Source organism: Pogoniulus pusillus, unplaced genomic scaffold (genome assembly GCF_015220805.1).
Source record: "Pogoniulus pusillus isolate bPogPus1 unplaced genomic scaffold, bPogPus1.pri scaffold_50_arrow_ctg1, whole genome shotgun sequence".
Taxonomy (NCBI): domain Eukaryota; kingdom Metazoa; phylum Chordata; class Aves; order Piciformes; family Lybiidae; genus Pogoniulus; species Pogoniulus pusillus.
This window is the reverse complement of record NW_026974708.1, coordinates 374851-625341: the sequence shown is the minus strand read 5'-3', so window position 1 is coordinate 625341 and position 250491 is coordinate 374851. Positions and strand designations below refer to the sequence as shown.

The window sequence follows — 250491 nt, the reverse complement described above, 5'->3', positions numbered from 1 at the left end:
CCTTTTCTGGCACAAATCAGATCTGCTGATCCCCTCCCAGTCCAGACTGGGCCATGACCCAGTGCAAACTGTTTTGCTTTTCCCCCTCCCACTTTGCATTTGGCTCTGCCACTGCTAACTGCTATGGTAGCCCAGTCCAGGACAGAATGGGCTCACTCCCAGCACTGACAGCATCACTTGGCTCTGCCTGACAGAGCTTCTGACAGCTGCCAGTAAAATGTGATCCCATGGCCTCTGCCAGTGCAGACTGATCCCTGCCAGTACAATCTGAACCTCCTAATCCTGTCCTGGTACCGACTGGGCCTTGTCCCAGTGCCAACTGCATCCTCTGATCTCCTCCCACTGGATACTGGCACTTGCCCCAGGCCAAACTAGATCCAATTCCCCCTCTCCCAGGACAGACTGAGTCCCTTCCCAGTGCAGACTGGATTGCTTTAGCCCCTATCAGTACAGCCTGGCCTCTCTCCTAGTGTGAACTGGATGCTCAGACACCTTCCCCATGCACACTTGGCTCCATCCCATCACTGGGTGACCTGATCCCCTCCCAATACACCTTTGGCCTCTCACACTTTCTCTAGCCAGTGTCCCAAATCCCTTTTCCTACCCCCTGCTCATTTCTTCACCCAGGCCCCTGCTCTAATACAAAGGAGCTGAGCCCATCCCTCACCTCACCCCTTAATGCTTGTCATGGAAGGGATCAGAGCCCTTTTGCCCTATTGCAGAATTTTCATTTATACACACAATTGTGGCTCAGAGGCCTTCCATCGAAAAAGTCAAACCAATATTTCCTATCTGCTTGCACTGATGCAGCTGCTGTACCAGCAGGCGCACAGGCCTTGGGAGAATCTCTCCCTCGGAGAAACAGACATAAACATGGCTATGTTTTGGAAAAAGGGTTCGGATTCTCAGACATGGTGACCATTCGACAAACATCTGCTGGGGGCTGACCCCTGGGTGGTTCCATAAGTTGTTTTTGGTGAGAATTAGCCAAATGTATAAGTTGATTATAACTTTGTACCAATCTGTAAAGCTAACGCAAGTCTGCCTGAGTTGGCTGAACACACCTCTTCTAAAATACTATAAAAAACTATACCCACTTGCACCTCTTGCACTTTAACTTAACTTAACTTAACTGAGCCCCTTGCTCTCTACCCTGCTCTACTTGCACCTCTCTTGCTCGATACCCTGATCGCTGATCACACACGCACACACACGCGGCATTCGCATCGCAAACAACCAGCTCGAGACGGCACTGTTCCAGGCAGGGGCCCGATCCTTACGAACCCTGGGAGTCAGCATTCAGCTCGACCGGACCCGCGGAGCCTCAGCCAATGCGCCTTAAAATCCATAAAGACTTTGAAACTTCTCTGAACTGCATTTGAACAGTGAGTAACTGACAAGAACTTAATTTAAAGGCTGAATAATCTCTCAAGCTTCAGTGACCTCTCTAAAAAATCACAGACTATCTTTCTAAATCCTGGCATTTCCAAGCCACAGACTCTCTTTCTAAATTCTTTTATAAACTGTTGCTAAATTCCTGATTTCTTGTACATAAATCATTCTGTGATTTAATTTGCAAACCGCATATAAAGAACTTACGTGGAGATGAGGCAGGAGGGGACCACAACAGGAGTTCCAGAACCGTCTCTCCTAACAAGCCTGATCAGCCTTTTGCTTCTGATCAGCAGGGGGCCAAAAAGAAACAAAAAACCTAGAAGGAGCAGTGAATGATTCAGGCCACATTTATTGCTTCGTGTATGCATACCAATGGTCTGACAAACTCGAACCTGTTATTATGATTCCAACAGGACTGGACAGAACTGCTGTGAAGTATCTAATAGATACAGGTGCACAGATTACAGTACTCAATGTACAACTGGCAAAAAGCCTAAGAATCCTGCCATCCAGGAGAAAGGTAAAGATAATGGGTGTCACAGGACAGCCCGACCTATGTCCCTTGGCTAAAACAAGATTATGGTTACCTGGGGAAAAAAGGAGCACTATGGTACAAGTGGCCTTAAGTTACTATCCAGAAAATATTCTGGGATTTGATGTTTTAGCAGGCAGGAGATGGCATCTTCCAGATAGTACATTATGGAGCTTTGGAAGATATGAAGTGGGGAGTAATGGGGGAAAATCAGCCCATGCTCATGTTCGAATGTTGCAAACCGCTCCCCCACTACCAAAATCACAAATTACTTGTGTTGCACAATATCCATTACCAGCAGCAGCTAGGCAAGGCATTACTTAAGTGATAACTGACCTGGAGAAAAGAAAGATCATCACCAGAACTCATTCTCCTTACAATTCACCCATCTGGCCAGTTCAAAAACCAGATGGCAGGTGGAGACTAACTATTGACTTTAGAAAACTCAATAATAACACTCTTCCTCTCACTGCAGCAGTTCCAAATTTATCTTCCACAGTGACAGCCATTCAAGCAACTTCTCACGCCTGGATGGCTACTATGGATGTGAAGGACATGTACTTCATGGTGCCACTGAGAGAAGAGGACAAATCACAGTTTGCATTCACCTGGCAAGGTATTCAATACACATTCAACAGTGTTCCACAGGGATACAAACACAGTGCAACTATTGCACATAACACACTTGCAGCTTTGCTTGACACAATTCAGCTTCCTAAAGATGTTAAGGTGTATCATTACATTGATGACATCCTGATGGGAGGGGATGACAAGGAGCAGGTGGCAAAAGTAGCTGAGGACATCCAAAAGTTGTTGACTGATCAAGGACTGACTATTCCAAAGGAAAAGTGCCAAGGCCCAAGCCAGGAGGTTAAATTCCTAGGATCCTGGTGGGTGGCAGGTGCAGTGTCAGTTCCAGAGGATACCTTACAAGAAATTGAAAAGGGCCAAATACCCCACAACAAAAAGGAGCTACAACAATTGTTGGGTACCTTGGGCTATTGGAGAAAACACATCCCAGGTTTCTCCGTGATTGCTCGTCCTCTGTATGATTTGCTTAAGAAACACAAAGTTTGGGACAGGACTCCACAACATTCTGAGAGCCTGAGAGTTCTCAAAGATGAACTGAAGGCATATCAGAAGTTGGGGCCCTTGCACCCACAAGATGCCCTAAGGGCTGAATGGGGTTTTTCCGAGCACACCTCGTACTGTGGAATATTCCAAAGGGGACCCAATGGTCCTAGTAGAGCTCTTTTGTTTTCATCAACAGCATTCAAAGAGACCGAGACACGGTACTCGGAATGGGAAAAGAGACTCCTTTCCCTAACTCGGGCCGTTAAAGAGGCAGAGAAACTCTGCACTTCACAAGACATTGTAGTGCAAGGCCCATTCCCACTGTTGAAATCGATCCTTAAAGGATCTCCTCCACCAGAAGGGATTGCCCAAAAGGCTACCATAAGAAAGTGGTACGCCTACCTGGAGGGAATCTCACAGCTTTTACCACTGAAGGAGGGACCTACAAAGGTATCTAAATTGCAGCAGCCCATAAATCCTGATAAAGCATTGCTTGGTCAACCATATAAGCCTTCTCCTATTCAGGTGGCCCCAGAAATGACCGCAGACTCAGATAAGTCAGGAGTGTGGTTTACAGATGCATCCTCTCAGAGGGTGGGGTCAAAGTGCCATTACAAAGCCGCTGCCTTGGAGATTAGCACAGGCCAAACCATCACTGAGGAGGGTGATGGTAGTGCACAGGTAGGGGAACTGCGTGCTCTCATGCTAGCAGCAAAGCATGGAGCAACGACTATTTACACTGATTCCTACTCCACGTTCAAAGGCGCTACTGAATGGATTTGCCAGTGGGAAGCGAATCAGTGGAAGGTTTCAAATGTAGAAGTTTGGAGGGCTGATGACTGGAAAAGGCTACTGGAGATAGGCCGATCCAGACCCCTTAAAGTAGGCTGGGTTAAAGGGCACTCCAAACAGCAAACTCCAGCTGCAACCTGGAATGATCAGGTAGATTATTTGGCAAAAATAAACATGGTCAATGATGAAAAGGATGATTGGTGGAGATTGGCTGAATGGCTACACATTAAAAGAGGCCATTCAGGAAAGGCAGACCTCTGCTACGAATGTAGATCCAGAGGATGGCCAATTTCTATGACCACCTGTGAGGCAATTATTTCAGCCTGTCCACAGTGTAAGATTAGGCTGAAAGCCAATCACCCCAACTTAGCACGAGCTCAACACATTAGAGAAGATAAGAAGCTATGGAGCACATGGCAAATTGACTATGTGGGTCACAGTATCACAGTATCACAGTATCACCAAGGTCCATTTAAACCCTCACATGGGAAGAGATACATACTGGTGGGGGTGGAAGTAGTCTCTGGATTTGTCGTGGCTATGGCCACTAATGCTGCCGCAGGCACTCAGACCATTGAGGCCTTGAAGCAGTGGTTCAGTTTTTTACCAATGCCAGAGTACATCCAGAGTAATAACGGATCTCACTTTACAGCATCATCCGTACAGTTCTGGGCTAAGGGTGAGGGAGTTACATGGGTATTCCATACTCCCTATTATCCTCAAGCTAATGGTGTGGTAGAAAGGTCAAATGCTTTAATCAAGAAGCATGCCATTGTATCAAAAGGTACCCCCCTTGCACCCCTTGCAACTTAACTCAACTTAACTGAGCCCCTCGCTCTCTACCCTGCTCTATTTGCACCTCTTTTGCTCGATACCCTGATCGCTGATCACACACGCACACACACGTGGCATTCGCATCGCAAACAACCAGCTCGAGACGGCACCGTTCCAGGCAGGGGCCCGATCCTTACGAGCCCCGGGAGTCAGCATTCAGCTCGACCGGACCCGCGGAGCCTCGGCCAACGTGCCTTAAAATCCATAAAGACTTTGAAACTTCTCTGAACTGCATTTGAACAGTGAGTAACTGACAAGAACTTAATTTAAAGGCTGAATAATCTCTCAAGCTTCAGTGACCTCTCTAAAAAATCACAGACTCTCTTTCTAAATCCTGGCATTTCCAAGCCACAGACTCTCTTTCTAAACTCTTTTATAAACTGTTGCTAAATTCCTGATTTCTTGTACACAAATCATTCTGTGATTTAATTTGCAAACCGCATACAAAGAACTTACGTGGGATAATTGTAAGTTTGGGGAAGGGGATTTTTAGTGTATATAATATTAAATCATTTATGCCTTTTATAAACATCAGCCTCGCTTATCATTCCCCAAACTCCCCCAAACAAACTTCCTTCCGCGACATGCTGAACTCCTGCCAAAAACATCTCTGCCTCTTTGGCCATTGCCCATCCTGGCCTCATCTTTTATCCCTGGCATTAACTCCTTGGCCTTAATCCCATCACGCGGCCCAAGTCCTGCCACTCAGAGCTGGCCCTCAGCTGAGCCCTACCCAGCACCCTCGGAAGGACAACAAAACCTCTTCCCAGCCTTGGCCTGAGCCTCAGACTTCAAAGGCAGCTCTGAGCTCTCAGCAGCTTTCTGGGCACATCAGACCCAAACATTCTTCCTGTGCTCTGACCTCTCACCTGCACTTCCTCTCACCTGTACTGACTCTTCTTGGTCCCTGACACAGGACAGGGGCTCTGAGCTTCCCGAGCAGCCACATGGCCTTGGAAGAGGAGCAGGAGGTGGCCTTTGCCTGAGCAGCTGATGGACACCAGTAGGAGATGGGTGACAATGCCATGGGGAGCTGAGCTGTGCCTCAGCATCTCAGGGCCAGCAGTAGGCATAAGGCTGTGCAGGGCTGGGAGGTCACTGCTGCCTCAGGAGCTGAGAGGGCAGCAGCAGGAAGAGGGCAGCAGAGGGACTCGGAGGTCACTTCTTGCTGCAGCAGCTGAAGGGCAGCCCTGACTCCTGCCTGGGCTCTGTGATTTTGGGCTGCCAGCTGCCAGTGTCCCCAGCAGGCAGCAGAAGGCCTGTGCTGGGCAAGGCACTTGTGTGAGTCCCTGTCCCTAAGAAGCTGGTGGCCTCTGCAGGGAGAGGCTTGGGGCTGGGTTGTCACCTCCCTGCTCCCTGAGTGCCTGAGAGGACAGCAGCAAGCACAGGCCTTGGGAGCCCATGCAGAGCTTTCTGCTGCCTGCTCAGCTGCCAGCCACAAGCAGGCTGCTGGCTTGGGCCAGCACTGGGATATGACTGATGGCTGAGAAGCTCCTAGGGCAGCAGGAGGCACATGGCCATGGGGTGAGGGCACTGAAAGTGCAAGCCCTTTGTGTCCTTGGCCAGTGGCAGGCACAGGGCTGGGCTGGGCACTGAGCCATCCCTTGTGGCTGCCAAGCTGAGAGGCAGCAGCAGGGAGGGGCCTTGGCTGTTGGTTTGGAGATGGAGGTTCTTCTCTGTGCTGTCCCCAGTCAAAAGGCACTGAAGGCTCTGCCAGTGCCCTGGGATGGATCAAAGTCTGCAGGGAGTGAAGAAGGCCAAGTGCAGAGGAGCTGTGGCAGCAGGAGTGTGGCCACCCAGACATGGGGGTTGTCCTCCCCTGCACTCAGCACTGGAGTGGCCACATCTGCATTGGTGATGTCTGCTGTGTGGTGCCTTGGTCTGGAGGCAGGAGGAGGAACTGGAGAGGTTGCAGAGAAGATCTGCAGGATGGACTTTGGAGGCTCTCTCTGGAGGCTGCAGGCTCAGGGAGTGCTGTGCTGCTGCCTCAAGGCTGCTTTGAGCTGCTGGAGCTTCACTTGGCTGTGGGCAGAGAAGGAAACCTTCAGAAAGTGCAGCTTGGAGGGTTCAGGCTGGGTCTGAGGACAGAGAAATGTGAATCGAGGAGAGAGCTATGGTGCAAGAGGGGAGCCAGGAGTGTGGGCAGCCCATGTCTGGCTGTGAGTGTCAAGACAACTCCAGCAAGGGTGGAGAGCCCTGAGGGAAGAAGTGGAAATGTCAGGGTGAGAGCTGGCTGGGGGAGCAAGATGGGAGTCAACAGCCTGAAGGGCAAGAGGTGCAGGCATGGGACAGTGTAGCACAGCCTGCAGTGGGCATGGCCAAGGGCTCTGGCCAGTCTGAAAAGCCCAAGAGGATTGAGGCTTTTGTCCCATCAGCTCTGGCAGTAGCTTCTGCCACCATGGCAGCTGAGATGAAACTTTATTTGGAGGGTCTCAGGCTCTGCCTTTCCAAGGCTTCAGGGTCAGGGCTTGGCCTTTCTGCTTCACAAACCAAGCCCAGGGTTTGCTGCCCTGCACTGTGCCTTTGTTTGCCTGCAGCCATGGCCCCTGTGAGCTGCTCTAACAAGGCCCTGGGAGGCTTTGTCAGTAACAACCCTCTGTGAGGCCAATCAATGCTTCAAGGTAGCTGAGGTTTTGCTTCTGACTTCCTCAGCAGTTTCTTCAGGCTCTTCTCAGTACCTGAGGTTGCTGTAATGAGCCCCAGGTGCCCTCAGGAGTTGTTTGTGTCTCTAATTCTCTCCAAGCTGTCAAAGTGCACCTAACAAATCTCAATTGTCACAGGTGAAATCTTTGATTGCTTTTCAGTCCAGAGCAGAAGTGAAAATTCAACAATGATTCCAGCCCAGGAGGTCTGCACTGGCAGGAGAAGCTGCCCCTTGAGTGCTGACACTGAATGAACAACTTTGCTCCTCACCCTCCAAACTCCCCATGCCTCTCACTGCCCACCTGGGGCTTCCAGCACTGCTCCTTGCATCAGACTTCTGCTCTGCTCTCTGCAGCTGGAGCTCACAACTCCATGGCACAGCTTCCCCCTGCTCTCCTGACAGAAACAGCTGCACATAGCCACAGGAGAATTGTTACTGTTGGGAAGCAAAGCAAGGCCTGAGAAAGTTCCCTCAGCAATCCAAGCTCCATGGAGCCACCTGCTCAGCACAGCTGTCTCTCAGCAAGTTGCCTCTCTCTAAGGCATGATCTGAGCAGCAATGCTTTAGGCAGGCAGACACAACAGAGAAACACAGTTCCAGAGGTGGCTGGCCTGAGGTAGGGTGGATCCCTCCCCTGGTAGAATAAACTCACCACACCACAGATTTTTATTTTAAAGTCAGTGGAAAATGAAGTTGTATTTCTTATAGTTCAAATATAACAGTATAAGGAGAAATGAACTACTAGAGAGATATAATAACCTTAGTGAAGATGGGGATGGGGTCAAGCGTTGGCGAAGCAGCAAAGCAGCAGCAACCAAAACAGCAGTGGGAGAAGATAGCAGCAGGCACAGCTGAAGTAGCAGAAGCAGCAAGGGGAAGGTCCAAGCTGTGCTTCTAGACATAAAGCTCTTGATGCTCCAATGAAATGATATTAACTTATCCATTGTTGCCATTCTATGGCCTATCCCTGGAATGTTCACCTCTCCCCTATGTCTAAGCTAGAAATCAGCTCAAATGGCCACAATCCACCCCTTTAATATAATTCCCATTGCAGCATCAAGTCATTCCTTCTAACTAGGGACAATATCAGTGTCAAGGACAGAAGTCATACAGGCTTCAGGCATTTTCCTCCAATTCTTGGTCATCCATCTCTGTCGTGGAAGGTAGTTTGTGGGAGATTTATGGGGAAAACACGCGAGGCTGACTTGTAAAGATCAAGTGATTTATTGCTCGAATACCGAGATCCCCCTCCGGAAACTAAATTACCCACGTAGATTCTTTATGAGGTTGCAGAGTAACATTTCAGAAAATAGCAATAAAGAGAGTCTGTATTTTAAGAGTTCTTTGAGTCTTAGAAGTTATTTAGTCTTGATTTTAAGAGTTCATCAGCTACTCACTGTTCCAAACTGTTTAGCAGGGTTGGAAGCTTGGGCGTTGTCCCTTCCTTTGTCAGGATCGAGCCCGGGCGGGCGGTCTGTCCTCCACGGCCTTTGTATGAAGCGGGCCGGACCGGAGCTGGAGCAGGAGCAAGGCAGGCAGGCAAGCAGCAGGCAGGCCAGTAGGCGAGCAAGCGGAGCAGGCTCCCGATCAAGGCAGATTCACCATTTTTATAATGTTTTAAAAGAGGTGTGCTCACCAGTCCAGGCAATTTTTACGTTATTTTTACAGATTGGTACAAAGTTATAATCAACCTGCACAATTGGACAATTCTTACCAAAACAACCTGTAAGACTACCCAAAGTTCGGCCTACCGACAGGTGGTCAAGGTGCATGAGAACCAAGGCCGATAGCTGGAAAACATTGGCCAATGTTTACCTTTTGTCTTGACTAGGGAGGAAACTTCTCATGGGACTGGAAGATTGTTTTGAGTTTTACTATGCTTTTGGCCTTCAATGTGAGGCACTAACATGCACAACATGAGATCTGTTAGGGAGCTTTTGCTACCCTCCATGACAATCTCCCCATTTCCATCTGTCTCAGGCATTGGCGAGCTGTCAAAGGTTTTCAAGGAACGGTCAGATGTTTTCTTCAGTGAATGGGATGGAGCAGGACTCTTGGCACTCACAGGGTTCATGCTCATGTACGGTGATTCTTCATAGGTTTTATGGGCACCACAATGATCTGCAGAAGAACTCATAACAACTTATCTCTCTGCCAATGTCAAGTTCTTTTGTGGCACACATTGTATTGCACCATTCTTTTGCATAACCCAATATGTATGACCAGGTCCTTCAGCAGAAACCACCCCCTGGACAGGCGTAGCCTCCCCTGAAGGGGAAAATACCCAAACAGACTTGCCCAACAAATTCTTTTCATGAATGACAGGAACCTGTCACCTGCTACCTTTTGTAACACATCTGAATGAGCTGGACCTGCTCGGTTGGTAGAACCTCTACTGTTCACTGCCCAAGTAGCTTGGGCTAGATGTTTCTCCCAATTCTTTAAGGTTCCTCTCCCCACTGCTTTTAAAGTTGTTTTTAGCAAGCCATTGTAGCGTTCAATTTTGCCTGAGGCAGGTGCATATTAGGGGATGTGATAGATCCACTCAATGCTGTGCTTTTTGGCCCAAGTTTTTATGAGGTTATTTTTAAAATCAGTGCCATTATCTGATTCAATTCTCTCTCGAGTGCCATGTCACCACAGGATTTGTCTTTCCAAGCCCAAAATGGTGTTACGTGCAGTAGCATGGGAAACTGGATAGGTTTCCAGCCATCCAGTGCTTGCTTCTACCATGGTCAGCACATATTGCTTTCCAGTCCAAGAACGAGGTAGAGAGATGTAATCAATCTGCCAGGCTTCACTGTATTTGTACTTTGCTCATCACTCACCATACCACAAGGGCTTCAGACGCTTGGCTTGCTTAACAGCAGCACAGATATCACAGTCGTGTGTAACTTGTGTTACAGCGTCCATGGAGATGTTGATTGCTCTATCCCATGCCCATTGGTAGGTAGCATCTCTGCCTTGATGTCCTGAGGAATCATGGGCCCACCAGGCTAAGAACAGTTCACCTTGGTGTTCCCAGTCTAAATCCAAGTTACAATTTACATTGGTTTGACACACCTTGGCAGCCAAATCTGCCTGATGGGTGTGTTGATGTTCCTCGGTAGCTTTACTCTTGGGCATGTGAGTGCCTGCGTTTAGCCAACTCAACAGTTCTTGCTCTTTCCAGGCATCATCTTGCCTAATATGCCTGACCTCCTTCCTTGGCAACAGGGCTTTCTCCTCATCATCACTATCATCTGTCTCCTGAGTATATTTTCCCTTGGCTCTAGCCTTTCCATCCCTTTTTGCCCACAGGGGTACAGCCTTCACACCAGCAGATGTACCCTCTCCTGGATCCTCTTCCCTTTGCTTCATGAGTTGAGCAGACTTCTGAAGCTCCTCAACAGCAGCAAAAGGGAGCCTAGCAGTTCCCTCCTTGGGATTACCCTGCTCTGGTTTATCCCCATTGTCATTTGAACTACCTTGGCCCCCAGTACTAGCTGCCATTTTTCTCCTTAATTGGAGCAAGGGAGATCTTAACTCTTCCATTCAAATCTTCCTGTTCACTACTATCTGTCTGAACTTCTTTGCTTAAAGTAAATCATGTCCTAATTTGTGAGGTGCCTTCCATTTCAATTTGGTTTGTCTGCCTGGCTCTGTTCCTCACGTGTGGTGGAACTAGGACTGAGGCAGAGGGACCCTTTCCTACACCAGCAGCAGCTGGCTTGGCAGAAACAAGCGGGGTTAAGGAAGGAGCAGCAGAATTAGCAGGCTCGATGGCATTAGTGGGCTTGCCCTCCAAGGACTCAGTTGCATCCCTCGGTACCTATTCCAGTCCCCTGGTTGAAGGCGAAAGAACCTTTGCCTCAGCAGCCTCTCTAATGGCAGAGGCTCCGGTGTCAGCAACCCTCCTACAGAGCACACGTTTGAGCCACATTTTCCACAAACCAGTTCCTCAACTTTATCTGTCCAAAGGACTTTGCCATAGCCCACACTGTCTGCTGACAGATCCGGTGCCACTGCAGCCCTTTGTGACTGCATCCCCACAGGGGTTCCACCGCTTCTACCTTTACTTTCTTCTGTTCTATTCAGTACAGACACCAGATAGCTTCCTGACTCCACGCTTCAGGGTCAGTGGGGTATGGGCCATGTCCAACTACTTTTTCTCCTTTCAAAGGTCCTGAGGCAGGATGTTTTGCTGCTCTGTGAGCAGTCCATCAGCCCGGTGCTGTGGCCTTCCCTCCCCTGCTTCAGTTGCAGACTGTGTCTTTAACCCCTATCTCCCTGCTACTGCCTCCAGAGAAGGTAAAGACCTCACTTGTAGCCTGTTTATTCCTGCATTTCTCTCATCTCCAAACTACAATCAGACCTACAATAGCAGCCAGAAACATCAAATTCAAACATATTAGGCAAGCCACTGGATAAATCAGCTCTCCCAAATAACGCCTAGTCTCTGACACAAGCATAACATACGGCACACTCTCAGCTACATTCCCAAACCCCCAAACATTCATAACAAAATCTCCAACCTTTGCTAGCACAGCTTTTATCCAGTTCCAAACCATCTTAGCAAAAAAGGACCACACATGATATTGCACCATGGTGGCAAAGCATTGCTGAAACAAAAAGGCCAAAATAGAAGCAATACGGGGCCAGAATATACCAAACAAATTTATTTTTCCCTGACTTCCTTATCCTGATAATCAAAAAGAAAAAGCAAACCAAGATTGTGTCCCATGTTTGGAAAAGCGCCCAAATTAATGTCCCAGGTTAGGGTGGATCCGTCTGTTGTGGAGGGCCTGTAGGACCGAAAGCAGGCTTATTTATGTCTATGCTTGCCTGGACATGTTTTTCTGCCAGGACCCCTGGTAGAAACAGGTTGTGTAAGCCCCCACATACCCAGCTCCTGTCTCCCTGGGGTAAGTCCAGGCAAGCAGTTTTTGCCTATTATGGTAAGGTATGGCTGACTGACAGCCTGATTGGTCATTCTAGTGGCCAAAGAGGCCATTTATCTCAGCTCGCATTGAATAAATAGGGGTGCACAGGTAAACAATGTGCTCAGACCCCTGCACAGCTCTGACCCTCACTTGCAGCGCTCAGCCGCTCAGACCCCCAGGCTCGGACACTATTGCATAGCTCCAATGCTCAGAGGCCCAGAGCTCATGCTTTGACCTATTCACAGCTCACCTGTCTGCATACCTTTCTTGCAGAGCTCATTTAAGCCTGCACATATATATATATGAGGAGCCTATAGTCTCCTAAGCCAGCTGTGCACATCTGCATGCTACTGTGTTATCAGGACTAAATCCTGTATTGCCTCTACCTATGGAGCTCAGACTCCCAACAGCCGCGCACATCCTGCATGCCTGCTGCCTATCATTGCCTGGTAAGAGCCACTGCCGCTGAGATAACCAGGAAGCAGACTTTGAATTGTCTGCACACACAGCCGGCTAGCCATGACAACCGTGCCAGAGACAGCACGATATTCTCCCCCTGATCCTGAGATCCTGCCAGCTGAGAATTCCGGGATACAGCATCCAGAAGAAGCCAGCAGCACCAAAGGCAGAGATGGCATGTTCACCAAGGAGAACAAGGTCAGAAACCTATTTCCCCAGAAGCTGGGAAGATTTATCCTTTCCCCCCAAGCCGGGAGGATTCCAGCCTCAGTGTCCACGGGCAGAGATCTCCTGAAGTCTGGACATTCGTACAGGCTGTGACGCAGCCCTGGAGGGTGATTAATAATTAATAAGAGTTGTGAGTAAAAGCTTTAATACCTCTGTAAATATCTGTTGCCTCTGCCATAGAGCAGAAAGAGTTTCAGCCTGCTCTGCTGGGCAAATAGGATAGAGACCCCAAATGGCATTAAGCCACGGGGAAAACTCCTCTCTCTGTTTATAGTTTGAATGTTTGCTGGTTAATTAACAAATCCCTGTACATATTTTATCCTAAATTGTTTTCATAACCATGTACAACCTTAAATATTAATATACAGTGGTTGGGAGTGGCAGAGTTCAGATTATTGAGATTAATAAATGTATATTTTATATAAAATTATATTGCCCCAATTAATTTCTCCCCTCCACCAAAACCAGTGTAGGTACTGAGAATCTCCCCTTGTGACATCCTCCCCAGGTAGAATCAACTCACCACACCATGAATTTTTTTTTGAAAGTAAGCAAAAGATGAAATTGTATTTCTTATAGTTCAAATATAACAGTATAAGGAGAAATAAACTACTAGAGAGATATAATAACCTTAGTGAATATGGGGATGGGGTCAAGCATTGGCAAAGCAGTGAAGCAGCAAAGCAGCAGCAGCCAAAACAGCAGTGGGGGAAGACAGCAGCAGGTGCAGCTGAAGCAGCAGAAGCAGCAAGGGGAAGGTCCAAGCTGTGCTTCTAGACATAAAGCTCTTGATGCTCCAATGAAATGATATTAACTTATCCATTGTTGCCATTCTATGGCCTATCCCTGGAATGTTCACCTCTCCCCTGTGTCTGAGCTAGAAATGAGCTCAAATGGCCACACCTCTCTATGATCCCACAAAATCCTCTCTCTGTCACAGCCCTCATTATGATGTCACACAATTCCCACTATGACATGAAACAGTCCTCCCCATAGAGAATAAATTCTATGACATCACACAGCCCTCTCTAAGATGTCACAAAATGCCTTCTATGATGTTACACAGACCTATCTATGATGTCACAAAATCATCTCAATGATGTCACACAAACCTCTTTATGGTGTCACATAATCTCCTCTATGATGTCAAACAGCCCTTTCCATGAGGTCACACAATCCCTTCTTTGATGTCATACAGTACTCTCCACAAAGTTACAGAATCATTCCTATGACATCACACAGCCCTCTCTAGGATGTCACAAACCCCTATCTATGATGTCACAGAATGCCTTATATGACATCACATAGATGTCTCTATGATGTCAAACAGCCCTCTCCATGATGTCACACAATCCATTCTATGATGTCATACAGTTCTCTTCATAAAGTCACACAAACTCCTCTCTGATGTCACAGTGCCCTCTCTATGATGTTACAAAATACTCTCCATGATGTCATACAGCCATATATATGATGTCACACAATCTCCTCTATGACGTCAAACAGCCCTCTCTATGACGTCACAGAATCTCTTCAAGGTCACCATACAGTCCTCTCCATATAGTTACATAATTGCTTCTATGACACCACACAGCTGTCTGTATGATGTCACAGAGCTCTCTCTATGATGTCACAGAATGCCTTCTGTGATGTCACACAGATCTATGATGTCACAAAATTCTCCTCTATGATGTCACAAAGCCCTACCTATAATGTCAAAACTCCCTTCTATGTTGTCACAAAGCTCTCTCCATGACATCACACAATACCTTCTGTGGCGTCATACAGTCCTCTCCAAAAAGTCCTCAAGTAGTTTCTATGACATTACACAGCCCTCTCTGTGATGTCACACATTCCTCTCTATGATGTCATAGTGCCCTCCCTATGATGTCACTATGTCATAGTGTCCTCTCTATGACTTCACACAGCCCTCTTTATGTTGTCACACAATCCCCTCTATGATGTAAAACAGTCCTCTCCATAAAATTACAGAATCACTTCCATGACATCCCACAGCCCTCTTTGTCACAGAATGCCTTCTACAGTGTCACACAGCCCCCTCAATGACGTCAAACAGCCCTCTCCATGATGTCATACAATCCTTTCTTTGATGTCATACAGTACTCTCCACAAAGTTACAGAATCATTCCTACGACATCACACAGCCCTCTCTATGATGTCACAAACTGTGGATGCATTTCTTGTTGACAAAGGACATGATTTGATAAACATGAGCAACTCATGCTGTGAAGAGTGGGTTCAGTGGGGCCCACACCCTCCCTCCTCTGTATTTTATCTCCTTTGGCAGCTTCTGCAGAGAAGCACTTTGCATTTGAAGGCACAGTGTGCATTTGTGATAGTTTCCTGAGAATGTTTTTAGCTTTGATTCTAACAGATTTTAGAATTTAAGAGCTTATTGAATAAGATGTTGTGATTGTAGTAGAATATTAACTTTTGGAGTCATTTTAGCAGGATAATTGTGATAAGGCTTAGATAATTAAAATAGAGTATGTCAAGTAATTGATAGCTGAACATGATCAATAGTTGATATAATGGAATATTATCACAGTATCACAGTATGATCAGGGTTGGAAGAGACCTCACAGATCATCAAGTCCAACCCTTTACCACAGAGCTCAAGGCTAGACCATGGCACCAAGTATGGTAAGAAGTTGATTTGTGGATGCACAGGTTAATGATTCTCTCTTTTGTGATGACTGATTTAAAGGTCTTTTTTTTCCCTGAATACCAGGTATTTTCAGGGAGCTCCATTAATGTAATATCTTCTTCATTTTATCTTTTTTTCTCAGTAATGATTCAACCTTTTAACTTTTATTTTAGTTAATAGAGTTTTTAGTTGATAGATAGTATAACTAAGGCTAAGAGTTTATAATAGAAATATTATAGGATATTTTTTCTTTTTTTTCTATATATCAAGATAGCTCTATAGCATAAGGATCATGTAAAAACAACAAAAAGTATTTAAAAAGGTGGAGGGGAGAGGAGAGAGAGAGGAGAAAAGGAGGGAGAAGGAAAATCTGAAAATCCTCTAGTTACATCACACAGAGAAATTCACCCTAGGGAAGGCCAATAGATTTGTTAGCCTAGGGAATGAATGTGCTTGGGTTTGTTTGATGGATATCAGCTTGTTATGTTCAGTCTGCTTCTTGGCAGTGAGCAGAAGTCTTGCTCAGATGGCTGTGCATTGAAATGTATACTGAGATATGGTTCTGCTTTGATCACACTTAACTAATTTAGGCACTTTCACAAGCTTCCAGCAATTCCAGGGTACCTCTAATGCTGAGCACTGTGACCACATGAGGCACACAGACCTGAATTACTGGCAGGACCACCCCCTGGGTGAGAGGGTTGTCTGTGGGACACTGGAGCAACCCTTCCTCAGGAGGAATTATTCCTGTGTTTGCATCCTGCAGTTCCCTCACTCTGGCCATAGAGCTGAGCTGGGCTGGCCATGCTATTTGTCCATGTTTTCTCCATGTTCACAGTGTCCTCCACAGTGAGCCCCTAGGTGTCCCCTGTCTGGTTTGGACTAGCACCCTACAAGGAGGAGGGGGAGCACAGATGGTGTGTGTTTCTAACAGCTGGGACCTGTACCCATTCAGAAGATGAAGAGTAATCATCCTCTGCCTTCTGCAGTTCAGAGACAGAGGCCTTCAGCTCACTCATCTCTTGGGTAAGGGTTTCCACAGCTGATATCAAGGCCTTTCTGGAGACACTGTCTTCAAACTGCCTCAGGTCATTAACAAATTCCCAGGCAGTTGGAAAATTGTTTGTGTTTCTGCCCAACAGCAGCCCTCCCAGTGTGTGTGCGTATGTGGAAGGGGTGCCTTGGGTCAATTTCTTTAAGAGAGCTGGCTTCACACGGACATCCTCTGCATCCAGAGGCAGCTGGCCATCTCCATAGGTTATCTCTTGTACAGCCATTTGCCTCAGGTACATGATTCCTTGTTCCATATTAGCCCACTTAAGGGGATAGAAGATCATGTCATCCTTGGAGGGGTATCTGTGTCTCACAGCTGTGAGGAGTCTGGCCCAAAGTGTGTGTGCCATCCAGCTCTCCCAGCTCTTTATCCACACCCCCATCCCTTGACAAGGACCCCAGCTGCTTAGCTTCCCTCTGATCTAAATCCATGGTTTCTGCTCCGCCATCCCAGCAGCTCAAGAGCCAGGCTAAAAGAGATTGCCCATTGGCTCTGGCATACTCCTGTGACATTTGCCTGATATCTTTCCTGGGCAGAGATGTGATAACTATGACCTCACTATCAGATCCAGTCCCATCTGGTGCATGTTGCTGGGGGGTGCTGGTTCCTGCAGAGCTTCCTTCCGTTGGATCCCTGTCTGGGAAAGGGCTTGTCTTTTGTAGATTAGTTGTGCAGGTAGCCACAGGGGCAAGAGAGAGAGCATCAGAGATTTTTATCTGTGGGGGTTGAGCCCAGGGCAGAGCTCTGGGCAGGACCTGGGCCAGAGCTCTACTCGAGGCAGGGACCACCAAATTGTGGTCCGCCGAGCCACTTACGATCAAAAACTCAGGGCCAGTCTGAGCAGCCTTGCAGCTGCAGCCACACCTGGGCAGTCCACCTCTCCATCTTTCCCTGCTTATGTCATTCCCAAGGGTCCTAATGGCGAGAGTGTTATCTAATGTTTTCATTTCTTGCTCCCATATTCCACAGCAAGACTCTGAGGGAAGTAGACATCATCACTGTTTTCCTTTTACAGCCTGTAAGCTACTTCTTCTCACCAAAACATTCTAGCTACCTTCAAATTAGCACAATCCACCCCGTCTACTTCACTCAGAGTATTGCTGAGAATTAATCTAATCTAAAACAGTATTTACACTAATGAATATTACAAGTTCAGTTCACACTTCATTCCAGCTATCTCAGATGTAGGTGATTCAAAAGCTCAGAACAGTTTGTCTCCTCACAGATGAGATGAGAACAGGGACTCCCAGGTGACATGGGGCTCATGCTCATGTACTGTAGATTCTCTCATAGACTCTTTCATTGGACGCCAATGGTACCTAGAACAAAAAAACTCCTAACAGCTTGGATTATATACCCTGAATTTAGACTCTCTCAGCTAAGGTTAGATTTCTCTGTGGAATACACTGGATTTCACCATTCTCCTGCATTACCCAGTATGTATGACCAGGACCTTCAGCAGACACCACCCCTTGGACAGGTTTCCCTTCGCCCAAAGGAGAAAATACCCAAACAGTTTTCCCTAACAGATTCTTTTCACCTACAACAGGAACTTTATCACCATCTACTGTTTGGACCAAGTCTGATTGTGCAGGTCCTGCTCTGTTTACTGAACCTCTACTATTTACCAACCAGGTAGCTTGTGCTAAATGTTTGTCCCAGTTTTTCAGAGTTCCACCCCCCATGGCTTTTAGGGTGGTTTTCAGCAAACCGTTGTAGTGCTCAATCTTCCCTGAAGCTGGTGCATAGTAGGGTATGTGGTAGATCCACTCAATACCATGCTCTCTGGCCCAGTCTTTCACAAGATTGTTCTTGAAATGAGTGCCATTGTCTGACTCGATTCTCTCTGGCGTTCCAAGTCTCCACATGATCTGTCTCTCCAAGCCAAGAATGGTGTTACGTGTAGTAGCATGTGGAACTGGATAGGTTTCCAACCATCCAGTGCTGGCTTCTACCATTGTCAGCATATACTGCTTGCCAGAACGTGATCTAGGTAAAGTGATGTAGTCAATCTGCCAGGCTTCACCATACTTGTACTTTGACCACTTCTCACCATATCATAAGGGCTTGATTTGCTTAGCCTGCTTAATAGCAGCACAAATGTCACAGTCATGTACAATTTGGGTGATAGCGTCCATGGACAAATCAATTGACCTATCGCGTGCCCATCGGCATGTTGCATCGACGAATTGTATGTGCTCTGGAGCTTTACCTTTCTCCAGTGCATTGTGGATGACTGAGTGACAGATGGTTGAGCTGTGCTTCCACCCCTGAGGCAAAAGGTTGAACTGGTACTGGATTCCTCTCCAGGTGAATGCAAACTGAGGCCTGCAATCCTTTGCTATGGCAATAGAGAAGAAAGCATTAGCAATGTCTATTGTTGCATACCATTTAGCCTCCTTTGATTCCAGCTCGTACTGGAGTTCCAGCATGTCCGGCACAGCTGCGCTCATGGGTGGCGTCACCTCGTTGAGGGCATGAAAATCAATTGTCAGCCTCCAGTCGCCCGTAGGTTTGCACACAGGCCAGATGGGACTGTTGAAAGGTGAATGAGTTTTCTCGATGACAGCCTGACTCTCCAGTTGACGAATCAGCTGATGAATGGGCAACAAAGAGTCACGGTTAGTTCTGTACTGCCTGTGGTGCACAGTTTGAGTAGCAATTGGCACTTCCAGATCCTCTATGTCCTGATGTCCCACAACTGCAGATTCATCTGAAAGTTCAGGTCTAATGGGACAATTTCAATTTACCATCCTCAGTCTCTACAGATGCTATTCCAAAAGCCCATTTGTGACCCTTAGGATCTTTGAAACAACCTTGTCTCAAAAAGTCAATTACCAAAATGCAAGGCGCATCAGGACCAGTTACAATAGTATGTTTCTTCCACTCTCTAGCAGTTAAAGTGATCTCAGCCTGCAACTTAGTTAACTCTTGAGATCCACCAGTGATTCCAAAAATAGTGACAGACTGTCCCTTTACAACTGGATGGCAACAAAGTACACTGAGCTCCTGTGTCAACTAAAGCCCTGTATTTCTGAACTTTTGAACTGCCAGGCCACCTAATGAATACATTCCAATAGATTCGGTTCTCTCCACTATCCCTTTCCTCCTCCTGGCTGGAGGCAGGGCACCCCTAATGCTGAACATGGCATGTGGAGTGTACACAGTGATTGGTGGTGTTGTGAGAGAAATTGCAATTGTTGGAATCATTGCAGTTGCTCTCAGGAGCTGAAGAAGTGACAGCTACTTTTCTGGCATTGCTGCCTCTGTTTCTGCCACTCTGCAGATCCTTGACTCTCTTTGAAAGAGCTGAAGTAGGTTTACCATCCCATTTGTTCATGTTCTCACCGTATGTGTCACGCAGAAGTATCCACAGTGACGCACGTGATTGCTGCTGTCTGGGTGGAATTTGTCTCCTCCTGGGCTGGAATTGCCTTGCAGGAGGTGGGCGTCTGTTCCTGACTGCAGAAACATTCACCCATTCAGATGATGCAGGAATGGTATCCTTTACCAGATTGGAAATTGAGGTTGTAAGATCCTCCTTCAGTTCTTTCATGCTCTCCTTAATGCCATCTCTTATACCATCTTTAAGCTCTGTAGTCATAGTCTTTATGGCACAGATTATACCAGAATGTGACAAGCTGTCCTCAATCTGCCTGAGCTGGTCAGTGAATTCACCATCAGTGAAGGATCTTCCATTATCACTCCTTGATAGAAACTTACTGGCCAAGATGTTAGCATAGGATGAAGGAGCAAGCTTAATCAGCTTCTTCATGAGACCTGTTCCCAAAGGAATATCGTCAGGCTCATGAGTACCATGATCTCCATAAAGCACTTCCTTCACAGCAAACTCCTTCAGAAGCTTAATTCCCTGCTCAACGGTGTTCCACTTCTTGGCAGCCCATGGCAAATCATCTCGGGAAGGATATCTCATAGCCACAGCCAACAGAAGGCGTGTCCACAAGCTAACCCTACCAAGAGGACTTGCCAGGTGTTTGTCCACTCCACTCTCCTTGGTGAGTGGTCCAGCTGCTTGGCAGACTTGTCTCCTACCTGCAGGGGCATTAGCACCAATGCCACGGCATCTCACTAGCCAGCTTAGGATTGGCTCACCTGATTCCCTTGTGTATTCCTTCCTAACTTCCCCTGACCTCTCTGAGTGGATCCTTGGAGCCTTGGATGTCATCTTCCTCCTCCTCTTCCTGTTGTTCTGGTGGCGCCGGGCCCTAACACAATCTTCCTCATAGCATTCCTAAACTCATTGGAACCATCCTCTCTCCTGGCAGCTAACCTCACAGCACTCCTCTCACTTGAGTATTGTTGTCTCAAGCACATCTACAAGGTCTCGCAGACTAACTGCCTCCTCTTCCTCTTCTCCTTGCTGATCACTAGAGGTCCCATCTCTTACATCCTCCTGCGAACCACTCTTTGTCTTAGCTTTTGCCTTTGCAGGTGCCAGAAGGGCCTGAGCAGCAACAGACTTGGATGTGTCTGCGGAGGATTTGAATATTTAGGAGTCTGACTTGGAGGGTTTGATCTTTAGGGGTCTGACCTGGAGCATTTGTATCCTTAGGGGTCTGACTTGGAGCTTGTGAGTTCAAATCTGCCTTGCTTTTAACAGGAGGATTTTGGTTCTGGTCTGCTGGCTGGGGGTTTGAATTGGCTGAGCTGGTGTCTTTAGGATTTGGACTGACTGGGCTAGCGTTACCAGCACTAAGTAGTATTATTACATTAGTGGGATTATTTGCCTGTCCTCCTGGGATGCCTGCCAACCCTGACTTGTTTTCATTTTTGCTAGGAACATTCTGATTTTGGGTACCTGCCTGTCCTCCTAGGGCTCCTGCCGAACTCTGCCCGTTATCATTGTTTTACGTTAGCGGCGGGAACACTGGCTGTGTTCCCAGCACTTGGAGAAGGAGGGGCAGAGGCTGGCAAGGGGGAAGCCGATAACTGTGTTCCCTTGTTTTGCTGTGAAAGAGACTGCTTCTGAGGACACAGAATTTTTCCTAGCTCTTACAGAAGCTGGTTTTGAATTTTTCACCAATTATGCCAAAATTAATATGAAATTTAAAACTACAAGAGCCAGTATAATGCCCCAGCATCCCTGCCATGCTCTGTTTCGAGTAGAAATCCTTGCATGGATTTGGCATTTCAGTTTGGGGCTGGATGACCCTCATGAGAGCAGTAGATAAAGCAGCATTTTGACTGATCGTCACATTATTGACAAAAACCTCTTGTAATATCACTAGTAATATTCTCAGTGACACTAAAACCAGCATAACCAAGAATGAAAATCACCCCAGCTCCAGAACATGTTTGAAAGCTTAACTTTAGCCTTCTTAAAAACTACATGAAGCAAAGAAATAACCAATTTGATCTTTGATCCAGTTGTACACAAAAAACCAGAAAACAGGCCACACAGCAATCCCCACCAAGTACAATAGCTGCTTGATTAGCTTCATCTTAATTCCCAGAGCTAATTTCCACTCACTGAAATATCTAGCCCCACGTTGGGCGCCAATTAAAAATGTGATGGTTTGGGGGTTACCCCCGCCCCCCCCACACTTTTGTATTTGCCCCAGCTAACTCAGACGGACCCTGGGAATATAGATGAAGCAATTTATTTACAGCTAGCAGAATTTACAAGCAGCTATTTACAATATATACAGTTATATACAATTATATACAGAAATATACAAAGGATAAACAATACAAAAGCACAACTTCCCTCCCAGAAACCTGAGTCCCCCAGGAGGGGCTCTCAAACCACCCCAACACCTCCCCCGGCCCTCTTAACCTTACCCCAGTTCTCAGGAAGAAGAGAGGTGCAGCCAAGAGGTTAGGGAGCAAGGTTAGTAGGAGCAGGGTTAATGAGATGTGACCAGTCTAAGGCAAAAGCAAGAGTGAGAAACAAAATGGAGAAAAAGTCCTTTCTTCTTCCCAGAGTTCTCAGCGTGACTGTGAGAGAAGTAGACACAACTTGTTTTTCATTTCACTGCCCGTTATCTAGTTCTGTTACCAAAACATTCCAGCTTGCTTCAAACTAGCCACCACCTAACAGATTCTTTTCACCTACAACAGGAACGTTTTCACCATCTACTGTTTGGACCAAGTCTGATTGTGCAGGTCCTGCTCTGTTTACTGAACCTCTACTATTTACCAACCAGGTAGCTTGTGCTAAATGTTTGTCCCCAGTTTTTCAGAGTTCCACCCCCCTTGCTTTTTAGGGTGGTTTCAGCAACCGTTGTAGTGCTCAATCTTCCTGAAGCTGGTGCATAGTAGGGTATGTGGTAGATCCACTCAATACATGCTCTTCTGGCCCAGTCTTTCACAAGATTGTTCTTGAAATGAGTGCCATTGTCTGACTCGATTCTCTCTGGCGTTCCAAGTCTCCACATGATCTGCTCTCTCCAAGCCAAGAATGGTGTTACGTGTAGTAGCATGTGGAACTGGATAGGTTTCAACCATCCAGTGCTGGCTTCTACCATTGTCAGCATATACTGCTTGCCAGAACGTGATCTAGGTAAAGGGTGATGTAGTCAATCAGCCAGGCTTCACCATACTTGTACTTTGACCACTTCTCACCATATTCATAAGGGCTTGAATTTGCTTAGCCTGCTTAATAGCAGCACAAATGTCACAGTCATGTACAATTTGGGTGATAGCGTCCCATGGACAATCGATTGACCTATCGCGTGCCCATCGGCATGTTCGCATCGACGAATTGTATGTGCTCTGGAGCTTTACCTTTCTCCAGTGCATTGTGGATGACTGAGTGACAGATGGTTGAGCTGTGCTTCCACCCCTGAGGCAAAAGGTTGAACTGGTACTGGATTCCTCTCCAGGTGAATGCAAACTGAGGCCTGCAATCCTTTGCTATGGCAATAGAGAAGAAAGCATTAGCAATGTCTATTGTTGCATACCATTTAGCCTCCTTTGATTCCAGCTCGTACTGGAGTTCCAGCATGTCCGGCACAGCTGCGCTCATGGGTGGCGTCACCTCGTTGAGGGCATGAAAATCAATTGTCAGCCTCCAGTCGCCCGTAGGTTTGCACACAGGCCAGATGGGACTGTTGAAAGGTGAATGAGTTTTCTCGATGACAGCCTGACTCTCCAGTTGACGAATCAGCTGATGAATGGGCAACAAAGAGTCACGGTTAGTTCTGTACTGCCTGTGGTGCACAGTTTGAGTAGCAATTGGCACTTCCAGATCCTCTATGTCCTGATGTCCCACAACTGCAGATTCATCTGAAAGTTCAGGTCTAATGGACAATTTCAATTTACCATCCTCAGTCTCTACTGATGCTATTCCAAAAGCCCATTTGTGACCCTTGAGATCTTTGAAACAACCTTGTCTCAAAAAGTCAATTACCAAAATGCAAGGTGCATCAGGACCAGTTACAATAGTATGTTTCTTCCACTCTCTAGCAGTTAAAGTGATCTCAGCCTGCAACTTAGTTAACTCTTGAGATCCACCAGTGATTCCAAAAATAGTGACAGACTGTCCCTTTACAACTGGATGGCAACAAAGTACACTGAGCTCCTGTGTCAACTAAAGCCCTGTATTTCTGAACTTTTGAACTGCCAGGCCACCTAATGAATACATTCCAATAGATTCGGTTCTCTCCACTATCCCTTTCCTCCTCCTGGCTGGAGGCAGGGCACCCCTAATGCTGAACATGGCATGTGGAGTGTACACAGTGATTGGTGTGTTGTGAGAGAAATTGCAATTGTTGGAATCATTGCAGTTGCTCTCGGGAGCTGAAGAAGTGACAGCTACTTTTCTGGCATTGCTGCCTCTGTTTCTGCCACTCTGCAGTTCCCTGACTCTCTTTGAAAGAGCTGAAGTAGGTTTACCATCCCACTTGTTCATGTTCTCACCGTATGTGTCACGCAGAAGTATCCACAGTGACGCAAGTGATTGCTGATGTCTGGGTGGAATTTATCTCCTCCTGGGCTGGAATTGCCTTGCAGGAGGTGGGCGTCTGTTCCTGATTGCAGAAACATGCACCCATTCAGATGATGCAGGAATGGTATCCTTTACCAGATTGGAATGGAGGTTTTAAGGTCCTCCTTCAGTTCTTTCATGCTACTCCTAATGCCATTCTCAATGCCTTCTTTCATCCCCTTTATCTCTGTAGTCATAAGTTTTATGGCATAGATTATGGCAGAATGTGACAAGCTGTCCTCTACCTGCCTGAGCTGGTCAGTGAATTCACCAACAGTGAAAGACCTTCCATTATCACTCCTTGATAGAAACTTGCTGGCCAAGATGTTAGCATAGGATGAAGGAGCAAGCTTAATAAGCTTCTTCATAAGACCTGTTCCAAGAGGAATGTCATCAGGCTCATGTGTGCCATGATCTCCATAGAGCACTTCCTTCACAGCAAACTCCTTCAGAAGCTTAATTCCCTGCTTAATGTTGTTCCACTTCTTGGCAGCCCATGGCAGATCATCTCGGGAAAGATATCTCATAGCCACAGCCAACAGGAGGTGTGTCCACAAGCTAACCTTACCAAGAGGACTTGCTAGGTATTTGTCCACTCCACTCTCCTAGCTGCTTGGCAGACTTGTCTCCTACCTGTAGGGCACTGGCACCATTCCCAGTTAGAACATTGGCAGCTTTCCCAGAATCTCGGGGAGGAGGAGGTGTAATGTTGATCCTTGCTGTGCCCCTGAGTTATCTTTGTTTTGGTTTACGCCGGTACATTGTTTATCTTTCATCTGCGACACAGACAGCTTCTTAGTTCTTACAGGCATCACACTCAGACTTTTCTTACATAATGCCAGAATTAATATGAAATCAAAATTACAAGACCTAAAATCACACTCAACAGAAATGCCACAGTATGATGTGAACAAAATTCTGAACAAGAATCTGCCTGACTTTTATGTAAGATAACTTTCATGAGGGCAGTAGATAAAGCAGAAGTACTACTTCCATTTCCTGTAATGTTACTGGTGAATATCCCTGTGACATTACAGGTAAAAGACTCAGTGGCATTAAATCCAACATAGCCAAGGATGAAATCCCCCCAGCTCCAAAAAAATGGATGTGAGTTTAGCTTTGATCTTCTTAAAAATTATATTGACCAAAAAATAACCAATTTGGGCTTTGATCCAATTACAAATAAGAAAACATAAAACAGGCCAAACAGTAGCCCCCACTAAGTAAAATAACTTCATTAGCTTCATTCTGATTCCCAGAGTTAACTAACAGTCATTGAAAATGAATTTGTCCCACACTGGAGTGCCAAATAAAAAGATGTGATGGTTTGGGTGTTCCCCACACTTTAGAAATCACCCAGACTAGACTCAGTTGGCTCTGGAAATACAAATGAAGCTATTTATTACAGCTGGCACAATATACAAGCAGATATTAACAGTACATACAGTTATAGACAGAAATATACAAGGTAAAAAGGTAATCCAGAAACACAACTCCCCTCTCAGAACCTGAGTCCCCAGGAGGGGCTCTCAACCACCTCTTCACCTTCCCCCTACCCCCTCTCAACCTTACCCCAGTCCCAAGGAAGAATAGAGGTTTGGCCAAGAGGTTAAGAAGCAAAGTGGTTTAGTCCAAAATGGAGGGTGAGGTTAGAGAGATGCAGCTCAGCCAGCAGCCCGAGCAAGAGTGCTGTGCCGAGCATGTTATCTAATGCTTTTATTTCTTGTTCCTATACTTCTCAGCAAGACTGTGAGCGAAGCAGACATCACCATTGTTTCATTTCCACAGCCTGTAATCTATTTCTTCTCACCAAAACATTTTAGCCTGCTTCAAACTAGCACACAGGCACAGACAGTCCAAAAGGCTCTTGCAGTGTATCAATGGTAATTTCTTGATGCAGGTAGTGGAGGAGCCAACAAGGAGAGGTGCACTGCTGGACCTTGTATCAACTAATAAAGAGGGACTGGTTGAGGACATTGAGGTTGGGAACAGCCTTGGGGACAGCGATCATGACATGGTGTTTAGTATTCTACAGGGTAGAAACAGAGCAACAAGTAGAATTGCAACCCTGGACTTCTGCAGAGCTAAGTTTGTGCTCTTCAGGGACATGCTTGCAGCAATCCCATGGGCTAAGGCTCTGTAGGGGAAAGGAGCCAAAGAAAGTTGGTTAGTTTTTAAAGACCACTTCCTCCAAGCCCAAGCCAGGTGTGTGCCCCTGAGTAAAAAATCAGGTAGATGTGCCAGGAGACCTGCATGGTTTAGTAAGTTGCTCCTGAAGGAAATCTCAGGGAAGAAAGAAACTTACGATTCATGGATGAAGGGATTGGTCACTTGGGAGAACTATAGATAAGTATTCAGGACTTGTAGGAAAGCAACAAGGAAGGCCAAAGTCCTCTCAGAACTGAAGCTGGCAAAGGAAGTAAACCATGTTCTTGTGCATCTCCCTCTGCATTTTCTGCGATTGAATTGTCTCTGTATTTTTCACTGCTCAGACTTGCAGGCTCGCTGGCAATCCCTGCACAATAGGGTGTAACTGCTCTGGATCTTAGGAGCATTTAAGGGGCAGTTATATTTTTCCTTATCCTATATTGCCTGCACACAGGCGAGTCTGCGGAGAGCTGTGATCAGCTCAGAGGAGCTGGTAACTCTTAGTTCCATTGGCTCCCCCCTGTAAGCTGGCTGAAAGCTGCTTCCCCAGTGAGCTATCTGGGCAGTGAGGCTGTGCGTCCCCTTTGGGCTCACGCACCAGGAACACATCATCCCCCCAGTCTCCAGCTACTTCTTCAGAGTCTAAGAGGACTTTGTCCCTGCCAGCTCGAGAGACCCTATAGACATTTTCTGCCACCAAGTCACCTGGCTCTCTCACGTATTTGATCTGCAAGTCACTGAGCTGCATGTCTGTGTATTGCTTTGTAACAATGGTGGTGGCAGCGCCACATTTTCTGCCTTTAATGTCCGATATCTGTGTTGTTGTGACAGGCAGGAGGCTTTTATGCCCCATTGTGGGAGAAGTTCTCCCGCAGCGGGGCATGAGCTGTAAACATGAGACCTTGTGATGGGAGATGTCCTTGAGCTTGCAGGCTCAAGGAAACTAGGCTGTGGACTGTGAGCAACCCATGCACACCTGCAGAGGGCTGGACCTGCCGGCCCCTGGTGCAGACACAGCACCAGGGGGCTGAGCCTGCCAGCCCCCTGGGGTGGGAACCACAGGTTGTTTACCACAGGGTAACCTATCTGCACCCTGCACGTGGCTTTGGGCCAATCTGTACTGTTCACTTGTGCCAGCCCTACGCTGGCTGGATACACCTCCTCTGAGCACTATATAAGACACTGCACTACCCTAATAAAATTGTACTGATGCATAGCAAGCTGCTGAGTCGACTCTTCAGTGCCCCGATCTCGCCTCTCGCCAGCTTCCGGACTCCAACACCCCATGGCATCCTCCTCACCAGAGCTTTCATCCCCACTAGCTACAGGGGAGTCTCTCTGGGACCTGGGCTTTCTGCGTGACTTCGTAGTTTTTCGCTGCACAGGGACAGACACAGCAGAATTCTCTGAGTGGCAATGTCTTTTCTGCCTGATTTCGGAGGATTCCCTTCGCCCACATTGTCCCTGGGGACATTCTCTGCTTTTCTCCCCAGTTCCTGTAGTTGCAAATCACTCAGTTCATATGCAGAGAGGGGGGTTTATGAACAGGCATCTGAAGAGATCATGAGTCTTTCTTTGGCCTGGCTTCTCAGTGCCTCTGCAAGGCTCTTAGTTTGTGCCAGCGTATTTTCCCAAATATCCTCTAATAAATCCTTTTCCAAGGCCTAAATTCTTTTCTCATAATTTTCAAATTCAATCTGAGCCTGGGTCACCACTGAACCTCTGTTGCAGAGTCAGTAATCACAAGGTCAGAATTCTCAGCTGGTTTCTTTAAGATTTTCTCTGGGGTTTTCCAATTTTGCTGAGCCCAAATTAAATCAAATCCTCTGATTAGGCATCCTTTACTGTGAAGAAATTCTGCTATTAAACTACCCTACTTAAGCTGTGCCATTAATGTTGTGGAGGCAGGAAATTAATGTGGCTGAGTCAGGAATATAGATAAAAATAGAGTTATTTTATTTCCCTGAAACCTGCCCCCAAAACTATATACAGAAATTAATTTAGTTTTAATTAGAAGACAAGTGCTCCTGTAATGTTACTAGTAATATTTTCAGTGACATTAAAACCAGCATAACCAAGAATAAAATCACCCCAAGACCAAAAAACATCTGAACTTTAGCTTTAGCTTTCTTATAAGCTAAATCAATAAAGTAAGCAGCAATTTGAGCCTTTATCCAATTAAATGCCAAGAACACGAAGCCAGACCAGAGTAACGTTCCAACCAAATACAATAGCTGCTTTACTAGCTTCATTTTGATTCCCAGAGTTAATTAACAGTCACTCAAATGAATTTAGCCCCACGTTGGGCGCCAAATAAAAGATGTGATGGTTTAGGCTGTAATCCGCCCCCCCCCCCCCCCCACTTTAGAAATGCCCCAGCTAACTCAGATGGACTCTGGGAATATACATGAAAGCTATTTATTTACAGCAGCACAATATATAAGCAGCTATTTACAATATATACAGTTACATACAAAAATATACAAGGTAAAAACAATACAGAAGCACAACTCCCCTCCCAGAAACCTGAGTCCCCAGGAGGGGCTCTCAAACCACCCCAGCACCTCCCCCTGCCGCTCTCAACCTTACCCCAATCCTGAGAAAATAATAGAGGTGCTGCCAAGAGGTTAAGGAAGGTTAGTGGCAGCGAGGTTAATGAGATGTTGCTCAGTCTGAAGCCAAAGGCAAAGTGAAGACAAAATGGAGAATGTTATCTAATGTTTACTTCTTGTTCCCATACTTCTCAGTGGGACTGTGAGAGAAGAGACACAACCATGTTTTCCTTTCATAGCCAATTATCTACTTTCTCTCACCAAAACATTCTAGCCTGCTTCAAACTAGCACATTCAGTTTGATTGAGAAGATCTATCCCAGCTGTTACGTGAGCCTACCAGGGGGGCAGCCCTGCTTGACCTGCTGCTCACAAATAGAGAGGGGCTGGTAGGGAATGTGGTGGTTGGAGGCTCCCTGGGGTCCAGTGACCAAGAAATTATAGAGTTTTCAATACATGGAGAAACCAGGAGGGGCATCAACAGAACCTCCACACTGGACTGCCCAAGGGCAGACTTCAGCCTATTTAAGGAACTAATTCAGAAAGTACCTTGGGAAATAGCCCTTGGAAACAAAGGGGTCCAGGAAGGTTGGACCTACTTCAAGAAAGAACTCCTGCAGGCACAGGAGCAGCTGTGCCATTGAGCCAGCAGAGGAGCCGAGGAGGGAGGCAGCCAGGCTGGATGGGCAGGCAGCTGCTGAAGGAATTAAAGATTAAAAAGAGAGTATATCACCTTTGGAAAAGAGGGGAGGTGTCCCAGGAGAAGTTCAAGGAAGTTGCTAGGTCTTGCAGAGGAAAAATGAGAGAGGCAAAAGCACACTTGGACCTCAGGCTGGCCACGGCTGTCAAGGAAAATAAAAAGTGTTTCTTTAAATATATGAATGGCAAGAGAAGGGCCAAGGACAACCTCCAGTCCTTATTAGATAGAGAAGGGAACATAGTGACAAAGGATGAGGAAAAGGCAGAGGTGCTTAACACCTTCTTTGCCTCAATCTTCACTAGTGGGACAGGTTGTCTCCAGGACAGCTGGACTCCTGAAGTGGTGGATGAGGTCAGGGACTAGTACAGTCCCCCTCTAATCCATGAGGAAGCAGTAAGGGACCTGCTGCGTCGTTTGGATCCTCACAAGTCCATGGGACCGGATGGGATCCACCCTAGGGTGCTGAGAGAGCTGGCAGCTGAGCTGGCCAAGCCACTCTCCATCATTTATCCGCAGTCCTGGCTCACTGGAGAGGTCCCTGAAGACTGGAAGCTGGCCAATGTGATACCCATTCACAAGAAGGGTCGTAAGGAGGAGCTAGAAAACTACAGACCTGTGAGCCTGACCTCAGTGCCAGGCAAGGTCATGGAACAGGTCATCTTGGGTGCCATCACAAAGCACCTCCAGGATGGCCAAGGGATCAGGCCCAGCCAGCATGGGTTTAGGAAGGGCAGGTCCTGCCTCACCAACCTGATCTCCTTTTATGATCAGGTTACCCGCCTGGTGAATGTGGGGAAGGCTGTGGATGTAGTCACTTCAGCAAAGCCTTTGACAGTGTCTGCCACAAGAAGCTCCTAGCCAAGCTGGCAGCTCATGGTTGGGACAGATTCACTCTGCTGGATCAAGAACTGGCTGGATGGCAGAGCCCAGAGAGTGGTGGTGAATGGTGCCACATCCAGTTGGCAGCCAGTCACTAGTGGTGTTCCCCAGGGATCAGTGCTGGGCCCAGTCCTGTTCAATATCTTTATTGATGACCTGGACGAGGGCATTGAGTCCAGCATCAGTAAGTTTGCAGATGACACCAAGCTAGGAGCAGGTGTTGATCTGTTGGAAGGTAGGAGAGCCCTGCAGAGGGACCTGGACAGGCTGGATGGGTGGGCAGAGGCCAATGGGATGAGATTTAACAAGGCCAAGTGCAGGGTTCTGCACTTTGGCCACAACAACCCCAAGCAGCGCTATAGGCTGGGGACTGAGTGGCTGCAGAGCAGCCAGGAGGAAAGGGACCTGGGGGTACTGATAGATAGTAGGCTGAAGATGAGCCAGCAGTGTGCCCAGGTGGCCAAGAGAGCCAATGGCATCCTGGCCTGCATCAGGAACAGTGTGGCCAGTAGGACAAGGGAGGTTATTCTGCCCCTGTACTCAGCACTGGTCAGGCCACCCCTTGAGTACTGTGTCCAGTTCTGGGCCCCTCAATTCAAGAAAGATGTTGAGGTGCTGGAACATGTCCAGAGAAGGGCAACAAAGCTGGTGAGGGGCCTGGAGCACAAATCCTATGAGGAGAGGTTGAGGGAGCTGGGGTTGTTTAGCCTGGAGAAGAGGAGGCTCAGGGGTGATCTTATTACTGTCTACAACTACCTGAAAGGGCATTGTAGCCAGGTGGGGGGTGGCCTCTTCTCCCAGGCAACCAGCAATAGAACAAGGGGACACAGTCTCAAGTTGTGCCAGGGTAGGTATAGGCTGGATATTAGGAAGAAGTTCTTCACAGAGAGAGTGATTTCCCATTGGAATGGGCTGCCCAGGGAGGTGGTGGAGGCACCGTCCCTGGGGGTCTTCAAGAAAAGACTGGATGAGGCACTTGGTGCCATGGTGTGGTTGATTGGTTAGGGCTGGGTGATGGGTTGGATTAGATGATCTTGGAGGTCTCTTCCAACCTGGTTGATTCTATGTGGATTCTATGTGGATCTTACAAGGATACCATAGGTAAATGTAACTATTTCAGAAGTCAGGAGATGGAAAAGGCTAAGCTACTAAACACAGCATTCCCACTGTCCATCAGGCTGGGCCAAAGTTACTCACAGGTGAGCCAGGCTGGCTGAGAGAAAGGGCACTCCAGATGCTTGTCCCCTCGCTCTGTTTTAAAAGACATCCAAGGCTTGTTCAGGCCTATCAAGCTGCAGAAAGGAGGTGCTTATGGTGGGAAGCCATCCACAGCAGGGATGGCCCTGTTCCTCAGGAGCTTGTCCTTCGCAGTGCCAGGGGACTCTCTCTGCAGGAACTATCCAGGCGGGGGAGAACTCTAAGGCAGGGACCCCAAGGCAGGAGGTACCCCAATACTTATGCCTTTCTTAGACAAAGAGTCGAGTTACCACTTCCTAGGTGCAAAGACCACAACCAATCAGCAGCCTGATTCCAGCACGGGCATCTGCATGGGGCATCCCTCATACCAGAAGGGCCCTTTGCTCCCCGCCTTCACGCCTGCAGGGCAGGGGAACAGGTTTTTCGTGCCTTTCCTCTCCAATTCAAACCATGGAGGGAGAGGAATTCTGGGGTATACAGGACTCCATGACATTCATACAGCCTGCTCTATGACATCACTGCACTGTCTGTGGCTGAGCTGCAGTTCACTCTCCCCAGAGCATGGGTCTAGTGCTGCATTCTGCAGTGCTGTTGCTGGGGGTTGATGACCCAGCAGGGGTTTGTCTGCTGCTGAACAAGCACCCAGGATGCACTTTGCCAACACTTCCCCACCTCAAGAGTGCACTGAGGGGTAGGCAAGAGCTTGGGAGGGCACACAGCCAGGCCAGCTGAGCCAAACAGGGCTGCTCCATGCCAGGTGTCAGCTCAGCTAGAAGAAGGAAGTGAAAGAAGGCAGTGTGGGACATCCATCCATGGCTCTGGCCTCCAGAGCAACCACTCTGCCTGGTTCCCAGAGCCCTGCTCCCTGGCACCAGAGCTCCTCTGCTGATGGGCAGCAGAGAACAACAACAGCTCAGTTTGCTTTGCTTCTGCACGCAGCCTTTGCTCTGTGCCTGTGCTTAGCAGTATTGAATTGCTTCTACCTTAGCAGCAGCCTTTGGTTGTATTTCCCTTTCCCCTCTCCATCTAAGAAGGGTAGTGACAGAGCTGCTTTGCTGTGCACTTAGGCCCCAGCCATGGTCAAACCACCACAGTCCTGGTTTGCTGCCTTTACAGGAAATAGAACACAGCTGCAGCTTTGCTTTGAGCCTGCTTTGGGTAAGGTATAAGTTCCTGTGCTGGGCATGGAGCTTGCCAGCAGCATTGCTTTGGGTTGGAAGATTTCAAGAGTGCACTGAGGCATGGGCAAGAGACTGGGAGGGGACACAGCTGGGCCAACTGACCCAAACGGACCAAGGAGGTACTCCATGCTGTAAAGGTTTAGCACAAGCGCTAACTGCCTGCTGCCAAAGCACTAAAGTGAGGGGAAGAGGAACACATATGTCTCAGGGCTGAGATAAACAGGTAAGAGTTTAATGTAACATGAAATATCGTAAGCACAATACCTAATTACCTTAGCTCATCAACTAATTAATCTAACAACACATTTCAGAGGTACCTTAGCTCGGCTTATTTGCAGAAGCAGTGCAGTGAAATACACAGGGGAAAAAAAAACAACAGCATAAACGAGAACCCCAAACCGAACAGCTCCTTCACTGCCACTTGTGATGGTTTGGGAATTACCTGCCATCCTATTCTTATGAAATCACCCAGACTGAGCTCAGCCATCTGGAAGTCAAGGAATGAAGCTTTATATTCACACCTTAGCACAATATACAAGCAGATACTTACAACATTTACAGCTATGTACAGAAATATACAAGTTAAAAGTAATACACAACTCCCATCCCAGAAACCAGAGTCGCCAGGAGGGGTTCCTGACCACCCTTCCACCCCTCTACCTTATCCCAGAGCTTGTCTTATGTGCAAGGTGAGTTTGGAGGAGCAGGAAGTGGGGGGTTAGAAGGAGAATTAGTTGGGTTACACAGGGAGAAAAAAACACAAGCACTGACTGTGACAGAGAACCACACACTGACTGTCTCATCTATATTCATGCTCTTTTTATACACCTCAGCAAGCCTATGAGTGCAGTAGACATTATCATTGTCTCCTTTTCACAGCCTATAATGTAATTTTTCTCACAGTAATATTCCAATTAGCCTCAAACTGGCACACCACTCTCTCTGCCACCAGGCCTGCAGAAAAGAGCCCACATCCAAGAACCCAGAAGCAGTAACCGCAATAAGAAGCCTCCCACGCTGCAAGCTGAACTTCAAGCCCCATTAGACTTTGCTGCAGTCAGCACCTTCATTTTTGCAGCTAGCCTGGCTGCAGCAGGCTGCAGGAAGCAGCAGCTTCAACTCAACCCATGCCACATGCTAGGTGATGCCAGCTCAGATACAAAAGCTAGGTGACAGAAGGCAGTGTGGGGACACTTGCTGATGGCCTCTGTCCTCTGCAGCAGCTGCTGCATTTATTGCAGCCTGCTTCCCAGAAGTGACCAAAACATCATCTGGCTTAGTGGGCAGTAGAGAATAACATCTTTGTGTGCTTCTGCTTCCCTGAGCAGCTTGGCTCTTGCTCTGAGTTAGTAAAACTGCATCTACCTTATCCCATGCCTTCTGTGATACTTTCCTCTCTTCCCTCTCCATCTAAGAAGTGCAGTGACAGAGAAGCTTTGGTGGGCTCCCAGACAGGGCCAGACCACCACAGGGACTTTCCAAATTTGTCCTGCACACTTCTGTGAGGCCCAGGGTTTCTGATGGGCTTTGCACAAACTCAGCAGTGGAGCTGATTCCTTCCAGCAGGCCTGAAGCTCCCCACAACTTTTCCATTGGTTCACCAGTAGCTGTGATGCCTTCCAGCAGCCAGAGGCATTCTGGGAGGGTTTCTACTCCTCCTCTTGCTGCCTTCCCATAGGCCGAGAGATTCCAAAGGGCTTTCCACAGCCCCAAAAGTGTCCTTGCTGCTTTACTGTGCTTCCAACAGGAATTCTGATGCCACATCCAGCAAGCCTGGGGCTTCTCAGTCAGGCTTTCTGCTGCCAGAAGAGAGGCCCTGCAGCCTTCCTGTGAGCCTGGGGCATTGATCACTATTTCCACTGGCCTAGCAGTGCCCTTAATGTATTCCAGTGAGCTTGGCAGGCATCAGGGACACTTGAAGCTACTAGATTGACAAGGGAATTCCTGGGCTTGCTGTCAGTCAGCAGAGCCACTGAAGGGCAAAGCCCAGCTTCTCTGGAACAATGCAATGCCATGGCTGGTTAGTGGAACCCCATCAGAAGTGTCAGACCTGTTGGAATGTATCAATCTCACAGTTTAAAACCTCTTAAACCTCCTAAAATCCTCTAAAAACACTCAAAAAGATCTCTTCCTACTTCTGAGCTCACAGAAAGCCTGTAGAAAGCCCGAGGCCTGCAGGAAGCCATCAGGAACACTGCTGAGCTAATGGGAAGGCCTTTGGAAGCCACCAGGACTGCTGGAAAGCTTCAGAGTCCCTTAAAGGAAAACTGACAGAAGCTTTCTGAGTTCTTCTGAAGACCTCCCTGAGACTCAAGCTCATCCCTCCAATGATCCTCTAAAGTCAATCCTAGAACCCTGCAGACCTCAAAATTCCCAAGATCGCTTGACACCCCACAACGAACCTCTCTGAAATGCCCCTAAGACCCTCCCAAGATGCTCTCAAGACTCCTCTGACAGCCTTACTTTGATCTTCCTGAATAAGGCGCACAGCTCCAGTCCCACTCCGAGAGAACAAATGCCCCCAGCATGTGGGCATTGTGGGAAGAAATATCCCAATTAAAAATGAAAAAGACAGCATTTGCGTAACTTTGGGTGATTATTGACACATGGGCAATGGACAGGGCTTTTTTTTTAACCCAGGGAGACACAAAGTATTTGGGAAGAAAGAGAGAAATCCTGGTGAAGCTCAGCACCGCTCCAGTGGCAGTACCAGCTGTGCCAACTCATCACTGTAATTATTCTCACCACCACCGATTGGTGTTTAGAAGGGCAGGGGTTGGTTGTTCCTGCTGGAGCCCCCAACTCCTGAGAAATGCAGGTGAAAAAGAGGTGATTTTGGTTCCATCTACTGGAAAGTCCCTCTTGGGATGGTCCCAATTACCCAAACAGACCCAAGGGGAGTCTATTTGTAACTACCCCCCAATGTGGGCTGGTCAGACATGGGTGTGGTGGTGCTGGGTGAGACTGGAGCTGCACTTGAAATTCTTGCCACACTGCACAGCTGTAGGGCTTCTCCCCAGTGTGCACATGATGGTGCTTGGTGAGAGAGGACTTGTCAGTGAAACACTGGCTGCAGTCACCGCAGACATACAGTTGGATTTGTGCCTGAAGCTCTTGTCACAGCCAGTGCAGGTGAAGGGCTTCTCACTGGTATGGGTGAGATGGTGCTGGAGGAGTCTGTATCTCAGGGTGAAGCTCTTGCCACACTCTGGACAGGGGAACAGCTTCTCTCTGGTGTGAATCTGGTGGTGGTTGTTGAGGGTAGAGCTGCAGCTGAAGGTCTTGCCATAGTCAGGGCAGGAGACCTTCTCACCAGTATGCATAAGGCAGTGCTGCGTGAGGGCGGAGCCCTGCCTGAAGCTCTTGCCACAGTCAGTACAGGTGAAGAGCTTCTCACCAGTGTGTGTGCGCTGGTGGATGGTGAGGGTAGATCCGTAGCTGAAACTCTGGCTGCAGTCAGCACAGGTGAAGGGATTCTCAGTACTGTGTGAGCACTGGTGGGTGGTGAGGGCAGATCTGCTGCTGAAGCCCTTGCTGCAGTCAGCGCAGCAGAAGGGCTTCCCACTGCTGTAAGTGTGGCAGTGCTGCGTGAGGTGTTGCATCTGTCTGAAGCTTTTATCGCAGTCTGGGCAGGGGAAGGGCTTCTCGCCAGTGTGTGTGCACTGGTGGACGGTGAGGGCAGATCTGTAACTGAAGCTCTTGCCACACTCAGCACAGGGAAATAGCTTCTCTCTGGTGTGGATGTGGTTGTGCCACTTCTCTTTATCATCTTGGTCAACTCCATCACCATTCTCTTCCTCACAGACAGAATCATAGTCATCATTCTCATCGTCACCCTCAATAATGTCCTCTTCCTCCTCCTCTTTGTTGGGGCTACACTTTGGCTGCGGCATTTTGTTCTCTTGGTGCTTCTTCTCTCAGCTCTTGTCTGGGTTATGTGAAGTCATGCTGGTGGGGGAAGAGGTCACTGCTGTGCCGTAGGAAATACAGAAGCACTTGAGCTCAGACCAAACTCAAAGATCCTGCCCAGCTCAAGACAGCCCCTGAAAACCCCCAACACCTCCCAATACCCAGTACTCAGCTGGAGCAAGGAATGGAGTGGCCCTCAAATCTCAGTTCATGCCACGGTGGAGGTCAGACCTCTAACACCTGTGCTGAGACCCCAGGCTGCAGGAATAGGGGAATGGCCTGTTAGTAAGGAACAGTTGCCCAAGACAAAACAAATACAGCATAGACCTTGGGCATGGAATGTGTGGGTCAGACAGACCTCAGAACAGAAACCTGCGGTCAGGACTGCTCAGATAGTTGCATAGTGTGCTAGTTTGAAGCAAGCTAGAATGTTTTGGTAACAGAACTAGATAACAGGCAGTGAAATCAAAACAATTGATGTCAACTTCTCTCACAGTTACGCTGAGAACTCTGGGAAGAAGAAAGACTTTTTCTCCATTTTGTCTCTCACTCTTGCTTTTGCCTTAGACCTGGTCACATCTCATTAACCCTGCTCCTACTAACCTTGCTCCCTAACCTCTTGGCTGCACCTCTTTTCTTCCTGAGAACTGGGGTAAGGTTGAGAGGGCCGGGGGGAGGTGTTGGGGTGGTTTGAGAGCCCCTCCTGGGGACTCAGGTTTCTGGGAGGGGAGTTGTGCTTTTGTATTGTTTATCCTTTGTATATTTCTGTATATAATTGTATATAACTGTATATATTGTAAATAGCTGCTTGTAAATTCTGCTAGCTGTAAATAAATTGCTTCATCTATATTCCCAGGGTCCGTCTGAGTTAGCTGGGGCAAATACAAAAGTGTGGGAGGGTGGGGTAACCCCCAAACCATCACACATAGCAACATATATCAAGGAGCAGGGAAAGTAACGAAGAAAGTAGAAACCCAGACAATATATACCTGCCTGTTTTTCTAATGAAGTGGAATTCTGGCTTGCATCAAGTTGTTGCCCTGTCCCTTCATTGCAGCAAATGGTGACTCCCGATGTGATATCAGTGTTTATCATCTGGGATATGAGGACAATCAGCTGCAAGTCTCTGGGAGCTGAAAGCTGCTGAAAGGAAGCAGATTGTGGGCCCGCACTCCATCACCTCCTCATGATTGGTAGGTGAGCTCGGAGGAACTTAAACATGGGGAATCAAACCTCACATGAAGAACGGGATGTCTATAAGCTCATGAAAGAATTTGTATATGAACATAAGAAAGAGATATCCAGTTATGAGCAGGAATTACTTATGAGATGGGTCAGGGATAAATTCCCTGACACTACAGAAATTACTGGTTTTGAGTCGGAACTATGGGACAAAGTAGGGGTCTGTTTGTGGGATCTTTCTACAAATGGTGATTTGGAAGCACAGCGCTTGCTTGCACTGTGGTGAAGGGTGTTTGAGGCTGTTAAAGAACAAGAGGGGAAGTCAGGGAGAGCATTTAATCCCTTAAAGAAGGAGGGAATGCAGATGAATGCTTCAATTCAACCCTCTGCCCCTCCCCTGCCTTTTGATGCTAAGATCTCTCCTACCCTACTGGCGCCTAAGCTGTGAGTGCAATTAAAGCTCACTGTGGGAACTTCACAATCAACATCATTTAGTGAAGATCCTTTTGAGTTAGATCCTTTTGATCCCGAAGAGGAACCAGACTTATATCCACTGGATGGTCATGATCCCCAGGTGGTGTGGGCAGCAATTAAACAACGAGCTTTAGATGAAGGGGATGCTGACATGGCAGGGTGTATCACGATTCTGCCCCGACCTGCCACAGCATCAGCCTGCTTTATCGCAGTGCTGGTGATCTATCCAGGGCGTGGCAGCAACCCCCAGTGGGAAGCTCTCAGCTTTCCAGTTACCAAAGACTTGCACCGCATTGCCGCTGACAATGGACTGGGCTCACATTATTTCACGGGATTGCTTGTGTGCTAGTTTGAAGCAGGCTAGAATGTTTTAGTGAGAGAAAGCAAATAATTGGCTGTGAAAGGAAAACAATGGTTATGTCTCCTTCCCTCACAGTCTCGCTGAGAGGTATGGGAAGAAGAAAGTAAACATTAGATAACACTTTCTCCATTTTGTTCTCACTCTGCTTCTGGCTTCAGACTGAGCTATATCTTCCTAACCTCACTACCACTAACCTTGCTTCTTAACCTCTTGGCTGAACCTCTATTCTTCCTAGGACTGGGGTAAGGTTGAGAGGGGCAGGGGAAAGGTGCAGGGGTGGTTGAGAGCCCCTCCTGGGGACTCAGGTTTCTGGGAGGGGAGTTGTGTTTCTGTGTTACTTTTAACCAGTATATTTCTGTATATAACTGTATATACTGTAAATATCTGCTTGTATATTGTGCAGGCTGTAAATAAATAGCTTCATTTATATTCCCAGAGTCCGACTGAGTTAGCTGGGGCATTTCTAAAGTGGGGGGGGGCGGATAACAGCCAAACCACCACAGCTTGAGTCCGTTTGTGAAAGTTACATTTTAACACCCTGTGATTTGAAGACAATAGCTAAGTTGCTTTTAAATTCTTCTCAATACATGCTTTGGGAGTCGGGATGGCGTCAGAGTTTAGAAACTGTTTTACAAAGGTTTGCAGCGGGGAATAATCCAGCCCTGCAAGCCTTAACTATGGATCATTTGATGGGCATGGGGCCGCTAGCTGATCCTGTCGCTCAGGCAAGAGATTGTCCGAGAGAAGCTCTGGACGCCACTAAGGAGGCTGCTAAGTGAGCGCTCCTTAAGATTCCAGACACCTGTAAACCCCAAAAGGCTTTTACGACTGTTATGCAAGGACCAAAGGAGTCGTTTATGGACTTCGTAGCAAGATTGCAGGAAGCTCATGGAAAGCAGGTTGAAAACGAGGAAGCTAGGGAGATTTTACTTCAACAATTAGCAATTGAAAATGTCAACGTGGACTGTAACTGAAATCGTTACCAAATCTGAAACCCTCCCTGGTTGAGCTGATGGAAGCTTGCAATCGCTTCGGGATGTCCGATTTTAAATGAGAGACTATGGCGGCTGCTTTTGCTGCTGTAAGCACAGGGGGAAGGGCGACTGTTTGTTTCAGCTGTGGGAAGCCAGGTCTTATTAGGAAGAATTGTAATGCTCAAAAGGGGCAAGTAAATAAACCTATATCAATATGGCCCCAGTGCCAGAAAGGTCGCCATTACACAACTCAGTGCCACTCTAAATACGATAAACAAGGATAGCTGCTTCAGGTAAACTGGCAGAAGAGTGCGGAACAACACCGCGCTCCAGCACAAATGATCCAGCTGGCACAGCAGCTCTCCGAACGCCAATCTGCAGCTTGCAACGAGCCACAACAGGCAGTGCAGGACTGGACTTGGAAACCAAACACGCAGTGACCTTACTCAATTCTTCGGTTCACTTATTAGACATGAACTTTCAGGGATCTTTGCAAAAAATAGAACAGCTTTGATTTTGAGAGGATCGTCAACTACCCTGGCTGGTCTTTTTGTATCACCAGGAGTTATTGACAGTGATGCAAAGGAAGTGAAAATTATGGTTTGGACACCACTCCCTCCCTGTATGATTGCAGAGAACAGTCATATAGCTCCATTGCTTTTACTTCCTAGGGATCCATTTAATCCTCAAACAGTGAAGAAACGTGAAGGAGCTTTTGGTTCAACAGGACTGCCAGAGGTCTATTGGACTCAGTCAGTGTCTAATGAAAGACCTATACAAAAATGCATAATGAAAAAAGCAGACCAGCAGGTTGTTCTAAATGGCATTACTGATACTGGTGCTGATGTCACTGTTATTTCTTTGGCCAAATGGCCTCCGGTATGGCCACTGGCAAAAATCTTACAGCCACTGGCAGGAATAGGAGGTGTGGAGAAAAGTCAGCAGAGTGTGGAATTTATACAGATTGTTGGGCCTGAGTACCTTTTGTGTTGCCGGTACCTATGGTCCTGTGGGGGAGAGATGTCCTGTCACAATGGGGCCTCACACTGGAAACACATTTTTAGAGAGGGCTGCTGATGGGCTTGATACCCCAAAATTATCTTGAAAAATACAAATTCCTATATGGGTAGATCAGTGGCCCCTTCCTGGGGAAAAACTTCGTGCCTTGGAACAGTTAATAGAGGAGCTGCTAGAGCAAGGGCACATAGTACCTTCTCTTAGCTCCTGGAATACTCCTGTTTTTGTGATTCAAAAACGATCTGGCAAATGGCCTCTGCTTCATGATTTAAGAAAAATTAATGATGCTATGGAATCCATGGGAGCATTGCAACCAGGGCTCCCCTCTCCCACAGTGATCCCTACAAACTGGGCTTTAACTGTCATAGATTTGAAAGATTGTTTTTTTAGCATTCCCCTTCACCCTGAAGATGCTCCTCGGTTTGCCTTTTCCATCCCAAGTGTTAACATGCGAGCACCTCTAAAGCGTTATCAATAGACTGTATTACCACAGGGAATGAAAAATAGCCCCACAGTTTGTCAATGGTATGTGGCTAAAGCATTGTCTCCAGTATGTGAGCAATTCCCTCAGGTATTGCTGTATCATCACATGGATGTTCTGCTTATTGCTGCCAAAGATCCACTTGACATGGAACGGGCGGTACGGGAGGTTTGTGCAGCCACTGAAAAAGCCTGTCTTTGTATCTCTAAAGAAAAGATACAGAGAATTGAGCCTTGCCCATACTTGGGATGGAAAAGAAGAGCTCAAACAATAATACCTCAGAAGGTTCAGCTGCAAACTCAAGTGAGCAATTTGCATGATGTTCAAACACTACTAGGTTCTATAAATTGGCTACAGCCTCTTCTGGGTATTTCTAATTCTGATTTGACCCCACTATTTGAACTCCTGAAAGGTGACATTAATTTGTCTGCCCCCAGCTCTCTGACTCCAGAAGCAAAGGAAGCCCTTAAAAAAAATTGTGAAGCTATACAATCACAACAGGCTCATTGTTGGGACCCTGACCTGCCACTATTTCTGATAATTCTGTGGGATGATGTTAAACCTTTGTGTCTCACCTTTCAATGGGATCTGAGCCTGAAAGATCCATTGCTACTTCTTGAGTGGGTCTTTTTGCCCCATCAGCCTTCAAAAACTATTTATTCCCAGCCAGAAATGTTTGCTCATATTATCATGAAAGCCAGGAATAGGGTAGCTACCCTAACGGGCAAACAATGTTCAATTATTTACACCCCGCTGACAGATGCTTATTTTATCTGGCTGATGCAGAATTCTTTACCATTTCAAGTGGCAGTCCAGGGGTATGTGGGTCAGTTTTCAAATCACCCACCACCCCACAAATTGTTTCATTTATCTTTTGCTCTGGCAGAGAAACCTAAGAGAAGCTTTCAACCATTGGATGCAATTATCTTTTTTACAGACGGGTCAGGAACATCACAAAAGTCAGCCATAGTTTGGTGGGATGTCAATATGCAATGTTGGAATTCAGATGTTTCTCTACATCCAGGTTCTCCACAAATAGTGGAACTAGCAGCAGTAACACGTGTGTTTCAATTTCATGATAGGCAGAATGAGTAACTAAATTGAAAGGCCTATGTGGCAGGGATTGTTATGCATGCTGAAGCTGCTGCACTTAAAGATGTTTCCAATCCTCACCTTTTTGATTTGTTGCAGAAATTGATTTTTCTTTTAAATAACAGACAACCTGTTGGAGGTCGGAGACCGGTGCGGCGAGAGATCGGGGCACTGAGAGTCGACTCTGTGGCTTCTGCGCAGCAGTGCAATTTATTAGGGCGATACAGCGACCTTTATAGCCCCCAAAGGGGGTGTAGACAACTGACTTAGTTCAAGATTGGTACAAGTGGAGGGTACAGATTGGCTCCAGGTTAAGTGTAAGGCAGAGATAGGTTAACTTACAGTAAACACCTTAAGGATCCCACCCAGGGGGGGTGGCCAGAGTCAGCCCCCTGGGCCGTGCCCACCTCATAGGCGGGCAGATTCCACCCCCTGACAGCTGTGCGTGGGTTGCTCATAGTCACAGGCTCAGGCCCCTGGGAGCCTCAAGGCTCCAAGGACACTTCTCATCACAGGGTCTGATGTTTACCTTTCATGCTCCGCTGCGGGAGGAAGCTTCCCACAGTACCCCCTTCTTTTCTTTTGAGCAACCCACGTTTGATTTTAAACGAGCTGTGCTCAGTGGGAGCGCAGGTCAATGGTGCTAAAGTAAAGAGAATACATTTGCTAAGAATCTTACTAGTGACAACAATCTGGCAAACCAGCCACCCAAGCTTAGCTAATGATCCCAAAAGCCATTTCTGCAAGCGACAGTGAGTCAAATGTTCAAAAACCCAAAAGTCCAGACGAACATCACAGCTTCTGGAGGGTGCAAGTCTGTCACCTCTTCATTAGCTCACTGTGGTAGCCGATGTTGTGGGCGAGTGAATTGTCCAGTATCTCTCCATAGCTTCAAGTTCACTTCATACTTTTCAGAGATCTTGATGTTCCCAGTGCAGTCCTCGGCTATGAGCTGCGTCTGACGATTGTGCTTAAGAACTACCAACCCCCAAATACAATACATGAGTGCGTCTTAGATGTTGCTTTCAGGCTATTCTGCTTAGGCCTTTTCCCACAGCTCTCGATTCACTTCAAGAATTTGGAGCAGTGTTTTTTCATCCCTTGCAGGGCCCTTGCAAGAGACAAAGAAATCACTTGCCATGTTATGCCAATTTTAAGTGGGCTTTGGCCTTCATCAAAGGGACCAGACCGAATCTATTCCATTAAGCTACAATCATTGAAGCTCATGAAAATACCCAAATTCATTAGCCAAGATCCAATGCCTTATAATCCAAATACTCATGATCATCATCTCTATGACTCTCCCAAGATTTTACCACAATTCTGCCATCTGAGCAGGATTTTCTGCTCACTTCATGAAAGGACAAACCAATCATATTCAAGTTGGTATCCACCTTAGGGCCTGTACAGACAGGTGATAAAGCATAATACGAGCATATTCGATACCTAAGCTGATAAATCCACTGATCTTACTTGTATGATGTGTCCAAAAAGGCTGTAGTGTTTCTCCATGCCTCTCTTCTTATTTTACTAGCTCCTCTTCCACCTCGCCCCCTTTTCCTCTTTTTTTTTTTTTTTTTTTTTTTTAATAAAAGACAAAATTCTACATTTCTATACGTTAAAGAAAAAAAATAATCATATAACTATAATACTGTCTTAACTTATAAGCCTAGTAGAAAAGGAAAAGAAAAAAGGTGTGTGAGTGAGTGTGTAAAAGAGAATATGGTACCATATTATCCTTAGTATAGAAAAGGTGAATAGGGACTTATAAGTATAAAATATGATGCCTTACCATAGTATATCAGTATAATAACTATCAAAAGCTAATTATGTTCTATCATGATTGCCTAAGAATTACTGCATTATTAACATTATCCTAAAAATCCAATATTATTAATAAGCATCAGCACCTTATCCAACAAATGTCCAAAATACAAAATATATTACAATTAAAGTCAAAAACAACGGTAAAATTCCAGAGTCCAACATAGTCATCAAGACCCCAGTCTATATCTAGAGAAATCAACCAGGCTGTGTTTGCTGTCTATCCGGCTTCCTCGGCGGGGAGCTGCCCAGTTAGACCGCAGCGGAAGCAGGGGTTCCGTGGGTTGTTGTTTCGGTGGCCACGATTCCCTGCATCTGCGGATTGCAGTGCTGCCATTACGAGCTGCGTGTGCTTATCTAGAACTTGATCCATTTGGGTTGCAACAAATGTCTGCTGCTGGTTTGTAGGCATTCGAGCAACTCGCTCCAACATATCGTCCACTGAGGCTTCCCTAGGCAGAATGGACAACAGCTGCTTGGTCTTATTATTAGCATTCTCAAAAGCTAGGGTTCGAAAAAAGGCTTGTCTGGTTGCAGCATCTAACTCAGTGGCTGCTTCAACTGCAGCTGCTAGTCTATCAATGAAATGGTTATAGTCCTCACTCAAACCTTGCTTAACAGCGGTATAGCTAGGTGCTCTTGGCTCTGTAGGCACCATATTAAAAGCTGCTCTGGCAGTTGTCATGGACGCATGATGCCACTCAAAGGGATGACGTATCTGGGCATCCAGCGAGCTGAAAGCCCCTTTTCCCAGCAGTATATCTGCTTGAACATTGAGTAAGGGGTCGCCTAGTTGTCGTGGCTGCTCCACCACCTTCCTGCACTCATCGCGCCATGCCCTTTCCCACAACATAAACTGGGATGGTGTTAAAATCAGTCTCGCAACAGTCTCACAATCTGCTGGGCATAGCACATAGGCGGAGAAGATGTAATTCAGCAATTGCTTAGTCGGTTGTGAGTGTAAGCCATGGGAAGATACTGCTGTTTTCAACTGCATAAGCAGTTTCCAATCAAGAGCCGTGTGAGTGGCTCCTGGCTGTCCATCTGCGGTCCGTGCTGCCACAACTGGGAATGCCGCTGCACCTTCCAGAGCAGCAGCTGCCTCCCAATCACCTTGTAACAAGGCGTCGCGAATAACGGCACGCCACCGATGTTGTGGACCAACGGGTGTAAGCTGGAGAGTCTTCCCGGTGATCTCTGTAGCTTGTGGTGCTGCCAGGGGCTGGGCATTGCCAGAAGGCATTATTCTAAGTTTCTGTAAGTCGTCGGCAACATTGTCAATAGTGTCGTCGGCATCGGACTGTGAGGAGTCGCTAGCGTCCGAGTTAATCACAGGCGGCGGTTCCCGGGCTTGAGAGGAAGGACCGGCTTCCGTGGCGGAAGTCCAACTCGGGCCCGCTGCAGCCGGGGGGGCGGGTCGGAATGTAGCAAAAGGAGTTTGCGCCGGACGTGGCGAGATGGCAGCGGAAGCCGGGAGTGGGGAAAACGGACCACTGTAGGGCGGTGGCGCTGGGAGCAGGGGGGCAGACGGCTGCACCGGAACGGCAGGGATGGTAGGGATGTTTTGGGGAATTGGTGCCGCTGGCATCGGGGGTGCTGGTGGTTGCACTGGAACGGCAGGAACGTCGGGAACGTCTTGAGGCAGTGCAGGGTATAACGAAGGGTCCTGAGCCGGCGGCACCGGCTGCATTGGGACATCCTGCTGAGGCGGCACTGGCTGCATTGGGACGTCCTGCTGAGGCGGCGCTGGCTGCATTGGGACGTCCTGCTGAGGCGGCGCTGGTTGCATTGGGACGTCCTGCTGAGGCGGCACCGGTTGCTGGGGCGCTGCCGGCTGCGTCGGAGCGTTTGGAGTTGGCAGCACCGGTTGCTGGGGCGCTGCCGGCTGCGTCGGAGCGTTTGAAGTTGGCAGCACCGGTTGCTGGGGAGCTGCTGGCTGCGTCGGAGCGTTTGAAGTTGGCGGCACCGGTTGCTGGGGCGCTGCTGGCTGCGTCGGGGCGTTTGGAGTTGGCGGCACCGGTTGCTGGGGCGCTGCTGGCTGCGTCGGAGCGTTTGGAGTTGGCAGCACCGGTTGCTGGGGCGCTGCCGGCTGCGTCGGAGTGTTTGAAGTTGGCGGCACCGGTTGCTTCGGCACTGCGGACAGCATCGGAACAGTAGATGCACTGGGGAGAGTCATCAAAGGCACCACCGTGCCTGGAGAAATTTTCAGGTCGGAAAAGAGAGAGCTAGCTGGGGTAACCATTGCCTCTAGTGGTCTCTCCCCCCGAGTGTCCAAGCCGTCAGCAAGCCGTGCCGCTGCTGTAGCTGCAAGGGTCTGTTCCAGTCTGTATTTCTTCAAGCAATTGATGACATCACGCCATTGCTTCTGTACGCTTTTGGCTGTTTTGTCACCGTCAATAGCCTGGTCAAAAATAGTATCGCCACAGCGGCGCCATTCAGATTCATCAAAAAGAGAGTCTGAAGTTTGAAAGTGTCCTCTTACTAGTCCATATGCTACTAAGGAAGTCAATTTTTTCTTTGACATGGAAACTCCTCGCTTTTCTAAAAAGTTCAAGAGGAGAGAAATTGCTACTTGTTTATCCAAAAGTGCTTGTGAGGTCGGTTCGCCAGCTCCCCAAAGGGAGTCACCAATACTTTGAAAAAACCGCGGAAGAAGGGAGGGGCGGCTGGGAGGTTCCATGGTAACGGCAAGGTTCCGTAAGCGCGCGGAAGAAGAGAAAAAAAGAAAAAAGGAAGGAAGGAAGGGGGGGGGGGGGTGTGGGGGGTGTGGGTGGTGCGTTCGCCTTCCGGCTGCAACTGCCCTGGGGGGATCTGACTATGCACGATCACTGCCCCCAGAAGTGCCCATCTATATGGTCACACCTGTCGTCACACCAGCTGCCGTTATTAAAATTTTTGCCCCCATATTTATGGGCGGCGACTCTTCTTTTTTTTTTTTTTTCTTTTTTAATAAATGCCTATCTATATAGGCCGTCCGTATCGGCAGACACCTTTCCCTTGGTTAGTAACAGGTTTAACGAGGGGGAAGGAAAAAAGAAAAAAAAGGAAAAAAAAAGGAAAAATAGAAAGAAAGAAAAAAAGGAAAAAGAGAGAAAAAAAGGAGACGTGTTTCCCCAGCAGGGGGTATAGTAGCGTCCGATCTCTTGCGTTTCCACCAGCTCCTTTTATGTGGAAGCCTCTATGTCCTTCGTGGCCGGAGGGGGGGGGGGGGGGGGGGGGGGGGGGGGGGAAGCGGCCTGGCGGTTTTCTTCTCGGCCTAGCGGTGGGGGGGAAGCGGCCTGGCGGTTCTCTTCGCGGCCTGGCGGTGGGGGGGGGAAGCGGCCTGGCGGTTCTCTTCGCGGCCTAGCGGTGGGGGGGGGAAGCGGCCTGGCGGTTCTCTTCGCGGCCTGGCGGTGGGGGGGGGGAGCGGCCTGGCCGTCTTCTCCGCGGCCTAGCGGTGGGGGGGGAAGCGGCCTGGCCGTCTTCTCCGCGGCCTAGCGGTGGGGGGGGGAAGCGGCCTGGCCGTCTTCTCCGCGGCCTGGCGGTGGGGGGGGAAGCAGCCTGGCCGTCTTCTCCGCGGCCTAGCGGTGGGGGCCCGGGGTGCGGGTCTTCCGTACCTGGAGTTGTCCGGAGGTTCAATCGGTGTGTTCGGGCGCCATCTGTTGGAGGTCGGAGACCGGTGCGGCGAGAGATCGGGGCACTGAGAGTCGACTCTGTGGCTTCTGCGCAGCAGTGCAATTTATTAGGGCGATACAGCGACCTTTATAGCCCCCAAAGGGGGTGTAGACAACTGACTTAGTTCAAGATTGGTACAAGTGGAGGGTACAGATTGGCTCCAGGTTAAGTGTAAGGCAGAGATAGGTTAACTTACAGTAAACACCTTAAGGATCCCACCCAGGGGGGGTGGCCAGAGTCAGCCCCCTGGGCCGTGCCCACCTCATAGGCGGGCAGATTCCACCCCCTGACAGCTGTGCGTGGGTTGCTCATAGTCACAGGCTCAGGCCCCTGGGAGCCTCAAGGCTCCAAGGACACTTCTCATCACAGGGTCTGATGTTTACCTTTCATGCTCCGCTGCGGGAGGAAGCTTCCCACAACAACCTTCATTTTTTATCATGCACATCAGATCTCATACTGACCTCCCAGGATTTCTTGCAGAAGGGAATCACCAAGCAGACTTACTAACTTTACCAGTTTTGACTTTACCTGATTGAATGGCTCAGGCCAAGCTCAGTCACATGTTTTTTCATCAAAATGCAAAGGGCTTAAGAAGGCAATTTGAATTGTCTGCTCAACAAGCAGCAGATATCATTGCATCCTGCCCAGATTGCCAGCGTACCATTGTACCTACAGGTAGCGAAGGTGTTAACCCTCGTGGATTAAACAGCTTAGAAATCTGGCAATCAGATGTGACTCATGTTCCCAATTTTGGATTATTTAAATATGTACATTCTTCTATTGATACCTTTTCTGGAGCATTATATGCCTCCTGTCACAAACAAGAAAAAGCAAAGGATGCAAAAAAGCATTTTCTTAGGGCCTTTGCCATGTTAGGAGTGCCTCCAGCTGTTAAAACTGATAATGCCCTGTGGGCAGCTAGGGTCTGGCGTCCGGAAGATAACGGAATGTACGGAAAGACAGGGGCCCCTCTCCTTACTGCCATAACCCATAATATTTAGTAGTGATGTAAGCAGACGGAAATGATGTTTATCTTCACACTATATAATCCAACACTATACATGAATAAATGCCATTTGTTCTCCACCGCATCGGTGTGTGTGAGCTGTGGTCACGAGTGGCCAAGAACTGGTCACCGTCTCATTCCTGAACCAGGTTGCTGCTTGCCCCACAGGGCAACAAGTGGTGCCGAAACCCGGGAGGTCGCCTGCGCTCCAGGAACGGCTGTCGGAGCTGCAGGATCAGCTCCACAGGCAGAGTTTGAGAAGGAGGGACGCCTCTGGGACCCCAAGAACGATGGATGCTCTTGTGAAGGTCGTATCTCAGTTGCATAAACAATGGCATATAAATTGTAAGGTTAGGGATTTTACTGTTGCTATTGTGAGACTTTTACAAATTGGGGTCATTGACCAGCTGGTGGAGATTCTCCACCCAGAGGTGTGGGATAGGTGCACCCGAGCATTAGCAGAGGAAACGAAATCTGCTGGGTGTGCAAAACATCTAAAGGCTTGGGGCAGAGTCGAGCAGGCTCTGAAAACAGCCATGCAGGAGAAAGAAACTTGGAAGGTGGCTAAGGAATATCTGTTAGTCACTCCAAAGCGGGAGTCGGGGGGGTCAAGCAGACGCCAGACCCCCCGGGGGGGCGCGGGCCCGCTGAGATAAAAGATCAGGAGGGAAATGTCCCTCCGAAAACCCCCCCAAAACCTCTGGACTCCCCAACGGAGGAACAGGTACCATCAAAATCCCCCTGGATTCAGGAGGCGAGGAATGTGGCAGCGGTGGGGGGGGGGGGTTCGGAGGAGACCTGGACAAAGCCTCCACCTCCGTATTCACAAGATGGTGCGGAACAGCAAGGTGAAGGGCGTGGCGAAGGTGCGCACAGCAGGGACAAAGGGAAGGCAGATGAGTCAGAAGCAGACAATCAGAGTGGAGAAGCAGGGAGAAAAAACAGGGAAAGAAGTAAAAAAAACAATCAAAGCACGTACGAATTGGCTCCCCCACCCCACGGCAAGTGGAGCGAGCCAAGCAGGGGGGCGGCACCCACCAGAAAGAAGAAGGGGCGGAAACATAGCCCGAGCAAGGAGCGGGGTGGGCGCAGGAGGTGGGAGACAGCAGACAAAGAAAGGGCCTGGGGCGGAGCTCTGCAAAATGCTGCCAGTCAGCTTCCGGCTCGGAGTCAGACAGCACCGAGGGAGGGCGGTCCGGCTCGAGCTCAGAGGAGGAGATAGAAGCAAACAAACAGCAAGAGACTTTTAATAAAAACAAAAAGGGGTTGGTAGGGAAACAACTCTCTCTCACAAACTGGAGAGAAGTGAGCGCGGCGTGTGCTGAATGAGTCCCACCATCTAAATTAACATACCCAGTACGAACAACGGGAGAGGGAGAGGTGACATCCATGCCGATTAACCCTAGAATAATGCAAGATTAATTAATTCACCTATGGTGTCCACTCTCTTAGATAGCCTCTTTGGGAATGATAATTTGATACCATTTGACATCAGACAGATTTGTAAAATGATGCTTGATGGATCAGAGATGATTGTTGTTAAACAAGATTGGGAGGGAAACTGTGCAAATAAAATAGCTGAAATAACAGGGGCAGACCACCCACTACATGGCTCCAGTGTACTAAGGCTGATGGGCAAGGATCCAGCTATGCCCTCTCCTATGCTACAAGCAGAAGGCATGGAGGCTCATGAAATCCTAACAACGACTCGTGCTGCCAGAGCTGCTCTCTGCACAACTTTTGCAGCTGTCACAAAGCCACCACCATGGACCACCATAAGACAAAGTGAAAATGAAAGCTTCAAAAAAATTGTGGATCGCCTGCAAACTGCAATCGATTCCTCAGCCCTACCTGAAGAAGCAAAAAATCAAACAATGACAGAATGTGCACGCCAACAATGTAATTCAGCAACCAGAGATACACTGCGAACACTGCAAAGAGGAGCAAGCATTGCAGACATGATTAAGCATGTCGTGAGAGAAGAACAAGAACTTCCAATCCAAGAGGTTGTCCGCACTGCAATGGCCAAGACACAAGAAACAGTGAATGCTATACACACTGCAGTAGCCAATACAATGGTGTGCATTAAATGTGGCCTGATGGGTCATCTAAAAGCAAACTGCCCTCAAAAAGGGGAAACACCAACAGCACCTCCCCCCACGCAGTAGCTATTTTAGAGGGATATGCTGGGTCTGTGGGAAGAAAGGACACTTTGCAAAAGACTGTAGATCAAGGAACCCGGGAAACGGGGGAGGGAGAGGGCACCCAAGCTGCATCCAGCCTTCTCCCAATTGGAGTATGAGGCGGCCCAACTACACCTACCTAGCATGGGGCGAGACATATCCCAGCCCACCTATCACATACCCACCCCCTCGAGAAGCAACCAGTTTCACAGCTCAGCCAACAACCCAGCCAGATCTGCCCTCACACCAGAGGCAGCCAGAACCACAAACTGGGGGAGGGATCCCAGGGTGGCATTGGTAATAAAATGTAATAATCGACCAGTGCTCTGGGGAATGTGTTCTCTTCACAACACTCCGAACAGTGTTACCATCAATGTGCCTTTCCTAATCGATACAGGAGCAGATGCTACAGACATCTCAGAAGCAAATTGGCCACCAGATTGGAAATTAGTAGAGGCCCCCATGATAGAAGGAGTGGGAGGTATATCAAAAGCTAGAAAGAGTGTGGAACTAATAGCAATAACACTTTACACTGAGGCAGGGCCAGAGAAAACTATCACCCTCTTTCCATATGTCATATCAGGAACTCCACCTTTGCTGGGAAGAGATGCCCTAGTTCTGCTAAAAGCCAGGATGACAAATTTACCATAAGGGCCACTGCCACATTACCACTCCCACCAATCAGGCTGACATGGAAATCTTCAGACCCAGTGTGGATCGAGCAGTGGCCCCTATCAAAGCCTTGAATGGATGCTCTTTTTGAATTAGTAGATCGAGAACTGCAACAAGGCCATATAGAGCCCTCTACCAGCCCATGGAACACGCCAGTTTTTGTAATACCAAAAAGGAGTGGTGAAGGATTTCGCCTGCTGCATGACCTGCATGAGGTAAATAAAAGAATTCAGCCCATGGGACCTGTCCAAACGATGCTGCCTATGAATTCGATGATTCCAAAAGAACAACCCTGTGCCACCCTTGACATCAAAGACTGTTTTTTCTCAATACCTCTGCATGAAGAAGATAAAGAGCGATTTGCCTTTTCAGTCGTGTTTCCAAACAGCCAGTGTCCTAATATGCGCTTCCAATGGAAAGTACTGCCTCAAGGAATGATCAATTCGCCTACTATCTGCCAAATCACAGTGGATCAGGCACTGGCACCAGTTCGGCAAGACAACCCAAATGCGACCATCATTCAGTACATGGACGATATCCTGGTTGCTGCACCATCAGAGAATCAAGTGAACCACTTGGTGTCCACAATATCAGAAACCCTGAAAACAAATGGGTTTGAAATTGCAGACTCTAAAATCAAAAGAGGGCCACACATGAGTTTCTTGGGAGTTGGAATCACAAAATCCTATGTGACCCCTCCACAGATAAAGATCCGATGGAACATCAAGACACTGTATGATAAGCAACAGCTGGTAGCATCATTGTAGTGGCTTCACAATATTGTCATGATTCCTCCAGAAGCCATGGCCCCTCTCTATGATCTGCTGAAAGGAAGAAATCCATGGGAAGAGAAGACCCTGACAACAGAAGCGATGAATTCCCTTGACTTTATCGAGCGACAAGTATCATCAAGCACGCTCGCCAGATGGAACCCAGATGAACCACTTGATCTGTATGTACACTTGACAGAAAGAGGGGGAGTAGGAGCATTATTCCAAAGGTCCCCTGAGAAAGCTCAACCGATTCAGTGGGTAGTTCTGGGAAAAGTGTCACGTGCATTCTCTCCAGGGGTTGAGTGCCTTGGAAATCTCATCATGAAAGGCAGAAAGCTTGCCCTAAGACACCTGGGTACAGAACCAGCAAAAATATATTTGCCCTTTAGAGAACAGCTTCCGACGCAATCAGAGGCGATGTCAGAACATCCAGCAGTGGCTCTAGTAGGATTCGGCGGAGAAATCAAGTACGCTGCAAAACCCCCTTGGACCCAAATGCTGTCAATTGTGGATGTTGATCTCCCACAATAAGTCATGGATCGGCCGCAAGAAGGACCAACAGTTTTCACAGATGCATCCTCAATGACTTCAACTGCGGTAGCAGTGTGGCAGTCGGGAGAAGAATGGCTCAGTGTCAGAGCGACTGACAATACACTCTCAGTTCAGCAACTAGAAGTAACAGCTGTAGTATTAGCATGTGGACTATTCCCTGAAGAACACCTGAACATCGTAACTGACTCAATGTTTGTAGCAAAACTCTGTTTGGCCATGTCAGGGCCCGGTGTATCAACATCTCCAGCAGCACTGATGCTAGAAGAAGCACTATTCTCCAGAAAAGGCACCATATCAGTCATCCATGTCAATAGCCACAACCCGATAAAAGGATTTTTTCAAATCGGCAATGACAGAGCAGATGCTGCAGTGAAAGGATTGTGGACATTGAAAGGTGCAAGCGAACTGCATGAGTCTCTTCACATCAGAGCCAAAGCACTGACTGGCAAAGAGATGTGCGATCTCAATCACAGACGCTAAACATGTAGTAGCTACATGCCCTCACTGTCAAAAAACACCACTGTGGTCCAGCGGAGTCAACCCCAGAGGTCTTAAAGCCTCAGAAATATGGCAAACAGATTTTACACTTTGCCAACTACTGAAGCCACGAGCGTGGCTGGCAGTAACTGTAGACACCTACAGTGGAATGATAGTGGCCACACAACATCTCAAAACTGACTCCAAAGCAACCATTCAACACTGGTTAACAGCCATGGCGTGGCTCGGTATCCCCAATCAGATTAAAACAGACAATGGTCCAAATTTTGTCTGTAAGACAGTTCAAGCATTCATTTCAAAATGGGCTATCAGTTTAGTTCATGGGATTCCATACAATAGCATGGGACAGGCCATAGTCGAGCGAGCAAATCAGACTCTAAAAACAAAATTAGAGGTATTAGCAAAATCAGAAGGGTTCAGTGGTACCATTCCTTCAGGGGATCAAGCACGTCTGCTGACAACTGCTCTATTAGCATTAAATCAGTTCCCGAGAGGGGAGGAGACGAACAGCCCTTCCCAAAAACATTGGGCCACTCAGGCATTAGAAGAGGGCCCGTCAGTCATAGTTAGAAATGAGTCAGGAGAATGGGAATCAGGCTGGAAATTAGCTTTAATAGGGCGTGGATACGCCACAGTCAGAAAAGATGGCAAGGTCAAGTGGTGTTCACTTAAGTCTATTAAACCAGACCTCCAGAATAAAAACTAATGAAAGCTGTGAGTTTTCGTCCACAGGACCTCTTGATTGGACGCCCTCGTAACGCGTACTTCCCGGTGGCAGAGGATGGTGACAACCTGAAAAGCACTTCACCACCACCCATGCCGGAAGATGTCACACCAGCAAGATCCAAGCAACAGCAAGGAGGCCCCCGAAAGGGAGGGTTGCGATGTCTCTGTGTGATTCTGATTTTGGGTATGGTAAGACAGTCCAATGCCTCGTACAGACACCAACCGTGGGAATGGGTGCTGATGAGGTGGGAGGATCAAGAGGTAATACAGAAGAGGATTACCCCAGGACCCCCTACATTTCATGTTAATTTGTGTGAGTTAATCCCAGTCAGACCATGTCACCAAGAGACGAGCTTCTACGTTTGCCCCAGCTGTAATCCAGGAAAACCCTACTGTAATCTTCCCGAGTATCACTTTTGCAGTCATTGGGGGTGTGAGACTATAGCTACAGATTGGACACCGGGATCAGGACCAGATAGATTTTTGAAAATGGGCCGAGGACCTCATGGATGCACCCCTCCTCCTAAAGTTTACAACAGAAGGTAGAGAGTTGCGTCAGTCTATGGCGGACCCAAAAACTGGTGTAAGTACCACACATTAAATGTGACCAGAGAGGACGACCCGGGAGGGACCAGTGGCAAAACTTGGGGCCTAAGATTTTGGGAGCCAGGACAAGATAGGGGAGGACTATTCTTTATCAAAAAACAGGAAGTAAAGAGCAGTAGAGCAATTGGCCCTAATGCAGTAATTAAGAGTGACAATCAGCAGAAAAAGGAAAGCGTGCCTCCTCCCAATGAGTCCCAAACAATAAAACATGTGAGCCTCACAAATAAACCAGATGTAAACTTTGACCACTCATTGGAGCAATTGTTCCTCGATGTGCTAAACGCACCCTTTACATCCCTGAATCAGTCAAGCCCGAATCTCACCAAAAATTGTTGGTTATGCTATGAATCCTCCTTTTTATGAGGGTGTTGCCCTCAATGCCTCTTTTGGCTATTCCTTAAGCAATAATCCAACACAATGCCGGTGGAACACACCACGGAAAGGAATTACCCTAACTCAGGTAAGGGGTCAGGGAGTATGTTTTGGTAACATCACACTTTTCGACTGGGGAAAGGAAGTTTGCACAAAAACCATCAGGGTCAATAAAAGGTACAGCTGCACCTGCAATGTGGATTTGCCATCAGTTAGGAGTAACACCTTGTGTATTCCTTGAATGCTTTAATGCCTCTGCTGATCTTTGTGTTCAGATCGTAATTGTTCCCAGGGTCCTATACCATCCGGAAGATGAGATGTTCTACTACTGGGGAGAGGATAACAGCAAATGTCACAAAAGGGAGATTCTAACAGCAGTGACAATAGCAGCTCTACTCGGCCTGGGAGTAGCCGGTACAGCAACAGGAGCGGCTTCCTTGGTATCCCAACAAAAGGGCCTAACCCACCTACAGGCCGTCATTGATGAGGACCTGCAAAGACCAGAAAACTCCATGGCCTCCCTAGAGGAATCTCTCTCATCGCTTTCAGAAGTGGTTTTACAGACCAGATGAGGGTTAGACCTTCTGTTCACGCTTTGACGCAGATCACACCAGAGTAGTTAGAGATTGGATGGCTAAATTAAGAGAAAGATTGGCCCAAAGAAAAAAGGATAGGGAAGCCCAACAAGGATGGTTCGAATTATGGTATAATCGATCACCATGGCTAACCACCCTGATATCCTCCCTGATAGGACTGATTGCAATGATCGTGTTGACTTTAATTTTTGGACCCTGTGTACTGAACACGTTTGTATCCTTTGTTAAACGTAGGCTTGTGGCCGTTTGAGCTGATCCTCTAGCTCAGACATAGGGGAGAGATGAACATTCCAGGGATAGGCCACATAAATGGCAACAATAGATAAATTAATATAATTTCATTGGAGCATCAAGAACTTAATGTCTAGAAGCACAGTTTGTTCTCCCCTTTCTCCCGCTGGCTTCGGCTGCTTCAGCTTCGCCTATCTTCCCCGGCTGCTGTTTTGGCTACTGCTGCTTCTGTTGCTTCACTGCCGCTTGACCCCTCCCCCATCTCCCTTCAGGTTATTGTATTGTTTTTTTTTCCCTTCCTTCCTTCTCTAGTTATTATCTCTCTTTACACTGTTATACTATAAGAAAATACAATTTCATCTTTAACTGACTTTCAAAAAAGAAGGGGGGTTTGTGTTGTGAATTTTCTTCCCAGGGGAGGATTAGCCCAAACCCGGGACAAGGCTGCAGACAATAAACATCATGCTTGTAGAGCAGTAAGATTTACTCGAAGGTACCTTCAGTATTATTATTATTATCTTGCACAAAGTAGCTTAGGTTTGCACCAAAGAATGTTATACTGTGAAGAAAATAGTTATAGAAGATAGGGATAGTACAATATAAGGCAACTGACTTAAAAACATATTTAGGGAAATTTCACGTGTGATGGGTACGAGCACTTTGGGTGTTTACTAATGATAATGTGAAGAATGTTCTCATCTCATACTTTTACACTAACCACACTTGGTTGCACTACATTGTTCTCAACGATACCTCATTTAAAGTGCCTGACTACTGAAGTTTACTGTTAAGATCTTTTGATACTGTGACTATTTTTCTATGCTCTTTCCATATAGAATTTATACTTTTTTACAATTTTATACTTTTAAGAAAATGTTATATTTTAGCTAGTCTTATTGAGCATAAGGAGGGGGGAAATGTGGGCAGCTAGGGTCTGGCGTCTGGAAGATAACGGAATGTACGGAAAGACAGGGGCCCCTCTCCTTATTGCCATAACCCATAATATTTAGTAGTGATGTAAGCAGATGGAAATGATGTTTATCTTCAGACTATATAATCCAGCACTGTACACGAATAAACGCCATTTGTTCTCCACCACATCGGTGTGTGTGAGCTGTGGTCATGAGTGGCCAAGAACTGGCACCGTCTTGTTCCTGAACCAGGTCGCTGCTTGCCCCACAAGGGCAACAATGCCCTGTATATATTTCTCAATTCTCACAAAGCTTTCTTTCAGCATGGGGAATTCGGCATGTTACTGGGATCCCACACTCCCCTGCAGGGCAATCTATCATTGAGTGATCACACCAGACTTTGAAATCTCTTCTGCAAACACAAAAAGGGGGAGGCAGGATTTCAGGGACACCTGAATAAAGATTACAAAAGGCACTCTATGTTTACAACTCTTTGCATTGCACAAGCACGGATGATACTCCGCCAGCACTGCGACATTTTGGACATAATCGCCTTTTTGAGCTTCAGGAGAAGCCACCAGTTTTAATTCATGACCCACAATCAGGCAAAGTCAAAGGTCCTTATCCTTTAACAACATGGGGAAAAGGATATGCTTGTCTCTCCACAAAGTCAGGGCCTAGGTGGATATCAGCAAAATATGTTCACCCTTACAAGGGTTCGATTCAAGAAGATCAGATGAACAAGGACAAAGCAATGGCCTTGACTCCAGGGTGAAAGTTGCAGTTATTGGGATCTTGGGAATATGGGAGGGTGGATTAGGTGTTAGTTTCTTCATGTTTTCAAAAATTAATGTTTGGGTTACTTCAGTTAATGTCACTGAATTAGAATTGATTTGTTTAGTTATGGTCACTCCTTAGAATTTATTTTTTATAAACCTTTTTGTGGGATGGGGACTAATTGGATTCATTTGTAGTATGTAAAAATGCTTTGTTCTGTATTGCTTATAATACTCTTGCTACCTAAATTGCTACTACGCATTTTACAGTGTATTTAATGAACGATTGGTTGTGCTACTGTTAGGTTCTCCTCTGTACAACAAAAAGGGGGATGCAGGAATAGGGGAATGGCCTGTTAGTAAGGAACAGTTGCCCGAGACAAAACAAATACAGCATAGACCTTGGGCATGGAACGTGTGGGTCAGACAGACCTCAGAAGAGAAAGAGAAGTAGGATCCTGCGGTCAGGACTGCTCAGATAGTTGCATAGCAACATACATCAAGGAGCAGGGAAAGTAACGAAGAAACTAGAAACAGCGTCTTTGGCCTGAACAGTGTTAGCCAATCATGTAGTAGTTACTAACTTTCTTACTGTGATTCTAACCAATCAGTGATTAACAGGCCAGCCTTTCTGAGACAATATATACCTGCCTGTTTTGCTAATAAAGTGGAATTTTGGCTTGCATCAAGTCATTGCCCTGTCCCTTCATTGCGGCACCAGGCTATTGTGCTGGAGGCGCTGAGACATTCCCACACTTATGAAGTGACCTCAACTGCCCTGTCCCAAACCTTGCAGCTCTGGCAGGGTGATTCCTGGCCCAGGCTTTGTCCTTCAATCTTTCCTGACTTAGACAACAGAAGTGGCAGCACTGATCCAGGAAGACCAAACTATCTCCAGCCCTCTCCTGCCCACCCTCCACATCTCAATCCTAACCATCACTTCCTGGCATACAACCAACTCCCACTTGCCTTCTGGGGACTCCAGATACCCACCACAGCTGATGTCCCTCAGAGCTCACAGAGGGGTGAAATGTGGTGGGCAGGAGGGTCTGGAGGAGGTTAGGAGGTGCACCGTGGATCCGCAATGGGTGGGGTTCTGCTGTTGTCTCAGTCTGGTGTGATGGTTTGGGCTCTTACCCGCCCCCCCACACTTTGTATTTGCCCCAGCTAACTCAGACGGACCCTGGGAATATAGATGAAGCAATTTATTTACAGCTAGCAGAATTTACAAGCAATTATTTACAATATATACAATTATATACAATTATATACAGAAATACACAAAGGATAAACAATACAAAAGCACAACTCCCCTCCCAGAAACCAAGGTCCCCAGGAGGGGCTTTCAAACCACCCCAACACCTCCCCCAGCCCTCTCAACCTTACCCCAGTTCTCAGGAAGAAGAGAGGTGCGGCCAAGAGGTTAGGGAGCAAGGTTAGTAGGAGCAAGGTTAATGAGATGTGACTAGGTCTGAAGGCAAAGGCAGAAGGGAAAGACAAAATGGAGAAAATTTACTTCTTCTTCCCAGAGTTCTCAGCGTAACTGTGAGAGGAGACACCATGGTTTCATTCCACTGCCTGTGATCAAGTTCTTCTACCAAAACATTCTAGCTTGCTTCTAACTAGCACAATCCACCCCTTGTCTACTTGGCTCAGAGTATCGCTGAGAATTATCCAATCTAATCTAAACCAATGTTTACACTAAAACAATATATACAAGTTCGGTTCACACTTCAATCAGATGTAGGTGATTCAAAAGCTCAGAACAGGGACTCCCAGGTGATGTTGGGTTCGTGCTCACGTACTGTAGATTCTATCGTAGACTCTCTCAGTGTTGGGCGCCGATGTTACCTAGAACAGAAAACTCCTAACAGCTTGAATTTAAACTCTGTCAGCTAAGGTTAAATTTCTCTGTGGAATACACTGGATTTCACCATTCTCCTGCATTACCCAGTAGGTATGACCAGGACCTTCAGCAGAAACCACCCCTCAGACAGGTTCCCTTCGCCCAAAGGAGAAAATACCCAAACAGTTTTCCCTAACAGATTCCTTTCACCTACAACAGGAACTTTATCACCGTCTACTGTTTGGACCAAATCTGATTGTGCAGGTCCTGCTCTGTTTACTGAACCTCTACTATTTACCAACCAGGTAGCTTGTGCTAAATGTTTGTCCCAGTTTTTCAGAGTTCCACCCCCCCATGGCTTTTAGGGTGGTTTTCAGCAAACCATTGTAGCGCTCAATCTTCCCTGAAGCTGGTGCATAGTAGGGTATGTGATAGATCCATTCAATACCATGCTCTTTGGCCCAGTTTTTTACAAGATTGTTCTTGAAATGAGTACCATTGTCTGACTCGATTCTCTCTGGAGTTCCATGTCTCCACATGATTTGTCTCTCCAAGCCAAGAATGGTGTTAGGTGCAGTAGCATGTGGAACTGGATAGGTTTCCAACCATCCAGTGCTGGCTTCTACCATCGTTAGCACATACTGCTTGCCAGAACGAGATAGAGGTAAAGTGATGTAGTCAATCTGCCAGGCTTCACCATACTTGTACTTTGACCATCTCTCACCATACCATAAGGGCTTGATTCGCTTAGCCTGCTTAATAGCAGCACAAATGTCACAGTCATAGATGACTTGGGTGATAGCGTCCATGGACAAGTCAATTGACCTATCGCGAGCCCATCGGTATGTTCCATCTCTGCCTTGATGTCCAGATGAGTCATGGGCCCACCGAGCTAAGAACAGCTCACCTCGGTGTTTCCAATCAAGGTCAATGTCAAATTCAGAGTTGGTATCAACTTGAGCAATCTTAGCAGCTCCCCACCCAACCATTTGTATTCAAATTCCTTCCAAAATGCTTAAGAAGGCTTAAAAGCAACTGAAAGGAATCACCAAAATCCCTTCCAAACTTGTCCAGAATCCTTAAAATTTCATAAAAATGTCTTAAAAGCTCCTAAAATCTAATTCCTAAGAGATTTTAGTCTCTAGGCTCATGTGCTCATCAGGAGGCTTCTTCCCCTCAAATCTCTTAAAAACAAACACCTATAATCATCAGAATTTCTTCATAAGCCATTAAAATAATTCAAAACTCTTGAAAGCAAATTGCTTGGAACTGCATGAAAAATCAACAGCATCTCCTTAAAGCTGTGAAACAGCCCTAAAAACTGATTAAAATCCTTTCAAACCTTTTGGTTCATACAAACACCAATGGCACAGTAAGCTCTGGGCTTTAAGATTGTTGGGGAGATTTTCAGGAGATTTTGGGCTCGCATAACTCTTCAGCTATGACTGAAAATTTATCAAAGTGTCTTTGAAACGCCTCAAAGCATCTTCAAATGTCAATAAATCACTTTAAAAATGTGCAAAAGCTCTTGACATATCACAAAAATCTCTGACAAGTCCCTAACAGCTCTTAACAACCAATTCTGAAGAGATTCCAGTCACTTTCTAGGCTACATTGGACACTCTTCAGAAATGGTTTCAAACTGCCCTAGAAACCATCAACATCCCTTCAGAACTCTTAAAGGCTCTAACTGAAACATGCTGCAGACTTAGTAAAGGCACTAGAAAAGTTCAGCAGGTGCTGCAAAGACCTGTGCCCAAGGGAAAGATGAAGTAACAATGAAAATCTGTGATGGAAGGGCCAAAGGGCCCTAAGTCAGTCCCAAAAATATGTCCTGAAATCCAAACAAACCAAATACATCCTGGTCTGTCCAGGCCATAATCCCCCACTCCCCCTTGTGGAGTCCAGGGAATGCAAGAAAGGGACAAAAGACCTAGAGCCAGGGAGTCTGAATAACAAGGTCTTGCTTGTGTTTACATCTTTGTGTCAAACAAGGAGCAGGCACCTGGTGGATGCTCACCTTGGGGCAGGCTCCTGCCTCCCACCAAATTTGGGTCACTTGCATTCCACTGGCTGACAGCTTTTATTTCCCTCTGTTGTCTATGGCGAAATCAAGTCTGGGGCAAATGACACAAGCAAGTCAAAGCTGCAGACATGGTGCTGTATAGGGTTAACACTCCTGGGGGAGTGACCCTGAACCTGACCCTAGGGGTCTTGGCCCCTCCCCAGGGGTGGGCCACACTCCAGGTGATGGTTAGCCCACTCCCCCCACTTCCTGCAGTATAAAAGAGGAGCACTTCCTGCTCCTCACTCTCTTGCTTTTCTCCCTTCCTGCGTTCATGATCACACACACACTGATACTGCATACCAGCACAACACGTGGCAGCCACGAGGCAGAGACACCATCACACTACTCGGGTTGTATCCATCCCTGTTTGTATTTTTCTGTTTTCCCTTCCTTATCCTTTGTAAACTCCCCTACCTCCAATCCCTTTTTCTAAGTTATTGTTAAACTTTTCCTTTTTAACTTCCAAATCGAGTGAGATTGATTTATTTGGGTGTCCCTACCTTTATCTCTCTCCCTGTCTTTTGGGGAAAGGAGGGGGAAGAGGGGAGGGCACTCTATAAATTCTATAAATTGTCATTGGGTCTACCAAATTTATAAGAGTCTCTGGGAACTTGCATTTGAACCCAAGACAGGTGCCTTGATGCTTTGTGCCTCATCAGCCTGGAATTCTGCCATGCCTCAGTTTACCCAGAAGCACAGAAGCATTGTGGTTGGAAGAGATCCTCAGGAGCATCAAGCCCAAACCTTATCTCTACTCTACAAAGTTTACCTTTCAACCATATCCTCAAGCACCACATCCAAACAACTTCTAAGCACATCCAGGGTTGGTGACTCAGCCACCTCCCTGGGCAGCCCATTCCAGTGCCTGACCACTCTTGCTGGGGAAAAATGTTTCCTAATTGTGCTGGTTTGAGGCTAATATTTACTGAGAGAAATTAAATTCTTAGCTGTCTGTGCTAGTTTGAGCCTAGCTAGAATGTTTTGGTGAAAAGAATTAAGATGATAGTCTGTGAAAAGGAAACAATGGTGATGTCTACTTCACTCAGAGGTTTGCTGATATGCATATGAACAAGAGCACAAACATAGATAAGGGACTTGCTCTCTGTCTGGGGCTGCATGAACTTCCCTCTCCAACCTGCCTGACTAATTCTTCTGCTTCCTAACCCCCCTGGCCGACCCTCCAAACTACCTTGAATGTAAGGCAAAGTCTTGGGTAAGGTAGAGGGGTGGGAGGAAGGTGGAAGGGTGGTTGGGAGCCCCTCCTGGGGACTCAGGTTTCTGGGAGGGCTGTTGTGTTTCTGCATTACTTTTTAACTTGCATATAGCTGTATAGATTGTAAATATCTGCTTCTATATTGTGCTAAGCTGTAAATATAAACCTTCATTCAATTTCCAGAGCTGCTGAGTCTAGTCTGGGTGATATTCCAAAGTGTGTGTGGGCAGGTAACACCCAAACCATCACACTGTGAGAACAAAACAGTAATCTATATCTCTCAGTTTTCTGCTGAGAAATGCAACTACTCAAAATATAGCCAAGACAGGCACTTCTCACACACTGCTCTGCTCTCCCTTCTGGCTGTGACTTTCTTTCTGACAGTCTGGTCTCTGCGGCTGACTCTGCCTTTAACTCTCTAATCCACCTAACCCCTTTTTCCTCTAACTTTCTTGTCATCTTTTTTTGACACTAATGTCCAGTCTAAACCTACCCAGTGGCAGCTTGAGGCCTTTCCCTCTTGTTCTATCACTATTTACCTGTGAGAAAAGACCAGCAGCATCCTCTCCACAACCTCCTTTCAGGTAGCTGTAGACAGTGATGAGGTATCCTGTCAGCCTCTCCTTCAAACTAACCATTCCCAGCTCCCTCAGTTGCTCTTCATAAGATCTATCTTCCAGGCCCTTCACAGTTCCCTTGCCCTCCTCTGCACTGGCTCCAGCACCTCCACATCCTTCTTGTATTGAGGTGCCCATAACTGAACACAACACTCGAGGTGTGGCCTCACCAGAGCTGAGTACAAGAAGACAATCAACTCCCTATCCCTGCTGGACACAGCATTTCTAATCCCAGACAGGATGCCATTTACTTTCTTTGCTACCTGCACACTGCTGGCTCAAAGCACAAGTGCCTGGCACAGCACCAATAGGCAAAGAAGTCATTGCTGAACACTGGCCAGAACCACACCAGTCTGGCACTTCATCAGGAACTCTGCTGGCAGGCAAATAGCTGCCCAGACCAGGCAGGAAGGGGCAAGCCCAGGTGAGCCTGGTGCCCCCATAGAGCTATACTGCTGCAAGCAGGCAGCTGCAGCCTTGTGAGCCTGTCATGGAGGATAGCAAAGGCTCCTAGCAGGCCTTTGCCGAGAATATTGCAGTGTCTCACATTGTAAGCCAAAAGCATTGTAAAGCCAGAACAATCTTCCAGTCCCATGAGAAGTTGCCTCCCTAGTGAAGATAAAAGATAAACATTGGCCATTGTTTTTCCAACTGTCAGCCTTGGTTCTCATGCATGCTGACCACCTGTGGTGGGGTGAACTCTGGGTGGTCTTAGAAACTGCTTTGGTAAGGTTCTCCAATTGTGCAGGTTGATTATAACTTTGTACCAATCTGTAAAAATAACATAAAATTACCTGCAATGCTCGGGCACAGCTCCTTAGGAACATTATAAAACAGTGTGCCTGCCTGGATCGGGAACCTTTTGCCTGCTCTGCTCCGCTCGCTCGCCTGCCTGCCTGGCTCCTGCTCCAGATCGGCCTGCTCGAATACAAAGGCCGCAGCGGATGAACCGCCCGCTTGGGCCCGATCCTGACAGAGGAAGGGACACTGCCCAAAGCTTCGAATCCAGCTGAACTGAACTGCCTAACAGTGAGTAGAGCAATGGACTCTTTTACCTGAAGACTGAACAACTTCAGAGACTCAGAAAACTCTAAAATCACAGACTCTCTTTATTTGCCATTTTCTGAAATGTTACTCTGCAGCCTCCTATCAAAAGAACTCAGGTGGGTGATCGAGTTTCGGGAGGGGGGTCTCCGTGTCTGAGCAATAAATCACTTGATCTTTACAAGTTAGCCTCGCGTGTTTTCCCCACAATTCCCCTAAAACTACCTTCCACGCCAGAGCCATAAGCTGCTTCCAGTGCCCACTCCATACCTAGAGCCTCAGGGCAGCCAAGAGAGGTGACAGCACCTTGGGAACCAGGAGAAACTCCAGCGGGAGCCAGCATCCGGCCAGCACCACTTTGCTTTGTGTTTAACCTGCAGTCTTGGCACTGTAAGCACAGGCCTGGAAAGATTCCAGAAATACTAAACCTGTGAGTAAACATTTTCTATAAAGCCTCTCTGTAAAAGTTTCTCTGCTTAACTCTGCTTTGGACCTTGTGGCTGTTGTCAGTTGGCACTAAGGTTCCCCTAGAGGGCAAGCAGCACACTGTGCCACGGGACAGTCCTCCCAGTTTACATCCTTGGTTTACATTTTCAAAGTTTTGCTAAAATTGTTTACAGTTGTTCAGTACTGCCCTGAGCACTGCACATCTCCTGTAAATATCTTGCACAACGATCCTGTGGATAAGCTACTTCAATATTTTATATTAACAAATAATAATTAATAATTTTATTGTGATGTCTGCCTTATTCCTAATTTAATACTTTCATAACAAAGCCTAAGCAAATAAGAGCAGGAGAACTGATGCTGGAATCAGTAACTGGAGTCATCCCCTCATGGTGCACACTTCCACCACCACATTATTCACAGACTAATAACAGATACTCTAATTCTAACTGTATCAAACCATCCTGTCAGACTGACTCAGGAGCACCCAGCAGGAAGACTGAAATCTGCAAAAGGAATTGGGCAAAGCCAAGGCCTGGCTGTTTACCAAAGCCACAGCCTGCAGCACACCAAGTACTGAAGGTGATACATGCCTGGTAAGGTCACATTGAATGGCTGCAGGATCCTATCCATGTGAAGGCAGCACAACCAATTGCCCTATAAAATGAGACTTGCCTGAGTGGCTAAATGAGGTCTGAACTGCTTCTTACAGGTAACCAGTGGCACTGATCTTCTTGGGCAAGAGCAGACAGAAAAACACAAGAGGAAGAGACCCTGTGGAACTTAGAAGCTGATGAGCAGCACACATCAGAGCCAGACAGAATCACAGAATGGCTCAGGCTGGAAGGAACCTTAGAGATCATCTACTCCAACCTCCCTGCTATGGGCAAGGATGTCTCTCAACTAGACTCGGCTGCTCAAGGCCTCAGCCAGCCTGGCCCTGAACACCCCCAGGCAGGAGGCATCTACAACCTCCCGGGGCAGCCTATCCCAGAGTCTCACCACCCTCATGCTGAAGAGCTTCACAAGATCCAATCTAAAGCTACTCTCCCTCAGCTTAAAACCTTTCCCCCTTGTCCTGTTGCTAGATACCCGTAGGCAAAGTCCCACTCCAGCCCTCCTGAAGGGTCCCTTCAGTTCAGATAAATAAGTGTAATGAGAATTAATGCTGAGCTTTGCTTTGCTTTCCTGTTCTTGAGCCTTGAGGGTTTTTTTCTTCTCAAGTGGCAGAGGTCTCACACAAGCCCATCCCCATGTACTTGTAATCATGCAGTCCCCTGGCACAGGACCTGGGTGTGCAGCAGCACCTCATGGATGCTGCAGTAGCCCCAACCTCTCTGCCAGCAGTCTCTTCATTGCCATGAGAAGAACACATCATCTACTCCAGCACCAGATCTGCAGCTCACCCCTGCCCAAGTCTGGGCTGCCCCACATTTTCCTCCTGACCACTATCAAGAAGCTTAGGGCAGTCCTAAACTGAAGGCCTCTGAGGCCTTAAACAAGAGCTAAACCCTCTCAGTTTCTTTTAAGACACACAGGACACAACTCTGCATCACCTGAATGCAACCCAGACATGTTCATTAAGCCAGGGCCTGAATCTAAACCCAATTCAACCTAGACAGGCAGGCTTCAATCCCACAAAACTTCACTTCACAGCTGGATGCCCAAACCTAACAGGCTTCCATCTAACCTAAGCCCTGGCACACTCTCAATGGACACTGAGGAGCCTGCAACTCAACAGGAAGTTCACTGCAGGACCAACCAGAAGAGGAATTAAACCTCTGGGAAAAGGACTACAGCCTAAGGCCCTCAGCTATGACCTCATCAGTAGATCATTATTCTCTGCCAAGCACAAAGATATCAGCACTTTACATTGGGTGCCTGAGCTGGCACAGCTCTCAGCCTACTCATCCCTGCAGAGCTAGGCCAAGCAGGCCCCCTGCTAGGAGATGACCAAATCACTGCACAGGCATTCCTGACCATCTTCTTTATGCCTATTATGAGTGGAGGACTTGGGAACTGGCCTGTATCACACACAACAGGCACCCCAGACACAGCATTCCCCTGTGTAAACAATAACCTTTGATTCCTACCCCCATCTTTACTACTCCTTCTGCCCTCCTGCACCATAGAAGCAGGAGCAGATACAGCAGAAACCTTCTACTGCCCTTGCAGGAGACTTTCTCCATTGATCTGTTTAGAATAATTGTGCATTTACTTATCCAACCGATGCGTGGAAGTCAGAGTGACAGGAACTACATGAACTAATGGAAGCTGCAGAGCTTGAGGGACAGGATGAATTAAAAGCTTGAGGCCTGTTTACTTCAACACAGCAATGTCATGTTTAGATGAAGGTAAACCTCTGCGATGCTTCTCTAAGGCGATGTACAGATAACAGGAGAAGTGGCCAGGAACAGAGCAGATGTGCCTGCAGATGTGAGGAGAACAAAAAAAGAGCAGAGGTGGAGAGGAAAAATGCAACTAAGAGGCAGCCCTCCCAGCCCACTCCCAAAAGCCACTGCCAGGTGTGGCTAAGAGGAGCCAAATGCAAAGGAACAGGAACCAGCAGGAAGTCTGCAGTAGCTAACTGTGTATGAAGTCTGTAAAGCTTGCACTGGGGAGGGGAAACCTCCTGTGTGCCCTGTGCTGTGTCCTGCACTGTATAGCACTCAGTGAACAGTATCTCTTGAGCAGTCACAGCCCTTGACTTGCCCATTTCTTTGTGCCACCTTCTCACAGGTACTCTGGCTCAGCAGCAGCCTCAGTAGCTGCAGGCAGTTTCTCACCACTCCCAGCAGGTGCATCATCCACTCTAGGAGCAAGTAACTTCCTTGCAGCAGTTACCAACATAACACTGCAGCCACCCCACAATGCCAAATTCCTTATTCTATGACCTGACCTTGTTGCTGCCACCCAACTTCTACTCTGGCTCCCAGCCCTCACCAAGGCACTGCCATATTGCTTACAGACCAAACCAAGAACACCACATTCTGTGACTGGCCAGAGGAGGTGACCCAATCCTGTCCCAACAGCTCTTCTGCTGCTTTGCTCACCCAGAAGTTTCCATTCTCATTCTACCAGGCTGCAGCATCACCTCCACACAGCAATGTCCTGCCCTGCTAGGAAACAACCTGGTGAGGGACCTGGAGCACAGCCCTGTGAGGAGAGGCTGAGGGAGCTGGGCATGTGCAGCCTGGAGAAGGCTCAGGGGAGACCTCATTGCTCTCTAAAACTATCTGAAAGGAGGTTGTAACCAGGTGGGGGTTGGTCTCTTCTCCCAGACACCCAGGGACAGAACAGGACACAGCCTCAAACAGGTTTAGGCTGGACATTGGGAAGAAATTCTTCACAGAAAGAGTGATTGGCATTGGAATGGGCTACCCAAGGAGGTGATGGAGTCATCATCCCTGAAGGTGTTTAAAAGGAGGCTGCAGGAGGCATCCAGTTCCATGGATTAGTTAATTAGAAGGGTTAGGTGATAGGTTGGACTCAATGATCCCAGAGATCTCTTCCAGCCTGGTTAATTCTGTGATTAGGCTCTGTAGGAATAGCCTGAGCCATACTGGCCAGTGGGTGCCTGGCTCCTAGCCCAGCAGCTGTGGGCAGCAGGAATGGATGTAGACACCTGAGCACACCTTACACCTGCTACCATCACCACGGCTATCCCCACAGCAATCAAGGTTTGCAGCTCACCAGCCACACTTCACGGCAGAACCAGCAAATGAGACCCCTGTGAGCCCTATGCTTTGTCTTCTTGCCCACCTTAGGAGGCCTAACAGGAACTGGTTTAGCCAATTCCTCCCTAGGTACTGCTTTCCATGACACACACTATGCAGTTGCTCACTTCCACTATGTGCTCTCAACAGCAGCTCCATTTCCTACCCCAGCTGCATTCCCCCTCTCACTCCCCCCATTCACAGGGCACAACCTTTGCCACACAGCAGCAAAAGCTCACTTGGGAGTTACCTTTGCAGACAAAAACTTCACATTTTCCCCACAACACTTCCTTGCCTGTTCTGACTGCTGATGCCAAAGGGGATAGAAGATGTGGAATGTAGTCACTTAGGTAACCATGAAGCATATAAAGCATCATAAATCAGGCACAAGCAAAGCAAAGTGATGCAAGCAGGCAGAGACACAGGAGCTCTCCCATGGGAAGAAGAATCCTGTGTTCAGAAGTGAGGACATTGGTAACTTTGGCCAGGAAGGTGACCTGCAGCTGGTGCCAGATGAGCAAACCTGGTAAGAAGGACAAAGCAAGGAAGACATTGAGCCTTCATCAGAGAGACCCCAAGAGACAAGCAGCAGATGGCAGTGAGCAGGAGCCAGGGGAAGGGGCATTATGCAGATGAGTTCCAAGAACTGATTGTAATAACCCCACCGATCTTAGAGCTGACTGCACTAACCCTGCCCACAGACTGACTGGGAATGGGTTTGTAGCATCAGTACCTACCTGTGCAGGAGCAGCTGTGCGAGCTTGGGAAGCTCTCCCCTCACATCTGGTATGCAATAAACAGAGCTTCTGCATCACACTCTGCCTGCTGTGAGGTTTTCTGTTCCACAGATCGCTGCCCAGAGCTCACCCCTGTGACACACCACAGCTCCATGTGGCCCAATCAGCTCAGCCACTGCCCTGACCACAATGATGTGCATCACCTGAGAGGCCTTTGCCTCCGAATGAAAGGTCCTGCCCCAGAACTGACCCCCACTGACATCATCAACTCCACAGCTGCCATATCCCAGCACCCCTTTGGAGAGCAGCCCTCACTGGTACAAACAGGATCCAAGTGCACCTCCACACTCACCCCATTAACCCTATCACTGTCTGCCCCAGCACCATCACAGCAGACAACTCCTTACACCCCTTACTGTCCCAAAACATCCCCACAGCCTTGCAGCCATCCCAGCACCACTGCCGGCACTGCCCCAGCCCCAGAGCTCTCCAGCACAACTCCCACTCTCACCCAGCCTCAACACAGCTGCCTCAGCACCCCCACTGAGCCACCCCAATCGCCCCTCGGGGTAAGCCCTGCACTGATTCTAACACAGCAAAGAGTTAGCAACAACCTCCACCCAGAGCATCCCAACCCCGCACGAATACAACAGCGACACACCCCTGAAATCCAGACAGACACAAAACATTCCCCCAGCACCAACAGCCAGAGCCCCAAACTGCCAACACTGCACAAAGCCACCAAGCAGCACCCAACAAGTGCCACACCCAAACATGCCTCAGCACACCTCAGTGCCCCCAAGCCTCTGGAACAGGATCCACCACCACAGATATGCAAGAGACAAAACTCACAAACACTGCCCCCAGATTAACCACAAACAACACCACAGCCACAAAGGAACCCCGAAGGCTCAGCAACCACTCACACCCTGCAGCTGCTGCTGACACCAACCCAACCATCCCACAGTGCAGCCACGGATTAGATGCAGCTGCCAACCCCCTAGGAACAGCATCAAATAGAGCACAGCAGCTCCTGCCTGGCCTTTCTCCACGGTCTCTGACTCAAAAGGCTGTCGTTGGAAATTCGACCACAGGAACTACCTTAAACCACTCCTCGTTAAGCTCCCCTACCCCCTAGGCACCACAGCACTCACAGGTCTGCTTGTTCTCTGTGCATGTCTGCAGTGGGTTATTTACCCAACACAAGCACCATGGGCTTGAGGGCAGAGCCTCTGCTGTACCCATCACACAGATGGGCACTATGCCAACAGCAGCTCCTACTAACCCCAGCCCTAATGATAGAGAACGATTAAGGTCATGGCTGCAGGAGCCAGTGGAGGATCTCCCTGCTCACTGCAGGGCTTGGGCTGGATGAGCACTGGAGGTCTCTTCCAAACCCAAACCCTTCTCTCTTCTATGGTATTAGGCTCTGTAAGACTTCAACTCCACTCAAAATGCTTCAAAAGCGTAGAAAAGACTTGCAGAGTCAGCATCGATGAAGGAGTGGGCACAGCAGACCCCCACGCGAGGGCTCTGATGCCACCAGCCCCAGCACAGCCAAACCGCCCCACAGCTGCCACCGGCCCCAGGCGCTCCCAAGTTCGGGCTCGCCACAGCCACAGCACCCACGCCTGACACCCCCACCAAAGCCACGGACAGGCCTGGGCTCTCCCCCTGTGCCTGGCAGTAAATCGGCACCAGGAGCCCCCCACACGCCCACCCCTCACCGGCCCCACCCGCGCCCACACAGCCGCACACAGCCCTCCCACGGCACCGCACACCCCCACCCTGCACACCTCTGCCGGCCCCACCCGCACCCCACCCGCACAGCTCCCACACCGCCCCCAGCGCCACACACCCACACAGCTCCCCACGGCCTGCCCGCGGCCCCACGCAGCTCCCCACACTCACACCCCCCACACCCGCACACAGCCTCTCACAGCCCCAGCGCTGCCCACTCCCACCCTCACGCCCCTCACCCACACCACAGCCGCACACAGCCTGCCCCACACCCACCCACTGCTGCCGCACAAACCTGCACCCACCCAGCGCACCCACACGCACCCCACGCACCCTCCGCACCCCAACCCCACGCACCTGGCCCCGGAGCCCCACACGCCCCTCCCGGACCCAGCACACGACCCTCGGCCCCCGGGGGCTCCGCTCCCCCTCAGCCCCACCGCTGCCCTCTCCCCACCTGGCACACGCGGGGGGCGCAGAGCGGAGGCCGAGGCAGAGCTCCGCGCACAGGACGGTGCCGAGCGCCGGCCCCGGCAGGCTCCTGCCGGCCTGGGGAGCTCAGAGCCTGCGGCGCAGATCTCTGCTCTGCCGCTGCCGCAGCCACGTGCGCCAGGGGCGGGAGCGGAGCGCGGGCCGGAGCGGAAGTCCCGCCCCCAGCCGGGCAGCCGCAGCCAATCAGCGCCGCACGAGGAGCAGGGCCCCGCCCCGCCATGGCTCCTGCCCGCGGGCAGCAGCAGTGGCCGCGCACACTGCGCCCAGCTCTGCCCTCACCTCTGCGCCGCAGCTGCGCAGCCAGAGGCCGTTTCTGCCCTGCTCCGCTGCTCCGCTCCCCTCGTTCTGCCCTCGCTCAGGTTCCTCTCACCTCTGCTGCTGCTCTGCGCTGCGGGGAGCAGAGGCTGAGCTGCTGTGCGCAGCCTCCCTGCGCCGCCTCTGGCTCGGTGCTTCTCTGCTCTCTGCCTGCCCAAAGCATCGCTGCTCGGAGCGCGCCCTGGGGAGAGGCAACCTGCGAGAGACAGCCTGTGCCGAGCAGGCTCCGCGGGGCTCGGGGCGCTGGCGGAGCTGTCTGAGCCCTGCTGTGCTCTGCGTCCCAGCAGCGACAGTTCCTCTGTGCCTGTGGGGAGCAGCAGAGAGGCCAAGGCCCGAGCGCAGCCCCTGCGCAGGCAGATCCTGCCCCTCACGGGCGAGCCGAGGCGCCTCAGCTGCTGCAGGTCTGTCGTTAACCACCAGAGGTCCCCGTGCGGGGGTGCACCGTGCCTGGAGGCACTGCAATACCAGGACGATGCGCGGAGCGGAGGGAGCAAGCTCCGGATCCAACTCCCACGGCCAAAAATCCGTTTAATATAAAGTCCTCTCATCGAGGACGTATCAGATATTAAACTGATAAGAACAGATACTACACTTGATCTTAGCCAAAAGGCCGAGAAGCGATAACCCCAAAGCTCCCCACACACCCACCCGTGCCCCACGGGGCTCCCCTAGCTCACGGACACCTCCCTGCCCACACCAGCTGCCTCCCCGCTCCGCTCCCCGCCCCTCCCGCCCGGTCTCGCTTCTCCGCGCGGACACCCAGCGCCGCTCAAGCCCCCCCGAAGGCTCCCTGAGCCTGTGTCCCGGCAAGCCTCGCGCTCCTCATTACCATGCCCCCGCCCGCTCTCTGCATTCGCCCCGCCCCTGTCCTGCCTTCCGGCCAGGGCCATCGTCCGCCTCGCCCCGGGCCTCGCAAGCCCCGCCCCTCTCTCAGCCCACCCTTCCTCATTGGCAGGGCTCGGCGCGGCCTCCTGGCGTCCCATTCGCTGCCTTCTCCCCTCATTAGCATCACTCCGCCCCCTGGTACCCATCGCACTCCCCTCTGGGTCACGTGGGTTGCGCTGGTCACGCCCCCCTGCGGCTCCCGTCGCTGCCTCATTAGCATAATCCCCACCCACCTCCCCGCCACGCCCCCACCCTTGCTCCGCCCCCTGCTCCCCGCCGCTGCTGCCGCCGCTGACGACAGGGAAACGGCTCCGGCTGCGCCCTGCTCGGAGCCCTCTGCCTCTGTCTACCTCGGGGAGGAGAGAATCTGAGCGCACAAAACCAGGCAAGGGGCACGGACAGGGAGGGAGACTTCGGCTCCAGCTGATCTGCGCAAGGAGCCCCACACCGGCAGAGTGTTCTGGGGCAGGGGTGGGTATGGCAGCGCCGGGCACAGAGGGCATCGCTCCACCGACCCTGCACGGCTCTTAAACACCTCCAGGGTCGCTGACTCCACCACCCCCCGGGCAGCTCACTCCAGTGCCTGACCGCTCTCGCTGCGAAAAAATGTCCCCTCATGTGCAGTCCAAACCTACCCAGCGGCAGCCTGAGGCCCTTCCCCCTGGTTCTGTCGCTGCCTGTGCGCAGAGACCAGCAGCAGCCTCCCCGCAGCCTCCTTTCAGGTAGCTGTGGGCAGTGATGAGCTCTGCCCTCAGCCTCCTGTTTCACACTAACTCTCCCCAGCTCCTCCAGTCGCTCTTCATCGCAGTTATTGCCCAGGCCCTTCCCAGCTTCCTTGCCCTCCTCTGCACCCACTCCAGGAACTCTGTGGAGAAAAACCGTTCGGTGGAGCGCTATGGGAAGATGAGTCTTTGTTCACCAATATGGTTGGATGGTCAAATCCACTTTATTTCGTGATGCAGTGACTTATATACACTTCTAACAATAGGCGTGGTCCACCAAGGTTGGTTACAGTCAGAGGGTCCAGACTTACTTGTAAGGCATCAATAGGTCAGCATACCATAACAATCTGAGGGTCAGCCACTGGGACTGGCTAAACTCTGCCCACCTGCAGCCGCACTCCACCCCCTGCAGCTACATGTGGGGGAAAGCTACCCTGTGCCTGCTATCTAAACTCCCAAGATGGATTCAAGGACATTCCCAGCACGGGTTGCTCATTGTTTATCAATTCTTGTGTGCTCTGCTAACAAGAATTTCTCCAACACACCTCCACATCTCTCTTGGACTGAGCTGCCCAAAACTGAACACAGCACTCGAGCTGTGGCCTCAGCAGAGCCGAGTCCAAGGCAACAATCCCCTCCCTGCTCCTGCTGGACACAGCATTTCGGACCCCAGACATCTTCCCCAAGCAGCACTACAGGCTTGGGGAAACCTTTGGCTTTCCTTGCCTCCAGGGCACTGCTGCCTCCTGCTCAGTTGTTTGCCTATTACATGCCCAGGTCCCTATCTGCAGGCAGCTTTCAGCTTCCCCAAGCCTGTAGTGTTGCTTGGGGTCGTTGTGGCCCGAGTGCAGGACCTGGCATTTGGCCTAGTTCAGGCTCATCCCATTGACACTGGCCACGAATCCAACCTACCCAAGTCCCTCTGCAGAGCCTCCTCAGCCTCCTGCAGATCAACTCTGCCACCTCCCTTGGTGTCATCTGCAGACTCGCTGCTGGCACACTCTGTGTCTGCTCCCAGGGCATCAATAAAGATGTCAAACAGAAGTGGTCCCAATGCTGACCCTGGGGCACACCACTTGTGCCCGGCTGCAACTGGACTTAGCTCCACTGACCACCACCCTTGGGGCCCTTTTGCCCAGCAGTACTTTACCCAGCAGAGATGTGCCCGTCCAAGAAATCAGCAGCAGTTTGGTCCCAACAGCTTGTCCTGGAGTCCTGTATACCCCAAAATGCCTCTCCCTCCCCGGCTTGGAGAGGAAAAAGGCGCAAAAAACCTGTTTCCCCCCTGCCCTGCAGGCGTGGAGGTGCAGAAAAGCAGAGAATGTCCCCAGGGACAATGTGGGGGAAGGGAACCCTCCGAAATCAGGCAGAAGATACATTGGCACTCAGAGAATTCTGCTGTGTCTGTCCCTGTGCAGCAAAAAGCTACGAAGTCGCGCAGGAAGCCCAGGTCCCAACCTGTGGAGAGGATCTCGCGGAGAAGGGTTAAAGAAAGGACACTGCACAGTCCAGTGTGGATCAAAAGCGAGTGACAACTGCATGCGGTAGACGTGCGCTTGTATGTGCTACAGACAATATATGCATGCATGTAAGGAGCCAAATGGCTGAATCCAGAAAGACCTCACTTGCATGGTGCACCTACTTGCTGCTACAGCTGCAAGCTGCAAACCTACCTTCTTACCTCAGGCAGAGTCAGCTGGATTCTGCTTTGCTTCAGTTGTTTGCTGACTCGTCTAGGACAGTGCCTCCCGGCCCAGCTATATCAAATGCTGCCTTTGTTTTCAATGCAGCCTTTGTTTCAGTGTGGCCTAGCACAGCCTTACTTTAGTTCTATGTACTCATCCTGCTTACCCAGCATTAAGTCCTGTCCGTTCTCCTTTAGCCATTCTGCAACACCAACCGGACTCCCCTGTAGCTAGTGGAGAAGAGAGCTCTGGTGAGGAGGACTCCATGGGGCATAAAAGCCTCCTGCCTGTCACGACGACACAGATCTTGGACATTAAAGGCAGAAAATGTGGCACTGCCACCGCTGCTGTTATAAAGTGATACACAGACATGCAGCTCAGTGACTTGCAGATCAAATACACGAGAGAGACAGTTGACTTGGTGGCAGAAAATGTCTATAGGGTCTCTCGAGCTGGTGGGGACAAAGTCCTCTTAGACTCCGAAGAAGCAGCTGGAGACTGGGGGGATGATGTGTTCCTGACGTGCAAACCCGAGGGGACGCACAGCCTCACTGCCCAGATAGCTCACTGGGGAAGCAGCTTTCAGCCAGTTTACAGGGGGGAGCCAATGGAACTAAGAGTTACCAGATCCTCTGACCTGATCACAGCTCTCCGCAGACTCGCCTGGTGCAGGCAATATAGGATAAGGGAAAATATAACTGCCCCTTAAATGCCCCCTTAGATCCAGAGCAGTTACACCCTATTGTGCAGGGATTGCCAACGAGCCTGCAAGTCTGAGCAGTGAAAAATACAGAGACAATTCAAAGGGCAATCACAGAAAATGCAGAGGAAGAGGCACAAGAACCTGTGATGACTTGGGCTGAACTTCTGACAGACTTAAATGCTCATGGGCTCCAGTTTGGGTTTGGTTCTCCCGAAGACAGAAAGTCTGGGGAGAGACGATCTGGTGCTTCTCCCACAGGAAAATCCAGGACCATGCTCAGACAGGTCCAGTCAGTAAAGGACTACTCCAGGGGGACAGATCCTGCAAACTTCTCCCCAGGAGATGTACAGGAAGGGACCAACACAAACAGGGCAATTTGAGATCCAGACAGCTGAACTCTCTGACAGATGCTACAGACAAGCCCTATCTCTAGGGCTATCCAAAATCATCCTGAAAGAGCTTAGCAGATTGGCAGCTGAAAGATTTAGTATGATGCATTCAAAATCTGGCTGATAAGCCCAGAGACAGCCACGACAAGCCCAGGGCCAGTGCCTTGCCCAGTGGTGGCTCTCATAGCAAACGCCGGAGCACAGAAGCAGCAGCCCCCCTGCGATTGTTTCCCTGGCGTCCCTGGGCAGGGAGGTTAACTCTTCCTTACCTTCCTGACAGGAGACAAAAAACTAAACGAGGCGGTGGCTGCGTCAGGCCTCTGTCACTGCTTTGTTAATGTCTGCCAATGATGAGCCTTTTATCTTAACCCTGACTGGACCCAACAGAACTGCTGTGAAACTGCTAATTGACACAGGTGCTCAAATTAGTGTCCTAAATTCAGCCCTGGCAAAGAGCCTGGGGATACAGCCACCCCGTAACAGGACAAAAATACAAGGTGTTACAGGGCCACCTGGTATCTGCTATCGAGCTAAAACAAGGGTATGGCTCCCAGGGGGCAAACGCAGCACCTTGGTGGAAGGTGCCTTAAGCCCCTACCCAGGGAATGTATTGGGGTTTGCTGTGCTGGCTGGCAAAAGATGGCATCTTCCAAAGGGTCTTTTTGGAGCTTCAACTCCTATGGGGTGGAGTCAAGGAGGGTGAGAACAGCCAATGTAAACACCCTGCAGTTGGCTCCAGCGTTACCCCAAGCTGGCATCACCTATGTATCCCAACACCCCTTACCTGCAACAGCCAGGCAAGGCCTCTCGGAGGTGATCGCCGCCTCGGAGAGGAGACAGATAATCTGTGGGACTCACTCCCCATACAATTCCCCGGTCTGGCCAGTTAAAAAAATGGATGGATGCTGGAGGCTTACTATAGATTGCAGGAAGCTGAATGCTAACACCCCTCCCCTCGCAGCTGCTGTGCCTTGCCTAGCCTCAGTGGTCACAGCCATTCAGGCTGCATCCCACTCGTGGATGTCCGCCCTGGGCATCCGGGATATGTTCTTCATGATCCCACTGAGGGAGGAGGATAAGCCTCAGTTTGCTTTTACCTGGCAGGGGATTCAGTACACCTTTAATCGTTTAGCCCAGGGGTACAACCACTCTCCTGCAATCACCCACAATGCACTGGCAGCGCTTCTGGACACCATCAAGGTCCCAGAAGGCATTGCCATTTATCAATATATAGATGACATCCTGGTGGGTGGGGACAACAAAGACCAGGTGGGCTCAGTAGCAAAGGCCATCTGGGAACTGCTGACCCAGAATGGGTTAGACATCCTCTCTGCCAAGTGCCAAGGCCCAGGACAGGAAATCAAATTCCTTGGGGCCTGGTGGGTAGCAGGAGCAGTGGCAGTGGCAGCTGACACCCTGGAGGAAACTGAAAAGGGCCAAATCCCCGGGAACAAAAGGGAGCTGCAGAAATTACTGGGGAGCCTGGGGTACTGGAGGAAGCATATTCCTGGCTTCTCAGTGATTGCCAGGCCACTGTATGATCTGCTGATAAAGCTCAGTGAGAGCCTTAAAACCCTTAAGGATGAATTAAAGGCCTACCAGAAACTGGGCCCATTACACCCACAGGACCCCTTAAGGGCAGAATGAGGCTTCTTGGAACATGCCTCCTATTGTGGAATTTATCAGAAGGGACCTAAAGGCCCCACTGGAGCCCTCTTGTTTTCCTCTACAGTGCTCAAGGACACTGAGAAGAGGTATTCTGAATGGGAAAAGGGGCTCCTTTCCCTTACAAGGGCTGCTAAGGAAGCAGAGAAGCTTCACACCACACAGGATATTGTGGTGCAAGGACCTTTCCTCCTGCTTAAACCAATTCTCAAGGGACCCCCTCCACCAGAGGGGATAGCCCAAAAATCCACTGTAAGAAAGTGGGAATTGTCCAGCTCATGCCTCTGAGGGTCCAGCCAAGGTGTCCAAACTCCAGCAACCAGCAAACCCAGATACAGCTTTACTGGGACAGCCCCACAAGCCATCTCCAATAGATGTAGCTCTGGAGAGAACCACAGACTCTGACACCGAGGGAGTGTGGTTCACAGAGGCCTCTTCCCAGAGGGTGGGCTCACAGTGGCACTACAAAGCAGCAGCCTTAGAAATCAGTACAGGCAGGACTGTTGCTGAGGAGGGTGAAGGCAGTGCACAAGTGGGTGAACTGCAGGCCCTCATGTTAGCTGTAGAAAATGGTGCCAAAGCATCTACACAGACTCCTGTGCCACCTTTAAGGGAGCTCTGGAGTGGATTTGCCAATGGGAGGCAAATCAGTGGGAGATTGGCAGCACCAAGGTCTGGAGAGCTGGAGATTGGCAGAGACTGCTGGAGATAGGCCAGTCGAGACCCATCAAGGTGGGGTGGGTCAAAGGGCACTCTAAGAAGGAAACCCCTGCTGCAACATGGAATCAGCAGGCTGACTGCCTGGCACCTATCCATGTGGTGAGCAGTGGGGAAAAGGATTGGGAGAGATTAGCTGAATGGTTGCACCTTAAAAGGGGACATCCAGGCAAAGCTGATCTCTACTACGAGTGCAGGCCTCGGGGGTGGGCAGTCTCCCTCTCAACATGTGGGACCATTATTTCAGCCTGTCCACAGTGCCAGATGAGGCTGAGGGCCAACCACCCAAACCTTGCACCAGCCCAACATATCCACCAGGACAAAAGTCTCTGGAACACCTGGCAGGTGGATTATGTGGGACCCCTCAAGCCATCACATGGACAGAAATACATAGTGGTTGGTGTAGAAGTGGTCTCTGGTTTAACCATGGCCACTGCCACCAGTGCAGCCTCAGGAGCTCAAACCACTGAGACTCTCAAACCTTGGTTTGGCATCTTGCCAGTGCCTGAGTGCATCCAGAGTGACAATGGATCACACTTCACTGCAACCCCAGTGCAAGACTGGGCAGCAGTGAAGGGATGAAATGGGTGTTTCACACCCCATATTACCCCCAGGCAAATGGCATTGTCGAGAGGGCAGTCTGGAGCCTCTGTGCCCAGCTCTGTGCCACCGACAGCAGCATCTGCACCAGGAGGCTGAGGTGAGAAAGCCTCCAGCTGCCTGCTGCTGCAGGAGGTTCTTCAGCAGCTCCTACTCTGTGAAGCTAATGCAGATAGAGGTCCTCAGCCCCAGAGGTCAACCAACCAACCCCTTGGGGACATCCCCAGCCCCATGGGGAGATCAGAGTCAGGATTCAGGCACCCATGGACTTGGTGACAACACCTGGAAGTGCCTCCAGGCCTGCAGATGGAGCTCAGCAGCCTACTTATGAGTCTGTTTCTGGAAAAAAGTTCTGGAGAAGGCAGGGCTGGAGCTCCAGAGGCTGTCCATGGGCTTCACATCCTCCTGGGGAACATGAGGTCAAGCAGAAGACAGCCCAGGACTGTGTCTCCCAGCCTGGTCACAGCCCCCTGATGCCTCTCCATGGGGCAGAGGAGAAGCCTCAGCAGCTCTGTGGAGGAAAAGACAAAGAGTGGAGGGGAGAGGAACCTACCAGGCCTTGCTGTGGGGGAGACACACCTAGGGGACACCTGGGGGTCTGCTGGCATTGCACAGGTGCAGGAAGTTCAACTCAGCCTGGCTGTGCTTGTGGCAGGGTTGACTGCAGGTCACTCACAGGCAGTGCCACCTCTGTCCCACCACCAGCGCTGGGAAGTCCTCTGTGGGGAGGGGACCTTGATGCCATCTCTGCTCCTCACCTCCCAGCCAGCTCCATCCCACCACCATTCTCACCTTCCTTGACCATCCAGGCCTTGCAGCAGCTCTGGTCCAGCTTGGCTTCTGCTGCTGTCCCCAAGGCCATGCTGGCAGCAGGCTGAGGTAGGCTTGGCCCAGGGCCCTGAGGAAGCTCCAACCTCAGCTGGACAAAGGCACAGCCACAGCTCCCTGCATGTAGACAAGGAGCAGGGCGTTGGAGCCACCCCAAGCCCAGCCCAGGGTCCTGCCCTCCTTGGTGCCCACCCACCCAAGCCCACACAGCCCATGGGGGAGGCCCTCTCCAGCTGCAGCTCCACTCTCAGCTGCCTGCTCTGCTCCTTGGGGCAGCTGAGCCAGGGCCCAGGGTGGTCTGCATGGAGCAGGCTCTCCACAGGAGACCTGGGGTCCTGCAGGCCAGAGAATGGGTTGGGCTGAAGAAGGTCTCTGACGTTACTGAGTCCAACCACCCACCCAACACCATCATGGCACCAAACCATGTCCTGAGGGGAGACAAATTGCTGCTGAGATGAGACAACAGCCACAGAATCATGGAGGTTGGAGAAGACCTCTAAGGGCATCAGGAAGACCTCTAAGGGCATCCAGTCCAACCATCAACCCAACCCCACCATGGCCATCAAACCACATCCCCAAGTGGCCACAGGTCTCTCCCAGACCCCCAGGGATGGGCACTCCCTGGGCAGCCTGCTCCAGTGCCTGCTGCTGTCACCTCCCAGCCCTCCTCCCATCTTGCTCCAGGGGCAGGGCAGATGCAGAGGGACTCCTGAACGCAGAGCCAGCAGGAGCAGGGCAGGGACTGTCCCCCTGGGCTGGGCACTGGGGAGGCCACAGCTGGAAGCTTGGGTTGGCCCAAGGGAGGTTGAGCTTGGCCGTGAGGAACAATTTCTGCCCCCTGAGGCTTGCCCAGGTCTGGCTCAGGCTGCCCACGGCAGGGGTGGAGGCCCCAGGCCCGGAGGGTTTCCAAGCCCTGGAGGTGTGGTGCTGAGGGCCACGGCCTGGAGGTGCCCTGGGGCCATGCTTGGGCTCCATCACCTCCAAGGTTTTCTCCCATCCCCCTGGTGCCTACCAAGCGGAGCTGGGGCACTGCCCCCACACCACCTGCAGCCCCTCAGAGGGCTCCAGAAGCCTCTCCCCGCCAAGGAAACCCCTCCGAGACCTGCCAGGAGCAGGATCCCACCAGGCTGGTCCTCACCGCAGCCATCTGGGGCCTGCTGCCGAGCGCCAGGCCTGAGCTGCCTCCTGCCAGCGCCGGGGGGAAGCAGAGGCCCAGGGCCGGGCTGCAGCTGCTGCCGGCCGGGCAGAGCCGGAGGCTGCAGTCGCTGCCGGGCGCAGCTCACCCCCGGCGGCTGCGGTGCCCTGGGGGCACTGGGGCGGCCCCCCCGAGCGCCGCTGGGCCGCAGCCTCCCCGCACAGCCCTGCCCTGCCCCGGGCCGAGCCCCAGGCCCCGCCGCGGCGCCTGCTGGGACCCGCAGAGCTGCGGCGCCGCCGCCTCCCTGCCCAACCCCAGCGCTCCGCGGCGCTGGTCCCGCCCTCCTCGCTGCTGATTGGCTCTGCGGGCACCGCCGCGCGTAGCGGTTGGCCGCGGGCACAGCAGCCTGGCCGCTGATAGGCGGAGAGCGGCGGGAGGAGGGGAGGGCTGGGCCGGGAAGGGGGAGGGAGGTGGCGGTCACGGCGGCGCTGATTGGCTGCGGCTGCCCGGCTGGGGGCGGGACTTCCGCTCCGGCCCGCGCTCCGCTGCCGCCCGCGGGGTCCGTTCCGGGGCCTCCGCCGCAGGCTCTGAGCTCCCCAGGCCCCACAGTGTCTGCTCCTCATGCTGGGCCTTCTGCAGAGCTGAGAGGTTCAGGAGGTGTCAGAACCCCCCAGACCCACAGCCCCCCCCCCCCGAACGCCCTCCCAGCCCCCCCAGGCTGTGTTTGCTGCCAGCTTCTGCCTCAGTTTCTCCCTTTGTCCTGGAGGCTTTTGCTGTCCTGGCTGCAGGGGCAGGCTCCAGCCCCGGCCCTGTGGGCACAGCTGGGGACAGCTCCGGGGCGAGCAGCCCACGGCTGGGAGCGGCCGCGGAGCGCTTGGGCAGAGCCTGCGGCGATAGAGCTGCGGAGCGTGAAGGGTGCGGGGGAGATGAGCCGGGAGGGGCTGGGGGGAGACTGGGGGAGCCGAGAGTGGAACCGGGAAGGGCTGGGTGCGGCGGGAGCGGAGCGGGGCTGGGGCCGGCCGGGAGCGGAGCCTGCAGTGTGTGTCAGGCCCCGGGGCCGCGCGGGGCACGCCGGGAGCTGTAGTTGCGGGGGGTCGGCGCCATCCTGGCTGCGGTGCGGGGCAGGGTCGGGGCTGGGTCCCAGCTGCTGAGAGTCTCTCCTGAGGGAGGTTGTGCAGAGAGCTCTGAGGAGGCTTTGGAGAGCTGCGAAGAGTTTGTCAGAGGCTGTGAGGAGCTGGGGAGAGATTTTGGTGCTTTGTGTTGCGGATTCTGTGCGGGGCTGAGGAGCCAAAAAGTGCTGCAGGTGTGCGTGAGGCTCTTGGCGAGAGGTTCGGGTGCCTGGTGAGGGGGTGTGGGGAATGCCAGGGGCTCTGAAGGGCTTCTGCTGAGTTTTGAGGCGGCTGCAGGCGGTGGAAGCAGCTGCTGAGGATTTGGCAGGCAGCTGTGAGGCTTGGGAGGGGTTTGTGAAGGCTGCTGAAGAGTGGCAGAGGCAGAAGCTGCCTGAGAGCTCTGCACAGTCAGTTTGCAGGAGTTGGGCAGGGACTGGAGTGAGGTTTTGGAAGAGATTTTGGTTCCTTCTGGTCGCTTTCAATGACTTCTGAAGCTCTTCTGAGCATTTTCAGGCCTTTTTCTGATTTTTAAAAAGATATTTTCATTATTTTGAGGCCTTTAAAATGTTTTATTAAAGATTTTTTAATTTTGTATTCCTGTAATACTTTTAAGAAACATTTTCAGTATTTTCAAGCCCTTTTAATGATTTTTTGGAAGATATTTAAAATGTTTCCAGGCAGCTTTAATGATTTTTGAAGCTCCTTTTGTCCAATTTCAGGCTTTTTTTAGTGCCTTTTGCAGCTGTTGTGGTCATTTTCAGGCCTTTTTAGGGATGTTTGAAGAGATTTTGGTGATTTTTAAGTGTATTTCACAAAGCAGTTTGAGTGCCATAAAACTTCGTAAAACCTGCAAGCCTCAGAAAGGAGATTTTAAAGCCTCTTTATGAAGTCCTAAGGCTTTTGGAGGTTTTTAATGAGTTTGTAAGGGGGTTTGAGAGCTTTACAGAGATGTTGATGGCTTCTAGGGCAGTCTGAGTCCTCTTTAAGTGTGCTTGAAGAGTGCCAAACAGATCAGTGAGTCTGGAGAGCCTCTCTTCAGCATTGCTCTCTCTGACTTGTTGAGAGTTGTTGAAGAGATTGGAATGAAATGTCAAGAATTTTGGCTCAGCTCTGAAGGGATATGTTGACTTTTGAGGTAGTCTTGAGGTGGTTTGAGGAACTTCTGTGAGGTTTGAGAGGTTTGTCATGAGGTTTTAGAGGCCTTCAAGAGATGCTGTGAGCCGGTGATTATGTTGATGGTTTTAAATGCACCTTTAAGCCTGTTTCAGCCTTTTTCAAGGGTGTGGAAGGCTTAAGGACACCCAGAAAGTCAATAAAGTCTCTCCAGAAGGAGTTGGAGGAGTTTCAAAAAGGTTTTTATAACTTCTGCAGAGTCCTGTTAGCTGTTTTGGTGATTTTCAGGCATATTTGTTCAGAGATTTGAATGCATCTTTAGGTGTATTGAGGAACTTGGAGAAGTTTTGAAACTCTTTTTAGGAGCTTTTAGAGGTCTTTAAGAGTTCTGAAGAGCTTTGCCTCTGGACAGCAGCTGAAGTTGAGCTCTTTGCTGCCTTCCACTGCCCCACCCTGCTCCTCCTTGGCTCCTTTGCTGTTGCTCAGCTTGAACTGTGCAGTTTGTCCACTTTGCATAGATTCCTGGAATGGTTTGGCTTGGAAGGGACCTTAAAGCTCATCCAGTTCCAACTCTCAGCCATGTGCAGGGACACCTCCCAGCAGCCCAGATTGCTGAAGGCCTCATCCAGCCTGGCCTTGAACACCTCTAGGGAGGGGAATTCACAACCTCCCTGGGCAGCCTGCTCCTGTGTCTCCCCAGCCTGACTGTGGGGAATTTCTTCCTAATATCCAGTCTGGGTCTTCTCTCTTCCAGCTTCAACCTGTTCTCCCTTATCCTATCACTACATGCCCTTGTCCAAAGTCCCTGCCCAGCTTTCTTGCAGGCTCTTTCAGGTCTTCTTCCAGGTGAATTTGTTTTTGAAGGGATTGTGTGCTAGTTAGAAGCAAGATGGAATGTTTTGGTAAAAGAACTTGATCACAGGCAGTGGAATGAAAACAATTGTGTCTCCTTCTCTCACAGTCACGCTGAGAACTCTGGGAAGAAGAAGTGAACTTTCTCCATTTTGTCTTTCACTTCTGCCTTTGCCTTCAGACCTGGTCACATCTCATTAACCTTGCTCCAACTAACCCTGCTCCCAAAACTGTTGGCCGCACCTCTCTTCTTCCTGAGAACTGGGGTAAGGTTGAGAGGGCCGGGGGAGGTGTTGGGGTGGTTTGAAAGCCCCTCCTGGGGACTCAGGTTTCTGGGAGGGGAGTTGTGCTTTTGTATTGTTTATCCTTTGTATCTTTCTGTATATAATTGTATATAACTATATATATTATAAATAGCTGCTTGTAAATTCTGCTAGCTGTAAATAAATTGCTTCATCTATATTCCCAGAGGCCGTCTGAGTTAGCTGGGTACCTACAAAGTGTGGGGGGTGGGTAAGAGCCCAAACCATCACAGATTGTTATGGATTTAAGAACTGGGATGTCTGAAACCATTGAGTGCAGTCTTCCTGGGACCAAAAAGTCCAGGAGGTGGAGCAGAAAGTGTCATCTGTGTCATTTCATTCCCATAATCCTGCATCCACTGCCCCTACAAACTGGCTGTACTCTCAGTTTTGCCCTTTTCTTCTCCCTCAGTCTTTCCCATTGCAGTGTGGACCTCATGTCTGCAGGAGCTTTGGCCTTGGCTGAGCTAATTTTTAGTTTCATCATTTGGATTTGGTATGGGGGAAGTAGAGAGGTAAGGTGGGGAGAGGGCATGGAAGGCTGGGGTTTGGGCTGATTTGGAGGGAGGTTTTGGAGGGCTTTGGCCTAAGGAGGGTTTTGGAGAATGATGGTTGAGGTGGACTGTGGCTGGAAAGCTTTGGGCTGAGAAGGTGTTTGGAGAGCTGTGGCTGAGGTAGACTGTGGATGGAAAGCTTTGGGTTGAGGAGGTGTTCGGAGAGCTGTGGCTGAGGTGGACTGTGGCTGGAAAGCTTTGAGCTGAGGAGGTCTGTTGGAGAGTGGTGGCCAAGGCAGACTCTGGCCTTGTGTATCTCAGCTGCTGGTGTAGTGCTCTGTGCAGTTCCTATTAACAGTTCCCTTTGCACTGCCAATCCTTTACAGCCTGGTGTGCAGAGTTTATCTTGAACTGCTTTGCAAGGGGTTGAGGAGCCTCTGTCTGCTCTTGCAGGCAGAACTGGAGAGCTGAAAGGGTTTAGCTTTTGCCAAGCTGGTGGCACAGGAATCCCTAGCAATAAAAACTGCCTTGGGCTGCAGCTGTGGAGTTGGGCCTTGTGGTGGTTTGGCTTCTATCCCGACCCCCACACTTTAGAAATGCCCCAGCTAACTCAGACGGGCTCTGGGAATATAAATGAAGCTATTTACAGCTAGCACAATATACAAGCAGACATTTACAGTATATACCGAAATATACAAGTTAAAAGTTGTGCTAGTTTGAAGCAAGCTAGAATGTTTTGGTGAAAAGAACTAGATAGTTGGCTATGAAAGGTAAACATGGTTGTGTCTCTTCTTTCACAGTCCCGCTGAGAAGTCTGGGAAGAAGAAGTAAAACATTAGATAACATTCTCCATTTTGACTCTCACTCTGCCTTTGTCTTCAGACCTAGCCACATCTCCTTAACCTCACTGCCACTAACCTTCCTTCTTAATCTCTTGGCTGCACCTCTATTCTTTTCTCAGGATTGGGGTAAGGTTGAGAGGGCAAGGGGAGGTGTTGGGGTGGTTTGAGAGCCCCTCCTGGGGACTCAGGTTTCTGGGAGGGGAGTTGTGCTTCTGTATTACTTGTCCTTTGTATATTTCTGTATATAACTGTATATATTGTAAATATCTGCTTGTATATTGTGCTGCTTGTAAATAAATAGCTTCATTTATATTCCTGGAGGCCTTCTGAGTTAGCTGGGGCAATTTCAAAAGTGTGGGGGGGCGGATAACATCCAAACCATCACATTTTTAATTGGCCTTCCCAACATGGGGCTAAATTTATTTGAGTGACTGGTAATTAGCTCTGGGAATTAAAATGAAACTAATAAGGCAGCTATTGTGCTTGTTTGGGGCGTTACTCTAGTCTGGTTTCGTTTTCTTAGCATTTAGTTGGATAAAAGCTCAAATTGTTGCTTATTTTATTGATTTAGCTTATAAGAAGGTTAAAGCCAAAGTCTCAGATATGTTCTGGGCCTGGGGTGATTTTATCCTTGGTTATGCTGGTTTTAATATCACTGAGAATATTACTAGTAACATTACAGGAGCACTTATCAATAATGTGACAATCAATCAAAACACTGCCCTGATGAGACTAATACAACCCCAAACTGAGATGCCAAATCCCTGCAAGGATTTTTACACAAAACAAACCGTGGCAGGATTGGTGTGTATTATCCTGGCTCTTATAGTTTTAATATTCATATTAATTTTGGCCCTATGTGTGAAAAATTCAAATGTAGTGACAAAATTAAGAACCAGGAAAAATTCTGTGTCGAAAGCAAATGGTAAAGTGTCTCAAGTTCCTTCCCCTCTGCCAGCCTCTGCCCCTCCTTCTCCAGATTCTGGGAAGGCAGCCAATGTTCCCGGAGGCAATGTAAACAACAACAATCCGCAGGATTTGGCAGGAGTCCCAGGAGCACAGGCAGGTACCCAAAATCAGAATGTTGCTGACAACACCAGCTCAGCCAGTTCGAATTCCCAGCCAGCAGACCAAAATCCTGCTGCTAAAAGTAAGGCAGATTTGAACTCACAAGCTCCAGGTCAGACCCCTAATAATTAAAACCCTCCAGCAGACACATCCAAGTCTGTTGCTGCTCAGGCCCTTCTGGCACCTGCTAAGGCAAAAGCTAAGACAAAGAGTGGTTCACAGGAGGATGTAAGAGAGGGGACCTCTGGTGATCAGCAAGAAGGGGAAGAGGAGGTACTGAGACCTCAATACTCAAATGAGAGGAGCGCTGTGAGGTTGGCTGCCAAGAGAGAGGATGGTTCTAATGAGTTTAGGAGTGCTATGAGAAAGGTTCTGTTTGGCCAGGAACAACCAGGTCAAGAGGAAGAAGATGACATCCAGGACTCCAAGGATCCACTAAGAGAGGTCAGGGAAGTTAGAAAGGAATATGCAAGGGAATCAGGTGAACCAATCCTAAGCTGGCTAGTGAGATGCCGTGGCATTGGTGGTAATGCCCTGCAGGTAGGAGACAAGTCTGCCAAGCAGCTAGGACCACTCACTAAGGAGAATGGAGTGGACAAACACCTAGCAAGTCCTCTTGGTAGGGTTAGCTTGTGGACACGCCTTTTGTTGGCTGTGGCTATGAGATATCCTTCCCGAGATGATTTGCCATGGGCTGCCAAGAAGTGGAACACCATTGAGCAGGGAATTAAGCTTCTGAAGGAGTTTGCTGTGAAGGAAGTGCTTTATGGAGATCATGGTACTCATGAGCCTGATGATATTCCTTTGGGAACAGGTCTCATGAAGAAGCTTATTAAGCTTGCTCCTTCATCCTATGCTAACATCTTGGCCAGCAAGTTTCTATCAAGGAGTGATAATGGAAGGTCTTTCACTGTTGGTGAATTCACTGACCAGCTCAGGCAGGTAGAGGACAGCTTGTCACACTCTGGCCTAGTCTCTGCCGTTAAAACTCTGGGTACAGAGCTTAAGGAAGGTATTGAGAATGGCATTATGAACAGCATGAAAGAACTGAAGGAGGATCTTAGAAACATTTCCAATCTGGTAAAGGACACCATTCCTGCATCATCTGAATGGGTGCATGTTTCTGCAGTCAGGAACAGACGCACACCTCCTGCAAGGCAATTCCAGCCCAGGAGGAGACAAATTCCACCCAGACATCAGCAATCACGTGCGTCACTGTGGATACTTCTGCGTTACACATACGGTGAGAACATGAACAAGTGGGATAGTAAACCTACTTCAGCTCTTTCAAAGAGAGTCAGGGAACTGCAGAGTGGCAGAAACAGACAGCAATGCCCGAAAAGTAGCTGTCACTTCTTCAGCTCCCGAGAGCAACTGCAATTGTTCCAACAATTGCAATTCCTCTCACAACAACACCAATCACTGTGTACACCCTACATGCCATGTTCAGCATTAGGGGTGCCCTGCCTCCAGCCAGGAGGAGGAAAGGGATAGTGGAGAGAACCAAATCTATTGGAATGTATTCATTAGGTGGCCTGGCAGTTCAGGAGTTCAGAAATACAGGGCTTTAGTTGATACAGGTGCTCAGTGTACTTTGTGGCCAGCAAATTTCAAAGGGACAGAGTCCATATCTATTTTTGGAATCACTGGTGGATCTCAAGAGTTAACTAAGTTGCAGGCTGAGATCAGTTTAACTGGTAAAGAGTGGAAGACACATACTGTTGTAACTGGTCCTGATGCGCCTTGCATTTCAGCAATTGACATTCTGAGACAAGGTTGTTTCAAAGATCCTAAGGGTCACAAATGGGCTTTTGGAATAGCATCTGCAGAGACTGAGGATGATAAATTGAAATTGTCTATTAGACCTGAACTTTCAGATGAATCTGCAGTTGTGGGACATCATGACATAGAGGATCTGGAAGTGCCAATTGCAACTCAAACTGTTCAACACAGGCAGTACAGAACTAACTGTGACTCTTTATTGCCCATTCATCAGCTGATTCATCAACTGGAGAGTCAGGCTGTCATCGAGAAAGCTCATTCACCTTTCAACAGTCCTAACAGCTTGTATTATACACTCTTAATTTAGACTCTCTCAGCTAAGGTGAGATTTCTCTGTGGCACACACTGGATTTCACCATTCTCCTGCATTACCCAGTATGTATGACCAGGACCTTCAGCAGACACCACCCCTCGGACAGGTTTCCCTTCGCCTGAAGGTGAAAATACCCAAACAGTTTTCCCTAACAGATTCTTTTCACCGACAACAGGAACTTTATCAGGATGTCATCTATTGTGATGGTTTGGGGGTTACCCCGCCCCCCCACACTTTGTATTTGCCCCAGCTAACTCAGACGGACCCTGGGAATATAGATGAAGCAATTTATTTACAGCTAGCAGAATTTACAAGCAGCTATTTACAATATATACAGTTATATACAATTATATACAGAAATATACAAAGGATAAACAATACAAAAGCACAACTCCCCTCCCAGAAACCTGAGTCCCCAGGAGGGGCTCTCAAACCACCCCAACACCTCCCCCCGGCCCTCTCAACCTTACCCCAGTTCTCAGGAAGAAGAGAGGTGCAGCCAAGAGGGTAGGGAGCAGGGTTAGTAGGAGCAGGGTTAATGAGATGTGACCAGGTCTAAGGCAAAAGCAAGAGAGAGAGAGACAAAATGGAGAAAAAATCTTTCTTCTTCCCAGAGTTCTCAGCGAGACTGTGAGAGAAGTTGACATCAATTGTTTTCATTTCACTGCCCGTTATCTAGTTCTTCTACCAAAACATTCCAGCTTGCTTCAAACTAGCACAATCCACCCCTTGTCTACTTCGCTCAGAGTATCGCTGAGAATTATCCAATCTAATCTAAACCAATATTTACACTAATACAATATATACAAGTTCAGTTCACACTTCAATCAGATGTAGGTGATTCAAAAGCTCAGAACAGGGACTCCCAGGTGACGTTGGGTTCGTGCTCACGTACTGTAGATTTGTCTCAGTGTTGGGCGACGATGTTACCTAGAACAGAAAACGCCTAACAACTTAAATTTAAACTCTCTCAGCTAAGGTTAAATTTCTCTGTGGAATACACTGGATTTCACCATTCTCCTGCATTACCCAGTAGGTATGACCAGGACCTTCAGCAGATACCACCCCTTGGACAGGTTTCCCTTTGCCCGAAGGAGAAAATACCCAAACAGTTTTCCCTAACAGATTCTTCTCATGTACAACAGGAACTTTATCACCATCTACTGTTTGGACTAAATCTGATTGTGCAGGTCCTGCTCTGTTTGCTGAACCTCTACTATTTACCAACCAGGTAGCTTGTGCTAAATGTTTGTCCCAGTTTTTCAGAGTTCCACCCCCCATGGCTTTTAGGGTGGTTTTCAGCAAACCGTTGTAGCGCTCAATCTTCCCTGAAGCTGGTGCATAGTAGGGTATGTGATAGATCCATTCAATACCATGCTCTTTGGCCCAGTTTTTCACAAGATTATTCTTGAAATGAGTACCATTGTCTGACTCGATTCTCTCTGGAGTTCCATGTCTCCACAAGATCTGTCTCTCCAAGCCAAGAATGGTGTTAGGTGCAGTAGCATGTGGAACTGGATAGGTTTCCAACCATCCAGTGCTGGCTTCTACCATTGTTAGCACATACTGCTTGCCAGAACGTGATCGAGGTAAAGTGATGTAGTCAATCTGCCAGGCTTCACCATACTTGTACTTTGACCATCTATCACCATACCATAAGGGCTTGATTCGCTTAGCCTGCTTAATAGCAGCACAAATGTCACAGTCATAGATGACTTGGGTGATAGCGTCCATGGACAAGTCAATTGACCTATCATGAGCCCATCGGTATGTTCCATCTCTGCCTTGATGTCAAGACGAATCATGGGCCCACCGAGCTAAGAACAGCTCACCTCGGTGTTTCCAATCAAGGTCAATGTCAAGTTCAGAGTTGGTATCAACTTGAGCAATCTTAGCAGCTTGATCTGCCTTCTGGTTATGTTGATGCTCCTCAGTAGCTCTGCTCTTAGGCATGTGTGCATCTACGTGCCGCACCTTCACTGGAGTTCTCTCCAGCCGTGCTTCAATGTCCTGCCATAGATCAGCACACCAAATAGGCTTTCCTTTCCTCTGCCAACCATGCTTCTTCCAGTCCTTTAGCCAACCCCATAGAGCATTGGCTACCATCCATGAGTCGGTGTAGAGGTAAAGGATAGGCCAATTCTCACGTTCAGCCACATCAAGAGCAAGTTGAACAGCTTTTACCTCAGCGAACTGACTGGATTCTCCTTCTCCATCTTTCGTTTCGGTAACTCTCCTGGTAGGACTCCAAACTGCTGACTTCCATATTCGCTTGTTCCCAACAAGACAACAGGAACCATCTGTGAACAAAGCATAGTTCTTTTCCTGATCAGAGAGATCACCATAGGGAGGAGCTTCCTCAGCACGAGTTATTCTCTCCTCCGGAGGTTTGGAACAGTCTGTGCCTTCCGGCCAGTTAGTGATCACCTCCACCAGACCAGGTCGATCAAGATTACCCATTCGTGCTCGCTGGGTTATCAAAGCCATCCATTTAGACCAGGTTGCATCTGTGGCATGATGTGGTGATGAACCTTTGCCCTTGAACATCCAGTTAAGAACTGGCAGTCTAGGAGCTAAAAGCAATTGTGACTCAGTTCCAATCACTTCAGAAGCTGCTTTCACTCCCTCATAGGCTGCCAGAATCTCTTTCTCAGTTGCAGTGTAATTTGTCTCTGAACCTCTGTAACAACGTCCCCAGAAACCAAGTGGACGACCACGTGTCTCATTTGGAGCTCTCTGCCAAAGACTCCAAGTTGGACCATTGTCACTGGCAGCCGTGTACAGAATGTTCTTAATGTCCGGACCGGATCTCACAGGTCCCAAGCCCACTGCATGGACTATTTCTCGTTTGATCTGATCAAAGGCTGCTTGTTGTTCAGGTCCCCACTCGAAATTGTTTCTCTTACGAGTCACATCATGCAGGGGTTTGACAATCTGACTGAAACCAGGAATGTGTAGTCTCCAAAATCCCACCACACCAAGGAAAGAAAGTGTGTCCTTCTTACTGGTGGGAACTGCCATGGTAGAGACTTTGTTGATCACATCCTGAGGAATATGACGGCGACCATCCTGCCACCGCACTCCCAGAAACTGAATTTCTCTGGCAGGTCCTTTGACCTTGTCTCTTTTAATGGCAAAACCTGCTTGCAACAGAATGTCAATGATTTTGTTACCTTTCTCGAAGACTTCCTTAGCAGTTTGGCCCCACACAATGATGTCATCGATGTACTGGATGTGCTCTGGAGCTTTACCTTTCTCCAGTGCATTGTGGATGACTGAGTGACAGATGGTTGAGCTGTGTTTCCACCCCTGAGGCAAACGATTGAACTGGTACTGGATTCCTCTCCAGGTGAATGCAAACTGAGGCCTGCACTCCTTTGCTATGGGAATAGAGAAGAAAGCATTAGCAATGTCTATGGTTGCATACCATTTAGCCTCCTTCGATTCCAGCTCGTATTGGAGTTCCAGCATGTCCGGCACAGCTGCACTCATGGGTGGCATCACCTCGTTGAGGGCACGAAAGTCAACTGTGAGTCTCCAGTCGCCCGTAGGTTTGCGCACAGGCCAGATGGGACTGTTGAAAGGTGAATGAGCTTTCTCGATGACAGCCTGACTCTCCAATTGACGAATCAGCTGATGAATGGGCAACGAAGAGTCACGGTTAGTTCTGTACTGCATATGATGAACAATTTGAGTTGCAATTGGCACTTCCAGGTCCTCTATGTCATGATGTCCCACAACTGCAGATTCATCAGAAAGTTCAGGTCTAATGGACAATTTCAATTTATCATCCTCAATCTCTACAGATGCTATTCCAAAAGCCCATTTGTGACCCTTAGGATCTTTGAAACAACCTTGTCTCAGAATGTCAATTGCTGAAATGCAAGGCGCATCAGGACCAGTTACAACAGTATGTGTCTTCCACTCTTTACCAGTTAAACTGATCTCAGCCTGCAACTTAGTTAACTCTTGAGATCCACCAGTGATTCCAAAAATAGATATGGACTCTGTCCCTTTGAAATTTGCTGGCCACAAAGTACACTGAGCACCTGTATCAACTAAAGCCCTGTATTTCCGAACTCTTGAACTGCCAGGCCACCTAATGAATACATTCCAATAGATTCGGTTCTCTCCACTATCCCTTTCCTCCTCCTGGCTGGAGGCAGGGCACCCCTAATGCTGAATATGGCATGTGGGGTGTACACAGTGATTGGTGGTGTTGTGAGAGGAATTGCAACTGTTGGAACAATTGCAGTTGCTCTCGGGAGCTGAAGAAGTGACAGCTACTTTTCGGGCATTGCTGCCTCTGTTTCTGCCACTCTGCAGATCCCTGACCCTATTTGAAAGAGCTGAAGTAGGTTTACCATCCCATTTGTTCATGTTCTCACCATATGTGTAACGCAGAAGTATCCACAGTGACGCACGTGATTGCTGCTGTCTGGGTGGAATTTGTCTCCTCCTGGGCTGGAATTGCCTTGCAGGAGGTGGGCGTCTGTTCCTGACTGCAGAAACATGCACCCATTCAGATGATGCAGGAATGGTATCCTTTACCAGATTGGAAATTGAGGTTGTAAGGTCCTCCTTCAATTCTTTCATGCTCTCTTTAATGCCATCTCTTATCTCTGTACCTAGAGTTTTTATGGCAGAGACTAGGCCAGAGTGTGACAAGCTGTCCTCTATCTGCCTGAGCTGATCAGTGAATTCACCAACAGTGAAAGATCTTCCATTATCACTCCTTGCAAGAAACTTACTGGCCAAGATGTTAGCATAGGATGAAGGAGCAAGCTTAACCAGCTTCTTCATGAGACCTGTTCCCAAAGGAATATCGTCAGGCTCATGAGTACCATGATCTCCATAAAGCACTTCCTTCGCAGCAAACTCCTTCAGAAGCTTAATTCCCTGCTCAACGGTGTTCCATTTCTTGGCAGCCCATGGCAAATCATCTCGGGAAGGATATCTCATAGCCACAGCCAATAGAAGGCGTGTCCACAAGCTAACCCTACCAAGAGGACTTGCCACGTGTTTGTCCACTCCACTCTCCTTAGTGAGTGGTCCCAGCTGCTTGGCAGACTTGTCTCCTACCTGCAGGGCATTAGCACCAATGCCACGGCATCTCACTAGCCAGCTTAAGATTGGCTCACCTGATTCCCTTGTGTATTCCTTCCTAACTTCCCTGACCTCTCTGAGTGGATGCTTGGAGCCTTGGATGTCATCTTCCTCCTCTTCCTCCTGTTGTTCTGGTGGTGCCGGGCCTAACACAATCTTCCTCATAGCATTCCTAAACTCATTGGAACCATCCTCTCTCTTGGCAGCTAATCTCACAGCGCTCCTCTCACTTGAGTATTGTTGTCTCAGCACATCTACAAGGTCTCACAGACTAACTATCTCCTCTTCCTCCTCTTGCTGCTGATCACCAGAGGTCCCGTCTCTTACATCCTCCTGCGAACCACTCTTTGTCTTAGCTTTTGCCTTAGCAGGTGCCAGAAGGGCCTGAGCAGCAACAGACTTGGATGTGTCTGCTGGAGGGTTTGAATCTTTAGGAGTCAGACCTGAAGGGTTTGAATCCTTAGGGGTCTGACCTGGAGCATTTGTATCCTTAGGGGTCTGACCTGGAGCTTGTGAGTTCAAATCTGCCTTGCTTTTAACAGGTGGATTTTGGTTCTGGTCTGCTGGCTGGGGGTTCAAATTGGCTGAGCTGGTATCATTAGGATTTGGACTGACTGGGCTAGTGTTACCAGCATTAGCATTAGCATTAGTGGGATTATTTGCCTGTCCTCCTAGGATGCCTGCCAACCCTGAGGTGTTATCATTTTTGCTGGGAACATTCTGATTTTGGGTACCTGCCTGTCCTCCTGAGGCTCCTGCTGAACTCTGCCCATTGTTTTTGTTTTTGTTATCTTTATCATTGTTTATGTTAGTGGCAGGAACACTGGCTGTGTTCCCAGCACTTGGAGAAGGAGGGGCAGAGGCTGGCAAGGGGGAAGCCGATAACTGTGTTCCCTTGTTTTGCTGTGAAAGAGACTGCTTCTGAGACACAGAATTTTTCCTAGCTCTTACAGAAACTGGTTTTGAATTTTTCACAAATAATGCCAAAATTAATATGAATATTAAAATCATAAGAGCCAGATTACTGCACACCAATCCCGTCACAATCTCTTTTCTGTAAAAATCCTTGCATGGACTTGGCATTTCAGTTTGGGGCTGGATGACCCTCATGAGAGCAGTAGATAAAGCAGATTCTCAATTGATTGTAACATTATTGACAAAAACTCTTGTAATATCACTAGTAATATTCTCAGTGACACTAAAACCAGCATAACCAAGAATAAAATCACCCCAGCTCCAGAACATGTTTGAAAGCTTAACTTTAGCCTTCTTAAAAACTACATGAAGCAAGAAATAACCAATTTGATCTTTGATCCAGTTGTACACAAAAAAACAGAAAACAGGCCACACAGCAATCCCCACCAAGTACAATAGCTGCTTGATTAGCTTCATCTTAATTCCCAGAGCTAATTTCCACTCACTGAAATATCTAGCCCCACGTTGGGAAAGCCAATTAAAAATGTGATGGCTTGGGGGTTACCCCGCCCCCCCACACTTTGTATTTGCCCCAGCTAACTCAGACGGACCCTGGGAATATAGATGAAGCAATTTATTTACAGCTAGCAGAATTTACAAGCAGCTATTTACAATATATACAGTTATATACAATTATATACAGAAATATACAAAGGATAAACAATACAAAAGCACAACTCCCCTCCCAGAAACCTGAGTCCCCAGGAGGGGCTCTCAAACCACCCCAACACCTCCCCCCGGCCCTCTCAACCTTACCCCAGTTCTCAGGAAGAAGAGAGGTGCAGCCAAGAGGGTAGGGAGCAGGGTTAGTAGGAGCAGGGTTAATGAGATGTGACCAGGTCTAAGGCAAAAGCAAGAGAGAGAGAGACAAAATGGAGAAAAAGTCTTTCTTCTTCCCAGAGTTCTCAGCGAGACTATGAGAGAAGTTGACATCAATTGTTTTCATTTCACTGCCCGTTATCTAGTTCTTCTACCAAAACATTCCAGCTTGCTTCAAACTAGCACATCTATATATTGATAAATGGCAATGCCTTCTGGGACCTTGATGGTGTCCAGAAGCGCTGCCAGTGCATTGTGGGTGGTTGCAGGAGAGTGGTTGTACCCCTGGGGTAATCGATTAAAGGTGTACTGAATCCCCTGCCAGGTAAAAGCAAACTGAGGCTTATCCTCCTCCCTCAGTGGGATCATGAAGAACATATCCCGAATGCCCAGGGCGGACATCCATGAGGGGGATGCAGCCTGAATGGCTGTGACCACTGAGGCTAGGCAAGGCACAGCAGCTGCGAGGGGAGGGGTGTTAGCATTCAGCTTCCTGCAATCTATAGTAAGCCTCCAGCATCCATCCATTTTATTAACTGGCCAGACCGGGGAATTGTATGGAGAGTGAGTCCCACAGATTATCTGTCTCCTCTCCAAGGTGGCGATCACCTCCGAGATGCCTTGCCAACTGCAGGGTGTTTACATTGGCTGTTCTCACCCTCCTTGACTCCACCCCATAGGAGCTGAAGCCCATTTGGAAGATGCCATCTTTTGCCAGCAAGCACAGCAAACCCCAATATATTCCCTGGGTAGGGGCTTAAGGCACCTTCCACCAAGGTGCTGCGTTTGCCCCCTGGGAGCCATACCCTTGTTTTAGCTCGATAGCAGATACCAGGTGGCCCTGTAACACCTTGTATTTTTGTCCTGTTATGGGGTGGCTGTATCCCCAGGCTCTTTGCCAGGGCTGAATTTAGGACACTAATTTGAGCACCTGTGTCAATTAGCAATTTCACAGCAGTTCTGTTGGGTCCAGTTAGGATTAAGATAAAAGGCTCAGCCATTTTGGCTGCAGAGCCGATCGAGAGAGCACTGTGGGCACTGCTGCTGAGCTCGGACTTTCTGCTCTGTTCTGCTGCTCCGCGGTTCCAGGGGACCTTCAGATAGGCAGGGGGGACAGCAGGGCTGTTGTCTCATGGGATTGAGCGGGGCTGTGACGAGGGCTCATGACGTCAGCCGTGGGAAGTTTAAATCCCTGCTGGGTGCCGCGCATGCCACCGTTTTGGCTGCAGAGCCTCCCACAGCTGGGAGATTGCTTTTTTTTTCTTTTTTTTTTTTTTTTTTTTCTCTCTCCTGTTTCTGACTGTTAATATCACTGTGCACTGTGCCTGTCACTCGCACAATGAAAGGCAGGAAAAGCGTGTGCACCCAGACAGACTCGACCCACCAACACATAGGAGTCCTGGCTACTGGCTGCAGGGAGTGCTGGAGCCTCTCACTTGCTGTAGAAGGAGAAGGGGAGAACAATTGCACCAGGTGTGAGCAGGTGAACTTCCTTTTCACCTTGGTTGCAGAATTGAAAGATGAGGTGGCTGAGCTGAAGGACGAAGTATCCAGGCTTAGGTCGATAAGGGAGAACGAAAGGGAGCTGGATCTGTGGGAGCAGGCACTGCAGATCGCCCCTGATAAGGGAACTGCCCCTGTAAACAGGGAGGGATGGATACAGATCCCTGTCAGGGGTAGTAAGGGAAGTTCACCTCGGACCTCTCCTCGTCTTCCACTGCCCTTGCACAAGAAGTATGAGGCCCTGCATGCAGAGAGCAGGGAGGATGAGAGTGCTGAGGAGCATCCAACTGGGATGATGCCTAGGATGGAGCAGTCCCCACCAACTGTGGTGACCAGCTCCACAAAAACCAAGAAAAAGAGAAGGGTCATAGTTGTTGGGGACTCCGTCTTGAGGGGGACAGAGGGACCAATTTGTTGTCCCAACCTATCTCACAGGGAGGTCTGCTCCCTTCCTGGTGCCCAGGTTAGGGACATCTCCAGAAGACACCCAAACCTAATCCACCCCTCTGATTATTACCCCTTGCTGGTAATACAGGCTGGCAGGGATGAGATTGAGAAGAAGGGCACCAGGGCAATTAAAAAGGAATTTAAGGCCCTGGGGAAATTGATAGATGGGGCAGGAGCACAGGTGGTGTTCTGCTCAGTTCCCTCTGTGGTAAGGGAGTTCACAGAGAGGAACAGCAGAACCTATGACATCAACAGCTGGCTCAAGGGATGGTGTCAGTGGCGGCACTTTGGGTTCTTTGACCACGGGGGAACTTTTACTGTGCCGGACCTACTTGATCATGACGGGGTTCAGTTATCTAAGAGGGGCAGGAGAGTCCTGGCACTGGAGTTGGCAGGGCTCATTAGGCAGGCTTTAAACTAGGTCTGAAGGGGGTGGGTGAGGCAATTACTCTCTCTGAGAAGGAGAGAGTGGGAAGGAAACTAGGGACAATTGAGGAACCCAGAGCCCAGCTGAAGTGCATCTACACCAATGCACACAGCTTGGGTAACAAGCAGGAGGAACTGCAAGTCCTGGTCCACCAGAGTGGCTATGATATAGTTGCCATTTCAGAAACTTGGTGGGATGACAGGCATGGTTGGAGTGCTATACTGGGGGGATACAGCCTCTTCAGAAGAGATAGGCAAGGGAGAAGAGGAGGAGGGGTGGCCCTATATATTAGAGAGCCACTTCATGCCACTGAGCTTGAGGTGAGGGACGAAGGGGTTGAGAGCTTGTGGGTTAAAATCAGAGGGAGGACAAACAAATCTGACATCCTGGTTGGAGTCTGTTATAGACCACCCAACCAGGATGAGGAAACAGATGAGATATTTTACAAACAGCTGGAGGCTGTCTCAAGATCTTTAGATCTTGTCCTTGTGGGTGACTTTAACCTGCCAGATATCTGCTGGGAACTTAATTCAGCAGAGAGGAGGCAGTCCAGGAGATTTCTAGAGTGCATGGAGGACAGCTTCATGACCGAGCTGTTAAGCGAGCCTACTAGGGGTCAAGCTCAGCTTGACCTGCTGCTCTCCAACAGAGAAGGGCTGGTAGGAGATGTGGCAGTGGGAGGCTGGGGTGTAGTGACCATGAGATAGTGGAGTTTTCAATATGCAGGGAGATAGGGAGGAACTATAACAGAACCCTCACCTTGGACTTCCGGAGGGCAAACTTCAGTTTGCTCAAGAAACTTATTTGCGAAGTCCCCTGGGCAGCAGTCCTTGGGAACAAAGGGGTCCAGGATGGTTGGACCTACTTTAAACAGGAGCTCTTGAAGGCACAGGAGCTGGCAGTTCCCATGTGCCGCAAGATGAGCCGGCAGGGAAGGCGACCAGCCTGGATGAGCAAACAGCTCCTGAAGGAATTGGGGGAAAAAAAGAGGGTGTGTCACCTCTGGAAGGAGGGGAAGGCTTCTCCTGACCTGTTTAAGGAGGTAGCCAGATTATGCAGGAGAAAAATTAGAGAGGCTAAGGCCCAGCTAGAACTTAGGCTGCCACTTCCGTGAAAGATAATAAAAAACACTTTTATAAATGTACTAATACTAAAAAGAAGGGCAAGAAGAGCCTCCACTGCTTACTGGACCAGGAGGGGAACACTATAACTGATGACGAAGAAAAGGCTGAGGTCCTGAATGCCTTCTTTGCCTCAGTTTTCAACAGTAAGGAGGGAGGAGGAGGCAAGTGGCCTCTTGAACTGGGGGATGGGGTCAGGGAGCGGTGTGTTCCCCTGGAAATTCATGAGGAATTAGTTCAGGACCTGCTGAGCCATCTGGACACCCACAAGTCCATGGGACCAGATGGGATCCATTCCAGGGTGCTGAGAGAGCTGGCAGCTGAGCTGGCCAAGCTGCTCTCCATCATTTTCCAGCAGTCCTGGCTCACCGGAGAGGTCCCAGGAGACTGGAAACTGCCAACGTGGTCCCCATCCACAAGAAGGGTGGGATGGAGGAACCTGGGAACTACAGACCTGTCAGCCTGACCTCAGTGCCAGGGAAACTGATGGAGCAGGTTCTCTTGGGGGCGATAACTGCGCACCTGAGGGATGGCCAAGGGCTCAGGTCCAGCCAACATGGATTTAGGAAGGGCAGATTCTGCCTCTCCAACCTGATCTCCTTCCATGATCAGGTGACCCGCTTGGTGGATGTGGGGAGGCCTGTGGATGTGGTCTGTCTGGACTTCAGCAAGGCCTTTGACACTGTCCTCCACAGCAGACTGCTGGCTAAGCTGTCAGCCCGCAGCTTGGATGGCAACACTCTGTGCTGGGTTAGGAACTGGCTGGAGGGCCGAACCCAGAGAGTGGTGGTGAATGGTGCCACATCCAGCTGGCAGCTGTCACTAGTGGTGTCCCTCAGGGATCAGTACTGGGCCCCATCCTCTTTAACATCTTCATAGATGATCTGGATGAGGGCATTGAGTCAGTCATCAGCATGTTTGCAGATGACACCAAGCTGGGGGCAGATGTGGCTGGGTTGGAGGACAGAAGGGCTCTGCAGCGGGACCTTGACCGCCTGCACAGATGGGCAGAGTCCAAGGGGATGGGGTTCAATAGCTCCAAGTGCAGGTTGCTGCACTTTGGCCACAGCAACCCCATGCAGAGATACAGGCTGGGGTCGGAGTGGCTGAGAGCAGCCAGACAGAGAGGGATCTGGGGGTGCTGATTGATACCTGCCTGAACATGAGCCAGCAGTGTGCCCAGGTGGCCAAGAGAGCCAGTGGCATCCTGGCCTGTGTCAGGAATGGTGTGGCCAGCAGGAGCAGGGAGGTCATTCTGCCCCTGTACTCTGCACTGGTTAGACCACACCTTGAGCACTGTGTTCAGTTCTGGGCCCCCCAGTTTAGGAGGGACATTGAGATGCTTGAGCATGTCCAGAGAAGGGCGACGAGGCTGGGGAGAGGCCTTGAGCACAGCCCTACGAGGAGAGGCTGAGGGAGCTGGGATTGGTTAGCCTGGAGAAGAGGAGGCCCAGGGGTGACCTTATTGCTGTCTACAACTACCTGAAGGGTGGTTGTGGCCAGGAGGATGTTGCTCTCTTCTCTCAGGTGGCCAGCACCAGAACAAGAGGACACAGCCTCAGGCTGCGCCAGGGGAAATTTAGGCTGGAGGTGAGGAGAAAGTTCTTCCCTGAGAGAGTCATTGGACACTGGAATGGGCTGCCCAGGGAGGTGGTGGAGTCGCCATCGCTGGAGCTGTTCAAGGCAAGATTGGATGTGACACTTGGTGCCATGGTCTGGCCTTGAGCTCTGTGGTAAAGGGTTGGACTTGATGATCTGTGAGGAATCTTCCAACCCTGGTGATGCTGTTACAGTGTGATACTGTGATCATTGGCAGACCATTGGCAGACATTAACAAAGCAGTGACAGAGGCCTGACGCAGCCACCGTCTTGTTCATTTTTTTGTCTCCTGTCGGGAAGGTAAGGAAGAGTTAACCTCCCTGCCCAGGGACACCAAGGAAACAATCACAGGGGGGCTGCTGCTACTGTGCCTGCACCGTTCGCTACGAGAGCCACCACTGGGCAAGGCACTGGACCTGGGCTTGTCATGGCTGTCTCTGGGCTTATCAGCCAGATTTTGAATGCATTGTACTAAATCTTTCAGCTGCCTAAACTCTTTCAAGATGATTTTGGATAGTCCTAGAGATAGGGCTTGTCTGTAGCATCTGTCAGAGAGTTCAGCTGTCTGGATCTCAAATCGCCCAGGTCCCTTCCTGTACATCTCCTGGGGAGAAGTTTGCAGGATCTGTCCCCCTGGAGTAGTCCTTTACTGACTGGACCTGTCTGAGCATGGTCCTGGATTTTCCTGTGGGAGAAGCACCAGATCGTCTCTCCCCTGACTTTCTGTCTTTGGGAGAACCAAACCCAAACTGGAGCCCATGAGCATTTAAGTCTGTCAGAAGTTCAGCCCAAGTCATCACAGGTTCTTGTGCCTCTTCCTCTGCATTTTCTGCGATCGCCCTTTGAATTGTCTCTGTATTTTTCACTGCTCAGACTTGCAGGCTCGCTGGCAATCCCTGCACAATAGGGTGTAACTGCTCTGGATCTAAGGGAGCATTTAAGGGGCAGTTATATTTTCCCTTATCCTATATTGCCTGCACACAGGCGAGTCTGCGGAGAGCTGTGATCAGGTCAGAGGAGCTGGTAACTCTTAGTTCCATTGGCTCCCCCCTGTAAGCTGGCTGAAAGCTGCTTCCCCAGTGAGCTATCTGGGCAGTGAGGCTGTGCGTCCCCTCGGGTTTGCACGTCAGGAACACATCATCCCCCCAGTCTCCAGCTGCTTCCTCAGAGTCTAAGAGGACTTTGTCCCTGCCAGCTCAAGAGACCCTGTAGACGTTTTCTGCCACTGAGTCACCTGGCTCTCTCGCATATTTGATCTGCAAGTCACTGAGCTGCATGTCTCTGTATTGCTTTTTAACAGTGGTGGTGACAGTGCCACGTTTTCTGCCTTTAATGTCTGAGATCTGTGTCGTTGTGACAGGCAGGAGGCTTTTGTGTCTCATGGCGTCCTCCTCACCAGAGCTCTCTTCCTCGATAGTTACAGGGGAGTCTGGTTGGGACCTGGGCTTTCTGCGCGACTTTGTAGCTTTTTGCTGCACAGGGACAGACACAGCAGAATTCTCTGAGTGGCAATGTCTCTTCTGCCTGATTTTGGAGGATTCCCTTGCCCCACATTGTCCCTGGGGACATTCTCTGCTTTTCTCCCCAGTTCCCGCAGTTGCACATCGCTCAGTTCACATGCAGAGAGGGGGTTTGATGAACAGGCATCTGAAGAGATCACGAGTCTTTCTTTGGCCTGGCTTCTTAGTGCCTCTGCAAGGCTCTTAGTTTGTGCCAGCGTATTTTCCTAAATATCCTGGGTCTTGCCTTTTCCTCTAATAAATCCTTTTCCAAGGCCTGAATTCTTTTCTCATGATTTTTGAATTCAACCTGAGCCTGGGTCACCACTGAACCCAAAACAATAGTGTGAAATTCTGTTGCAGACTCAGTATCACAGGGTCAGAATTCTCAGCTAATTTCTCTAAGATTTTCTCTGGGGGTTCCAATTTTGCTGAGCCCAAATTAAATCAGGTCCTGTGATCAGGCATCCTTTATTGTGAAGAAATTCTACTATTAAACTACCCTGCTTAAGCTGCGCCATTAATGTTGTGGAGGCAGGAAATTAACGTGGCCAAGTCAGGAATACATAGAAAAATACCATTCATAAATTTGTCTGTTTCAGAAGTCAGGAGATGGAAAAGGCTAAGCTACTAAACATAGCATTCCCACTATCCATCAGGCTGAGCCACGTTTACTCATAGGTGAGTCAGGTTGTTGAAGAGAAAGGGCACTCCATATGCTTGTCCCCTCGCTCTCTTTCAAAAGACATCTGAGGCTCATTAAGGCCTATCAAGCCTGCATAAAGGGGGTGCTTATGGTGGGAAGCAATCCAAAGCAGGGACAGTCCTGTCCCTCAGGAGCTTGTCCTTTGGGGTGCCAGGGGACTCTTTCTGCAGGAACTATCTAAGCTGGGGAGAACTCTAAGGTGGGGACCCCAAGGTGGGAAGTACCCCAATATCTACCCCTTCGTAGATAAAGAGTTGAGTTACCACTTCCTAGGTGTGAAGACCGCAACCAATCACCAGCTCGATTCCAGCATGGGCATCTGCATGGGCACCCCTCATACCCCCTTTCATGCCTGCAGGGCAGGACGGGGGGAAAAAGGGTTTTTTCCGCCTTTTCCTCTCCCATTCAAACCACGGAGGGAGAGGAGTTTTGGGGTACACAGGACTCCAGGACATTCTGCAAGTTATATGCTCAGTTATTGCACTTAGCACCTGCTTATGCTAATTTCACACCATTGCATTCACAAAAAAAAAAAAAAAAAAAAAAAAAGGTGGGGGTGGAGGAAAGAAAGAGAAGAAAAATTTGAATATTCTCTGGTTACATCACAGTGAGAAGTTCAGCCTAGAGAAGGCCAAAAGATTTGTTAGCCTAGGGAACGAACGTGCTTGGGTTCGTTTGGTGGATATCAGCTTGTCATGCTCGGTCTGTGTTTTGGCAGTGAGCAGAAGTCTTACTCGGATGCTGTGCAGAGCTGTGGTTGTGTGCACAGGCTTTGGTCACGCTTAAGGAATTCAGGTATTTCACAGGCTTCCAGCAATTCTAATGAATGGGCGACTGTACCACTTGGACCTCTGTTATTGGGGACTCACCTGCTCACTGGCAAAGATGGAGAACTGCTGTTTCTGTTAGCAAGGTTTAAGGCATTGCGCTGCTACCTTTTGCAAGAACCCTGCAATGGATGAGGAGCACTGCCTTGCTGTGTGCTCACAGACTATACCGTGGGAGTCAGAACAATCAATAAAGAGTCTCTGGCATAATTCACATTGAATCATCTGGAGTCCCTGTGGCATTGCCTTTGATCACACTGATCTGCGAGGGCCTTGAGCACATCTCCTGTGGCAGTTAACAGGTTTATGCAACACAGTTGGAGCACACAGCTACATGGCACCAGCTCCCTCCTGCTCTCCTTACAGAAATGGCTGCATACAGCCACACCAAAGGCTGAGAAAGTTCCCTCAGCAATCCAAGCCCCATGGAGTCATTTGCTCAGCACAGGCGGTTTTTCAGCAGGTTGCCTCTCTCCAAGGCATGATCTGAGCAGCAATGCTTTAGGCAGGCAGACGAGAAACACAAAGCCAGAGGTGGCTCAGGGCACAGGGAGGCTGCTCAAAGCCAGCTCAGCTTCTGCTTCCTGCAGCTCAAAGCAGCAACAGAGGTGAGAGGAATCTGAATGAAGAAAGAAGTGGAGATTGATAGAAATGGCCTCTGGCTGCACAGTCTGCACCTGGAAGGATGAGGTCAGAGATGGTCACTGTGCCCTGGTGTGATGGTTTGGGTGTTACCTGCCCCCCCACATTTTAGAAGTACCCAACTAGACTCAGCTGGACTCTGGGAATATAAATGAAGCTATTTATTTACAGCAGCACAATATACAAGCAGATATTTACAGTCTATACAGTTATAGACAGAAATATACAAGGTAAAAGTAATACAGCAACACACCTCCCCTCTCAGAAACCTGAGTCCCCAGGAGGGGCTCTCAGCCACCCCTGCACCTTCCCCCTGCCCCTCTCAACCTTACCCCAGTCCTAAGGAAGAAGAGACGTTCAGCCAAGAGGTTAAGAAGCAAAGGTGAGTGGCATGTGAGGTTAGGGAGATGCAGCTCAGTCAGCAGCCAGAGCGAGAGTGACAAAAATGGTGAGAGTGTTATCTAATGTTTACTTTCTTCTTCAGCAAGACTCTGAGGGGAAGTAGACTTCATCATTGGTTTTTTTCTTTCACAGCCTATAATCCACTTTTTGTCACCAAAACATTCTACCCTGCTTCACACTAGCACACCTGGAGAGCTGACAGTGTGTGGAGATCAGATCACCTCATTCCCTGTCCTAAGTAGCACAGGTGTAGTGTGCTGGCAGGAGGTGACAAACTCCCAAGCCACAGGAGAGCAGTGCAAGGCTGGAAAGGGAGGGCCCAGCACACCCAGGAGACCTCTCAGTGCTCTGCCTCTGTCTTTCCCAGTCCATGCCTGCCTGACCCTGGGCTGCTTCAGGGCCCAGGACAAGGGCAAGGGGAGATGGCAGAACCAAAGCACTTCTGCTGCTGTGCTCCAGGAGCAGCATTTCCATTGGCTCTGCTCTGGGCCGGGTGGGAGATCACTCTCAGAGTCCCTCAGCCCTGACAAAAAGCTCCCACAGGGATTTATCCAGGAGCTGGCACCAAGTCACCCCTGCCTAAGGCAATTCTTCCTGCTGCCTATGATGCATTCCTGGGGCATGGCTCAGGGAAATATTTGTGTGCCTGCAGCTGCACAGTGGCCTGGGGGCCTCCAGACCCCTCCTCAAGCTTCCTCTTCCAGCCCCAGGTCCACTCTCTGCTGCCTGAGATAGGAACTTTCTTTCTCCCATCAGCATCTCTTTGGAACCCTTCAGGACATCTAAAACCTCACTGAAATCTTTTCACATCTCCCAGGGTTGCCTAAAAGCTCCTGAAGAGGCTTTAAAACCTCTTTGTAGGAGTTCTGCAGAGACTTGAATGAGAGTTTGGAGTCTCAACTCTGCAGATGAGCCTGGAAAAAATCATCAAAATCTCTTCCAACCTCCTGAAAGCCTCTGAAGAGCTTCTCAGACCTGGCTTGGGAAAGATCTTCAGGAGCTGTGGAGACCTTCCCCTGCCCTGCCCTGCCCTGCCCCTGCCCCTGCCCCTGCCCTGCCCTGCCCCTGACCTGCCCTGACCCTGCCCTGCCCTGCCCCTGCCCTGCCCCTGCCCTGCCCCTGCCCTGCCCCTGCCCTGCCCCTGCCCTGCCCTGCCCCTGCCCCTGCCCTGCCCCTGCCCTGCCCCTGCCCTGCCCCTGCCCCTGCCCCTGCCCTGCCCCGCCCCTGCCCCGCCCCCGCCCCCAGACTGCTCTGCGCTGGCTCAGGACTCCCCCTCCCGGCATGCCCCGCGCAGCCCCGGGGCCAGCAGCTCCCCGACCCCGGCTCTCAGCACGCCCCGGGGCCCGCCCAGGCCCTTCCCCGCTCCGCTGCCGCCGCCCCCAGCGCTCCGCGGCCCCCTCAGCCCCCTCCCGCCCCGCCGCAGCTCCCGACCCGCAGCTGCCGCTGGGCGCCAGCAGCTCCGGCACTGCTGCCGCGGTCAGCAGCTGCTGCCGGCAAAGATGGCGGCCGCGGGCGGCAGTGGCAGTGCCTCGTTGTGCCTCGGGGGCGGAGCTGCCGCGCTCTGGGCGGCGCTGATTGGCTGCGGCTGCCCGGCTGGGGGCGGGACTTCCGCTCCGGCCCGCGCTCCGCTCCCGCCCCTGGCGCACGTGGCTGCGGCAGCGGCAGAGCAGAGATCTGCGCCGCAGGCTCTGAGCTCCCCAGGCCGGCAGGAGCCTGCCGGGGCCGGCGCTCGGCACCGTCCTGTGCGCGGAGCTCTGCCTCGGCCTCCGCTCTGCGCCCCCCGCGTGTGCCAGGTGGGGAGAGGGCAGCGGTGGGGCTGAGGGGGAGCGGAGCCCCCGGGGGCCGAGGGTCGTGTGCTGGGTCCGGGAGGGGCGTGTGGGGCTCCGGGGCCAGGTGCGTGGGGTTGGGGTGCGGAGGGTGCGTGGGGTGCGTGTGGGTGCGCTGGGTGGGTGCAGGTTTGTGCGGCAGCAGTGGGTGGGTGTGGGGCAGGCTGTGTGCGGCTGTGGTGTGGGTGAGGGGCGTGAGGGTGGGAGTGGGCAGCGCTGGGGCTGTGAGAGGCTGTGTGCGGGTGTGGGGGGTGTGAGTGTGGGGAGCTGCGTGGGGCCGCGGGCAGGCCGTGGGGAGCTGTGTGGGTGTGTGGCGCTGGGGGCGGTGTGGGAGCTGTGCGGGTGGGGTGCGGGTGGGGCCGGCAGAGGTGTGCAGGGTGGGGGTGTGCGGTGCCGTGGGAGGGCTGTGTGCGGCTGTGTGGGCGCGGGTGGGGCCGGTGAGGGGTGGGCGTGTGGGGGGCTCCTGGTGCCGCTCTGCCGCTCGCTGTCGCTGCTCGGGGCAGCTGCAGGCGCCCTGTGGCCGCTGCTGTGTGAGCGAGCGGAGCCCACGGGTGGGCTGCGGGGGCTGCCCTGGCGCTGTGTGCCTGGCCCTGGCCCCTCTGCTGCCTGCTGGCCTCAAGGGACTCTTTAGTTTCCCTCCTGGCATCTCAAAATTCTCCCCAGGGCCCCCACAATGATCCCCTTGGATCCCCAAATGACCCCTGGGATGTCCAAATGTCTCCATTGGTGTTCTCTTGGTTGGTTTTGGGTGAGGGGTGGCCATGGGGGTGGCAGCTCTGGTCCCAGCTGTCTCTGCAGGCCCTTTTCAGGCTGCCTTTGCCCAGAGCTGCTCCTTTGCCATCCTGCCCAGGGTGAGCACCCCCAGCCCTCTGCCAGGAGTCCTGGGGAGGCTGATGTGGGGGTTGGGGTCAGCACTGCAGCTGCTGGCAGGTGCAGGAGCTCCCTGCTGCCATCGTGGCAGGGTGCAGAGGCCCAAGGCAGGCAGCTGGGCACAGGCTGGGCCCCAGCAGGACAGGGCAGGCTGTGGCTGGCAGGGGCAGAGCTCTGCAGGCTGCAGAGGCAGCAGCAGCAAGCCCCAGGCTGGCCTCCAGGGGCTTTGTGTGTGCAAAGTGGAGCTGAAGCTGCTGAGAGCAGGCAGGAGGAAGGCCTGAGAGACACAAGTGGGCACCTCCTGCTGCTGCAGCCCCAGGGGCTGCAGGGCCTTGCTGGGCAGAGGTGCCCACACTTGGCAAGTGGTTGCCTCTGCCTGCCCTTGGTTGCCTCTGCCTGTGGGTGTCCCTGTTGGGGACACATCACACAGATGGAGACACCTCAGGGGTCTCTAGTGCCCAGGTGGCCCTGCCCTGCCCAGCATGCCTGGGTCAGCCAGGCCCCATCAAAGCCCAAATGCTATAGACCCCCAGACCCCGCCCCAGCCTCAGTGGATTCCAATCCCAGCTACAGGTTTCCCCCCAGGTGCCCCAAGGGATCCCAATCCCAACCCCACAGCCCCCACCAGAACCCCCCTGACGTCCCCATAACCCTGCAGCCCCCCCATAACTGCACAGACTCCATCCCATAGCCTTACAGAGTGCTGCTGGACCCCACAGACACCCCCAGCAGCACCCCAGGAGCTCTGAAGCCAAACCCCACAGCCCCTAGATCCCCACAGAGCTTCTCCAGCCCCACAACCCCCAACCCCACAGACTGTCCTGCCTCCCCAAACCCACAGATGCCCCCAGCAGCCCCCCCCAGACCTCTCCCTGGTCCCCATCCCAGGACAAAACCCTTCTCCCCAGGGGATCCTGATCCCAGCCCCAGGATCCCTCCCTGCAGCCCTCCTGAGTTTTTGACCAGCTCTGAAGGGATTTGTTGACTTTTGAAGCTGTTTAGAGGAGGTTTGAAGACATTTTGGTGACTTTCCAGGCATATTTGAAGAGTTCTGAGAACAGAAAACCTCCTGAAAACTTCTCCAGCACTCTGTTAAAGGAGTTTTAATGCCTCTTGGGGTGCTTTTAGGAACTTGTAGGAGGTTTGGATGTTTTTTAGGGTGCCTTTAAGGAGTTGAAAGAGATGCTGATGGTTTTAATGCACTTTGAAGCCTCCTGAAGCCTTTGTCAAGGGTGTGAAAGGCTTAAAACAGCTCAGGAACTGATGACAGTCTCTACAAAATGAGTTGTAGAATAGAACCAAGCAGGTTGGAAGAGAGCTCCAAGCTCCTCCAGCCCAACCTAGCACCCAGCCCTGTCCTAGCAACCAGACCATGGCACTAAGTGCCCCATCCAGGCTTTGCTTGAACACCTCCAGGGACGGTGACTCCACCACCTCCCTGGGCAGCCCATTCCAATGCAAATCACTCTCTCTGCCAGCAACTTCCTCCTAACATCTAGCCTGGACCTGCCCTAGCACAACTTGAGACTGTGTCCCCTTGTTCTATTGCTGGTTGTCTGGCAGCAGGGCCCAACCCCACCTGGCTACAACCTCCCTTCAGGTAGCTGTAGAGAACAATGAGGTCTACCCTGAGCCTCCTCTTCTGCAGGCTGCACACCCCCAGCTCCCTCAGCCTCTCCTCACAGGGCTGTGCTCCAGGCCCCTCCCCAGCCTTGCTGCCCTGCTCTGGACACCTTCCAGCATCTCAGCATCTCTCTGCAATGGAGGAGCCCAGAGCTGGACACAGCACTCCAGGGGTGGCCTGAGCAGTGCTGAGCACAGGGGCAGAAGAACCTCCCTTGTCCTGCTGCCCACACTGCTCCTGAGCCAGCCCAGGATGCCATTGGCTCTCCTGGGCACCTGGGCACTGCTGCCTCATCTTCAGCTACTATCTAAAAAAGAAAAGCTCTGAGGAGAGTTTATTAACTTCTGCAGTGTTTATGAGTGCTCTGAGGACGTTTTGGTGATATTCAGGCAGTTTAAAACATTTTCAACTGTTTTCCACAGAATGAACCAGGTTGGCAAAGAGCTCTGAGGTCATCGAGTCCAACCTCTCACCTGAGCCTTCTCATTAGCCAAACCCTGTCACTAAGTGCCTGCTGCAGCCTCCTTTGAAAGGCCTCCAGGGATGGTGACTCAACCACCTCCCCGGGCAGCCCATTCCAGCGCCAGTCTTTCTTGCTGTGAAGGGAACTGAAGAGAGAAAGAGGCCTGGGAACATCCCCAAATCTCTTTCAGATCAGTGTGAACAGTTGGGAACAGATTTCAGTGACTTCTGAAGAGCTTGAAACAGCTTTTTAATAGATTTTGTGGATTCTTCAGGTGGTTTTTAGCCTTGTTAAGCATTTTTGGAGGGTGTTGGGCTCTTAAGCTTAGAAACTCACTGAGATCTCTGCCAAATTAGTTTTTTTAGGAGTTTTGCAGAGCTTTTAATGACCTCATAATAAATTCTGATTATTTTAGGTGGTGTTTTGAAGAGATTTGAGGGCCAGAGAGCTCCTCAGGAGTTTTGCTGTGTCCTTAAGAGTTCTAAACAGGTGTTGGTGGTTTTTAAGGCAGCTTTAAGCCTCCTGGAGCACTTAGAAGGGTGTGGAAGGCTTAAAGAAGCCCAGAAAGTCATCCACATCTCTAGAGAGTGAGTTTTTAGAGTTTCCAAGTGATTTGAGTGACTTCTGGAGAGCTTTTTAAGACATTTTGTTGATTTCTCAGGCCTATTTGAAGCGTTTGGAAAAGGCAGAACTCCTGAACATCTCTCCAGCACCATTAGAAGAGGTTTTAATGCAGCTTTAGGAACTTCTAAGAGTTTTGAAAGCAGTTTAGTGATGTTCTGGGGCCCTTAGGAGTTGTGCAGCAATGTTGATGATTTGTAGGGCAGCTGTAAACCTCTTTAAGCATGTTTGAAGTGTCAAACACATCACTAAGCCTGGAGACTCACTGACAGCTCTTCAGAATCAGCTGTTTGAAGAGTTTCTAGGAGCTTTGAATGACTTTGTAAGGGTTTGGATGAGTTTTGAAAGGATTTTTGTGGTGTTTTTTTCAGGCCATTATTAACGTTTGTAAGTATTTTGGAAGAGCTTTGAACACAAATGATTGGTACCCAGGTGGGGCCTCTGGTGCTGCACTGGCTTTGAACTGGGTGGGAAGCTCTGCTGGAACTTGGACACTGATTTGGCTGATTAAGTGGCACAGAGAGGGGCACTGCAGATTCATTCTTCTCCTTGTCCTCATCGTTCTTGTTCTGGTACTCTTTATCTTCCTCCTCATTCTCAGCCTCTCTGTGTGTTTCTCCTTGTCATCCTCTTCCTCCCCCTTGGGGCTCCAGTTCAGATGTGCCCAGGAGACAGAGACTCCTCCAGCATCACAGCGAGGGCTGATGAGATTTTGCAAGTGACCAAGTCCCTTCCGTCTTTCTGCAGCTGCAGAAAACTGAACATCCCTTTCTGTGTCCTCAGGGCTTCTCTGATCCTCTTTTGGGGAGTAAGCCAGCAGAGAGGTGGCCCTGGGGAGGGCCCTGCTGGCAGGAGATACATGCAGGGCAGAGCAGAGCACAGAGTGGCTGGGGAGGGATCTGTGAGCAGGGCTAGGGAGGAGACCTGGGGCTGGAGCAACAGCAAATGCATTTGCAGGCAGTGGGAGGAGCCTGCAGCCAAGGCCTGGGAGAGGCTCTGTGCAGGTCCCTCACTTGTGCACCTGCCCTGCTGCTGTCTGCTGGGGGTTGTGTGCCTGGCAAGGAGCTGAGTCTGCACTGAAGATGTCCCCTCTTCAGCAGCCCTGCCTGGCTGCTGTGCTTGGCAACTGCCCCCAGCAAGGCTCTGCTCTGCCATAGAACCCTGGGCAGAGCTGAGCCATCCTTTGCAGGTCAGTCCTCTCCTCTCAGCTCTTTCTCTCTGGCAAGGGCTGTGTCCTTTCTCCATCAGCCTTGGGCCTCCAGGCTTGACAAGGTCAGAGTTAGCAGATCTGCCCTTGCTCATCGGATAAAGACTGCAGCTTTGGGGAGGCAGCAAGGCCACAGTGCCCTGCTAATGATCGAATCAGTCAGGGTTGGAAGGGACCACAAGGATCATATATTTCCAACCACCCTGCCATGGGCAAGGACACCCTACCCTAGATCAGGCTGGCCAGAGCCTCATCCACCTTGGCCTTAAACATCTCCAGCCATGGGGCCTCAACCACCTCCCTGGGCAACCCATTCCAGGCTCTCGCCACTCTCATGCTGAACAACTTCCTCCTCACATCCACTCTGACTCTCCCCATCTCCAGCTTTGCTCCATTCCCCCCAGTCCTGTCACTCCCTGAGAGCCTAAAAAGTCCCTCTCCAGCATTTTTGTAGGCCCCCTTCAGATCCTGGAAGGCCACAAGAAGGTCACCTGGGAGCCTCCGCTTCTGCAGACTGCACAGCCCCAACTCTTTCAGTCTGTGCTCACAGCAGGGCTGCTGCAGCCCTCTGATCATCCTCCTGGCCCTGCTCTGGACACACTTCAGCATCTCCACATCCCTCTTGTAATAGGGGCTCCAGAGCTGGATGCAATACTCCAGGTGGGGTCTCACCAGAACAGAGGGGGAGAATCCCCTCCCTTGTCCTGTTGGCCACACTTCTGCTGCTGCAACCCAGGCTGTGGTTGGCTTTCTGGGCTGCAAGTGCACACTGCTGGCTCCTGTTTAGCTTCTCATCCACCAGAACCCCCAAGTCCCTCTCCTCAGGGCTGCTCTCCAGCCTGGCACTGCCCAGCCTGTAGTTGTGCTTGGGATTGCCTTGACCCAGGTGCAAGACCCTGCACTTGGTTTTGATGAACCTCCTGAGGTTGGCTTGTGCCCACCTCTGCAGCCTGTCCAGGTCCCTCTGGATGGATCCCTTCCCTCCAGCTTGTCTGCTGCTCCACACAGCTTGGTGTGGTCAGCAAACTTGCTGAGGGTGCACTCAATGCCTCTGTCCATGGCACCCACAAAGATGTTGAACAAGACTGGTCCCAGGGCTGATCCCTGAGGGACTCCACTTGTCATTGCTCTGCACTTGGCCATGGACCCATTGACAGCCATTCTTTGGGTGTGGCCATCAAGCCAGTTCTTTATCCATCCAGTGGTCTACCCATCAAACCCATGTGTCACCAGCTTGGAGACCAGGATGTGATATGGGACAGTGTCAAAGTCCTTGCTCAGGGCCAGGTCAATGCCATCAGTTGCTCGCCCCTCATCTATGGATGTTGTGACCTGTTCATAGAAGGCCACCAGATTTGTCAGGCAGGATTTGCCCTTGGTGCAGCCATGCTGATTGTAGCCAATCACCTCTTCACTATTCTCCTGTCTTAGTAGTGCCTCCAGGAGGATCTGCTCCATGATCTTACTGGACACAGAGGTGAGACTGCCTGGCCTGGAGATCCCTGGCTCCTCTTTCCTATCCTTTTTGAAAAAGGGAGTTCTGTTTCCCCTTTTCCAGCCAGTGGGCACTGCACCAGACTGCCAGGCCTTTTGGAATAGAATAGAGAAGGGTTTAGCAGCCTCATCTGCCAGCTCTCTCAGCACCTGTGGGTGTATCCCATCAGGTCCCACAGACTTGAACACTTTCATGTTCTCCAGGTGATCATGAACCTGATCTTCACTTACAATGGGCAGCAATTCCTTCCAGTCTCTGCCATTATCTTCCATGGCTCCAAGAGTGTGGCTGGAGGCCTTTGCAGTGAAGACTGAGGTAAAGAAGTCGTTGAGAACCTCAGGCTTTTCCATGTCACTCATGACCATTTCACCTGTTTCCTTTCTGAGAGGCCCAACCTTCCCTGGGCTTCTTTTTTGCCATTAATATCCCTGTAGAAATTCTTGGTGTTCCCTTTGACTTCCCTGGCTGGATTCAATTCCAACTGTGCCTTGGCTTTCCTAAGCAGATCTCTGGCTGCTGGGGCAGCTTCCTTATATTCCCCCCATTCCAGCTGCCCTTTCTTCCACTCCTTGTAGAGTTTCTTTTTGTGTGGCAGTGTGTCCAGGAGCTCCTTGCTCAGGCAGGCAGCCTCCTGGCATTCTTCCTTGCTTTTCTCTTTGGTGGCATCCATTGCTTCTGGGCACAGAGGAGGTGATCCTTGAACACTGACCAGCTGTCCTGGGCCCCTTTTCCCTCTAGGGCTTCGTCCCATGATACCTTGTCTAGCAGATCCCTGAAGCAATCCAAGTCTGCACGCCTACAGTCTAGGGTGGTGAGCTTAGAATGTTGGGAGAAGGAAAGAAATGGACACCGCAGCCAATCCAATATGGATTATAAGCAGGTGACAACTTTATTGGAGCAGTAGTGTTCTTTTATAGCAAGCAGCTAATGTATTCCACTGTCAGCAATTGCTTATCTGTAGCTCTACGGGATGCACTTGTGTGGTCCTTTCCTTCAAAACAAGTATTGTGTTCCTTCTTCACAACAGGAAACATATCCTTTTTCCCCTTGTTTACCACTTTGCCCAAGGACAATGTCCTTGGTCACTTTGTCACATCAGCCTGTTGCAATCTCTTCATTCTGCTGACCCACCAATTTCATATATTCTCCGTGCCCATTCTCTCTTAGCCATTCCTCAACAATTCCCCCGTTTTGTTTTTGGGCCAGCAGAATGGGTGCCCGAGTTGCTTTCTCCACACCACGCAAGATGCATGAGTAGGCTATCCTAATAATCAAGAGTACAAGGAGAACTATTCCTAGCAAGCGAAGCACTTCCTTAATAAGGCTGAGGAGCCATGGTGAAAGTCCACCAACAAGAGACTGGAGCCATTCGTCAAAGGGGCTCGTCACCTGCTTTATCTTCTGCGTATGTTCCTTCAACCATGTCAGTTTTTTGTGAATTGACTCACTATGATCTGACAGATTAAAGCAACACATACCTTCAAAATCTTCACACCCATGGCCCTGGGCAAGCAATAGGAAGTCTATAGCGGCGCGGTTTTGAAGCAAAGCGTGTCTAAGGCTATTCTGATCTACTAGCAGCTGCTGTAAAATGTCGGTCGTCACATTGGCTTGTTTAACTGAACAACATGCCAACTTATCTATTTGTCGCAATGCCCGGGCAGCAGCAACCCCAGGTGCGAAAAGGGAGGCAAACACCCTAGCGGTGAAAGACCAAAGCCCTACATCATCCTTACAGTCTGGACCTAGCGCGGATATTGAACGTTTCTCCCGCCTTACCAGGCCTGACAGTTTGGTTATGTTCAGCCAATCCCGATGGTGAGGGGCAAAGAGACTAAGCCTCCCTAAATAGCAGGGCCCACCATAGGCATTCCTCGGTATCCCCTGCCATGCTCTGTCGCCACATATTAGAAACACGTTGGGCGGTAAGGCCTTGGCTGTCTTGTTGTTCTATAGCAGGGGTATGTTACTTTTCCTAATGTCCTCAGTATTACTGAAGAGAACACTGGTGGCCCCATAAGCTCCTGCACTACAATTATAGGCATGAAATCCACTGTGTGCATTACAAATACTAGTGCCACAGTATCCGCCAAGAGATAAGAAGTCATCATAAGGTGGCCCAGGTGATACGTCTGTCCATTGGAAATTTTTCTCAGGGCTTTTAGGCAGTACACCCAGCATTTGGGCTACATGTACCATAACGTTCATACCCCTAAACTTGTCCCCAAATACAAAGCAAGTCTTACTCCACCCCTCTTTTTGATGTCCTATCCTTTGGGAGCCCAATAGTTGCAGCTCTTGAGGGTCCCAAGGCATTAAAACGTTCAGCCCCTGCAAGAGGGTGGCTGCGCACTCAGCAGGGGTTTTGGAGTTGGTGCAGCTGCCAGTGGTCTGTTAGTCTCCCCCTTTTTGTTTTTTGCTTGGGTGACAGCACCAAGCAACGTGTGCTCGGCGGGCAGGATGTTCCAGGGGCTTGTCGATGGCTGCGAGTGGCCAGCAGCAAGTTGTTCTTGTACCAATAGATGGGCTTGTTGCAGTCTCTCCTTTGTAAGAGGCCACTGTTCCACCCATACTGGGTCATTGGTTAGCCAGGTCAAAGGTATGGGGAAAGACCGCTCGACAGTGGCCACTGCTAAAAAGGGGTCTCATTAGTTAGTCGAACCCCTAGTTGAGAAAGAGCATCTCGGCCCAAGAGGCCGTTGACACCATGTGGCAGGTGCATGATGGTGATATGCAAGCGGGCACTTCGGCTATCTAGCGTCAAGGTGAGCTGTTCAACTGATTGTTGCACACTGGCTGTGCCCCCAACACCTTCAACCCCCTTTGCACCTGCAGTGGAAGGCCAGTGCTTGGGCCAGTTTCTGCTTGCCACTATGGTGATGTCTGCACCAGTGTCCATCAGCATGGTAAGCTGCAGTCCATCCCTTCCATTAGAAAGGGTTACTGTGACTTCTGGTCGGTGCCTCATGTTCATTGTCAGCATAGCAGCTGTTCCTGTAGAGCCAAATCCTTGAGCCGCCCGTTCTGTCTGTGTCAGGGGTTGGAGGTGACCGGTAAGATGAGGGTACGGTAATAACTGAGTGATGCGGCTTCCCGCTGGTATGTGGATAGGTGGGAACAAGGTGTACAGCATGATTTGAATAGTGCCGGTGTAGTCTGCATTGATGACGCCAGGAACAATGCTCAGTCCTTTCATTGCAGAACTAGATCGTCCCAATAACAATGCGCCGACTTGACATCCGTTAATGACCAGGGGTCCGTTTATCGTGGTGGCAATCCTGGTCGGGCGTGTGTCTACTAGGGTACAGTCTACTGCCGTTGCCAGGTCCAAGCCGATGCTTCCCCTGGTTGCTGGCTGTAGGTTACTGGGGCCGCTACTTGTGTCGGTGCGCGGGGGCCGTTCGCGCTCCACCTCCCGTTTCCCGGCGATCGGCATGCTAGGGTAGCATGGTTTGAAGTTCGGCAGTGGTCACAGAAGACGCTCTGAGCTCGGCAGCGGTCCTTGTAATGTCCCGGCTGTCCGCACCGAAAGCAGCGCTCTTGTTGCCATGGCGACCTCCTCGGCGCTTGCACTAGGGGTGCGAGCGCGGCCAGGACTCTCCCAACCTGCGTCTCTACCACCCACTCCAGGGCGTTCCCTGCCCCCACTGTAGCTGGGTCCTGAGCCTGCACTTGGTATGCTCCCGGACCGGACTGACCCCCCACGCTCTCCAGCCGTTGGACGTGCTCTAACATGTCCTGTACCAAGGCGTCTTGCGGCAGAGTAACCAGGACCTCCCGAACCCGTGGCAGGGCGTTCTCAAATGCTAACTTCCTACCAAGGGTATCTGTTACATGTTCAGGGTGACCCGATAGTGCAAGGGCTTCATGCAGCCTGTCCAGGAAACTGCTATAGGGCTCACCTGGCTTCTGTTTGACGGATAGGTAAGAGGGAGAATGGGTCTCTACCTTCCCATCCCCCAATGCTACTTGTGCCAGTCTCATAGCTTCCTGCAGCACAGCTGGGGGTAGGACTAGCTGAGCCTGTACCCCTACATAGCGGCCCTTGCCCAGTAATTGTTCAGCCGTCATTCCTGCCAGGGGGTCCCCTTGTGCCCGAGGGATCGTGGCTGCCATCTAACAGTACCTCTCCCACTGAGTGGTGAACTGCATCTGCTGGGAAGGGGTTAGAATCATTCACACTACTTGCTTTATGTCCTCCTGCACTAATGTCCCACTCGCTGAGAACACATACTGCAACATTTGTCAGGCGGGCTCACCGTGCAGCCCCGATTGCCTAACCGTCTCCCGGAGCTGCGTTAGCAGCTTCCAGTCAAAGGCTTCATGCTCCCCCCGTAACTGGCCCCTCGCCTGTGGCTGATACACTACTGGCCACGCCTTGAGCAGCTCATTAGCAGCCTCCATATCGCCCGCGGCTGCAGCCTGTCTCGCTATCAGATGCCACGGCTGGCATTTCGGCGGGGGCAGCTGATCGTGCACAGAAGTCCCTGAGTCTTTCTCCTCTCCTGTCCTTTCTTCTTCCCGAGCCTCCTCCTCTCCTGCGCGTACCGCCCACACTCTGTCTTTACGCCGCCGCTTTTTAAACAGTTTTTTAAACACTTCTTCCATTGCCTCCTTGTTCTCACTGAAATCACTGCTGCTCCCATCAGACGCGGTGCTGTCCGAATCGCCGCAGCGGGACAGGGCAGCGGAGCCGCTGACCGACCCCTGCAGCGAGGTCTGAGTGGTCGCTTCAGTGAGGGAGGGATTATTGCGGGGCGGGGCAGTGGGGAAGGTGGAGGGCTCCTCACTCTGTGCCGGCGATTCTGATGAATACGGCGGTGGTGAGGTGGCGGCTGAAGACAGAGCTCCGGCTTCAGCCGCGGTTTGGGCAACCGTTACCGGTAGCCCCACGGAAGGGGGGCCAGGAGCGAGCAGCTGAAAAACTCCCTCTGGCCGGCCCTCCGGGCACTGAGGCTTATCAAGTTTCAGCGTTACGGCAGCGGCAAGATCCTTCTCTGCCTTGTATCTCTTAATTGCATTTATCGTCTCTCGCCAGGGCACTTGGAGCTTCTTAGCCTCCCTCTTATCACTGATAACATCATCCCATAAATCACTCCCGAATGCTCGCCACTCGGCTTCGTCAAAGTAAGCGTCCCCGGTTTTAAAATAGCCCTTCGTGCAACCATAGGCACACAAGCCGGGCAATAACCTTAGGTTATAGTTCACTTTTCGCTTTTCTAAAAAGCTTCTGAGCGAAGAAAGCGCTACCTCTTTATCCATGCTGGCCAGCCTTAATCACGCCTCCTGCTCTGCGACGGAGTGAGCTGTTTCTCACCCCCGGGCCGCTCTGGGTCCCCGACCGCCCTCTCGGCCACGGCGTCGCCGCTCCGGTGCCCATTCACCGGTCCTGTCTTCTCCCAGTTCTCGGTTAACCCCTTTGAATGAGGAGTCCCTGTTCGGGCGCCACTGTTGGGAGAAGGAAAGAAATGGACACCTCAGCCAATCCAATATGGATTATAAGCAGGTGACAACTTTATTGGAGCAGTAGCGTTCTTTTATAGCAAGCAGCTAATGTATTCCACTGTCAGCAATTGCTTATCTGTAGCTCTACGGGATGCACTTGTGTGGTCCTTCCTTCAAAACAAGTATTGTGTTCCTTCTTCACAACAGGAAACACATCCTTTTTCTCCTTGTTTACCACTTTGCCCAAGGACAATGTCCTTGGTCACTTTGTCACATCAGCCTGTTGCAATCTCTTCATTCTGCTGACCCACCAATTTCATATATTCTCCGTGCCCATTCTCTCTTAGCCATTCCTCAACATTAGAACACCTCCTCCTGGTTGCCCTGAGGATCTGAAATTCCACTGCTTCATGGTCACTGCAGCCAAGGCTGTCCCTGAGCCTGCCACGGTCACCAGCCCTTCCCTGTTGGTGAGAACAAGGTCCATCATAGCAGCTTTTCTTGTTGGTTCCTCTGCCATTTGGAGGAGGAAGTTGTGATCTGTGCACTCCAGGCATGTCCTGGATTGCTGATGCCTTGCTGTGTTGTCCGTCCAGCAGATGTCAGGGTGGTTAAAATGCCCCCATGAGGACCAGGGCTTGTGACCTTGAAGCTGCTTCTGTTGGCCTGTGAAGGGCCTCATCTGTTTGGTTCTGCTGGTCAGGTGGCCTGTAGCAGACCCCTACAGTAACATCACCCTGCCCTGTCTTCCCTTTAATTTTAACCCATACACTCCCAACCAGCTCAGCATCCTTCCCCAGCTGGAGCTCCACTGATTCCAGCTGGTCACTGATAAAGAAGTCTACTTCCCTGCCTATCCTTCCTAAGGAGCTTGTGCTCATCTATCCCTACATTCCAGTCATGGCAGTCATGCCACCAAGTTTCAGTAACAGCCTCTATGTCATGGCATCCCAGCAGCACAGTGGCCCTTAATTCATCCTGTTTGTTGCCCAAGCTCTGTGCATTTGCATAGAGGCACTTCAGCTGGGCTGGCTCTGGCCTCCTCTTGTGCCAAGTCCCCTTAATTTCCTCAGATTGTCCTGGTGCATCATCCCTGGCTTGCTTCAGGGCAGCAAGTTGAGGACCCTCATTAGCTCTCCATCCCTCTGCCTCTGGTGAGCTGCCTCACTGTTTGTCACCAGGCAGCAGGAGACTGTTAACCCCTTCCCCCTTCAAATCTGGTTTAAAGCCCTATCCAGGAGCCCTGCCAATTCCTGCCCCAGGATCCTTTTCTCCCCCTGGGGCAAGTGCATCCCATTAGTTGTTTGCAGCTCTGGTGCCTTGTACACCAAGCCATGGGTGTAGAATCCAAACCCCTGTTGATGACACTAGCCCTGTGAATTGAGCTGTTGGCTCTTCCTAAATGTTCCCTTGTGCATTGCTGATGTTAGAGGGAGAGAGGAGAACACAACTTGAGCTCCTAATCCCTTTAGCAGCTGCCCTAAGGTCCTGAAGTCTCTTAATTGATCATGAGCCTTTCCCTGTTGCATCATCACTACCCACTTGAAAGACCAGAAGTGGGTAGTAGTCTGAAGGACTCAAAAGGTTGGGAGTTTTACCTCCAATGTCCCTTAGCTGGGCACCGAGGAGGCAGCAGACCTCTCTATGAAGTGGGTTTGGTCTGCAGATTGGGCCTCCTGCTCCCTTTGTTAGGGAGTCTCCTGTAACATGACCTGTGGAGGTTTTCTTTCAGGATGGCTTTTGGTGGCTGGCCTGAGGCAACCTGCCTTTGGTGCAGTTTCTGGGCTTTCTGAGTCTTCCTCCTTGCTGCTGACCTGTTCCTCCTGCAGTCTCATACCTACTCTGCAAGTGCACTGTAGGCAGAGTGCTTCTTAAAGTAGCTCACTTGCTCCATTTGCGTTCTCTCTGTCAGGTGGAGACCTGTTCCCATTGGCCCTGTTCATGTGGGTTACAACATGGAGGGTGAGAGGCTTGCTGATGGGAGGGTATCAGTCCCCCTGCTCCACTAAGAGGTGACCCCAGTTCAGGTTTTGTAAGGATTAGATTATGGAAAGAGTCAATTTCCATTTTGCAGTCTCTTGTAGTTCTGAGTCTTTCCACCTCTTCTTTTAGTTCAGCCACTGTTGGTGGAGTGCTATGGGTACAATGACTCTTTGGTCACCAATATGGTTAGATGGTCATAATCCACTTTATTTCCATGATACAGTGACTTATATGCACTCTAGCAAGAGGCCTGCTCCACCAAGGTTGGTTACAATCAGAGGGTACAGGGTGACTTGTAAGGCATCAATAGGTCAGCATACCATAACATTCTAAGGGTCAGCCCTCCAGACCACCTACTCCAGCCCCCTTGGCTATCTCACTCTGCCCACTGCAGCTGTGTGTGGGGTGCTCACTTGTCTACAGTTTGATTTCCTGGGCTAGCAGTGTCCCAAGGCCGTTTCTCCGCACAGTTGCTCATGTTTATCATTTCTGTGTCCTCTGCTAACAAGAATTCTCCAACAATTCCCTCTCTTTTGAGCAACCTGGGCTGATCTTTCAACTTTACATAGGCTGTTCAACGCAGGGGTGAATGGTGCAGCTACAAATCAACAGTGCTAACATCAGAAAGAGAATAAACCTGTTAGAGCTTTCATCAGTAGCATTAGTCTGGCAAGCTAACAACCCAAGCTTAGCTAACAATCCCAAAAGCTATTTCTGCAAGCGACAGTAGGTCATTCGCTCAGAAACGCAAAAGTCCAGAGGAACATCACAGTCACAGGAGAGTGCAGGTGTGCCATGTCTTCACTGGCTCTGTGTGGCAGTCAACGTTGCAGACTTGCAGATCATTCAGCTGTCAAGTATTCTTCTCAGACTCCCATAGTTCTGAATTCACTCTGTAGTTCTCAGAAATCTCTATGTTCTCATCACACTCCTTAGCTATGAGCTGTGTCTGACTATTGTGCTTAAGAACTACTAACCTCTAAATACAGTACAAAGATATGCCCTAGATGTTGCTTTCAGGCTACTCTATTAGGCCTTTTCCCACAGTTCTTCATCTGCTTTTAGAATTTAGGGCAGTGTTTTTTGTCTTTTGCAGGGCCCTTGCAAGAGACAAAAGTCACATTGCCATCTTGTGCCAATTTGAGTGGGCTTTGGCCTTTACAAAAGGAGCTAAACTGAATCTATTCCATTAAACCACAATCACTGAAAACTCATGAAAATACCCAAATTCGTTAGCCGTGGTCCAAACCTTATGATCCATACACACACAATCATCATGTCAGTGGTTCTTTCAAGTCCTTTCACAGTTCTGCCATCTGAGCAAGACTTCTGCTCACTTTAGGAAAAAACAGGTTGGTCATAATCAGGTTGGTCTTCATCAAGGCCTGTGAAGATAAATGATCAAACACAAGCAAGTACAGGAACAAATGCAGACATATTCATTGCCCAGGCTAACAGATCCACTGGCCTGGTCTGTATGATGTGATTACAAAAATCTTGAAAAAAGAAAAATTTCTTCTGCTATCCTACTGTCTTCTAACCCATTTTCTCCCTTTTCTTTTTTTTTTTCTCATTGATGCCCAGATATACCCAAGAAAAAACATCCTGTAACATCCTTATATCCTAAATTCCCAAAATTACAAACCCTCAGCCTTAACTTATCTTACTCTAAAAATCTATCAGCTGAAGGAAATTTAAGAAAATGCAAAGAAAATTCCAGAAGATAACAATCCCATGGTATTCTTCAGAGAAAGAAAAAATCAGAATTGCCACAAAGCTCATTCCATTGCAAGTAGAAGCTGCTTCAGTAAACTCCTGGGCTTTAAAATATGGTACCATCAAAAAAGGCCTTCAAAAATAGTCCTGCCTTTATTTGTTTGAACAAGTTTATTGGGGGGAAGAGGTGCTGACTGGCGTTAGCCTACAAGCTCTATCATTCCCTGCTCCTAGTCCAGAATCTGGTTAGTGACTTGTAATGTGGATTTCAGTGCCCATGCTCTTTCTGAGAGAGGCAATGCATCTGAGTTCTAGCAATAAGTCTGCTAGTCTGTCCTCTTTGGTGCTTTCTGTGTCTGTGTGAATTTCCACCCATTGTCAGTGGCACTGGCATCTCTGCTATTGCCTAGCAATCTCCCTCTCTTTCTTTTGACACTGAGCAATGGGTGCAAAAAGGTGTTGCTGCCTAGTCCGTAGAAGGAATTAGTCAGTAAGGTGACAGGTGAATAACTCATCTATGAACTATTAGCTATCATTTTGAGTGCAAACTGTCATTATCAGGTGGCTAAAAAGATGCACCTGTGTGTGTCCATGCCTGTAACAGGGGCAAAAATGGTTCTAAGTCTTCATGGTTATTCTTACTATCTTTTCCATAAGCTTTCTAACATCTGCATTGTGTTCAAGTCTGTGTGTAAGTCAATGTCCTGTGATCTGACTCTAGCCTCAGTAATTTTCCAGCTCAAAACAATTCCAAGGCTCTGCTGCTTCCAGAGAGAGAGAAAAAAATTTCTGAAAAGAGATAATGGACAGAGGAGGCGGGGGGGGGGGGGGGAACAGGGCCCCGGGGGCCTCTCTGCAGGTGGAGAGTGGGGTGGGGGAGGAGGAGGGGGAGGGCCAGCCCCAGTGCTGCTGGTGTCCCCTGCTCCCCATCTTGCCCAGCCCCCAGCTGTTTCAGCTCAGCCACCATGTCGTTGTTTCATCCCGTCCCTCATATTTCCTATCCGTGCCGTTAGTATGAAATCTGCCCTGAAAAACTTTTTAAACTGCTATCTGTGTAAGTTGATCTTTCGAGGTCTGATTGTGGCCTCAGTAATATCCCAACCTAAATGATTCTAGGGGTTCTGCTGCTGTATCTTTCCTGGGGTGACAATCAGACCACTGCTTGCACAGACTGTCTCAATCATTTGCAAGTCTGCAGGCACAAACGGCCATGAATGACAGAAAATAATGTCGTCCATATACTGACAGACAATTGTACATGCCCAATTTTTGTAAGGGTTGCGATGCTCTGGCAACGAACAATTGGCAGAGAGTTGGTGAGGTCTTCATTCCTTGTGGCAAAGCTGTGCACTCATAGCAGCTCGCAGGTTTGGCTTTGTTCACAGATGGTGCTGTAGAGGCAAATCGCTGGCAATCTTGTTCGGAGAGGGAGATAGTGAAGAAGCAGTGGTAGGAAGTTTTGTGACTTGTGTATCCTGCAAGGTGACACTTACTGCTGTTGCCAAATCAACCCCACGGCTCCCGCCGGCAGCTGGGTAGTGGGTGTCCAGGTACCATTTGCCTCATCCTGAGCTACAGCTATTGTCATCTGCGCGCAGCTGCTTGCACTGACCGTGAAATTTCCCGACCGGCAGACTGCCGTGGCATGGCCAGGAGACTGGTAATGGTCGCACCACACCGAGGTCGAACAGCACTGTGTTGTGTGACCCACCTGGCTGCAGCGATAGCAGCCTGCGGGCGTCGGGCAGGTGTCCCGCTGTTTCGCTGAAACAAGAAGGACTTTTTTGTCAGGCACAGTCTCGACCGCCTGTCCTACCGCTTGGGCTAACTCTCCTGCCGTAGCTTGATTAGATGCATACATGGCGTCTGCCACAAGTGCGTACTGCTCTTGTCCCTGGGCACAAGCCACCCATTCTAACATGTCTTCTACCAATGCCCCTGTGGGCAACGTGGCTAAAATACCCCTGGTCTTAGGATTAGTGTTTTCAAATGCCATGCTCTTCATCAGCCCTGCTTTGGTGCTGTCATCCAACTCCCTTTCAGATGTTAAAGCTGCCCACAACAGGTCAATGAAGTGGCAATACTCCTCATTCATCCCCTGCCTGATTCCTGCATAGGAGGGACTGAGTGTTAAGCCAGGAGCGCTATAAAAGGCTTGGATGTCAACTGGGCAGACAGATTGTGAAGCTCCTTCGGGAAATGTAGCTGTACCTCTGTAGATTGGTAGCTGCCCTTAACAGTTAGAATGTTGGGCGTAATCCCGTTCAGGGGATCCCTGGTCTGTTGGTGCTGGGCGGCTTCCCTGGTTGCCTGCGGAGACCACTCCCATTCCCACAGGAGAAACTGGGAAGGTGTCAGGATAAGACTGGCCAAGTTACGGCAGTCCACAGGCATGCAGCGGTCGGCGGAAAACAACCAGTCTAACATCTGCCTGGCGAGTTCTGATCGTACCCTGTATTCTTTAACCGCCTTCTGCACACGCTCCAGGGGCTTCCACTCCCAGGCATCCCAGTGCGCCTTGCCATTCACCCCGGTTATCACAGGGAAGGCTGTGGACTGCACAGGGTGCCACTCTCCCTCGAACATAGCGTTTTTAATGACACCAGACCACTTCAGATTATGCTGTGATGCTTTTTCCCAAATCTCAGCATCTGGCTCCTGGATTTCCCGGAGGTGCTTGGCCAGTGGGCGGGGCACCAGCAGAGGAGGGGGCAGCAGGGCGGGCAGAGTCACCAGGTGCAGCAGCCCGTTCTGTTGTTTCGCACGGTCAGGCATCCATTTCTCTAACATCTTAACCACTTGTTCCAGTGACCACTTGGTATCATCAGCGGTAGCCATGGGTGGCTGGTGGCTGCTAATGCACACCAAGCCGTGAGAGCACACCCCTCCAGCTGCAGCACCACCGTCAGGCTCAGGGGTGTCAACGATCAGTTTATTGGGCGCAGCCCCAGTGAGGGGGGGGGGGGCGGAGGTGGGGCGTGGGGCGGACAACATGGCTGACCACCCGGATTGTGCTGCACACTCTTTTTCAACTCTGCCACCGAGCTGGCAATCTTCCCGGCCATGCCCTTGACTGGAACAGTACGACTAAGACCGAAAAAACGACCTACCGAGCTCTCTGTCTCAACTGCAGGCAGCGACGGGGCGCTTGGAGCGGGGGCAGAGGTGGAACTGCCGGCAACAACCGGTGCGGCCAGAAGTGACTGAGAAGCCACGATTGCAGTGTTTCTTTCGGGTTTCATGTCTAGTAACACACAGAGCACATCCCGCCAGGTGGGACCTAGCTGTCAAGCTGTCTTAGAGTCTTTTCCATTGTTAATAACCGCGTCCCAAGCACATCTCCGACCTCCCACCACGCTTTCGATTTAAAGTTCATGGGAGGCTCACTCATATGACCCTGCGCATGCACCCAGGCCAACAGCTCTTGGAGTGGCTCGATGCTGGCGAGAGTTCTCTCATGAGAATATGCACGGCAGCAGACACAGTGCTGCTTCAAATTCCGTGTCAGCCTTACCTGCACACTCGGGATGTTCACCCGCATCGTGAACGTCCGGCAACCACCTCCATCCTGAGGCGACACCACCCGGTCCAGCGGCACTGAATGATGATAGTTTTTTCGATACGAAAAATGTCCGCAGGATGATCAGCCCCCTCTCTTTTGGCCAACCCTCCGGCCTCCTGATCGCGTTTCTACCCGCTGCCGGCCTGCCTCGGTCTTACCCAAATGCCTGATTCACTGTTCAGGCGCCAATTGTCGGTGGAGCGCTATGGGTACAATGACTCTTTGTTCACCAATATGGTTAGATGGTCATAATCCACTTTATTTCTGTGATACAGTGACTTATATGCACTCTAGCAAGAGGCCTGCTCCACCAAGATTGGTTACAATCAGAGGGTACAGGGTGACTTGTAAGGCATCAATAGGTCAGCATACCATAACATTCTAAGGGTCAGCCCTCCAGACCATCTACTCCAGCCCCCTTGGCTATCTCACTCTGCCCACTGCAGCTGTGTGTGGGGTGCTCACTTGTTTACAGTTTGATTTCCTGGGCTAGCAGTGTCCCAAGGCCGTTTCTCCGCACAGTTGCACATGTTTATCATTTCTGTGTCCTCTGCTAACAAGAATTCTCCAACAAGCCATCATGTCCATCAGGTCTCTGATCTGCTCACACCTAACACAATTCTTGTCCCTGCCATCCTCCAGAGCAAGTGCCAGGCTCCAGCACTCACTGCTACCAGCTGCCTGAACATCTGCCTGCTTGTGTGGGGCCTCTGTTTGGGTGCCTGTCTTGGGTTCAAATGCAAGTTCCCAGAGACTCTTATAAATTTGGTAGACCCAATGACAATTTATAGAGTTTATAGAGTGCCCTCCCCTCCTCCCCCTCCTTTCCCCAAAAGACAGGGAGAGAGATAAAAGGTAGGGACACCCCAATAAATCAATCTCACTCGATTTGGAAGTTAAAAAGGAAAAGTTTAACAATAACTTAGAAAAAGGGATTGGAGGTAGGGGAGTTTACAAAGGATAAGGAAGGGAAAACAGCAAAATACAAAACAAGGATGGATACAACCCGAGTGTGTGATGGTGTCTCTGCCTCGTGGCTGGTATGCAGTATCAGTGTGTGTGTGTGATCATGAACGCAGGTAGAGGAGGAACGAGCAAGAGAAAGAGCAAAAAAAGAGTGAGGAGCAGGAAGTGCTCCTCTTTTATACCGCAGGAAGTGGGGGGAGTGGGCTAACCATCACCTGGAGTGTGGCCCACCCCTGAGGAGGGGCCAAGACCCCTAGGGTCAGGTTCAGGGTCACTCCCCCAGGAGTGTTAACCCTATACATTCCACCCCTTGGTTAGACCACTTCCACCTTCCTAAGAACAGTCTTCTTCTCCAAAGATGGGAAAAAGTTGTCCATGGGTTAAGAGTTCTTAAAGTCCTTCTTGGTCCCCGGCTGTGTCTCAAGGCGATGTGCTCCTCTGGTCCGGTGCAGGTTGGTGAGGTGTGAGCAGGGGAGGAACGGAGGAAAAGTCAGTGAAGCAGGAACAGTTCTTGTTGGTACTCAGGAAAAGTCTTTTCCCTCTGCGAAGAAAACATCAGGAACAGTCTCTTGGTGTCTGGCATCAGGGGAACAGGTGTGGATGAGATGGCTGTAGACATCCTCTGGAGGGAAAATCAGGAACAGTCTCTCACTGCAGGGCATCAGTGACGAATCAGATGCAGGGTTCTGGTTGGACGCCGTGGTGTGATGCGATGCTGTAGGACTCTGGATAGCTGCTGCTGTGATGTAGGTTCTGTTGGACGCCGTGTAGTGGTGAGGGTATAACTACAAAAACAACTTGTAACCCCTTATGAACTATAATACAAGTATTGCACAACTATGATACAAGTATTGCACAACTATGATACAGCTATTATACAACTATAATACAAGATAACCTGAAAGTATCTGGAACACATGGAATCAACTCTGAGATTTCAAAACCTTTTCAGCTAAAGAGAGATTTCTCTGAGGGACACACTGGATAACACCAGTTTCCATCATCACCCAGTATGTGTGACCAGGACCCTCTGCAGATACCACCCCTTTGATAGGTTTTCCCCCACCAGAGGCAGGAGCAACCCACACAGTCTTTCCCAGTAGATTCCTTTCACAGACTACAGGAACTCCATCTCCCTCAACTGTGGGCAGTAGGGCAGACTGAGCAGGACCAGCTCTGTTAACTGATCCCCTGCTGTTCACCAGCCAAGTGGCTTCTGCAAGGTGCTTCTCCCAGTTTCTGAGAGTTCCACCTCCCATAGCCTTCAGGGTGGTTTTCAGCAGACCATTGTGTCGCTCAATCTTTCCTGCAGCTTGTGGGTAGTATGGGATGTGATAAACCCATTCTATCCCATGCTCTTTTGCCCAGTTGCTTACAAGGTGGTTCTTGAAATGGGTCCCATTGTCTGACTCAATTCTCTCTGGGGTACCGTGTCTCCACAGGATGTGGCTCTGCAGGCCCAGAATGGTGTTACGGGCAGTACCATGAGGTACTGGGTAGGTTTCCAGCCACCCCGTGCTTCCCTCCACCATGGTTAACACATACTGCTTGCCACTACGAGACCGAGGCAGAGTGATGTAATCAATCTGCCAGGCCTCCCCATACCTGTACTTTGACCACCTTCCCCCGTACCACAAAGGCTTCATGCGTTTAGCTTGCTTTATGGTGGCACAGATGTCACATTCATGGATAACCTGAGTTATGGCCTCCATGGATATGTCCACGGACCTGTCTCGGGCCCATTGGTATGTGGCATCTCTTCCTTGGTGACCAGAAGAGTCATGTGCCCACCGAGCTAAGAACAGTTCACCTTTGTGCTTCCAGTCCAGGTCAATCTGGCAGATGTGGGCAGCCTGGTCAGCTTGGTGGTTATGCTGCTGTTCTTCAGTGGCTCTGTTCTTTGGGATGTGAGCACTGATGTGTCGGATTTTAACTGGCAGTTTGTCCAGGCGTGCAGAAATGTCTTGCCAGAGATCAGCAGCCCAAATAGGCTTCCCTTTTCTCTGCCAATCATTTCTCTTCCACTCCTTCAGCCACCCCCATAAGGCATTTGCTACCATCCATGAGTCGGTGTAGATGTATAGCATTGGCCACTGCTCTCGTTCTGCAATGTCCAGGGCCAGCTGGATGGCTTTCACCTCAGCATACTGGCTGGATTCGCCTTCTCCATCTCTTGCCTCTGCAACCCTGCGTGTGGGGTTCCAGACAGCAGCCTTCCATCTTCGCTTGCTGCCTACCAGGCGGCAGGATCCATCTGTGAAGAGAGCATATGCCTTTTCCTCCTCAGGAAGGTCACTGTATGGAGGGGCTTCCTCGGCACGGGTCACTGCCTTCTCTTCTGCTGGCCTTCCAAAGTCAGTGCCCTCTGGCCAGTTGGTGATGACCTCTACAATGCCTGGACGCTCGAGAGTCCCCTTCCTAGCCCTCTGAGTTATCAGAGCCATCCACTTACTCCAAGTGGCATCTGTGGCATGGTGCGGAGTCGAACCCTTCCCTTTAAACATCCAAGTCAGGACTGGAAGCCTTGGAGCTAAAAGGAGTGGTGACTCCGTCCCAATCACCTCAGAGGCAGCTCTGACTCCCTCATAGGCAGCTAGGATTTCTTTCTCTGTGGGGGTATACTTGGTCTCTGAGCCTTTGTACGCCTTGCTCCAGAACCCGAGTGGGCGGCCTCTTGTCTCATCAGGAGCTTTCTGCCATAGGCTCCAGCTAGGACCATTCTCACTGGCTGCTGTGTAGAGAATGTTCTTAATCTCTGGGCCGGTTCGAACTGGTCCCAAGGCCATGGCATGGACCACCTCTCGTTTGATCTGGTCAAATGCCACCTGCTGCTCAGGTCCCCACCCAAAGTTATTCCTCTTTCTTGTGACGTCAAAAAGGGGTTTCACAATTTGACTGTACCCGGGAATGTGCATCTTCCAAAAGCCCACAAACCCCAGGAAGGATTGTGTCTCCTTCCGGTTAGTGGGTTCCACCATAGTGGCCACTTTATTCACCACATCCATAGGGATGTGGCGTCGGCCATCCTGCCATCGAACTCCCAAGAACTGGATCTCTCTGGCAGGCCCTTTCACTTTGCTTCTCTTAATGGCAAAACCAGCATCCAACAGGATATTAATGATCTTCTCACCCTTCTCGAAGACCTCCTCTGCTGTCTCACCCCATACAATGATGTCATCGATGTACTGCAGATGTTCCGGAGCTCCACCCTTTTCCAGTGCAGTCTGGATGATGCCATGGCAGATTGTACGGCTGTGCTTCCACCCTTGAGGCAGTCTGTTCCAGTGGTACTGGACTCCTCTCCAGGTGAAGGCAAACTGTGGCCTACATTCTTCTGCAATGGGGATGGAGAAGAAAGCATTAGCAATGTCAATTGTGGCATACCATTTGGCCTCCTTTGTTTACAGTTCATACTGCAGCTCCAACATGTCAGGCACGGCTACGCTGATCGGAGGAGTCACTTCATTCAGGCCTCGGAAATCCACCGTGAGTCTCCACTCCCCCGTCTCCTTTCGCACTGGCCATATCGGGCTGTTGAAGGGCGAGTGGCTCTTGCTGATGACAAGCTGCTGCTCCAGGCGGCGAATCAGCTGCTGTATGGGTAGCAGGGAGTCTCTGTTGGTGCGGTATTGCCTGTGATGAACTACACGAGAAGCAATAGGTAACTTGACATCTTCCACCTTGTGGGTACCAACCACGGAAGGGTCATCTGACAAGCCAGGCATGATAGACAGCTGCTCTTTGTCTGCAGTCTCTACAGCTGCTATGCCAAAAGCCCACTTGTTCCCCTTCGGATCTTTAAAGTACCCTTCCCGGAGAAAGTCAATCCCCAGGATGCAAGGTGCATCAGGGCCAGTTACTATGGAGTGCTTCTCCCACACATTCCCGGTGAGGCTTATCTCAGCCTGCAGCACAGTCAACTCCTGAGACCCCCCTGTGACTCCTGCAATTGTAACAGTTTCTGTCCCCCTGTGGCTGGAGGGGATCAGAGTGCATTGGGCACCGGTGTCTACCAACGCTCTGTACTTCTCGGCTTCAGAAGTGCCAGGCCATTTCACAAACACGTCCCAATATACTCTGTTATCCCTGGCCTCCGCCTGGCTGGAGACAGGGCACCTCTAATTCTGAGCAGTGTGACTGCATGAGGCACATGGACCTGAGTTACTGGCTTCACCACCCCTTGAGCGAGAGCGCTGCCTGCGGGACACTGGGGCAACCCCTCTTCTGGAGGAGTTATTCCCTGTGTTTGTCCCCTGCAGTTCCCTTACCCTGGCCCATAGAGCTGAGGTGGGCTGGCCATGCCATCTATCCATGTTTTCCCCATGGTCACACAGTGTTCTCCAGAGTGACCCCCTGTGTGTACCCTGTCTGCTCTGGGCTGGTCTCCTGCGGGGAGGAGGAGGAGGAGCACGGCGGCGTGTGTTCCTTACAGCTGAGACTTGCACCCATTCTGAAGGTGAAGAGCAGTCATCCTCTGCCTTCTGCATTTCAGAGAAAGAGGCTTTTAGCTCGTTCATTTCTTGGGTGAGGGTCTCTACAGTGGCAATTAAGGTTTTCCTCGACAAACTGTCTTCAAACTGTCTCAGGTCATTCACAAACTCCCTGATTGTGGGAAGGTTGTTGGGGTCTCTGCCCAGCAGCAGTGCTCCCAATGTGGGGGCATATGTAGAAGGGGCACTCTGAGTCAGTTTCTTTAAGAGGGCTGGCTTCATGCGGACATCATCAGGGTCCGAGGGCATCTGGTCGGCTCCATAAATTATCTCTTGAACCGCCATTTGCCTCAGGTATGAGATCCCCTGTTCCATATCTGTCCATCTAAGGGGATGGAAAATCATGTCATCCTTAGTCGGGTACCTGTACCTCACGGCGATGAGAAGCCTGGCCCAAAGTGAGTGGGTACCATCGAGCCTTCCCAGTTCCTTATCCACACCTCCATCCCTCGACAAGGATCCCAGCTGCTTCGCCTCCCTGTGATCTAGGTCCACAGTTTCTGCTCCTGCATCCCAGCATTTCAAAAGCCAGGCTAAAAGGGACTGTCCGTTTGCCCTTGCATACTCCTGCCTTATGTGCCTGATTTCCTTTCTGGGCGTGGAGCTGATAAGGATCACTCCATTATCAGGTCCATTTCCAGCTGGTTGCTGTTGCTGGGGGGTGCTGGTTCCCGAAGAGGTCCCTTGCCCTGGATCGGTATCTGCGGGAGGGTTTTGATTTGATCTTGCTGGCCGCGTGGTAATTGGCGCTAGGTGAAGGGGGCTGGGCTGAGGGGGCAGGGTCCGGGGGGCTGCCCTGGGCGGGACCGGAGGCGGAGTTCGGGGCGGAGCCGCGCTAGGGGCGGTGCCTGCGCTGGGGGCGGCCGGAACGGCCTGACCTGTCGCCCAACCCCCGCAGCTGCAGCTCAGGCAGTGAGGACCACCCCTCCCCCTAAGCACCCTAATGGCGGCGCCCACCTGATATTTCCACGTGTCCCAGTTCACCGCTATCTTATTAATTCCCAAACCCAAATTTACACACAGTGAAATAACAGCTATCCAGTACCATTTCTCCCCCAAAATATCTGGAGCTTCTGTGCTCCAATGCATATACTCAGATTGATTCCATGTTCCAGAAACATTTCTAAACACAGTGATATTACTAACAGAATTCAGGAAATAGGCATAGACTCGGGCAGGCAAATGCTTAGAATATTCCCAGAGCATATCAATGACAATCCAGAAGACATGGGAACTTATAAACTTTAACAGCCAGCCCCACAACAGCCATGCAAAAGCGTGAATGATTAAGACTTTCAGAATATCCATTTTTTTTTTTTAACTTCCAAATCTTCTCTGAAGGAATTCTTTCTACCTAGCCCCACGTTGAGACGCCAAATAAATTGTCTTGGGTTCAAATGCAAGTTCCCAGAGACTCTTATAAATTTGGTAGACCCAATGACAATTTATAGAGTTTATAGAGTGCCCTCCCCTCCTCCCCCTCCTTTCCCCAAAAGACAGGGAGAGAGATAAAAGGTAGGGACACCCCAATAAATCAATCTCACTCGATTTGGAAGTTAAAAAGGAAAAGTTTAACAATAACTTAGAAAAAGGGATTGGAGGTAGGGGAGTTTACAAAGGATAAGGAAGGGAAAACAGCAAAATACAAAACAAGGATGGATACAACCCGAGTGTGTGATGGTGTCTCTGCCTCGTGGCTGGTATGCAGTATCAGTGTGTGTGTGTGATCATGAACGCAGGTAGAGGAGGAACGAGCAAGAGAAAGAGCAAAAAAAGAGTGAGGAGCAGGAAGTGCTCCTCTTTTATACCGCAGGAAGTGGGGGGAGTGGGCTAACCATCACCTGGAGTGTGGCCCACCCCTGAGGAGGGGCCAAGACCCCTAGGGTCAGGTTCAGGGTCACTCCCCCAGGAGTGTTAACCCTATACAGTGCCCACTGTTTTTCTGCGAGCCTTTGCCCAAGCAGTACCCATAGCTTTTGGTACTGCCCTGTCCTCTCCAGCTTCTTTTTGGTGTTTTTTTCCCCTGTCAGGGGCAGGCAGCTGCTGCCTCCTCTCCTCACAGCCACATGCCACCTTCTCTTTGGTTGTCAAGTGGTTTCTGCTGCAGCCTCTCCCTCTGCTACATCACTGCTCTCAGACACATAGGCAGCCCAAGCGCCTCCTCTCTTCAGGAGCTGTGGAGCAGGTAGCTCCTTGGCACCTGAAAAGAAGGGAAAGAGAAGCCAAAACAAGTGCCCAGAGCTGAGCTGGTTGCTGCTGCCTCCTCTCCTCACAGCCACACACTGGGTTCTGAGCACCTCCCAACCCCCTTCATGTCCTCCTCCCCACCACATCTCACCTCTCTTGGGGCTTTAAGAGTCATTGGTTGTGCTGGGAATCTGGGGGCTTGGCTGCCTGCCCCCCAGGTGGTTTGGGGTCAATTTCATGTCCAGGGCAGGGGGGTTGGGGTGGGTATGTAACATGAGATCCAGAGGACTCAGCACAGGAACTGGGAATCTGACTCCTCCATTGCAGGAAGTCACACACAGTGTCCTTTCTTCTCTTCTCAGGCACTTGGGTCCCAAGTCCTTACCTGAAGGCACAGGGGTGCCCCCCCCCCCCAGCAGCATGGCTGCCCAGAAGGGCACAGATGAAATCCTGGAGGAGAATCATTTGAACAATAATTTGGAGGAGCCAAAGCACAGCCTTGAGGAAGAAGGTAATGAAGACATAGATCAGGAGGCCATGGAGGATGAACTACATGAGGAGGAGGATGACAGTGAGTATGAGGAAGATGAAGAGGATGATGTGGAAGAAGAGGAGAATGAAGTGGAGGAGGAGGATGAAGAAGAGGTGGAGGATACAGAGGAGGAGTGCAGAGCCACATCTGCCCCCTCTGTGCCACTGGAGCAGCCAACTCAGTGCCCCAAGTGTGGGCAGAGCTTCCCACCCAGCTTGGAGACGGCGAAGTCTCACTGCCCCCATCCCAGTGCCCAGCCCTTTGTCTGTGGTGACTGTGGGCACAGCTTCAGCCTCAGGTCCATGTTCACCCAGCACCACAAGGTCCACAGCAGGAAGCAGCTGTACACCTGTGGTGGCTGCAGCAAGAGCTTCACTCGCAGCCTGACCCTCATCGCCCACTGGCACAGCCACACCGGGAAGAAGCCCTTTGCCTGCAGCGAGTGCAGCAAGAGCTTCCGGCACAGCTTGTGTTTCCTCCAGCACCGCCGTGTCCACACCGGTGAGAGGCCTCATGCCTGCAGTGACTGTGGCAAGAGTTTCCAGGGGGACTCGATGCTCACTGCTCACTGGCAGGTCCATGCTGGTGAGAAGCCCTTCAGCTGCAGCGAGTGCGGCAAGAGCTTCAGCGTCAGCTGCCACCTGTTCCGGCACCGCCGTGCCCACACCGGTGAGAAGCCGTACCGCTGTGCCGGCTGTGGCAAGAGCTTCTGTTGGAGCAAGACCCTCATCGCCCACTGGCGTGTGCACACTGGCAAGAAGCTGTTTGCCTGCACCAACTGTGACAAGACCTTCAGCCACATCTCTCACTTCCTCCAGCACTGCCATGTCCACGCCAGTGAGCGGTTGTGCAACTGCAGTGATAGCAGCAAGAGCCTCAGTGGCAGCTCTGACCGCAGCCAGCAGCTCTGCAACCACTTCTCTGAGGGCCATGGGCTGTGCAGCAGTGAGGAGAAGCTGCCAGATCCTGAGGTCATCACCAGCAGCTGTAAAAAGTGCCTGCAGAGCTTCAGCAACCATTCAGCCTTGGTGCAGCACAGGCGGACCCACAGGGGTGAGAGGCCACATGGCTGTGCTGACTGTGGCAAGGGCTGCAGCTCCAAATTCAGTCTCACCCAGAACCACCAAACCAGAACTAGGGAAAAGCCATTCCAGTGTGCTGACTGTGGCAAGAGCTTCACCCGCAGGTTCAACTTAGCCCAGCACCGCCATGTGCACACTGGTGAACGGTCTCATGTCTGTGGTGACTGTGGTAAGAGCTTCACCTGTAGGTTCACCTTAGCCCGTCACCGCCGTGTGCACACAGGTGAGAGGCCTCATGTCTGTGGTGACTGTGGTAAGAGCTTCACCTGCAGGTTCACCTTAGCCCATCACCACCGTGTGCACACAGGTGAGAGGCCTCATGTCTGTGGTGACTGTGGTAAGAGCTTCGCCCGCAGGTTCACCTTAGCCCAGCACCGCCATGTGCACACTGGTGAGAGGCCTCATATCTGTGGTGACTGTGGTAAGAGCTTCACCCGCAGATCTCATCTCACCCTTCACCACCGAGTACACACTGGTGAGAGGCCTCATGTCTGTGGTGATTGTGGTAAGAGCTTCACCCGCAGATCTCATCTCACCAGTCACCACCGAGTACACACTGGTGAGAGGCCTCATGTCTGTGGTGACTGCGGTAAGAGCTTCACCCGCAGATTCATCTTAGCCCGGCACTGCTGTGTGCACACAGGTGAGAGGCCTCATGTCTGTGATGACTGTGGTAAGAGCTTCACCTACAGATCTATTCTCACCCATCACCGTCGAGTGCACACTGGTGAGAAGCCCTTCACCTGTGCCAGCTGTGGCAAGAGCTACACTCAGAGGTCCAACCTCACCCGGCACATTCGAATTCATGCACGTGACTAGCCCACGCCAAGTGACACAGAAATACAAAGCTCACAGCATTTTCAGGGTAAACCTGAGCTGGTGAAAGGCCTGGAACACAAACCCTTTGAGGAGAGGCTGAGGGAGCTGGGGTTGTTTAGCCTGGAGAAGAGGAGGCTCAAGGCAGACCTCATTACTGTCTACAACTACCTGAAGGGACATTGTAGCCAGGTGGGTGGTGGCCTCTTCTCTCAGGCAACCAGCAATAGAACAAGGGGACACAGTCTCGAGTTGTGCCAGGGGAAGTCTAGGCTGGATGTTAGGAGGAAGTTCTTCACAGAGAGTGATTTCCCATTGGAATGGGCTGCCCAGGGAGATGGTGGAGGCACCGTCCTTGGAGGTGTTCAAGAAGAGACTGGATGAGGCACTTAGTGCCATGGTCTAGTTGATTGGATAGGGCTGGGTGATAGGTTGGACTGGATGATCTTGGAGGTCTCTTCCAACCTGGTTGATTCTATGATTCTATGACAGTGCTGAGTTGCCACAGCTGGTGCCACTGCTGCAGCTGGGCTGGGAGTTGGCTGTTTGCTCCCCAACACTTAGGGTTTCCTAGAAGTTACAGGAGAACCTCATCCCAGTGATAATGAAAATCCCAACTCTAATAAAGTGTTGTCTTTTGCTCCTTTTCATTTGCCATTTCTTCCCCCAGAGGCTGCTTTTGGGGGCATTGCTTCCCCAGGGCCAGGGCTGCAGCCATGTGGCTAGTTCAGGGAGGGCTCATGTGAGGATCTTGAGAAGCTTTGGGAGCATCTCAAAGGTATGTTGAGGAGAACTCAGAGAGTTCCATAGGCAGTCTTGGAGGGGTCTCAGGGGAATCTCAGATGGGATTCCATGGCACTAAGTGTGGGGAAAAGGCCCAGGACCTCCACTCTAGGCTCTGTTTCATCCCTGTCATGGGGGTTGTGCTGCTTTGGAGGTGTGTCTCAGCTGAGTGCTGCCAGTCTGTTAGGGATGGAGGTGTCTGGGCTTGGGATGAACAGAGGGGAGTCCAGACCTGGCACCATTTCCAGCTCAGCCACATCTCTCTGGGCAGATGAAGCATCGTGGTGAGGCCATCACAGCTGAAGGAAACAGATGCTGTTAGCCTCATGGAAGTGCCTCAGAGTTCCCCAGAATGGGAGCAGGACAGCTCCTTCCCCAGTACCTTCCCTGCTGTTCCTGTCCAGCAGCCCCAGTATCCATAGGTATTAAAGCATATAGGCAGAGCTCTCTGGATGCAGCTCTGGAGTGCAGTTAATATTTACAGATCTTCCAACAGATTTCTGCCCCTCAGCCCTTTGCCTTCCATCCTGTCCATTGCAGCAGTGGTCCAAAATTCTCTTCCTGCCATGGCCACTCCAAACACTATCTCAGTCCCCTTGATTTTATCCTTTGCACTCCTCTTCCTTCTGCTACCACTGCCCACCTCTCTTGAAGTCCCCATATCCTTTCATCTGGAATGCCTTTACCCTTCTCTTGCATCCCACAGTCCTGTCCCTTCAATGCCTCCAGCCCAGTCCATTGGGATCCACTAATTCCCCACTGTTCCCTGTCTTTGGGACCCCCCTCCTCAACCCTATCCTCTCTGAGGTGCTTTTCCTATATCCATCCCCACCTTTGGTCCCTTCATGAAGATTCATCCCTGAGAACTTGGAGGAATGAGGCTGAGAGGAGCAGAAGAGAGATTCTCTTTCAGACTAGAGGAAAGCCATTGGCCTGGTGGGACCGAGGGGACAGGACCTGGAGGCAACTCAATTTGAGCTAGCTGTGCAAGCTCCAATTCTTTATTGAGAGCATCAGACTCCAATTCCAAAGCAGATACTTTTCAATTAGGGTGAGAAGTGTGAAACGTACACAGCATGTAAGTGATACTTTTCCCTTAACATTTGGCACATCTAACTGTTTGAATCTGCATAATCTTCCCTAACTGCAGTTACTGCAAAGGCATTTTTAGTGCACCTAAGTATTGGAATTTGCATATTCCTCCCAGTTCCCTCCTGCTTTGTGCACAGCCCCACAGAAACTCTATCAGAAGGCTCAAGGACAAATTCCGTTGAGCTTCTTCACACACAGCGCTGAGGCTTACTGTGCTTCAATACTCAGACCTCACATCCAAGGCTTGATTGTACAAGCTTCTAGGGGCTTGTGCCTCCCATTTCCCAGCCAGTTCCCAACACGAGGGCAGTTATGCCCCACCTGGAACTCCAGTGAGGTCCACTCCAGCTCACCCCTTTGCTCTCCCTCCATAGGCACTCCTGGATGATACTGAGGAAAAGTCTGACTTGAATCTGAGCAGTGAGGTGGACTTGGAGGGCATCCAGTTGGGAGAACTGGAGGGCATTTTGGTCCTCCCATATCTTGCTGGGACTTGGAGGTATCCCAGTGTCCAATGATGTCTCTCTACAGGTGAATATGCTCAAACTCAGGGCAGTGGACAGTGCCAAGGCAGGTAGCATGAGTTCTTCTGGCCCCAGACCCTCGCTTCCGATGGCCGCAACACTCCATAGCATTCCAGTGTGCTCCAGTACACCCCAGTACATGGCACTGTGACTCCAGAGAACTCCTCTGCAGCCCAGTGCTTTCCCAGGGAGGAGCCATTCCCCAGGGCCCCCTCCACATTCCCATCCATCCCAGTACAACCCAGCACAGCCGAGGATACCCCAGTAGACAACCACACACCAGGTGGGCCTCTTTCCAGGACTCTCACTGCTCTGTCTGCACCCCTATCCAAGCTTATCTACCCCAGAGGCAACTTCCCCAGGGACTCCATTGCTTCCCCCATTCTCCCAGTACATGCCAGTGCAGCCAGACTTGTCCCTAACCTCCCTTTCTCCCCAGCTGCCTGTGCTTGATGATCTGGTAGAGCTGCTAGAGGCTGCCAAAGCCATTAAAGCTGCTCTGTCTAGGTGAGCAGCACCAGTTCATCTCTAGCCCCACAAAGGATCCTGGGCCCTGGGGATCCCTGAGCCCTCTGGGCTGGGCAGACCTTGGGTATGGGAGAGGGAAAGAGAGGGCACTGTCCCTGATCTCTATCCCAGCATGCACAGGACAGAGCTGGCCCTGTGCCTTTACATGAGCTCAGTGGGGCTCTACAGACCCAGAGGGTCACTGTGTGGGCCATCAAGGGGCTCTGGTGCCACACAGACCCCCACAGTCACAGTGAGGACTGGGCAGGGCTCTGGGAGATTTAAGAGGGCCCCAGGGCTCTGGTGACATCTGGATCTCAGGAGAGCCAAAGCCTCTCCTGGGTATACTGAGGGCTCCAATTGCCTTCTCCTTCCCCTGGGCTCTGCAAAGAGACACAGTGGGGACAAGGCTCCTCTCATGCCCCAGCTGACACTGAGGGTCTCTCTCTTTCAGGACTGGAACTGCTGGTGACATCCTTGTCCTGTGCCTCTCCAGCAGCATGAGGATCATCCCTGGATGACCGCACCTGATCCCCTGGGAGCCCTGGCCCATGTCTCTGCCATGATAATAAACTCCCTCAGCAAAGCTCTGAGTGTCCCTGTCCATGTGCCCCCTCCTCTGCCATGGCCCCAACACCTGCATTCTCTGCAGCACCACAGTGAGGAGCAGACTGGCTGAGGGAAGGGATGGGAGCCCAGATGCCTGGGGGCCTCTGTCCAAAGGAGGTTCCCCTGGAGCATGCTCCCATGAGGCTGGGAGATGCAGGCAGCAGCAGTGCCAGGCCATGGGCATGAGGTGTTTGGGAGGGGTGAAACACTCTGGTGTTTTGGGGTGAGGGCAGGTGAGCATGAAAAGGCAGCTGGGACCCCTGGGTCCTCTGCCCCACTTTGGGAGGAGTGGCAGTTCCCTGTCCCATGGGCTCATCATTCTGGGTTCATGGATCTCAGAGCTCCATGCTGAGCCCAGAGGCCTTCCTGTCCCTCAGCCCACAGCCTTCTCTGGCTCAGCCCCATCACAGAGCAGGAGGGCAGGTTGTGGGCACCAGACACTGGTTGGATGTTCCCCTGTCCCCTACCAGGTGTGGCCCAGCTTTGGGAACTTTGTGTTCATCCTCTGGGCTGTGCTTCAGCCTCTCCAGGCACGACTGAATTGCCAGCAACTGTCACCGTGGGGATGCTACCCTCAGGCCATGGCATGTGATGGTCTCAAGACTCTTTTCCAACTTAAATGATTCCTTTGCTTCCTGCCTTCAGTGGCGTCGACTTCAGGGGAATATTTCCCTGGGTGCAGAGGGAGACCTGAGTGTCCTCAGGGCAGCCAAATGCAAGAGGAATGAAGGGCAGCACCTTCCTGTGCCTTGTCCCTGGGCTGTAGGGTTCAGACCAGAGCTATCAAGTGGGGAACCAATAGGAAAAGGGGAAACCAGAAGTGGGGCCTGGCAGTGCTTAAAGGGGCCAAGGAGAGAGCTGGGGACAGACTTTTGAGCAGGGCCTGTTGTGACAGAGCAAGGGCTGATGGTTTGAACTGAAAGAGGGAGATTCAGACTGGAGAGAGAGAAGAAATGTTTGGCACTGAGGGCGGTGAGAGCCTGGCCCAGGTTGCCCAGGAAGGGGGCAGATGCTCCATCCTGGAACCATGCCAGGTGAGACTGGAAGGGACTTTGAGCAACCTGCTCTGGTTGTAGATGTCCCTGATCATTGCAAGCAGGTTTGTCTCCATGAGCTTTAAAGGTCTCTTCCAAGCGAAATCATTGTATGATTATGTGACCCTTTGAGATTCTTCAGGACAAACAAGGAGGGGAATCCTGGTTTGAGCTGGAGCAGGACCAGCTCTGTTCAGGGATCTGACTTCTCAGCTCAGGCTGTGCTCTGTGCTGGTGCTTCCTGAAGCTCAGGACAGGTTTACACAGACAGAGGCTGCTCCTGGCAGTGAGAATGCTGATATGCAGAGTTCCTGCCAAGGCTTGGTGTGCAGGCCAAGGCCTCTGCTCAATGCTGTGTCCCACTTTGGGGAGCTGCACTTGCAGGGAGGAGCAGACAGGGCAGGTGACCCTAAAGTGACCAATAAGGGATTCCACTCCATCTTCATCATGCTCGGTGTAAAGCTGAGCCATCACTAGGGTGACTTTGCTGCCCACTTATGAATTGATGGCAGCATTATGCTATTGAATAACAAAATTACAATATCTGGGGTCCACTTCCTGGACCTCTCTGGTCCTCCTGGAGAACTCTGTGGCTTTCTTAAGGGCACCTGGTGTTGTGTGGCACTTCAAGTCCCTTCTTCACTGTCCCACTTCATCTCCAGAGGTTTGAATGGGGGAAGAAGGCCCAAAAAACTGCTTTCCTGCCCCTGGGCTTGAAGGGGGAATAGCGAAAGGCACCTTTGGCAGACGTGTACTGACTCATGTGGAAGCCTGCGCTGGAATTGGCTGGTGGTTGGCTGGTGTCGCGGAGGGATATTCTGCCGCCTACACCAATTCTGGCAGAGGGGAGAAATTACTTGGTGAGAGATAATATTCTATAAAATATATATTTATTAAAGTCAATATTCTGAATTCTTGCCACCCCCAACCACTGTATATTAATTTTAAAAAGATTCTACACTGTCATGGCAACATTCTAGGATTAATATCTACAGTGACTTATTAATAACCAGCAAACATTCAAACTATAAACAGAGAGAGGAGTTTTCCCTGGGGCTTAATGCCGCTTGGGGTCTATATGCTATTTGCCCAGCAGAGTGGACTGAAAACTCTTTCTGCTCTATGGCAGAGGCAATAGATTATTACAGAGGCATTAAAACATTTACTTACAACTCTTATTAGTTATCAATCACCCTCCAGGGCTACATCACAGCCTATTACTAGTGTTCAAACTTCAGGGGAGCTTTGCCCATGGGCTGGAATCCTCCTGGCTTGAGGGGAAAGGAGATTCTTCCCGGCTTCAGGGGAAATGATGGTCTCTGACTTTGTCCTGCTGGCTTCTTGTGGATGCTCTGTCCAGAGACTGTTGGCAGACAGGACCTCAGGTGCAGGAGCAGGATGTTGTGCTGTCTCAGCACGATGTAACACTGGCTAGCAGGCTGATCACATGCAGACAATTGGAGTCTGCTCCTGGTTAATCAGTGGCAGTGGCGCTTACCAGGCATGCAAGTGTGCACAGCTGCTTGGGAGACTATGGGCAGGCTTAAGTGAGCTCTGCAAGTGAGTGTGCAAGCAGGCAAGCAATGTACGGGGTCCAAGACATCAGGAGAGCCTGAGCTATGCAGGGGAGTCCAAGCACATTGTTTATCTGTGTACCCCTATTTATTGAATATGGGCCGACATTAATGGCCCCTTGGCCACTAGAATGACCAATCAGGTTGGCAGTCAGCCAAACCTTACCATAATAGGCAAAAGCCACAGGCCTGCATTCTCCCAAATATGGGAATCACATGGGCCTAGCACTAGGCAGGCACGAGCTGAGCATGTGGGGGCTTACACAACATGTTTACAAACACCTTATACTATAGGGGGTCCTGGCAGGCCAGACTTCTCCCACTCCCCCTTCCTGTCCTATAAAAGCAGGGAGACTTCCTGTTTCTTTCTCTCTGCATCTCTCTGCATCTCTCTGCATCACTCTGCATCACTGCACTCCCTTTATAACATCTGTTTCCTGGGTTCTCTTTGTTCTACCATGTGGCCATCACCCACGAGGGGGACAAAGCCATCACCATCACAACCAGGTTGTATTTATACATTTTGTATTTGCTACTTTTCCTTCCCTGACCTTTTATAACCTCCCTACCTCAGATACCTCTTTTAAGTTATTGTTAAACTTTTATTTTTAACCTCCAAATCGAGTGAGATTCATTTATTTGGGTGTGCTTCCTTCTCTCTCTCTCTCTCCATCTAATCCCTTTCTTTTGGGAAAGAAGGGGAAGAGGGAAGGGCACTTTAAAAAAATGTTATTGGTTCTATCAAATTTATCTGAGTCTCTGGAAATGTAAATTAGAACCAAGACAATTAATTTGGCGCCCAACGTGGGGCTCAATAGAACAGCATTATTTTAGACAAGATTTGGAAGTAAAAAAAAAGGATGTTCTAATAGTTTTAATAATCCAGGCATTTGGATGGCTGTTTTGGTCATGGATCTTGAAGTTCCTAAGTTACCATGAGTTCTGGATAGTGATTGATAGGGGCTGGGAATATTCTCAGAATTTGCCTATGCGGGTCTGTGATGGTTTGGGTGTTCCCCGCCCCCCCCCTCCCCCCCCCCAATTTAGAAATCACCCAGACTAGACTCAGCCAGCTCTGGAAATATGAATGAAGCTTATATTTACAGCTGGCCCAAGATACAAGCAGATATTTACAGTATAATCAGCTATAGATGGAAATATACAAGGTAAAAGCTAATCCAGAAACACAACTCCCCTCCCAGAAACCTGAGTCCCCAGAAGGGGCTCTCAACCACCCCTGCACCTTCCCCCTACCCCTCTCAACCTTACCCCAGTCCCAAGGAAGAATAGAGGTTCAGCCAAGAGGTTAGGAAGCAAAGTGGGTGTCCTGGAGTCCTGTATACCCCTAAATTCCTCTTCCTCTGTGGTTTGAATGGGAGAGGGAAAGGCGCAAAAAGACTTGTTTCCTTCCATCCCCTGCCCTGCAGGCATGAAGGGGGTAGAGCAAGGGGCCCTTCCGGCACGAGGGGTGCCCGTGCAGTGCCTGCCTGAGAGTCGGGCTGGGATTGGCTGTGGTCTTCGCGCCTAGGAAGTGGTAACTCTGCTCTTTGTCTAGGGAGGGTAGAACTATTGGGGGACTTCCGGCCTTGGGGTTCCCACCTAAGAGTTCACCCCTGCCTGGAAGTTCGTGCCCGCCTGAGAGTTCTCCCCCCTGCCTGGATAGATTCTACAGAAGAAGCCCCTGGCGCTCTGCTCCGAAGGATGGCTTCACCCATTAGCACCTTTTAAGCAGATTCAGTAGGTCCAAACGACTCTCCTATGGCTTCTGAAAGAGAACCCGAGAGGACAAGCAGCTGGACCACGCTTTTCAGCCAGCCCAGCTGTGAGTTATTGTGGCTCAGCTTTATTATTAAGAAAAAGAAATGCTATAAAATAATAGCTAAAGCCTTTTCCAACTTCTGATGTCCAAAATAGTCAAATTATCTATGGCAGCCATGTAGCTCTTCTCAAACAAGCTGGGATAAGAAGTTGTCTCCCACACACTCTAGAAACCTTCTAGACTGCCTCTTCTCTGCAGTGTTTAAGCCCCAGCAGTCCTGGCTCACTGGAGAGGTCCTCAAGGACTGGAAGCTGGGCCAGAAGGAGGAACCAGAAAACTACAGAGCTGTGAGCCTGACCTCAGTGCCAGGCAAGGGCATGGAAGAGGTCATCTTGAGTGCCATCACAAAGCACCTCCAGTATGGCCAAGGGATCAGGCCCAGCCAGCATGGGTTTAGGAAGGGCAGGTCCTCTCTCACCAACCTGATCTCCTTTTATGATCAGGTTCCTGCCTGATGAATGTGGGGCAGGCTGTGGATGTAGTCTACCTGGACTTCAGCAAAGCCTTTGGCACTATCTGCCACAACAGGCTCCTGGCCAAGCTGGCAGCTCCTGGCTTGGACAGATTCACCCTGTGCTGGGTCAAGAACTGTCTGGAAGGCAGAGCCCAGAGAGTGGTGGTGAATGGTGCCACATGCAGTTGGCAGCTGTCTCTAGTGGTGTGCCCCAAGGATTGATGCTGGGCCCAGTCCTGTTCAACATCTTTACTGGCGATCTGGAGCAGGGGATTGAGTCCAGCATCAGTACGTTTGCAGATGTCACCAAGCTAGGAGCAGGTGTGGAGCTGTTAGAAGGTAGGAGAGCCCTGCAGAGGGATGTAGACAGGCTGGATGGGTGGACAGAGGCCAATGGGATGAGATTTAAGAAGGCCAAGTGCAGGGTTCTGCAATTTGGCCACAACAACCCCAGGTAGCACTACAGGGTGGGGACAGAGTGGCTGAGAGCAGCCAGGCAGAGAGGGACCTGGGGGTGCTGGTAGATAGTAGCTGAAGATGAGCCAGCAGTGTGCCCAGGTGGCCAAGAGAGCCAATGGCATCCTGGGCTGGCTCAGGAGCAGTGTGGCCAGCAGGACGAGGGAGGTTCTTCTGCCCCTGTGCTCAGCACTGCTCAGGCCAAACCTTGAGTATTGTGTCCAGTTCTGGGCCACTCAATTCAAGAGAGATGTTGGGATACTGGAAAGTGGCCAGAGCATGGCAGCAAGGCTGGGGAGGGTCCGGAAGCAAAGCCCTGTGAGGAGAGGCTGAGGGAGCTGGGGGTGTGCAGCCTGCAGCAGAGGAGGCTCAGGACAGACCTCATTGCTGTCTACAACTACCTGAAGGGAGACTGTAGCCAGGTGGGGTTGGGCTCTTCTCCTAGGCAGGCAGCAACAGAACAAGGGGACACAGTTTTGAGTTGTGCTGGGGAGGTCCAGGCTGGATGTTAAGAGGAAGTTGCTGGCAGAGAGTGATTGGCATTGGAATGGGCTGCCCAGGGAGGTGGTGGAGTTGCCATCCCTGGACGTGTTCAAGCAAAGCCTGGATGAGGCACTTAGAGCCATGGTCTGGTTGACTGGATAGGGCTGGGTGCTAGGTTGGATTGGATGATCTTGGAGGTCTCCTCCAACCTGGTTGATTCTATGGAGATGTTCAGACAGAGTCTTTCCCCATCATTCACACATGCCCTGCCCTGCAGCAGTCAGAGCCTCCCTGGGCTTCTGCTGCCTCTGACAGAGGCTGGGAGGCTCCTCAAACCTCCAATGCCCTGGCACCCCCAGGAACAGCTGATGGTGTTTGTGCTCACTCAGGTTCACCTCACCTCATCTGCTTGCATCTCATCTGCACAGTGCAAACAGGCACTGCTGACCTGCTGCCTTTTGCCCCCATGGAGGGACAAAGAACCTCTCCATGCCATGGGGAGTCGGTGCTGGAAGTGGTGGTTGTGAGGAGCTCGTCCAGAATGATTGCCCTGGGACAGCTTCCCCAGAGTGTGCAGTGAACACAGGCACAAACCAGAGCCTTCTCTGCTGGCTCTTCAGGTCTCCTGCAGGAGGCCTGGCTGTGTGAGGACACTGCCGTGCACACTCACACACTGTAGCTGTTCTCTGCTCTTTTCACCTGTGGCACAATTTATTTGGCATGCTCTTGAGAGAAACTTTGGAAGAAGGCCTAAGCCTTCAGGCACTGCCCCAGGCAGATCACCTGCCCTTGTGGAACTGCTCTTGTGCAGGCCAGGTCCACGGGAACATGACCTGCCCCTGCCTGTGATCACAGACTGCCACACTGCAAAACTGTGACCAAGCCTCCGAGTCTTAGACCCAGACAAGGGATCAGGAGAGTGTGGAGGTGGAAAGAAAAGAGTCTATGAAGACCAACAGGTGGTTCTCTCTGGCAGCACTGGTGCTGCTCTGCACCACTTTCTCCTCCTGGACCTCTAGACAGCAGAAGTGTCCCTGAACCTCCACAGAGCCCTGCAGGAAGGTCTCAGGGAAAACTGTTACTGAAAGTCCTTTTATTTTATTTAACCAGAAGCAGAGCACAGAAACTCTTACACAAACTCTTGGCCAGAAAACAAAGCAAAGAGTGGATTGGGAAGGGCATTACAGTATTGTAAAGTGGAAATCCACCACCACCACCAAAAGAATGTAGAAGGCAGAGTGCACTGAGAGACATCAGAGCTGCTCTGCAGAAGAGAACAAACAGTTTATTGCTTCTGAAAGCATCCAGTGAGCAGCTTGCTCAGGGCAGCCTTCAGCTCCTGGTTCCTCAGGCTGTAGATGAGAGGGTTCACTGCTGGAGGCACCACTGAGTACAGAACTGCAAGCACCAGATCCAGCAACTTGGAGGAGATGGAAGGGGGCTTCAGGTAGGCAAAGATGACAGTGCTGATAAACAAGGAGACCACAGCCAGCTCCACACTCTTTAAAGCACCCTAGCAGAAAGAAGCCTTCAAGTCTTACGGCCCCGATGCTGCAGATGGGAAGCTCTGATGTGGAGCATCTCCTCCTCCTCTGTAGCAGAGAGATCCCAGAGGCTGTGGGATGTGGCAGCTTTACAAGCTCCATGAACTGCAAATGCTTTCTCCTGCAGCAGAGACTCACCACAGCCACGCCTGTGAAGGTTTCTCTTCTTTCAGCTCTCAGTCATCCTCCCAGTCCTGGAGAACTCTCTGCTTTCCTCATCTCCCATGACACCCCCTGGCAGTGCCCTCAGCCTTGCTGTGCTGTGCAGAGGAGCTGCTCTTGGGCAGAGCTGGCTCTCTGCAGTACTGCCTGCTTGCCAGCAGCTCCCTCCAGCTCAGGAGCTTGCCCCAGCTCAGCAGCAGAGGACCAGCCCAAGGCATCATAAGGATCCCTCTGGAGGCTTTGGTGCCAGGTAAACCTCAGAGACTAAGTCAAAGAAATGTCTCCAGAATTCAAAGTCAGAGTCAAACTCTAAAGTTTCTTGGAGTGTTAATGGGTCCCACGGAGGGACACTGGAAAGGTGTCCCCAGTGCCTGCTTAGAGCAGAAGGAGACAGTGGATGCAAGGGAAGCATCCCTGGAGGCACGGAAGCACCTGCAGGGGCTGGGCAGAGCAGAGAGCTGGAGGCAGTGCTGACAGGTCAGGACAGCAGCTAAAGGTGGCTCTGATGCTGAGCAAACCTGGAGGGGTTTCGTGAATGCAAAGGGCCAAGCCCTGACCCCCAGCCCCTGGCAAAGGAGATCCTGTCCCTCACCTGTGCCTCTGGCCTCTGCTAGAGGCAGTGAGGAGTGAGGGTGAGCAGTGAGCAGGGCAGGACATTCTGTGACACTTTGTGGCCTCCCCAAGAGGAGGGAGCAAGGAGGAAAGCAACTGCAGAGCCTCAGCAGAAGCTTCTGCTGGCAGCATCTCTGCGTCAGACACAGCTTGTGCTGAGCAGATGCTGCAGAGTCTGTTCCTTGGCAGCAGCCTGGGGCAGGCTCTGCTGTGCTTTGCTTGCCCAGAGACAACTCCTGCTGGAGAGTAACGAAATGTTCCCTTGCAAAGCATTTTGAGCAGATGCTTCTCAGAACAAAACCCTCTCCAAGTAGCTGCAGAGCTCTTGGCAAGCACCAGAGGCTAAGTTGTGGCTCAGCAGTGTTTCAATGAGCCCCAGGGAGTGTTTGGGGCTCCTCAGGTGCTGCCAGGAGCCTGAACAAGCCTCTCCAGAAGTGCAAATCAGAAGCAAACCCCAAAGTGCCTTGAAGCATTGATTGGCCCCACTGAGGGTCGTTACTGACAAAGCCTCCCAGGCACTCCTTAGAGCAGCTCATTGAGGCCATGAGTGCAGGAGACAAAGGCAGAGTGCAGGGCAGAAACCCTTGGGCTTGGTTTATGGAGCAGAAAGGCCAAGCCCTGACCACAGCCCTTGGAACAGCAGAGCCTGAAAGCCTCCAAGAAAAGTTTCTTCTCCCAGGCCTTGGTGGCAGAGGCAACTGCCAGAGCCAAGGGGAGAGATCCCTTGGTGCTGTTTGGCTTTCAGCCTGGCCAGAGCCCTTGGCCATGCCTGCTGCAGCCTGTGCTACACTGTCCCATGCCTGCAGCTATTTCCCTTCAGGCTCTTGACTCCCATCTTGCTTCTCCAGCCAGCTCTCACCCTGACATTCCCACACCTTCACTGAGGTGTCTCTGCTCTCAGAGGCCATTCCTTGACACCTCTGGGTGACCTCATCCCTATCAGGTCTGCCCTCTGAGTGACATTGCTTTGTCCTCATCTCCAGATTGAATCTTCCAAGCTGCACTTTGTTGAGATTTTAGTCTCTTGCCACTACTCAGAAGAGCTTCATCACCTCTGACCCCACGCTTCAGCCATGTGCACATGACTGTTGCAGTGCCCTGAGCCTCCACTCCCCAGGCTGAAGCAGCTCAGGTCTCTCAGCCTCTCCACAGAGGTGACAACCCCATCCTGGCAGATCTCTGCAGCTTCTCCAGTTCCTTCCCACCCCACTCCAGACTGGAGAACCCCACAGCCAGACACCTAGAATCCAGATGTGGACACAGCAGTGTTGAGTCCAGGGGAGGACAATCCCCATGCCTGGGTGGCCACACTCCTGCCACAGCCCATGAGCACTGAGTTTGTGCTGGGAGGTGGCCCAGTCTGTGCTGAGATGGCATCAGATTGTCCAGTTTACACGTAGAGGGATGCAGCAGGTACTGGGAGGGGATCAGGGAATCCACTTTGTACTGGAAAAGGACCCATCCCATGGGATAGAGCAAGAGTGTTGGGAACTGGCTGACAGAGGGGACAGGAGTCCCTAGAAGCTTGTACAGTCAAGCCTTTGACGCGAGGTCTGAGTGTACTGAAACGCAGTTAAGCCGCAGCAGTGCATGTGAAGAAGCTCAAAGGAGTTTGTCCTTGAGCCTTCTGGTAAACAGCTTCTGAGGGACTGTGTCCAGAGGAGGAGGGAAATTAGCTCCAGCAGAAACACCAAGCAGGAGGAGCACGCAAATTCCAATCCTTAGATGTGCCAATCGCTAATTAACAGCACTGCAGTGCATGCTGGGTTCGCACTAACCCAAAGCTGATGCTCTGAAACTTGAAGCCTGATGCTCTCGGTGCCTTGGATTGCCAAGCAAGCTAACTCACCTGGAGTCGTCGCTGACTTTCCCGCCCCCGCGCAAGATGATCCAGTTTGTGCTGGAACGAGGCTGTTTCTGCTCTGGTAGAGGATCAGAGGAGAGGGTTTACTTTGTGCTGGGACAAAGCTCAGTCTTTACTGGGAGGGATCAAAGAGATTCAGTTTGCACAGAGAGGAGAGTCCAGAGTGAACTGGGATGGTGTTGGAGAAATTCTTGCTAGCAGAGGACACAAAATGATAAACATGAGCAACCCGTGCTGGGAGTGTCCTTGAATCCATCTTGGGAGTTAGATACCAGGCACAGGGTAGCACCCCCCACATGCAGCTGCAGGGGGTGGAGTGGCAGCTGTAGGTGGACAGAGTTTAGCCAGTCCCAGAGGCTGACCCTCAGATTGTTATGGTATACTGACCTATCCATGCCTTACAAGTAACCCTGTACCCTCTGTATGTAACCAATCTTGGTGGAGCAGCCTCTTGCTAGAACGCATATAAGTCTCTGCATCACGGAAATAAAGTGGATTATGATCACCTAACCATATTGGTGACCAAAGAGTCATTGTACCCAGGTGCTCCACCGGTTAACGCCAATAGGATGGCATCAGGGTGTCCTGTGTGCACTGTGATGGGGCCTAGGCTCTGCTGCAGGGGTTCTCAAACTTTTTAAACAGGGGCCCAGTTTGCTGTCCCTCAGACACTGCTGGGGGCCATGTTGGGTGTAGTTACATTAAATGTAGTGGTTCTATAGAAATGTTGGAATGGTGCAGCTATTGGAAATGGAAATGCTGGAACATAAGCCATGGACAGGTGAGAGTGCAGGAGCTCAGTAAGTGCTGAGTTCAGACAAAGTGGAGGGTTGGAATGACCTTAGAGAATGGTGTCACAAATATAATCAAAGGTAAGGCTGGAGCCTGTGTTTTGCCTGTCCCTGCTAACTCAGACTGCTTACACAGGGTAGGTGTTGCTGAGAACATGATGAATGTCTGTGCTAATTAGTGTGTAATTTCTAGCACGAGTACATGTAACCAATTGCAGGTTGATACAATGTGCAGCCTGTGGATGAAAGGTATAAAAACATGTTTGGAATGCAATAAATGGATCGGCTTGGCTTGGCTTGGCTTGTACCAGGCCTTCTCCCCATCTCTTCTTCTGATGCCCATGGCATTGAAGCCCGTGGCAGGGCATGCCATGTCTTCTTGTCACCTGGAGAGAGAAAGGGATATAAGAGAAGAGGAGGAACGGCAGCAGGTCCCTCTCTGGCAAGGCAGGAGAGGCAGGCAAGTCCCTTCCCAATGTCCCCACCCTTCCCAGCTGCACACACAACAGGTATGAGGCCCCTGTGCCAGGGCCAGAGGGATGAGGCTGTGGATGAGCACTCAGGCACGCAGCTCCCCAGCATCTGCAGCCAGTGCCACCACTTAGCACTGGTGTGAGCAGGAGGAAAAGAAAGGTGGCAGTGGGAAGAGATTTCCATCTCAGGGGAACTGAGGGCCTGATTTGCAGGTCAGATCCATCCCACAGGGAGGTCTGCTGCTTGCTTAGGGCATGGCTTGGGGGCATTTGTAAGAGACTTCCCAGTCTGGTGCAGCCATCAGGCAGTTGCCCACTGCTGGTCACACAGACTGGGAGTGCTGGGGCAGTGGAGAGGAGTACAGAAACAACTGACAAAGACTTCAGGGCTTTGGGGAGATCAGCTGAGGGCCAGGAGCACAGGAGGTGTTCTCAGCCCCTCCAGTGACAGGAAGGGATCCTGAAGGAAGGGAAAGAATCCATGTGAGGAATGCATGGCTTAGAGGTTGGTGCCACCAACAGAACTTTGGGGGTTTGACCACAGGAAGGTGTTCTCAGCACCAGGTCTAGTGGTGACAGATGGAGCTCATCTGTCCCACGAGGGGAGAAGGATCCTTGCAGATGAGTTGGCTGGGCTCACTGACAAGGCTTTAAGCTAGTCTGGGTGGGGGATGGGGACACAGATGGCTGTGGTGGAGAGTCCTAAAGGGCACAAAATGGACTTGAGCATATCCAGACATTTTTACCTGCCTGTCTGCATGGAGCCAGAGGTGGGAAAACAGGACAAAAGAAACCCAGGCAACCCAGTTTGGTTTAATCTGGTCACCTGAGAGGGGTCTCATAAGGCCCACACCCCTGTTGTGTGCAAGGTGTATGTGCCCTCCATTTTTGGAAGACAACAGCTTGTGGGTTCTTTGAGTTTTGGGTCTATTTGGGTGATTGCCAGAGGTGATTGGGTGATTGTGTGGCCAATGAGACCATTAGCCTTGGCCATTATCCTATAAATGGGGGTGAACAGGTTGCAGTGGAGGGCTTGTAGGCCCAAAAGCAGGCTTATTTATGCCTGCTCTGCCTGGACATGTCTCTCTGCCTGCACCAGGGGTAAACGAGCACAAAGGGGCACAACAGACCAGGGCCATGAAGTCAGTTGCCCAGGACACCTGATTGTGTAAGTCCCCACACGCCCAGCTCGTGTCTGCCTGGTGCTGGGCCCACGTGATTCCCATATTTGGAGCCCAGGCCTGTGGGTTTTGCCCAGTATGGTAAGGTTTGGCTGACTGCCAACCTGATTGGTCATTTGAGTGGCCAATGAGGCCATTGACTCTTGGCCCATGTTTAATAAATAGGGGTGCACAGGCTCAGTGCAGCCTGCCCCACATTACTTGCAGCTCCACCACATTGCTTGCCTGCCTGCCTGCATACTTCCTTGCAGCTTTATGCCTGCCTTTAGTCAGCATTAGACCCGTGCTCAGACTGCACGGAGCCCTGCCTCTGCACCTGGAGATGCTGCCTGCGTGCCCCTGGAGAGAGCAGCCAGCAGCAGCCAGGCGCATAAGGCCAGAGGCTGCCATTTTCCTGAAACCAGAGGATTCCAGCCTCAGTCCACAGGCAGAGACCCTGAAGAATTGGACACTTGCAATAGGCTGTGCCGTAGCCCCAGAGGGTGATTTCTGATTAATCTGAATTGTGAGTCAATACTTGAAATGCCTCTGTGATTTCTATTACCTCTGCCATAGAGCAGAAAGCAGATTATAGTATGAGACCCCAGGCAGCATTAAGCCGCGGGGAAAACTGTCTCTGTATATAGTTTGAAATGTTTGCTGGTTATTAATAAGTCATAACATATATATATATATTCCATAATGTCTTCATAATCGTGTGAGAATCCTTTTAATATTAAAGTCCAGTGCTTGGGGGTGGTGAGAGTTGAAATATTGGAAGAAAATAAATATATATATTAATTAATGTTAATTCATTTCTCCCCTCTGCCACAACAGGCGTAGGGGCAATAACCCATCCGCGACACAGGTGGTCAGTAAGGGGCTTGCCTGCTCGCCCGTTCCTCGCTCACCTGCCGCTTGCCCGCCTGCCACCTCAGCTGCCTCAGCCGCTTCAGCCAGCAGCCGATTCCACTTTGCAGCCCACCTAGAATTCGCCACAGGACTTCTGTTGAATATTTTCCTGTGTATCTTTTGGGCCACAGACATTATTTATGAGGACCTGTGAGCATTCTGAATTCTTTATTCAAGTTGCTAAAGGAATTTGGTTAACCTCACAAGTGGTGAATGAAGCTGCCAGACTCTATCAAAGACATTTCTAAACCTTTCAAAATTCCATTGCATAGAGACATTCTGTAAAACAGTTCTACTAACAGCACCCAAGAACTTGTGTGGAGAGTTGGAAATAAGTTTGGGGGAATTATTTTGTGTATATTAATAAATTATTTAATAACTTTTGTATCGGCCTCATTGCATTTCACCACAAACTCAGATTTCAACTACCCCTTTGTAACAATGGCCTTGCCACTGAGAACCCTGGGTGTGGTAGCCCAACACTTGAGCAGTGCATTGGCATCTCAGACAACCTCCCTGCAAGGTTGAAAACTGCACTCAGCTCCATCCCTGAACTGTGTACACACCAATGCATGCAGCATGGGTAAGGACCAGGAGGAGCTGGAGGCCACTGCAATACAGGAAAGCTCTGATGTAGCAGCCATCATGGGAACCTGGTGGGATGACTCCCACAGCTGGAGTGCTACAGTCGATGGGTACCAACTTTTCAGAAGCAATAGGCAAGGAAGCAGAGAAGGTGGAGTGGTGGTGGAAGCAGAGGGAGTGCAGTGGCGGTGGAAGCGGAGGGGGTGTGAGTGACACAGGAAACTATAGGAATTAAGGAAGGTGGTGACAGGGTTGAGTCCTTGTGGGCAGGAATCAGGAGGAAGGGCAGGCAGAGTGATGTGGTGGTGGGAATCTGTTCTAGGCCCCCCAGGCAGGGTGCAGAGGTTGATGACACTTTTATAAGCAGCTGAGAGGTCTCACGGTGGCTGCCTCTTGCTCTCATGGAGACTTCAACTGCCCTGGTGTCTGCTGGAAATACAACAGTGCAGGGAGAGAACAGTCCCAGAGGATCCTGGAGTGTGTGGAGAAGAACTTCCTGACACAACTGCTGAGGGAGCCAAGCAGGGCAGGGACCCTCCTGGACCTGCTTCTTGTGAACAGGGATGTGGGTGCTTTTGTGGGACCTGTTGCTTTGCAATCAATATGTAAGCGACTTCAGCACAGCAGGTAAAACACCGGTCAGCCCAAGGATGCTGTGTCCTCTTCGTGCTTTCTGTGAAAAAAACCAAGGTTAGCCTGAGGATGCTGTGTCCTTGTCGTGCAGCTGTGCAAAGTAAAACAAAGTAGTAAATCAGTCATGGACATACCTTAGAACAAAGGACTTGGACATCTGAAGATGTAGAGTCTGATATATGAGAACATATACTGCTCATTAAAATACCTTTTATATCTACTAATGATTATGCTTTAAACCACAAAAATGTGTAGCATGGACCAATGAGAAATCAACATGTAATCCTGTAACAGTATAAAAAGCCTTCTGATTTGTGTATTAAACGGCTTACATTTACACTTCCTATTGGAGTCCGTAAGTCCATTTTCCTCAACTTCAGCAGCAGTATGCAACAGCGACACAGGGAAGAACTTGGAGATGTAATGGTTGGAGAGAGTCTGGGGCTCAGTGATCCTGAGATGGTTGAGTTCTCTTTCCTTGGGGAAACAAGGAGAGGTGAAGCTGCCATCTTGGGCTTCCAGAGGGCAAACTTCAGCCTGTTCAGGAGAGTGATGGACAAAGTCCCTTGGGAGGCCACCCTGAAGGCTAGAGGAGTCCAGGGAGGCTGCACTGGACACTCACAGAGGGAAGTCTGAGAGGCTCAGGAGCAGCTGTAAAAAAAGTGTCTATGAATTCATCTCCAACCAAAGCAGGACTTGGGAAGTCTCCATCCTGCATTGGGTGCAGAGGGCAGCAGTGACTGAGGAGGAGGAGGAGGCTGAGCTGCTCAGTGCCTACTGTGCCTCAGCCTTTAGCTCTGGGTCCAGCAGCTCCCTGGACACCAGCCCCAGGAACCAGGAGTCAGGGAGGGGAATCAGAGCGAGGTCACCACAATGAGGCAGTGGTCAGGGATCTGCTAAGCCACTTAGACCCACACAAGTCCCTGGGGCCTGATGGGCTGCAGCCAAGGGTGCTGCAGGAGCTGGCAGCTGTGCTGGCCAAGCTGCTCTCCCTCATTCACCTGCAGTCCTGGCTCGTGGGGAGGCGCCAATGGACTGGAGGGTAGCAAATGTGAGACTGCCTGGAGGAAAGGAGGAAACTGTGAGCCTATGAGTGTGCCCTGGGTGCCAGGGAAGCCATGGAGCAGGGCACCTCAAGCACCATTACACACCACAGAGGGAACAACCAGGGGAGCAGGCCCAGGCAGCAGGGGTTTGTGGAGGGCAGGTCCTGCCTGACCAACCTGGCCAAGCAGAAGATGACTGTGGGGTGAGGGAAAGACTGTGGGTATTGCCCACCCAGAGTGTGGAAAAGCCTTTGGCACTGCTCCCCACAGAGCTCTCGGGGCCAAACTGCTGCTGATGGCTTGGACAGGCACAGCTCTGCTGGGCAAAGCTCTGCTGAGCAAAAGGGCCCCAAGGGTGGTGGTCAGTGGAGCTAAATCCAGCTGCAGCCAGGCACAAGTGGTGTGTCCCAGGGTCAGCGTTGGGACCACTTCTGTTTGACATCTTTATTGATGCTCTGGGTGCAGACACAGAGTGTGCCAGTGTTATAAATTGAGAATGACTCAAAATCAAAGTGTCCAGATTACAAATTTATTCAATTAGGCAAGTAGAATATGAGCAAAGTTACAGCGCTGGACGACAGGGGAGTCACTGCTCCGCCAACTGCCGTGACAAGTCTCTTCATTAGCCTATATTTATACTGTGTTGTCTGCGTTGTTCCGCCCTGCAAATTACATAAATCCATCCTTTCTGCGCATGTTCCTTCTTTTGGGTTAGGGTCTTCCTTCCCTTCTGGTGGTCGTTGAGGATGAAGTAAGCAGTGCTCCTCAGGTGTCCTCTGGTTAACCCGTCTCCAAATATGGGTTTCCTTTGGCTGGTTAACATCCCGAATCCCATATGTGGCATGTTTTCTCAAAATTAAGGATGTACCTAAAGCTTAGTCCTTGAAATTTTTAGCAATTAGCTAGCTTATTCTTTGCACATTACCATATATAGCATGACCTCTGCAGTTAGGCATACTTCCTGATTTGCAACAGCTGTTTGCTGCTAGGCATATTTAATACTCTATTAAAATGTTTCTTGATTAAACAATTACAATTACCTATTACAATCCCCCCTTTTTATTTTTCTCATTTGTTTATTAAAGAAACCTATTTACATTCCTGCTTCTGATTCATTGTAAGACTCTTCTGATGTGGGTACAGTATTATAACCTGTGTCTCTGCTCAAAGCTAAGATAAACAGTTTAGCAGTATCAAAGTGATTTTTAACTAAGATTGTAATATATTTCAGGATACATGGCCCAAATACTAGTACCATAATAATTATAATAATTGGTCCTGCTAGTGTGGATAGGATGTTTGTGATCCATGGAGATGTGTTGAACCAATTTTCATGCCATGATTTTCCATCACCCCTTTCCTTTTTACGTTGCTCTAGTCGTTTCTGTCTACATAAGAACAACATTCCTCCTTTAAGGCTACACACAGGCCACCTTCTTTTAATAGTACCAAATCCAGCCCTCGTCGATTCTGCAATGCCACTTCGGATAGTGATTTTACTGAGGTAGCTAGCTTCTTTATGTCCTCTTCTAATCGGTTAAGATCCTCATCCACAGCCAATTGTAATGATTTTATTTCCTGACTTTTCACTATTGAAGCAATTCCAGTTCCTGCTCCCACTGTTGGGGCTATCCAGATGAATGAATAAACGCAGTAAATGATTAAACCTTTCTTAATTTTTGAGTTATTTTGCTTACCAGTCCTTAGGAAGTTCTGCCAGAACTTTCTTTTTATTCCAAATCTCCCCTTGGATCCTCCTCTGCCTCGCTCGTCGACTTGGTTGCGGCAAGCCACGAGGAGTTCCATCTTCTTGGCAGCAAGAGTCATCCACTCGGAGCACTTTACCCTTTTTATTCAGTCGTCTGAGGTATGCTGGCCAAGCCTTTGCTTTGACCATATACTCAGTACATCCAGCGGCTAGAGCTTCCGTTCGGCACTGGACCTGAACTAATTCAATCACAAATGGTATAGATTCTCGTGGGCTAAAACAATAAAAGTTTGGGTTTACTCCAAAGGTTTCGTAAACCCAATGCAGTGGGTCCCACAATGAAGTGGGATCTCTAGATTCTAGGTATTGCAGAGTTTGATATGTGATTTCTCTTTCTTCCTTATAACAAATGTCACATACTCCCCTAGGGGGAAATCCATCTCTACAATGAGCCCACCACTTTTCTCGACACTTTTTTGCATTTAAAACAAACAAATGGATAGCATATGCACCCTGGTTTTCCACAAAAGATCAATACATCTGTATTACATATAACTGTAGTGGGGTCCTTGGTGAATCTAACACATCTGTCATATAATGCCCAATCCCTTTCACTATTATCTTGGTTCATGAACACACACCGTATCCACACTTTACAATTTTCCACCAATAAAATACTAACAAAGAAAGTAAGACAGCTATTGAAAACGCTATTGTAATTTGTACTCCTAAAGGCAAACGAACGAAATGGGTCAAAAACGTATTCAAGAGGGTCTATAATCATATCTCTTCAAGATTATTCTGGTGTCTCCAGGAACACTGGTTATCTTCCACTGTGGTGGCACTGGTCCCTTAATTCGGCTGGCATGCGTCCATCCACGTTCAGCAGTTCAGACCGCTGTTTCTGTAGTGAGCAACACAAGATAAGGTCCTTCCCATTTAGGTTTCAAAGTTTCTTCTTTCCAGGTTTTAATCATCACCCATTCACCTGGTGTAATATTATGTATTTTCAAATTCAATGGTGGTCTCTGGACAATCAATCCCTTTTTCCACAACATTTCCCTATGTTCAGCCAATTTTGATATATATTCTTGTAATTCTTGATCCCTTATTAATACATTATCCTGAGGATTCTCAATCCTATAAGGCATCCCATATAACATTTCGAATGATGATACCCCCAGATCCGTCCTTGGTCTTGTTCTCAAAATCAACAATGCCGCTGGTAAACACTTTACCCATGATAACTTTGTTTCTACCATCAATTTAGTCAAAGTACTTTTAATTTCTGTATTCATTCTTTCTACCTTTCCCGAGCTTTGTGGATGCCAAGGAGTATGGTAGTCCCATTTAATCCCTAATACTTCGACCAATTCTCGAATTATTTTTGAAATAAAATGAGGTCCCCTATCTGAGTCAATAATTAGAGGTACCCCATATCTTGGTATGATGTTTTCAAGTAAAATTTTAATTACCTGATTTGCAGTAGCTCTAGCAGTTGGAAATGCTTCTACATAATTTGTCAAATGGTCCACTATTACCAATAAATATTTATATCTTCCAACTTTAGGTAATTCAGTAAAATCAGTTTGTATATTCGAGAAAGGTCGGTATGTAGGGGGTCTCCCACCAAGGGGCTTCTGTTGTTTACAGCTATGATTTTACTTTGAGACAGGTTTCACAGGAAAGTATCACACCTTTTGCCAAGTTGTGGACTCCTACACATATATATTGTTGCTCAAAATGGTCCACCAAAGCTTGGGCTCCCCAATGAGTCTTCTCATGTATTCTAGTAAATATATCTAAAGCTAGTCCCTTGGGTAAAACTTCCCACCCGTCTGGCAGTATAAATTTGCCGTCTCTTTCTACTACCCCCATTTGTTTTAATTTTTCCTTTTCATTTAGATCAAAACTCTTTCCATAGTTCTTATTTTGTACAGCCATTGTTAATATAACATGTATATTCCCGGCTGCTTCCTTTGCTTCTATATCAGCCATGTTATTTCCTCTAATCTGATAATTAGTTCCCCTTTGGTGACCTTTTATATGCACAATTGCTATTTTCTGTGGTCCTTTTAATGCTCCCAAAACTCTCTTAACTAATTCCTGATGAATCAATCCTTTTCCTTGTGAGTTTATAAAATCTCTTTCTTCCCAGATTTTTCCAAACGTGTGTACTACTCCAAAGGCATACTGAGAATCAGTATATATGGTTCCCTCTTTCCCTTTTAAGTGTTCTAAGGCTTTCCATAGGGCATATAGTTCACAGGCTTGTGCCGACCAACTAGCACTTAAGGGTCCCGATTCCTTAAGTTTGAATTCTCCTTTAAGCAACTGGACAATGGCATATCCTGATATTCTTTTCCCTTCTACAATCCGGGATGATCCATCCACAAAAAGAATTTCTCCCTTGTCCAGTTCTTCTTCTTCTAAGTCAGGTCTTATCCTAGTTTGTTGCTCAATAGTTTGTAAACAATCATGGACCAATGTTTCTTCTTTTCCTGGATACAAGAATTCGGCAGGGTTAACAGCAGCAGTTGATTTTAGATTTAACCTGGGGGATTCTATTAAGATTCCTTCATATTTCAGAAGCCTGCTATCTGTCAACCACTTTTCAGCTTTCTGTTGTAATACTCCCCTGATGTTATGGGGGGCATATAAAATGACTTCTCCCCCAAAGGTAATTTTGTTAGTCTCTTCAAGTAAAATAGCAGCAGCAACTATAATTTGTAAACAACTGGGCCAGCCCTGACTCACGGGGTCTAACACTTTTGAGAGGTATGCTACTGGTTTCTTTTGTCCAGCCCATTCCTGAGTCAATACCCCTAGAGCCGTTCCTTCACTTACATTCACAAACAGATGAAACGGCCGCTTTAAGTCTGGTAATTGTAAGACTGGAGCCTGACTCAATTCTATTTTTAACTGTCGTATCTTATCTTCCTCTTCTGTGTTCCAGCGAGGTAATTTATCCTTACTTAATTTTTCATACAAAAATTTAACTTTACCACTATAATTTTCTATCCACTGTCTGCAGTATCCTAATAATCCTAAGAGTTGTCGAATCTGCCTTTTAGTCTTTGGTATTGTAAGCTCGGAGATCCCTTTAACTCGCTCCGGGTCTAAAATCTTTTTTCCTTGAAATATGTAATGCCCTAAGTACTTTACTTTCTCTTCTACAAACTGCACCTTGTCCCTTGAGACCTTTAATCCCCTTTCTGCCAGAAAATTTAATCATGTGTCTGGAATTCCCACAGAAGTTCCTCTAACACTTGGCCGAATAGGTTTGGTGACTCTGTGAATCCCTGAGGCAGCACCGTCCATCTTAATTGTTGTTTTCTATTTGTTTCTGGGTCTTCCCATTCAAAGGCAAAGTAATCTCTACTTTCCTTAGAGATCGGACATGCCCAAAAGGTGTCTTTTAAATCAATTACACTATACCAGGAATTATCTGGCCCTAATTTACTCAAAAGTGTATATGGATTTGCTACCACAGGGAACCTAGTAATTGTCCTTTTATTAATTTCTCTTAAATCATGCACCAACCTATATTTCCCATTTGGTTTCTTTACTGGTAAAATGGGTGTATTAAAAGGAGACATGCAAGGTTCCAAAATTCCTTGTTTTAAAAGTTGGTCTACCTCTGGTTTTAATCCTTTCCTTCCTTCTAATGGGATGGGATATTGTTTGATTCTGACAGGTATTTGAGGGTTAGAAATTTGTATGTTCAGTGGAGGTATGTTCAGTCTACTTATGGTTTCTGGACCATACCATACTTCAGAATTTATTTGTTCTTCATCTTTAATTGTTAACGGATAATTTAATACCGTAACCTCCTGTTTCTCTACTTTGATTTCTAGTTTCAATTCTACAATCATGTCACGTCCCAGTAGATTATATTCTGCTTCAGGGACTAAAAGCAAATCTCTGAGCCCAAATTTATTTTCTGTTTCAAATATCACATTCTTGATTTTATTAACCCGAAAGGGTTCTCCTTTTGCTCCAATTACCCTTACGGTTTCATTAGAAATTTCACATCCCCGGGGGAGGGTTTGAATTGTTGATTTTTCAGCTCCAGTATCTACTAAGAATGTAAATTCTTGCTTTTGAGGACCTATTTTGATCTTTATCAAGGGCTCCCAATGACTCTGGTCCCCTAAAAGATAGAGCCCCTGACTCCCCTATTCTATTTTCTGTATCTCCTCATCTTTAATCCTTTCTCTGCAGTTTCTCTTAATATGCCCTTTCTTGTTACAGTAGTAACAAGTTACTGGTTCTCTTCACTTCCTCATCCGAATTTCTCATCCTGGCTCCTACCGTTTTTCGCTCATGGGTTTTATTGCCCCTATTTCCTTCTCTGACTGCAGCTGCCATCAACTTAACCCATCTTTTCTCACTTTCTTCTTCTCTCCTAACGTACACTTTCTGTGCTTCCCTCAAAAGTTCATCTAAACCTTTATCCTGCCAATCTTCTAACTTCTCAATTTTCTCCTAATATCCTCCCATGATTTAGCTATGAACTGAGTTTTCAGCAGGGCTTGTCCAATTGGATGATCAGGATCCACTCCTGAATACAACTGCAATGCTTTACTTAATCTTTCCAACCATTCGGTTGGACTTTCATCTTTCTTCTGTCTTTCATTGAATGCTTTATTAATATTTTGGCCCCGCGGCACAGCTCCCCTAATTCCCTGGATTATAATAGTTCTTAAATCTTGCATGTGGGTCCGATGTAATGGATCCTGGTTATTCCAATTCGGCCATTGTAGTGGCCACTTAGTGTCTGCTTGAGGTCCCTGGGCATGTTGGGCATCCCAGATCCTCATACCAGTTCTTCTGATCATGTCTTTTTCTTCTGTTGTAAATAACTGACTAATTATAGACTGCATCTCATCCCAAGTATAAAGATTAGGACCTAGGAATTGATCCAATCTCTCTGCTACTCCTAATGGGTCTTCAATTAGTTTACCCATTTCATTTATCTTAAAATCTCTCAGGTCTCCTGAATTCTGAGGTACAGAAATGTACCCTATTGTTGGTTGAGGTCCTCCCATAGGCATTTCCCTTAAAGGGTATTGCAAGGCATCTTTCTGGCTTCTAGTTCGTCGGCTGGGAGGAGTAGGAGTTTTAGTTAATTCAATTGTTGATGTGGGGCCAGAGCTTTTCTCTTTCTTTTCCTCCTTTTTATTGCCTGTTTCCTTTAAGGGGAATAATGAGGCAGTTGGTCCTGGTGTTTTTATCCAAACTCCTGCATACTGACTTTCTTCTGGATTAAAGGGTCGTTTATTATTGACCCAAATATTCAATTTTTGTCTGACCCAATCCTCTGAGGACTCAAAAGTTGGCCAGAACACATTCTTACTAATCTCTTTCCCCCCCATATCCTTGTACAATAAAATATCATTTGATGTTTAGTCTTACCCCTCGTCCCAGGGTAATTTTTCCAGTTATTTAACATTACCAATAAGGGGGTTCCCTTGGGTATAACGGGCAGCAAGCCCATGGGATCAGAGGACTTGCCCCCCTGTGATGGTTTGGGCTCTTACTCTCCCCCCACACTTTGTATTTGCCCCAGCTAACTCAGACGGACCCTGGGAATATAGATGAAGCAATTTATTTACAGCTAGCAGAATTTACAAGCAGCTATTTACAATATATACAGTTATATACAATTATATACAGAAATATACAAAAGGATAAACAATACAAAAGCACAACTCCCCTCCCAGAAACCTGAGTCCCCAGGAGGGGCTTTCAAACAACCCCAACACCTCCCCTCTCAACCTTACCCCAGTTCTCAGGAAGAAGAGAGGTGTGGCCAAGAGGTTAGGGAGCAAGGTTAGTAGGAGCAGGGTTAATGAGATGTGACTAGGTCTGAAGGCAAAGGCAGAAGTGAAAGACAAAATGGAGAAAGTTTACTTCTTCTTCCCAGAGTTCTCAGCGTGACTGTGAGAGAAGGAGACACAATTGTTTTCATTCCACTGCCTGTTATCAAGTTCTTTCACCAAAACATTCCAGCTTGCTTCTAACTAGCACACCCCCCCGCTGCCATCTTCCGGAGTACCAACAGTCACACACACACTCACTCCCCTTATTCCTGGCCCAGTCCCTCGTGGGAAATGGGAACCGCAGTACTAAAGGGTCCGCACTTCGCTTGGGTTGGTGCCGAGCTACCGGCCCCCCTCTCAGTTGCTGTACTCCGGGAACACACAATCCCGCCTGAACGGTACCCCTGCGACCCCTGCGCAGAATACTCACTTGTCCTGCGTCTTCGTCCGGACTTCTGTGCACAAAAATTTATGGGATTGACCGGTTTTCCACTTTGCTCAATATTCTGTTTTAGGTTCGTCGGTCAGGTTGAAGCAAATTCTCTTCCTTCTAGCAGGACCTCGGGTTAAGCCCTAGAGGCGCCTTCCCACAGAGTCAGAGACTGCCTTCCCTGATCCGAGTCACGGCACCAATTGTTATAAATTGAGAATGACTCAAAATCCAAGTGTCCAGATTACAAATTTATTCTGTTAGGCAAGTAGAGTATGAGCAAAGTTACAGCGCTGGACGACAGGGGAGTCACCGCTCCGCCAACTGCTGTGACAAGTCTCTTCATTAGCCTATATTTATACTGTGTTGTCTGCATTGTTCCGCCCTGCAAATTACATAAATCCATCCTTTCTGCGCATGTTCCTTCTTTTGGGTTAGGGTCTTCCTTCCCTTCTGGTGGTCGTTGAGGATGAAGTAAGCAGTGCTCCTCAGGTGTCCTCTGGTTAACCCGTCTCCAAATATGGGTTTCCTTTGGCTGGTTAACATCCCGAATCCCATATGTGGCATGTTTTCTCAAAATTAAGGATGTACCTAAAGCTTAGTCCTTGGAATATGACTGATTAATGTCCCGAGTCCCATATGTGGCATGTTCTCTCTTATCTCAAAATTAAGGATGTACCTAAAGCTTAGTCCTTGAAATTTTTAGCAATTAGCTAGCTTATTCTTTGCACATTACATATATAGCATGACCTCTGCAGTTAGGCATATTTCCTGATTTGCAACAGCTGTTTGCTGCTAGGCATATTTAATACTCTATGTTTCTTTATTAAACAATTACAATTACCTATTACACCAGCAGCAAGTCTGCAGATGGCACCAAGGGAGGTGGCGGAGTTGATCTGCAGGAGGCTGAGGAGGCTCTGCAGAGGGACTCGGCTAGGTTGGATTCGTGGCCAGTGTCAATGGGATGAGCCTCAATAAGGCCAAATGCCAGGTCCTGCACTCGGGCCACAACGACCCCAAGCAACACTACAGGCTTGGGGAAGCTGAAAGCTGCCTGCAGAAAGGGACCTGGGGGTGTAATAGGCAAACAACTGAGCAGGAGCCAGCAGTGCCCAGAGGGCAAGGAAAGCCAAAAGCAGCCTGGCTGGGGCCAGAAATGCTGTGTCCAGCAGGAGCAGGGAGGGGATTGTTGCCTTGGACTTGGCTCTGGTGAGGCCACAACTCGAGTGCTGTGTTCAGTTTGGGGCAGCTCAGTCCAAGAGAGATGTGGAGGTGCTGGAGTGGGTGCAGAGGAGGGCAAGGAAGCTGGGAAGGGCCTGGGCAATAACTGCGATGAAGAGCGTCTGGAGGAGCTGGGGAGGGTTAGTGTGAAACAGGAGGCTGAGGGGAGAGCTCATCACTGCTTACAGCTACCTGAAAGGAGGCTGCGGGGAGGCTGCTGCTGGTCTCTGCTCACAGGCAGCGACAGAACCAGGGGGAAGGGCCTCAGGCTGCCGCTGGGTAGGTTTGGACTGGACATGAGGGGACATTTTTTCGCAGCGAGAGCGGTCAGGCACTGGAGTGAGCTGCCCGGGGGGTGGTGGAGTCAGCGACCCTGGAGGTGTTTAAGAGCCGTGCAGGGTCGGCGGAGCGATGCCCTCTGTGCCCGCCCACCCCTGCCCCAGAACTCTCTGCCGGTGTGGGGCTCCTTGCGCAGATCAGCTGGAGCCGAAGTCTCCCTCCCTGTCCGTGCCCCTTGCCTGGTTTTGTGCGCTCAGATTCTCTCCTCCCCGAGGCAGGCAGAGGCAGAGGGCTCCGAGCAGGGCGCAGCCGGAGCCGTTTCCCTGTCGTCAGTGGCGGCAGCAGCGGCGGGGAGCAGGGGGCGGAGCAAGGGTGGGGGCGTGGCGGGGAGGTGGGTGGGGATTATACTAATGAGGCAGCGACGGAAGCCGCAGGATGGGCGTGACCAGCGCAACCCACGTGACCCAGAGGGGAGTGCGATGGTAGCCAGGGGGCGGAGTGATGCTAATGAGGGGAGAAGGCAGCGAATGGGACGCCAGGAGGCCGCGCCGAGCCCCGCCAATGAGGAAGGGTGGGCTGAGAGAGGGGCGGGGCTTGCGAGGCCCGGGGCGAGGCGGACGATGGCCCTGGCCGGAAGGCAGGACAGGGGCGGGGCGAATGCAGAGAGTGGGCGGGGGCATGGTAATGAGGAGCGCGAGGCTTGCCGGGACACAGGCTCAGGGAGCCTTCGGGGGGGCTTGAGCGGCGCTGGGTGTCCGCGCGGAGAAGCGAGACCGGGCGGGAGGGGCGGGGAGCGGAGCGGGGAGGCAGCTGGTGTGGGCAGGGAGGTGTCCGTGAGCTAGGGGAGCCCCGCGGAGCACGGGTGGGTGTGTGGGGAGGTTTGGGGTTATCGCTTCTCGGCCTTTTGGCTAAGATCAAGTGTAGTATCTGTTCTTATCAGTTTAATATCTGATACGTCCTCGATGAGAGGACTTTATATTAAACGGATTTTTGGCCGTGGGAGTTGGATCCGGAGCTTGCTCCCTCCGCTCCGCGCATCGTCCTGGTATTGCAGTGCCTCCAGGCACGGTGCACCCCCGCACGGGGACCTTTGGTGGTTAACGACAGACGTGAAGCAGCTGAGGCGCCTCGGCCCGCCCGTGAGGGGCAGGATCTGCCTGCGCAGGGGCTGCGCTCGGGCCTTGGCCTCTCTGCTGCTCCCCACAGGCACAGAGGAACTGTCGCTGCTGGGACGCAGAGCACAGCAGGGCTCAGACAGCTCCGCCAGCGCCCCAAGCCCCGCGGAGCCTGCTCGGCACAGGCTGTCTCTCGCAGGTTGCCTCTCCCCAAGGCGCGCTCCGAGCAGCGATGCTTTGGGCAGGCAGAGAGCAGAGAAGCACCGAGCCAGAGGCGGCGCAGGGAGGCTGCGCACAGCAGCTCAGCCTCTGCTCCCCGCAGCGCAGAGCAGCAGCAGAGGTGAGAGGAACCTGAGCGAGGGCAGAACGAGGGGAGCGGAGCAGCGGAGCAGGGCAGAAACGGCCTCTGGCTGCGCAGCTGCGGCGCAGAGGTGAGGGCAGAGCTGGGCGCAGTGTGCGCGGCCACTGCTGCTGCCCGCGGGCAGGAGCCATGGCGGGGCGGGGCCCTGCTCCTCGTGCGGCGCTGATTGGCTGCGGCTGCCCGGCTGGGGGCGGGACTTCCGCTCCGGCCCGCGCTCCGCTCCCGCCCCTGGCGCACGTGGCTGCGGCAGCGGCAGAGCAGAGATTTGCGCCGCAGGCTCTGAGCTCCCCAGGCCGGCAGGAGCCTGCCGGGGCCGGCGCTCGGCACCGTCCTGTGCGCGGAGCTCTGCCTCGGCCTCCGCTCTGCGCCCCCCGCGTGTGCCAGGTGGGGAGAGGGCAGCGGTGGGGCTGAGGGGGAGCGGAGCCCCCGGGGGCCGAGGGTCGTGTGCTGGGTCCGGGAGGGGCGTGTGGGGCTCCGGGGCCAGGTGCGTGGGGTTGGGGTGCGGAGGGTGCGTGGGGTGCGTGTGGGTGCGCTGGGTGGGTGCAGGTTTGTGCGGCAGCAGTGGGTGGGTGTGGGGCAGGCTGTGTGCGGCTGTGGTGTGGGTGAGGGGCGTGAGGGTGGGAGTGGGCAGCGCTGGGGCTGTGAGAGGCTGTGTGCGGGTGTGGGGGGTGTGAGTGTGGGGAGCTGCGTGGGGCCGCGGGCAGGCCGTGGGGAGCTGTGTGGGTGTGTGGCGCTGGGGGCGGTGTGGGAGCTGTGCGGGTGGGGTGCGGGTGGGGCCGGCAGAGGTGTGCAGGGTGGGGGTGTGCGGTGCCGTGGGAGGGCTGTGTGCGGCTGTGTGGGCGCGGGTGGGGCCGGTGAGGGGTGGGCGTGTGGGGGGCTCCTGGTGCCGATTTACTGCCAGGCACAGGGGGAGAGCCCAGGCCTGTCCGTGGCTTTGGTGGGGGTGTCAGGCGTGGGTGCTGTGGCGAGCCCGAGCTTGGGAGCGCCTGGGGCCGGTGGCAGCTGTGGGGCGGTTTGGCTGTGCTGGGGCTGGTGGCATCAGAGCCCTCTGTGCCCGCCAGAGCCTTGCTGTGGGGGTGTGGTGTGCCCAGCCCTGTGCTGCCAGCACTGCCTCGAGTGCCCCCAGCCCCCTGCCTGTGTCTGGGGACCCTCTCACTGCAGGCTGCCCCCAGCCCCCTGCCTGTGTCTGGGGACCCTCTCACTGCAGGCTGCCCCCAGCCCCCTGCCTGTGTCTGGGGACCCTCTCACTGCAGGCTGCCCCCAGCCCCCTTCCCCCATGCTGCTCCACAGGAGGTTCCTGATTCCCCCCGAGTAGGACCCCCTGGTTTTGGGAGACCCTTTCAGTTTTGGGGAGTCCTTTCCACCAAATGGGGGCTGTTGAACTCCAGGACACTTTATTAGTGGGAGCTAAAATAGACCTAAAACTGCTCCACTGGAGCCACAAAATGTTCCACTGGACTTCAAAATGGCTCGGGGGGGGGGGGCAGATTGGGTCCTGGCACTCCAAATGTTCCTCCAGGATGCCCCAGTGGAGGCCTGGATCCTAAAATGGTCCTGAAGCAACCTCAGGTAACAGCTTGGGACCCCAAAATGCTTTCCTGAGATCCTTTAGTTTCCCTCCTGGCACCTCAGAATTGCTCCCAGGGACCCCAAGATGATCTCCCTGGATCCCCAAAATGACCTCTGGGCTTCCCATGTACTCCCAAGGCTTGTGGGGTGATTTCTTGGAGGGTGTTTGTGGTGAGGGGTGGCCATGGGGGGTGGCAGCTCTGGTCCCAGCTGTCCCTGCAGCCTCTTTTCAGGTTGCCTTTGCCACACCTGGAGTGCTGTGTCCAGTTCTGGGCCCCTCAATTCAAGAGAGATGTTGAGGTGCTGGAAGGTGCCCAGAGCACGGCAGCAAGGCTGGGGAGGGTCCTGGAGCACAGCCCTGTGAGGAGAGGCTGAGGGAGCTGGGGGTGTGCAGCCTGCAGCAGAGGAGGGTCAGGGCAGAGCTTATTGCTGGCTGCAGCTGCCTGCAGGGAGGCTGTAGGCAGGTGGGGTTGGGCTCTGCTGCCAGGCAGCCAGGGGCAGAGCAAGGAGACACAGCCTGAAGCTGTGCCAGGGCAGGGTTAGGCTGGGTTTAGGAAGAAGTTGTTGGCAGAGAGAGTGATTGGCACTGGAATGGGCTGCCCAGGGAGGTGGTGGAGTCACCGTGCCTGGAGGGGTTCCAGAGGAGGCTGCACGAGGCCCTTAGTGCCAGGGCTTAATCCAGGGGTACTCAGACTTTTTAAACAGGGCCAGTTTGCTGTCCCTCAGACACCATCGGGGGCTGGAGTATAGTGTGGAAAAAAAAGAAGGAATTGCTGTGCACACTGCACATATTTTATCTGTAGTAGTGCACAAAAACCAGGAAGAAAAATGCAATATTTAACATGAAGAACAGTTGTAACCAACAAAAGCAAATAACATTGCAGTGTGAGCTATGGGCCTGCTTCTGGCCAGTGAGATGTCAGTGCTAGGTTCCATATCTGTCACTGCTAGTGGTAGCAAGTGATGCAAGTGTTCATCAGCCAGTCCGGATCCGATTGGAGATTTCAGATGCTTCATTCAGGAATAAGTCTGCTCACAGACATAGCTGCTGCCACAGAGGGCTGCAATTTTGAGTGCATGGTTCCTGAGATGCATAGAAATCAGTAAGGCTGCTTGATTTGAATGCACCTTTCAGCGAGTCACAAGTCTGTAGTTTGGCCAATTCCATTTGGTAAATCGGATCAACAGTTTCAGTGTCAGCAGAAAATGGGTTCCAGAAGAGCTGCATGTCCTGCTCATGGGCACGAAGCTCTTTAAACCTAATTTGAAGCTCCTTTTGCAACATTTTCAGTGCATCCATGCATGTTTTGTTTGGGAATGCAACTGCTGTTTTTTCTGCAGACAGGTTTTGAGTTGTGGGAAGATGGCAGAAGTTTTCCTCCTTTACTTGGTTAATGAGCAGGTCTAATTTAACATGGAATGCTTTCAGGTGTGAATACATCACAGGTAAGCTTGAAGTTGGACATGGAAATTGTTGAGTAGCTCTGTTACATCTGTCAGGAACGCAAGGTGCCATTTCCATTCTGCATCTTTGAGCTCAGGTACTTCATTGTTTTCAGAAAGCATAAAATCATAAACCTGTGGAAGTAAGTTATAAAATCATTTCATAACTCTCCCTGGACTCAGACAATGGACTTCTGTGTGGTACAGAATCATTGAATCAACCAGATTGTAAGAGACCTCCAAGATCATCCAGTCCAACCTAGCACCCAGCCCTGTCCAGTCAACCAGACCGTGGCACTAAGTGCCTTTTCCAGTCTTTTCTTCAACACTTCAAGGGTCGGCAACTCTACCACCTCCCTTGGGCAGCCCATTCCAATGCCAAATCACTCTCTGTGAAGAACTTCCTCCTAACATCCAGCCTACATCTCTTCTGGCACAACTTGAAACTCTGTCCCCTTGTTCTGTTGCTGGTTGCCTGGGAGAAGAGGTCAACCCCCTACCTGGCTACAGCCTCGCTTCATTTAGCTCAGACAGAAGTTCCTGAAGCTGTCTGTGCTTTAGTGCATGAGCTCTAAGGAAGTTAACACAAGAATCCACAATTTTCATGACAGAGTCCAGCTTCAGTGATTTACAACCCAGTGCTTGTTGGTGGATGGTGCAGTGTGTGGCTATTGGATGTGAATGGTTGTGGTTGTCCATCTCTTTGTTAATGCTGCAACCACTCCTTCCATGGACCCTACCATGCTAGGAGAATCATCAGTTGTCACACTGAATAGTTTACCCCAGTCCAGCTCCAAATTGCTCATAGTTTGCAAACTTTCTCATAGATATCCTCTCGTGTAGTTGTTTCTTTTGATGCTTGTCAGTGTAGCAAGCTCCTCTGTGAATCATTTGTCCCACGAATGAGAATTAGAAGTGGTGCAGGATCACAAACATCATTGCTTTTGTGGAGTGCCAATGAGAAGTAGCACAAGTTTTTCTGAGGAGTTTTGCAACTGCAGATTCAAATTTTCCCCCGTTTCTTCAATCCTTTGTGTAAGTGTAGGTCCTGAGAGACTCACTGGACTAAATAAATCTGACTTCTCTTGGCACATCTCTTTGGCAACAGAACGAAGGCATTCTGTAACAAATTCTCCCTCTATGACTGCTCTGCCAGTGCACGCTATGAGCTCAGCAACTTGACAGCTTGCTTGAAGTGATGATATATTGAGCTGCTTTTGCTTCACAAAAGTATTTTGCTGAGTTGTCAATCCATGTTTCAGTCTTAATACTTTACTTTTCTCACTTGTCCAACCAAAGAATCATCTTTATCTTTATGTTGAGTTTTGTACTGTTGATGCAAATTGTATTCCTTGAGCACAGACACTGAGTTCTGGCATGTCAGATAAACAGCTCTTTCTTTGTACTCCATGAGAAAATACTCAGCAGTCCACTTTCCTTGGAATCCCCTGCGCTTGAAGTCAGTTTTTCTCAACACGATGGTGCGTGCTCTTCCCACTGGTGCTGGCTTGTTTGTCCTGCCTGGGAGCTGGAGGGAGAGACGGGGGAGCCACCCACCTTGCTGATGCCACTGCCCTCCTCCTCAGCCTGGCTGTGCAGTCTGGAAAGGGTGGCCAGAAAGGACTGAAGGAACTTTGCTGCGCCAGGGCTCTGGCAATTTGCCCGAGTTGGCTGGACCTCACAGTCTGAGCAGATTGTTTTGATACAAGGTGACCTATCTGTACCTTACACATAACTCTGAGCCAATCTGTACTGTCCACTTGTGCCAACCCCAATCTAATTGTGCACGCCTCTTCTAAGTAGTATATAAGCTACTGTACTGCCTTAATAAAACATACTGCACTGCTTGCAGCTGGCTGATTATGAGTTGACTTGTCAGTGCCCCGATCTTGCCTCCACTGGCTTCCAGGCCGCAGGCAGCCTTGTTGAACATCATCTGGTTCCTATCTGCCCAGCTCTGTCTGCGCAGGTCTCTTGGGATGGCAGCACAGCCTTCAGCTGTCCAAGCCTCCCAGCTTGGTGTCGTCAGCAAAATTGCTGAGGAGATTACAGGCTGTGGAAAGAAAACAATGGTGATGTCTACTTCGCTCACAGCCTTGCTGAGGAGTGTGAGGGAACAAGAAGCACAAACATTTGATAACACACACTCAGCACCATTCTCACTCTCGATGGGGCTGCTGGCGTAGCTACATCTTACTCTCTAACCTCACCCTCTGTTTTGGGCTAGCCCACTTTGCTTCTTAAACCTCTGTCTGAACCTCTGTTCTTCCTTGGGACTGGGGTAAGGTTGAGAGGGGTAGGGGGAAGGTGAAGGGGTGGTTGAGAGCCCCTCCTGGGGACTCAGGTTTCTGGGAGGGGAGTTGTGTTTCTGTATTACCTTTTACCTTGTATATTTCTGTCTATAACTGTATATACTGTAAATATCTGCTTGTATATTGTGCCAGCTGTAAATAAATAGCTTCATTCATATTTCCAGAGCCAGCTGAGTCTAGTCTGGATGATTTCTAAAGTGCGGGGGGCAGGGAACACCTAAACTGTCAAAGAGGACACACAAGAACTCTTTAAATCTTGTAGAGATGGGCCATGGTGATCAAGTGATGAGGAATCAGCACATGCAGAGCATACTTTAGGTTGGGAGCCATGGAAGGGGCTGGGAATGGTAGGACAGCAAGAGTGGAAGCTGATGGACTAACTCCCTCCCTGAAATGCTTATACACCAATGCACGGAGCATGGGGAATAAGCAGGAGGAGCTGGAGATCTGTGTCAGGCTGAATGACTGTGATATAATTGCATCACTGAAACATGTCGGGACAGCTCCCACGGCTGGAATGTTGCCATGGGTGTCTCTGTACTGTTCAGGAAAGGTAGACCAGCAAGACGAGGTGGGGGATTTGCCCTCTATGCGTGAGAGCAACTGAAATGTGCTGAGTTCTGTCCAAGACAGGGGGCAGAACACTTTGAAAGCTTGTGGGTAAGAATTAGTGGATGTGGAAAAGGAGATGAAATTGTTGTAGGGGTCTACTATAGACCACCAGACCAAGAGGAAGGTGTTGATGAGGCCTTCTACAAACAGCTGGAGGTGGCCTCTAGAGCTAACTCCTTGGTACTCATGGGAGACTTCAGTCACCCTGATACTTGCTGGAAGCTCACACAGTCAGGCACAGACAGTCCAAAAGGCTCTTGCAGTGTATCAATGACAACTTCTTGATGCAGATAGTGGAGGAGCCACAAAGAGAGGTGCACTGCTGGACCTTGTATTAACTAATAAAGAGAGACTGGTTGAGGACATTAAGGTTGTGAACAGCCTTGGGAACAGTGATCATGTGTCACGGATGGGGTGCTCTGTGACCTACGCTGATTTTGCCGGAGGGGAGAAATTAATGTGAGAGGACATTTATAAAAATATATATATTTATTAACTTCCAATATTTGGAACTCTCGCCACCTCCAACCACTGAACTTTAATATTTGTTTTTACATGGTTATGAAAATGCTGTAGGATATATATCTACAGAAACTTATTAATAACTAGCAAACATTGGAACTATTAACAGAGTTTTCCCCGCGGCTTAATGCCGCTTGGGGCCATATACTATTTGCCCAGCAAGAGTGAGCTGAAAGCTGTTTTCCGCTTTATGGCAGAGGTAATAGAGTTACAGAGGCATTCAAGTGTTTACTCAACAATTTGGATTAATCAGAAATCACCCTCTGGGGCTACGTCACAGCCTATTGCAAGTGTTCAGTTCTTCAGGGTCTCTGCCTGTGGACTTTGAGGCTGGAATCCTCCAGTTTCAGGGGAAATGGCAGTCTCTGGCCTTGCTGCTGGCTCCTTCTGGATGCTCTGTCCAGGGAGTTCATAGGCAGGATCTCCAGGTACAGAGGCAGGATTCCATGCAGTCTGGGCATGGGTATAACGCTGGCCGATTGAATGCAGACAAGTGGGTCTGCTCCTGGCAGCTTGTGGCAATGGTGCACACCAGGTAATTGTGTACAGGCAGGCATAAAGCTGCAAGGACGTACGCAGGCAGGCAAGCAAGCAATGTGGCGGAGCTGCAAGTAATGTGGGGCAGGCTGCATGTGAGCCTGTGTACCCCTACTTATTAAATGTGGGCCGAGAGTTAATGGTCTCATTGGCCACTAGAATAACCAATCAGGTTGATAGTCAGCCAAACCTTACTATACTAGGCTAAACCCACAGGCCTGGACTCCAAATATGGGAATCACATGGGCCTAGCACGAGGCAGGCACAAGCTGGGCGTGTGGGGATTTACACAATCAGGTATTCTGGGCAACTGACTTTATGGCCCCAGTCTGTTGTGCCCCTTTGTGCTTGTTTACCCCTGGTGCAGGCAGAGAGACATGCCCAGGCAGAGAAGGCATAAATAAGCCTGCTTTCGGGCCTACAGGCCCTCCACAACATCATAACGTGGTGGAGTTTAGTATTCTGCAAGGTAGAATCAGAGCAACAAGTAGAATTGCAACTCTGGACTTCTGCAGAGCTAACTTTGTGCTCTTCAGGGACATGCTTGCAGAAATCCCATTGGCTAAGGCTCTGGAGGGGAAAGGAGCCCAAGAAAGTTGGCTAATTTTAAAAAAACACTTCCTCCAAGCCCAAGCCAGCTGTGTGCCCCTGAGTAAAAAATCAGGTAGACGTACTAGAAGACCTGCATGGTTGAATAAGGAGCTCCTGAAGGAACTCTCAGGAAAGAAGGAATCTTACAATTCATGGAAGAAGGGACTGGTCACTTGTGAGAAGTATAGAGAAGTAGTCAGAGCTTGTAGGAAGGCAACAAAGGCGGCCAAAGCCCTCTTGGAACTGAAGCTGGCAAAGGAAGTAAAAGAGAACAGGAAAGGCTTCTTCAAATCCATCAGTAGAAGAAGGAAGCAGAGGGAAGGTGTGGGGCAGTGCTGGACAAGGAGGCAGACTTGGTAACTGAGGATGCAGAGAAGGCAGAGTTGCTGAATGCCTTCTTTGCTTCAGTCTTTACACCTAAGGCTGAACTCCTCTGTGTACCCCAGACCCTAGATGAAGAAGAGGAAACCTGGAGGAGGGAGTGCTCCCCACTGTTCAGTGCAGACTGGGCTAGGGATCAGTTACACAAATTAAACATTAACAAGTCCCTGGGCCCTGATGAGATGCACCCAAGGGTGCTGAGAGAACTGCCTGAGGTTATTGCTCTGCCACTCTCCATCATCTTTGCCAATTGTGGCAGACAGGAGAGGTGCCTGAGGGCTGGAGGAGAGCAAATGTCACTCCAGTCTTCAAAAAGGGCAAGAAAGAAGTTCCAGGAAACTGTAGACCAGACAACCTCACCTCCATCCCTGGAAAAATGATGGAGTGGCTCCTGCTGGAGGGCATCTCAAGGCACTTGGAAGAGAAGAAGGTTATCAGGAGTAGTCAGCATGGATTTACCAAGGGGCAGTCATGCTTACCTAACCTGATAGCATTATGATGCCATCACTGAATGGGTAGATTCAAGGGAGAGCAGTGGATGGAGTCTACCTTGACCTTAGCAAGGCCTTTGGCACTGTCTCCCATAGCATTTTAGTCAGCAAGCTGAGGCAGTGTGGGATGGAAGAGCAGGCAGTGAGGTGCGCTAGGAACTGGTTGCAAGATAGAGTTCAGAGGGTGGTGATCAATGGTGCCAGGTCCATCTGGAGAGCTGTGACCAGTGCTGTCCCCCAGGGATCAGTGCTGAGGCCACTCCTGTTCAACATCTTCTTCAATGACATTGATGAGGGCACAGACAGACAGAGGCTGCTCAACAAGTTTGCTGATGACACCAAGTTGGGAGGCTTGACTGAGACAGCTGCAGGCTGTGCTGCCATTCAGAGACCTGGGCAGATTGAGAGCTAGGCACAGAGGAACCAGGTGAAGTTTAACAAGGACAAGTGCAGAGTTCTGCATTTGGGGAGGAATAACAAACTGCACCAGTACAGGCTGGGAGGTGACTGCTGGAGAGCAGTCCTGTGGAGAGGGACCTGGGGGTCCTGGTGGCTAACAGTTACCCATGGCACAGCAATGTGCCCTTGTGGCCAAGAAGGCCAATGGGATCCTAGGTTGTATTAGGAAGAGTGTGTGCAGCAGATCAAGGGAGGTTCTCCTCCCCCTCTACTCTGCTCTGGTGAGACTTCACCTGGAATTCTGTGTTCAGTTTTGGGCTCCCCAGTTTAAGAGGAACAGGGATCTGCTGGAGAGGGTCCAGCAGAGGGCTACGAGGATGATTAGAGAACAGCAGGGCACTGCCTTATGAGGAGAGGTTGGGGGACCTGGGGCTGCTTAGTCTGGAGAAAAGAAGACTTAGAGGGGATTTGATAAATGTTTATAAGTATCTGAAGGCTGCCAGGAGGGGGGAGACAGGCTCTGCTCACTGCTCCCTGGGACAGGACAAGGAGCAATGGGTGTAAGTTGCATCAAAAGAGGTTCAGCCTCAACACAAGGGGGAACTTCTTTACTGTAAGGGTCACAGAGCACTGGCACAGGCTCCCCAGAGAGGTTGTGGAGTCTCCTTCTCTGGAGACTTTCAAGGCTTTTCTGAATGTGTTCCTCTGTGATCCATGTTAGGATTGTCCAGCTCTGGCAGGGAGGTTGGACTGAATGATCTCTTTGGGCCCCTTCCAACCCCTAACATCCTGTGATCCTATGACCCCTGGGTTAGTCAATCAGGAGGGTTTGGTGAGAGGTTGGACTCGATGATCCTGGAGGTCTTTTCCAACCTGCTTCATTCTGTGCTCCTTTGCCATCCTGCCCAGGGTGGGCACCCCCCAGCCCTCTACCAGCAGTCCTTGGAGGGCTAATGTGGGGGTTGGGGTCAGCCTCCAGCTGCTGGCAGGTGCAGGAGCTCCCTGCTGCCATCGGGGCAGGATGCAGAGGCCAAGGCACAGGTGGCAGAGGCCCAGGGACACTGCCAGCAGAGCAGGGTGGTCAGGGCCTTGTGCAACCTGCCCTGGGCTGTGTGCAGGGCTGGGCCTCAGGCCCCTCCCTGGGCAGGCTGTGGCAGTGCTGCAGCAGCCTCCTGGTGCAGAACTTGCTGCTCACATCCAATGTCCACCTGCTCTGCTCTCCTTGCCCTAGCCCAGCACTGCAGCCCTTGGGAGCAGTCCCTTTGCAGCCTTCCTGCAGGCCCTGGCAGCTGTTTTGAGCTCTGCCTGCAGCCTTCTCCTCTCCAGGCTGAACACCCCCAGTGCCCTCAGCCTGTACCCACAGCAGAGCTTCTCCATCCCCTGAGCAAGGAAGCAAGAATCCAAGTGCCTGGGATTGGTGAATTCCTGCCCTGGAGCTGCATGGCTGCCTGGAGCTGGACACCGCCAGCTGGCAGTGGTGGCACTCCCCCAGCCCAGCCCAGTGGGTGCCCAGCACCTTGGCAGCCCAGATAGGAGCCCTGCTGCAGGCCACTGGAGCCTGGGATGGTGCTGAGCTCTCTGCTCATTGCTCTCTGCCATCTCTTTGCCTTCTCAGCTGCTCTCAGCCCTGTCCAAGCTGTGTTGCCCTTGCTGGGGGGGTCCAATACAGAGCCCAGGGGGGTCCAGCAGTGGTTTGGTGCTGGATTCAGCTTGGCCTGGTCCCAGGGCACCTCAGAACCTGGCCTGGCCTCGTCTCTAGCCCAGGGGTTGGGGCTTTGCAGGGGGGGCTCGTGGGTAGGAGCCCCCATTTGGGGACAAAGGAGACTGATGAAAGGATGCCAGGACATGGGGTCCCCAGATTTGGGGCAATGGAAGAGTCCCCAGGTGTGGAGAGGGCAGAGCAGGAGGGGCCCAGAATGCTGCTGCCCTCCTGCATTTTCCATGCTCCTAGTCAGGAAGGGTCCAAACTGGCACTGCCAAGGGCCCTGCCCCCAGAATGCCTTCAGAGCCCTCCACTTCCTGGGTGCCTTGGGGGCAGGAAGATCCTTTCCTGCCTCCTGGGTGTTGGGGGTCATTTTTGGTTCCTTTGGGATAGTTTTGGGATGCCAGGGAGTACCTGAGGGTGCCAGGGAGGCATTTGGAGGTCTCAGGCTGCTGCTGCTGCTGTCTTAGCTTCTCCTGCTTGTGCCAGGGTCCAGTGTGGGCTGCCTGGAGGGGCACAGGGGGTCAGGTGAGGCTGTTGGGGGGTTCAGGGCTTTAGCCCTTCCCAGTGCCAGTCCCTGCAGCTGGCAGTGCTGGGCCAGCAGCCAGGGGTGCTCCTGGCTCAGCCCCTGGCCCTGGCCCTGCAGTGCCTGCTCCTCGTGCTGGGTCTTCTGCAGAGCTGGGCAGATGTGGAGAGATTTTTACTGGTAAGCAATAAGCAAAACTGTGCTGGGAAGTGTCCTTGAGTCCATCTTGGGCCTAAGATACTAGGTGGTAAATAATAGCTTTCCACATGCAACTGCAGGGGGTGGAGTGCCAGCTGCATGTGGGCAGTTAGCCAGCCCAAGGGGCTGGGTTAGCCAGCCCAGGGGCTGACCCTCAGAATGTTATTGTATATCACCTATCCGTACCATGCTGGTAGTCCTGGACCAGCCATGAGCTATCCACATGTACCAATCCCAAACTAAGTTAGCTGTGCACACCTCTCCCAGGAAAGCATCTAACTCACTGTGACAGGGAAATAAAGCAGAGAATGACACCTAACCATACTGGAGAACCCAGAGTCATTTGATCCCAGGTGCAACGCCGTCAGGCAGAGAGGTTCAGGAGGCGTCAGAGCCCCCCAGACCCATGGACCCTCCAGGCTGTATTTGCTGCCAGCTTCTGCCTCAGCTTCTCCTATTGGCCTGGAGGCTTTTGCTGTCCTGGCTGGAGGGGGAGGCTCCAACCCTGCCCCCTTCTGCAGCTGCTGTTGGCTGTGGGCACAGCTGGGGAAACCTCTGGGGCCTGTGGTGCCAGAGTGGCCCTGCCCTGCCCAGTGTGCCCGGCTCAGCCAGGCCCCATCAGAGCCCTAATGCTGCAGACTCCTAGACCCTCCCAGTCCCCCTCAGCCCCAGTGGATTCCAATCCCAGCCACAGGTTTTCCCCGGCGTGCCCCAAAGGATCCTGATTGCAGCCCTCAGCCCCAAGGGATCACAGTCCCAGCCCCAAGGGATCACAGTCCCAGCCCCACAGCCTCCTCCCTCAGCAGTTTGGCAGAGACTGGAATGAGATTTTGAAAGATATTTTGGTTGTTTTTTTGGTCAAGTTTAATAACTTCTGAAGTTATTCTGAACATTTTCAGGCCTTTTTTTCTGATTTTTGAGATCTTAAAGATCTTTACCATGTTTTTACTGTCTATTCCTGCTAATATATTTATGATTTTTGTTATCTTGGAGCCTTTTAAATATTTTTTTAATATATTTTGAGTATTTCAAGGCACTTTTCATGTTTTTTGAAGCTATTTTGACCAATGTCAGGCTTTTAAAACTGCCTTTTAAAGTTGTTTTGATCATTTTCAGGCCTTTTAAATTATTTTAAAGAGATTTTGATGGTTTTTAAGTAGTTTTTACAAAGCAATTTGAGTGCCATAAAACTCCTTAGAACCTGCAAGCCTCAGAAAGGAGATTTTAAAGCATCTTTGTGTTGCTTTATGAAATCCTAAGGCTTTTGGAGGTTTTTAATCAGTTTTTAAGGGAGTTTGAGAGTTTTACAGAGATGTTGATGGCTTCTGGGGAAGATTCAGACCTTTTTCAGTGTACTTGAAGAACATCAAACAGATCAGTGAGCCTGGAGAGTCTCTCTTCAGCATTGCTTTCTGTGACTTGTTGAGAGTCTTTGAAGAGATTGGAATGAAATGTCAAGAATTGTGGCTCAGCTCTGAAGGGATTTGTTGACTTTTGAGGTAGTCTTGAGGTGTTTTGAGGAACTTCTGTGAGGTTTGAGAGGTTTGTGATGAGGTTTTAGAGGCCTTCAAGAGATTTAAAGAGACGTTGATGAAGCTGCTGTTGAAGGGATTGTTATGCTTTTAAGAACTGCGATGTGTGAAACCATCAAGTGCAGTCCTCCTGGGGCCAGAGAGTCCAGGAGGTGGACCAGAAAGTGTCTTCTGTGTTATTTCATTCCCATAATCCTGCATCCACTGCCCCTACAAACTGGCTGCACTCTCAGTTTTGCCCTTTTCTTCTCCCTGACTCTCCCCCTTCGCACTGTGGACCTCATCTCTGCTACGTGCGGGAGGTTTGCAGCTGGCTGTGGCCTTGTCTGGGCTCACTTTTTGCTGCATCACTTGGATTTGGTGTGGGGGAAGTAGGGAGGTATGGTGGGGAGGGGGCATGGAGGCCTGGGGTTTGGCCTGGTTTGGAGGTTTTGGAGAGCTTTGTCCTGAGGAGGTGTTTGGAGAACTGTGGCTGAGGTAGACTATGAATGGAAAGCTTTGGGCTGAGGAGGTCTGTTGGAGAGTGGTGGCCAAGGCAGACTCTGGCCTTGTGTATCTCAGCTGCTGGTGTAGTTCTCTGTGCAGTTCCTCCTAACAGTTCCCTTTGCCAATCCTTTCCAGCCTGGTGTGCAGAGTTTGTCTTTAGCTGCTTTGAGAGGGGTTGAGTAGCTTCTGTTTGCTCTTGCAGGCAGAACTGGAGAGCTGAAAGGGTTTAGCTTTTCCCAAGCTGATGGCACAGGAATCCCTAACAATAAAAACTGCTTTGGGCTGCAGCTCTGGAGTTGGGCTTTTTGCTGTGGGAAGCATCAGGGTTGTGGAGCTTGCTGCTGCTGTTGGAGTTGCTAGAATGAGAGCATAGTTTGGGCTGGCCAAAGCCTTTAAGCTGGCAGAGTGCAGCTGCTGGGTTCAGCACTGCCAGGTGAGCACTGAGCCCTGGCCCTCAGCATCAGAGCTGCAGAGCTGTTGAACAGCTACAGGGTGAGGGAGTCCAGCAGTGTCCTGGGCAGGCTCTTGCAAGACCTGCCCAGATGGCATCGTGTTGGAAGGGACCCTCAGAGGTCATCTTGTGCACCCTGTGGCAGTGAGCAGGGCCAGCTGCAGCTAAAGCAGGCTGCCCAGGAGCATATCAGCTGTGACCTGGAATGTCTGCAGGGATGGAGCCTTCAGCACCAGCCTGGGAAGTCTGTTGCAGAGTCTCATCTGCCTCCTTGTGCAGAACTTCCTCCTGGTGTCCAACCTAACTCTGCCCTGCTCCAGTTTGAATCCAGTGCCTTATGTCCTATCCCCACAGGCCCTTCTGCACAGTCCCTGCCCAGCCTGCCTGTAGATGCCCTTCAGAAGTTGAGATGCGAGGTCCAAGGAGAGCCCAGAGATGCTTTTCTGCAGGCTGAGCAGCCACAGCTCTCTCAGACTGCGTTTGTAGAAGAGGTGCTGGTGTTGAGTCAGAACCAGACCCTCTCTGTGCTGGGCTTTGTTTCACCTGGCTGTGAGAGCCTGAGAAAGTTGTTGGTGTGCTCCAGAGTGGCTGAGGTGTGCAGGCAGAGCTCCTGGAGTGCTTTCTGAGCAGGCTGAGATCTTGTCCCCAGCTGAGAAGTCAAATGCTGTCTGCAGTGCTTCTGCTGGCTCTGCTGCAGTGGCTTTGTGCTGAGCTTTCCAGTGCTGAGAAGCTCTCTTCTGAGTCTTCCTGTGTGCAGTTTGGAGCTGAGGGCTGTTTAATGCAGGCAGGAGGGATGGTCCTGAGCATTGGGACAAAAGCAAGCTGTTGAAAGCTACTCAGGGGTGTGAGATGCTCCCTTCTGCTCTAATGGTACCCACTGGTGTTGGAGAGAACTTTGTGCATCAGTGCTGGGCTGGGGCTGTGCAAAGGAGGCCTGTTTTTCTGGGTGTTGTGTGTCCTGTGTTTGACCCTGGACAAATTGAATGGTTTGGCTTGGAGGGGACCTTAGGAATCCTCTAGTTGTGGGCAGGGAAACCTTCCAGTGGAGCAGGCTGCTTGAGGCCTCATCTGGCCTGGCCTTGGACCCCTGCAGGGAGGGTGTCAGCCACCTCTGGACTGATTTCTGGCAGGAAGCTCTGAATTGAGATGGCAGCTGTGGGCAGGAGGAATATTGCCCTGGCTGCAGTAGGCTCTTTGTCCATGTTAGAGTGACCCCAGCTGGGGATTTACACTGGTCTGTGTGGAGGCATTTGTGTGTTTGGGTTTGATGTGCTTCCAGCTCAGGGAGCATCCAGAGTGTTTTCTAGTGCAGTTCCTGTAGAGCAGCAAGAAGGGCCCCAGCCAAACCCCCAACAGGCTGTTAAAGCTGAGCCTGAGTGCATTTCCCTGCTGCAGCCAGGAGGCAGCTATGTACAGAGAGTCTGTCTGGGAGTTCTTAGGCTTCATCTTAGGCAGAAAGATTTGCTGACAGCTTTCAGGCTGCTTTTCAGTTCCTCTCAAGGTTTCCTGACCACAAACAGAGTCAGGTCTCAGGTGGAGCCTTTGCTGTTTGCCTGCAGACTCATAGCTGTGCAGAGCTTTTGTCCCCTCTGCTGTCAGGAAGCATTGTCAGGAGCACTTTGCCCTGCTGCTGTTGCTGTGGAGATGGAGAAATGCTTTCTGGAAGAAGGGCAGGGAACCTTCAGAACAGAATGAGATGTTCAGTGTCTACTTCTGGCTGAGGAATTGCTTTTGATTTCAGTGCAGTGTTTAATTTTATTTGGGGCAGCCTGTCCTGAGTGGTTTTGGTGGGAAGAACTCCTGAAATTTCTTTGGAGGAACTTCAGAACAACACAAAGAAGTTGCATTTGTGCTCTTTGCTGCCTGCTGAGCTGGCAAAGGAAGGAACTCATTGCTGAAAGTGACTGCAGCAATTGCAGTGCTGTGCAAGGCTCAGCAGTGGTGTGACCAGCAGGGCCAGGGCAGGGATTGTCACCGTTGTGATGGTTTGGGTGTTACCCACCCCCACACACTTCATAATATCACCCAGACTAGACTCAGCCAGCTCTGGAGTTTGAGTGAAGCTTATATTTACACCTTAGCAGAATGTACAAGCAGATACAGCATATACAGTTATAGACAGAGATATACAAGATAAAAGCTAATACAGAAACACAACAGCCCTCCCAGAAACCTGAGTCCTCAAGAAGGGCTCCCAAACACTCTTCCACCTTCTCCCACCCCTCTCTACCTTACCCCAGACGTTGCCTTGTGCCCAAGAAAGAATGGAGGGTCAGCCAGGGGAGTTAGGAAGCAGGTGGATTAGTCAAAGACAATAGGGTAGCTTAGACAGAGAAATTGCAGCCCACATCCCAGACAGAGAACGACTCCCTTATCTATGGATTCTTGCTCTTATACATCTCCACAAGCCTAGGAGTGAAGTAGACATCATTGTTTCTCTTTCACAGCCTGTAATTTAGTTCTTCTCACCAAAACATTCTAGCTAGCTTCAAATTAGCACACCCCTGTACTGGGCACTGGTGAGGCCACACTCTGAATACTGGGGTCAGTTTTGAGGCACTCACTCCAAGAGGGTCAGTGAGGGTGTGGAGCAGGTCCAGAGAAGGGCAAGAAAGCTGGGGAAGGGTGTGGAGAAGAGGGTGGGGAGGAGCAGCTGAGGGAGCTGGGGGTGTTCAATATGAAGAAGAGGAGGCTGAGAGGAGAGCTCATTGCCGTCTCCCTGGAAGGAGGTTGCAGTGAAGTGAGGTTGATCTCTTCTCCCCAGTGTCAGTTGATGGAAGGGAGAGGAAATGGCCTGGAACTGCTGGAACTGTGCCAGGGAAGGGTTAGGTTTGAGATGAGGAAGAATTTCTTTGCAGCAAGGGACTGAAACAGGCTGCCCAAGGAGGTGGTGGAGTCCCCACCCCTGGAGGTGTTAAGGGCCAGGTTGGATGAGGCCTTGCGCAACCTGGTCTGGTAGAAGGCATCCCTGGCCATGTCAGGGGCTTGGAGCTGGCTGAGCTTTGGGGTCCCTTCCAGCCCAAACCATTCTGTGAATGCTTGGATTTGGACACTTACAGAAGTTGTCACAGTATCACAGTATCACAGTATCACCAAGGTTGGAAGAGACCTCACAGATCATCAAGTCCAACCCTTTACCACAGAGCTCAAGGCCAGACCATGACACCAAGTGCCACGTCCAGTCCTGCCTTGAACAGCCCCAGGGACAGTGACTCCACCACCTCCCCGGGCAGCCCATTCCAGTGTCCAATGACTCTCTCAGTGAAGAACTTTCTCCTCACCTCTAGCCTAAATCTCCCCTGGCACAGCCTGAGGCTGTGTCCTCTCGTTCTGGTGCTGGCCACCTGAGAGAAGAGAGCAACCTCCCCCTGGCCACAACCACCCTTCAGGTAGTTGTAGACAGCAATAAGGTCACCCCTGAGCCTCCTCTTCTCCAGGCTAAACAATCCCAGCTCCCTCAGCCTCTCCTCATAGGGCTTGTGCTCGAGGCCTCTCCCCAGCCTCGTCGCCCTTCTCTGAACACGCTCAGGCATCTCAATGTCCCTCCTAAACTGGGGGGCCCAGAACTGAACACAGTTCAGTGAAGTGAAACTGTAAATAAGCAATGTTGTAAAGCTGGGTTGGAGCTGGAGGCTGGGTTGGAGTTTGGCCCCTGCCTTGAATCTAAAATTGGAGCTTTTAGCAGATTGGAGGTTGCAGGAGAGTTGCTTTGACCTGCAGCTGTGCCTCAGAGTTTGTGATGCTCAAGAGGCAGTTCTGAAGTAGCTGCTGCAGGAACTGAGCTGAACTGGAAGCCTGCAGTCTAGAAGGAAAAGTTTCTCCCTCACAGTCAGGCACTGGAATAATCTGCCAAGGGCAGTGGTGGATTCCCCTACTCTGGGCAGCTTTAAGATTCATCTTGGCAGGGGCTGGGCCAGCTGATGGCAAGTGCAGTGTCAGCTGGAAAGGTTGTAGCAGATGGTCCCTTCCAGCCTGGCATTCTGTGGGCATGTTGAGGGCAGCTGCAAAGCTCTTGAAGCCTTTGTGCAGAGTGCCAAACACATCACTGAGCCTAGAAACTGACTGCAGAGTTCTCTGCTAAGAGCTTGTAAGAGCTGCTCAAGCATTCGTCAGAGTTTCTGATCAGCTTGGAAGGGATCTGGATTGTTTTTCCAGGCAGTTTGAAACCTTTTCAAGCATTCTTCTTGTTCTCCTCCTCCTTGGCCTTGGCCTCTTCATTGTCCTCCTCCACATCCTCTGTTTCCTTCTCTTCCCCTCCTTGGAGGCTGCATTTAGAGGCATGGAATCGTAGAATGGTTTGGGTTGGAAGTGATCTCCAAAGCTCATCCAGTCCAAGCCCCTGCATTCAGAGACCATCAGCTCACAGACACCAATGTGGTGGACGGCAAATGGTGTTTATTGGTGGGTGGCATGGGATTATATAGCATGGGTTACAACGTCACTTCTGTCTGCTTACATCATAAGCTGAACGCTATTGGCTATTCGGATAGAGGCCCTATCTTTCTGTACAGCACGATAGCTTCCGTCCGCCAGACCCTAGCTGCCTACACCCAGGTGGCCAGTGGCATCCTGGCCTGTATCAGTGTGGTGGAGGGGCTGTAGGCCCTAAAACAGAGGCCTCCCTATGCCTGTGCATGCCTGGACACGTTTTTCTGCCAGGACCCATGGCAGTAAACAGGTTGTGTAACACACGCACACCCAGCCCGTGTATCCCTGGGGTCCGCCCATGTGATCCCCATATTTGGGGGGGGTCCATGCAAACAGCTCCTGCCTATTAAGGTAAGGTTTGGCTTACTGCCAACCTGATTGGTCACTTTGGATGGCCAAAGGGCCATGAATCTCGGCCCACAGTCTATAAAGAGGGGTGCAAAGGAGCACCACGTGTTCAGAGTGTTCAGACTCTGCTGTTCAGACTCAGCTCTCATAAGATCTGTTCAGATTCAGCTCTCTGTCCCTGCCTGCAGCGCAGCTCAGCTCTCTGATCCACATTGCAGCGTCCTGCTGCCTGACTTGCTTGCATGGCCTAGACATAGAGTCTGGCCATCACCTGCATGCTTTCTGAGGTTCAGACCTCCTACTTTGATTACAACTCGCAGTTAACCTGTCTGCATACCTTAGAAGCAGAGCACATTCAAGCCTGCACCTGATACATATATGGGGTGCAGATAACCCCCTAAGCCTAGAGCCAGCCGTGCATACTGGCCACCTATCTTGCTTTATCTACGGAGCACAAATCCCAGCTTTAGCCTGGTAAGAAGATCCAGGAGAGCAGACTGTCTAGATTGTTGGCAAACCCACATAAACAGCCTGCTAGCTGTGCAGAAGACTGTGCCAGAGACTACACAGACATCCTTCTCCTGTCCCTGGAAGCCTGCCAGCTTCCCTGGACATGCAGCATCCAGAAGAACCAGCAGCGCTGAGGCAGAGACCATCTCACGCCAGGAGAACAAAAGGTTAGAGAACTTGTTTGCCCCAGAGACTGGGAAGATTTATCATCCCCCCTCAAGCTGGGAGGATTCACCTAATTTCCCTCTCAAGCCAGGAAGATTCCAGCCCCACAGAGTCCAGACACTGGGCATAGGCTGTGACACAACCTCAGGAAGCTGATCAATAATTAATAGCAAGACTTCTAAGTAAGCTTTGATTCCTTTGTAATATAAGTTATCTTTGCCTTAGAGCAGACACAGTTTTCAGCCCCTGCTGGGCAGACAGTATAGTTCTCAAGCGGCGTTAAGCCTGAGGTAAATCTCCCTCTCTGTCTATAGTTGATAATTTGACAGTTATTAACCAGATCCCTATATATATATCATATCCTAATTGTTTTCATAAACTTGCACTAGAACTATATTTTATTACACAGTGTTTAGGGGTGGCAAGAGTTTGTAAATATTAATTTTAATTAATATATTTTTATATACAATTAATACCACCTCAAATTAATTTCTCACTTCCCCCAAATAAGGGAGGCATAGAGAAAACCCCTCCGTAACAATTAGGAACAGTGTGGCCAGTAGGACAAGGGAGGTTATTCTTTCCCTATACTCAGCACTGGCCAGGCCACACCTTGAGTACTGTGTCCAGTTCTGGGCTCCTCAGTTCAAGAGAGATGTTGAGGTGCTGGAAGGTGTCCAGAGAAGAGCGACAAAGCTGGTGAGGGGCCTGGAACACAAACCCTATGAGGAGAGACTGAGGAAGCTGGGGTTGTTTAGCCTAGAGAAGAGGAGGCTCAGGGGTGACCTCATTGCTGTCTACAACTACCTGCAGGGAGGCTGTAGCTAGGTGGGGGTTGGCCTCTTCTCCCAGGCAACCAGCAATAGAACAAGGGGACACAGTCTCAAGTTGTGCCAGGGGAAGTCTAGGCTGGATATTAGGAGGAAGTTCTTCACAGAGAGAGTGATTGGCATTGGAATGGGCTGCCCAGGGAGGTGGTAGAGTCACCGTCCCTGGAGGTGTTCAAGAAAAGCCTGGATGAGGCACTTAGTGCCATGGTCTAGTTGATTGGATAGGGCTGGGTGATAGGTTGGACTGGATGATCTTGGAGGTCTCTTCCAACCTGGTTGATTCTATGATTCTTTTTCCCGCTCTTTTTTTTTTTCCCATGATCCCAGTGCTACACAGATACACAGAAAAACCCAAGAAAAAAATCCCACAATATCCCTATATCGTAAAATTCCACAATTGTAATAAACTCTTAGCCTTAACTATATTATCTATCAACTTAAAAATCTATCATCTGAAGGAAATTCGAGAAAAGGCAAAGAAAATTCAAGAAGATAATACCATGGTTTTCTTAGAATCTGCACAGAACCTATGCAGTTACAAAACAATTTCTTGCCATAATATTCCACTATAATGGCTACCAAGCACTTAACACAGTCCACTTCAATCACCTAAGTCTCACCACGCTGCTAAAATCATCCCAAAACTGTCTCCTTTAAGAACTAAGCTGTGCTTCTGCAGAACCTGCAAGGAGATAAGGAGGGGAGGGAGGCGGGGGGAATAGGCCCTGCTGAGCTCCGGCAGGTTGGGGGGGAAGGCATTCCCAGCCCAGGCTGGTCTGCGTGCCAGGGGTGGGGGAAAGGGGGCAGTGGGAGAACTGCAGGTGAATCCCGCTGGGGATGCCACTCCCATGGCTCCCAAGTAGCGCCCCTCTGCTTCCCCGGCCCCCTATTGTCCCTCAGGGTGAAATTCTCACCATATCAACTATTTCCTGATGGCATTTTTTTATCCTCTCCCTTATCAGATCTTTCCTGTCCCGTATCTCAGCGTTAGATTTATAGCTTCACCAGATACAGCCTTCTGATGTTTACCCTAGGTCTGCTAGACCTCCATTGTTTTCAGGTCATGGCCAGAAAGAGCTTTGCCATGCTGTTTAAGAAACTCTTTTGAAAGGAAAAAAGCGTCCCTCACACACTCAGACAGAAGGCAGAATGCGAAGGTAAAAAAAAGCAAGAGCAGAGCAATTTTAACAAGGCTTAAGAGGTGTGCCATTGATGTGGTAATGTGGACACCTTTGCTTGGAAAAGCTTACATATGCAAATAGCCTAACACTCACACCCACACAGACTCTACTGCTTTCCCCAATGCACCCACTCCTGCCCCTCCCACCCCATAAGCAGTACAGGAGATGCTTATAGAAGCAAGGCAGAAGTCCGACAGACTCCTGTCCCGGGCTGGATTCAGCCCCCTAACTTCTGGAGTCTTGTCCGGAAGCTTTATCAGCTGTGTGTCTCTTCTGCAGGGTGCGTTGTCTGGGGGGGCAGCTACAAGGTGTGGGGGATGGTAAGGGTGGATCTGGGACTGGTTTTCCTGAGGCTCTTGTCACTAGAGAAGGGGGTGGTGTCCGGTTCCCTGTGTGTGGTCGCTTCTGCTGTCTCTTTTCTCTGCTGTTCATCCCTCTGTCTCTTTAGTGGTTTTTCCTTTTCCTTTTAAGAGTGAAAAATCTCTGTCCTGTATTGCACGCTGTCGGTGGGGGCATGGGGGGGGGGGGGCTGCATTTTCAGATGGCAAACTGGACCCTGGTGACCGTGCATAAAAGGTGCCGTATCAGGGTCCGCGGGCGGGTGGTCGGTGGCCGTCGGCTATTGACAGGTCATTAGCAGCACTCAGTAAATCAGTTGCGGCACTCAGGTCTGCAGGAGTTCCAAAAAACTTTTCAATCTGAGAAGGCTTTTGGCGCTTTTGCTGGCTGAGTGCTTATCGGCAGCTGCCATTGTTAATTGCCGGTTGGGGCATTCCTGGTCATATGTGCAGCAGCCATAACGACCTGCCAGTTGGCTTTCATGTCCCTTAAGGTATTTTTTACATCTTGCCAGGTCGCATTGAGCCTTTGAGAGATTTTAAAGTCTTTACCATCAGTAACAACTCAGTCCCACAGTGCATCTCCCACTTCTCTCCAGCTCTCTGGGCTAGAAATCATATGGATCTGCTTCATAAAGTCTCTCTCTTCCTACGTGATCAGCTCACAGAGCTTGGTCCTGGCGTAAGCCCTCTCACAGAGAGTATGCTTGCCAAAAACGCAGTGCTGCATCCCTTTTGCAGGCTTACCTGTCCAGATCAACAGAGTACTTGGCTGTGGCTCCAAGTGTCTGGCTACTGCTGTTGCAGAATGGGTAAAGGAGAATGGACATGACTTAGTGCTGGGCAAGCAGAATGAGTATACAGAACTGGTATAGGACTGTGCTAGGCCACACTGAAAACAAAGGCAGCATTTGATATAACTCGGCAGGGAGGCACTGTCCTTGACGAGTCAGCAAACAACTCAAGCAGAGCAGAATCCGTCTGACTCTGCCTGAGATAAGAAAGTTGGTTTGCAGCTTGCAGCTGTAACAGCAGGTAGGTGCACCATGCAAATGGGGTCTGTAGAGATTCAGCCATTTAGCTTCTTACATGTATGCAGATATTATCTGTAACACATATAAGCACGCGTCTACCAAATAAAGTTGTCACTTGTGTTTGATCCACGTTAGATTGTGCAGTGTCCTTTCATTAACTCTTCTCCACAAGATGGCGCTCAAACAGGGACCCTGATTTAGGGTACCCCGCAAAAATGGAGGAGGAAAGGCCAGCGGAACGGGCTGCTGGAGGAGTGACGCTGACTAGCAAAATGTGAAGCTAGGATGGGGCAGCGGACCAATTAGGGGGGCCCGAGGCTGACGACAAGACGGGCAGCCTTTGTTGCTGCAAGGGGGGCAAGCAGGATGCCGCATCACAGATAAAGAGGTAGCCCTTTCCTTGCTACGTTGCTTTTTTGAAAAGCAAAAAGTGAATTTTAATACAAAATATTTGCCAGGACTTTGTGCATATGGCTATGCTAAGGGTTTTTTCAAAACCCCTGATTCATGTTTTGATGAAGCAGAGTGGAGGGCATTTGGCAATGAACTGTGGGATGCAGTAATAGATGGGGATCCAGCAGCAAAAACCTCCAAGTGCCTTGGCTATTAATGCTATAAAAAAGTACAAAATGGAGCAGGATGTGGCAGCAGTGGTTGCCACTAAACTCTCTGGCAAGAAACAAGAAAGGGGACAAGAGGCATCCTCTGTGTTTAATGCCCTTGAACCCGGACCGCCAGGGCTTGGTCTTCCTGTCGTAGTTAGTCCCACAGCCACTTATGCACAGCGGTGCCTGGAAAAGACCAGTACAGGACGCTCTTGGTCTATAAAACTTCCCAAACTCTCCTCATCTCCGGCAGCATTACCAGTAAAGGACATGGGGGTTTGGGGAAGGTCTCATCAGAATCCAGCAAAGATGAGGGAGAGAGCGGGCCCACCATGTTGCCCTCTGCTCCTGAGCATCCAAACGTTACTAAAGCCACAGTACAGACCTCTGTGCCACCATCCAAGTCCTTCAGTTCAGAATTGAGCGAGTCTGAGGCTGATAGCAATGATAATACTTTGTATGAGGCAGCACAGCGAATAATACAATGTCTAGCAAAGAGAAAAAGTTTGAGACAGTGAGCCTTTGCAGTCAGTCAGCAGAGGGCTGAAGCGAGTGCCCCGAGCAAGGAGGGAGTTAATAATACAGGCAAGAGAGCAGAAAGGTCCAGCTCACGACTACCACCTCCTAGGCACCAACCATGGGAAAAATAGCTAGGGAGGCTTTATCAGATGGAGACACTGAGGCTGCAAGTATGTTATCTAAAGTATGTCCAGTGGTTTATGACACCCGAGCAGACAATACAATTGTTGGGGAGCATCAGGCATTCGATTGGAAATTGTTAGCCCAGCTTAGAGAGACAGTATGTAAATATGGACTTGAGTGACCCTGCTTGGCAGATGTTACAGTATATTTTCTCTGCCTCAGGGACGCTGGCACAAGAAGATTGGAAACAGGTGTTGAGAATGATACTAACCCCCTTGCAACAGATGCAGTTTAATGCTGAAATGGAAGCATGATGTCAGGGTGCTGTTTCACTGCCACGGGCACAGGGCGACCCTTTGCTGGGGATCACGGTTAGCCAGCTGAGAGGTGAAGGTAAATGGGCGGGGGTGGGTGCTCAACTTAATATGGCCCTGGAGATATTAAGAGAAAGCATGCGATTAGCTCAGTTAGCACTGCGGGGAGTGAAAACGGCCCAGATTACCCCATCTTATACATCAGTTAAACAAAAAGTAAATGAGCCTTTTGGCTCCTTTTTAGACCGACTCCACGAGGCATTGGACAATTCCGACTTGTCAGAATACATGAAACACACCCTTATACAACAGCTTGCTTTTGATAATGCTAATGCTAGAACCTGAGGCATGTTAGTGACTCTACCTCAGGATGCCACAGTAGCACAAATGTTAGAAAGAGCACAGTGAGTGGAAACTGCACCCCTAGAACCTAGGGCTTGCGTTGCAGCCTCTCCCACACCAGACAATACTGGGGATCATCTAGAAAAGATTATTGAACAGCAGGCATGGGCACTAGCAGCTTTAGCTCCGATTGGATCGGCAGGAGGAGGAAGCTGTTTTGAGAATTGAATGAAATGTTTCCGCTGTGGACAGATAGGTCATTTTCACTCTTGATGTCCGATACCCACCGTACGCTCTAAAAACTGTAACTTGGAAAATCACTCCACAGCAGCTTGTCGACGATCAGGAAACAGGGAGAGGAGCACGAGGAGCAACCGTGCACTGACACAAATGGCTGCTCCCATAACCTACAGCCAGCCACCAGAGGGAGCCTCGGGGTGGACCTGGAAACAGCAGCAGAAACCACCTTAGTTGACAAGCCCCAAAAGATTCCATCTACTTTAAAGGGGCCAGTGATAATCAATGGCCAAGCCTGCCGGGGTATACTTCTGGGAAGATCATCAGCATCTATAAGAGGACTATTTGTTTTGCCTGGAGTCATTGATTCAGACTTTGAAGGCATTATCCAGATTATGGTTCAAATGGACTTTCCACCAATACATATTCCCCAAAAAAGCAAGATTGCTCAGGTCATCCCAATTCCATGTCTACTACAGTCAGCACCTCCTCTCTCACAACAGCATTGAGGAGAGAGTGGATTTGGATCAACTGGATGTATGACACTATTAACCCTACAACTGGGACAAAGACCTGTGGTGACAGCGAATTTATCAAATGACTCAGATGGAGTACAATTGCTGATGCTTGTGAATACAGGTGCAGACATTACCACTGTCGACAGAAATCAATGGCCTACACACTGGACCACTAAGCCCTGTGTAAAAGGGGTTGAAGGGGTAGGTGGTACGGCCAAAGTACATCGATCCACTCAATGCCTGCAACTCACCATTGAAAATCGAACTGCCAATCTCTATGTGACTGTAATGCCGCTACCCAGAGGTGTCAATGTACTAATAGGGAGAGATGCTCTCTCTCATCTTGGACTGATCATTACAACTGAGCATTGTTTTTATTAGCGGCCACTGAGAGGCAGCCTTTCCCCATTCAGCTACACACAGGAGTCTAGGCTACTGGCTGCAGGGAGTGCTGGAGCCTCTCACTTGCTGTAGAAGGGGAAGGGGAGAACAATTGCACCAGGTGTGAGCAAGTGAACTTCCTTCTCACCTTGGTGGCAGAATTGAAAGATGAAGTGGCCGAGCTGAAGGACGAAGTATCCAGGCTCAGGTCAATAAGGGAGAACGAAAGGGAGCTGGATCTGTGGGAGCAGGCTTTGCAGATCGCCCCTGCAAAGGAAACTGCCCCTGGAAACAGTAAGGGATGGGTACAGATCCCTGTCAGGGGTAGTAAGGGAAATCCATCCCGGCCCTCTCCTCCTCTTCCTCTGCCCTTGCACAACAAGTATGAGGCCCTGCATGCAGAGGGCACAGGATGAGAGTGCTGAGGAGCATCCAACCGGGATGACGCCTAGGGTGGAGCAGTCCCCACCAACTGTGGTGACCAGCTCCACAAAAAACAAAAAAAAGAGAAGGGTCATAGTCGTTGGGGACTCCGTCTTGAGGGGGACAGAGGGACCCATTTGTTGTCCCAACCTGTCTCACATGGAGGTCTGCTCCCTTCCTGGTGCCCAGGTTAGGGACATCACCAGGAGAATCCCTAACCTAATCCAGCCCTCTGATTATTACCCCTTACTGGTAATACAGGCTGGCAGGGATGAGATCGAGAAGAAGGGGACCAGGGCAATTAAAAAGGAATTTAAGGCCCTGGGGAAATTGATAGACGGGGCGGGAGCACAGGTGGTGTTCTGCTCAGTTCCCTCTGTGGCAAGGGAGTTCACAGAGAGGAACAGCAGAACCTATGACATCAACAGCTGGCTCAAGGGATGGTGCCAGCAGCGGCACTTTGGGTTCTTTGACCACGGGGGAACTTTTACTGCGCCGAACCTGCTTGATCCTGATGGGGTTCAGTTATCTAAAAAGGGCAGGAGAGTCCTGGCACTGGAGTTGGCAGGGCTCATTAGGCAGGCTTTAAACTAGGTCTGAAGGGGGTGGGTGAGGCAATTACTCTCTGTGAGAAGGAGAGAGTGGGAAGGAAACTAGGGACAATTGGGGAATCGAGAGCCCAGCTGAAGTGCATCTACACCAATGCACACAGCTTGGGTAACAAGCAGGAGGAACTGCAAGTCCTGGTCCACCAGGGTGACTATGAGATAGTTGCCATTTCAGACACTTGGTGGGATGACAGGCACGACTGGAGTGCTATACTGGGGGGATACAGCCTCTTCAGGAGAGATAGGCAGGGGAGAAGAGGAGGAGGGGTGGCCCTGTATATTAGGGAGTCACTCAGTGCCACTGAGCTTGAGGTGAGGGACGAAGGGGTTGAGAGCTTGTGGGTTAAAATCAGAGGGAGGACTAATAAATCTGACATCCTGGCTGGAGTCTGTTATAGACCACCCAACCAGGATGAGGAAACAGATGAGATATTTTACAAACAGCTGGAGGCTGTCTCAAGATCTTTAGATCTTGTCCTTATGGGTGACTTTAACCTGCCAGATATCTGCTGGGAACTTAATTCAGCAGAGAGGAGGCAGTCCAGGAGATTTCTAGAGTGCATGGAGGACAGCTTCATGACCCAGCTGTTAAGCGAGCCTACTAGGGGTCAAGCTCAGCTTGACCTGCTGCTCTCCAACAGAGAAGGGCTGGTAGGAGATGCAACAGTGGGAGGCTGCCTGGGGTGTAGTGGTGTTTTCAGTATGCAGGGAGATAGGGAGGCACTACAACAAAACCCACACCTTGGACTTTCGGAAGGCAAACTTCAATTTGGTTAAGAAACTTATTTCCAAAGTCCCCTGGGCAGCAGTCCTTGAGAACAAAGGGGTCCAGGATGGTTGGACCTACTTTAAACAGGAGCTCTTGAAGGCACAGGAGCTGGCAGTTCCCATGTGCCGAAAGATGAGCCGCAGGGGGAGGCGACCAGCCTGGATGAGCAAACAGCTCCTGAAGGAATTGGGGGAAAAAAAGAGGGTGTGTCACCTCTGGAAGGAGGGGAAGGCTTCTCCTGACCTGTTTAAGGAGGTAGCCAGATTATGCAGGAGAAAAATTAGAGAGGCTAAGGCCCAGCTAGAACTTAGGCTGCCACTTCCGTGAAAGATAATAAAAAGCACTTTTATAAATGTATCAATGCTAAAAAGAAGGGCAAGAAGAGCCTCCACTGCTTACTGGACCAGGAGGGGAACACTATAACTGATGTCGAAGAAAAGGCTGAGGTTCTGAATGCCTTCTTCACCTCAGTTTTCAGCAGTAAGGAGGGAGGAGTTCAGGGCAAGTGGCCTCTTGAACTGGGGGATGGGGTCAGGGAGCGGTGTGTTCCCCTGGAAATTCATGAAGAATTAGTTCAGGACCTGCTGAGCCATCTGTACACCCACAAGTCCATGGGACCAGATGGGATCCATCCCAGGGTGCTGAGAGAGCTGGCAGCTGAGCTGGCCAAGCTGCTCTCCATCATTTTCCAGCAGTCCTGGCTCACCGGAGAGGTCCCAGGAGACTGGAAACTGCCAACGTGGTCCCCATCCACAAGAAGGGTGGGATGGAGGAACCTGGGAACTACAGACCTGTCAGCCTGACCTCAGTGCCAGGGAAACTGATGGAGCAGGTTATCATGGGGGCAATAACTGCGCACCTGAGGGATGGCAAAGGGCTCAGGTCCAGCCAGCATGGGTTTAGGAAGGGCAGATCCTGCCTCTCCAACCTGATCTCCTTCTATGATCAGGTGACCCTCTTGGTGGCTGTGGGGAGGCCTGTGGATGTGGTCTATCTGGACTTCAGCAAGGCCTTTGACACTGTCCCCCACAGCAAACTGCTGGCTAAGCTGTCAGCCCATGGCTTGGATGGCAACACTCTGTGCTGGGTTAGGAACTGGCTGGAGGGCCGAACCCAGAGAGTGGTGGTGAATGGTGCCACATCCAGCTGGCAGCTGTCACTAGTGGTGTCCCTCAGGGATAAGTGCTGGGCCCCATCCTCTTTAACATCTTCACAGATGATCTGGATGAGGGCATGGAGTCAGTCATCAGCAAGTTTGCAGATGACACCAAGCTGGGGGCAGATGTGACTGGGTTGGAGGGCAGAAGGGCTCTGCAGCGGGACCTTGACCACCTGGACAGATGGGCAGAGTCCAAGGGGATGGGGTTCAATAGCTCCAAGTGCAGGGTGCTGCACTTTGGTCACAACAACCCCATGCAGAGATACAGGCTGGGGTCAGAGTGGCTGGAGAGAAGCCAGACAGAGAGGGATCTGGGGGTGCTGATTGATACCTGCCTGAACATGAGCCAGCAGTGTGCCCAGGTGGCCAAGAGAGCCAATGGCATCCTGGCCTGCATCAGCAATGGTGTGGTCAGCAGGAGCAGGGAGGTCATTCTGCCCCTGTACTCTGCACTGGTTAGACCACACCTTGAGTACTGTGTTCAGTTCTGGGCTCCCCAGTTTAGGAGGGACATTGAGATGCTTGAGCGTGTCCAGAGAAGGGTGACGAGGCTGGGGAGAGACCTTGAGCACAAGCCCTACGAGGAGAGGCTGAGGGAGCTGGGATTGGTTAGCCTGGAGAAGAGGAGGCCCAGGGGTGACCTTATTGCTGTCTACAACTACCTGAGGGGTGGTTGTGGCCAGGAGGATGTTGCTCTCTTCTCTCAGGTGGCCAGCGCCAGAATGAGAGGACACAGCCTCAGGCTGTGCCAGGGGAGATTTAGGCTAGAGGTGAGGAGAAAGTTCTTCCCTGAGAGAGTCATTGGACACTGGAATGGGCTGCCCGGGGAGGTGGTGGAGTCGCCGTCCCTGGAGCTGTTCAAGGCGAGATTGGACACGGCACTTGGTGCCATGGTCTGGCCTTGAGCTCTGTGGTAAAGGGTTGGACTTGATGATCTGTGAGGTCTCTTCCAACCCTGGTGATACTGTGATACTGTGACTATATTGGCTAACAGACAAACTGATATGGGTAGAGCAGTGGCCACTTAAAGCAGAAAGGCTGCAAAAGGCACATGAATTAGTTCAAGAACAACTAACAGCAGGACATTTGATTCCTTCCACTAGAAATCCAGTAAATTTCGACTGCTCCATGTCCTGTTAGCAAGAAATCCTTCCGCACTAGACTATTTTCGAATTTTTCCTTCTCTCTTCTTTCCTCTCTCTCCTTTTTTTTTTTTTTTTTTTTTTTTTTTTTTTTTTTTTTTTGTGGCTGCAATGGTGTGCAATTAGCATAAGCAGGTGCTAAGTATAATAGCTGAGTGTGTGACTTGTGTAACTGTGATGGTATAATCGCAGTGGCCTGTCACAAGCCATCTCTTAAAGTGTGACATCTTTTTATGCCACAGAAAACCAGTGCTCAATCTGGCATGAAAACGGGATCCGATAATCTTTGCCATATTAACCTTGCCAAAATCATAACCATGTTACCTCTCTTTTTGTTTTGTTTTGTGTTCACATAATCCTTATCCTTAAAAGGAAGAAAACTAAGAAGAAAATATATTGTATCATATCACTACGATAAACTCTTATCCTTAACTATAGCAATACTAAAAATTGATGAACTAAAGGAAAAATTAAATCATGGAATTGATTCCAAATACAGAAAAAATTAAGAAACCCAAAGGAAAAACTGAAAAAGATGTTACACCAGGTAGTGCTCTTCAAAAAATGATGAAGCCATGGCATGTAGAAAAAAAAAGGCAACCTTTAAGTCAGTCAACCCAAAAGAAAAGAAATTGTTAATCTGTTGATTTTACCCTGGTAAAACAACCACAAACTTAATATTCTTACTCCAATATACTATTACAATTAACAAGCACTTAACATCTTATCCAATAACTTCTAAGATCTATTACAATCAAAAGGCTAAAAACATTTACAAGATTTGCATCAGCAAAATACAATCAGTAAAATACAGAACTGTGAATCTGTCACTTTGCCGCAGAAGGAGATAAACTACAAGAAGGACGGGTGCCATAGGCTGTGATACCACAGTATCAGGGGGTAATAAGAGATGGGGCAAAGGCCTGATACAAGCCAATACAAATCCGATCCAAATCCAAATCCCATTTGTCTATTGCACCCCAAGCCTGGGGTTGTATACTTTTTTATCAGAAGGCTACACAGGAAGGTTACAGACTCCAATTGGTTGCATGCACCTGTGTTAGGACTACGATAGGATTACACACTACTTGGCAGACATTCTTCACATTCTCTCAACAACACATATATTGTGTCTGGCAATTCTAAGGCAGCAGAGATAAGCAAAAACCACAGACTCCAGGCTTACACTTGTTTACATTTGCTACACCACTCTCTAAGGTCATTCCAACTCTCCATCAGCACTTACTGAAATCTCGCCTGTCCATGGCTGGACAATAGCTGCACCACAGTGAGACAATGATATAAAATCACTGCATTTTATATTACTGTATCCAACAGAGTGGGGGTGTTGGCCCTCTGAGATGGCACCAGGGGAGGGAGGCAGAGTGCTTCCCAGTGCCAGGCTGTGCTCAAGTGAGAGAGGAAGGAGGGTGTGGGGTGTGTGTGTCAAGCCATGCTGGGTGAAAAGACACACAAAAAAAACCCCCGAAAAAACTAAACCAAGGACCAGCCCCGCAGACAAAGAGACCGCCACAATCTCCTGTTGTTTCGGAGCTTTTAAGTATTATTCTTTCTTTTTCCTGCAAACTTCATGGTGCTATCCAAAGCAAAAAACTCAGTCATTTCACTTCTGCAGGAACCTCTCCATTCCACTGTGTTCAAAGCTTTAATCAATCAGGAAAAGTTGGGCTTTTTCGGTGACATCCTGGAAGCAGAGCAGGAGCTGAGAAATTTAGCAAGGCCTTGTGTGCCATTGTGGTGGTAATTTGTAACACCTTTGCTTGAAAACCTGTTGAATGCAAATAGCCTAGCTCTCTGAAGCATCCAGCCTTAACACAGACCCACTGTCTCCCCTCTGCCCCTCCTCCCCCGAGCCCCCGTAACCACAGGAAATGCTGATGGGAGCATTTTGCCGGTCTCACAATCCCGAGTTAGAAACCAGCATTGTACTCAGCCTTCTAACTTCTGGAATCTGTCTGTCAGGAAGATCTTTCAGCTGTGTGTCGACCTGCGGGGTTCGTCCTCTTGGGGGGTGAGCTACGAGGATGTTAAGAGTGGATCTCTGGAGGAGGATGAAGCATCCATCCGGTTCTTCAGCTGGCAGTTAATCACTCAGCCGGGATTCGGCCTATCAGCAGTTGTAATCACAAGTCTCTGAACAGAGGTAAAAATTCCTGATGTACCTTTGTGGCTTCTGCCACTGGCTTCCCATTACTCTCCCTGTCCTGTCTTTAAAGGCAAACTTAAGAGTCTTTGGAGCCCTCCTTTTTTTTTTTTTTTTCAGGGCCTTTCCCATCATCTCCCAGGTGGCCTCTTCAAAGGCAATGTACACTTCAGGGATCAAAAATCACTCCTTTGTCCAGCAAAATACAGCCTTCAGCATCTCATAGAGGGCACTTGCTCATCCTTGGCTTTGCTTTGCTTCCCAATGTCAACAATTCCTCTGTGGCTGTGTGCAGCCATTTCTGTCAGGAGAGCAGAGGGGAGCTGTGCCATGGAGCTGTGAGCTCCAGCTGCAGAGAGCACTGCAGGAGTCTGCTGCAAGGAGCAGTGCTGGAAGCCCCAGGTGGGCAGTGAGAGGCATGGGGAGGTTGGAGGGGGAGGAGTGAAATTGTCCATTCAATGTCAACCCCTAAGGGGCAGCTTCTCCTGCCAGTGCAGACCTCCTGGGCTGGAATCATTGTTGAATTCTCCCCTCTGCTCTAGACTGAAAAGCAATCAAATATTACACTTGTGGCAGAACCAAATGAGCTTCGTAGGTGCACTTGGACAGCTTGGAGAGAGTTCCAGAGACACAAACAGCTCCTGATGGCACCTGGGGCTCATTACAGCAACCTCAGGCAGTGAGAGGAGCCTGAAGAAACTGCTCAGGAAGTCAGAAGCAAAACCTCAACTACCTTGAAGCATTGATTGGCCTCACTGAGGGTTGTTACTGACAAAGCCTCCCAGGGCCTCATTAGAGCAGCTCAAAGGGGCCATGGCTGCAGGCAAACAAAGGCACAGTGCAGGGCAGCAAACTCTGAGCTTGGTTTGTGAAGCAGAAAGGCCAAGCCCTGACCCTGAGGCCTTGCAAAGGCAGATCCTGAGACTCTCCAAATAAAGTTTCATCTCAGCTGCCATGGAAGCAGAAGCTACTTCCAGAGCTGAGGGGACAAAGGCCTCAATCCTCTTGGGCCTTTCAGCCTGGCCAGAGCCTTTGGCCATCCCTACCTGTCATAGAGGGCCTGTAGTCCCAAATAGAGGCTTGCTTATGCCTTGCCTTGCCTTGCCTGGACATGTTCTTCTGCCAGGACCCCTGGTTGTAATCAAGTTGTGTAAGCCCCCACACACCCAGCTCGTGTCTCCCTGGGTTAAACCCATGTGATCTCCATATTTGGGAAAGTCTAGGCAAGAGCCTTCTGCCCATTATGGTAAGGTTTGGCTGACTGCCAACCTGATTGGTCATTCTAGTGGCCAAAGGAGCCATTAATCTTTGCTCCCATTCAATAAATAGGGGTGCACAGGTAAACAACGTGGTCTGACCCTACATGCAGCTCAGCTCAGACCTGCAGGCACAGACCTTGCATAGCTCAGCCACTCAGATAGCTCAGAGGCTCAGACCTCATGCTTTGACTTATTTGCAGGTCACCTGCCTGCGTACCTTAGATGCAAAGCTCATTTAAGCCTGCACATTTATATATAAGGAGCCTATAGCCTCCTAAGACAGCTGTGCACATTTGCACACTATTGCTACTAGGACCAGATCCTGCATTGCCTTTACCTGCGGAGCTCAGACTCCCAACAGCCGCACACACTTTGCATGCCTGCTGCCTATCATTGCCTAGTAAGCACCATTGCCTCTGAGAAAACCAGGAAGCAGATTCTGGACTGTCTGCACACACACACGGCCTGAAGCCATGAACAACCATTCTCCTGCTCCTGAGATCCTGCCAGCTCAGAATCCCTGGACACAGCATCCAGAAGAAGCCAGGAGCACCAAGGCAGAGATCATCCCTCGCCAGGAGAACAAAGGTTAGAGAAAACCTATTTCCCCACAAACTGGGAAGATTCATCTTTGCCCCTCAAGCCAGGAAGATTCCAGCCTCCAAGTCCATGGGTAGAGACCCCTGAAGAATTGGACACTAGGCACAGGCTGTGACACAGCCCCAGAGGGTGATTAATAATTGATAAAGAGTTGTGAGTAAAAGCTTCAATACCTCTGTAAATATAAGTGCCTCTGCCATAGAGCAGAAAGAGTTCCAGCCTGCTCTGCTGGGCAAACAGCATAAAGATCCCAAGCAGCATTAAGCTGCAGGGAAAATTCCTCTCTCTGTTTGTAGTTTGAATGTTTGCTGGTTAAATAACAAATCCTTGTACATATTTTATCCTAAATTGTTTTCATAAGTGTGTACGAACTTTAATATTAATAAACAGTGGTTGGGGGTGGCAGAGTTCAAAAATACTGAATTTAATAAATATAATTTTTTATATAAAATTTACATTGCCCCAATTAATTTTTCTCCTCCGCCAAATAGGCCTAAGCACCCAAAGCATGGGGCACACCTGAAGCATTCACTAGGAGTTGGTGTCTTTGTCATTCATTCTCTGCCCCCGAGGCAATCCCTCAGAGATCAGACATTGATTGTCTCTCAGTGCCCACAGAGAAGCTGGGCATGGAGGCTCTGCTTTGCATCAGCTACTTGTTGGTAAGCAAAAAAAGGGTCATTTTTGCTGAAATTTCCAGATGCATACAACTGAATTCTGCTGATCTCATTCCTAGGCTGCCAGGCAGGGCTCTCCTTGAGCACTTTGGGTGGGGCAGGTGCAGCCCTGCAGCCCTGCTAACCATCCTGAGATGCTGTGCTCAGGCACTGGGAGCAGGTCACTCTGCTTGCAGGGATGTAAACCTGTGCTGAGAGTTCTACTGATTGGAGAGACCAGGATGGGCTCAGCAGAATCCTTTGGTGTCACACAACTATGATATCACAAAGCTTGCACTATGATGTCACTCAAGCATCTGTGATGTCATACAGTCTGTGCAATGATGTCAGCCAGCTCGCAATGATGTCACAACCCTCTCTATGATGACATGTGCTGCTATATGATGTCACACAGCCTTTTCAGAGATGTCACTCAGCTTATACTGTGATGTCACTGAGCTCTCTTTACGTTGTCACAGAATCCTCTACCTTAATTTCCTCCCTGTGCCCCATTTTGGGGCTGATGTGACCTCTTGGGCTTTTCAGCCTGGCCAGAGCCCTTGGCCATTCCCACTGCAGCCTGTCCTGTGCTGTCCCATGCGTGCACCTCTTGCTGTTCAGGCTCCCATCTTGCTTTCTCAGACAGCTCTCACACTGACATTTCCACTCCTTCCCTCAGGGCTCTCCACTCTTGCTGGAGCTGCCTTGACACTCAGCCAGACATGGGCTGCCCACACTCCTGGCTCCCCTCTTGCACCACAGCTCTCTCCTCTGATTCACATTTCTCTGTCCTCAGCCCCAGCCTGAACCTTCCAAGCTGCACTTCCTAAAGGCTTCCTTCTCTGCCCACAGCCAAGCAAAGCTCCAGCAGCTCAAAGCAGCCTTGAGGCAGCAGCACAGCACTCCCTGAGCCTGCAGCCTCCAGAGAGAGCCTCCAAAGTCCATCCTGCAGATCTCTGCAACCTCTCCAGTTCCTCCTCCTTCCCCCAGGCCAAGGAACCACACAGCAGACATCACCAATGCAGATGTGGCCACTCCAGTGCTGAGTGCAGGGGAGGACAACCCCGGTGTCTGGGTGGCCACACTCCTGCTTCCACAGCTCCTCTGCACTTGGCCTTCTTCACTCCCTGCAGGCTTTGCTCCATCCCAGAGCATTGGTGATGGTCCCTGCCAGAGCCTGCAGTACTTTTTGACTGAGAACAGTACAGAGCAGAACCTCCATCTCCAAACCAACAGCCAAGGCCCCTCCCTGCTGCTGCCTCTCAGCTTGGCAGCCACAAGGGATGGCTCAGTGCCCAGCCCAGCCCTGTGCCTGATGCTGGCCAAGGACACAAAGGGAGTGGGAGGGGGTGCAGGTGAGAGGTCAGAACACAGGAAGAAGGTTTGGGGATGAAGTGTTCAGGGGAAGGCTAAGAGCTCAGAGCTGCCTTTGAGGTCTGGGTCTCAGGCCACCTCTGAGGAGAGGCTTCGGTGCCTGCTGGGGGTGCTGGGCAGGACTCAAATGAGGGCCAGCTCTAAGGGCAGGGATTTGGTTTGGGCTGGGCTGAGGGATGGGGATTAGACCGAGGAGTCAATGCCAGGAGTAAAGGCTGAGGCCAGAGTGAGCAATGGGGGCAGAGTCAGAGATGTTTTGGAGAGAAACTGAGTGTTAAGGAGTGAGGTGAGGGAAAGGCTCAGATCCTTTGAGCTAGAGCAGGGGCCTGAAGACTGGGGAGGAGCAAGCATTAGGGATAGGGCTTGGTTACACTGGCTGGAGAGAGTGTGAGGGGCCCAAGGTGTATTGGGAAGGGATCAGAAGATCCAGTCAGTAATGGGGTGGAACCAAGTGTCTATGGGGAAGGTGTCCAAAGATTCAACTTGCATTGGGACAGAGGCCAGGCTGTGCTGAGAGGGCCTAAAGCAATCCAGTCTGTACTGGGAAGGGACTCAGTCTGTCCAGGGAGGGGGCAATTGATCTAGTTTGGACTGGGGCAAGTGCCAGTATCCAGTGGGAGGAGATCAGAGGATGCAGGTGGCAGTGGGACAAGGCCCAGTCGGTACCAGGACAGGATAAGGATGTTCAGATTGTACTGGCAGGGATCAGTCTGCACTGGCAGAGGCCATGGGATCACATTTTACTGGCAGCTGTCAGAAGCTCTGTCAGGCAGAGCCAAGTGATGCTGTCAGTGCTGGGAGTGAGCCCATTCTGTCCTGGACTGGGCTACCATAGCAGTTAGCAGTGGCAGAGCCAAATGCAAAGTGTCTCCAGGACTGAGCTGAGCACAGAGTGGGGGGGGGAGGGGTCTATGAGCAAGGCCAGGAAGGGCATCTAGAACCAGAGCAATGGCTCCTGCTAATGCAGGTGCAGGCAGAAGAGCCCTTGGCAGGCAGTGGGAGGAACCTGCAGCCAGGGCTGGGAAAGGCTGGATGGAGGCATCTCTCTTGTGGTGCTGTCCTGCAGATGCCTGCTGAGAGTTGTTTGCTGGGTTAAATGGAGTTGAGTCTATGCATTTTCAGTCCTCCCATCTTCAGCAGCCCTGCCTGGCTGCTGTGCCCATGCTGCTGGGCTTTGAAGCTGCCCCCAGCAAGGCCCAGCTCTACTGTGTGGTCCTGGGCAGTGCTGAGCCATCCCTCAGAGGGTTGGAGATGGTTTGGTTGGAAATGGAATGCTGGGGAATAGCGGGCATGAGACCTCTCTGTAAGTGCCAGTATGTCTGTGCCTCCCCAGCAGGGAAACCTGACATCTCAGCACAGGTATTAGAGGTCTGACCCCCTATCATGGCTAGGACTGAGGGGTTTGAGGGCCCTTCTCCATTGCTTGCCCCAGCTGAGCTTCAGGTGTTGGGAGGTCTCAGGAGGTGTCAGGGGCTGTCATGACCCAGGCAGGATATCAGGGTTTGAACTCCTGGGCTCAGGTGCTTCCATCTTCCCTAGGGCACAGCAGTGATTCCTTCCCTCATCAGAATGGCCTCACAGGAGGACCAAGACAGGAGATGGGAGGAGCAGAACCATCCAGGAAACAAGATGGAGCAGCCAAAGTACAGCTTTGAGGAAGAGAAGGAGGAAGAGGACAAAATGGAGGATCATAATGAGGTGGAAAATGACAACTCTGATGATGACAAATATGAGGAGGAAGAGGATGATGAGAATGAAGATGATCAGGAAGAGAAGGAGGATGAAGCCATGGGAAAAACTTGCAGCTCTGATGACTGCAGCAAGAGCGTCAGCAACAGGAGCTCTCTCATCGTCCACTATCGTACCTGCGCTGGTGAGAAGCCTTTCACCTGCCCTGACTGCAGCAAGAGTTTCAGCCAGAGCACTGCCCTCGCCCAGCACCGCCATATCCACACTGGTGAGAAGGTCACCTGCGCTGACTGCGGCAAGCGCTTCAGCCGCAGCGACACCCTCCGCAACCACCGCCGCATCCACACTGGAGAGAAGCTGTTCCCCTGTGCTGAGTGCGGCAAAAGCTTCACCCTGAGCACCAGATACATCCGGCACCAAATCACCCACACTGGTGAGAAACCCTACAGCTGCACTGACTGTGGCAAGAGCTTCACCTTCAGCTCCGCACTCGCTTCCCACCGTCGTGTCCACAGAGGTGAGAAGCCCTTCACATGCTCTGACTGTGGCAAGCGCTTCAGCCGCAGCGACAGCCTCCGCTACCACCGCCGCATCCACACCGGAGAGAAGCTGTTCCCCTGTGCTGAGTGTGGCAAGAGCTTCACTCTGAGCTCCAGATACATCCGGCACCAACTCACCCACACCGGTGAGAAACCCTACAGCTGCACTGACTGCGGCAAGAGCTTCACCCAGAGGGGCAATCTCACTTCCCACCGCCACACCCACACTGCTGACCAACCCACACTGCAGGGGAGGCACAAATAGGCCCCCTGAGATCTGGTGGGATAATCGTGATCCCCTTGAGAAAACCTTTCCAGCAGATTGAACCAAAATCTCCTCTTTTTCACCTGTGTTTCTCGGAGGCTGGGGGCTCCAGCAGGAACAGACACCTCCTGCCCTTCTGAGCACTAATTAGTGGTGATGAGAATAATTACAGAGCTGCCACCGGAGCTGGGCTGAGCTGTGCAGGGACTTGTCTGGTTGTTCTTCAGTTCTTTGTATCTCCCTGAGGTAAAAATCCACCCTGTCCATTGCCCAGTTGTGTCAATAAACCCCCACAGTGACCCAAATCCTCTCATTTTGCTTTTATTTTAGACATTGCTGCCCACAGTGCCCAAATGCTGGGGGCATTTGGTCCCTAGGGATGGGGCTGGAGCCCTGTGCTCAGTTCACAGATGTCAAAGTGATGTTCTTGGAAGAGTCTGGAGGGTTCTAGGCTTGACTTTGGAAATCTTTGGAGGGTGTAGGAGAGATCTCAGGGAGGACTTTGGAAGCACTTGGAAAGATTCTGTCAGGTTTCCAGTGAGGGGCTCTGCTGCTTTGCAGGAGGCCTAGGGCTGCCAAAGGCCTCCCTAGCTCATCAGTGTTCCTGATGGATTCCTGCTGACCTGGGGCTTCCCACCCCCCCCCCCCCCCCCCCCCCCCGAATTGGGAAGAGATTTCTTTGAGTGTTCAGGAGCTTTTATGAGCTTCAGGAGTGCAAAGAGTTAAATCATGCTGAGAGAGGCTGCTGTGCCTCAGCACAGTTCCCAGCAATATTCCCAGCAGGACCTCTCCTCTGACACTTGGCTCTGAGCTTGGCTCTGCAGCTCTCAGCAGTGTGCCTGGCAGAACCGTGAGCTGCTGCACAAACCCATAGATACAAGGATCTGCCTGTTGTCATTTCTCTTCACTCCATTCCCACAGCTCACCTGCACCCCACAACTCTTCTGCATTCCCACAGGAAAAGAGTTCCAGGAGCAGTCAATGTGACCTCACTTACAAAGGGAAGTTGCTTCTTGGGAACTTCAGGAACATATCAAATGCTCACAGCACTGTTTGCTGATTGTGAGAATTCCTCTTTTCATCCCTTTTTATTGGAGAATCCTGAGCTGCTGCAGCTGCTTACTCCATGTGTGGAGTGAGGGAAGAGATGAGAGGAGGTTGCTCCACACCTGACCTGTTTGTATGCAAAAGCAGTTCTAATTTTGTCACACATCACCACAGGAGAGCATTTCCAAAGCCCAGACAACAGCAGTGGAGACCAGGGACACACAAGGACCTGTCCTCTGCCCAGCTGTACCCCAGCATGGGCTCTGTGTCTTACTGCGCCTGGCAGGGCACATGGCCTGGGGGAAGTGCTCATGAGAGTCCAGTGAGCCACAGCCCTGGGTGGGGGAGGTGTCTCCCCCTGGCTCACTCTATCCCAGCTTCTCCACCCCACCTCGACTCTGTGGGGTGGGGGAGGGGCTTTGGCTGTGCTGCCACAGCCAATAACCATGAGTTTATTCACCTGGGTTCTATGTTCTGCTATAACAGAGTGCAGGGGTGAGTGCTGCTCTGCCTTAGGGACTAGGACAGGGCACAGCAAGGATGTCTGTGGCAAGAGTTGAGGTCTCTGCATGAAATGAACAGATCTCAAAAGGGACAAATGTCACCTTAAAGCCCAGGCCTTAAGCCTGTTGTGTTACCCGAAGCTCCCATTTCCCAGCCCAGGCCTGAGGCCTGTCTGCATTTTACACTGCAATACTGAGCAAGACTTTAGGGATATTTCCTTGTTTCTGGTGGTTTGTGCAGAACCTTGAGTTTCCCATCCCCTCAGCTAGCCAGCAGATGTTCTCCTCACCTTCTGCTACCTGTTTTGGGATATCTTGGGTTTGTCACCAGACACTGGTTTTGTCTCCAGTTGTGGTCAGACCTTTCCCTTAACCTTCCAATCAACAGAGAGAGTTCAGGTGTGTAAACTAAGCCTAGGTAAGGAAGAAAGGTTATGGCACAGTTTGTTTGTAAGGAGCTAAAGGTGACTGAGAAAAGCATCAAGGGTGTCCTTAAGATGCAATTTGAGGAGGGAGTTTGGGAACCCCCAGGCTATTTGCTCAGGCAGAGGCACACAAATATGTCCCTGAAGCATGCCCCATGGATATGTGCTAGGGAAGAGGAACAATTGCATGAGGCAGGGCTGACTTTGTCCAAGCTCAGGCACAGACAGCCTGGAGAAGTCTTCCCTGGGGCTCCTGGGCTGTGGAGCCATCCCCTGTGTGCCAGTGCTGGCAGCACAGCAATGCTGCTGCTTGTGCCCTGCACTGGCTCAGGACTTCTCCCACTGCGGCCTCATCCTTACCCCCTCCCAGTCAAACTGGGCAGGGCTAATTCAAACTCAGGCCCTTGCTGCCCTCCCAGCACAGAGTGGACCCATTCCAGTACCAACTGCATCCCCTGGCTCCATTCCAATACCATCTGGGCCCCATCCAGTACAGATTTGATCTTTTGAACTCCTCCCAGTACAGCCTGAGCCACCTGCCAGTAGGAACTGGATCTCCTGAGCCTCCCAGCACAGATGTGGTCTCCACCCAGTACAAGCAGCATTGTACATGCTAACATCTCCCCGCGCAGTCTGGATCTCATCCCTGTGCAAAGTGCATCCCCATGGATCTCTGATTCCCTTTCAATAGAGCCTAGGCCCCATTCCAGTGCACACAGGACACCCTGATGCCATCCCAGTTCACACTGGGCTCTCCTCCCTGCACAAACTGAATCTCCTTGAGCCCTCCCAGTAAAGGCTGGGCTTTGTCCCACCAGAAAGTGAATCCTCTGATCCTCTACCAGAGCAGAAGCATCCTCATTCCAGTACAAACTGGATCCTCTTGCTCCATCCCACTGGATGGGTCCCTTTCCAGTACAAAGTGGATTCCTTGGTCCCTACCTGCTGCATCTCTCCACGTGTAAACTGGATACTCTGATGCCATCTCAGCACAGACTGGGCCTCCTCCCAGTGCACACTATAAACCCTGAGCCTCTCCAGTACAGACCAGGCTCCACCCAAACACTAACTGGTGGCCGTGATCCCATCCCAGTCCAGACTGGGCCCCACTGCACTCCAAGCAGGGAGCCTTAAACCCCTCCCAGTACCGCTTGGCCTTGTCCCAGTACAAACTGCTCCTCCTGATCCCATTCCAGTACAGTTTGAGGCCTATCCCAGAACAAGCTGGATCCAAAGGCATCACCAAGTACAGACAAGAGATCATCCCAGTGCAAGCTGCGCCTCCTGATCTCCTCCCACTGCAGACATGGTTTTGTCCTAGAGCAAAGTGGAAGCTTTGGCCCCATCCCAGTTCCAAATGCACCCTCCCAGTACAAACCAGACAACAGACTCCTTCCCAGTACAGGTTGTGCCCACTCATGCTAAAGGCTACACCACTTGAAGCCCTTCAACCATGAGGCTGGGACTCCTCCCAGTATGTGCTAGTTTGAAGCAGGCCAGAATGGTTTGGTGAGAAGAACTAGATTACAGGCTGTGGAAGAAAAACAATGGTGATGTCTACTTCCCTCATAGGCTTGCTGAGATGCATAGGAACAAGATATGAAAACATAGATAACCACTCTCACTGGGGCTGCTGGCTGAGCTGCATCTCTCTAACCTCACCCTCCATTTTGGACTAATCCACTTTGCTTCCTAACCCCCTGGCCAAACCTCTGTTCTTCCCTGGGACTGGGGTAAGGTTGAGAGGGGTAGGGGGAAGGTGCAGGGGTGGTTGAGAGCCCCTTCTGGGGACTCAGGTTTCTGGGAGGGGAGTTGTATTTCTGTATTACCTTTTACCTTGTATATTTCTGTCTATAACTGTATGTACTGTAAATAGCTGCTTGTATATTGTGCCAGCTGTAAATAAATAGCTTCATTCATATTTCCAGAGCTGACTGAGTCTAGTCTGGGTGATTTCCAAAGTGTGGAGGGGCATGGAACACCCAAACCATCACATCTATTTTTTTTGGCACTTCAACGTGGGGCAAATTCATTTTGAGTGATTGTTAATTAACTCTGGGAATCAGAATGAAGCTAATTAAATCATTTTACTTAACGGGGGCTACTGTGTGACCTATCGTCTGTTTTTTTGTGTATAATTGGATCAAAGCCCAGATTGGTTACCTTTGTTTAATCCAATTTCTAAGAAGATCTAAGCTAAACTGACATCCATTCTCTGGAATTGGGGAGATTTCATCCTTGGCTATATTGGTTTTAATGTCACTGAGTCTTTTACCAGTAATATTACAGGGACATTCACCAGTAACGTTACAGGAAATTGAAGTAGTGCTTCTTCTGCTTTATCTACAGCCTTAATGAGGGCAATACTTCCTAAAACTGAGATGGCAGACCCTTGATCAGAATTTTATTCACATCAGACTGTGGCATTTCTGGTGTGTGTGATCTTAGGTCTTATAATTTTTGATTTTATAATAATTTTAACATTACGTATGAGAAACTCAAGGGTGATGCCTTTAAGAACTAAAAAGAAGCTGTCTGTGTCCCATACTGGCAAAGATAAACAATCTGGAGCTGCAACCCAAAACAAAGATAACTCGGGGGCACAGCAAGGAGCTACCACTACACCTCCTCCCTTAGATTCTGGGAAAGCTGCCAGTGTTCCTATCAGAAATGATAACGTGGCAGGATGCCCAGGAGTACAGGGAAATAATCAAACTCAAGATGTTCCCTCAACTAGTAACAGTAACTCATCCAGTTCAAATCACCAGGCAGCAGACAAGGACCCTGGCTCTAAGGCAGATCTGAACTCACAGGCCTCAGGCCAGCCTTCAATAATTCAAATCCGCCAATAGACTCATCAAAGTCTGTCTCCACGCAGGCCATTTTGGCTCCTGCCAAAGCCTGAGCTAAGACATGACATTTGACAAAGAGTGATTTAAAAGAGGACTTAGGAGAGGGGACCTCAGGTGAGCAAGAGGAAGAAGAGGAGACTTGGGGAACATGCTTAGATCTCAGTACTCTGAAGACAGGAGCACTGTGAGGTTGGCTGCCAAGAAAGAGGATGGTTCCGATGAGTTTAAGAGTGCTCTTAGGAAAGTTCTTTTTCTAGGCCAGGGACAACCAGATCAACAAGAGGAAGAGGAGAAGGATTATGTCCAGGATTCCAATGATCCCTGCAGAGAGGTCAGGGAAGTTAGAAAAGAATGCTCAAGGGAATCAGGAGAGCCAGTCTTAAGCTGGCTGGTGAGATGCTGTACTATTGGTGCCAACATCCTGCAGGTAGGAGACAAGTCTGCCAAGCAGTTAGGACCACTCACCAAGGAGAGTGGAGTGGACAAATGTTGGGAGCTGGTGAAAAATGGGGGCACAAGCCCCTAGAAGCTTGTAAAATCTAGCCCTTGGATGTAAGGTCTGAGTATTGGAACTGCAGTAAACCAGAGTGCTGTGTGTGAAGAAGCTCAAAGGAATTTGTCCTTGAGCCTTCTGATAAAGAGCTTCTGTGGGACTGTGCCCAGAATAGGAGGGGAATATGCAGATTGCAATATTTAGATGCAATAAATGCTATAACAGTAACCGCAAGTAGGGAGGATTATGCAGATTCCAATATTTAGATGAGCCAAATGCTAGTGAACAGTACCAGGTTGCATGTTGCGTGCGCTCACTTTTCTCACCCTAACTGAAAAGTGTGTGCTTTGTAACTCGAAGCCTCATGTCCTCAATAAAGAACTGGATCGCCTTGCAAGCTAGCTCATATTGAGTCGTCTCTTGGCTTTCCCAACCCCGCAAGTGGCACCTGAACACCCTGGAACTTTGGACCTCCCCCCGTGCTGCGACCACATTGGATTTTTTTCCTGAAGGACTTACACCGTTGCATCTGCGCCGTGGGACCCCTGCTGTTGACCTGTGCCGCTGGACCGTGCTGCTCGATCTGTGTTGGACCTGCACCATTGATCCTACAACAACTGATGATTGGACCTTCCCCGTGACTACCTCTGGACCTTCATCCTGCTGTGATTTAAGCCATCTTTGGAAAGAATATACAGCCGAGGAGTGGGCAGAAGGCAGCAAAGCCAATGAAGAGACTCACCAGCTGCAGCAGCAAAGTGGACAGGAGTAAGTTCTGCCAGCTGTGGAGCTACAGAGATTGGCCAAGAGGTAGCTTTTTCTTTACTTTCTCACTTTCTATGAAAGTGGTGGTACTGGAACAAAATGTATCGAGACCCATAGCCTATGGTTACACTATAGCCTATGGTTATGCTAATGGGTTCTTTAGGACCCCTGATAGTTACTTTGCTGAAGGAGAGTGCTACAGGATGTGGTGATTGATGAGGAAGAAACGGCTGAAGCACTATACCCCCCACCAAGTTTGAGTTTGGACCAGCTAAAGCCCGTTGTACCACCATCAATGATAGCGTTTCCTGTGGCTTCCGCAGTAGCTGCAGCAGCTCCAGTGTGATCAGGAACATCAACTCCATTGTCTCCTGATTGGCCTTTGAGGAGATTTCGCCACCGATCGAATCCTCTCCACCTTCACTGCTGCCAGCAGAAGCCCCACAAATCCAGCGCTCCCCCGCCCCCTACCAAAAACACTCCTTTGCCAAACTCGTGAAACAGCTATGAGTGCTGAGGACCCCGATGAGAGCCCGGAGTGTAGAAGCTGGAGTAAGACCACAGATAAAAAAGTAGCATTGTCTCAAATGAAAGCCAACCAGCAGGTCTCTATGGCTGCTGTGTGTGACCGGGGAGAGCTCCAGCTGCTTAGTACTGGCGGCCGCCCTGAGCACTCAGCTGGCAACAACAGCAAAAGCTTTCTCAGTTTAAAAAGTTTCTCAGAACTCCTGCAGCCATGCATACCGATTCGCTGAGTGCCGCCGACAACAGCCACGTGTACCAACAGATTCACTGAGTGCCGCTAACAATAGCCGTGCGTACCAACTGATTCACTGAGTGCCGCTGACAACAGCCATGTGTACCAACTGATTCACTGAGTGCCACTAACAACAGCCATGCATACTGACTGATTCACTGAGTGCCGCTGACAACAGCCATGCGCACCAACAGATTCACTGAGTGCCGCTAAGAACAGCTGTGTGTACCAACTGATTTGCTGAGTGCCGCTGACAACAGCTGTGCGTACCAACTGACTCACTGAGTGCTGCTGACATCAGCTATGCTTACTAACTGATTCGCTGAGTACCACTGGTGACCTGCCCACAGGACTCTGCTAAGCACCTGACAATGCAAACGCCCCCTGTGCCTCTACCGACAGTAACACAGGAAAAAGAAAAAAGCACCAGAGAGACTGAGGGACAATCAAGAGAGAAGAAAAAGAAATAAGAGCAATGAAGACAGCAACAGGGACAGTAAGGGATGAGGGCTGGGAGAGCAGATGGCTCAAATGAGCAACAAATCTGCTGCTGGGAATGCAAGCCTTCCTTCCCCCCCAACCCCCAGCATTACCACCCTCCCCAGCCTGTGGAGCCCATTCCCTGCCTCCCTCCCTCTCTCCCAATTTTTTTCTTTTTCTTTCCCTTACAGTTGCTGCAGAGACAACTGTTCCATTGCTTAAAGGAGCAGGCTGAATTTGTGATAGCTATTTCATGAATTGAAATGCTGATAATGTTTCTGGTTTAGATTGTAGTGGATCTTGGAGTTTGAGAGATTACTGGATAAGATGTGAAATGGTTATTAATTGTACTGGAGTTTTTAGGATAATTTTAGCATCATAATGAGCCTTAGGTAATGGCAATAGAGTGTGTTTAGCACTTGGTAGGTATTATAATGGAATATTATGGTAAGAAATAGCTTTGTGAATGTACAGATTGCTGCTTATTTCTTCTGTGATGATTCTAAGGATGCTGTGGTACCACATTTCTTGAATTTTCTTTGCTTTGTCTTATATTTCCTTCATTTGCCAGATTTTTAAGTTGCTAAGGTAATATAATTAAGGATAAGAGTTTGTAAGATGACAACTGTAGGGCTTTAGGATCTAGGGATATTGTAGAATATTTACAAGATTTTTTTCTGTACATTCAGATAGCAATAGGATTAGGTATAAAAAACAAAAAAGAAGAGGAGAGAATAGAGGAAAGAAGGAGAATAGAGGAGAGGAGGAGAAAGAATTCTTTTTTTTTAATTTCTGAAGTTACATCATATAGACAAGGTCAAAGGATTTGTTAGCCTAGGCAATGAGTATGTTTGTATTTGTTGTGTGCTTGTCCATTTATGTTCACAGGTCTTTTAATGGAGACCAGCTTGTTATGACCACCCTCTTTTCTTAAAGTGAGCAGGGCGACAAAGCTGGTGAAAGGCCTGGAACACAAACCCTATGAGGAGAGACTGAGGGAGCTGGGGTTGTTTAGCCTAGAGAAGAGGAGGCTCAGGGGTGACCTCATTGCTGTCTACAACTACCTGAAGGGATGTTGTAGCCCAGTGGGGGGTGGCCTCTTCTCCCAGGCAACCACCAATAGAACAAAGGGACACAGTCTCAACGTGTGCCAGGGGAACTATAGGCTGGATGTTAGGAAGAAGTTCTTCACAGGGAGAGTGATTTCCCATTGGAATGGGCTGCCCAGGGAAGTGGTGGAGTCACCATCCCTGGAGGTGTTCAAGAAAAGACTGGATGGGGCACTTAGTGCCATGGTCTGGCTGACTGGCTAGGGCTGGGTACTAGGTTGGACTGGATGATCTTGGAGGTCTCTTCCAACCTGGTTGATTCTATGATTCCATGATTCTAAGTCTTGCTCAGATGGCAGAATTGTGGCAAGATCTTGAAAGGAGCACTGAAATAACGGTTGTGTGTGTATAGATCATAAGGCTTTGATCATGGTTAATGAATTTGGGTATTTTCATGAGTTTTCAGTGATTCTGGTTTAATGAATGGATAACAGCAACCTGGAGATCAGCTTAGCACCTGTTGTAAAGGCCAACACCCACTTATTGGCACAGAGGGCGATGTGCTTGTTATCTTTTTGCCGAGGGTCCTGCAAAAAGATGAGAAACACTGCCTTAAATTTTTAAAACTGATAAAGGATCATGGGAATAAGGCCTAATAGAAAGCCTGAAAGCAACATCTGGGGCATATCTTTGTATCATATTTAGAAATTAGTAGTTCTTAAGCACAATAGACAGACACAGCTCATAGCTAAGGAGCGTGATGAGAACATAGAGATTTCTGAGAATTATAGAGTGAATCCAGAACTATGGGAGTCTGAGAAAGCATATTGGATAACTGATACACCTGTGAATCAGCAACATCGATTGCTACACTGTTGTGGAGGGCCTGTAGGCCAGAAGGCAGACTTGTTTATGCCTGCTCTGTTTGGACATGTCTCTCTGCCTGCACCAGGGATAAACACACACAAAGTGGCACAACAGACTGGGGCCATAAAGTCAGGTGCCCAGGACACCTGATTGTGTAAGCCCCCACACACCCAGCTTGTTCCTGCCTGGTGCTAGGACCACATGATTCCTATATTTGGAGTCCAGACCTGTGGGTTTTGCCTAGTATAGTAAGGTTTGGCTGACTGCCAACCTGATTGGTCATTCTAGTGGACAATGAGACCATTAACTCTTGGTCCAAATTTAACAAGTAGGGGTGCACAGGCTCAGTGCAGCCTTCCCACATTACTTGCGGCTCCGCCACATTGCTTGCTTGCCTGCCTGCATACTTCCTTGCAGCTTTATGCCTGCCTGTATATGATTATCTGGTGTGCGCCACTGCCACAAGTTGCTAGGAGCAGACCCACTTGTCTGCATTTGATCAGCCTGAGTAGTCAGCATTAAACCTGTGCTCAGACTGCACGGAGTCCTGCCTCTGCACCTGAGATCCTGCCTGCGTACCCCTGGAGAGAGCAGCCAGCAGAACTCAGCAGCACAAGGTCAGAGACTGTCATTTCCCCTGACGCCAGCGGATTCCAGCCTTAAAGTCCACAGGCAGAGACCCTGAAGAATTGGACACTTGCAATAGGCTGTGACGTAGCCCCAGAGGGTGATTTCTGATTAATCTGAATTGTGAGTAAACACTTGAATGCCTCTGTAACTTCTATTACCTCTGCCATAAAGCAGAAAACAGCTTTCAGCTCACTCTTGCTGGGCAAATAGTATATGACCCCAAGCGGCATTAAGCCACGGGGAAAACTCTCTCTCTTAATAGTTTCAGTGCTACTCAATCTGTGCACCACAGGCAGTACAGAACTAACTGTGACTCTTTGTTGCCCATTCATCAGCTGATTCGTCAACTGGAGAGCCAGGCTGTCATCGAGAAAGCTCATTCACCTTTCAACAGTCCCATCTGGCCTGTGCCGAAACCTAATGGAGATTGGAGACTGACAGTTGATTTTTGTGCCCTCAACGAGGTGACTCCACCCATGAGCGCAGTTGTGCCGGACATGCTGGAACTCCAGTACGAGCTGGAATCGAAGGAGGCTAAATGGTATGGAACCATAGACATTGCTAATGCTTTCTTCTCTATTCCTATAGCAAAGGAATGTAGGCCTCAGTTTGCATTCACCTGGAGAGGAATCCAGTACCAGTTCAACCATTTGCCTTAGGGGTGGAAACACAGCTCAACCATCTGTCACTCAGTCATCCACAATGCACTGGAGAAAGGTAAAGCTCCAGAGCACATCCAGTTCATCGACGACATCATTGTGTGGGGCCAAACTGCTGAGGAAGTCTTTGAGAAAGGTAACAAAATCATTGACATTCTGTTGCAAGCAGGTTTTGCCATTAAGAGAGACAAGGTCAAAGGACCTGCCAAAGAAATTCAGTTTCTGGGAGTGCAGTGGCAGGATGGTCGCCGTCACATTCCTCAGGATGTGATCAACAAAGTCTCCACCATGGGAGTTCCCACCAATAAGAAGGACACACTTTCTGTCTTAGGTGCAGTGGGATTTTGGAGACTACACATTCCTGGTTTCAGTCAAATTGTCAAACCTCTGCACGATGTGACTCGTAAGAGAAACAATTTCGAGTGGGGACCTGAAGAACAAGCAGCCTTTGATCAGATCAAGCGAGAAGGAGTCCATGCAGTGGGCTTGGGACCTGTGCAATCTGGTCCAGACATTAAGAACACTCTGTACACGGCTGCCAGTGACAATGTTCCAACCTGGAGCCTTTGGCAGAGCGCTCCAAATGAGACACGTGGTCATCCTCTTGGTTTCTGGGGACGTGGCTACAGAGGTTCAGAGACAAATTACACTGCAACTGAGAAAGAGATACTTGCAGCCTATGAGGGAGTGAAAGCAGCTTCTGAAGTGATTGGAACTGAGTCACAATTGCTTCTAGCTCCTGGATTGCCAGTTCTAAACTGGATGTTCAAAGGCAAAAGTTCATCACCGCATCATGCCACAGATGCAACCTGGTCTAAATGGATGGCTTTGATAACCCAACGAGCACGAATGGGTAATCTTGATCGAGCTGGTCTGGTGGAGGTGATCACCAACTGGCCGGAAGGCACAGACTGTACCAAACCTCCAGAGGAGAAAATAACTCGTGCTGAAGAAGCTCCTCCCTATGGTGATCTCTCTGATCAGGAAAAGAACTATGCTTTGTTCACAGATGGTTCCTGTTATCTTGTTGGGAACAAGCGAAGATGGAAGTCAGCAGTCTGGAGTCCTACCAGGAGAGTTTCTGAAGCAAGAGCTGGAGAGGGAGAATCCAGTCAGTTTGCTGAGGTAAAAGATGTCCAACTTGCTCTTGATGTATCTGAACATGAAAATTGGCCTGTCTATTACCTCTACACTGACTCGTGGATGGTAGCCAATGCTCTATGGGTTTGGCTAAAGGACTGGAAGAAGCATGGTTGGCAGAGGAAAGGAAAGCCTATTTGGTGTGCTGATCTATGGCAGGACATTGATGCACAGCTGGAGAGAATTCCAGTGTGTCGTGGAGGGCCTGTGGGCCCGAAAATAGGCTTGTTTATGCCTTGCCCTGCCTGGACATGCTTTTCTGCCCAAAACCTGAGGTAAGCACATTAAATAGACAAAAGGGGCACAACAGACCTGGTGCCACGGAGTTCAGCCTGCCTAGGATCTATGTTGTATAAGGTGTTTGTCAACATGTTGTGTAAGCCCCCACGCACCCAGCTCGTGCTTGCCTGGTGTAGGCCCATGTGATTCCCATATTTAGGGAAAATCCAGGCCTGTGGCATTTGCTTATTATAGTAAGGTTTGGCTGACTGCCAACCTGATTGGTCATTCTAGTGGACAAAGGGCCATTAATCTTGGTCCACATTCAATAAATAGGAATACACAGGTAAACAACCTGCTCGAATGCCCCTGCTCATGCTACCTTGCTAGCTTAGACTCCCTGCATAGCTCTAACTCACTTGCAGCTCAGACTCCCCTGCCTGCGTACTTACTTGCAGAGCTCACTTAAGCCTGCCTATATATATGGAGCCCATAGTCTCCTAGCCAGCCGTGCACACTTGCATGTCACTGTGTTATCAGGACCAGATCCTGTATTGTCTACCTTTACCTACAGAGCGCAGTCTCCCAGCAGTCATGCACACCCTGCACGCCTGCTGCCTATCATTGCCTGGTAAGCGCCACTGCCACCAAGTTACCAGGAAGCAGACTCCACTTGCCTGCAGGCTATCAGCCTGCTAGCCAGCGTTGAGACTGTGATCAGACTGCACAGCACCGTACTTCTCCTGCACCTGAGGTCCTGCTAAGAATCCCTGGACAGAGCATCCAAAAGAAGCCAGGATACAGGGACAGAGATTGCATCTGTCACCTGGAGAACAAGGTCAGAGACCATAGTTTTCCCACAGACTGGGAAGATTCGTCCTTTCCCCTCAAGCTGGGAGGATTCCAGCCTCAAAGTCCACTGGCAAAGCTCCCCTGAAGTTTGGACACTGGCATAGGCTGTGACATAGCCCCGGAGAGTGATTGATGTTTAATAAGAGTTGTAAGTAAACGCTTTAATGCCTCTGTCATGTCTGTTGCCTCTGCCATAGAGCAGGAAAGAGTTTTCAGCCCATTCTGCTGGGCAAATAGCAGATAGACCCCAAGTGGTATTTGCTGTGCGGAAAAATCCTCTCTCTGTTTATGGTTTGAATGTTTGCTGGCTGTCGGGGTCCGGAGGCTGGAGAGACACGGATCGGGGCACTGAAGACTCGACTCAGCAGCTTGCTATGCATCAGTACACTTTATTGAGGCAATACAGCAGCTTATATAGTGCTCAGAGGAGGTGTATCCAGCCAGCCTGGGGCTGGCACAAGTGGACGGTACAGATTGGCCCAAAGCCACGTGCAGGGTGCAGATAGGTTACTCTGTGGTAAACAACCTGTGCTTCCACCCCAGGGGGCTGGCAGGGTCAGCCCTCTGCAGGTGTGCGTGGGTTGCTCACTTGTGCCTTCCAGCTCAAGGACTTTCTCCCATCACAAGTTCTCATGTTTACAGCTCATGTCCCTCTGTGGGAAAAATTCTCCCACAATACCCCCATCTTTTTCTTTTGAACAACCCATGTCCGATCTTATATAGGCTGTGTTTGGTACAGGTGTGAATGATACAAGTGCAGGTCAATAATGCTAAAGTTAAGAGAATGCATCTGTTAAGAGCCTTTTTGCTAGTGGCAATAGTCTGGCAAGCTAACCACCCAAGCTCAGCTAACAATCCCAAAAGCTATTTCTGCAAGCGACAGTAAACCAAACGTTCAAAAACCCAAAAGTGCAGACGAACATCACAGTCACTGGAGAGTGCAGGTGCACCACGTCTTTGTTGACTCTGTGTGGTAGTCGATGTTGTAGAGCTGCAGATGTATCAGCTGTCCAATATTTCTTCTCAGACTCCCATAGTTCTGGATTCACTCTGCAGTTCTCAGAAATCTCTATGTTCTCATCACACTCCTTAGCTATGAGCTGCGTCTGTCCATTGTGCTTAAGAAGTACTAACCTCTAAATACAGTACAAGGATATGCCCTAGATGTTGCATTCAGGCTATTCCATTAGGCCTTTTCCCACAGTTCTTCATTTGCTTTTAGAATTTAGGGCAGTGTTTTTTATCCCTTGCAGGGCCCTTGCAAGAGACAAAAGTCACATTGCCATCTTTGTGCCAATTTGAGTGGGCTTTGGCCTTTAGAAAAGGGTGCTAAACTGAATCTATTCCATTAAACCACAATCACTGAAAACTCATGAAAATACCCAAATTCGTTAACCATGATTCAGACCTTATGATCCATACACATATGGCTATCATTTCAATACTCCTTTCAAAATCTTAAGGCCTGTGAAGATAAATGATCAAACACAAATACAAAAACAAATGCAAGTGATCAAACACAAACAAATACAGAAACAAACACAAACATATTGAGTGCCTAGGCTAACAAACCCATTGATCTTGTCTGCAGAATTTCTTTGTACCTGCTTCCTTGTCTTTCTACCCCCTTTTTCCCCTTCTTTTTTTTTTATCCCAGTGTTACCCAGATATACAGAGAAAAACCAAAAACAGAGCATCCCATGATATCCCTATATCAAAAAATCCCATAATTGTTATATTATAAACTCTTAGCCTTAACTATATTATCTTAGCAGCTTAAACGTCTAAGAAATGAAGGAAAATAGGAGAAAAAGCAAGGAAAATTCAAGAAGTGTGGTACTACAGCAGAGTCAGAATCAGCACACAGGGGAAAATAAGATCCTCCTAGAAATTCTGATACAATTAGTTGACATCAGTACTCATAGGCAGCAAGATACGAAAATGCGAGTCTGTCACTTTAAGAGTCAAGTCGCCCAAGCTCCACACCAGGGGAAGGAGGTGGGGGAGGAGGAGGGAGAGGGGGGTGTCTCGCAGAGCTGGCACCAGGCAGGGGTGGAGAAAGGGGGAAGGGGGAGGAGGAAGGAGAGGGGGCAGAGTGCTCATGACCCGCGGAGCCGGCGGCATTTTTCAACTTTCCAAGCCGGGATGGGAACAGGACTCCACTGATCTCTGCCGCCGGGCGGGGGGGAGTTTCCGCTGAGCTCCGCAGCTGGGGAGGGGTGTTTTCTGCTGGCGGCAAAACTCAGAAAGCTGGGGGGGGGGGGGGGGGGAAGGGGGAAGGGCAGCTCGCACTCCCAGATGACTCGTCGCTCAAGATGGTCTTCCAAGCCCCGTCCCCCAGAGTCTTTCTGTTCGTCCGTCTGTCTCTTTGGTTTTTTCTTTTTCCTGTACACACGGTCAGTGGGGGGCACAGGGTGGGGTGGTTCCGAGTTCTCTGGCATGGGCGCTCCTGCCGTTTCTGCTTTTTCTGTCTGCTTTTTGTCCCTTCATTAACGTGCTGTTACCAGTTAAAAAGAAAGTCTGTCCTGCATCACATGCTGTCTTTGTCGGGGACACAGTGGTGGTGGGGCTGCATTCCAGATGATCAAACGCGGAAGGAAAGCACCGCAGCAGCTGGCAGATTTGACATGGCACTCACGGCTGCAAGCAGCCACTTTGCACAGCTTTCGCAGCTTGCTGCCACTGGGCGGCTATCGGCAATCACCATTATGGGGTGCAGGGAGTGGCTACTGGCAGCTGCCATTACGGGTGCTGGTCGGGGGCGGTTCCCGGTGATGCGCGGTCACCATTCCGCTGAAAGTGGGGGGAGGGGGGGGTGGCTCTGCTGAGTGGCAAGACTCCGAAAGAGAGGGGGAGGTGGGAGGGGTTTTGCTGCTTTGCGGCAACAGCTGCTCCTGGGAGGATCACAAATTGTGCTGAATTGAATGAAGCAGTCACTAAGCTGGCGTGTGTGCAGGCTATGTATCAGGGAGGAATTTATCCAAATCCTATGGATGCCCTGATAGACCCACAAAGGTTAAGACCCTTACTAAAAGGTCTGCAGGAGCTCTAAAGAGTATATGCGATGCAAGAAGAGAGCAAATTGAGGAGCTAATACAATTTGGTGTTGCAACAGGGTATAATTTAACCTACCACATTACGTGGGGAGAGCTGCTGGAGGAATTATCCATCAAAGGGCGAAATTTAGGTTATTCTGACCCTATGCCTTTACCGGTATCCTTCTATGAGAAGAGGCAGCCTGGAAACAAAGGCAGCCATGTGGTCACCCCACGTGGGAAGAAGCAGGAAGTACGGCACACAAAGGCATCCCAGAGTGCTTCTCCCAAAGGAAGTCCCAAAGGGAGCCCTAGAGGGAGCCGCAGAGATAGCCCACAGAATAGCCCACAGGAGAGCCCGGAGCTGTACCATCGCTACAAGGGGAAGTCCTGAGGGCAAAATCCCAATAATGGGCAAAGTGCATGCCGGGGGCAGAGCACCCAATACGGGATGAAACCTCGTGATCTGCCGAGAAGGAACTGGAGAGAATATACCACAAAGGTTGAATTCAATAACCTGAGTAAAACAGTTGGTGAACTATGGAATGACATGCATCGAATGATGCAAAGACTATTGGATCAAATGTTTAAAAACCATAGTGGAGGTGAGGCAGGAAGGGACTGCAACAGGAGTTCCAGAACTGCTTCTCCTAACAAGCCTGATCATTCTTTTGCTTCTGATCAGCAGGGGGCCAAAAAGAAACAAAAAAACTAGAAGTAGCGGTGAATGATTCAGGCCACATTTATCGCTTCGTGTATGCATGCCAATGGTCTGACAAACTTGAACCTTTCATTATGATTCCAACAGGACCGGACAGAACTGCTGTTAAGTATCTAATAGATACAGGTGCACAGATTACAGTGCTTAATGTACAACTGGCAAAAAGCCTAAGAATCCTGCCATCCAGAAGGAAGGTAAAGATAATGGGTGTCACAGGACAGTCCGACCTATGTCACTTAGCTAAAACAAGATTGTGGTTACCTGGGGAAAAAAGGAGCACCATGGTAGAAGTGGCCTTAAGTTCCTATCCAGGGAATATTCTGGGATTTGATGTTTTAGCAGGCAGGAGATGGCATCTTCCAGATGGTACACTATGGAGCTTTGGTTCTTATGGAGTGGGGGCAAAAGGGGCAAAGTTAGCTCGTGTTCGAATGTTACAAACTGCTCCCCCACTACCAAAATCACAAATTACTTGTGTTGCACAATATCCATTATCAGCAGCAGCTAGGCAAGGCATTACCGAAGTGATAGCTGACCTGGAGAAAAGAAAAATTATCACTAGAACTCATTCTCCTTACAATTCACCCATCTGGCCAGTTCAAACACCAGATGGCAGGTGGAGTTTAGGAAACTCAATAATAACACTCTTCCTCTCACTGCAGCAGTTCCAAGTTTATCTTCCACAGTGACAGCCATTCAAGCAGCTTCTCACGCCTGGATGGCAACTATGGATGTGAAGGACATGTACTTCATGGTGCCACTGAGAGAAGAGGACAAATCACAGTTTGCATTCATTTGGCAGGGTATTCAATACACATTTAACAGTCTTCCACAGGGATACAAACACAGTGCAACTATTGCACATAACACACTTGCAGCTTTGCTTGATGCTGTTCAACTTCCTAAAGACGTTAAGGTTTACCATTACATTGATGACATCCTGGTGGGAGGAGATGACAAGGAACAGGTTGCAAAAGTAGCCGAGGACATTCAAAAATTATTGACTGATCAAGGACTAACTATCCCAAAGGAAAAGTGCCAAGGTTAAATTCTTGGGATCCTGGTGGGTGGCAGGTGCAGTGTCAGTTCCAGAGGATACCTTACAAGAAATTGAAAAGGGCCAGATATCCCAAAACAAAAAGGAGCTACAACAATTGTTGGGCACCTTGGGCTACTGGAGAAAACACATCCCAGGTTTCTCCGTGATTGCTCGTCCTCTGTATGATTTGCTTAAGAAACACAAAGTTTGGGACTGGACTCCACAACATTCTGAGAGCCTGAGAGTTCTTAAAGACGAACTAAAGGTGTATCAGAAGTTGGGGCCCTTGCACCCACAAGATGCCCTAAGGGCTGAATGGGGTTTTTCTGACCATGCCTCATACTGTGGAATATTCCAAAGGGGACCCAATGGTCCTAGTAGAGCTCATTTGTTTTCCTCAACAGCATTCAAAGAGACCGAGACACGGTACTCGGAATGGGAAAAGAGACTCCTTTCCCTAACTCGGGCCGTTAAAGAGGCAGAGAAACTCTGCACTTCACAAGACATTGTAGTGCAAGGCCCATTCCCACTGTTGAAATCGATCCTTAAAGGATCTCCTCCACCAGAAGGGATTGCCTAAAAGGCTACCATAAGAAAGTGGTACGCCTACCTGGAGGGAATCTCACAGCTTTTGCCATTGAAAGAAGGACCTACAAAGGTATCTAAATTACAGCAGCCCATAAACCTTGATAAAACACTGCTTGGTCAACCATATAAGCCTTCTCCTATTCAGGTGGCCCCAGAAATGACCGCAGACTCAGATAAATCAGAAGTGTGGTTTACAGATGCATCCTCTCGGAGGGTGGGGTCCAAGTGGCATTACAAAGCCACTGCCTTGGAGAGTAGCACAGGCCAAACCATCACTGAGGAGGGTGATGGCAGTGCACAGGTAGGGGAACTACGTGCTCTCATGCTAGCAGCAGAGCATGGGGCAAAGACTATTTACACTGATTCCTACTCCACATTCAAAGGCACCACTGAATGGATTTGCCAGTGGGAAGTGAATCAGTGGAAGGTTTCAAATGTGGAAGTTTGGAGGGCTGATGACTGGAAAAGGCTATTGGAGATAGGCCGATCCAGACCCCTTAAAGTAGGCTGGGTTAAAGGGCACTCCAAACAGCAAACTCCAGCTGCAACCTGGAATGATCAGGTAGATTATTTGGCAAAAATAAATATGGTCAATGACGAGAAAGATGAGTGGTGGAGATTAGCTGAATGGTTACACATCAAAAGAGGCCATTCAGGAAAGGCAGACCTCTGCTACAAATGTAAATCCAGAGGATGGCCAATTTCTATGACCACCTGTGAGGCAATCATTTCAGCTTGTCCACAGTGCAAGATTAGGCTTAAAGCAAATCACCCCAACCTAGCACCAGCTCAGCACATTAGAGAAGACAAGAAGCTATGGAGCACATGGCAAATTGACTATGTGGGTCCATTTAAACCCTCACATGGGAAGAGATACATACTGGTGGGGGTGGAAGTGGTCTCAGGATTGGTTATGGCTATGGCCACCAGTGCTCTCCAGGTGCTCAAACCATTGAGGCCTTGAGGCAGTGGTTCAGTTTTTTACCAATGCCAGAGTACATCCAGAGTGATAACGGATCTCACTTTACAGCATCATCCGTACAGGACTGGGCTAAGGGTGAGGGAGTTACATGGGTATTCCATACTCCCTACTATCCTCAAGCTAATGGTGTGGTAGAAAGGTCAAATGCTTTAATCAAGAAGCATGCCATTGTATCAAAAGGCAATTGGGATAAACGCTTACCACATGCAGTCTTCATTATAAATAACCGATGGGGCAATTATGGTTAGTCCAAAAATCAAAGCATTTTGTCCTAACGAACCAGTAGGAAATATTAATTATCCACTAGATAAATCCCAACACCATCAACACTCACTACACAAGTTACAGGTGGGACAACCAGTGATGGTAAACTTACCCTCAATTGGAATTGTGCCTATGACCCTATCGAAACCAAATGGGTTGTATGCATGGGAGGCAATCAATGTAAGTGGGAAAACTCATCGCATAAGCGCGTGATGGATTGTCCCAGACTTCTGAAATTGCTTTCACATATAACAGGTTTTCTTTGCTTTGTAAATGTTTAATAAAGTCATTTTGTTGTTCAGGGGGTGGGTATATAGGGATTGATCTGTCTTAAACTGGTTTAAATTATAGTTTTGCTTATGTATTAGATACATTGTTTGTATGCTTTAAGGTTTAAAGGTATTGTATGTATAATGGTTGTGTATAGTTTGTATGTTCCGTTTCATTTTTTGATTTTGGCCCATGTGAGCCAGGGGGTGGAATACATCATGGAAGGGAGCAGAGCCCTCTTGCAAAGGCCCCATTTGTACACAGGGTCATGGCTCACATGGGTACCTTCTATTGAAAAAGTCAAAACAATATTTCTATGTGTTTGCACTGAAGCAGCTGCTGTGCCAGCAGACGTGCAGCCCCTGGGAGAATCTCTCCCTCAGAGGAGCAAAGACATAAACATGGCTATGTTTTAAAATAAAGGCCTTGGAGTTTTCAGACATGGTGACCACCCTATGAACATCTGCTGGGGGCTGACCCCTGGGTGGTCCTACAGGTTGTTTTGGTGAGAATTAGCCAATGTATAAGTTGATTGTAATTTTGTACCAATCTGTAAAGTTTACGCAATTCTGCCTGAGTTGGCTGAACACACCTCTTCTAAAAACACTATAAAAACGCCGCATTTGCCTTAACTGAGCACCCCCACGTCTCTCGCTCTTCACCTTGCTCTACTTGCACCCCTCTTTTACTCTGCTCGCTGGTTACACATGCACACACGCAGCATTCACATCGCAGCAATAAAACTACAGCCAGCTCAAAATGGCACCGTTCCAGGCAGCGCCCGATCCTCACGAGCCTCGGAAGTCAGTGTCCAGCCTGAACTGGACACGCAGAAGCTCAAACAGTGCTCCCAAATCCATGATACTTAGAACTTTTCTGAACTACATTTGGACAGTGAGTAACTAATAAGAACTTAATTTAAAGACTAAATAATCTCTCAAGCTTCAGTGAACTCTCTCAAAATCACAGACTCTCTTCCTAAATCCTGGCATTTTCAAGCCACAGACTCTCTTTTTAAATTTTTTTACAAACTGTTGCTAAATTCCTGATTTCTTGTACATAGTCAATCTGTGATTTAATTCGCAAACCGCATATAAAGAACTTACATGGGATAGTTGTAAATAAGTTTGGGGAAGGGGATTTCTAGTGTATATAATATTAAATTATTTAAACCTTTTATAAAATTGGCCTCACATTTAATTCCCCAAAACTCCCCCAAACAAAACTCCCTTCCACGACAAGGGTACAGCCCATAGACGCACACGTGCCCAAGAGCAGAGCCACTGAGGAACACCAACACAATCAGCAGGCAGACCAAGCTGCTAAGATTTCTCAAGTTGATGCAAACTCTGATCTTGACATTGATTGCAAACACTGAGGTGAACTGTTTTTAGCTCGGTGGGCCCATGACTCATCTGGACATCAAGGCAGAGATGCAACATACCGATGGGCACGCATTAGGTCAATTGACTTGTCCATGGATGCTATCACCCAAGTCATCCAAGACTGTGACATCTGTGCTGCTACTAAGCAGGCTAAGCGAATCAAGCCCTTATGGTATGGTGAGAGATGGTCAAAGTACAAGGATGGTGAAGCCTGGCAGATTGACTACATCACTTTACCTTGATCTCATTCTGGCAAGCAGTATGTGCTAACGATGCTGGAGGCCAGCATCGTATGGCTGGAAACCTATCCAGTTCCAAATGCTACTGCATGTAACACCATTCTTGGCTTGGAGAGACAAATCATGTGGAGACATGGAACTCCAGAGAGAATTGAGTCAGACAATGGCACTCACTTCAAGAACAATCTTGTGAAAAACTGGGCCAAAGAGCGTGGTATTGAATGGATCTATCACATACCCTACTATGCACCAGCTTCAGGGAAGATTGAGTGCTACAACGGTTTGCTGAAAACCACCCTAAAAGCCATGGGGGGTGGAACTCTGAAAAACTGGGACAAACATTTAGCAGAAGCTACCTGGTTGGTAAATAGTAGAGGTTCAGTAAACAGAGCAGGACCTGCACAATCAGACGGTGATTGGAGACTGACAGTTGATTTTCGTGCCCTCAACGAGATGACTCCACCCATGAGCGCAGCTGTGCTGGACATGCTGGAACTCCAGTATGAGCTGGAATCGAAGGAGGCTAAATGGTATCGAACCATAGATATTACTAATGCTTTCTTCTCTATTGCCATAGCAAAGGAGTGCAGATCTCAATTTCCATTCACCTGGAGAGGAATCCAGTACCAGTTCAACCATTTGCTTCAGGGGTGGAAACACAGCTCAACCATCTGTCACTCAGTCATCCACAATGCACTGGAGAAAGGTAAAGCTCCAGAGCACATCCAGTTCATCGACGACATCATTGTGTGGGTCAAACTGCTGAGGAAGTCTTCGAGAAAGGTAACACAATCATTGACATTCTGCTGCAAGCAGGTTTGGCCATTAAGAGAGACAAGGTCCAAGGACCTGCCAGAGAAATTCAGCTTCTGGGAGTGCAGTGGCAAGATGGTCGCCGTCACATTCCTCAGGATGTGATCAACAAAGTCTCCACCACGGCAGTTCCCACCAGTAAGAAGGAGACTCTCTCTTTCTTAGGTGCACTGGGATTTTGGTCCAAACAGTAGACGGTGATAAAGTTCCTGTTGTAGGTGAAAAGAATCTGTTAGGGAAAATTGTTTGAGTATTTTCTCCTTTGGGCGAAGGGAAACCTGTCTGAGGGGTGGTGTCTGCTGAAGGTCCTGGTCATACCTACTGGGTAATGCAGGAGAATGGTGAAATCCAGTGTGTGCCACAGAGAAATCTAACCTTAGCTGAGAGAGTCTAAATTCAGAGTGTATAAAACAAGCTGTAAGGAGTTTTCTGTTCTAGGTGCCATCAGCCCTGGGATGGAGCAAAGCCTGCAGAGAGTGAAGAAGGTCAAGTGCAGAGGAGCTGTGGCAGCAGGAGTGTGGCCACCCAGACATGGGGGTTGTCCTCCCCTGCACTCAGCACTGCTGTGGCCACATCTGCAATGTTGGTGTCTGGGTGTGGGGTTCTGCACTCAGGAGTGGGGTGGGACTGGAGCGGCTGCAGAGACCTGCCAGGATGGGGATTGACATCTCTGTGGAGAGACTGAGCGACCTGAGCTGCTTCAGTCTGGGGAGTGGAGGCTCAGGGCACTGCAGCAGTGTGCAAATGGCTGAAGGGTGGAGTCAGAGGTGATGATGCTCTTCTGGGTAGTGGAAGAGACCAAAACCTCCACAAAGTGCAGCTTGGAAGGGTCAGACTGGAGGTGAGGACAAAGAAATGTCACTCAGAGAGCAGACCTGATAGGGCTGAGGTCACCCAGAGGTCTCAAGGAATGGCCTCTGAGAGCAGGGACACCTCAGTGAAGGTGTGGGAATGTCAGGGTGAGAGCTGGGTGGAGAAGCAAGATGGAGTCAAGAGCCTGAAGGGAAATAGCTGCAGGCATGGGACAGTGCAGCACAGGCTGCAGCAGGCATGGCCAAGGGCTCTGGCCAGGCTGAAAGCCAAACAGCACCAAGGGCTCTCTCCCCTTGGCTCTGGCAGTTGCCTCTGCCACCAAGGCCTGGGAGAAGAAACTTTTCTTGGAGGCTTTCAGGCTCTGCTGTTCCAAGGGCTGTGATCAGGGCTTGGCCTTTCTGCTCCATAAACCAAGCCCAAAGGTTTCTGCCTTGCACTCTGCCTTTGCCTCCTGCACTCATGGCCTCAATGAGCTGCTCTAAGGAGTGCCTGGGAGGCTTTGTCAGTAACGACCCTCAGTGGAGCCAATCAATGCTTCAAGGCACTTTGGTGTTTGCTTCTGATTTGCACTTCTGGAGAGGCTTGTTCAGGCTGCTGGCAGCACCTGGGGAACATGGACTCAGCCCCAAACACTCCATGGGCTCATTAAAACACTGCTAAGCCACAACTTAGCCTCTGGTGCTTGCCAAGAGCTCTGCAGCTACTTGGAGAGGTTTTTGTTCTGAGAAGCATCTGCTCAAAATGCTTTGCAGGGGAACATTTCATTACTTTCCAGCAGGAGTTGTCTCTGGGCAAGCAAAGCACAGCAGAGCCTGCCCCAGGCTGCTGCCAAGGAACAGACTCTGCAGCTGAGATTAAGTGGACAACTTTGCTCCTTATCCTCCCAACTTCCCCATGCCTCTCACTGCCCCCCTGGGGCTTCCAGCACTGCTCCTTACATCAGATTCCTGCAGTGCTCTCTGCAGCTGGAGCTCACAGCTCCATGGCACAGCTCCCCCCTGCTCTCCTGACAAAAATGGCTGCACACAGCCGCAGGAGAATTGTTTTAGTTGGGAAGCAAAGCAAAGCAAAGCAAAGCAAAGCCTGAGAAAGTTCCCTCAGCAACCCAACCCCATGGAGCCATCTGCTCAGCACAGGCTGCCTCTCAGCAGGTTGCCTCTCCACAAGCATGTGGCAAACTGAACAAGTCCTGACTTGGTTATGAGTCATCAGACAGTCAGGATCTCTGGACAGGGAGAAGCAGATGCAGAGGCTGGATCAGAGCAGGAACCAATGAGTAGCACCCAAGGGGATCCAGCAGAATGTGTCAGAATCCAACAGCCTCTGAATGACAGAGTGGAGAAGGACAAGGCTGACCCTGACTGACTGCAAGGGAGCCTGAGTTCAAATCTCTGTGGCTGTGCCTGGATGGAAGCACAAAGCAGACAGACAGAGGGACAGGCAGAGCTGGGTGCAGCGCAAGAGAGAAAGCCTCAGCCTGTGCCTGCAAAGGTCTGTGCTGACACACAGAGAGGGGCAGAAGAGGCTGCAGAGAGGCTGCCTGGAGTTGAGTTCCCTGCTGCTGGAGCTGAGAGCAAACACTCACAAAGCTTTGGCATTCTCAGGGGATGAGAACTGAGCCTGGAGAGGTCTGACCTGGTCCTGGCCCTTGGTGCAGGCTGTGCCTGAGGGACCTCTGCCTGGGGGAGATGCTGGACACATCTGCTGGGATCCAGCAGAGCTCCAAGGCTCTGGCTTTAGGGGCAACGGCTGCCTGAGTTAGGAAGTTGATGCTGCCTCAGCACCTGCCACAGCCCAGGCTGTGTGACATCTGTGGTGGTTTGGGCTCTTACCTGCCCCCCCCCTCCACTTTTGGAATTACCCCAGCTAACTCAGATGGCCTCTGGGAATATAAATGAAGCTATTTATTTTACAGCAGCAAATATACAGGCAGCTATTTACAATATATACAGTTATAAACAGAAAGATACAAAGGATAAACAATACAGAAGCACAACTCCCCTCCCAGAAACCTGAGCCCCCAGGAGGGGCTCTCAAACCACCCCAACACCTCCCCTTGCCCTCTCAACCTTACCCCAGTTCTCAGGAGGAAGAGAGGTGCAGCCAAGAGGTTAGGGAGCAAGGTTAGTGGGAGCAAGGTTAATGAGATGTGACTAGGTCTGAAGGCAAAGGCAGAATGAAAGACAAAATGGAGAATGTTTTACTTCTTCTTCCCAGAGTTCTCAGCGTGACTGTGAGCGAAGAGACACAGTCACGTTTACTTTTCACTGCCCAATATCTAGTTCTTTTACCAAAACATCCCAGCTTGCTTCAAACTAGCACAGACGTCATTGAGTGGATTGTCTGACAGCACAGAGAGGGCTGTGTGCAATCAAAGAGCAGTGTGTGACAGCATAAAGAGCAGTGTGTGACAGCTCAGAGCCACACCTAGGACAGCATAGAGCAAGCGGTGAGACATGGATTGGGCTCTGCGATGTCATAGAGGGTGCTTGGTGACATAGTGCTGTCACACAACCTGTTCTGTGATGTCACACAACCTCTCTATGTTGTCACACAACCTCTCTGTGCTGTCACACAACCTGCTGTACGATGGCTGTGGTGGTTTTGTACCACAGAGAATTTGGGATGCCCCCAAAAGAGAAAATAACCAAATCTGGAAGTTCAGTGCAAATCCTTACAGAAGGCAGCAACAGAAACTGAACACAAAAGTGAACTAAATGTAAATGGCAATAACCAGAGCCAGAGCTATAACCCAGCAACAAACTCATCAGTGACATTGATGAGGGGACAGACAGACAGACAGAGTCTGCTCAGCAAGTTTGTGATGACAGCAAGCTAGGAGGCTTGGCTGATCCAGCTGCAGGCTGTGCTGCCATCCAGCAAGACTTGGACAGATTGGAGAGCTGGGCACAGAGGAACCAGATGAGGTTTAACAAGGCCAAGTGCAGAGTCCTGCACCTGGGGAGGAATAATGAACTGCAGCAGTACAGGCTGAGAGGTGACTGCTGGAGAGCAGCCCTGTGGAGAGGGACCTGGGGGTCCCGGTGGAGAACATCCATGGCACAGCAATGTGCCCTGGTGGCCAAGAGGAAGCAGACTCTGGATTGTCTGCACACACACACTATCGGCCTGCTAGAATCCCTGGACAACGCATCCAGAAGAAGCCAGCAGCACCAAGGCAGAGATTGCATCTTTGCCAGGAGAACAAGGTCAGAGACCATCCTTTCCCCACAAGCCGGGAGGATTCCAGCCTCCAAGTCCATGGGCAGAGATCCCCTGAAGTTTGGACACTGGCACAGGCTGTGATATAGCCCCGGAGGGTGATTATTGATTAATAAGAGTTGTGAGTAGATGCTTTAATGCCTCTGTAATATCTGTTGTCTCTGCCATAGAGCAGAATCAGTTTTCAGCTCGATCTGCTGGGCAAATAGTGTACAGACCCCAAGTGGCATTAAGCCGTGGGGAAAACTCTCTCTGTAGTTTGAACTGTTTGTTAGTTAATTAATAAGTCACTGTACATATTTCATCCTAGAATGTTTTCGTAACCGTGTAAGGACATTTTCATATTAATATACAGTGGTTGGGGGTGGTAGAGTTCAGAATATTGAGTTTAATAAATCTATATTTTTATATATAAAATTATCTCGCCCCAACTAATTTCTCCCCTCCACCAAATCTGGCGTAGGTACTGAGAATCCCCCTCCGCAACAGCTGGCATGGAGAGCTGGAAGGCTTGGAGAAGTGAGCCGCTCCCCTCTTGGGTGGCGGAGTGGGGAGAGAGAAGGAGCAAGAAGCAAGTTGAAAGGTCTGAGGTGGCTGAAGATGCTATGGGACCCCTGCCCCTGAAGCAGCCATGGCTCGCACTGACCCACAGCACGGTGCCGAGCAGCCCTGCGTGGGGAGAGCTGGAGGGATGGGGTAGAGTGGAGCAGGCAAACCCCTGTGTGTTTGCCCTTCCTGATGGGAATCCGCAGGCGGTGGAAATGCAGGTGGCTCTGGCAGTGCTGGTGGCCTCCCCTGGACCTGTAGCTCTGGGCAGCATTTCGAAGATGACGCCACGTGGAAGCAGCGCCATCCTGTTTGGCGGGCTGATGGCCGTGGTGACCACCCTCTTGCTGGGTGCAGCCACTCCCTATTCAGGGGATGAGCTGGCGGCTCCAGAAGAAGTGGTTGTGCCTCGGTACCCCTCTTGTCCCATCACAGGCAGCGAGTACGGGCAGGCTGAGGCTGTAGATGGAGAGCCTGCATTTGGAGTGTGTCCTGCTGGGGAAGATGCAGAGAGCGGTGATGGACATTCCCTTCTCCCACTGTGACTCAGGTTGAACTTTACAGTGGCAGAACTGGCGGTACCGAGCATGGGAGGGGGAGGGGGCTTGCCCCGCTTCCCGAGCACTCCTGCCAGTTTTGCACAGAGTAGCCAGCCAGGACTAGCAGCAGCGGCAGCTGTGGTGCCGAGCTTAAGTGGCAAGGTGAGCTGCAAGGGTGCCCTGACGGTAGCAGCTCCTCAGGCCGGTGAGGCAACAGTGAAGATGGACAGTCCTGGTCAGGCAGTGGTTGCAGTGAATGGCACTGATCCCGTTTTCTTCCCTATTCTGCCACCCGCTCCTTTTCCACCACCAGATCCTCCTCCTTTTCAGTTGTCTGTTGAGGAGGTGCAGGGAGAGGTGCTGGGAAAGGTTAAATAAATTTGAAACGATTTTGTTCAGAGTGGGGAAGGAAGATAAGGGCAGGGACTGGTGGTGGGGGGGTTCACTTCTGATTGTGCAGCTGGAGCAGAGGAACTGCAGGACGGACCCCTCAGGGGTGGTGGATGGCCTGGTACAAGAGACAAGTAGAAGCATGGGACTCTTGTAGATACTGGAACTCATCTGTGACAGAGAGATGGAATTCATCTGTGACGAAAGGATCTTCACTCCTGCATAAGTGAGAAGCAAAGTGGAGTGATATCTTGAAGAATGGAAGTGAACTGGACTTAGTTGCCCCATTTCAGTGCCCCAGGGGTGGAGACACAGCATTTGAGATGACTGTGGACTGAGCCAAATTGTGCCAAGAAGGACTCTAAGACAATCTGCAATGAGTAACTGAGACTTGGCAGTGGGTGGTTGCTTGGATGCACAGACTGCAAAGATTTGAGTGAGAATGGGCTGGGACTGTCCATTACTTGATGTTGAGTGCTGCTGAGCACAATGCAGATGGAAACAGAGTTCCTTGGTTTGTGAAAAGGATTTGTTGGAAAATTGTATGGATGCTTTCTGCCTGTGGGAGAATTCTCCCGCAGCAGGACATAAGCTGGTAAACATGAGAGCTCGTGCTGGGAAGTGTCCTTCAGCCCACTTCTGGCTCAGGAAGCCAAGCTGTAAATAATGAGCAATCCACACACAGCTGCAGGGGGCTGAGCCTGCCAGCCCCCTGGGGTGGACACCACAGGTTGTTTTGACACAGGGCAACCTATCTGCACCTTACACATAACTCTGAGCCAATCTGTACTGTCCACTTGTGCCAGCCCCAAACTGATTGTGCACACCTTTCCTGAGTACTATATAAGCTTTGCACTGCCTCAATAAAGCTGTACAGTGTTGTTAGCAGCTGAGTCGACTCGTCAGTACCCCAATCTCACCTCCACCAGCTTCCCGCAGACTGCATCTGCCTTTGGGTGGGGATACAACCTGTCCAAGGGGTGGTTGTTTCCTGGTGGGGGAAGTCCAGGACATGTATGTTGGGTGGTAAGATCAAGTGTGTTCTCCAAAGGAGTTGTGATTTTGGACTAAAACAGTTTGAGTTTAAAATATGTATAAGTTGTTATTGAGTTTCTTTCAGGTAGAGGATGCCATCTGAGAAGTCCATTGGATGAGAGGAGTTGTATAGGGTTAACACTCCAGGGGGAGTAACCCTGAACCTGACCCTAGGGGTCTTGGTCCCTCCCCAGGGGTGGGCCACACTCCAGGTGATGGTTAGCCCACTCCCCCCACTTCCTGTGGTATAAAAGAGACAGGAGCTCCCTGCCTCTTCCTCTTTTTCCTTCGCTACCTCTTGACACACACACACACACACACTGCATACCAGCACACCACGTGGCAGCCACGAGGCAGAGACACCATCACATTGCTCGGGTTGTATCCATCCCTTGTTGTATTTTGCTGCTTTCCCTTCCTTCTCTTTTGTAAAATCCCCTGCCTGCAATACCTTTTCTAAGTTATTGTTAAACTTTTCCTTTTTTAACTTCCAAAATTGAGTGAGATTGATTTATTTGGGTGTCCCTACCTTTCTCTCTCTCCCTGTCTTTTGGGAAAAAGGAGGGGGAAGAGGGGAGGGCACTTTATAAATTCTATAAATTGTCATTGGGTCTATTAAATTTATTAGAGTCTCTGGGAGCCTGCATTTGAACCCAAGACAATTTATTTGGCGTCTCAATGTGGGGCTAGGTAGAAAGAATTCTTTCAGAGAAGATTTGGAAGTTAAAAAATGGATATTCTGAGAGTCTTAATCATTCACGCTTTTGCATGGCTGTTTTGGTCCTGGCTGTTAAAGTTTATAAGTTCCCATGTCTTCTGGATTGTCATTGATATGCTCTGGGAATATTCTAAGCATTTGCCTGTCCGAGTCTATGCCTATTTCCTGAATTCTGTTAGTAATCTCACTGTGTTTAGAAATGTTTCTGGAACATGGAATCAATCTGAGTATATGTGTTGGGACACAGAAGCTCCAGATATTTTGGGGGAGAAATGGCACTGGGTAACTGTTGTTTCACTGTGTGTAAATGTGGGTTTGGGAATTTACAATGTAGCTCTGAGCTGGAACATGTGGAGAGCTTGTGTGGGCGCTGCCATTGGAACGTTTAGGGGGAGGGGTGGCCCTCACTGCCCGAGCTGCAGCTGCGGGGGGTGGGTGACAGGTCAGACCGGTCCGACCGGTCTGGCAGCCCCGAGCGCAGGCACCGCCCCTAGCGCGGCTCCGCCCCAAACTCCTACCCGGTCCCGCCCAGGGCAGCCCCCTGGACCCTGCCCCCACAACCCAGCCCCTTCCAACTCGCCCTCATTACCACACGGCAAGTCAGATCAAACCCGAACCCTCCCACAGACACAGATCCAGGGCAAGGGACCTCTTCGGGAACCAGCACCCCCCAGCAACAGCAACCAGCTGGAAATGGACCTGATAATGGAGTGATCCTTATCAGCTCCATGCCCAGAAAGGAAATCAGGCACACAAGGCAGGAGTATGCAAGGGCAAACGGACAGTCCCTTTTAGCCTGGCTTTTGAAATGTTGGGATGCAGGAGCAGAAACTGTGGACCTAGATCAGAGGGAGGCAAAGCAGCTGGGATCGTTGTCGAGGGATGGGGGTGTAGATAAAGAGCTGGGGAGGCTGGATGGTACCCACTCACTTTGGGCCAGGCTTCTCATTGCCGTCAGTTACAGGTACCCGACTAAGGATGACATGATTTTCCATCCTCTTAAATGGACAGATATGGAACAGGGTATCTCATACCTGAGGCAAATGGCTGTACAGGAGATAATCTATGGAGCCAGCCAGATGCCCTCGGACCCTGATGATGTCTGCATGAAGCCAGCCCTCTTAAAGAAACTGACCCAGTGTGCCCCTTCCACATATGCCCCTACACTGGGAGCACTGCTACTGGGCAGAGACCCCAACAACCTTCGCACAATCAGGGAGTTTGTGAATGACCTAAGACAGTTTGAAGACAGTTTGTTGAGGAAAACCTTAATTGCCACTGTAGAGACCCTCACCCAAGAAGTGAATGAGCTGAAAGCCTCTTTCTCTGAACTGCAGAAGGCAGAGGATGACTGCTCTTCACCTTCAGAATGGGTGCAAGTCTCAGCTGTCAGGAACACATGCCGCCGTGCTCCTCCTCCTCCCCGCAGGAGACCAGCCCAGAGCAGACAGGGTACACACAGGGGTTCACTTTGGAGAACACTGTGTGAACACGGGGAAAATATGGACAGATGGCATGGCCAGCTGTTGCAGGGGCAGAAATACGTGGCCGAGTTGAAAATTTATCAAAAATAGATATTTTTTATTTTTTCCAAAACCCGCCCCCACAACTATATATACAAAGATTAATTTCGTTTGATAAACAGGTTGAGTTGCATGAGAATTAATCTACACGGATACCATCAATAATCTGACTATATATTTGGAAGTCAGAGGTTGGAAAAGGACTCAGCTATTAATTAATAGCGGTTTCTTACTAAATTAAGCTAAGCCAAATAACTCACTCAGGCTGGCTCGTGCGGTCTGTGTCTCTCTTCCTTTCCAGTGGCTGCAGGAGTCGTTAAGGGTCGTTAAGGGTCATTAGGCACACAAAGGTGTGCCTAACAGGAAGGCAAATCCTTGGTCTCTCTGCAGTCCAGGCACAGGGGAGTGAGCGAGCTCAGGCAGAGACATACGTCCAGGCACAGGCAAAATCCAAAGCGGGAACCCCAAAGGCGGGAAGACCCCCGATATTTATAACCTTCGCTAGACAAAGGGCAGAGTTACCACACCTTAGGCGCGAAAGCGCACGGCCAATCCCAGCCTGGCTCCAGCGCGGGAACTCACGGGGCAGTCGCCCCCTTCACGGGGCAGTCCCCGCCCCCTTCACATCTGCAGGGCAGGCGAGGGGGGGAAACAAGGCGGCTTTTCCCCTTTCCCCCCGAAGTCCGGGCAGGAGAGGAATTTAGGGGTACAGGACTCCAGGACATCACGGGGAAAACATGGACAGATGGCATGGCCAGCCCACCTCAGCTCTATGGGCCAGAGTAAGGGAACTGCAGGGGACAAACACAGGGAATAACTCCTCCAGAAGAGGGGTTGCCCCAGTGTCCTGCAGGCAGCCCTCTCGCCCAAGGGGTGGTGAAGCCAGTAGCTTAGGTCCATGTGCCTCATGCGGTCACACTGCTCAGCATTAGAGGTGCCCTGTCTCCAGCCAGGCGGAGGCCAGGCATAACAGAGTATATTGGGACGTGTTTGTGAAATGGCCTGGCACTTCTGAAGCCGAGAAGTACAGAGTGTTGGCAGACACCGGTGCCCAATGCACTCTGATCCCCTCCAGCCACAGGGGGACTGAAACTATTACCATTGCAGGAGTCACAGGGGGGTCTCAGGAGTTGACTGTGCTGCAGGCTGAGATAAGCCTCACCGGGAATGTGTGGGAGAAGCACACCATAGTGCCTGGCCCTGATGCACCTTGCATCCTGGGCATCGACTTTCTCTGGGAAGGGTACTTTAAAGACCCGAAGGGGAACAAGCGGGCATTTGGCATAGCAGCTGTAGAGACTGCAGACAAAGAGCAGCTGTCTATCATGCCTGGCCTGTCAGATGACCCTTCCGTGGTTGGTACCCACAAGGTCTAAGATGTTAAGTTACCTGTTGCCTCTCATGTAGTTCATCGCAGGCAATAACGCACCAACAGAGACTCCCTGCTACCCATACAGCAGCTGATTCGCTGCCTGGAGCAGCAGCTTGTCATCAGCAAGAGCCACTCACCCTTCAACAGCCCGATATGGCCAGTGCGGAAGGAGACTGGGGAATGGAGACTGACTGTGGACTTCAGAGGCCTGAACGAAGTGACTCCTCCAATCTGCGCAGCTGTCCCTGATATGTTGGAGCTGCAGTATGAACTGGAAATGAAGGAGGCCAAATGGTATGCCACAATCGACATTGCTAATGCTTTCTTCTCCATCCCCATTGCAGAAGAATGTAGGCCACAGTTTGCCTTCACCTGGAGAGGAGTCCAGTACCACTGGAACAGACTGCCTCAAGGGTGGAAGCACAGCCCTACAATCTGCCATAGCATCATCCAGACTGCACTGGAGAAGGGTGGAGCTCCGGAACATCTGCAGTACATCGATGACATCATTGTATGGGGTGAGACAGCAGAGGAGGTCTTCGAGAAGGGTGAGAAGATCATTAATATCCTGTTAGATGCTGGTTTTGCCATTAAGAGAAGCAAAGTGAAAGGGCCTGCCAGAGAGATCCAGTTCCTGGGAGTTCGCTGGCAGGATGGCCGATGCCACATCCCTATGGATGTGGTGAATAAAGTGGCCACTATGGTGGAACCACTAACCGGAAGGAGACTCAATCCTTCCTGGGGTTTGTGGGCTTTTGGAAGATGCACATTCCCGGGTACAGTCAAATTGTGAAACCCCTCTTTGACGTTACAAGAAAGAGGAATAACTTTGGGTGGGGACCTGAGCAGCAGGTGGCATTTGACCAGATCAAACGAGAGGTGGTCCATGCCATGGCCTTGGGACCAGTTCGAACCGGCCCAGAGATTAAGAACATTCTCTACACAGCAGCCAGTGATAATGGTCCTAGCTGGAGCCTATGGCAGAAAGCTCCTGATGAGACAAGAGGCCGCCCACTCGGGTTCTGGAGCAAGGCGTACAAAGGCTCAGAGGCCAACTATACCCCCACAGAGAAAGAAATCCTAGCTGCCTATGAGGGAGTCAGAGCTGCTTCTGAGGTGATTGGGACAGAGTCACCACTCCTTTTAGCTCCAAGGCTTCCAGTCCTGACTTGGATGTTTAAAGGGAAGGGTTCAACTCCGCACCATGCCACAGATGCCACTTGGAGTAAGTGGATGGCTCAGATAACTCAGAGGGCTAGGATGAGGACTCTCGAGTGCCCAGGCATTGTAGAGGTCATCACCAACTGGCCAGAGGGCATTGACTTTGGAAAGCCAGCAGAAGAGAAGGCAGTGACCCGTGCCGAGGAAGCCCCCCCATACAGTGACATCCCTGAGGAGGAAAAGGCATATGCTCTCTTCACAGATGGATCCTGCCGCCTGGTAGGCAGCAAGCGGAGATGGAAGGCTGCCGTCTGGAACCCCACACGCAGGGTTGCAGAGGCAAGGGATGGAGAAGGTGAATCCAGCCAGTATGCTGAGGTGAAAGCCATCCAGCTGGCCCTGGACATTGCAGAACGAGAGCAGTGGCCAATGCTCTACATCTACACCGACTCATGGATGGTAGCAAATGCCCTATGGGGGTGGCTGAAGGAGTGGAAGAGAAATGATTGGCAGAGAAAAGGGAAGCCTATTTGAGCTGCTGATCTCTGGCAAGACATTTCTGCACGCCTGGACCAGTTAAAATCCGACACATCAGTGCTCACATCCCAAAGAGCAGAGCCACTGAAGAGCAGCAGCATAACCACCAAGCTGACCTGGCTGCCCACATCTGCCAGATTGACCTGGACTGGAAACACAAAGGTGAATTGTTCTTAGCTCGGTGGGCACAGGACTCTTCTGGCCACCAAGGAAGAGATGCCACATACCAATGGGCCCGAGACAGATCCGTGGACCTATCCATGGAGGCCATAACTCAGGTTATCCATGAATGTGACATCTGTGCCACCATAAAGCAAGCTAAGCGCATGAAGCCTTTGTGGTATGGGGGACGGTGGTCAGAGTACAGGTATGGGGAGGCCTGGCAGATGGATTACATCACTCTGCCTCGGTCTCGCAGTGGCAAGCAGTATGTGTTAACCATGGTGGAGGGCAGCACGGGGTGGCTGGAAACCTACCCAGTACCTCATGGTACTGCCCGTAACACCATTCTGGGCCTGCAGAGCCACATCCTGTGGAGACACGGTACCCCAGAGAGAATTGAGTCAGACAATGGGACCCATTTCAAGAACCACCTTGTAAGCAACTGGGCAAAAGAGCATGGGATAGAATGGGTTTACCACATCCCATACTACCCACAAGCTGCAGGAAAGATTGAGCGACACAATGGCCTGCTGAAAACCACCCTGAAGACTATGGGAGGTGGAACTCTCAGAAACTGGGAGAAGCACCTTGCAGAAGCCACTTGGCTGGTGAACAGCAGGGGATCAGTTAATAGAGCTGGTCCTGCTCAGTCTGCCCTACTGCCCATAGTTGAGGGAGATGGAGTTCCTGTGGTCTGTGAAAGGAATCTACTGGGAAAGACTGTGTGGGTTGCTCCTGCCTCTGGTGGGGGAAAACCTATCAAAGGGGTGGTATCTGCAGAGGGTCCTGGTCATACATGCTGGGTGATGATGGAAACTGGTGTTATTGAGTGTGTCCCCCAGAGAAATCTCTCTTTAGCTGAAAAGGTTTGAAATCTCAGAGTTGATTCCATGTGTTCCAGATATTTCAGGTTATCTTGTATTATAGTTGTATCATAGTTGTATCATAGTTGTTCAATTCTTGTATTATAGTTCATAAGGGGTTACAAGTTGTTTTTGTAGTTATACCCTCACCACTACACGGCATCCAACAGAACCTACATCACACCAGCAGCTATCCAGAGTCCTACAACATCGCATCACAACGAGGCGTCCAACCAGAACCCTGCATCTGATTCATCACTGATGCCCTGCAGTGAGAGACTGTTCCTGATTTCCCTCCAGAGGATGTCTACAGCCATCTCATCTACACCTGTTCCCCTGATGCCAGACACCAAAAGACTGTTCCTGATGTTTTCTTCACAGAGGGAAAAGACTCTTTGCTGAGTTCCAACAAGAACTGTTCCTGTTTCACTGACTTTTCTTCCGCTCCTGTCCTGCTCACACCTCACCAACCTGCACCGGACCAGAGGAGCACATCACCTTGGGATACAGCCAGGGACCAAGAAGGACTTCAAGAACTCTTAACCCATGGACACTTTTTCCCATTTTTGGAGAAGAAGACTGTTCGTAGGAAGGTGGAAGTGGTCTAACCAAGGGGTGGAATGTATAGGGTTAACACTCCTGGGGGAGTGACCCTGAACCTGACCCTAGGGGTCTTGGCCCCTCCCCAGGGGTGGGCCACACTCCAGGTGATGGTTAGCCCACTCCCCCCACTTCCTGTGGTATAAAAGAGACAGGAGCTCCCTGCCTCTTCCTCTTTTTCCTTCGCTACCTCTTGACACACACACACACACACTGCATACCAGCACACCACGTGGCAGCCACGAGGCAGAGACACCATCACATTGCTCGGGTTGTATCCATCCCTTGTTGTATTTTGCTGCTTTCCCTTCCTTCTCTTTTGTAAAATCCCCTGCCTGCAATACCTTTTCTAAGTTATTGTTAAACTTTTCCTTTTTTAACTTCCAAAATTGAGTGAGATTGATTTATTTGGGTGTCCCTACCTTTCTCTCTCTCCCTGTCTTTTGGGAAAAAGGAGGGGGAAGAGGGGAGGGCACTTTATAAATTCTATAAATTGTCATTGGGTCTATTAAATTTATTAGAGTCTCTGGGAACCTGCATTTGAACCCAAGACAGGAGGTGTGCCCAGGATCTGAGCGACAGATGGGTCTGAAGAAAAGCAGCAGAACGATGCAGGATTTGGGTGGCACTGCTCACTATAGAGACTCTGTGTCTGGTTAGATGAGTAGTGTGATTGTGCTAGTTTGAAGCTAGCTAGAATGTTTTGGTGAGAAGGACTAGATCATAGGCTGTGCAATCAAAGCAGTGGTGATGTCTACTTCACTCACAGCCTTGCTGAGAAGTATGGGAACAAGAAACACAAACATTTGATAACACACACTCGGCACCATTGTCACTCTCACTGGAGCTGCCAGCTGAGCTGCATCTCTCTCCTAACCTCACCCTCCATTTTGGGCTAACCCACTTCGCTTCTTAACCTCTTGGCTGAAACTCTATTTCTTCCTTAGGACTGGAGTAAGGTTGAGAGGGGCAGGGGGAAGGTGCAGGGGTGGTTGAGAGCCCCTCTTGGGGACTCAGGTTTCTGTGAGGGGAGTTGTGTTTCCGTATTCCCTTTTACCTTGTATATTTCTGTCTATCATCTGCTTGTATATTGTGCCAGCTGTAAATATAAGCTTCGTTCAATTTCCAGAGACGGCTGAGTCTGGTCTGGGTGATTTCTAAAGTGTGGGGAGGTGGGTAACACCCAAACCATCACAGTGACAAGCAGGAATTATGGGATTGAATATAGGGGTGGAATGTCCCAGGTTGAGGCTACAGGGTTAATTTTTTTTTCTGGGGACTATTCTTCTGGGGAAGATTGTTATTCAATCCCATAATTCTGCAATCTCTTTATAGACTCACAACAAGGTCAGTTCATTCTCCTTTCCTCCTCCTCCTGCCCTGAGTGTGTGGCGGGATCCAATTTATGGGGAACATGTAAGCAATAGGTCTCTTGGATGGTGGAAGTGTGGAGTGGGGGGAGGATTGGAGCACTGAGGAAAGTAGATTAGGTTTTTTGGGAATGGGGAAAACTTCAAGGGGGTTTGCCATGATAACTGCTTTGTAATGTCTATCACTGTATTCTCTCTCTCTAAATACAATTCTGTATTTTCTCTCCAATTTGATTTGAGAGTTTAATCTCTGTCGGCTCTCTTTAAAAACCTATGACACCAGAGCCTCATCCAGCCTGGCCTTAAACACCTCCAGCCATGGGGCCTCAACCCTTGTGAGTGAATTTCTTGCTACTAGGAACAACTCGTGCTGAGAGGTGTCCTTGGGACACTGCTGGCCCAGGAAACCAAACTGTAAACAGTGAGCACCCCACACACAGCTGCAGTGGGCAGAGTCAGCCAGCCAAGGGGGCTGGATTAGGGGGCCTGGGGGCTGACCCTTTAGAATGTTATTTTATATTAACCTATGTATGCGTTGAGGCAGATCTCACGAAGAAGGGCTGAACTCAATATGCAAGGACACCGCACAATCCAATGTGGATCAAAAGTGAGCGACAACTTCATTTGGTAGACGCGCACTTATATGTGTTACAGATAATATATGCATACATGTAAGAAGCTAAATGGCTGAATCTCTAAATACCCCATTTGCATGGGGCACCTACTTGCTATGTGCAGCTGCAAGCAGCAAACTACTTCTTATCTTATTCAGAGTTAGCTGGATCCTGCTCTGCTTGAGTTGTCTGCTGACTTGTCAAGGACAGTGCCTCCCTAGCTAGTTATATTAAATGCTGCCTTTGTTTATTCAATATGCCTTTGTTTCTTCAATGTGGCCTTTGTTTCAGTGTGGCCTAGCACAACCTTAATTTAGTTCCATATACTCATCCTGTTTGCCCACCTCTAAGTCATGTCCATTTTCCTTTAGCTATTCTGCAACAATTCCCCTCTTTTCTTTTTGGGCAAGCAGGGCTGTACCCCGGTAACTCACTCCACACCCCTCAGAATGCATCCATACCCTATGTGTAGTAATATAAGCATATGCAGTACTATTCCCAGCAGGCGGAGGCCCTCCTTAATAAGCTGTAGTATCCAGGGAGACAAACCTCCAAAGGTTGATGTTAGCCACTGGTTGAAAGGGTTTTCATTAGCAACAATGTGGTTAGTATGATTTTTCAGCCAAGCAAGCTGTTTATGGATAGACTCCCCATGATCCGAGAGGTTAAAGCAGCATATTCCCTCAAAATTGTTACAACCATGGTGCTAAAATCAGAAAGAGAATAAACCTGTTAGAGCTTTCGCTAGTAGCATGTAGCATTAGTTTGGCAAGCTAACAGCCCAAGCTTAGCTAACAATCCCAAAAGCATTTTCTGCAAGCAACGGTAAGTCATTTGTTCAAAAGACCAAAAGTCCAGACGAATGTCACAGTCACAGGAGAGTGCAGGTGTGCCACATCTTCATTGGTTCTGTGTGGCAATTGATGTTGTAGAGTCACAGATGTATCTGCTGTCCGATATTGTTCCTCAGACTTCCCATAGTTCTGTATTCACTCTATAGTTCTCAGAAATCTTCATGTTTTCATCACACTCCTAAGCTATGAGCTACGTCTGTCTATAGTGCTTAAGAACTACTAATTTCTAAATACAATACAAAGATACGCCCTAGATGTTGCTTTCAGGATACTCTATTTGGCCTTTTCCCCACAGTTCTTCATCTGCTTTTGGAATTTAGGGCAGTGTTTTTTTGTCTTTTTGCAGGGCCCTTGCAAGAGACAAAAGTCACATTGCCATCTTGTGCCAATTTGAGTGGGCTTGGCCTTTACAAAAGGAGCTAAACTGAATCTGTTCCATTAAACCACAATCACTGAAAACTCATGAAAATACCCAAATTTGTTAACCATGATCAAAACCTTATGATCCATACACACACAACCATCATGTCAGTGCTCCTTTCAAATCCTTTCACAATTCTGCCATCTGAGCAAGACTTCTGCTCACTTGAGGAAAAAACAGGTTGGTCATAATCAGGTTGGTCTTCATCTTAAGGCCTGTGAAGATAAGTGATCAAACACAACCAAATACAAGAACAAATGCAGACATATTCATTGCCCAGGCTAACAGATCCACTGGTCTAGTCCATATGACGCAACCACAGAAATTTCAGCGTTCTCTTTTCCTTCTCCTACTTTCCTTTCCTTCCTTCCTCTATTCTCCATTCTCCCCCCTCTCTTTTTTTTTTTTTGAGTTATACATAATCCCAGTGCTATCTAAATATACAGAAAAAAATTAAAAATATTCTACAATATCCTTATATCCTAAAATTCTACAATTATATTTACAAACTCTTATCCTTAATTATATTATCTGTCAACTTAAAACATACATCAACTAAAGAAAATGAAACCATTAACTCAGTACTGAGAAAAAAACAAAGAAAATCAGGAAGACATTACATTCATGGAGCTCCTTTGAAAATACTCTGGTACCAGAAAAGTGAAAAGAATCTTAAATTAGAAGTTATACACTTACAAACAACTCTTACTATAATATTCTTTTATATTAACTATTAAACACGTGCAGCTAGCATGTACTTAACATACTCTATTTTAATTGCTTAAGTCTTATCCCAATTACCCTTCTAAAATTATTCTAAAACTTATTAAAATAAACATCTTATCAAGTGACGAAATAGCTATCACAAATTCAGCTTGTTTCTTTAAGAAACGAAATAGTTTTGTTTGCAGCAACTGCAAGGGAAAGAAAAACACGGGAGAGGGAGGTGGGGGAAGGTGATAACGCCGGGGGATGGAGGGGGAGGGAGGGAGGCTCACATCGCTCGTCTGAGCCGTCCGGTCTCTCAGCCCCCATCCCTTACTGTCTCTGTTGCTTCTACTTCTTTTTCTTTTCTGTTGATCGTCTCTCTGACTCTCTGGTGTTTTTTTCTCTTTTTCCTGTGTTGATGTCGGTAGAGGCACGGGGGGGGGGGGGAGGGGTCTGCGTTGTCAGGTGCTTAGCAGAGTCCTGTGGGCAGGTCACCAGTGGCACTCAGCAAAGTTGGTATGCACAGCTGCAGGAGTGCTGAGAAACTTTTTAAACTGAGAAATCTTTGATTATGTTGCCGGCTGAGTGCTTGCTTCCGTGTGAGACAATGCTAATTTTTATGCGTGGTCTTACTTCTGCTTCTACATTCCAGGCTCTCATCGGACTCCTCGGATACAGGAGATGCATAGGAGCCTGAGTCTGTTGATTTTGGGGGCGGAGGCGTGTCATGGAGGGTAGCAGAAGCCCTTAGCAGGCCTCCCTGTTGTGAAAGTTATAGTGTCTCACATTAATGCCAAGAGCATCGCAAAACCAAAACAATCCTTCAGTGCCATGAGAAAGTCTCTCCCTGGTCGAGATAAAAGGTAAACAGTGGCCACTGTTTTGGTTAAGGGGAACGGCAGTTCTCATGCCCGCTCGACACCTGGCGTGGGCCAAGCTTGGGGTGGTCTTAGAAATTGTTTTGGTAAGAATTCTCCAATTGTATAGATTGATTATAACTTTGTGCCAATCTGTAAGAATAACGTAAAGTAGCCTGGACTGGAGGGTTACACCTCTTTTGAACATTATAAAAATGGTGTGCCTTCCTGGATCGGCGCTTGCTTGCTTGAGCTTGCTGGTACCTGCTCCTACCTGCTCGCTCGCTAGCCTGCCTGTCTGCCTCGCTCCTGCCGTGGTGACCTCTTGCTCCTGATCAGCCCTGCCTGATGAGGGGCCCGCAGAGGCCTGAAACCCTCTTGGGCCCGATCCTGACGAACAAAGGGACACTGCCCAAACTTCGAATCCTGCTAATTGAACTACGGAACAGTGAGTAAATCGTAGAAAGAACTCTTTACCTAAAGACTGAATAAATTTAAAGACTCAAAAGAACTCTAAAGAAATCACAGACTCTCCTCTATCTGCTGTTTTCTGAAATGTTATTCTACAACTTCAATCCTAAAAGAACTCACATGGGGAATTTAGTTTGGGAAGGGGATCTCCGCGTTTGAGCAATAAATCACTTGAAAATCCACAAGTGAGTCTCCACGTATTTTCCCCACAACCTCCCAAACTACCTTCCGTGACAAGGCGGTGATGGAAATTCTGATCGAAAAGGCTTTCTCACCTCCACCTGTATCTGAGCTTTTGCTGCCGAGCTTGCCACTCTCATAGGGATCTCCGTGGCAGAGGCTCCCGACTCCAAGGCTGGAAACAGCTGCCTCTCCTCCTTTAACTCTCCGACACAGTTCTGAGTAGTCTTTAACCGAGTCATTGCCAAATGTCCTCCGTTCTGCTTCATCAAAGTATGAATCAGGGGTTTTGAAAAAACCCTTAGCATAGCCGTATGCACAAAGTCCTGGCAAATACTTGGTATTAAAATTCACTTTGCGCTTTTCTAAAAAGCAAGATAGAAAGGAAAGGGCTACCTCTTTATCCATGGTGCAGCATCCCCCTTGCCCCCCTTGCGGCGATGAAGGCTACCCGTCTTGTGCCAGCCTCGGAACCCCCTAATTGGTCCGCCACCCCGTCCTAGCTTCGTCTTGCTAGCAGGCGTCACTTTCTCCCAGTGGCCCGTTCTGCTGGCCTGTCCTCCTCAGTGTCTCCTAGGGTCCCCCAAATCGGGGTCCCTGTTCGGGCGCCAATCTGCAGTGAGGCAGATCTCGCAGAGAAGGGCTGAACTCAATATGCAAGGACACTGCACAATCCAATGTGGATCAAAAGCGAGTGACAACTTTATTTGGTAGACACGCGCTTATATGTGTTACAGATAATATATGCATACATGTAAGAAGCTAAATGGCTGAATCTCTAAATACCCCATTTGCATGGTGCACCTACTTGCTATGTGCAGCTGCAAGCAGCAAACTACTTCTTATCTTATTCAGAGTTGGCTGGATCCTGCTCTGCTTGAGTTGTCTGCTGACTTGTCAAGGACAGTGCCTCCCTAGCTAGTTATATTAAATGCTGCCTTTGTTTATTCAATATGCCTTTGTTTCTTCAATGTGGCCTTTGTTTCAGTGTGGCCTAGCACAACCTTAATTTAGTTCCATATACTCATCCTGTTTGCCCACCTCTAAGTCATGTCCATTTTCCGTTAGCCATTCTACAACATATGTATGCCTTACATATAACCTTGCAGTCTTCATATGTCACCAATCTTAGCTGCGCACGCCTCTTGCAAGAATGCATACAAGTCTCTGCATCACGGAAATAAAGCGGATTATGACCATCTAACCATACTGGTGAACAAAGAGTCTTCGTACCCAGGCGCTCCACTGGCAAACCCCCTCCCTGGGTGTGATGGTTTAGGCTCTTACCCGGCCCCCCACACTTTTGAATTTGCCCCAGCTAACTCAGATGGCCTCTGGGAATATAAATGAAGCTATTTATTTTACAGCAGCAAATATACAGGCAGCTATTTACAATACATACAGTTATATAAAGAAAGATACAAAGGATAAACAATACAAAAGCACAACTCCCCTCCCAGAAACCTGAGTTCCCAGGAGGGGCTCTCAAACCACCCCAACTCCTCCCCTGGCCCTCTCAACCTTACCCCAGTTCTCAGAAAGAAGAGAGGTGCAGCCAAGAGGTTAGGGAGCAAGGTTAGTGGGAGCAAGGTTAATGAGATGTGACTAGGTCTGAAGGCAAAGGCAGAATGAAAGACCAAAATGGAGAATGTTTACTTCTTCTTCCCAGAATTCTCAGCGTGACTGTGAGAGAAGGAGACACAATTATTTTTCATTTCACTGCCCATTATCTAGTTCTTTTACCAAAACATTCTAGCTTGCTTCAAACTAGCACAATCCACCCCTTGTCTACTTCACTCAGAGTATCGCTGAGAATTATCCGATCTAATCTAAACCAATATTTACACTAAAACAATATATACAAGTTCAGTTCACACTTCAATCCAGATATAGGTGATTCAAAAGCTCAGAACAAGGACTCCCAGGTGACACTGGGTGCATGCTCACGTACTGTAGATTCCTCTCAGTGTTGGACGCCGATGTTACCTAGAACAGAAAGCTCCTAACAGCTTGCATTATACACTCTGAATTTAAACTCTGTCAGCTAAGGTTAGATTTCTCTGTGGAATACACTGGATTTCACCATTCTCTTGCATTACCCAGTATGTATGACCAGGACCTTCAGCAGACACCACCCCTCGGACAGGTTTCCCTTCGCCCGAAGGTGAAAATACCCAGTTTTCCCTAACATTCTTTTCACCTACAACAGGAACTTTACCACCGTCTACTGTTTGGACCAAATCTGATTGTGCAGGTCCTGCTCTGTTTACTGAACCTCTACTATTTACCAACCAGGTAGCTTGTGCTAAATGTTTGTCCCAGTTTTTCAGAGTTCCACCCCCCATGGCTTTTAAGGTGGTTTTCAGCAAACCGTTGTAGTGTTCAATCTTCCCTGAAGCTGGTGCATAGTAGGATATGTGATAGATCCATTCAATACCATGCTCTTTGGCCCAGTTTTTCACAAGATTGTTCTTGAAATGAGTGCCATTGTCTGACTCAATTCCCTCTGGAGTTCCATGTCTCCACAAGATCTGTCTCTCCAAACCAACAATGGTGTTACGTGCAGTAGCATGTGGAACTGGATAGGTTTCCAGCCATCCAGTGCTGGCTTCTACCATCGTTAGCACATACTGCTTGCCAGAACGAGATCGAGGTAAAGTGATGTAGTCAATCTGCCAGGCTTCTCCATACTTGTACTTTGACCATCTCTCACCATACCATAAGGGCTTGATTCGCTTAGCCTGCTTAATAGCAGCACAAATGTCACAGTCATAGATGACTTGGGTGATAGCATCCACGGACAAGTCAATTGATCTATCGCGAGCCCATCAGTATGTTGCATCTCTGCCTTGATGTCCAGATGAGTCATGGGCCCACCGAGATAAGAACAGTTCACCTCGGTGTTTCCAATCAAGGTCAATGTCAAGGTTAGAGTTGGTATCAACTTAGCAGCTTGGTCTGCCTGCTGGTTATGTTTATGTTCCTCAGTAGCTCTGCTCTTAGGCATGCATGCATCTACGTGCCGCACCTTCACTGGAATTCTCTCCAGCCGTGCATCAATGTCCTGCCATAGATCAGCACACCAAATAGGCTTTCCTTTCCTCTGCCAACCATGCTTCTTCCAGTCCTTCAGCCAACCCCATAGAGCATTGGCTACCATCCAGGAGTCGGTGTAGAGGTAAAGGATAGGCCAATTCTCACGTTCAGCCACATCAAGAGCAAGATGAACAGCTTTTACTTCAGCAAACTGACTGGATTCTCCTTCTCCATCTCTCATTTTGGAAACTCTCCTGGTAGGACTCCAGACTGCTGACTTCCATCTTCTCTTGTTCCCAACAAGATGACAGGAACCATCTGTGAACAAAGCATAGTTCTTTTCCTGATCAGAGAGATCACCATAGGGAGGAGCTTCCTCAGCATGAGTTATTTTCTCCTCTGGAGGTTTGGAACAGTCTGTGCCTTCTGGCCAGTTGGTGATCACCTCCACCTGACCAGGTCGATCAAGATTACCCATTCGTGCTTGTTGGGTTATCAAAGCCATCCATTTAGACCAGGTTGCATCTGTGGCATGATGCGGTGATGAACCTTTGCCCTTGAAAATCCAGTTTAGAGCTGGCAGTCTAGGAGCTAAAAGCAATTGTGACTAAGTTCCAATCACTTCAGAAGCTGCTTTCACTCCCTCATAGGCTGCTAATATCTCTTTCTCTGTTGCGGTATAATTTGTCTCTGAACCTCTGTAACAACGTCCCCAGAAACCAAGAGGACGACCACGTGTCTCATTTGGAGCTCTCTGCCAAAGGCTCCAAGTTGGACATTGTCACTGGCAGCCATGTACAGAATGTTCTTAATGTCCGGACCAGATCGCACAGGTCTTAAGCCCACTGCATGGACTATTTCTCATTTGATCTGATCAAAGGCTGATTGTGACAATGGTCCAACTCGAAATTGTTTCTCTTATGAGTCACATCATGCAGAGGTTTGACAATTTGACTGAAACCAGGAATGTGTAGTCTCCAAAATCCCACTGCACCTAAGAAAAGTAAGTGTGTCCTTTTTACTGGTGGGAACTGCCATGGTAGAGACTTTGGTGATCACATCCTGAGGAATGTAACGGCGACCATCCTGCCACCGCACTCCCAGAAACTGAATTTCTTTGGCAGGTCCTTTGACCTTGTCTCTCTTAATGGCAAAACCTGCTTGCAACAGAATGTCAATGATTTTGTTACCTTTCTCGAAGACTTCCTCAGCAGTTTGGCCCCACACAATGATGTCGTCGATGAACTGGATGTGCTCTGGAGCTTTACCTTTCTCCAGTGCATTGTGGATGACTGAGTGACAGATGGTTGAGCTGTGCTTCCACCCCTGAGGCAAACGATTGAACTGGTACTGGATTCCTCTCCAGGTGAATGCAAACTGAGGCCTGCACTCCTTTGCTATGGGAATAGAGAAGAAAGCATTAGCAATGTCTATGGTTGCATACCACTTAGCCTCCTTCGATTCCAGCTCGTACTGGAGTTCCAGCATGTCTGGCACAGCTGCGCTCATGGGTGGCGTCACCTCGTTGAGGGCACAAAAATCAACTGTGAGTCCCCAATCTCTGTGGGGTTTGCGCACAGGCCAGATGGGACTGTTGAAAGGTGAATGAGCTTTCTCGATG

General features: G+C 49.9%; 3 protein-coding genes, 5 long non-coding RNA genes and 2 other non-coding genes across 13 annotated transcripts; 5 read left to right on the top strand and 5 right to left on the bottom strand.

Moving 5' to 3' along the window:
* Positions 1-35694: 35694 nt before the first annotated feature.
* LOC135174196 (oocyte zinc finger protein XlCOF19-like) lies at positions 35695-37242 on the bottom strand. The gene has a single exon (XM_064141429.1). The coding sequence runs from the start codon at positions 37097-37099 to the stop codon at positions 36140-36142; it is 960 nt and encodes a 319-aa protein (XP_063997499.1). The 5' UTR covers positions 37100-37242; the 3' UTR covers positions 35695-36139.
* Positions 37243-69107: 31865 nt separating this feature from the next.
* On the bottom strand, positions 69108-72110 carry LOC135174210 (uncharacterized). Its single transcript, XR_010301795.1, has 3 exons — positions 71962-72110; positions 69765-69896; positions 69108-69550 (listed from the first exon to the last, which is right to left on the bottom strand). It is a non-coding gene; the product is annotated as an uncharacterized LOC135174210 (long non-coding RNA).
* Positions 72111-72742: 632 nt separating this feature from the next.
* On the bottom strand, positions 72743-72933 carry LOC135174219 (U2 spliceosomal RNA). The gene has a single exon (XR_010301805.1). It is a non-coding gene; the product is annotated as a U2 spliceosomal RNA (small nuclear RNA).
* A 5426-nt stretch (positions 72934-78359) lies between these two features.
* Positions 78360-81837, bottom strand: LOC135174211 (uncharacterized). Of its 3 annotated transcripts, XR_010301797.1 has the most exons (4): positions 81644-81837; positions 80470-80622; positions 80354-80396; positions 78360-80188 (listed from the first exon to the last, which is right to left on the bottom strand). It is a non-coding gene; the product is annotated as an uncharacterized LOC135174211 (long non-coding RNA). The 3 variants fall into 3 exon arrangements; XR_010301796.1 differs by having other exon boundaries at positions 78360-80396; XR_010301798.1 differs by lacking the exon at positions 80354-80396.
* A 524-nt stretch (positions 81838-82361) lies between these two features.
* On the top strand, positions 82362-86623 carry LOC135174208 (uncharacterized). Of its 2 annotated transcripts, none has more exons than XR_010301792.1 (3): positions 82362-82555; positions 84617-84980; positions 86311-86623. It is a non-coding gene; the product is annotated as an uncharacterized LOC135174208 (long non-coding RNA). The 2 variants fall into 2 exon arrangements; XR_010301793.1 differs by lacking the exon at positions 82362-82555 and having other exon boundaries at positions 84191-84708; positions 84824-84980.
* Positions 86624-97754: 11131 nt separating this feature from the next.
* Positions 97755-139965, top strand: LOC135174179 (zinc finger and SCAN domain-containing protein 2-like). Its single transcript, XM_064141408.1, has 5 exons — positions 97755-98054; positions 106854-107381; positions 125972-126111; positions 134406-135964; positions 139834-139965. Exons 1-5 carry the CDS (start codon positions 97755-97757, stop codon positions 139881-139883), a joined length of 2577 nt encoding a protein of 858 aa, XP_063997478.1. The 3' UTR covers positions 139884-139965.
* A 23818-nt stretch (positions 139966-163783) lies between these two features.
* On the bottom strand, positions 163784-164750 carry LOC135174212 (uncharacterized). Its single transcript, XR_010301799.1, has 2 exons — positions 164233-164750; positions 163784-164144 (listed from the first exon to the last, which is right to left on the bottom strand). It is a non-coding gene; the product is annotated as an uncharacterized LOC135174212 (long non-coding RNA).
* A 1194-nt stretch (positions 164751-165944) lies between these two features.
* Positions 165945-166135, top strand: LOC135174215 (U2 spliceosomal RNA). The gene has a single exon (XR_010301801.1). It is a non-coding gene; the product is annotated as a U2 spliceosomal RNA (small nuclear RNA).
* A 653-nt stretch (positions 166136-166788) lies between these two features.
* Positions 166789-205106, top strand: LOC135174201 (oocyte zinc finger protein XlCOF26-like). Its single transcript, XM_064141434.1, has 2 exons — positions 166789-166916; positions 203851-205106. The coding sequence occupies exon 2, from the start codon at positions 203881-203883 to the stop codon at positions 204802-204804; it is 924 nt and encodes a 307-aa protein (XP_063997504.1). The 5' UTR covers positions 166789-166916; positions 203851-203880; the 3' UTR covers positions 204805-205106.
* Positions 198331-200732, top strand: LOC135174213 (uncharacterized). The gene is made up of 2 exons (XR_010301800.1): positions 198331-198422; positions 198543-200732. It is a non-coding gene; the product is annotated as an uncharacterized LOC135174213 (long non-coding RNA).
* Positions 205107-250491: the final 45385 nt, after the last annotated feature.

Bases quoted from the DNA above. Each gene is read 5' to 3' on its own strand.
- LOC135174196 (XM_064141429.1), bottom strand. From the start codon at position 37,099: ATGCCGCAGCCAAAGTGTAGCCCCAACAAAGAGGAGGAGGAAGAGGAC.
- LOC135174179 (XM_064141408.1), top strand. From the start codon at position 97,755: ATGAAAGGCAGGAAAAGCGTGTGCACCCAGACAGACTCGACCCACCAA. The intron at 126,112-134,405 runs GTGGGACCTAGC...TTCTCTTCTCAG, and splicing joins CACAGAGCACATCCCGCCAG to GCACTTGGGTCCCAAGTCCT. The intron at 135,965-139,833 runs GTGAGAGGCCTC...TCTCTCTTTCAG, and splicing joins TCACCACCGTGTGCACACAG to GACTGGAACTGCTGGTGACA.
- LOC135174201 (XM_064141434.1), top strand. From the start codon at position 203,881: ATGGCCTCACAGGAGGACCAAGACAGGAGATGGGAGGAGCAGAACCAT.